The 288,358-nt window shown below is 44.4% G+C and overlaps 1 protein-coding gene and 2 long non-coding RNA genes across 3 annotated transcripts; 1 reads left to right on the top strand and 2 right to left on the bottom strand.

Moving 5' to 3' along the window:
* Nucleotides 1–71,534: 71,534 nt before the first annotated feature.
* Nucleotides 71,535–232,921, bottom strand: LOC138667481 (uncharacterized). Its single transcript, XR_011318781.1, has 3 exons — nt 232,851–232,921; nt 145,324–145,450; nt 71,535–72,717 (listed from the first exon to the last, which is right to left on the bottom strand). It is a non-coding gene; the product is annotated as an uncharacterized lncRNA (long non-coding RNA).
* LOC138667479 (uncharacterized) lies at nt 113,437–114,007 on the bottom strand. Its single transcript, XR_011318780.1, has 3 exons — nt 113,846–114,007; nt 113,695–113,754; nt 113,437–113,586 (listed from the first exon to the last, which is right to left on the bottom strand). It is a non-coding gene; the product is annotated as an uncharacterized lncRNA (long non-coding RNA).
* Nucleotides 232,922–259,941: 27,020 nt separating the features above from the next.
* LKAAEAR1 (LKAAEAR motif containing 1) lies at nt 259,942–280,953 on the top strand. Its single transcript, XM_069751102.1, has 4 exons — nt 259,942–260,049; nt 270,663–271,015; nt 276,439–276,561; nt 278,674–280,953. The coding sequence occupies exons 2-4, from the start codon at nt 270,707–270,709 to the stop codon at nt 278,734–278,736; spliced, it is 495 nt and encodes a 164-aa protein (XP_069607203.1). The 5' UTR covers nt 259,942–260,049; nt 270,663–270,706; the 3' UTR covers nt 278,737–280,953.
* The last annotated feature ends 7,405 nt before the right edge of the window (nt 280,954–288,358 follow it).

The raw sequence follows: 288,358 nt of genomic DNA, 5'->3' as shown, positions 1-288,358 counted from the left end.
CACAGGGAAAGCGAAGGATGTAAACTGTATGGAACCCTATGTTGATGCAAGACATGGATGTGCTGAGAGAAGAAACCAGTAAAGTTATCTGTTTTAAGTTGAATGTTGAATCTGTCTCTATTTGTGCACCAACGCCGGCAGCAGAACTTCGGCCGCTCAGATGGGACCCTGACAGTGCAGATGATGTAGCTGAAGGTACGCTGAAAAAGGGACATTGTTTTCATGTGACGGGAGGCCAGGGCGCATGTAAACAGATATTCTCAGCCACGACTACGGCCCTGGCCTTCCCTTAAAACAAGAGGATGGTGAACTCACCCAAATGAGACAGTGGGTAACTCTGAGACAACTTCCCAGTCAAAGAGTGGGAGACGCCCTGTCCCCAGGAACTCTGCAGATCCTTTGACAGTGGGAAAGGCTCCAACTGAAGAATGGGCTATTGTACCGAAAGGTTCAGTTACAACGGGAACTGGGTGTCACCTGGCATGTTGTGATACCCGAGGCGCTGCTGTCTAAGGTGGCCACGGAAGCACACAAAAGAGCTCACTTCAGTCAAGAGAAGACCTTTCAGTGGCAGCAAAAGCTGATTTACTATCCACGCCTGAAGGCCGTGGTGGAAGAGGCCTGTCCGCAATGTAGAAGCTGCAAATTAGCTAAACCTCGGGAGCACAGGGCTCCCACACAGACCATTGTGACTTCAGCTTCTCTAGAAATATTGATGATAGATTATCTGACGATAGGTCCGGCCCACGAGTGATATGAGCATTGTCTAGTAATGACGGACCACTTCACTAAGTTTGCCGTTGTGACTCCGACACGTGACCAAACTGCCGAATCAGCAGCACATGCCACCTGCAAGAATTTCATTCAAGTGTATGGCTGCATGAAGAGAATCCACTCCGATCAAGATGCCTGTTTTCTAGGGCGAATGATGGAAGAACTGCACCACCTGTACCAGATTGAGAAATCTCGGACGACCTTAGGAGCCTGTGAACGGTTTAAGTTTCAAAGAAAGCAGTAAAGCCGCACCCTATAATTATATAGTCTCTATGAACATCGGGGCGCACGTCCTCACCAGGGGTCCATCCCAGACAGAACATCCAAATCCAAACTGAAGAAAAGGACAGCGCCACACCGGATAGTGAAAAGTAGTTCACATATTTATTCTGCCTCCTGCTGCAACGTTTCGGTCCGAAGACCTTTGTCCAGCCCAGTACACAGCATTTCAACCACCATTATATACCCATAAGCCCTCCCCTTTAATTAACCATCTACCAATAGGGATACAATAGAAAAATAGAAAAAAACATACATATCACAGTTCACATATACACATATAAAAAACAATTGTACATGAGTAGTATTCACTGCACCACCCCCTCTAACATAGATCAACTAACCTTGATCCCTCTTTTGCATACATCTTATCGCCAAAACACAGAGATAAAATCCCAGTACATAGAATGTAAACAAACCGTGTCCCACCTATCGGAGCAATGCTTTGGCAGTTACCATAGTACTCAGATACTCCCACAGGCGTGTTCATGAAGGATATAGTCCAATCATATCGCCGGGTTACAGGTCATGTGACCGCATCATCCCCATGTGATATGTATCACACTGCGCAGGTCCAGCAAACATCTCCCCAGTCCAAATAGTAATCCCAGCTGCGCATGTCGCAGGCAAGATTCTGCTCATAAGAGGCAAAGTCCCACATATTAGTGCGCATGTCCATAGGGCTCATAGATCCGGAGATATCCTTGCGCACACATATCTTTTCAGTCAATGTCCGCAGTGGGGAAGCAGATCAATAGTGCGCATGTCCGGAGCTCCTCCTCAGTACTCCTGCATTCAGCGCCGATATATAGCAAAACAATGATGCGTATGTCTGAAATCACAGATCGTATCCCCAAATAACAGATAGAACGATGTTATGCATGTCCAGAAAGCCTTCTTCAATCCTCCATATATATGGTAATGGCACACATGACTTAAATAATCGCACCTTTAAATATGTCCTTAATGCTGTGCTGAAACCTATAATAGAATATAATATACCTAAAAGGGAAAGCACATCCCTCCCAATTGTTTAATAATATATACACCACAATATGCAAATGAAAAATCGCATATTACATTATAGTACCCTAGGATATTAATCATTTGACTCTAAATATAAACAAAAAAAGGAAAAACACAACATCATAACCAAATAGAGCCATAACATCTCAACTTAGCCATCAACACCGCCATGTCCCCCATGTCGTACCAAGGATTCCCAGACAGTCTCCCATGCTGGTACTTGCCCAGCCTCAAGCTGCTTAGCATTTGCGATCTGACAAGGGCAGGCACATTCAGCCTAAAGTGGCCATTGACACAAAGGAGCACAGTAGCATAGACAGCCAGTCTCCGAAAGGTATATATCCAAACACAGTGTATCGCCTTTAAGGCTAAATGGGGACATGTAACCATAATACAATTATGGAATAACCCTCATCGAATAGGTAAGGGATATAATGTACCAAACATCAAAGCATATTAGCCATAAAGTAAGACCCTATATTCTCCTTCATAAATCAGTGTTCATATAAATGATGGTATCAATAATCCCTGGGACACCAATCGGCCTCAAATAAACGGCCACATGGTTAACCCCTTTATCACTGATACTCAACAATTATCCCTCAAAAGAAGGGACAAAACATTGATCGGAGTGTGCTTCAAACTACCCAAATAATCTGTACAATATAAAAAACAAGGCAAACAAAGAATATATAATACAGTTAAAACATTATACCGATGAGATACCGCAACAAAACCTCAGAGGAAACAATTCTGTTGGTATTCTATATTCCAGGGGTGTCAAACTGCATTCCTCGAGGGCCACAAACCATGCGTGTTTTCAAGATTTCCTTAGCATTGCACAAGGTGCTGTAATCATGATGTGTGTAGGTTATTAAATTATCACCTGTGCAATACAAGGAAATCCTGAAAACATGACCTGTTTGCAGCCCTTGAGGAATGCAGTTTGACACCCCTGCTATATTCAATCCTTTGGGGAAAAGAGTGTCCAATTCAAATATCCATTTTAGTTCTTTTCTCTTCAGGAGAGTAACGCGATCTCCACCTCGTCTTGGCATGGGTACATCGTCTATAAACCCTATACCTCAATTGATTAACCAAATGGCCTATTTCATGAAAATGTCTCGGTACCGGAAGCTCAATTAATTTCGTTCTAATAGTGCTTTTGTGTTTGCTGATCCTTGCTTTAACCTCCCTCGTGGTCTCCCCCACATAGAAGAGACCACATGGGGAGCTAAGGACATAAACAACAAAGCTGCTCTTACATGTATAGCGTTTCCGTATTTCGTATCTCTTTCAAGTGTATGGATGATAGAAGGATGCACCTTTTACTAAGTTGTTACAACATGCACATCCAAGACAAGGGAAATTTCCCAAGCTAGGACGGCTAAGAACGGTTTAGTCAGACTCTTATCAGATGTTAAGAACATTAGAGGAAGACTGAAAAGCTCGGTTGCCTGAAATCATTGCTGGGTTAGTGTGGGTGTATAACAACCTAGTACATCGCACCATTGGTTACACTCCATATACCCTGCTGTTCGTCCAGCCAGGAAGAGAGATTACCGAGCTGGAGCTGGATCCAGAAGAGGACTACCCACGGACGGGTGTGTCCACCTGGGTCCAGGAAAATGAACATCGTCATTGTCTAGAGACACTACATCACCTGGTGCAGACCAAGTTCCAGGAAGTAGAGCATCCGGAGACAGCTCCTCTGCAAGGGACAGCTTTTCAAGCCGGGGACCATGTGTTGGTCTGAGATAAGTGTCCTAGGGACAAACTGGAGTACCGGTGGGAAAAAACCTGTATCGGGTGAAGCAGAGAATCAGCTTAGAAGAGCGCGTTTATGAAATCCAACCTGAAGGGGAAGAAACTGGTCCCACTCGAGTAGTTCACCGGAATATGCTACGTCCCTGTTTGTAAGAGATCCTGACCAAATTGAAGAGGAGCAAAGTGCTCCTGAGATATCCCCGCCGCTCATTGCTGTTTGTGAAGAAGAGTTGCCTGACCTGTCACCTGTAAATTCCGTAGAGGGACAAGTTCCTGAGGTTCCTGAAGTGGTTGCTCCATTGGGCGCGTCCCTGCCCTCGTCTGTTCAGCCCGACTCGACTACCCAACCTGACTCGACTACTCCGTCTGACTTACGGCTGGGATACCCCCCAACAGATATGATCAAGTCCAATTCATTTGGCAACAAATCGTTCAAGGACTAGAAGAATCTTAACGCAAACTGCAAGAACTCTCGCCCGTGGAATGATGAGCAAAAGGAGAGGCAGAGTGTAAGAAGAGGGGCTGAACTGAGGGTACCTTTCTTGCACCAGGTCCGGAACTGTCAGGGCTGTCACCTTTGTTGTCTGGGGGAAAACTTAGAGACCCGGACCAACCTTTGCACTGGACAGCAGGGGGCATGGCGATACCAAAAAAGGAAGAATGTGCGAAAAAGCAGACAGACTTGGCAGGAGCACGCAGCGCGCAGCAGGGGAAGTTTGGTGCTCTGTCCTATGCTATAGTATCCCTCCTGAGACTTACAGAGACTGTGACTGGAGAACTGTCTTTTGCCCGTTGGTTCCCGCTGCTGAAGGTACTCAACGCAACAGGTCAGTAAATACTGCGCGCATGCCGCATACTTCTGGCGAGCTTCGTCTAGCTCTGGCAGTGTTGGAGGCTAAATCCTTTCACCACAATCTCTACCTAAGTGCAGCTAACAGCAGTATTACTATTATTATTAGCCCTAAGAAGGGTTGTTGTAATTAAAAGAAATGTTAATGTGGTTGAATCCTTGGGTAATACTCAGCTACAATTCTGTACCTCTCTCACCAACACCTCTGCCTATGCTGCTTTTTCATAGCACCACGGGTCTTATATAGACCTGATGATGCTATGCGGCCAGCCCATCACAGTAGTGCCACAACCAAGATGGCTATGGCATTACAGTGACTGGCAGGCAAACCCCCCATGTTTTTTGGCTGTCTAAAAAGCGACAAACATGTAGGGTAGAGACTCGAGCTCCCGTTCGATAATTAAAAACAATACCCGCCAAGTAACGAGCATCCTGAGCACACCTTATGCTCCAGTGAGTAACGAATAGTGATGAGCACACTTTCTCATCACTAATGCTTACCTCCCATCCAGCATCCCTTTATCCCCTTTATTGTTGCTTTGTTGTCTTTGTTACATTTTTTGACTCAGCTTAAATTCCTAACCTCCACCAACACCTGTTATCTCCTATGTAACTTCCTCCCACTCAATATCTCTCCACCACATATCTGTTATTATCGTCACCTTTTCTCACCCTCTTCCATCTCCTTTCCCACCGTGCTCTGTGCATTTTCAATCCATTATTGATTTGTTTTCGCTCTCAATCCATGCCTCTTGATTTTTGTGTCATATTTATAATCTCATCTATGACCATTAGTTTATCAAGCTAATCACCAGCATTCTTTTTCAACGCGGTGGGTAGTGAGAGGTTGAGAGAGGGTTTGCTGCATTTTTCTGTTCTTATTTTCTGTGTTTTTGATCATTCTAAAGTGCTGGATACTAGGCTTTACTACTAGATAATATTTTGTAAGTATAAGAATTAGTGATGATGACTGAATGTGCTCAGATATCCTATTATCCGAGCATGCTCAAGTGTTATATCCGAGTATCTCAGGCATGCTTGAGCAATATGTTCGAGTCCCTGCGGCTGTTAGACAGTGGCAACACATGCGATAGATTGCATGTTTGTTAGGCAATCCCCGTATGTGTTGCGTCTGTCTAACAGTCGCCAATATAATATACTAGATGGTGGCCCGATTCTAACGCATCGCGTATTCTAGAATATGCATGTCCACGTAGCATATTGCCCAGCCACGTAGTATATTGCCCAGTCACGTAGTATATTGCCCAGTCACGTAGTATATTGCCCAGCCACGTAGTATATTGCCCAGCCACGTAGTATATTGCCCAGTCACGTAGTATATTGCCCAGCCACGTAGTATATTGCCCAGTCACGTAGTATATTGCCCAGCCACGTAGTATATTGCCCAGCCACTAAGTATATTGCCCAGTGACGTAGTATATTGCCCAGCCATGTAGTATATTGCCCAGCGACGTAGTATATTGCCCAGTGACGTAGTATATTGCCCAGGGACGTAGTATATTGCCCAGCCACGCAGTATATTGCCCAGTCACGTAGTATGTTGCCCAGCCACGTAGTATATTGCCCAGTCACGTAGTATATTGCCCAGGGACGTAGTATATTGCCCGGCCACGTAGTATATTGCCCAGTGACGTAGTATATTGCCCAGGGACATAGTATATTGCCCAGCCACGTAGTATATTGCCCAGTCACGTAGTATATTGCCCAGCCACGTAGTATATTGCCCAGTCACGTAGTATATTGCCCAGCCACGTAGTATATTGTCCAGTGATGTAGTATATTGCCCAGCGACGTAGTATATTGCCCAGCGACGTAGTATATTGCTCAGCGACGTAGTATATTGCCCAGCCACGTAGTATATTGCCCAGTCACATAGTATATTGTCCAGCCACGTAGTATATTGCCCAGTCACGTAGTATATTGCCCAGTGACGTAGTATATTGCCCAGTCACGTAGTATATTGCCCAGTGACATAGTATATTGCCCAGCCACGTAGTATATTGGCCAGTCATGTAGTATATTGCCCAGCTACGTAGTATATTGCCCAGCCACGTATGTCACAGGTTAAAAAATAAAAAATAAACATATACTCACCTTCCGAGGGCCCCTTGTAGTTCGGTCACATGACCGTGACGTCATGGCAGGTCCTTCTCGCGCAGGACCTGTGATGACGTCGCGGTCACATGACTGTGACGTCATGGCAGGTCCTTCTCGCGCAGGTCCTTTTCCCATACCATCCTTGCCACTGGAACCTGCCGCTTGCATGGAGCGGTCACCGGAGCGTCGCGAAAAGTGAGTATATAATGATTTTTTTTTTTTTTTTAACATTAGATGTTTTTACTATTGACGCTGCATAGACAGCATCAATAGTAAAAACTTGGTCACACAGGGTTAATAGCGGCGGTAACGGAGTGAGTTACCCGCGGCATAACGCTGTCCGTTACCGCTAGCATTAACCCTGTGTGAGCGGTGACTGCGGGGAGTATGGAGCGGGTGCTGACTGCAGGGGAGTAGGGAGGGACTAATCGGACTGTGGCCGTCGCTGATTGGTCGCGGCAGCCATGACAGGCAGCTGGCGAGACCAATCAGCTACTTGGATTCCATGACAGACAGAGGCCGCGACAAATGAATATCCGTGACAGACAGAAGGACAGACAGACAGAAACACGGAAGTGACCCTTAGACAATTATATAGTAGATATATGATGCGTTTCGGAGCCGTAGCATGTTGTTTTTCTCTTGAAAAAGGAGTCTGTGTGGCTCTGAAATGCGTTGACCAATAAATACACCATACATTTATATTGAACTATCATCATGTGTGAAGTTTTATCTACATCCAGCAACACAGCTTTCCCCCCCGTGAATACTCCTTCATCCATGTCAAATCTGCTGAGGATGATCCTTTTACGAACGGAGCAACAGCAACTGGGATTTTTACATGCTTTCAAATGAAAGTCAAAGAAGTGAACCAGACCATAAGTTGGTATAAGTGCAATGTGTAGGAGCACATTCTCACTGCTCCTACACAATGCACTGTGCCCATCTATACTGAGATTGGCTGACACATGGTAAGGATTTCATACTAGTGTCGGGACTATGCCGAATGGGTACATCGTGTCGCAGTGGGATAGCTTTTACGCCATCAAAATAGTGTTAATTACCCTATGTTATTTAAATGTATTATTATTATTATTTACTTGCTACAGGGTATATCTTCATTTTGGTTTTTTTCTTAGGTTTTGTACATTTTCAAAGGAGTTGTGCCTCTCGCAACCTATATAGGTGAGCAGACTCCCTTTCTTATCTCCCATGTTTTTACTCTATTACCCTAGGTGCACATTTGTCTCTATTTAAGTACACATCAACTAGCTAAATTGTTGACATCCAAGCAAAGGGCAGGAATATGGTGTAAAAAAATTAAAAAATTGTAAATTTATCTTCTTCCCTATGGCTTGAAGAAGGTCTAAGGGTCCCAAATGCACCTTATAGTACCATTAGTGCTGCAAATGGGCTCCATGGGAAGCAATGGCATCATATACTTTACAAGTGTCTAATCTCAGTGGAGAGTGCTTAATAACATTATTAGGCCCTTATCTCGCCTTTCTGTGCCTCATCATTATAGTTTTCAAAACTCTTTTGTGCTAATTTCACTTTTTTTTCAGCTGCAAAGACGTTGTCCAGGACTACTCTTCTGATTGATCGAACATCAAGCATAATAGTGAATGATGGGCAGTACAGCTATGGAATCCACCCACCAAAACCCAAAACATATTAGTCCTATTTTAATTAAAGAAGTTATCCACTACTATAAAGTTTTTGTTTTTTTTTCATAAATCTTGCTATTATGTGCCACTGAAAACATCTACTGTGTTTATTTTAGCAATATTAGCTGTTATCATGCTGTAGCAGCACATCTTCAGTGCTGGATTCAGCTCTCATGGGGTTAATCGACTACTTCCTTATTGTGACCTAATACTACAAGTTCCATGATGCTTTGCAATGCCACTAAGCCCGAATCTAGCACACCCCCTCCAAAAACACACCCAAACCCCTCCCTCCTCTCCCTCCTCTCTCTTCAAAAAGATTTGTGGTGTCATTTCTGTCCAACTCCTCTTTTACATTTGTCCAACCCACACTCCATTACACACAGAGATAGATAGATAGATAGATAGATAGATAGATAATAGATAGAGAGATAGATAGATAGATATGGGATAGATAGATAGATATTAGATAGAGAGAGAGAGAGAGATATGAGATAGATAGATAGATGTGGGATAGATAGATAGATAGATAGATAGATGTGGGATAGATAGATATGGGATAGATAGATAATAGACAGACAGATGATAGATAGATAGATAGATAGATAGATAGATAGATAGATAGATAGATAGATAGATAGATAGATAGACACAGACATAATAGATAGATAGATATGGGATAGAGAGATAATAGATAGATAGATAGATATGGGATAGAGAGATAATAGATAGATAGATAGACACAGACAGATGGATAGAATTAGATAGATATGGGATAGATGGATACATACAGATATATCTATATATCTATTTCCATAGATATGTCCATATCCATGTTTCTAAACCCCTTCACCCCTGGAGCTTTTTTCGTTTATCGCTCCCCTTCTTTCCAGAGCCATAATGTTTCCGTCAATATGGCCATGTGGGGGCTTATCTTTTGCGGGACAAGTTCTACTTTTGAACGACACCATTGGTTTCACCATGTCGTGTAACAGGAAATGTGAAAAAAATTCAAAGTGCGATGAAATTGCAAAAAAAGTGCAATCCCACACTTGTTTTTTGCTTGCCTTTTTGCTAGGCTCACTAAATGCTAAGGCTGTGTGCACACGTTGCGGATTTGATTGCAGATCCGCAGCGTTTTTTGCCGCACAGAATTGCAGCAAATCCGCATTGTAGTGCACAACCAATGTAAGTCTATGGGAGCCGCAGACTTGTTGTGCACATGCTGCGGAAAAGGCCGCACCGAAACGCAGCTTTTTTTTTTCTCCGCAGCATGTCACTTCTTTTGTGCCGAACTGCAGCGTTTCTGCACCCTTAGGCCGGGATCACACACAGCGAGATACGGCCGAGTCTCACAGGTTAAAACCAAGCTCTGGCACCGGCACTCCGGAGCGGAGCGTGCAGCCGCACAGCAATACATGGAGCCGCACGCTCCGCTCCGGAGTGCCGGTGCCAGAGCTTGTATTTAACCTGCGAGACTCGGCCGTATCTCGCTGTAGTGTGACTCCGGCCTCAAACTTTCATTGAGATGTAGAAAATATCTGCAGTTTTGCTGCGGATGTGGGTCCAAGAAACGCTGCAGTTCAGGAGGAGGGAAGTGTGTGGGTGGTGACCAGGGCCGAACTGGCCATCGGGCACTTCTGGCAAATGCCAGAAGGGCCGGTGCCAGTAGTGGGCCGCTGCACTCTTTCCCCCCTACTCCCGCCAGTGCCGCCGCCGCATTCAACTATACCGGCGTCCATGACGCCGGTATAGTTCAATGCAATGATGGAGGAGAGAGCGTCCGCTGACGCTCCCTCTCCCATCATTCCCCGCTCTGCCTCTGACACTGCGGGTGCACGATGACGTCATATCATCGCATACCTGCTGTGTCCCGGGCAGACTGCAGCCGCCGAGACAGGAGCCAGGAGCAGCGCGGGCAAGAGGAAAGGTGAGGAGAGTGTGGAGCCATTATCGGGGGGATGAGATGTGGGTTGTGCTGTATATACCACTGTGTGGGCTGGGCTGTGTATGTACCACTGTGTGGGCTGTGTATATACCACTGTGTGGGCTGTGCTGTGTATATACCACTGTGTGGGCTGTGCTGTGTATATACCACTGTGTGGGCTGTGCTGTGTATATACCACTGTGTGGGCTGTTCTGTGTATATACCACTGTGTGGGCTGGGCTGTGTATGTACCACTGTGTGGGCTGTGTATATACCACTGTGTGGGCTGTGCTGTGTATATACCACTGTGTGGGCTGTGCTGTGTATATACCACTGTGTGGGCTGTGCTGTGTATATACCACTGTGTGGGCTGTGCTGTGTATATACCACTGTGTGGGCTGTGCTGTGTATATACCACTGTGTGGGCTGTGTGTTGTGTATACTACTACGCGGGCTGTGCTGTATATACTACTACGCGGGCTGTGCTGTATTTACTACTACGCGGGCTGTGCTGTATATACTACGACCCGGACTGTGCTGTATACTACTACACGGGCTGTGCTGTATACTACTACACGGGCTGTGCTGTAAACTACTATTCGGGCTGTGCTGTATATACTACGACCCGCGCTGTGCTGTATACTACTACATGGGCTGTGCTATATACTATGCAAGTTGTGCTATATTATATGCGGGCTTTGATATATACTATGGGAGGTATATTATATTCTATGGGGGAGGCCGTGTTATATACTACTAGCTATTGAACCCGTTCTACGCCCAGGTGGCGAGCATTTATATTGGTATATGGTCTCCATCCTGTCATGTGCTGCTCCATCCTGCGCCCCCATCCTGTCATGTGCTGCTCAAATCCTGCACCCCTGTTCTGTCATGTGCTGCTGCCATCCTGCAGCCCCATTCTGACATGTGCTGCTCCCATCATGCGCCACCGTTCTGTAATTTGCTGCTCCCATGCATATGGCCGGTACACTGCTCCATTATGGTTCATGGCCCCCATAACATGCTCCATAGTATATGCCCCATACACTGCTCCATAAATGTTGATGGCCCCCATAAGATGCTTCATAGTATTAAATGCCCCGTATGCTGCTGCGATATATATATATAAAAAAAAAAAAAATAACATACTCACCTATCGTCGCTGGGCACCGAGTGCTGGGGGGCCTGAGCAGGCGGGGACACCGGCGCGCTGTGGGGGTCAGGTGCCGGTATTGCCGCTAGCTCAGGCCCCCGACACTTGCTATATTCACCTGTCCCCTGTTCCAGCGCTGCACGCCACTTCTTCCGGTCCTCTGGCTGTGACTGTTCAGTCAGAGGGCAGCGCGCATTAAGCGCGTCATCGCGCCCTCTGAACTGTGAAAATCACAGGCAGAGGACCCGGGAGACAGAGTCGCACGCAGCGCTGGAACGGGGGACAGGTGAATATAGCTTATACTTACCCTCCTGGCGCGTCCCTGCCTCTCCGTTGGAGATCGTGGTGTGCGTTCAGTGTTTACGCATACCTCGATCTCCTGGGAGCGTCACTCTGTGGGGTCCAGACTGCGCCGGCGCTTGCGCAGTCTATAAAGGCTTCGGACAGAGTGACGCTCCCAGTGTTATATTATAGATGTGGCTGTGTTATATACTACTGCGGGGGTATATTCTATTCTATGGGGGAGGCTGTCTTATATACTATGTGGGGTATATTATATTCTATGGGGGAGGCTGTCTTATATACTATATGCGAGCACATTTGCAGGATCCTTTTTTTTTTTTGCCGGATCCGTTTTTTCTCAGAGTTGTATTAGCGCCTGATGGCCACACGTTTCATCCGTTTTTTGCTAGATCCGTCGCTGTGCATTTTTTCGACGTACCGAAAAACCGTTTCTCTGTATGTGTTTTCCGTCCGGCGGAAACAGCTTTTTTGACGTATCCTGCCAAAAACGGATGAAACGTGTGGCCATCAGGTGTAATCCGGCGCTAATACAACTCTATGAGAAAAAACGGATCTGGCGTAAAAAAAAGGATTCGGCGAAAATAAACGGATCCGGTGGAAAAAACAGATCTGGTGGAAAAAAAAAAACATCCGGCGGAAAAAAACGGATCCGGCGGAAAAAAAACATCCCGGTGGAAAAAAATGGATCCTGCAAATGTGCTCGCAGGATGCGTTTCACCCATAGACTTGTATTAGCGACAGATGGCCACAAGTCGCGTCCGTCGTGCTACGAATCAGTCGTGTTTTGGAATACCGTCGGCACGAAAAAACGTTCAAGTGAACGTTTTTTTGGCCGTTGCGGCAGAAACTCCGCCCCCTCCTCCCCGCACTTCAGAATGGGCAGCAGATGCGTTGAAAAACTGCATCCGCTGCCCACTTCGTACACAAATTTCACAACGTGCGTCGGTACGTCGGCCCGACGCATAGCGACGGACCTGTACCGACGCAAGAGTGAAAGAGGCCTTAATGAGCGTTGAATTTTCTAAAAATAAAGAAAAAAACGGCGTGGGCTCCCGTGCAATTCTCTGCGCCAGAGGGGGAAAGCCGACGGCCGGGGGCCAATATTTGTAGCCTGCTATGAATATCAGCCCGCAGCTGTCTGCGTAGCCTTTACTGGCTATTAAAATAGGAAGACCCCCCCAAAAAAATGATGTGGGGTCCCCCTATATTTTATAGCCAGAAAGGCTACGCAGACAGCTGCGGGCTTATATTCATAGCCTAGAGAGGGGCCATGGATATTGGCCCCCCCCCGGCTACAAATACCAGTCCGCAGCCATCCCAGAAATGGCGCATCTGTAAGATGCGCCAATTCCGGCACTTAGCCCCTCTCTTCCCACTCCCGAGTAGCGGTGGGATATGGGGTAATAAGGGGTTAATGTCACCTTGCTATTGTAAGGTGACATGAAGCCGGGTTAATAACGGAGAGGCGTCAATAAGACGCCTATCCATTACTAATCCAATAGTAAGAAAGGGTTAATAAAACACACACATTTGGAAAAAAATATTTTAATATTCTTCATTTAACCATACTTACCATACTTCTGCGCCTGCAAAAAAAAGTAAAATAATAAACCGTATACTACCTGTCCGACGCAGTCCAATTAATAACGAGTGTCCCACGACGATCTCCCCTATAGAACAGTGACATCGGGTGATGTCACTGCTCTATAGGACCCTCAGTGACACACTGACAGGAGACAATGGCTCCTGCAGTGCATCACTGAGGTTACTCTAGTTCACTGGTCTCACTTTATGGCAATTGCTGCGTGGGAAAATGTCTCACCCAGCAATGCCAATAGTGAGACTAGGGACTATTTTCTCACAGGGGCGTAGGAATACCTTGTGAGGAATACATGATGGAAGGATACCTTCCATCATTGTGTTCCTGGAGCCCCTGGAGAGTGGTCGCATCAACTGATGCTCCTGCTCTCCACGGGAGATCGTCGTGGGACACTCGTTTTAATTGGATTTCTGCGGACAGGGAGTATATTGTTTGTTTATTATTTTAATATTTTTTACAGGTGACAATGGCTTCGTGGAACAAAGTGACAAGTGATGGTGAGTATGTACTCTATGTTATATGTACTGTATGTCTGTAGTATGTATGTACTGTATGTCGCATGTCGTCGCATGGTGCATGTCGTTGCATGGTGCATGTCGCATGCCGGCGCATGGTGCATGTAGCATGTCGCATGGTGCATGTCGTCGCATGGTGCATGTCATCGCATGGTGCATGTAGCATGTCGTCGCATGGTACATGTCACATGCCGTCGCATGGCGCATGTTGTTGCATGGTGCATGTCGTCGCATGGTGCATGTCGCATGCCGCTGCATGGTGCATGTTGCACGCCTCTGCATGGTGCATGTCACATGCCGCTGCATGTCGTCGCATGGTGCATGCCAGCGCATGGTGCATGTAGCATGTCGCCGCATGGTGCATGTCACCGCATGGTGCATGTCGCATGCCGTCGCATGGTGCATGACGCATGTCGTCGCATGGTACATGTCGCATGCCGTCGCATGGTGCATGTAGCTGCATGGTGCATGTAGCTGCATGGTGCATGTCGCTGCATGGTGCATGTCGTCGCATGGTGCATGTCGTCGCATGCCGCTGCATGGTGCATGTCGTCGCATGCCGCTGCATGGTGCATGTCGCATGCCGTCGCATGGTGCATGGCGCATGTCGTCGCATGGTACATGTCGCATGCCGTCGCATGGTGCATGTCGCTGCATGGTGCATGTCGCTGCATGGTGCATGTCGTCGCATGGTGCATGTCGTCGCATGGTGCATGTCGTCGCATGGTGCATGTCGTCACATGGTGCATGTCGCATGCCGCTGCATGGTGCATGTTGCATGCCGTCGCATGGTGCATGTCGCTGCATGGTGCATGTCGCTGCATGGTGCATGTCGCTGCATGGTGCATGTCGCTGCATGGTGCATGTCGTCGCATGGTGCATGTCGTCGCATGGTGCATGTCGTCGCATGGTGCATGTCGCATGCCGCTGCATGGTGCATGTTGCATGCCGTCGCATGGTGCATGTCGCTGCATGGTGCATGTCGCTGCATGGTGCATGTCGTCGCATGGTGCATGTAGCATGGTGCATGTAGCATGGTGCATGTCATCGCATGGTGCATGTAGCATGTCGTCGCATGGTGCATGTCGTCGCATGTTACATGGTGTGTGTTGTATGTATGTACTGAGTGTTTTTTTTTTTTCATTCAACACATTAGCCGGATGATGGGACTACAACTGTCCCATCATTGGCTAATGTGCCAGTCACTGTCAGTGTAGCAGGCAGAGCCTGCACACACATACATACACACACATATATATACATACACACACACACACACACACCAACAACCCCCCACAGGAGACCCCCGGCGCCGAGCGGCACAGGAGACCCCCGGCGCCGAGCGGCACAGGAGACCCCCGGCGCCGAGCGGCACAGGAGACCCCCGGCGCCGAGCGGCACAGGAGACCCCCGGCGCCGAGCGGCACAGGAGACCCCCGGCGCCGAGCGGCACAGGAGACCGCCGGCGCCGAGCGGCACATGCCGGCACCCAGACCCCAGCGTCAGGCATCCACGCACTCCCCCCAGCAGAGCCAGCACAGCCCTGTCCTCAGATCCCAGCGTGAGCAGTGAGCACACATAGCCCCGCCCGCCCCCAGCACAGCCCTGCAGGCAGCCCCGCCCCCAGCCCAGTGACTTTTGCTGAGTGACTGCAGACTGTGGGGGCTGGTCACGCCTGCTGCTGACGTCACGTCAATTTTCAGAGCCTGGAAATTGACGTGACGTCGGCGGAAATGAGCGGCGGCTGCAGTCTGGGGGTCATGTGACCCGTACCCAGCTGCAGCCATAGCGCCGCTCACAGGCAAAAACGACAACGCAAGGTATTTACACAATGCAATAGGGGCCCTGGGGGGATACATTGGGGGGTTACATGAAAGTAGTGGACAACCCCTTTAATGGAACACATACTTAATACTTGCTGAGTGTTGTTCAGTTACCTCTGCATCTGTGCTGACCGCTTGTACTAGTGTCTATCCCAATCTAATGAAGGATTGTGCAGAAGACTATGCCTGGACAACCCATTTACAAAAAGAAGGTTGACCAAAACAATCCTCTTTCAAAGTGATCAGGTGTCTAAAAGAGCTCATCGGGTCTTTCCTTGATGATGTGCTCTTTCTGGAGCAGACCTCCGGAGTGACCTGCATTGGATCCGCATGGGTGCTGGAAAAAAAGTATGTCACCATTTAAGAAAAAAAGTTTTCCAATATCAGAAAACCCTTTTACACTAAGAAGAAGTGATATATATCAACAGACTTTTGTGAAGGAAACATAAAGGGAATCTGTCAACCCAAATTTCGCCTATAAGCTAAGGCCACCGGCATCAGGGGCTTATCTACAGCATTCTGTAGATAAGCCCCCGATGTAACCTGAAAGATAAGAAAAACCAGTTAGATTATACTCACCCAGGGGTGGTCCCGATGCGGTCCGGTCTGATGGGCGTCGCGGTGCGGGGCCATCGCCTCCCATCTTCATACGATGACGTCCTCTTCTTTGCTTCTTGTTGCGGCTTCTGCACAGGTGTACTGTGTCTGCCCTGTTGAGGACAGAGCAAAGTACTGCAGTGCGCAGGCGCTGGGCCTCTCTGACCTTTCCCGATGCCTGCGCACTGCAGTACTTTGCTCTGCCCTCAACAGGGCAAACAAAGTACGCCTGCGCAGAAGCCGCGACAGGAAGCAAAGAAGAGGACGTCATCGTACGAAGATGGGAGGTGCTGGACCTGGACTGCGATCGCCCATCGGACCGGACCACACCAGGACCACCCCTGGGTGAGTATAATCTAACTGGTTTTTCTTATCTTTCAGGTTTCATCGAGGTCTTATCTGCAGCATTACAGAATGCTGTAGATAAGCCCCTGATGCTGGTGGCCTTAGCTTACTGTATAGGCGAATTTTGGGGTGACAGATTCACTATAAAGAATGTACTATGTAATCCCTAAGGGTCTGAAGTAAGGGAAATGCTTGATAAGGTTTTGTAACCCCTTTTTTGGTCACTATGCAAGCTTTTTTCGGGGCACAGTTGCTGCATTTAGGTACCTAGTGAAATAATATAGAGTACAATACATAAAGCATTTTGCTAGAACTTATAAGTAGCCCATACAATGAGGCCATATAATGCACTGTATAAAAAGCTAATGTAATGATTCTTCTTTCTATCTGTAAACAACAGGGATATGGTCAAAATAATTAAAGGTGGAGTTTCCCTTTAATCTTAGCCTTCCTCTTTGCACAAAGCCCTTTGTCTCACCTCCCTAACATCGGTATGATTATCGACTTGTTTTCCAACCTCTTCTGTTATTTTTCTACATTCTTTTTTTAACACCTTTCTTCTCACACATCAAAAACCTAATGCCTCCTCGCTTCTCTGAGCAAAATCTCATCCTTTACTGAAGCGGAAATATATTGAAATGCCACTGGATCTGTCCCCGTCTCACCTGTGCCAAACTCATCCTATTTCCACCCACGCATCTAGATTTTTTCTGCTCAGAGTAAGCTGCATCTACATAGGTCAAGCAGTGTGTGCGCCAAAGGGCGACATAAAGAAGGCCGCAAACATAGCAAAGTATGAATACGTGGCCACATCAGAAGTGAGAGCGTCTACATTCTCCTGCCAAGCCACTGTGCCTAAAGTCTAAGAAACTTTGCTGCTCATTGATTGCGGTCATATTCATAATTGGTTAAATTACAATCTGTCATGTCGAGAAATGCTATTTACCTACAGATATAGTGGTGATCTGTATCTAAATAGTGTTTAAATGATGTCTGTCTGCTGAACCGCAGTAACAGCTACAGGGAGAAAATTAAGTTTTATTCTCCCTATAGCCACTCGCTTACTCTCATCATGCATACAGCAAACTATTCCAACAAGAGCGCTATAATCACTGTCTGCCACTTTTATTGACAGTCTCTTCTACAGCTTGTGTGTGCAGAGCATGCTGTCAATCAATGTGTATTGAGCAGTGATGGTGACAGTTCTCTGCACCGCTCCGATGACTGGATGCAAAGGTCTGCAGGGAGATAGCAACTTCAGTGATGCAGCCAGGTATGATTTGAATTACAATTACCTGCAGAATACCTTCATATTTGTATACAAGTAGCATTGCTAGAGATGACAGATTCCTTTTGGGAAAAAGAACTAGAAAAATAAAAAATTAGTGCCCACACACCTTTAGTATTTGTAACAATCCTGCCGGCATCACTGCATGGCCTCCCATCCCCCACCTGCCTTACACACCAACTTACTCACTTTCCCGGGCCATGCTGTGAGTTCTGTCTTCTGCCGGCTCCATGCTGGGTGCCTCTTGTCTCCTGCCTGCTCTCTGCATACTTTCTGGCTGTGTGCATAGGGGGTGGCCCCGCACTCCCTGGCTCTTATTGAGTCAGTGTGCATCTTCCTAAGGTGTCCCCAGCCAATTGTAAGAGGCCTCAGGTACATATGGCATCCCTGCTCATAGGAGGATACCTGAGCATCTTACTTCCTCAGTTAGTGTCTTGCTATTTCTCTTGTGTCAGCCACCCAGAGGGGCTTTGTACCCTGGCCTGTACATGTGTCTCTTGTTTCTGCCACCCAGTGGGGTTTCATACCTTGGTCTGAGTCCTTGTTTCTGTGCCTTGTTCCGTTCCTGACCCTGTCTGAACCTAGTCCTATACCTGTGTCCGTTTGTATCCCTGCCTGTAGCCTTTCCTAATCCGCTGTGTGTTTCCTTGTGTTCACTCCTTCTCCTCTTTGCTCCACCTCCTTTGGCTCTGCTCTTTGCTCCGGCTCCTGCGGTTCTGGTATTTGCTCCGCCTCTTGCGGTTCTGGTCTGTTTCCATATACCTGCCCGTATTCCTATCCCTACCAAGTCAGTGCCTCTCCTGCCAAAGTACCAGCCGAGTCTGCCTGGCCTGCAGTGTCTCAGCCGTGCCCGCCTGCCTGTGTCTCAGCCCGGTTACCATTCTCTCAGCCCGCCTGCCAGTGTCTCAGCCATGCCCGCCTGCCAGTGTTTCAGCTGTGCCCACCTGCCAGTGTCTAAACTGTGCCCTCCTGCCAGTAGAGCTGTTGCCTGCTCCCGTCCTAGCGTTTCATCCCCCAGCGGGATCAGCAGCCACAGCCACACACCACCCTGGAGTGGTACCTGGCAGCTACCTGCCGCACAAGCCTGACCTCACCATCAGAGGCTGCAGTGAACACCAAGGTAGCTGCTTAGTCACGCCCCTTCCAGGGTAGTCTGGTTTGTGGCACAGTGGGGCCACACCCTCCACGCTCCCTCCAACCTGCCAGGGTGCGAGCATAACAGTATTAAATGAATGTACAGGTGCCAAAAACTCTATGTGGCCAACATACAAACATGTACATACACAATGCGTCAACCAGAGCCAGGAAAAGATATTTTGGTGCCTTAGGCAGATTAAGCCTCACCCCTCAGCCCCCAAGCAAAGGAATGGGTCAGACCCCTAATGCACCCTCCTCCAATAGGTCAGGTAACAACCTCTGATGATCACATCCACTAGAATTGTTATCTTTTTCACCAAAAAATACCAGCAAAAGTAAAAATTTGGTATGTTTTATGTTGGAGACTCAACAGGCAGTGCAATTTCAAAGTAAGATATAGAACCACTCTTTGTGGGCCACTTACAAAATACCAGGGACAAATAGTGATAATCGTCACGGACAAATGTCGGACCAAAGGACAGTCATGGAAACTAATATTGCTTAACTATAAAGGGGGCCATTTGCTTACAATCAAGGTATCCAGCATTTGGTGGATAGTCTAATGAAAACTAAAAAGACACCATTATAGATAAAGTGATATGTCTCAAGTTTTTCGTGTCTATCATGCAACGAATACAGCTTGCAACAAAACTGAATGGTGGTTCTGGTGCCATATTCCTATACTGATCGTTGTTCTGATGATGTATAACTGTCCGGATATTGGTTCTGGTGATGAATTCATGTAGTGATGGTTATTTTAGCGCTGTGTTCATATACTACTGATGGTTCTAATGATGTATTCATGTAGTGATGATGGTCCTGGTGATGTATTCATGTAATCATGGTTATTCTGGTGATTTATTCATTACCAAACCCATCATCAGTATATAAATAGAAATTCACACTCATCATCAGTACATAAATAGAACACTAGAGCCTGATGAAGCTGTCTTAAAACAGCGGTACGTGTGGGCTTTTCCACCCACCCCTCTGTCCTTATACACTGCTCATTATGGCAGACTCTGTAACGCCGCTGGGTTTATACCTTTTTCTTCGGCGTTACTTTTGCATGTCACTGCTTTAACCCTGCTGTTCTGTTGGTCAAAAATGACCGACTTTGAACTTCAATATTCTTTAAAATATTCAAGATGCGGCTCTGAAACCCGTGGCCGACCGACCCATCCTCATTTAAGTCAATCAACCACAAGTTTCAGAACCGCATCTTGAACACCCCAAAAAATACCAAAGTTCAAAATAGGTCTCCCCAGACCGAACAGAACAGCAGGGTTAAACCTTGCTCCTCTCCCCCTAACTTGCAGGGATACTGTCATCTGTTACCTGTATGGATGCTGCTCAGTTTCCTGCCACCGCTGCGTAGCTGTACATGTGCTGTGATGTCTTTGCTCTGTTGCATGGCCATTCGCATGTGCGGTCCCTGGCAGTCTCTGTGGAAGCTAGCCACAGCTTGCGAGGTCCTCTGCAGCTAGTGCATGACTTTCCACGTGTGTCCAGGCTAGCAGTCACTGCCAGGTGCCCTAAGCCACAGTTCCTGTGCTGACTGTGCTGTAATGGTTTCTGTTTGTGCTTAGGGTGCGCGCGGCCACACCTACCCTGCTTTTATTAGGGTTTGAGTGTGCACCTGTGTTGCTTCCTCAGCCTATTGCTGAGGAGCAGCTCCCATATAAACTCCCTCTGTCCCATTGGGCGTGGCCAGAGCATTGCATTGTGTTTCTGTGTCTTGCCTTGTGAGGTATCCAGCTCCCGTTCTGTCTGCAGTATGTTCTGGGAGAGCTGATACCTGTCTCTCGCCTGTTCTGGGGGCAGAGTACCCAGATCCGCCTATCCTGGAGGCTGTATATCCAGATCCGTTTGTGTCTTGTTTACCCGCCTGTTCTGGGGGCAGAGTACCCAGATCCGCCTATCCTGGAGGCTGCATATCCAATCCGTTTGTGTTTCGTTTTTTCGCCTAATCTGAGGGCAGAGTACCCAGACCCGCCTATCCTGGAGGCTGCATATCCAGTACCTGTTCCTGTCTGAACTGTGTCTGTTGTGTTATGTCCCTGAAGTCCTTTTGTGTCTGACATCCCGCACCCAGTGATTGAACTTTCTGGGCTCTTCTTTTAAAGATGGAGTCCAGTGTTCTTGCTGAGCTCTCACTATGCTGTGCTCAGCCTTCCATGGGGTGCTAACCCCGTCTGGTCCAGTTCCAGTCCAGCGGTGCTTGCACCATCACGCTTGAGTTCCTTCCTAGGTCCGATGCCTGGAGCCTGACGGTCATAGCTAGGAACCTGATTACCTCCGCTACCTGGTCCTGTGCCATCTGTGTCACAGCTGTCTATCCGTATTCTTGATGTCCTGATGCCCTGGGTTGCCACGCCAGTGTCCCAGCCGATGACCTGGGCTGCCACGCCAGTGTCCCAGATGTCTATCCGTTATTCCTGATGTCCTTCCTGTGTCCGATGTCCTGATTCCCTGGGCTGCCACGCCAGTGTCCCAGCTGATGACCTGGGCTGCCACGCCAGTGTCCCAGATGTCCTGCCTGTGTCCTGATGGCCTGAGGCCCACCCTGTGACGACGTCCTTCTGGGATCGGTGTCTGATGTTCTCCTGCTGAGCCTGTGCTATGCCTGAAGCCTGAGAGAGAGGCCGTTCTAGTAAGCCCGTGCCAGATGACCCTGGACTGCATCAACCCGTGATGACTCCTGCCATCATCTGACATCTGTCCAAGGTGTCCTGCCTGTGTCCTGATGTCCTGCCTGTGACCTGATGTCTTGCCTGTGATCCAATGTTCCACTGGCTTCCCGGGGTTCACCCAGTGACGACGTCCTTCTGGGATCGGTGTCTGATGTTTTCCTGCTGGGCCTGTGCTGCGCCTGGGGCCTGGGAGAGAGGCCGTCCTGGTGTGCCCGTGCCAGTTGATCCTGGATCCAACCTGTGATGACTCCTGCCATCATCTGACGTCTGAAACGTGTACCCTTCCTTGATGTGTGGAATCGGGATCCTGACATCATTATGTTTTGTTATGCACTGTGCTTTCATATAAGTAAACTTTGTTTCTTCATACCTTAAAGGGAACCTGTCACCCCATTTTTTCAGATTGAGATAAAAATACTGTTAAATAGGGCCTGCGCTGTGCGTTACAATAGTGTATGTAGTGTCACGGAAAAGAAAACGGCAGCACTCACCAACCTTCTTGACAGGTACCTTTATTAGTTAAAAGTCTTCACGGCTCGGGGGTGAATAAACAGAAGAATGTGAAGGCAGAACGACGGCCGTTTCGCGAGATGCAAACTCGGCTTTGGGAAAATGGCCGCCGCGATCTCCATCTGCGCACGTGCGGCATCCCGTGGCCATTTTCCTGAAGCCCCGTGCAGCAGAGCACTCCATCTGCGCACGCGCGGCCCCAGGAAGATGGCTGCCCCCACCGATGACAAGGGTAATAGCGCAGATCGCGTGCTGTTTCTTCACGTGCGCGCAGTGGATTTGGCACTTGGACATGCGCACACCACTACACCACCAACAGAAAGCTGGGGAAGAAACATCGGTCACCACGCCCACCTGACCTGACCAGCCTGATTGACAGGCGAAAACGGCGACTTTGGTAATGTATTTCGCAGCATAGGTGGGGAATCAGGGTACACTACATACACTATTGTAATGCACAGCGCAGGCCCTATTTAACAGTATTTTTATCTCAATCTGAAAAAACGGGGTGACAGGTTCCCTTTAAGTTGTGCGGTGTAGTCTAGTTCTGCATATTGACATCTTGTTCACATGCTCAGCTGCCACAGACCCTGCTCGCTGCCCTTCCCTAGTTTGGGTAGGTCCAGGTTACTCTTTGTGGTCCAGTGGGTCCACATTGCGTTCCTTTTTGGGATGCTCGCCTACGTCGTTATAGTCAGGTGACGTGGAGGCGTCGGCACGGCCGCGTCTGCGGTCGCAGCCGTAACAGTCTCTTGGTGCCTCCCGTGTGTTTTCAGGTAGACATACTTAATGATCCTTTCTTCCAGTCACTGGCTTATTTCTATTGAGGTCTCCAGCCTTCTCCCCTACTAGTATTAAATAGCATTGCCCTTGATTAGGTCTTTTTGATGTGCACATTTTGTGGTGTTTTTTGTGACCTCCATGCCATGCAATCCTAAATATAGTTGACTCATTGCTATAGGGATTGACTGGGACATACAGGTCCTTCTCAAAAAATTAGCATATAGTGTTAAATTTCATTATTTACCATAATGTAATGATTACAATTAAACTTTCATATATTATAGATTCATTATCCACCAACTGAAATTTGTCAGGTCTTTTATTGTTTTAATACTGATGATTTTGGCATACAACTCCTGATAACCCAAAAAACCTGTCTCAATAAATTAGCATATCAAGAAAAGGTTCTCTAAACGACCTATTACCCTAATCTTCTGAATCAACTAATTAACTCTAAACACATGCAAAAGATACCTGAGGCTTTTATAAACTCCCTGCCTGGTTCATTACTCAAAACCCCCATCATGGGTAAGACTAGCGACCTGACAGATGTCAAGAAGGCCATCATTGACACCCTCAAGCAAGAGGGTAAGACCCAGAAAGAAATTTCTCAACAAATAGGCTGTTCCCAGAGTGCTGTATCAAGGCACCTCAATGGTAAGTCTGTTGGAAGGAAACAATGTGGCAGAAAACGCTGTACAACGAGAAGAGGAGACCGGACCCTGAGGAAGATTGTGGAGAAGGACCGATTCCAGACCTTGGGGAACCTGAGGAAGCAGTGGACTGAGTCTGGTGTGGAAACATCCAGAGCCACCGTGCACAGGCGTGTGCAGGAAATGGGCTACAGGTGCCGCATTCCCCAGGTAAAGCCACTTTTGAACCATAAACAGCGGCAGAGGCGCCTGACCTGGGCTGCAGAGAAGCAGCACTGGACTGTTGCTAAGTGGTCCCAAGTACTTTTTTCTGATGAAAGCAAATTTTGCATGTCATTCGGAAATCAAGGTGCCAGAGTCTGGAGGAAGACTGGGGAGAAGGAAATGCCAAAATGCCTGAAGTCCAGTGTCAAGTACCCACAGTCAGTGATGGTGTGGGGTGCCATGTCAGCTGCTGGTGTTGGTCCACTGTGTTTCATCAAGGGCAGGGTCAATGCTGCTAGCTATCAGGAGATTTTGGAGCACTTCATGCTTCCATCGGCTGAAATGCTATATGGAGATGAAGATTTCATTTTTCAGCACGACCTGGCACCTGCTCACAGTGCCAAAACCACTGGTAAATGGTTTACTGACCATGGTATTACTGTGCTCAATTGGCCTGCCAACTCTCCTGACCTGAACCCCATAGAGAATCTGTGGGATATTGTGAAGAGAAAGTTGAGAGACGCAAGACCCAACACTCTGGATGAGCTTAAGGCCGCTATTGAAGCATCCTGGGCCTCCATAACATCTCAGCAGTGTCACAGGCTGATTGCCTCCATGCCACGCCGCATTGAAGCAGTCATTTCTGCCAAAGGATTCCCGACCAAGTATTGAGTGCATAACTGAACATTATTATTTGATGGTTTTTTTGTTTGTTATTAAAAAACACTTTTATTTGATTGGATGGGTGAACTATGCTAATTTATTGAGACAGGTTTTTTGGGTTATCAGGAGTTGTATGCCAAAATCATCAGTATTAAAACAATAAAAGACCTGACAAATTTCAGTTGGTGGATAATGAATCTATAATATATGAAAGTTTAATTGTAATCATTACATTATGGTAAATAATGAAATTTAACACTATATGCTAATTTTTTGAGAAGGACCTGTATTGTCTACATGAACAGGTCAGTTTGACATTTGATTATAGTTGCTATGCATTATCTGTTATTATCTATCCTCATAAGTGATTGCTATATGATATTTTGTGATCCTGCAATAGCTTACTATTAACTGTTATTTGTCTACTGTTGGTTCAACACACGGTTATAAATCTGATAGTCACCCTTTAACTTTGAGTGGACTGCCATGATAGTTGCATGTTTTTAATTGTTTTTATTGTTTGTGGATTTGTGTGTCCTAGAGTTTAAATAAAGCTACCGTATATACGCGTGTATGAGCCGAGATTTTCAGCACATTTTTTTTTGTGCTGAAAATGCCCCCCTCGGCTTATACACAAGTCATTGTCCCAGAAAGTCAGGAAGGGAGGGGGAGAGGAGCAGCAGCAGGAGCCAGCGGCTGTGACATCACACTCACCCTCCTCGCTCCATCGCTGAACGTCCCTGCATCTCCACTGTCCCGGCGCAGCAGCTGTTCCTGTGTTGAGCGGTCACATCGTACTGCTCATTAAGGTAATGAATATGTACGTGTCTCCACTCCCATAGGCGTGGAGTATTATTCAGTGTCTTAATGAGCGGTACCACGTGACCGCTCAACACAGGAAGAGCTGCTGTGTTGGGACAACGGAGATGCAGGTACGTTCAGCGACGTAGCGAGGAGGGCGAGTATGATGGGGGAAGACTGGGGAAGCCACGCATACGAGGGGACCGGGAGAGCCACGCATATAACGGGGGAGCCACGCATATGATGGGGAGGATGACGGAACCACGCATATGACGGGGGAGGACAGGGAGCCACGCATATGATGGGGAGGTTTGCGGAGCCACGCATATGACGGGGAGGATGGGGGAGCCAGGCATAGGATGGGGGAGCCACGCATACAATGAGGGGACAATGAGGGGATCGGGGGAGCTACGCATGCAATGACGGGACGGGGAGCCGCACAGAGCAGGACAGGGATGAGAGGACAATGCATACCCGGCTTATACTTGAGTCAATAAGCTTACCCAGTTTTCCGTGACAAAATTAGGTGCCTTGGCTTATACTCAGGTCGGCTTATACTCGAGTATATATGCTTTATATTTTATCATTGTTTTCTTGGTCTGAGTATTGAAACAGATGTGCACACCCGTCATGTGTCTGGCCTTTCTTGCTTTTTATTCAGAGCCATCAATAGAACATACTGTATATACAGCACCAGAACATCATTAGAAATAAATAGGTCACTAGAACTAGCATCAGTACATAAATGTCACTAGAACCACCATCAGTACACAAATACATCACCAGAACCACCATCAGTAAATAAATACAATAACAATGCCATCATAAGTACATGAATGCATCATCAGAACAACCATAAGTACTTGAATACAAGAACCAAGCTTAGTACAGTAATCAATTGTAATGTCAGGTCAGCCCCATATACAATTGTATCACATGAACCTACAACCTCCAGTGTGTCCTTAACAATGGTTAAGGAGATGCTGGGAGTTGTTGTTATCAGTCTTTATCGGACTGTGGACTGTACAGGAATCACAGCACTGATGAGACACAGACAGAATCACAAATAGATTTTTACATCCAGGTACCTTACAGGTGCCATCTTCTGTGATTTGAATCATTCTCTTTCTTTTCCACTCCATCTTGTCCAGATGCCATTGAGGACTTCTCACATCCAGAGCTCATCTCTACAGACTTCCATCCTCTCCTAGTTGCTGCAGCACATCCAAACATGGTTCCCTTAAAAATAAGATTGTTATCAACTGTCCTCTGGATAAAGTATCTGTCTATACTGTGCCCTAAATATGCCTCTTATGGTATATGGCCTCCACACTCTTTACCCTTATGTGGTATAACCACACCACTGTCTGCCACTATGAGCTCTAAACACCATACTGTCTGTCCTTATGAACCATGGCCTATAACATTATTGTCCCGTGTTTTCCCTTTTTCACTCCATTACTCCACACTGTCCCCCGCCTGGCTAACATCTCTCCATAATGTGTCCCCATTTCACGCTGCTCCCTCTCCATATCCATTCTGTGCCCTCTATTCACAATATGACCTCATACTAAACAACACATTATCCTCTCCAAACTGTACCCCGTGCTCGCACTGTCCTACTGCATAGTATGATGGGCACAACAGCTGACCAACATACACTATGATGGCCCCACATTTCCCCATAAAGTATTATGACTCCCCAGTCACTGATACAGTATACTGTCCCCCACAGCACCCTACACAATATGATGTCTACCACAGCTCCCTATACAGTATAATGTCCCTCACAGCCCCTCATATATTATTACGTCCCCACAGCTCCAGTGTAATGTCCACCACCGACCCCCAAATAATATGATGTCCCTCCAGTCACCCATTCTGTGGCCAACTAAAATAAGAAAAAAAAGCTTATACTCATCTAATCCAGACTCCCATTCACTGTCTCATCTTATGGTACAGCAGTGGGCATTGGATGTTGCGATGCAGTGATGTCATCACACCACTTGACATCAGCTGCGTCGCATCGTCTCCCCCAACCACCCAAATAAACTATAAATATCGAGTCTTAACTCTATGAGTACAGATAATGTAGTAGATGTCATCTGCAATCCTATGTAACACCATAGATAATACACTGATAACTCTCTTACAACTTAAAAAGTTATCACTTTTATCTGAGGTGTTACATAGGACTGCATGTAACATCTACTTCATTACCTGTACTCAGAGTTATCACTGTGTTATCTGTGGTTTTACATAGGACTGCGGGTGGCATCTATTACATTATCTGTACTCAGAAAATTATTAGCGATCAATGAATATAGAGCGCCCCCAAGGGCTAGGGGAACTCGGTACCGGGTCCTTCGGTTCTCAGGGGGATGTCATGGTGGGTGACCCGGTCTGTGGCCCTAGAGATGTCCGTGTAAAAGGGAAAGGTCTTTAAAGGGGAAATGTTCGTGACGCCACCTGTGGTATTCGATCAGGGTGACCGACGCTGCTTAGGGGTCAGCTGGGGTGATGTTATGGCAGCTAGATGGTATACCTTCCCACAGGTGAAGTATGTCCCCAGGGCTTCCCAGTGTGTAGATGGTGGACGGTGAGAGGCGCAGTGAAGAACGAGGACACAAGGTTGCAGTCTCTTTACCTTTTACTGAAGGCTTCAGCATCCACAGTCTAGAGCACCAGACCACAGGTCAGGCAGAGTCCGGCCGGGTTGGAGGCAAATCCAGAGTCCCCTTATCCAGGTGGAAATGAGTAGCCTTCCTATAGCACCTGGGTGTTGTAGTACCTTATTGCTGAGCCTCTCATAAGGTCCTCACAACTGTTGTAGATGTTCTAGATGTTATGTCTCTCTCTGTCCCCCTGATGGATAGGACAACCCGTATGACTGGTAGCCTGAGGCTTTATACAGGGACTCTAGCATGCCCCCGGCCTCTCGTGGGTGCCACCTTGCCTCCTGGGTATGGGGCGGATCAGTAACTTGCAATTAGCTGTCCTGCCAGTCTCTGGAGCAAGGCATAAAGGACTGTTGCTCTCTCGGTGTTCCGGCTACCGGATCCTGCGCCTCAGAATGAGGCAGCCTGTGCAGGGCAGAACTCCTTTTGGTTTCCACTCCTTTTGCTATGACTTCTTCTCACTCTCTACAATACAGTTCTCTGTTCATGTCCTTCCTTAGGAACTGCCGCACGTGGGGCTGGCGCAGCTCTGTGACCTTCTGTCTAGGCCTCTGACAGGATCCCACACCTGTCAGGGACCAACTACCTGAGCCGAAGCTCAGCTAGCAACTGCCTGAGCGAAGCCCAGTCAGCATCTGCCTAACTTCCTATCCAGGCCAACAGTTTTACCTAAGTGTGAAGAGTGCCCTAATAAATAGAAGCATAGCTCCCCCTGGTGGACTGGAGTATGAAATGTGTTGTATGTTTGTGGTACCTGGTAAAGAGATCTCCTTTATTGCCTCCAAACATAACATCACTTCCCCCTAGAGGAGAATGATATTACTGCAACGACCAGGACCCCGGGGTGCTGCACTCCCCACCCCCCCCGTTAAATCCAGTACTCCGGGACTGGGAAAAGAAAACACCAATACATTAGCAAAAATACATTCAATTTTTGAAACAAGTTTATTTATCTGTTGCTTCCCTTTATGGGAGGTGAGGACTCGAACGTTGCAAACAAGAACATATTTACATCTTGCGCGCGACTTTAAGTCAAGTAGAAAACAGTTATTAACTAGCTATGAAACACAATTACCCGTACAGATATACTATCTCAAAAACTTTAAAGTGCTACTCAACATTTTGTTACTGTTATTCTTCTATAAGTGCAAAACAATTATTCTCTTCTGTTGTGAGTTCTGTTTTTGGGCTCCCTCTGGTGGTTACTGATGGTACTGGGTGACTTGTCTTTCCTGGGTTTCTGGGTTCCACCTGTTCCATCAGCATATGGGAGTTTCCTATTTAACCTGGCCTTGCTGGCATTTCCTCGCCGGTTATCAATGTATCCAGTGTGTCTTGTTACCTCTGCTCCCTGCTCCTAGAACCTTCTGGTCAAGCTAAGTTTGGATTTTCCTGTTTTGGTGTTTTGCTTTATTTGGTTTTTAGTCCAGCCTGCAGATATGTGATTCTTGCTGCTGGTTGCTCTAGTGGGCTGAAATTGCTCCTCATGTACCATGAGTTGGCACATGAGTTCAAGTAATTTCAGGATGGTTTTTGAAGGGTTTTTCGCTGACCGCGCAGTTCACTTTTGTATCCTCTGCTATCTAGCTTTAGCGGGCCTCATTTTGCTGAAACTGTTTTCATACTGCGTATGTGCTTTCCTCTCATTTCACCGTCATTATATGTGGGGGGCTGCTATTTCTGTGGGGGATTTCTCTGGAGGCAAGAGAGGTCTGTGTTTCTACTAATAGGGAAAGTTAGATCTTCGGCTGGAGCGAGACGTCTAGGATCATCGTAGGCACGTTCCCCGGCTACTTTTATTTGTGTGTTAGGTTCAGGGTCGCGGTCAGCTCAGGTTCCATCGCCCTAGAGCTTGTTTGTATCTGTGCTTGTCCTTTGGTGATCCCCTGCCATTGGGATCATGACAGTATAACCGGCCCACAAAGTGTTAATTGTATTGGCTGAAGTAGGAGGATAAGTAGTCTGAGGAAGTTTTTTTTTTTTTTTTCCTTCTCTTTCCCTCAGAGTTTGCTGCCTAGCCTTATTGCAGCCTGGCTACTTCCTCCTCCTCTTAATCTTTGAATGGCTCTGATCCCAGCTGTTTATCATGGACGTCCAGAGTTTGGCTTCCAGCCTGAATAATCTTGCCACTAAGGTTCAAAATATACAGGATTTTGTTGTACATGCTCCTATGTCTGAACCTAGAATTCCTGTCCCAGAGTTTTTTTCTGGAGATAGATCTCGTTTTCTGAATTTTAGGAACAATTGCAAGTTGTTTCTTTCTCTGAAATCTCGCTCCTCTGGAGACCCTGCTCAGCAAGTCAAGATAATTATATCTTTCCTGCGGGGTGACCCTCAGGATTGGGCATTTGCATTGGCACCAGGGGACCCTGCGTTGCTTAATGCGGATGCGTTTTTTCTGGCATTGGGTTTGCTCTATGAGGAACCTAACCAAGAGATTCAGGCTGAAAAAGCTTTGTTGGCCCTCTCTCAGGGGCAAGATGAAGCAGAAATTTATTGTCAAAAATTTCGGAAGTGGTCGGTGCTTACTCAGTGGAATGAGTGCGCTCTGGCTGCAAAGTTCAGAGATGGCCTTTCTGAGGCCATTAAAGATGTTATGGTGGGGTTCCCTGCGCCTGCTGGTCTGAATGAGTCTATGACTATGGCTGTTCAGATTGATCGGCGTTTACGGGAGCGCAAACCTGTGCATCATTTGGCGGTGTCGTCTGAACCGTCACCTGAGATAATGCAATGTGATAGAATTCAGTCCAGAAGTGAACGGCAAAAGTATAGGCGGAAAAAAGGGTTGTGCTTTTATTGTGGTGATTCAGCTCATGTTATATCAGCATGCTCTAAACGCACAAAAAAGGTTGATAAGTCTGTTGCCATTAGTACTTTACAGTCTAAGTTCATTCTGTCTGTGACTCTGATTTGTTCATTATCATCCATTTCCGTCGATGCCTATGTGGATTCAGGCGCTGCCCTGAGTCTTATGGATTGGTCATTTGCCAATCGCTGTGGGTTTAGTCTGGAGCCTCTGGAAGTCCCTATTCCTTTGAAGGGAATTGACTCTACACCTTTGGCTATGAATAAACCTCAGTACTGGACACAAGTGACCATGCGTATGACTCCTGTTCATCAGGAGGTGATTCGCTTCCTGGTACTGTATAATTTGTATGATGTTCTAGTACTTGGTCTGCCATGGTTACAAACTCATAATCCAGTCCTTGACTGGAAAAAAATGTCTGTGTTAAGCTGGGGTTGTCAGGGGGTTCATGATGATGCACCTCCGATTTCTATCGCTTCATCTACTCCTTCTGAGATTCCTGTGTTTTTGTCTGACTATCGGGATGTTTTTGAGGAGCCTAAGCTCAGTTCGCTTCCTCCTCACAGGGATTGCGATTGTGCTATAAATTTAATTCCAGGCAGTAAATTTCCTAAAGGTCGTTTGTTCAATCTGTCAGTGCCAGAGCATACTGCTATGCGGGATTATGTTAAGGAGTCCTTGGAAAAGGGACATATTCGTCCATCTTTGTCCCCTTTGTGAGCAGGTTTTTTTTTCGTGGCCAAAAAAGATGGTTCCTTGAGGCCTTGTATAGATTATCGTCTTTTGAATAAGATTACCGTAAAATATCAGTATCCTTTGCCATTGTTGACTGATTTGTTTGCTCGCATTAAGGGGGCTAAATGGTTCACTAAGATTGATCTTCGGGGTGCGTATAATCTTATACGAATAAAGCAAGGTGATGAGTGGAAAACCGCATTTAATACGCCTGAGGGCCATTTTGAGTATTTGGTAATGCCTTTTGGACTTTCTAATGCTCCTTCAGTCTTCCAGTCCTTTATGCACGATATTTTCCGTGAATATCTGGATAAATTTATGATTGTGTATTTGGATGATATTTTGTTTTTTTCTGATGACTGGGAGTCTCATGTTCAGCAGGTCAGGAAGGTGTTTCAGGTCCTGCGGGCCAATTCCTTGTTTGTAAAAGGCTCAAAGTGTCTCTTTGGAGTCCAGAAGATTTCTTTCTTGGGGTATATTTTTTCCCCTTCTACTATTGAGATGGATCCCGTCAAGGTTCAGGCTATTTGTGACTGGACGCAGCCTACATCTCTTAAGAGTCTACAGAAGTTCTTGGGCTTTGCTAATTTCTATCGTCGTTTTATAACTAATTTTTCTAGTGTTGTTAAGCCTTTGACGGATTTGACTAAAAAGGGTGCTGATGTTGCTAATTGGTCTCCTGCGGCTGTGGAGGCCTTTCAGGAACTTAAGCGCCGGTTTTCTTCTGCTCCTGTGTTGCGTCAGCCAGATGTTTCGCTCCCTTTTCAGGTTGAGGTTGATGCTTCCGAGATTGGAGCGGGGGCGGTTTTGTCACAGAGAAGCTCCGATGGCTCAGTGATGAAGCCATGCGCGTTTTTTTCTAGAAAGTTTTCGCCGGCTGAGCGGAATTATGATGTTGGTAATCGGGAACTTTTGGCCATGAAGTGGGCATTTGAGGAGTGGCGTCATTGGCTAGAGGGTGCTAGACATCGTGTGGTGGTCTTGACTGATCACAAAAATTTGATTTACCTTGAGTCTGCCAGGCGTCTGAATCCTAGACAGGCTCGTTGGTCACTGTTTTTCTCTCGTTTCAATTTTGTGGTTTCATACCTGCCAGGTTCAAAGAATGTGAAGGCGGATGCTCTTTCTAGGAGTTTTGTGCCTGACTCCCTTGGAAATTCTGAGCCCTCTGGTATCCTTAGGGATGGGGTGATTTTGTCTGCTGTCTCCCCAGACTTGCGACGTGCTTTGCAGGAGTTTCAGGCGGGTAAACCTGATCGTTGTCCGCCTGAGAGACTGTTTGTTCCAGATAATTGGACCAGTAGAGTCATCTCCGAGGTCCATTCTTCTGCGTTGGCAGGTCATCCTGGAATATTTGGTACTAGAGACTTGGTGGCCAGGTCTTTTTGGTGGCCTTCCTTGTCGAGGGATGTGCGTTCTTTTGTGCAGTCTTGTGAGGTTTGTGCTCGGGCTAAGCCTTGCTGTTCTCGGGCCAGTGGATTGTTGTCACCTTTGCCTATCCCGAAGAGGCCTTGGACGCACATTTCAATGGACTTTATTTCGGATCTCCCTGTCTCTCAAAAAATGTCCGTCATCTGGGTTGTGTGTGATCGCTTTTCTAAAATGGTTCATCTGGTACCCTTGCCTAAGTTGCCTTCCTCCTCTGAGTTGGTCCCTCTGTTTTTTCAGAATGTGGTTCGTTTGCATGGGATTCCTGAGAACATCGTTTCTGACAGGGGATCCCAGTTTGTGTCTAGATTTTGGCGGACGTTCTGTGCTAAGATGGGCATTGATTTGTCCTTTTCGTCTGCATTCCATCCTCAGACGAATGGCCAGACTGAACGAACTAATCAGACCTTGGAAACTTATTTAAGGTGTTTTGTTTCTGCTGATCAGGATGACTGGGTTACCTTTTTGCCGCTGGCCGAGTTTGCCCTTAATAATCGGGCTAGTTCTGCTACTTTGGTTTCTCCTTTCTTTTGTAATTCGGGGTTTCATCCTCGTTTTTCCTCTGGTCAGGTGGAACCTTCTGATTGTCCTGGAGTGGACATGGTGGTGGATAGGTTGCACCGGATTTGGAGTCATGTGGTGGACAATTTGTAGTTGTCCCAGGAGAAGGCTCAGCAGTTTGCTAATCGCCGTCGCCGCGTGGGTCCTCGACTTCTTGTTGGTGACTTGGTGTGGTTGTCTTCTCGTTTTGTTCCTATGAAGGTCTCTTCTCCTAAGTTCAAGCCTCGGTTCATCGGTCCCTATAGGATTTTGGAAATTCTTAACCCTGTGTCGTTTCGTTTGGATCTCCCGGCATCGTTTGCTATTCATAATGTGTTCCATCGGTCGTTGTTGCGGAAGTATGAGGTACCTGTTGTTCCTTCGCTTGAGCCTCCTGCTCCAGTGCTGGTGGAGGGAGAATTGGAGTATGTTGTGGAGAAGATCTTGGATTCTCGTGTTTCCAGACGGAAACTCCAGTATTTGGTCAAGTGGAAGGGTTATGGTCAGGAGGATAATTCTTGGGTGGTTGCCTCGGATGTTCATGCTGATGATTTGGTTCGCGCTTTTCATAGGGCTCATCCTGGTCGCCCTGGTGGTTCTCGTGAGGGTTCGGTGACCCCTCCTCAAGGGGGGGGTACTGTTGTGAGTTCTGTTTTTGGGCTCCCTCTGGTGGTTACTGATGGTACTGGGTGACTTGTCTTTCCTGGGTTTCTGGGTTCCACCTGTTCCATCAGCATATGGGAGTTTCCTATTTAACCTGGCCTTGCTGGCATTTCCTCGCCGGTTATCAATGTATCCAGTGTGTCTTGTTACCTCTGCTCCCTGCTCCTAGAACCTTCTGGTCAAGCTAAGTTTGGATTTTCCTGTTTTGGTGTTTTGCTTTATTTGGTTTTTAGTCCAGCCTGCAGATATGTGATTCTTGCTGCTGGTTGCTCTAGTGGGCTGAAATTGCTCCTCATGTACCATGAGTTGGCACATGAGTTCAAGTAATTTCAGGATGGTTTTTTGAAGGGTTTTTCGCTGACCGCGCAGTTCACTTTTGTATCCTCTGCTATCTAGCTTTAGCGGGCCTCATTTTGCTGAAACTGTTTTCATACTGCGTATGTGCTTTCCTCTCATTTCACCGTCATTATATGTGGGGGGCTGCTATTTCTGTGGGGGATTTCTCTGGAGGCAAGAGAGGTCTGTGTTTCTACTAATAGGGAAAGTTAGATCTTCGGCTGGAGCGAGACGTCTAGGATCATCGTAGGCACGTTCCCCGGCTACTTTTATTTGTGTGTTAGGTTCAGGGTCGCGGTCAGCTCAGGTTCCATCGCCCTAGAGCTTGTTTGTATCTGTGCTTGTCCTTTGGTGATCCCCTGCCATTGGGATCATGACACTCTTCTAAGTGCAAAATTTTAACCAACCCCCACGGGTTTACTTTTCAAATGCAGAACAGCCTATCAACCCCCACGGGCTCACTGCATCTTCTTAGTACATCATATCAGACTATCTAACTTTATGATACCGGTTACATACTATCAACTATATAAAACACAATTCTAATCTAATTAAGATATGTAGCGGTTGGCGTAAAAAGTGGCGATATTGGGAGAAAAATGCAGCGTGAGCGCGGCCGATCGCAGACGGGTGTCAGCTGACTATCACAGCTGACATCCGGCACATTAACCCCCGACACACCGCGATCAAACAAGATCGCAGTGTACCGGCGGTACAGGGAAGCATTGCGCAGGGAGGGGGCTCCCTGCGGGCTTCCCTGAGACCCCCGGAGCAATGCGATGTGATCGCGTTGCTGCGAGGGTCTCTTACCTCTCCTCCCTGCAGCAGGCCCGGATCCAAAATGGCCGCGGCATCCGGGTCCTGCAGGGATGGAGGTGGCTTACCAAGTGCTTGCTCAGAACAGGCGCTTGGTAAGCCTGCAGTGCTGTAAGTCAGATCGCTGATCTGACAGAGTGCTGTGCAAACTGTCAGATCAGCGATCTGTGATGTCCCCCCCCCCCCCCCCCCGGGACAAAGTAAAAAAAAAAGTTCCACATGTGTAAAAAAAAAAAAAAATCCTAAATAAAGAAAAAAAATATATATTATTCCCATAAATACATTTCTTTATCTAAATGAAAAAAAAAACAATAAAAGTACACATATTTAGTATCGCTGCTTCCGTAACGACCCAACCTATAAAACTATCCCACTAGTTAACCCCTTCAGTAAACACCGTAAGGAAAAAAAAAAAACGAGGCAAAAAACAACCCATTATTATCATACTGCCGAACAAAAAGTGAAATAGCACACAATCAAAAACACAGATATAAATAACCATGGTACCGCTGAAAATGTCATCTTGTCCCACAAAAAACGAGCCACCATACAGCATCATCAGCAAAAAAATGAAAAAGTTATAGTCCTGAGAATAAAGCGATGCCAAAATAATTATTTTTTTATAATAGTTTTTATCTTATAAAAGTGCCAAAACATAAAAAAATGATATAAATGAGATATCGCTGTAATCGTACTGACCCAAAGAATAAAACTGCTTTATCCATTTTACCAAATGCGGAACGATATAAACGCCTCCCCCAAAAGAAATTCATGAATAGCTGGTTTTTGGTCATTCTGCCTCACAAAAATTGGAATAAAAATCGATCAAAAACTGTCACGTGTCAGAAAATGTTACCAATAAAAACGTCAACTCGTCCCGCAAAAAACAAGACCTCACATGACTCTATGGACCAAAATATGGAAAAATTATAGGTCTCAAAATGTGGAGACGCAAAAACTTTTTTGCTATAAAAAGCGTCAATAAGTGTGTGACAGCTGCCAATCATAAAAATCCGCGATAAAAAACGCTATAAAAGTACATCAAACACCCCTTCATCACCCCCTTAGTTAGGCAAAAATAATAAAATTAAAAAAAATGTATTTATTTCCATTTTCCCGTTAGGGCTAGAGTTAGGGTTAGGGCTAGGGTTAGGGTTAGGCCTAGGGTTAGGGTTGGGGCTAGGGTTGGAGCTAAAGTCAGGGTTAGGGTTGGGGCTAAAGTTAGGGTTAGGGTTGGGGATAAAGTTAGGGTTAGGGTTGGGGCTAAAGTTAGGGTTGGGGCTAAAGTTAGGGTTAGGGTTGGGGCTAAAGTTAAGGTTAGGGTTGGGGCTAAAGTTAGGGTTTGGATTACATTTACGGTTGGGATTAGGGTTGGGATTAGAGTTAGGGATGTGTCAGGGTTAGGGGTGTGGTTAGGGCTACTGTTGGGATTAGGGTTAGGGGTATGTTTGGACTAGGGTTTCAGTTAGAATTGGGGGTTTCCACTGTTTAGGCACATCAGGGGCTCTCCAAACGCGACATGGTGTCCGATCTCAATTCCAGCCAATTCTGCGTTGAAAAAGTAAAACAGTGCTCCTTCCCTTCCGAGCTCTCCCGTGCGCCCAAACAGGGGTTAACCCCAACATCAGCGTACTCGGGACAAATTGGACAACAACTTTTGGGGTCCAAGTTCTCTTGTTACCCTTAGGAAAATAAAAATTTGGGGGGCTAAAAATCATTTTTGTGGGAATAAAAAGATTTTTTATTTTCACGGCTCTGCGTTGTAAACTGTAGTGAAACACTTGGGGGTTCAAAGTTCTCACAACACATCTAGATAAGTTCCTTGGGAGGTCTAGTTTCCAATATGGGGTCACTTGTGTTAGGTTTCTACTATTTGGGTACATGAGGGGCTCTGCAAATGCAATGTGACGCCTGCAGACCAATCCATCTAAGTCTGCATTCCAAATGGTGCTCCTTCCCTTCCGAGCTCTGCTATGCGCCTAAACAGTGGTTCTCTCGTACATATGGAGTATCAGCGTACTCAGGACAAATTGGACAACAACTTTAGGGGTCCAATTTATCCTGTTACCCTTGTGAAAATACAAAACTGGGGGCTAAAAATCATTTTTGTGAAAAAAAAAAGAATTTTTATTTTCACGGCTCTGCATTATAAACTGTAGTGAAAGACTTGGGGGTTCAAAGTTCTCACAACACATCTAGATAAGTTCCTTGGGAGGTCTAGTTTCCAATATGGGGTCACTTGTGGAGGTTTCTACTGTTTGGGTACATCAGGGGCTCTGCAAATGCAATGTGATGCCTGCAGACCAATCCATCTAAGTCTGCATTTTAAATGGCGCTCCTTCCCTCCGAGCTCTGCCATGCGCCCAAACAGTGGTTCCCCCCCACATATGGGGTATCAGCATACTCAGGACAAATTGTACAACAACTTTTGGGGTCCAATTTATTTTGTTACCCTTGTTAAAATACAAAACTGGGGGCTAAAAAATCATTTTTGTGAAAAAAAAGAATTTTTATTTTCACGGCTCTGTGTTATAAACTGTAGTGAAACACTTGGGGGGTTCAAAGCTCTCAAAACACATCTAAATAAGTTCCTTAGGGGGTCTACTTTCCAAAATGGTGTCACTTGTGGGGGGTTTTAATGTTTAGGTACATCAGGGGCTCTCCAAACGCGACATGGTGTCCCATCTAAATTCCAGTCAATTTTGCATTGAAAAGTCAAATGGCGCTCCTTCCCTTCCGAGCTCTGCCATGCGCCCAAACAGTCGTTTACCCCCACATATCGGGTATCAGCATACTCAGGACAAATTGTACAACAACTTTTGGGGTCCATTTTCTCCTGTTACCCTTGGTAAAATAAAACAAATTGTAGCTGAAGTAAATTTTTTGTGAAAAAAAGTTAAATGTTAATTTTTATTTAAACATTCCAAAAATTTCTGTAAAACACCTGAAGTAACCCTTCTTGAATGTGGTTTTGAGCACCTTGAGGGGTGCAGTTTTTAGAATGGTGTCACACTTGGTTATTTTCTATCATATAGACCCCTCAAAATGACTTCAAATGTGATGTGGTCCCTAAAAAATATTGGTGTTGTAAAAATGAGAAATTGCTGGTCAACTTTTAACCCTTATAACTCCCTAACAAAAAAAATTTTGGTTCAAAAATTGTGCTCATTTAAAGTAGACATGTGGGAAATGTTACTTATTAAGTATTTTGTGTGACATATCTCTGTGATTTAATTGCATAAAAATTCAAAGTTGGAAAATTGCAAAATTTTCTAAATTTTTGCCAAATTTCCATTTTTTTCACAAATAAACGCAGGTAATATCAAAGAAATGTTATCACTATCATGAAGTACAATATGTCTTGAGAAAACAGTGTCAGAATCGCCAAGATCCGTTGAAGTATTCCAGAGTTATAACCTCATAAAGGGACAGTGGTCAGAATTGTAAAAAAATGGCCTGGTCATTAACGTGCAAACCACCCTTGGGGGTAAAGGGGTTAAAAACACTATGTTTGTTTGCGCTATGCATATAATCTCCACCTTTTGGTAACAAAACTACCTATATTCAATAGAAACTACCCATATTTAATAGAAATAACATAAAATAAATAGCAAAAATCCACCCTCATAAAACCCAATCCGCACATGAGTATAATAACTATACATATACAGTAGTCCACCAGATTCTGAGAATGTGAGCCAAGTAGTCCAAGTACCGCAAAGTTGTCAGCAGTTCAATTAAATAAAGTGCATAGTGCTAGCGGTTACCTTAATAGTAGGCGATAATATCAGGCTCAAAAAATGGAGGTGCAGTTTCGAATGATGTCCAGATGGAGTCCGAGGTAAGAAAGGGAAGGAAATCTCTTCCGGAGTGCAGTCCTGGCTGGTGACATGAACCTCCTAAACGTCCTCACTAGTGGTGCGTGACAAGAGCCGGTACACGCTCGAAGCCTGTGGTGCTGCAGACGCCGAACAGGACCTTGCGTGACGTAGATCAGGGGCGTCAAACTGCAATCCTCGAGGGCCTCAAACCATGCGTGTTTTCAAGATTTCCTTAGGATTGCACAAGGTGCTGGAATCATTCTCTGCAGGTGATTAAATTATCATGTGTGCAATGCAAGGAAATCCTGAAAACATGACCTGTTTGCAGCCCTTGAGGAATGCAGTTTGACACCCTTGACGTAGATAGTCACGTGACCATCCAAAGTAAGCAATGCTGTAAGGACCAGTTCCTACGCGTTTCGAAGATCGTGGTCTTCTTCGTCAGGGATGGTTCATGAAATGTATTTAATTCTTCATACAAAGCCTTTGTTGTGATGTCTTCTGTATGGAGAAACTAGTTGCATGAATTGCTCAGGTGTGATTTTGGCCCATTATTCCACACAAACACTCTTCAAATCCTGAAGGTTCCGTGGGCTCCTTCTATTCAGTTTCCTTTGGATTCAGGTCAGGTGATCCGCTGGGGCATTCTAGCAGCTTTATTTCCTTTTTCAGGTACAGGCAGATCACAGGGCGACCTCCCAGCTGTGCTGCACGGAGAGCGGACACTGACGCGGTCTTTTCTGAGGTAGTGCAAAATAATCAATACACAAGTCAATAATAACATTATAACAGCAGGAACGATGCGAGGGACCCGTTATGAACCCCCAACGTTGGGTTGGGCGGGCTACAAGATGTGTATCCTGACCCGGAATTCTGCCACACCAAGAGGTTTTTCTTCAGGTCTGAAAAACAAAGCAATTCTTACAACATGATTAGTAGCAGTCTCTGTTGAAGGCAGTCTCTGTAAAAGCCTCCATTGTAAAAACAGTAGGAAGCACCTTTAAGAAGGTGCAAACTATTTACAGAACAGTTTGTGAATCATTCACTGTCCATGATTCAAGTGTTCTTTGAATGGAACGTAACTTGTGCAAACTCGTGCAAACTCTTGGGATCCTCCTGGAACTGAAGACCCCTTTAACCCCTTCATGACCCAGCCTATTTTGACCTTAAAGACCTTGCCGTTTTTTGCAATTCTGACCCGTGTCCCTTTATGAGGTAATAACTCAGGAACGCTTCAACGGATCCTAGCGGTTCTGAGATTGTTTTTTCGTGACATATTGGGCTTCATGTTAGTGGTAAATTTAGGTCAATAAATTATGCGTTTATTTGTGATAAAAATGGAAATTTAGCGAAAATTTTGAAAATTTCGCAATTTTCACATTTTGAATTTTTATTCTGTTAAACCAGAGAGTTATGTGACACAAAATAGTTAATAAATAACATTTCCCACATGCATACTTTACATCAGCACAATTTTGGAAACAAAATTTTTTTTTGCTAGGAAGTTATAAGGGTTAAAATTTGACCAGCGATTTCTCATTTTTACAACGAAATTTACAAAACCATTTTTTTTAGGGACCACCTCACATTTGAAGTCAGTTTGAGGGGTCTATATGGCTGAAAATACCCAAAAGTGACACCATTCTAAAAACTGCACCCCTCAAGGTACTCAAAACCACATTCAAGAAGTTTATTAACCCTTCAGGTGCTTCACAGCAGCAGAAGCAACATGGAAGGAAAAAATGAACATTTAACTTTTTAGTCACAAAAATTATCTTTTAGCAACAATTTTTTTATTTTCCCAATGGTAAAAGGAGAAACTGAACCAAGAAAGTTGTTGTCCAATTTGCCCTGAGTACGCTGATACCTCACATGTGGGGGTAAACCACTGTTTGGGCGCACGGCAGGGCTTGGAAGGGAAGGAGCGCCATTTGACTTTTTGAATGAAAAATTGGCTCCACACTTTAGCGGACACCATGTCACGTTTGGAGAGCCCCCGTGTGCCTAAAAATTGGAGCTCCCCCACAAGTGACCCCATTTTGGAAACTAGACGCCCAAAGGAACTTATCTAGATGCATAGTGAGCACTTTGAACCCCCAGGTGCTTCACAAATTGATCCGTAAAAATGAAAAAGTACTTTTTTTTCACAAAAAAATTCTTTTAGTCTCAATTTTTTCATTTTCACATGGGCAACAGGATAAAATGGATCCTAAAATGTGTTGGGCAATTTCTCCTGAGTACACCAATACCTCACATGTGGGGGTAAACCACTGTTTGGGCACATGGTAAGGCTCGGAAGGGAAGGAGCGCCATTTGACTTTTTGAATGAAAAATTATCTCCATCGTTAGCGGACACCATGTCGCGTTTGGAGAGACCCTGTGTGCCTAAACATTGGCGCTCCCCCACAAGTGACCCCATTTTGGAAACTAGACCCTACAAGGATCTTATCTAGATGCCTAGTGAGCACTTTAAACCCTCAGGTGCTTCACAAATTGATCTGTAAAAATGAAAAAGTACTTTTTTTTCACAAAAAAATTCTTTTCGCCTCAATTTTTTCATTTTCACATGGGCAATAGGATAAAATGGATCATAAAATTTGTTGGGCAATTTCTCCCGAGTACGACGATACCTCATATGTGGGGGTAAACCACTGTTTGGGCACTCGGCAGGGCTCGGAAGGGAAGGCGCGCCATTTGACTTTTTGAATGGAAAATTAGCTCCAATTGTTAGCGGACACCATGTCGCGTTTGGAGAGCCCCTGTGTGCCTAAACATTGGAGCTTCCCCACAAGTGACCCCATTTTGGAAACTAGACCCCCCAAGGAACTTATCTAGATGCATACTGAGCACTTTAAACCCCCAGGTGCTTCACAGAAGTTTATAACGCAGAGCCATGAAAATAAAAAAATAATTTTTCTTTCCTCAAAAATGATTTTTTAGCCTGGAATTTCCTATTTTGCCAAGTGTAATAGGAGAAATTGAACCCCAAATGTTGTTGTCCAGTTTGTCCTGAGTACGCTGATACCCCATATGTGGGGGTAAACCACTGTTTGGGCGCACGGCAGGGCTCGGAAGGGAAGGCACGCCATTTGGCTTTTTAAATGGAAAATTAGCTCCAATCATTAGCGAACACCATGTCGCGTTTGGAGAGCCCCTGTGTGCCTAAACATTGGAGATCCCCCAGAAATTACCCCATTTTGGAAACTAGACCCCCAAAGGAACTAATCTAGATGTGTGGTGAGGACTTTGAACCCCCAAATGCTTCACAGAAGTTTATAACGCAGAGCCATGAAAAAAAAATATATATTTTCTCAAAAATGATCTTTTAGCCTGCAATTTTTTATTTTCCCAAGGGTAACAGGAGAAATTTGACCCCAAAAGTTGTTGTCCAGTTTCTCCTGAGTACGCTGATACCCCATATGTGGGGGTACACCACTGTTTGGGCACATGCCAGGGCTCGGAAGTGAAGTAGTGACGTTTTGAAATGCAGACTTTGATGGAATGCTCTGTGGGCGTCACGTTGCGTTTGCAGAGCCCCTGATGTGGCTTAACAGTAGAAACCCCCCATATGTGACCCCATTTTGGAAACTAGACCCCGAAAGGAACTTATCTAGATGTGTGGTGAGCACTTTGAACCCCCAAGTGCTTCACAGAAGTTTATAATGCAGAGCCGTGAAAATAATAAATACGTTTTCTTTCCTCAAAAATAATTATTTAGCCCAGAATTTTTTAATTTTCCCAAGGGTAACAGGAGAAATTTGACCCCAATATTTGTTGTCCAGTTTCTCCTGAGTACGGTGATACCCCATATGTGGGGGTAAACTACTGTTTGGGCACATGCCGGGGCTCAGAAGGGAAGTAGTGACTTTTGAAATGCAGACTTTGATGAAATGGTCTGCGGGCATCAAGTGGCGTTTGCAGAGCCCCTGGTGTGCCTAAACAGTAGAAACCCCCCACAAGTGACCCCATTTTAGAAATTAGACCCCCCAAGGAACTTATCTAGATATGTGATGAGCACTTTGAACCCCCAAGTGCTTCACAGACGTTTACAATGCAGAGCCGTGAAAATAAAAAAATCATTTTTCTTTCCTCAAAAATGATGTTTTAGCAAGCATTTTTTTATTTTCACAAGGGTAACAGGAGAAATTGGACCCCAGTAATTGTTGCGCAGTTTATCCTGAGTATGCTGGTACCCCATATGTGGGGGTAAACCACTGTTTGGGCACACGTCGGGGCTCGGAATTGAGGGAGCACCATTTGACTTTTTGAATACGAGATTGGCTGGAATCAATGGTGGCGCCATGTTGCGTTTGGAGACCCCTGATGTGCCTAAACAGTGGTAACCCCTCAATTCTACCTCCAACACTAACCCCAACACACCCTAACCCTGATCCCAACTGTAGCCATAACCCTAATCACACCCCTAACCACAACCCTAATTCCAACCCTAACCCTAAGGCTATGTGCCCACGTTGCGGATTCGTGTGAGATTTTTCAGCATCATTTTTGAAAAATCCGCGGGTAAAAGGCAATGCGTTTTACCTGCGGATTTTCCGCGGATTTCCAGTGTTTTTTGTGCGGATTTCACCTGCGGATTCCTATTGAGGAACAGGTGTAAAACGCTGCGCAATCCGCACAAAGAATTGACATGCTGCGGAAAATACAACGCAGCATTTCCGCGCGGTATTTTCCGCACCATGGGCACAGCGGATTTGGTTTTCCATGGTACTGTAAACCTGATGGAACACTGCTGCGGATCCGCAGCTGAATCCGCACAGTGTGCACATAGCCTAATTCTAAAGGTATGTGCACACGCTGCGGAAAACGGGGCGGATTCGCAGCAGTTTCCCATGAGTTTACAGTTCAATGTAAACCTATGGGAAACAAAAATTGCTGTACACATGCTGCGGAAAAACTGCACGGAAACGCAGCGGTTTACATTCCGCAGCATGTCACTTCTTTCTGCGGATTCCGCAGCAGTTTTACAACTGCTGAAATAGAAAATCGCAGTTGTAAAACCGCAGTGAAATGCGCAGAAAAAACGCGGTAAATCCGCCAAAAAATCTGCAGCGGTTTAGCACTGCGGATTTATCAAATCCGCAGCGGAAAAATCCGCAGAGGACCAGAATACGTGTGCACATACCAAAACCCTAACCCTAGCCCTAACCCTAGCCCTAACCCTTGCCCTAACCCTACCCCTACCCCTAACCCTACCCCAAACCCTACCCCAAACCCTACCCCTAACCCTAACCCTATTCTAACATTAGTGGGGAAAAAAAAATTCTTTATTTTTTTATTGTCCCTACCTATGGGGGTGACAAAGGGGGGGGTCATTTATTATTTTTTTTATTTTGATCACTGAGATATAATCTATCTCAGTGATCAAAATGCACTTTGGAACGAATCTGCCGGCCGGCAGATTCGGCGTGCGCACTGCGCATGCGCCCGCCATTTTGGAAGATGGCGGCGCCCAGGGAGAAGATGGATGGACCCCGGCAGGATCGGTAAGTATGATGGGGTGGGGGGGAGCATGGGGGGGGGGATCGGAGCATGGGGGGGTGGATCGGAGCGCGGGAGGGGTGGAACGGAGCACAGGGGGTGCATTGGAGCATTGGGGGGTGGATCGGACTGCAGGGGGGTGGATCGGACTGCAGGGGGGGTGGATCGGAGTGCAGGGGGGGTGGTTGGAGCACGGGGGGGTGATTGGAGCATGGGGGGGAGCGGACAAGAGCACGGGGGGAGCGGAGCACAGGACAGAGGGGAGCCGGAGCAGTGTACCGGACAGATCGGGGGGCTGGGAGGGCGATCGGTGGGGTGGGGTGGGGGCACATTAGTGTTTCCAGCCATGGCCGATGATATTGCAGCATCGGCCATGGCTGGATTGTAATATTTCACCAGTTATAATAGGTGAAATATTACAAATCGCTCTGATTGGCAGTTTCACTTTCAACAGCCAATCAGAGCGATCGTAGCCACGGGGGGGGTGAAGCCACCCCCCCTGGGCTAAACTACCACTCAACCTGTCCCTGCAGATCGGGTGAAATGGGAGTTAACCCTTTCACCCGATCTGCAGGGACGCGATCTTTCCATGACGCCACTTAGGCGTCATGGGTCGGATTGGCACCGACTTTCATGACGCCTACGTGGCGTCATGGGTCGGGAAGGGGTTAAAAAAATAACCCTGGACGGGTTTAAAGCAGCAAAAGAGTTAAAGAACTATGTACAATCAGTGTTCCAATTTGCGGTATCATATTATAGCAATTTCCAAGGCACCAGCCGGCATCAAACACTTCCTTGCCTGGAAAGGTGGTTGACCGGATGTTCTTCTGGTTCCAAGTAAACGTCATGGGTTTGCTTCTCATGTATTGTCAAGTCATTAGCTGCTATCAAAGTTTGTGTAGCTTGAGTACGAAAGTTAGCTTTAGCATTGGCCACAGCGGTAGGTCCAGTAGTAGTAATTATGCACACAGTAGTAGTAGTGTTGGCTTGAGGAGCTGTTGATTTAGAGACTAGAGGGGTAGCACTGATAGTCTCAGTTGTAGCAGCAGGTGGCGCTACTGCAGGTGCACATCGTTTAACGTTCTTGGCGTACCAACCTTGCTCACTCCAGTGGCGGGTATAGGTTACATTATCCCCTCTGCACAAGTTTTGGTTAGAGTGACCGTCCCAGAAATGGGCTTCCACGTTATAGCTGGTAACAAAGACTTCTGTTTGCAGTCCCGGCTCCTGAATGAAACCCCAACCCCTTTTCGAGTGAAAGGCTATTACTGTCCCCCGCATTGCTGGACGCGGTTTATGGCGTTTGGTCTTATCTGTCGGTGTTTTACGTTGGGCATTCTGCTCCTTCTCCTTACAGTCTTTCCAGTGTAAGAGCAGGCATTGTTTATACTCCTCCCAGGTGAGGACTGCAATATAGGACCCGCTCAACCCATCTCTCGGAGTGTCCCAGCAAAAGATCACCCCCTCAGGGCTTACTTCCAGCGGTACGCTCTCGGTCGCTAGGAGCGGAAGTGGTGTCCCGTCAGTGGTGTGGGGAGCCACCGGTGCTGGCGTTTGGTCACAGTCTGGGCGAGGAGAGGTCACTGAAGCGGAATCAGCAGCTTGGGGAAGAGTGGTTGCTAGAGCAGGATCGGTCGGTGGGACAGGGTCGCTTTCGGTACCTGCGTCTGATGTGGTTCCATTGATGCCGGTCTGCTCCACTGATGAGGACGCTGGAGTCTGCTGCTGCCCGGACCGCGACTCTTCCAGTGCGATCTTTCTGCACAGGGCCGACTTCCATTTCTTCACAGCGGTCAGCTCCGTGTCCAGGAGCTGGTGGCTCAGCTAGTCCACCTGCGGTTTCAAGAAGTTCGGATCCTCCAGCAGCGGCGAGTTCGGGTTTGCCTCCGGTCGCCTGGGATGACCCTGGGTCACTTCGTCGTCGCTCAGGTTCCCGCTGGTCGCCATTTCTGCTCCGGGGTCTGTGGCCACACATGCATGCTGCTCCTCCATTTTCTGGGGGCGGGGCTCCTTCTCCTTGTTCCCGCCATTGCAAATAAGGGGGCGGACCTCCTTGGCTGCTGGGCACGTCTTCATCTCGTAGCAGTAGTCGGAGGGGGCGGTCGTCACTTCTGGTGCCGCTTTGGTAGTCTCCTCCCATGTTAGTACGCCCTTCTTCTTCTTCTTCTTCTCTTGTGCTCCTCGTGGCGCTGTAATGGCGGCGGTTTTGGCGAGAATTTTTTTGGGCGGTCTTTTGCAATACACAGTCCTTCAATAAATCACAGTTCAAGCACAATTCTGGCACAGTTCTTAGGCGCACATGACCCGATTTTCAGGCTTAAGTAGATCCTGTCTGTGACGCCAAAATTTGGAGCGCCCCCAAGGGCTTGAGGAACTCGGTACCGGGTCCCTCGGTTCTCAGGGGGATGTCAGGGTGGCTGACCCGGTCCGTGGCCCTAGGGACGTTCGTGTAAAAGGGAAAGGTCTTTAAAGGGGAAATGTTTGTGACGCCACCTATGGTATTCGGCCAGGGTGACCGACGCTGCTTAGGGTCCGCTGAGGTGATGTTATGGTTTATCAGCAAGGACAGTACTCCAAATAACCTGTATATTCTTAAATCTTAGCAGCTGGTTAAAGAATTTAATGATAAAACTTAGCTTTTAATCCTAATAATTAAAATCTCAATAGTGACCACAAGTGCATAAGGTGCCAGTGCTTCAAAAAAAAACAAAGAAAACACAACCAAAAAATGCAGATAAAAATCAATAGTACAATATTTGTAAACCACACATATGCCTCAACCTGAAGGTTGTCAATACTATCACCCCCAGGGGAGCAGGTGTACGAGTATGGCAGTTTGCAGAGACCGCTCTGTTTTAGGGCTTGGTCCCTCTTACCACCGCCTATAACCTTAGTGGGGTATCATTAAATGTCTTTTCATGGACATGGCAATATTCCTCATAGTATAAACCCCATACGTACTTGTCAACCACAGCAAAAATCCACCTGGTTGGACCAACAAGAGTCCGTCTAATACATTCAGTTGGTACAAGTGTAACCAGCGGACATATCTGTTATCCTCTTAACTGCATATGGTGTTACAACACAGCAGCAAGCTCAACAAAACATAAGAGAGGGCAATTCCCCGTCTCATTATATCCAACCCACAAGTTACACCAGAATACATATATGCCTCCCAGACAAAGCAGCACACACCAGCATATGTTCAGTAAGTGTTATACATGGGTATATTCCTTTAAAGAATCATAGTTTATACTCATCCATGGGACCGGGTCTATAAGCAGTGCCTTCTCAGAGTGTTCGGGATCTGGTAATGAATCATGGAATTCCGTCCACTGATCCCTTCTAGAGCTTATGTCTCCCGACACATTTCATCTTTAGATTCATCAGGGGAGTATTGACATACGTCCTGCAACATGTCCGAGCATTGCTAGACCACCAATGTCTTTACCTGCCTTAAATATACTCCATGTGTGTCTTGGTATCGCGTGCTTCCAGATGCTGGCAAATCATTTCCGGCTCCTGGTGCACGCGCGCTGTGCGATGTGTTTACCTACGTCACACAGCATCCATGTGTGTCTCAATACCGCATGCTTCCGGATGCCGGCGAGTCATCACCGGCTCCTGGTGCACGTGCGCTCTGTGATGTGTTTACCTACGTCACACCGCATCCGGTTACTGGGCCGCAAGCGGTGAGTGTTTAAGAACGCTCACAACATTTCCGGTTGCTGGTATGCACTCCGGAATGCCCTGGCCCGTAAACGCCACATCCGATTCCGAAATCACATGATCAGAGCCGGAGTATCAATTATACAAATGAGCGCCCGATCCATCCGATCCGCCCCAAAATACCAAAACATCTAAGTGAGTACCAATTAGTACATAACAACAGATGCTGTCCTTTCAAAAGGACTAAATGTACAAATTTTCAAAGTCCATACTTTTTTTTTATACCTCAAGGAACACCGGCCCTTAATATGTCTTCATTTCAGTTTGATGTACTCACGCAAAATTGAGATCAGCACGACTTTTTAGGAAATTATGTGTACTCTACTTACAAAAATAGACAGTAGCGTGAGATATATAACCAATAAAGGGGAGGAGGAATTCTGGCAAAAGAGACCAAAACGGGACACGATGGACCCTCCCCCCGAAACATATACCAACGTGAAGGGATAGAAAAGGGTAACACTACAGACTGACCCTATTACCCCCTAGCTGTTAGAACCCTGCCTATCGCGGAGGTTGGCACCCTAATAACCTGTGCAGAGGCGCCCCCACTCAACGATGGCTATCCCTGGTTCTAGAGTCCCTGTTAGATAACTATACTTATAAGAAGGAAGAAAAGTTAAGATGCTCATTAAGGCCCATTGGGCTCTGAGTTTGTAGCCGAAAGATCCACATGCACTCTCTTTGTAAGATACGTCTGTCCCAGTCACCTCCCCTTTGTGGCTGGGCAATCTTATCGATCCCCATGAACCTTACTCCTCTCAGGTCGCCATTATTTAGTCTGTTTATGTGATTCGCTACAGGGGTGTCCCTCTTGTTGATGGTGTCCCTATGGTGCTCTCCTACCCTTCTTCTTAGTTCTCAGCTGGTCTTCCCTATATACTCAACACCACAGACGCAGGTCATCTTATAAACCACCCCCCTAGTTTTACAGTTAATGAACTGGTGTATAACAAAGCTCTTTCCTGTAACGTTGCTTATGAATTCTTTTACTTGACCAGTAGAGCCACAATATTTACAACTTCCGCATCTGTAGCAGCCCTTAGTTTGACCACCTAGCCAGGTGGAGTTGTGAGCCCATCCAGGCGGGGGAGTAAAATGGCTGTGGACTACCCTGTCTTTAATTGAGCGTCCTTTCTTGAAAGTGATTTGAGGTGATGTTGTGACAATATTTCTAAGATTATTATCCATCTGTAAAATGGACCAATGACGCTGCAGAATCTCCCTGAGGTCCCTTGCTCCTTTAGCGTATTTTATGATGAACCTAATCACATTACCCTTGTCCCGTTTTTCAACTGGGATCAGTAGGTCTTTCCTATCTCTCGATAACGCCGAGGTGTAAGCTTCTCTGAGGATGCTATCGGGATATCCACGCTCATGAAAACGCATTTGAAGATCATCCGCTTGTTTCTTATATGTCAATGGGTCTGAGCAGTTCCTTCGGATCTGCAAATACTGGCCCTTGGGAATACCTCTCCTGAGAGGGAATGGATGGTTTGACTCCCATCTCAGGAGGGAATTAGACGCGGTTGGCTTCCTGTATGTACTCGTGATTAGCTGACCATCCTCCCCTCTTTCAATCAGCACATCCAGGAATGGCAGCCTACAGGCGTTTGATTCAAAGGTGAATCGCAAGCCCAGATCATTCTCGTTCAGACCTGTAACAAACTTGCGGAAGCCTTCCTCATCCCCTCTCCAAATGACAAACATATCATCTATGTAACGCAGCCACAAGACAATGTTGCTCTCTGCTGCGTCCATAATGTCCTCAGAGATGACATTCTCCTCCCACCAGCCCAGGAGCAAATTAGCATACGAGGGAGCACAGGGGCTCCGCATAGCGGTGCCCCTGAGCTGGTGGAAGTAATTGTTGTCAAAAAGAAAGTAATTCCTGGTCAGGCAAAATTCAAGCGCCTAAATGACAAATGTATTATGAGCGCCGTATTTGAGTCCTCGTGTGCCCAGGTAGTAGTCCACAGCCATAATACCTTTATCGTGGGGGATTGAAGAGTATAGCGCTTCAACGTCAATCGAGCATAACCACATGTCATCATCCAATACAATCTGGTCAAGTTTGAGGAGAAGGTCTATCGTGTCCCGTGTATATGAACTCAGGGATGTGACGAATGGTCTCAAGATTCTGTCAACATACAGGCCTAAATTTTGTGTCAAACTATCGATTCCGGAGACAATGGGTCTCCCTTTCAGGGGATTAATGCCCTCATGGACTTTGGGTAGGCAATAAAAAGTGGCCACCACTGGGTGTGAAGGTATCAAAAAATCTCTCTCATTGGCATCTATCACCTTATTCCGAAAGGCCCCCATTACCAGATCCCTCAACTCCCTGTAGTAAATGTCTGTAGGGTTACTCTCAAGTCTCTCATAGCCCATGTCCATGTTCAAGAGAGAGTAACACATCTCTTTGTATTGAGTAACGTCCATGACCACTACATTCCCCCCTTTATCCGAGGGCTTTATGACTCTCTCGTGATCTTTCTCGAGTTCACAGAGACTTACCATGTCTACTTTCGTCAGATTGTGCGCATGTCTCTTATTTCCCTTCTCGAGCTGCATAATCTCACTAGTGAGCAAATTTACAAAAACGTCCACTGTTTTGAATTCTGCTCTTGGGCTCCCTCCGGTGGTTATGAGTGGTAGTGCTGCTGTCTTTGGATCGCAGCATTTATCAGGTGTGTCCACTTAATTGCAATTTGGACTGGGCTATTTAGTCTTGCTTGATCCTTTAGTCAGTGCCAGTTGTCCATTGTTTTTGGAGGATTCACAACCATACCTGGTCTCTCCTGTTTTGCTGTTCATTTCAACAAAGATAAGTTCTGGCTTTGTTTTTGCTGTCTACATGCTGTGGACCTTATAGTTCAGTGCATTTTCATGTTTTGTCTTGTCCAGCTTTGTCTGTGAAGGATTTTTTGCAGCCAAGCTGTGTCTCTGGAGATGCAGATATACCCTCCATGTCTTTAGTCAGATGTGGAGATTTTTATTTTCTGTGGTGGATATTTTCTAGTGTTTTAATACTGACCGCATAGTACTCTGTCCTATTCTTTCTTTTTAGCTAGATTGGCCTCCTTTGCTAAATCCTGATTTCAGTCTGCGTATGTCATTTCCCTCTCCTCTCACAGTCAATATTTGTGGGGGGCTGTCTATCCTTTGGGGATTTTCTCTGAGGCAAGATAGTTTTCCCGTTTCTATCTTTAGGGGAAGTTAGTTCTTAAGGCTGTGTCAAGGTGTCTAGGGAGTGTTAGGTACATCCCACGGCTGCTTCTAGTTGCGTTGCAAAGTTCAGGGTCTGCGGTCAGTACAGGTACCACCTTCTCCAGAGTGCTTCTCATGCTGCTCCTAGACCACCAGATCATAACAGTCCACTGTAACCAAGTCACTGGTTATAGGTGGCATCCGTTTACTTTTGTTTTTTAAGTCCGTAAAGGATCCCTCTCCCACATCATTTGGGTTGGGGTCACCTAAATGAAACAAAAACCTCACATCCCCAAGCAGATTTTCATCAATGCCTAGTTCGGTACAACATTTTTTATTCTCGATGGTGAAGTGTTTCTTCCACTTCAACCGGCAAGCAAAAAGATTAAGGTCCTTTATCGCTTCGAAGCTATCAAAATCGGTGGTGGGGACAAATTACATGCCCTTACTCAAAACTGCCATCTGTTCCTCACTCATGGGTCTCGATGACAGATTAATAACCTGACTTTTTACATGGGGTTCCAGGAATTGAACCTGTTCCTGAGTGGGTAGCCCGAATCTAACAAACGCTCACCCTTTGGTGATCCTCTACCGGCTCCTCTACCTCTGCGTGCTACTCCACTCCCTCTGGTTTTCCCCCTTATGTTTTTAAATCTTGTCTCCGGGTCAGAAAACTCAGCCTCTGACGAAGATATATCTGTCTCCTGAGGTCTAAATGGTTTCGAACTTGATACCAAATATTCCTTATTGTCTCGAAACTCCTGTAAGTCCCTAATAAAGAATCTGTTTCCTTTCTTTTAGATGGTACTGAAATTTATCTATGGTGTTTTGCAGTTCAATTTCTTTGGCTGCAAACTCTGGCTCTGCTGAAAACTTTTTGGTGACCTCAATCTGCTCCTTCAGGCTTTCATTCAGGTTGCAGAGCATCACCTTCTCCTCATCAAGAAGCAGTCTCATTAATCTTAGAGAGCTATCTGTTGCCTCTTTTTCCCATCTACTTAACAGATTAGCACTTTTATATCTGTAGCCTGGGGCTAGAGGGATTCTTAAGTGTCTAGGGACTATCCCCGCCTTAATGTAACTCTCCAGGCTTTGGACTTCCGACCAGGTGATATTATGACAGCTAGATGGTATACCTTCCCACAGGTGAAGTATGTCCCTAGGGCTTCCCAGTGTCTAGATGGTGGATGGTGAGAGGCGCAGTGAAGACCGAGGACACAAGGTTGCAGTCTCTTTACTTTTACTAAAGGCTTCAGCATCCACAGTCCAGAGCACCAGGCCACAGGGCAGGCAGAGTCCAGCCGGTTTGGAGGCAAATCCAGAGTCCCTTATCCAGGTGGAAATCAGTAGCCTTCCTCTGGCACCTGGCTGTTTTAGTACCTTATTGCTGAGCCTCTCATAAGGTCCTCACAACTGTAGTAGATGTTCTAGATGTTATATCTCTCTCTCTCTCTGTCCCCCAGATGGATAGGACAACCCATATGAGTGGTGGCCTGAGGCTTTTTACAGGGACTCTAGCACGCCCCGGCCTCTCGTGGGTGCCACCTTGCCTCCTGGGTAACTTGCAATTAGCTGTCCTGCTGGTCTCTGGAGCAAGGCATAAAGGACTGTTGCTCCCTCGGTGTTCCGGCTACCGGATCCTGCGCCTCAGAGAAAGGCAGCCTCTGCAGAGCACAACTCCTTCTGGTTTCCACTCCTTTTGCTATGACTTCTTCTCACTCTCTACAATACAGTTCTCTGTTCGTGTCCTTTCTTAGGAACTGCCGCACGTGGGGCAGGCGCAGCTCCGTGACCTTCTGTCTAGGCCTCTGACAGGATCCCAGACCTGTCGGGGACCAACTACCTGAGCCGAAGCTCAGCTAGCAACTTCCTGAGCAAAGCCCAGTCAGCATCTGCCTAACTTCCTATCCAGGCCACCAGTTTTACCTAAGTGTGAAGAGTGCCTTAATAAATAGAAGCATAGCTCCCCCTGGTGGACTGGAGTATGAAATGTGTTGTATGTTTGTGGTACCTGGTAAAGAGATCTCCTTTATTGCCTCCAAACATAACATCACTCCCCCTAAAGGAGAACGATATTACCGCAACGACCAGGACCCTGGGGCGCTGCAAATACATTCGGCACTATTCGTTACACGCACGAATAGTACGGTATTCGTTATTCAGTGAGTAATTAGGTATTCGCCTCGGTATATTCACGTAACCTGCCCAGCATGTTTGCTGCTTTATTTGCAGCCAATGAACATGCTGGGCTGGCCTGCAACAGTAATGCCGGCACCATCTTTGGTGTGGCATTACTGTGATTGGCTGGCCTTCCAGCATCATAGGGACTATTTAAAGGCTGCCGGCGCCATCTTGTGCACATTGCAGCTGCAAGCAGCATAGGGAGAGCGCAGTTTCAGTGTAGGGAGAGTGAAAGTAGCATAGGGAGAGTGATAGGAGGTTATAGTGAGCACTATTTATTCCAAAATGCTCTTTCAAGTGGTGAAGATTGTCAAGAGATTACCTGTTTGTTTTGTGGGGTTTTAAGTAGGGAGAGATTTAATAGGAGGGAGGGTGAAAGGCAGGCAGCTAGGTGTTCTCATCATTGCGAGTACATGCTGAAGCTCTATGCCATTTTCCACTTAAAATACCTAATATTTGTCTAGCAGTTGTGCGACTGGCGAAATCTGGGAAGAGATAATCGCACGTGACAATATAGCAGGGACAATAATCTTCATTACTCCGCATTTGGAGTGTGTCAGGTAAGACGTTTGAAAAAAAAAATCTATTGTTTTAAAAAATAGCGTATCTTTATCTAGCAGTTGTGCGACTGGTGCAATCTGGGTACAGATAATCTTACGTGACAATTTAGCAGGGGCAGTAATCTAAGTTACTCAGCATTTGTACATTTGTAGTATCGATAGGGAGTGCAAGTTTCACCTTTGCACAATGTGACAAGTTTTCACAAAGTACAAAACATTAGCCACATGGGGTATACATACATGACCACTTACTACTTGTTGCAGAAGCAGGAGGAGGAGGTGATTTCATGAACAAAATGGGTTTGGACGGTAAGGGATGGATGTTAAGACAACTTTCCAAACAAAACATTTGGTTTGCTTTTACATTACATTGCTGTCATCCGTAGGGCTTAGGCTACTTTCACACTAGCGTCGGATTCGGCCCGTCGCATTGCGTCGGGCCGAGATTCCGACGCTAGCGTTTGTTGTGCCGCACAACAGATGCAGCGGATGCATTTCTCCGGCGCATCCGCTGCCCCATTGTAAGGTGCGGGGCGGAGTTCCGGCCGCGCATGCGCGGTCGTAAAAAGCGGTCCGTCGGCTGCAAAAAAACATTATTTAACGTTTTTTGCTCCCGGCGGTCCGCCACAACATGGCGCAACCATCTTGCAACGTGTGTGAATACGTCGCAATGCCTCGGTAATATAACTCTATGGGGCAAAAACGCATCCTGCAACTTTGCAGGATGCGTTTTTTTCCCCTAAACGACGCATTGCGACGTATTAAAAAAACGCCAGTGTGAAAGTAGCCTTACAAAGTTGCTGGAAATCCAGCCCTTGTTCAATTTTAGAAGCGTCAGCCTGTCTGCATTTTCCATTGACAGGCATGCGCACCTATCCATTATGATTGCACCAGCCAAACTAAAAACCTGCTCAGACAACACACTTGCAGCAGGCCATGGCAGCACCTCCAAGGTGTAGAAGGCGAGGTCGGGCCAAATGTGGAGCTTGGGCAACCAATAGTTAAAGGGCACTGAAGAATAAGGAAGGACACTGGTATGGTCACTTAAGAAGTCAGTCATCATCTTGGTCAACTTCTCCCTCCTCATCATGGTTACACCCACAGATAGCCCTTGCTGATGTGATGGTCTCATGAAAATGTATCAGTTGGTGGACATTTTCCTGCCGAGTTGCATCTGGTGTGCGTGACCCTCCCCTGTAATCCTTATGGGTGAAAAGAGCCGGTACCTCTGCCAGCAGCGTTGTCTGAGGGTAATCATTTTAGCAAGTCTTCCACAATGGCCCTCTGGCATACATGCACTGAAAATGGCACATCTGCCTCTGACATGAGAGAAGCAAATTTCTCCTTGTACTGTGGGTCAAGAAAGGTGCGCAGCCAGTATTTCATGTTGGTCAAAATGTGTTTCAAGCAAGGGTTTTTGGGAAAGGTATCTGGACATGAACTCTGCCATGTGTGGCAGACTACAAAGAGTCAAACGTTCAGTGTCCTCACCAGGAAGAAAACTGACCATCCTCTCCTCCTCGCGACACATAGCCTCCTGCTCCTTCTCCTCTTCAGACCATCCATTCTGGACAGGCATGAAGCTGGGATTTGGAGTCCCCTCTGTATCATAGACCAAAAACTCCTGTTCTGCTTCATCCTTCTCCTCCTGTTCCTCATCATCCCTAGAGATGAGCAAATTTGATCAGGTTAGGGCTTTTTTGGCAAGCTATAGCGCTTACCGAATAAGCTGCAGAGGGAACCCGGCTTCCTGGATCGCTCTGGCTGATCAACTGTTCGGCTCCGCAGCTGCATGTGTCGTGGCTGTGTGACAGTCACAACACATGCATGGAGAGCCTGTTTGTCGCTGTTGAGCCCAATGTATCTTGAGAATATTGTGTGACGATGGGGGTGTGGTATCAGCCACTGTAAAATCTTGCTCTATGGCCACCTGCTCGGCATTAAAAGCTTCCTCTTTGAGATTCTGCAGCAAACGTTTTAACAGATGGAGCATTGGGATGGTTACGCTGACAATAGCATCATCAGCGCTCACCATCTTGGTGCAGTTCTCAAAGTTTTGAAGAACCTTGGAAATGTCTTCGTTCCACACCCACTCGGCAGTTGTTATGTGTGGGGGCTTAGTGTTACTCTGACGGGCATTGAGAAGCTGGAATTCAGACACTGCTCTCTGCTGCTAACAAAGCCTGGCCAACATATGAACCGCCTACCGCCACAATACAGTTATCTAACTATCCCTGTGTTTCCCATTCCAAATTTTCTTCATGCGTTATGCATTTAATAGCCCTCCGTATCTGTAATTTTACACATACTGGTTGGTAAGAAGTCAAAATGGCAACATTTCCAGGGCTAGCTATCTGGCTATGTGGGTGTTTTTGGCCTGGGGGTGGGTCGATATTTATGCTTTCTGGTAAACGTCTGGGGAAGGGACAAGTGATCGCTGCGCTGGGACAATGAACTGGACGTCGTTGCTGACTGTTGTGTCTGCACAACTGCAGGTTGTGGGCAGGAGGCCTCAGCCCTGCTTCATGGACAGCAGATTGGGAAGGCCGTAACACAGGGGAAGGAGCAGTGGTTTCACCAACACACAAAGATTTTGTACCCAGGCGTTCCGCCCATCTACTGGGAAGCTTGGCTGCCATGTGCTTTTGTGATAGTAGTTATACTTTTTTAGATAAAGAGCAGTAGTGTAGTAGTTACATCTTTTTTAATTTGTACATCATAGGCTATGCTTTAATGTTTATATTCTTAAAACTATTACTAATATCTATGAGAAGAAATCATAATGATGACCTTTTATAATGAACAAACTTATCTGCAATATATGTTGCTTTAACATTCTTCAGTCTCTCTGGCCTCCTTGAGCTCAACCACTGCAGTTTGGCAATTCATCTACCTATTGCAATATTTATTACATTACTATTAATCCTCATTGTTGCTACTTTAGCCACTCCTACTGTGAGTGGTTTCTTCAGTCTTTAGTGTGCCATTATTCCTTGTTTTTCTTTGCAACTTTTATACAGTGTGGTTCTTTGAGAGTGGAAATACCTTTCCCTCTTGTTTTATTGTTCACTTTTCTAATGTATCTACACACAGGGCCTGGTCAGTTTGCCAGCAGCGTAAATTCCGACAGTAATTAGTGGGCACTGCTGTTTTCACTTCTTATTGATTAAAAAAAGTTTAAAAACATAAAAGTACTTTGCTGGAATCAATTACATGCTGTAAATGGTCCAATAAGGGATGTTTTTAGCACCAAAGGAAATTAGCTAAAACTTAGCCTTTAAAATATGGGATAAAAAAATGAAAAATATGCACATAATAAAAAAGAAAACCCATAATGGTTACATGTTTCAGGAAGAAAAACATTTACGGTAATGATAGCTATGATTAAGTGCATTTCTAAACAAAACGCATAACCATTCTGGGTTTTCTTTTTTAATATATGCACATTCTCCCTTTTTATCTTCTATGATTAAAGGCTAAGTTTTAACTACTTTCTTTTGGTGCTGGAGAACATCTACTTGGGTACCATTGAGAGCGAGTTGACCTGGAAGCATACTCTGCACACCACACCCAGACCACAGACTGCGGAAGTCTCCTGAGATACTTATCCCTAGCACAAGCGATGAGCTGAATTGCCACTTTTTCTATTTTTTTTGTACCAATTAGATTCACAAAACAACCATGCACTACTTTCTAAATTGGGAATTGCACCTGCACAGAATGTGTAATAGTCTGCTCTGCTGAGCTTTAATGGATGTGCTAGTACCTTCCTAAATTACTTCCCGTGTATGACCGAATCCAGATACAAATGAGCTTTCTAGTAATTGGGTTTGAGAGGAAGGAATAGTAAATTATTATGAAATCGATTCATACGTCAATGCCAAGATTGTAGCAAAAGATCTACAGTGCACCAGGTATAGGCAGTTCTAATGTGTAATTGTCATGCAAACGTGTCAATTTCAGTGGGACTGGACAATTTAATGGGTATGGAGGTGTCACAACATCCCCTCACAACAGATGTCAAAAGTGAGACAGATTGGGGAAGATAAGCAGCTACCAGAGAAGCTTTCTTCCCTTTCAGAACATATCCAGGCTCAGCGGAGCATGCATTTGTATGAGAGGGTCAGGAAAAATAGCTGTTAGGCATACAACCAGGGGTGTAACTACAACAGGTGCATGGGTCCCTTTGGCCTAGAGAAAAAAACTATTGCTATTAAAGATTTAAAATATTTGGGGGCCCGGTTGATGCTTTCATGACATTCAAGGCATGACATGACCTTCTTAGCAATAATAATCTTTGATTTTATATAGCGCTAACATATTCCACAGCACTTTACAGTTTGCACACATTATCATCACTGTCCCCGCTTGGGCTCACAAGCTAAATTTCCTATCAGTATGTCTTTGGAATGTGGGAGGAATCCAGAGGAAACCCACACAAACACGGGGAGAACATACAAACTCTTTGCAGATGTTGTCCTGGGTGGGATTTGAACCCAGGACTCCAGTGCTGTAAGGCTGCAGTGCTAACCACTGAGCCACCGTGAAGGATTTAACTGTGATTTACATTCCTCTGGTCGCAGCAGGAGACTGTGGAGTGCTCCATAAACATATATATGTAATCAGGGTCGGACTGGGGCCCACCAGAGGAATGGACTCTAGGGGCCCACCCTACAGCTATATGCAAATATCTGTCATTATAGTGGAGAATCGGCTGTAAAACACCGGCGGTTGCTGCACATCTACCGTGTGCCGCAATAACTGGGATGTATAATTACGGTAGTTTACATTAATGGGGTTCTTGGTTAAAACATTATCACTGATCCATGGGCTCCACAGGATAGGTGATCGCTTATATCCGATCATTAGAAACTGCACCGATCGGAAGAATGGGGAAGTTTTATCCCTGACAGGACACTTTTATCACTATTTTAAAATGCAGCGGCAGGTGGGATTTATGACCGCAGCTACATTCATTCTCTTTGTGGCTTCCAGAAAAAAACAAGTGCAGCCACTGAGGGAATGAATGGATCAGTGATCTAGTCGGACATGCCACTCCAGTCTAATGGGAATAAAAAGTGCAACATTTTGCTGAATGGGTCCAAGCAGTCAGACCCCCACCAATCAATACGTTATCACTTATCCTGTGGAGAGGTGATTACTTTTTTCCACAGGAAACCCCCTGTAAGTGCATCTCCGCCGCTGTGTACAAAGCACTAAAACTCTAATGGAAAATAAAGAATCTTCTCCTAATTAATATCAGAGAGAACAAATGACCGCCATACACAAGACAATCCACTATACCAAGACCAATAATACCACATACAGGAAGAAATACCACCACACCATGACCAGACCACATAGTGACCGAATAATACTACATACAAGGAACAAATACCACCGCACCATGTCAAGACCACATATTACCACCACTTGGTGACCAAATAGCACATACAAGGGACAAATACCACAACACCATTTCCAGACCACATATTACCACCACATAGTGACTGAATACTACAATACTGATCAGTAATAAAAAAATAAAAAAACACAATACTATAAGGAAGGTGACGGGCACAAGGGGGCATTCTTTGCGTCTGGAGGATAGAAGGTTTTTCCACCAACTTCTTTACTGTTAGGACGGTGAGAATCTGGAATTGCTTGCCTGAGGAGGTGGTGATGGCGAACTCAGTCGAGGGGTTCAAGAGAGGCCTGGATGTCTTCCTGGAGCAGAACAATATTGAATCATACAATTATTAGGTTCTGTAGAAGGACGTAGATCTGGGGATTTATTATGATGGAATATAAGCTGAACTGGATGGACAAATGTCATTTTTCGGCCTTACTAACTATGTTACTATGTTACTATCACCATAAGTGCCAGTATTCACAGGAGATCTGTACTTAGTATGCAGTGTCTGTGTAGAGGTAATACAGAGATCACTGGTGGCATTATACACAGGAGCTCTGTATATAATGTATAGGTAATACAATGATCACTGGTGACATTGTACACAGGACCGCTGTATATAGTATACAGTGTTTAGTGTCAGTGTATAGGTAACACTGACTCACCAGTGACGTCTCTAGGTGAAGTGCTTCATCTTTCATCCAGCACAGAGCGCCATCGTTTCTTCCAGCCAGGACTCGATTCTGCATGAAATAACACAGTTATCTCAAGCTCCGCTTGCAGAACACATTACTTAATTTTTCACAACTTCTACATTACACCACATGAAGAAAAAATAGGCGAGATAGAATCACTCTGCACAATAACAGGATCGCCCCCCCCCCCATTTAAAACAGTATACTCAAAAATAAAATAAATACATCACTGCAGTAATAAAATCCCTTAATTAGCCCCTATGGTAATAATATTCCCCACCCTGGCCCCGTTTATCTCATTCCTGGCTCAAGCCATATGTTCTCGCATCCTGCCCTCATGAGTATCCATTCTACCCCATATGATCGCCCCATCTGCCTCCATCGTATCCATCTTGCCCCATGATCCAATCCTGACCCATGTCTTTCATTCTGCCCCATGTCTCCAATCATGCCCTGTATTTACATTCTGCCCATGCCTCCAGTCCTGCCCCAGTGTGTCCAGCAATCTGCCCCAGTGTGTCCAGCATATTACCCCTAGTGTGTCCAGCATATTACCCCCAGTGTGTCCAGCAATCTGCCCCAGTGTGTCCAGCAATGCCCCCAGACAGTGTCCAGCAATCTGCCCCAGTATGTCAAGCATATTACCCCAGTGTGTCCAGTATTGCCCCCGGACAGTGTGTCCAGCAATCTGCCACAGTGTGTCCAGCAATCTGCCCCAGTGTGTCCAGCAATCTGCCCCAGTGTGTCCAGCATATTACCCCTAGTGTGTCCAGCATATTACCCCCAGTGTGTCCAGCAATCTGCCCCAGTGTGTCCAGCAATGCCCCCAGACAGTGTGTCCAGCAATCTGCCCCAGTATGTCAAGCATATTACCCCAGTGTGTCCAGTATTGCCCCCGGACAGTGTGTCCAGCAATCTGCCACAGTGTGTCCAGCAATCTGCCCCAGTGTGTCCAGTAATCTGCCCCAGTGTGTCCAGCATATTACCCCCAGTGTGTCCAGCAATCTGCCTCAGTATGTCTAGCATTGCCCCCAGACAGTGTGTCCAGCAATCTTCCCCAGTATGTCAAGCATGTTGCCCCAGTGTGTCCAGCATTTCCCCCAGACAGTGTGTCCAGCAATCTGCCCCAGTATGTCCAGCATATTGCCCCAGTGTGTCCAGATTTGCCCCCAGTGTGTTCAACAATCTGCCCCAGTATGTCCAGCATATTGCCCCAGAGTGTCCAGCATTGCCCCCAGTGTGTCCAGCAATCTGCTCGTGTGTCCAGCATATTACCCCCAGTGTGTCCAGCAATCTGCCCCAGTATGTCCAGCATTGCCCCACAGTGTGTCCAGCAATCTTCCCCAGTATGTCAAGCATATTGCCCCAGTGTGTCCAGCATTTCCCCCAGACAGTGTCCAGCAATCTGCCCCAGTATGTCCAGCATATTGCCCCAGTGTGTCCAGATTTGCCCTCAGACAGTGTGTTCAACAATCTGCCCCAGTAGGTCCAGCATATTGCCCCTAAGTGTCCAGCATTGCCCCCAGACAGTGTGTCCAGCAATCTGCCCCAGTGTGTCCAGCAATCTGCCCCAGTGTGTCCAGCATATTACCCCCAGTGTGTCCAGCATATTACCCCCATTGTGTCCAGCAATCTGCCCCAGTGTGTCCAGCATATTACCCCCAGGTTGTCCAGCACTCTGCCCCAGTGTGTCCAGCATATTACCCCCAGTGTGTCCAGCACTGCCCCCAGTGTGTCCAGCACTGCCCCCAGTGTCCAGAAATCTGCCCCAGTATCTCCAATTGTCCAGCATTGCCCACAATGTGTCCAGCAATCTGCCCCAGTGTCCAGCATTGCCCCAGTGTGTCCAGCAATCTGCCCCAGTGTCTCCAGCATTGCCCCAGTGTGTCCAGCATTGAGCCCAGTGTGTCCAGCAATCTGCCCCAGTGTGTCCAGCATATTACCCCCAGTGTGTCCAGCATATTACCCCCAGGTTGTCCAGCAATCTGCCCCAGTGTGTCCAGCATATTACCCCCAGTGTGTCCAGCAATGTGCCCCAGTATGTCCAGCACTGCCCCCAGTGTGTCCAGCAACCTGCCCCAGTGTCCAGCATTGCCCCAGTGTGTCCAGCAATCTGCCCCAGGGTCTCCAGCATTGCCCCAGAGTGTCCAGCATTGCCCCCAGACAGTGTGTCCAGCATATTACCACCAGTCTGTCTGAGTCAGACATAAAGAAAAAAAAAAGTAAAATCCTCACCTCTTCCGTTCCCAGCGCAGGTCCGGTGCACTCAGCGTCTCTCCGGCTCTGCAACGCTCAGGACAGAGAGGCTGAGCGCGCAGTGATGACGTCATTGCACCCTCTGCCCTGAGACGTCGCAGAGTCAGGCCGCCGTCACACTTGCGAGTTTTACGGACGTAAGAGCGCAGAAACTACGTCCGTAAAACTCGCATAACATACGGCACAACAATTCTCAATGGGTCTAGTCCTATCAGCCGTATATTACGGTTCCGTAATATACGGCGTTCTACGGCTGCACAAAATCGCAGCATGCTGCGTTTGTCAACGTATTGCGCAAAAAATACGCCAAAAAATACGCCAATGCAAGTCTATGGGAGAGTGTATAATACGGAATGCATACGGACCATGCGTGTGACTTGCGAGAAATACGCAACTCACTGGCAGATGTCCGGAAATGTCCAAAGGCCTCAATCAGGCAGGTGAGACATGCTAATTAGCTGAAAAAGCCAGACAGTGAACCCGAAAGTCTGCTGCACGCCTCCACGGAGTGAGATTCAGCATGGCCAGCATAATTAATGTAGACATGCTGATCATTTTGGTCCAAGAGAGGCCTATAATCTGGGACCAAAGAGACCCCAACTATGCCAACAGGGCACAAAAAGAGGCAGCATGGAGGAGCGTGTGTGGGTCCCTCTTCCCACATTATAACCAGCAGCCACGTGAGGCACAGCGACAAATAAGTAAGTACACCCATGTTTGAAATGTAATGTTCTTGTTAAACTGCAGGCCCTTACTACTTTGAATTTCTAAACATGAATTTATAAATTAATCCAGAAATTAATAGAAAGCACACCAGTAGATACATGGTGTTGTACATGATAAACGGATTTCAGTAATGTTTTGAACAGATGTCCCTTACTAACAGTGTTTTCCAGTAATTGTGCTTTCTGGGATAGAGGGTAGCGGACTCTGTCCTTGTGGCCTTGCTTCATAATTGTGTGAGTTTTTCAAATGTAATAATAAATGTGCTCCACAAATGCCTATTTCTATGCTACACTTAAATCTGTGTAGTCAATTACACCTTGTGTGAGCACTCTGCATAATGGGCTAATCAATGTGTTTAATTTTTATTGTTTCAGTGGGTGATGTTAGGTGGCGGAGTATCCATGACCAATACAGGAGGGAGAGGCAGCAGCGGGAGAGAAGTGGAGCCGGGGCACCTCCTAAAAAAAGGAAATATGTTTATTTTGACCGGCTAACCTTTTTGAACCCCAGCATGGACCTCAGGCCGTAAGTAAAAACATCACAACCTTTTTTTATTTTTTAACCCCTTCATGACCCAGCCTATTTTGACCTTAAAGACCTTGCCGTTTTTTGCAATTCTGACCAGTGTCCCTTTATGAGGTAATAACTCAGGAACGCTTCAACGGATCCTAGCGGTTCTGAGATTGTTTTTTCGTGACATATTGGGCTTCATGTTAGTGGTAAATTTAGGTCAATAAATTCTGCGTTTATTTGTGATAAAAACGGAAATTTGGCGAAAATTTTGAAAATTTCGCAATTTTCACATTTTGAATTTTTATTCTGTTAAACCAGAGAGATATGTGACACAAAATAGTTAATAAATAACATTTCCCACATGTTTACTTTACATCAGCACAATTTTGGAAACAAAATTTTTTTTTGTTAGGAAGTTATAAGGGTTAAAATTTGACCAGCGATTTGTCATTTTTACAACGAAATTTACAAAACCATTTTTTTTAGGGACCACCTCACATTTGAAGTCAGTTTGAGGGGTCTATATGGCTGAAAATACCCAAAAGTGACACCATTCTAAAAACTGCACCCCTCAAGGTACTCAAAACCACATTCAAGAAGTTTATTAACCCTTCAGGTGCTTCACAGCAGCAGAAGCAACATGGAAGGAAAAAATGAACATTTAACTTTTTAGTCACAAAAATTATCTTTTAGCAACAATTTTTTTATTTTCCCAATGGTAAAAGGAGAAACTGAACCACGAAAGTTGTTGTCCAATTTGTCCTGAGTACGCTGATACCTCATATGTGGGGGTAAACCACTGTTTGGGCGCACGGCAGGGCTTGGAAGGGAAGGAGCGCCATTTGACTTTTTGAATAAAAAATTGGCTCCACTCTTTAGCGGACACCATGTCACGTTTGGAGAGCCCCCGTGTGCCTAAAAATTGGAGCTCCCCCACAAGTGACCCCATTTTGGAAACTAGACGCCCCAAGGAACTTATCTAGATGCATAGTGAGCACTTTGAACCCCCAGGTGCTTCACAAATTAATCCGTAAAAATGAAAAAGTACTTTTTTTTCACAAAAAAATTCTTTTAGCCTCAATTTTTTCATTTTCACATGGGCAACAGGATAAAATGGATCCTAAAATGTGTTGGGCAATTTCTCCTGAGTACACCAATACCTCACATGTGGGGGTAAACCACTGTTTGGGCACATGGTAAGGCTCGGAAGGGAAGGAGCGCCATTTGACTTTTTGAATGAAAAATTATTTCCATCGTTAGCGGACACCATGTCGCGTTTGGAGAGCTCCTGTGTGCCTAAACATTGGCGCTCCCCCACAAGTGACCCCATTTTGGAAACTAGACCCCCCAAGGAACTTATTTAGATGCCTAGTGAGCACTTTAAACCCTCAGGTGCTTCACAAATTGATCTGTAAAAATGAAAAAGTACTTTTTTTTCACAAAAAAATTCTTTTCGCCTCAATTTTTTCATTTTCACATGGGCAGTAGGGTAAAATGGATCATAAAATTTGTTGGGCAATTTCTCCCGAGTACGTCGATACCTCATATGTGGGGGTAAACCACTGTTTAGGCACTCGGCAGGGCTCGGAAGGGAAGGCGCGCCATTTGACTTTTTGAATGGAAAATTAGCTCCAATTGTTAGCGGACACCATGTCGCGTTTGGAGAGCCCCTGTGTGCCTAAACATTGGAGCTCCCCCACAAGTGACCCCATTTTGGAAACTAGACCCCCCAAGGAACTTATCTAGATGCATATTGAGCACTTTAAACCCCCAGGTGCTTCACAGAAGTTTATAACGCAGAGCCATGAAAATAAAAAATAATTTTTCTTTCCTCAAAAATGATTTTTTAGCCTGGAATTTCCTATTTTGCCAAGGATAATAGGAGAAATTGGACCCCAAATATTGTTGTCCTGTTTGTCCTGAGTACGCAGATACCCAATATGTGGGGGTAAACCACTGTTTGGGCGCACGGCAGGGCTCGGAAGGGATGGCACGCCATTTGGCTTTTTAAATGGAAAATTAGCTCCAATCATTAGCGGACACCATGTCACGTTTGGAGAGCCCCTGTGTGCCTAAACATTGGAGATCCCCCAGAAATGACACCATTTTGGAAACTAGACCCCCAAAGGAACTAATCTAGATGTGTGGTGAGGACTTTGAACCCCCAAGTGCTTCACAGAAGTTTATAACGCAGAGCCATGAAAAAAAAAAAAAATTATTTTCTCAAAAATGATCTTTTAGCCTGCAATTTTTTATTTTCCCAAGGGTAACAGGAGAAATTTGACCCCAAAAGTTGTTGTCCAGTTTCTCCTGAGTACGCTGATACCCCATATGTGGGGGTAAATCACTGTTTGGGCACATGCCGGGGCTCGGAAGTGAAGTAGTGACGTTTTGAAATGCAGACTTTGATGGAATGCTCTGTGGGCGTCACGTTGCGTTTGCAGAGCCCCTGATGTGGCTTAACAGTAGAAACCCCCCACAAGTGACCCCATTTTGGAAACTAGACCCCCAAAGGAACTTATCTAGATGTGTGGTGAGCACTTTGAACCCCCAAGTGCTTCATAGAAGTTTATAATGCAGAGCCGTGAAAATAATAAATACGTTTTCTTTCCTCAAAAATAATTATTTAGCCCAGAATTTTTTATTTTCCCAAGGGTTACAGAAGAAACTGGACCCCAAAAGTTGTTGTCCAGTTTCTCCTGAGTACGCTGATACCCCATATGTGGGGGTAAACCACTGTTTGGGCACATGCCGAGGCTCGGAAGTGAAGTAGTGACGTTTTGAAATGCAGACTTTGATGGAATGCTCTGCGGGCGTCACGTTGCGTTTGCAGAGCCCCTGATGTGCCTAAACAGTAGAAACCCCCCACAAGTGACCCCATTTTGGAAACTAGACCCCGAAAGGAACTTATCTAGATGTGTGGTGAGCACTTTGAACCCCCAAGTGCTTCATAGAAGTTTATAATGCAGAGCCGTGAAAATAATAAATACGTTTTCTTTCCTCAAAAATAATTATTTAGCCCAGAATTTTTTATTTTCCCAAGGGTTACAGAAGAAACTGGACCCCAAAAGTTGTTGTCCAGTTTCTCCTGAGTACGCTGATACCCCATATGTGGGGGTAAACCACTGTTTGGGCACATGCCGAGGCTCGGAAGTGAAGTAGTGACGTTTTGAAATGCAGACTTTGATGGAATGCTCTGCGGGCGTCACGTTGCGTTTGCAGAGCCCCTGATGTGCCTAAACAGTAGAAACCCCCCACAAGTGACCCCATTTTGGAAACTAGACCCCGAAAGGAACTTATCTAGATGTGTGGTGAGCACTTTGAACCCCCAAGTGCTTCATAGAAGTTTATAATGCAGAGCTGTGAAAATAATAAATACGTTTTCTTTCCTCAAAAATAATTATTTAGCCCAGAATTTTTTATTTTCCCAAGGGTTACAGGAGAAATTGGACCCCAAAAGTTGTTGTCCAGTTTCTCCTGAGTACGCTGATACCCCATGAGTGGGGGTAAACCACTGTTTGGGCACACGTCGGGGCTCAGAAGGGAAGTAGTGACTTTTGAAATGCAGACTTTGATGGAATGGTCTGCGGGTGTCACGTTGCGTTTGCAGAGCCCCTGGTGTGCCTAAACAGTAGAAACCCCCACAAGTGACCCCATTTTAGAAATTAGACCCCCAAGGAACTTATCTAGATATGTGGTGAGCACTTTGAACCCCCAAGTGCTTCACAGACGTTTACAACGCAGAGCCGTGAAAATAAAAAATCATTTTTCTTTCCTCAAAAATTATGTTTTAGCAAGCATTTTTTTTGATTCACAAGGGTAACAGGAGAAATTGGACCCCAGTAATTGTTGCGCAGTTTGTCCTGAGTATGCTGGTACCCCATATGTGGGGGTAAACCACTGTTTGGGCACACGTCAGGGCTCGGAAGTGAGGGAGCACCATTTGACTTTTTGAATACGAGATTGGCTGGAATCAATGGTGGCGCCATGTTGCGTTTGGAGACCCCTGATGTGCCTAAACAGTGGTAACCCCTCAATTCTACCTCCAACACTAACCCCAACACACCCCTAACCCTAATCCCAACTGTAGCCATAACCCTAAACACAAACCTAACCGCAACACACCCCTAACCACAACCCTAACCCCAACACACCCCTAACCATAACCACAACCCTAATTCCAACCCTAACCCTAAGGCTATGTGCCCACGTTGCGGATTCGTGTGAGATATTTTCGCACCATTTTTGAAAAATCCGCGGGTAAAAGGCACTGCGTTTTACCTGCGGATTTTCCGCGGATTTCCAGTGTTTTTTGTGCGGATTTCACCTGCGGATTCCTATTGAGGAACAGGTGTAAAACGCTGCGGAATCCGCACAAAGAATTGACATGCTGCGGAAAATACAACGCAGCGTTTCCGCGTTGTATTTTCTGCACCATGGGCACAGCGGATTTGGTTTCCATATGTTTACATGGTACTGTAAACCTGATGGAACACTGCTGCGAATCCGCAGCCAAATCCGCACCGTGTGCACATAGCCTAATTCTAAAGGTATGTGCACACGCTGCGGAAAACGCTGCGGATCCGCAGCAGTTTCCCATGAGTTTACAGTTCAATGTAAACCTACGGGAAACAAAAATCGCTGTGCCCATGCTGCGGAAAAACTGCACGGAAACGCAGCGGTTTACATTCCGCAGCATGTCACTTCTTTGTGCGGATTCCGCAGCGGTTTTACAACTGCTCAAATAGAAAATCGCAGTTGTAAAACCGCAGTGAAATGCGCAGAAAAAACGCGGTAAATCCGCCATAAATCCGCAGCGGTTTAGCACTGCGGATTTATCATATCCGCAGCGGAAAAATCCGCAGAGGACCAGAATACGTGTGCACATACCGAAACCCTAACCCTAGCCCTAACCCTAGCCCTAACCCTAACCCTACCCCTACCCCTAGCCCTAACCCTACCCCTAGCCCTAACCCTAGCCCTAACCCTACCCCTAACCCTACCCCTAACCCTACCCCTAACCCTAACCCTATTCTAACATTAGTGGAAAAAAAAAAATTTCTTTATTTTTTTATTGTCCCTACCTATGGGGGTGACAAAGGGGGGGGGGTCATTTATTATTTTTTTTATTTTGATCACTGAGATAGATTATATCTCAGTGATCAAAATGCACTTTGGAACGAATCTGCCGGCCGGCAGATTCGGCGGGCGCACTGCGCATGCGCCCGCCATTTTGGAAGATGGCGGCGCCCAGGGAGAAGACGGACGGGACCCCGGCTGGATCGGTAAGTATGATGGGGTGGGGGGGGACCACGGGGGGGGTATCGGAGCACGGGGGGGGAATCGGAGTGCGGGAGGGGTGGAACGGAGCACGGGGGGCGTGGAACGGAGCACGGGGGGGCTGGAATGGAGCACGGGGGGTGGAACGGAGCACCGGGGGGGGTGGATCGGAGTGCAGGGGGGGTGATTGGAGCACGGGGGGGTGATTGGAGCACGGGGGGAGCGGACAAGAGCACGGGGGGGAGCGGAGCACTGGACGGAGGGGAGCCGGAGCAGTGTACCGGCCAGATCGGAGGGCTGGGGGGGCGATCGGAGGGGTGGGGTGGGGGCACACTAGTATTTCCAGCCATGGCCGATGATATTTCAGCATCGGCCATGGCTGGATTGTAATATTTCACCCGTTATAATGGGTGAAATATTACAAATCGCTCTGATTGGCAGTTTCACTTTCAACAGCCAATCAGAGCGATCGTAGCCACGAGGGGGTGAAGCCACCCCCCCTGGGCTAAACTACCACTCCCCCTGTCCCTGCAGATCGGGTGAAATGGGAGTTAACCCTTTCACCCGATCTGCAGGGACGCGATCTTTCCATGACGCCGCATAGGCGTCATGGGTCGGAATGGCACCGACTTTCATGACGCCTACTTGGCGTCAAAGGTCGGGAAGGGGTTAAGTTTGAGAAATGATTACAAATAAAATTTCAACTAAATAAATTTTTCATTTACAGAACACAGTCTAACCTCACTGACAGGGAGACAGGGTCTGACTCTGAACTGGTCATTGACCCAGTTGGTGAAGGTGAAGAGGTGGCTGGTCCATCTTCTGCTCCTTCAGGCTCCATCCCTCCAGGATCCTCCTCATCTGGCCAGCCAGCTCCAGCTGCACCAGAACAACATCAAGAGGCACCACAGTTCTCATCATCAGCAGCAGCAGCAGCACCACCACCTAGCCAGGATGACCCTGGAAATAGCAGCAGCCCTACTGTTGCCCTGGAGCGATCCCCACAGGCTGCAGTCAGACCACAGCGTTCACGCCGCAGGAGAGAGCTTCTCCAAAGCAGGAGAAACGTGGATGCTGGGGTCATGAACTATTTGGCACGGGTTCGAGAGGATGATGGGGAGGAGGGATTTACAAGGAGCCTTGCCCAGTACTTACGGTCCATAGAGCGGGAGTTGAGGCTTCGTGTGAGAGGGTGTTTTCAGATCCTTATTGATGCATGCACCCCCCCAAATAACCCATACAATCTCTTGCAGATGATTGAACAGTGGCAGATGTCACCAGAAAATATACTGCGGCCTCAGAGATTACAAGGCATGCATGCTCAACAAGGATCTGAAGCACCCCCTCCACGTCAGCCAACACCTCAACCCCAACCCACAACGAACGCACAATGGCAACCTCAGCACCATATGGCGGGATATGAGCAACCATCCCAATATGGCCACTTGTCCACACCCAGTGCTGGAGGCTGGTCCCAACCTGGGTTTGGACAATATGGTCATTTTGGTTTGGGGTATGATTCCCGCCCATATGGTCATCAACATCAGGGGTATCTCCAAAATCCTGTCCCCAATCTTCAAAGTGCCCAGCAACATAGCAGGCATAATGTCCCTCAGGCCACTACCACATCTGCACAGGGTGCTGGACAATTGGGCCTACAAAGGCCACCTGATGCTGACCCTGAGCAATCAACATCTCCAGCACCTACCTACCATGACTTGTAATTTTTTTTTTTTTTTAACCATTTTGTTTATTTTTTATATTTGATTTGTATACACAATATTGTGTTTGTTTGTGCTTACATAGCAATCTGTAATGTGGATGTGTAATGTAATGTGGATGTTGATCCTAATTGTTATGGCCACAAAAAAATGTGGAATTTAGAAAAAAAAAAAAAGGTTATGACAAAACAATAACCAACCCAAAACAAATTTAGATAAGTAAAATTTTCGTTACTAACAATCAAATTCTGGATGCGCTCTATTCATTCTTACATCACACACACATGATATGCCCATAACCATATGTGAAATAATTAAATACAACAGACCTAGTTTCAAAATTGTAAATTTTTTTTTTATATATCTCAATAATTACACATGCAAAATTGCATAGTCTTGCCAGGGAGTAGCACCTTGAGGAGTCAAAAAATAATTTGTCAATACATCACGAACTTTGAGGCCAGAAAGTGGACGACGCGGAGGAGGGACATATGGGGTAGGCCTACTAACATTGCTCATGAGGTGATCTTCAAAATTTGGTGAGGAACAATCATGTATTCTGGTGAAATTATGTAGAATAACACAGACTTTGATCACTTCATTGATTGTAGCCTCACTCAGCTGAATGGCAGACTGAAGAACCCGCCATTTGGCTACAAGAATCCCAAAGGCGCACTCAACCAGTCTCCGTGCCCTGGAAAGTCTCAAATTAAACACCCTTAGTTTTAGGCGCTCGCTCAAAACACATTTGTTCAGAGCGGCCTATCACGTTCACTAATCAAAATTATGTTATGTTTGTGTGTGTGTAGCCCATTCACTATCCCCATCTATTCCCCAACCCCTGAAGATGGCTGGACCATCATTGTAAATACATCATTGTAAATACACACCTGTACTTTGTATCTCCCCCACCTCATTGTAGATTGTAAGCTCTCACAAGCAGGGTCGTCTTATTTTGCTTTAATTATTGTATTGTTAACGTTGTTACTTATGACTTTTGTGTTTGAAACTGTTAAACTGTAAAGCGCTGCGGAATATGTTGGCGCTATATAAATAAAGATTATTATTATTATTATTACCCTCCGCCGGTGGTCAAGGTTGCGCCTGGGGTAAGGCCTCATGACGTGCCTCGTCAGTTGGAATGCCTCATCTCCAACCAAAACAAAAGGCACTGCTTCCGCATTGGAGCCTGGGAGTTGTTGTGGTGGTGGGAGGTTCAACTGGTTGTCACGTAGCCGCCGACCCATTATGGACGAATTGAAGACCCTTGAGTCTCCAGTTTGCCCATAGGCCCCAATGTCTACAATTATAAACCTGTAGTTACTGTCAGCAACTGCTAACAGAACTACAGAGAAAAACTGCTTATAATTGTAGAATTGGGAACCAGAGTTCGGCGGCTTACGCACCCTGATATGTTTCCCATCCACAGCTCCAATGCAGTTAGGGAAGTCACAAGTGTTTTTGAAACCAGTGGCGATTTTGAGCCAATCCTCCTGTTTGGGCTCAGGCATCACAACTTCCTGAAGTTTCTGCCATATTTGGGAACAGGTTGTCCGAATAATGCGTGAAATTGTCGACCGCCCAATCAGAAACTCCAGGTGTAGACCCGCATAGGACAACCCTGTGGACAGGAAGCTGAAATACAAGAAAAATAAATAAAAAACATTAACATGAGGACTAAGAAAACATGAATAAGCACAAGTGTATATTTCATTTACTATGACATTATTGACAATATAAAAATGTTCATTTAACATTCTTACAATACTAGAATATTAAAACCAGTTTTGTTGATGTGCTTGTGGCTTCATGTCCAACTAAAGTTACTGAAACATAGTAGGACACAACACATTTAAAAAAAAGATCATCAACATACAGTATGTGCGAATGTTGAATACATACCGTAAGGTTCGGAGCAGACGCTCCTCAGCAGAGATGGCTTTTCTCATCCAGGTGTCCTGATAGGTGATCCCAGGACGTAAGATCTCCAACAACATGTCAAAAGTCCTGATGGACATGCGACTATACAGGTAAAACTTGTCAGGATGTGCCCTCAAAGCTGAATATAGTCTCTGGAAATGTCCTTTACTCTGGCGTTGGGTCAATAGAGGACCGGATATGGCTGGCCAAAGCGACGAGACAACACCCAGTGAAGCAACACCCGCTCAGTTGTGCTTAAATACACATGGTCAGACATGTTTGTAAGGTCAAAGCAACACAGCCAAAATATGCTAGAGAACATATAGGGCAGATGGGAGGGGTCCACCTGTTGTAGAGGTCTTAAATAGTGTTGTTAATGATGGTTTAAATGATTTGCAGGCCTGAAAACCGTTAAATGTCCATTTTGTGATGGTGCGTGCAAAATACGCCATACGGATCACATACGGATTACACACGCACAAGCACATGCGCGAAATACGCGACCACACCTAAGCAACGCATTAACTACGGAAGTAGATTTCTGGGACATTTTGGCGTATTGAACGCGTAGTACGGACGTATAATACGTTCTGTATTGTCTTACGCCAAGTGTGACGCCGGCCTCAGAGGGCGCTGAAGATGCTGCAGCTGCCGCAGGAACCAGGAGAGGTGAGTATTAGAAGGGGGGCCCAATGCCAGCGCTGGCACCGGGGGGGGGGGGGGGGTGCTGGTCACGGCGGCGGTCGGCGCCGCCCGAAGATTTAAAGGGCATGCGTCTCTTTTTTTTTTCTTCCTCCTCTCTGGGTCGGGGCCCACCGGGCATTTCACCGATATCCCGGTGGGCCAGTCCGACGTTGTATGTAATCATTAATCCTGTTAACCTCTTTAAAGGCAATGTGTCTTCAGGTATTTGCTGTCCCATCTGAAAGCAGTATGGTGTAGGGGCAGAGACTCTGATTCTAGCAATGTATCACTTACTAGGCTTTTTGTTGCATGTTAAATATTAATTATTCTTATTTTTATTCTGTACCGAGCACATGGTTTCTTGCTGACACTATCAAAAGCTATTTCTGTGTATGTAGCTCAGAGTATAAGTTAACACCATATACAGAGGACATGTGATCTGTGTTGAACATATATAAATGTCTCTTAGGAGGGTGTGGGGGCTTTTGTCACGTGGGATGGTCACCTCCCTGCCTTCACCATCATTCTCCATGGACATGAGACAAGACACGAGGAACAACAGCTGTTAGCTACTCCATGCCATGATGATCTTCAAACTTCACACAGACAGACTGTTTTACCATTCAGGACCTTGGGAAAGATGAGTAACAAGACAAGCGCTGATATTTACACATGGACACTCTGTTCGTAACTGTTTAATCTACTTTTATGTTTTTGCTGCAATGGTGGATAATTCAATAAACCACTATACTTTCTTCAGAATATCATGACATTTTTCTTTTAAGAATAACGCACCTGGTTAAGTCTTGATTAGATATTTTTGCTAAATAACCATTTTTAACACTGCACTTTTGATAAATCACTGTTTTCCCTGCTGCAGATCTACCAGTTCTCTGAATAACCCCGCCAACATCACTGATTAGCAGCTTTCAGTGTACACTGTGCATAGGCAGAAAGCTGACAATCAGTGCTTGGGGCAGGGTTATACAGAGCTCATGAATATGGAAGACTACCTGGCAACAGGTTTATTATTCCTCTAGTGATAATTTTCTGCTTATATAACTATGATTTTATTAAAACTACAGCAAGCAGAACAGTAAGTGACACATCAGTGGAAACGGGGTCTCTGTCTTTAAATTATGCTGCTCTCAGATTGCGTGGCAAAAACCTGGTAACAGATTCCCTTTGAGTGACTGCAACAGCTAAACTTTACATTATAACTGTTATAAGACTTGAAAAAAAAACTATGGGGCCGATTAATCCGTTTTATCCTGAAATCTACTGTAAATCTTTGTGAAATGTTGCTGACATGTCAATGTAAGGAGGCTTATTTGTTGTGCAATGCTCCTTTGGGAAATGTAATATGCAAATTACCTCTTCAGAGATGAAGAGGACTTTAACTCTATAGCGCCACCTGTTGGAAGCAGCAATCCTACAAGTCATTATTGCAAGGCAATTTGCATTTGAAATGTTGCAAAATTTTTGTAACTTTTGCTGGATTGATGTCAGCTTAGGCGTCTTTCACACTTACGGTTTTTACAATCAGTCACACTCCGTCAAAATGTTGAAAAGACGGATCCTGTGCAGATTGTAAAAAACGGGAGCACTGGATCTGTTTTTTTGATGGACCAGTCAAGGCAGTTGTTGCCAGAATTGGCTATGTGCACACGTTGTGTATGCCTCTTCGCCGCATTTTTTTGCGCGAAAACGCATACACAACACAACCCATGTTAAAAATAATTAAAAAATAAAAAATCGTGATATTCTTACCTTCCGGCGTCCCCCGCAGACTTCCCGATGCTCGCGATGCTCCGTTCCCAGTGATATCTTACGAGACAATGACCTGTGATGACGTAGCGGTCTCGAGAGACTGCTACGTCATTGGGTCATTTCATTTCGCAAGGCATCACTGGGAAAGGGAGCTGCCGGGAGCATCGCGGGGCTGCGGGGAAAACGCCAGAAGGTGAGACTATCACGATTTTTTAATTATTATTTTTAAAATTATATCTTTTTACTGTTGATGCTGCATAGGCAGAGAGAGAGAGAGCGAGAGAGAATTTCTCTGACGGGAAATTCTTCCGCGCATGCTTAGTTTCAAAAGACGGCATCCGTACCTGGATTCCTGCTTTTGACAGTCAGTAATGGATCCTGCATCCATAGGCTTCCAATTATAGCAAAAGCGCAAGATCCGTCACTGGGCGATTTTCCGACGTACACAAAAAACGTTCCTATGTGTGTTGTCTCTGCCCGACGGACAGTGATTTTTACGACGGATGCAGTGCATGATGAATGAATCGGAAGGCCATCCGTTGCTAATACAAGTCTATGAGAAAAAAACGGATACAGCAGAAATATTTGCTGGATCCGTTTTTTTTCACAAAACGACGCATTGTGATGGAAAAAGAAAGACGGAAGTGTGAAAGAGGCCTAACCCAAATCTTTGGACAATGCAAAGATTTTAGCATGAGAGGATATGGCTAAGCACTGCCCAACTTATTCATCATGATGTACACAACAGAAGTAGCCTAAAGTAAGGTTACTTTCACACTAGCGTCGTACAACGCACGTCGCAATGCGTCGTTTTGGAGAAAAAACGCATCCTGCAACGTTGTCTGCAGGATGCGTTTTTTCCCCATAGACTAACATTAGCGACGCATTGCGACATGTCGCAACCGTCGTTCGACGGTTGCGTCGTGTTGTGGCGGACCGTCGGAACAAAAAAGTTACATGTAACGTTTTTTTGTGCGTCGTGTCCGCCATTTCCGACCGTGCATGCGTGGCCGGAACTCCGCCCCCTCCTCCCCGCAACTCACAATGGGGCAGTGGCTGCCCCCTTTGTGCTGCGTTGTCACAGGATGCGTCGGTACGTTGGCCCGACGCACTGCGACGGGCCGACGCTAGTGTGAAAGTAGCCTAAGACAAATAAGTACATCACAGGAATACATTTCTGATGCTGATGCATGGCAGCAGAGCAGTGCACCAAATTCATTGACAGGCACATGCCTGTTAATGAATTTGCCAAATCTTACTACAGAACATACTAGATTAAAGGGAACCTATCTCCAGGTTTTTCTAATATAAACTATGATTACCATCTTTAATGCCTCTTTGACAGCAGTCTAGCAAGGATATAAATCCCCATCCCCATCTGCAAATTAAAAAAAAAAACCTTTTATAATCCCCCCCTTATTGGGCAGTTTGATCCGATAGGCGTCAATGGTCTTCGCTGCCTCCTCTATCCTCGCAATCGCTATCCTCGTGTCTTGCTTCATGTGGATGACGCATCCTACGTCCTGAAAACAAAACCTCCAATCTCACTCATGTGCAGGCGCACTTTTCTATGCCCTGATGAGAGCAGAGCAAACTACTGTGATGCGCATGTGCCAGCTTTACATGCGGGTTACCAGTGCTCTTCGCTTCTCCTGGAGATGGGAATAAGGACAGAGTTGAACGAATATGTTCGGAATTGGTCACCGAATCTGAATTTGCCATATTCGTGCCGAATTTATGTTTGACGATTGATTCCGAACATATATGTGCATTTCTACTTCCATTGACTCCAATGACGTTCGGCTGTGTTCGACGAATATTGCAAATACAATATTTGCCGCAGATCAAAATCGGAACTGAATTTTGAAAAATTTCTCAACTCTACTGTCGAGAACATTACGTTCAATGAACACAGATCACTCGTATCAACAATCTTTCTGTGTGCATGATACTGCGGTCAGGCTTGTCATAACAGACCATTAGATGACAGCTGATCAGCTTGCGTGTAGCTGATAGGTGGCTGTTTAATGACTGGTCAACCTGTCTAAATGGGCCTTTAATCATATTACTATTTGGCAGAGCTTCAAAAATTTATTCCAATTTAAAAAACAAAAAATTAAGACAACAGATAAGACTGTCAGCATCTGTCTGCGGGTTCATCAGTGATCTAACTTGTATGGGCATCTCCCAACTCTCCTCTCACTACACATATCAGGAAAAGAAGGATTAGTAATAATTATAAGCAAGCACTAAAATGCTCAGATGCTCGTTACCCAAACTGAGCAATTCCTAATGCTTGAATGCTCGTTTGAAGTAGCGAGCATAATGGGAGTCAGTGGGTTAATTCAAGCATTTTTCCGGCAGACCCTACAAGGGGGCAGTAAAAGTGTTCAAATGGATGGAAAAAATGCTGAATGGAAGGAGAACAGCATGGGGAAAACCCCTGAAAGCATCTCTGACTCCCAGATAACTACTGAGAACAATGGTATCACACTTTTACTCCACTTTAACCCCTTTCTGAAATGGGTGTAATAATACGCCATCGGACTCCCTTCTTTTGATGTAGGCTGCGGCGCTGAGCCCACATCTTTCCTAGCACATGTCAACTGTTTTGAACAGCTGACATGTGCCTCTAACAGCCACAGGTGGAATCGTAATCCACCCGGAGCTGTTAACCCATTAAATGCCGCTGTCAATCTCAAGGAAGTGCTCCGGAAATCCTGCCCATAGGTGACCCTGTCACGTGAACACGGGTCACCGAAGGGTTGGCATGACAACCAGTGGTCTCCAGCAGACCTGTATGGTTGTCATAGCTGGATTGCTATGAGCGCCGCCCGGTGGTCGGCGCTCATAGCAAGTGAGCATTTCTGTTACATACAAGCAATCTGATCATAAAAAAATGTTTTTAAATATATAAATATATACATATATACACTGCTATAAAATAAAGAGAACACTTAAACAACAGAATATAACTTCAAATGAATCAAACTTCTGTGAAATCAAACTGTCCACTTAGGAAGCAACACTGACAATCAATTTCACATGCTGTTGTGCAACAGGAATAGACAATAGATGGAAATTATTGGCAATTATCAAGACGCACTCAATAAAGGAGTTGTTCTGCTGGTGGGGAACACAGAGCACACCTCAGTACTAATGCTTTCTGGCTGATGTTTTGGTCACTTTTGAATGTTGGTTGTGCTTTCACACTCGTGGTAGCATGAGGCGGACTCTACAACCCACACAAGTGGCTCAGGTAGTGCTGCTCATCCAGGATGGTACATCAATGCGAGCGAGCTATGACAAGAAGGTTTGCTGTGTCTGTCAGCGTAGTGTCCAAATGCTGGAGGCGCTACCAGGAGACAGGCCAGTACACCAGGAGAGGTGGAGGAAGCCGTAGGAGGGCAACAATCCAGCAGGACCGCTACCTCTGCCTTTGTGCAAGGAGGAACAGGAGGAGCACTGCCAGAGCCCTGCAAAATGACTTCCAGCAGGCCACAAATCTGCATGTGTCTACACAAACGATTACAAACCGACTCCATGAGGATGGTCTGAGTGCCCGACGTCCACAAATGGGGGTTGTGCTCACAGCCCAACACCGTGCAGGACAATTGCCATTTGCCACAGAACACCAGGATTGGCAAATTTGCCACTGGCGCCCTGTGCTCTTCACAGATGAAAGCAGGTTCACACTGAGCACATGTGACAGACGTGACAGAGTCTGGAGAAGCCGTGAAGAGCGATCTGCTGCCTGCAACACCCTTCAGCATGACCGGTTTGGCAGTGGGTCAGTAATGGTGTGGGGTGGCATTTCTTTGGAGGGCCGCACAGCCCTCCATGTGCTCGCCAGAGGTAGCCTGACTGCCATTAGGTACCGAGATGAGATCCTCAGACCCCTTGTGAGACCATATGCTGGTGCAGTTGGCCCTGGGTTCCTCCTAATGCAGGATAATGCCAGACCTCATGTGGCTGGAGTGTGTCAGCAGTTCCTGCAAGATGAAGGCATTGAAGCTATGGACTGGCCCGCCCGTTCCCCAGACCTGAATCCGATTGAACACATCTGGGACATCAAGTCTCGCACCATCCACCAACGTCAAGTTGCACCACAGACTGTCCAGGAGATGGCAGATGCTTTAGTCTAGGTCTGGGAGGAAATCCCTCAGGAGACCATCCTCGGCCTCATCAGGAGCATGCCCAGGCATTGTAGGGAGATCATACAGGCACGTAGAGGTCACACACACTACTGAGCATTCTTTCCTTGTCTTGAGGCATTTATGCTGAAGCTGGATCAGCCTGTAACTTCATTTTCCACTTTGATTTTGAGCATCATTCCAACTCCAGACCTCCGTGGGATATAAGTTGTGATTTACGTTGATCATTTTTAGATTTTTTTGTTCTCAACAAATTCCACTATGTAATGTAGATTTAAAACTGGAATATTTCATTCAGCGATATCTAGGGAGTGGGATTTTAGTGTTCCCTTAATTTTTTGAGAAGTATATATATATATATATATATATATATACATATACATATGTATATATATACATATATATCCAGCTTTGGCAAAAATTAAGGGACTACTGCAATATTTTCAGTTTGTTCGATTGTTCTCTTTATAGGCATATTTTTGAGTAATATGTAAATTGTTCTTTTATTCTATAAACTACTGACAACATGTCTCCGAAGTTCCAAGCAATATATTTTCGTATTTATTTTCTGAAACTGAGAAATGGTCAAAATAACAAAAAAAATGCATTGCTTGCAGACCTCAAATAATGCAAAAAACAAAACAAAAAACAAGTTTATAATCATTTAGAAACAACAATACTAATGTTTTAACTCAGGAAGAGTTCAGAAATCAATATTTTGTGGAATAACCATGATTTTTAATCACAGCTTTCATACGTCTTGGCATGCTTTCCACCAGTCTTTCATACTGCTTTTGGGTGACCTTATGCCACTCCTGGTACAAAAACTTAAGCAGTACTTCTTTGTTTGATGACTTGTGACTATCCATCTTCCTCTTGATTACATTCCAGAGGTTTTCAATGGGGTTCAGGTCTGGAGATTGGGCTGGCCATGACAGGGATTTGATGTGGTGGTCCTTTAGCCACACCTTGATTGACCTAGCTGTGTGGCATGGCACATTGTCCTGCTGGAAAAAACAGTCTTCAGATTTGGGGAACATTGCCTGAGCAGAAGGATTTAACTTTTTCCAGGATAACCTTGTATGCGGCTTGAGTCATATGTCCTTCGCAAAGATTAACCTGCCCAATTCCAGCCTTGCTGAAGCATCCACACATCGTCACCGATCCTCCACCAAATTTCACAGTGGGTGAAAGACACTGTGGCTTGTACGCCTCTCAAGGTCTCCATCTAACCATTAGACGACCAGGTGTTGGGCAAAGCTGAAAATTAGACTCATCAGAGAAGATTACCTTACTCCAGTCCTCTATGGTCCAATCCTTATGGTCTTTGGCAAACTTCAGCCTGGCTCTCCTTTGCTTCTCAATGATGAAAGGCTTTTTTCTAGCTTTACATGACTTGAGTCCTGCCTCTTGGAGCCTGTTACGAACTGTTCTTGCCGTGCACTTCACCCCAGCTGCTATTTGCCATTCCTTCTGTAGGTTATTTGATGTCATCCTACGGTTGCTGAGTGACATTTGAATAAGATGATGCCATCCCGGTCAGTGGAGAGTCGTTTTTGTCCTCTGCTGGTCTGTAGATTTGTTGTCCCCAATGTCTGCCTCTTGACCTTGATGTAATGGACTGCTCTCTCAGAAATCTTAAGGATGGAGGCACATGATGCTCACTGTGTCCTTCTACTTCTAAAGCCAGAATTGAGCCCTTCTTTTCCTCACTCAAGACTTTTCTTTTCAACTCCTTTGGCATGGTTAAAAGTTATTTTTCATTCCTATTACTTCTAGGATATGTGTAGCACTTGTTTTGCCATCCAGCTTGTCCTACTGCAAGAGGATTGTGAACACCGCAGCAGTGATTTTTAGACTTTCCTTCGTTAAATAAGATTTGGTTCAGGTGATCACCTAATCAGAAGCACATTAAGTAGAATGAGGTGTACTCTGGTTGGAATTCAAGTGACACTGGAATGGAATGGCTGTCAGACATGTAGAGAAGCTGATTTTTATAAAACTGTGCGGTGGTCTCTTAATTTTTGCCAGAAGTGTATATAAAAGTTCAAATCATCCCCCTTTCAACCTATTCAAAATGAAACAAAAAAAAAAATATATATATACATATTTGGTATCGCCGCATTCAGAATAGCCTAGTCTATCAATATAAAAAAGAATTAACCTGATCGCTAAATAGCATAACGAAAAAATAGTCAAAGCGCCAGAATTACGTTTTATTTGTCACTGATACATTGCAATAAAATGCAATAATGTGTGATCAAAAGATCAAATCTACACCAAAACGGTATCAATAAAAATGTCAGCTTGGTGCACAAAACGTAAGCTCTCACCTAGCCCCAAATCACGAAAAATGGAGCAGCTACATATCTCAGAAAATGTCGCTTTTTTTAACCAAAGTTTGGATTTTTTTTTCATCACTTAAATAAAAAATAATCTAGACATGTTTGGTGTCTATGAACTCATAATGACCTGGAGAATCATAGTGGCCGGTCAGTTTTATCATTTATTGAACATGGTTAAAAAAATCTGTGGAACTGCACTTTTTTTTTGCAATTTCACCGCACTTTGAAGTTTTCCAGTACATGATGTGTTAAAAGCAATGATGTCGTTCAAAAGTACAACTTGTCCTGAAAAAAACAAGCCCTCACATGGCCATTTTGACCCAAAAATAAAAAAGTCATGGCTCTGTGAAGGGGAGCAAAAAACAAAAATGCAAAAACGGAAAATGGCCTGGGGGTTAACTGGGATATCCGTGACTTTAAACAAAAAAAAAGGCATGTTGCTAACAGGGGCAACTACCTGTCTGTTGTCTCCCCCAATTAGGCAGCAGAAGCCGGATGTCAATCATCATGACACCAGTAGGCCCACCCTGTCAACAGGAAGAGAAACTGCTGCTCTGTAGACAGGGAGTAGCTGAATCTCTGGCAGGAGCGGTCAATGATCGGCGCCAGGTACAACAGAGAGGTAGTTGCCACTGTTAGCAACTACATGCCTTTTTTCTAAAGTCCCAGATATCCTCTTTAAGGACTGACAATGAAACATTCAAAATCAACGAGAAACAAAACATTGTACAGGAAACAAAACATTCTTTCCTGTACAATGACTTGTTTATAAAGCAACATTTAAAACAGATTTTTTTTAAATTATTTAAGTAAACCAAAAAAACTTGGAAATTTCAGTGTAATTTATGAAGGGAGCAAGAACTGTCAAAATTTAGATGGAAGAGGCACTTAGATACACTCTGTATTAGACATAAAGGAGGGCATCATACACATTCTGTTCAAATTGTCATGTAGCGATACTCTTAGACTCAAGGCTATGCTTTAGTGCAATGCCTGCCAAAAACTAGAAGCAGGGTTATCCATACACCCTTGAAGGTAACAACTGGAGGGCATTATTCAAATACTATGAACAAAGTGTAGTTTTGATACTCTTACACTCATAAAGACTCTGCACACAGTGCAAAGTCTGCCAAAAATTACAAGCAGAGTCATCCATACACCCTTGAAGGCACCAATTGGAGTGCCCCATTCAAATACTAACAAAGTGTAGTTGTGGTAATTCTACACTCATAAAGGCTCGGCACACAGTGCAAAGCCAGAAAAAATTAGGAGGGTCATCCATAGACCCTTGAAGGCAACAACTGGAGGGCCTCATTCAAATATTAAGAATATATAGTTGTGGTACTTCCACACTCAAAGACTCTGCATAGTGGAAAGCCATAAAAAATTTTGAGGAGGGTCATCCATACACCGTTGAAAACAACAACTGGAGGACTTCATTCAAAATATTGAAATTTAAAACCACATCAAGCTAGGTATTGCTTGACCAGCTTTAAAAACTTTTCTCTCCTTGTCAAAAATACTCGGTCATCAGGGCCTGGATGCTAGGAGGGTGTCATGAAATTGGCGCAGGCCTTTGTCAGTGTACCCCTGCCTCTGCTGTATCTGGTGTATGTGTCCCTTGCCTCTCCTCTTTGGTTACGGCAATAAGCTTGCCCCGGCTGCTTGCGTTGTCTGATGGGGATTTTTTTAACATATTTTAGAAATATTAGAGATTAGAAAGAAAATTATAAACATACATGTTAAAGGTAAAAGTTATAAGACCATCTCCAAGCAGTTTGATGTTCCTGTGACTACAGTTGCACATATTATTCAGAAATTTAAGATCCATAGGACTGTAGACAACCTGAGCCGACGTGACTGCAGGAGGAAAATTGATGATAAATCAAAGAGACAGATGATACGAATGGTAACAAAGAGCCCAGAAAAACTTCTAAACAGATTAAAGGTGAACTTCAAGCTCAAGGAACATCAGTGTCAGATCGCACCCATCCATCGTTGTATGAGCCAAAGTGGACTTCATGGGAGACAACCAAGGAAGACACCATTGTTGAAAATAAAACATAAAAAAGCCAGACTGGAATTTGCCAAACTACATGTTGACTGACAAGCCACAAAGCTTCTGGGAGAATGTCCTATGGACAGATGAGACAAAAACGGAACTTTTTGGCAAGGCACATCAACTCTATGTTCACAGACGGAAAAATGAAGCATATCAAGAAAAGAACACTGTCCCTATTGTAAAACATGGAGGAGGCTCTATGTTCTTGGGCTGCTTTGCTGCATCTGGTACAGGGTGTCTAGAATTTATGCAGGGTACAATAAAATCTCAAGACTATCAAGGCATTCTAGAGAGAAATGTGCTGCCCAGTGTCAGAAAGCTTGGTCTCAGTCGCAGGTCATGGGTCTTCCAACGGGTTAATGACCCAAAACACACAGCTTAAAGCACCCAAGAATGGCTAAGAGGAAAACATTGGACTATTCTGAAGTGGCCTTCTATGAGCCCTGACCTAAGTCCTATTGAGCATCTTTGGAAAGAGCTGAAACATGCTGTCTGGAAAAGGCAACCTTCAAACACGAGACAACTGGAGCAGTTTGCTCTTGAGGAGAGGGCCAAAATACCTGACGAGAGGTACAGAAGTCTCATTGACAGTTACAGGAATTGTTTGATTGCAGTGATTGCCTTCAAAAGGCTGTACAACAAAATATTAAGTTAAGGATACCATCATTTCATAAGTTTTTTGTTTGTTTTTTAATTCTGTGGAAGCATGGTTGAAAAGCAATGTCTGACTTTCATTTGTACATTGTCATAGAATTTTTATTTATTATTACTTTGGTCAGATTCAAGTTATTTCTGTGACCATTGTTGGTTTTTCTGTCATTAAACGAGAGGTATCAACAATTTTGACTGTGTATATATTTAGCAACAGACTGAAAAGCCCTAAGCCCTGCCTAGTTGCTGTATTCAGCCACTCTCCTATGCTCCAGAAGGTGTCCTTAGGCTAAATGCAGAATGTATCGCATAGAAACAGCAAAGCACAAGATTAGCCCTTAGAAGGACTTCTAGTTTGATGGTTCACCAAAGTATCACAACTAAAGGACTCTGATTTCTAAAACTGTGCATACAGGCCTAGACAACTACTCTCTTCCTCCAATCAGAACTGTCCCTGCGCTGTGCAGTGGCATCTCTGTGCTGAGTGTGGTGGCGCCGGTCTTTTTATAACCTTTGATGGGGTAATGCGGCTAGCCAATCACAGTAATGCCACTATCAAGATAGTTATGATATTACAGTGACTGTGTCACGACTGTTGTCGAGAGTCTCAGGACCAGGGGTTCCTTCCCTGTCCCTAATTCTAGGGGCACCCTAGCTTGCTCTGTTCCCCTGATTACTTCTGATGGTGAAGATGCCAGGGGCACGTACTTTGCCTTGGCGCCTTAATCCGTCCTAAGTCTGTAGTCTTCCCCCACCCAGGGAAGAGGGGAGAAGTAGTGTTATTATTATTATTATTATTTATTATTATAGCGCCATTTATTCCATGGCGCTTTACATGTGAGGAGGGGTATGCATAATAAAACAAGTACAATAATCTTTAACAATACAAGTCACAACTGGTACAGGAGGAGAGAGGACCCTGCCCGCGAGGGCTCACAATCTACAAGGGATGGGTGAGGATACAGTAGGTGAGGGTAGAGCTGGCTGTGCAGCGGTTTGGTCAATCGGTGGTTACTGCAGGTTGTAGGCTTGTCGGAAGAGGTGGGTCTTCAGGTTCTTTTTGAAGGTTTCGATGGTAGGCGAGAGTCTGATATGTTGTGGTAGAGCATTCCAGAGTAGGGGGGATGCACGAGAGAAATCTTGTATGCGATTGTGGGAAGAGGAGATAATAGGGGAGTAGAGAAGGAGATCTTGTGAGGATCGGAGGTTGCGTGCAGGAAAGTACCGGGAGACGAGGTCGCAGATGTATGGAGGAGACAGGTTGTGGATGGCTTTGTATGTCATGGTTAGGTTTTTGTACTGGAGTCTCTGGGTGATGGGGAGCCAGTGCAGGGATTGACAGAGGGGAGAGGCCGGGGAATAGCGGGGGGACAGGTGGATTAGTCGGGCAGCAGAGTTTAGAATAGATTGGAGGGGTGCAAGAGTGTTAGAGGGGAGGCCACAGAGCAGGAGGTTACAGTAGTCAAGGCGGGAGATGATGAGGGCATGGACTAGGGTCTTTGCAGATTCTTGGTTTAGGAATGTGCGGATCCGTGAAATATTTTTGAGTTGGAGGCGGCAGGAAGTGGAAAGGGTTTGGATATGTGGTTTAAAGGAGAGATCAGTGTCAAGGATTACCCCAAGACAGCGGGCTTGTGGGACTGGGGAGAGTGGGCAGCCGTTTACTGTAATGGATAGGTTCGTTGGGGAGGTCGCGTGAGATGGGGGAAAGATGATGAATTCTGTTTTGTCCATGTTAAGTTTTAGAAATCTAGTGGAGAAGAAGGATGAAATAGCAGACAGACATTGAGGGATTCTGGTTAGTAGGGAGGTGATATCTGGTCCAGAGATGTAGATCTGTGTGTCGTCAGCATAGAGATGATACTGAAAGCCGTGAGATTCTATGAGCTGTCCCAGGCCAAAGGTGTAGATGGAGAAGAGCAGGGGTCCTAGAACTGAACCTTGCGGGACTCCGACAGATAGGGGGCGAGGTGAGGAGGTGGTGTGTGAGTGGGAGACGCTGAATGTACGGTCAGTTAGGTATGATGAGATCCAGGATAGGGCCAATTCTGTGATTCCAAGGGATGAGAGGGTCTGCAGCAGCAGGGAATGGTCCACTGTGTCAAAGGCAGAGGACAGGTCCAGGAGGAGGAGGACAGAGTAGTGTCGCTTGCTCTTGGCGGTTAATAGGTCATTGGTGACCTTAGTTAGGGCAGTTTCAGTGGAGTGGTGTGACCGGAAGCCTGATTGAAAGCGGTCGAAGAAGGAGCAGGAAGATAGATGGGAGGACAGTTCAAGATGGACATGTTGTTCCAGTAGTTTTGAGGCAAAGGGGAGAAGTGATATAGGGCGATAGCTAGATGCAGAGGATGGGTCAAGAGAGGGCTTTTTGAGGATAGGTGTGATTGAGGCATGTTTAAAGCTTGAGGGGAAAATGCCAGTTGTTAGTGATAGGTTAAAGAGATGGGTTAGGGTTGGGATGAAGACTGTGGTGAGGTTTGGGATGAAGTGGGATGGGAGTGGGTCACGTGCACAGGTGGTGAGATGCGATCTTGAGAGTAGAGTGGAGAGTCCATCTTCTGTAATGGTGGAGAAGTTGGTTTTGGAGGTGGAGGGCTGGGTAGTTGGGAGGAAGGGTTCTGGGGGTTGTTTACTAAAATTGTCTCTGATGTTCTTAATTTTCTGCTTGAAAAATGAGGCAAAGTCTTCAGCTGAGATGAGTGGGGAGGGAGGAGGTGCTGGGGGACGGAGGAGAGAGTTGAAGGTGTTGAATAACTGTTTGGGGTTGTGAGACAGGGAGGATATGAGATATGAGAAGTAGGTTTGTTTTGCTGTGGCGAGCGTGGTTTTGAAAGCAGTGAGGGACTGTTTGAATGCGATGAAGTGCTCGATGGAGTGGGATCTTTTCCATCTGCGCTCAGCAGCTCTGGAAGCTCGCCTCAGTTCTTTGGTCATGCTGGTGTGCCAGGGTTGTCTGTTGATTTTGCGAGCTTTGGTATGTGTGAGAGGGGCAAGAGATTCCAAAGCTGCAGCTATTGTGGTGTTATATAGAGCGGCAGCATCATCCGCATTGTGTAGGGAGCTTATGTCTGTGAGAGGGAGGAGGGATTCAGAGAGTGAGTGAAGATCAAGGTGTTTAAGATTTCTGCGAGGGTGTGAGAGTTTGTGGGGTGGGGGTTGTAGACAAGGAGTGGAAAGGGAAGAGAATGTAAGTAGGTTGTGGTCAGAAAGAGGAAGAGGTGAGTTTGAGAGGTTAGATAGGGAGCAGAGGCGGGTGAGAATGAGGTCCAGTGTGTGACCATCTTTGTGGGTGGCTGTAGAAGACCATTGAGTAAGGCCAAAGGAGGAAGTGAGGGATAGAAGTTTAGTGGCAGCTGAGAGGGAAGTGTCAATGGGGATGTTGAAGTCGCCCATGATGATAGTGGGGATGTCAGCGTACCACAATACACCAACCAGACTAACAAGGCAATACAAACAGGGATAATGAAAAATACGAAACATACAAATACACAGACAATAGAGAAATGCATCTGGGAGTGGAGGATGGGGTTAAACCAAAGTAGGAGAAGAAAGGGAATCACACACTCAAAATCTAGCAACAGTCACAGATAAATCCACCAACTGCCTACCCTAATAACCACCAACAACAATCTCCAGCCATGCAGCAAAAGCTAGCTCTGCAATAAGAGCTAGCCAGGACCCAGTTTATATAGGAGATCGGAGTGGCTAACAGTGCACAGCTGAGAGCCTAAACTAAACTCTCCAGGAGCTCTCAACTGATCAGATTAACCCCTGCACTACCCAAATAAAATTACACCTTTAATAAGAAGAAGTGATTCTAACCATTGCAGGAGTAGGAAGAATCAGATGCTGTGGTTTTCTGGCTCCACTCTGTTGCAGTAAACCTGTGACAGACTGCATGTTTATTGACTGTGTAACAGGCGCTAAACTTGCAGGGTGGAGATCAAGTATTAAATCCATGCACCTGTCAATGCTCGGTGCCGAGCACATCCGAGCACCCAGATACTTAAGGGATATCCAAATATCACTGAGCACGTTCGCTCATCACTATTCAGTAATGTTCGATGTCAACATGCCTGATCCTTTGTCTTGAAGGGAATAAACCTAAACCAAAGGAGTCTTGGCAGTGGCTAATTCCCCTTTTAATCAGTTAAATATACATTTATACTCAATTGACCCTGCATGCTTGTAGTAAATTAAGGATAAATAGTTTTTCAGCCAACAGCTTTGATACATGGATACAGTACCCTGGTTGCAGTTCTCCAGAAAGTTGAGAATGCCAAGATTGATATAATTCAAAACTTTAAATGGTTGAATAAAAAGTACTTTTGATAGTACTTCTCTGTTATTGTGGTCAAGGACACAATAGTCTTTATGATTTGTAATGTCTTTACAGCTAAAAAGCCTTAATGTCTAGTGAGGGAGATACTGCCCACTGTCTAGCAATTATCGTCTGGATGCCTAAGTACAGAGCAAAGAGGGAGAGGACAAGGTTTCATATCACTTATGGCACCTTAAAAGCCACTTGGTGTGACTTTCCCAATCCCCAGTTGGTAATAAGATGGCTTGCAATTTACGATTAATATCTTGTTTTGCTGGCAGCAGGAAAATAAGTATATTTATCTTTTTTTATTTGTCGTTTGGTTTGAAATGTTAGTAAACATACAGGACCCGTGGAAGCGCGGCAGCACGAAACGGCCGTCGTCCGGTTTTTGTCCACGTTCTCCCTGCTGTACACTGCACATGTTCCATTAAAGGATTGTTGAAATTTGGACCCGTGAGTGCGCTTTAACTTTTTCTGTCTTGAATTTATACATATTTTTGGATCAAGTGCACCCGAGTGTCCTTCAGCTAGGCTACATAGCATGAGCGGCTGCACATAGTTGCATGTAATGGTGGTCAGCCAAATAATAGCGGTGCCGTGATATCTTTCTTTCTATTGAAACATACAGGTGCTTCTCACAAAATTAGAATATCATCAAAAAGTTAACTTATTTCAGTTTTTCAATACAAAGAGTAAATCTCATATTATATAGTCATTACAAACAGGGTGATCTATTTCAATTTTTTATTTCTGTTAATGTTGATGATTATGGCTTACAGCCAATGAAAACCCAAGTCATTATCTCAGTAAATTAGAATAATTAACAAAAAACTCCTGCAAAGGCTTCCTAAGTGTTTACAAAGGTCCCGTAGTCTGTTTCATTGACACACTCCACAAGGAGGGTAAGCCACAGAAGGTCATTGCTAAAGAAGCTGGCTGTTCACAGAGTGCTGTATCCAAGCATATTAATGGAAAGTTGAGTGGAAGGAAAAGATGTGGTAGAAAAAGGTGCAAAAGCAACCGGGATAACCGCAGCCTTGAAAAGATTGTTAAGAAAAATTTAGGGGAGATTCACAAGAAGTGGGCTGCTGCTGGAGTCATTGCTTCAAGAGCCACCACACACAGACGTATCCAGGACATGGGCTACAAGTGTCACATTCCTTGTGTCACGCCACTCATGACCAATAGACAACGTCAGAAGCGTCTTACCTGGGCCAAGGAGAAAAAGAACTGGACTGTTGCTCAGTGGTCCAAGGTGTTGTTTTCAAATGAAAGTAAATTTTGAATTTCATTTGGAAATCAAGGTCCCAGAGTCTGGAGGAAGAGTGGAGAGGCCACAATCCAAGCTGCTTGAGGTCTAGTGTGAAGTTTCCACAATCAGTGATGGTTTGGGGAGCCATGTCATCTGCTGGTGTAGGTCCGCTGTGTTTTATCAAGACCAAAGTCAGCACAGCCGTCTACCTGCAAATTCAGCGCGCCGATCTGGGTCATCCTTGTTGAGATGCTGCAGCAGCTGAATTTTGTAAGGGTGCCATTTGTGAGTAGCTAATTTCAGCCGAAGGGATGTTCGATTGATGCCAGACCGACGAGCTGAATTTGCAGAATAGGCAAAACAAAAATTGGAACAGGACCCTCCGTTTACACAGAACATTATGTTCAGTGATGAGGCAAACTTTTTTGGGTGGGTCATTTATATGGATACACCTAAATAACATGGGAATGGTGACAGTTTTCTTGCATAGGGTGTCTTGTATTGGAATCTGCTGCAATGACCCGGGTACTGCATTCCCCAGACAACACAATTTCCATCAGCTCCTCACTTGTTAACGTCTGCGACATGTCAATGGCTGTAAACAAAGAGAAACTTGTAAATAACTCATGAAAGAATAGTTACATTAAAACCAAGCACACCATTGTTTTCTTGTGAAACGCTCAATAAGTTTGATGTGTCACATGACCCTCTTCCGGTTGGAAAAAATAAAAATGGCCGACTTCAAAATGGCCGCCATGGTCACCACCCATCTTGAAAATTTTTCTCCGTTCCATATTCTAATGTGCCACAAACAGGAAATTGATATCACCAACCATTCCCATTTTATTTAGGTGTATCCATATACATGGCCCAATATAGTATAATACTACCCCATGTATACAAGAACACAATTAATATGTAACACTGCTTCATATGTACAATAATATAATTGCTATACTACAATAGTGCTCCTCTGTACAAAAAAATACTGCTTTATGGTCAGAAATGTGTAATCTTTGTTATGGCCTTTCGGTGCAAAAAATGAATAAAAAAGTATCATTGACCCACAGCTATACTCATGTACTCTGACCTTGCCATGCTGTAAAAACAGAGGGCAGCCTGCCAAGTCCATGCTATATAAAATTGATATTCAAGTGAAATCAATGCAGCAGCTGACATCCATTACGTGTGATAGCAGGGAGCTATGCTCTGCTGTATAGTATACATTCATATCCAATAATGTTGCTGATTTGAGTCCGACCTGCAGTGATGTTCCACTGTGTCGCTCTTTCCCTACCTGCTGGGAGAAATGTTTCATACTTTATTTCTGTATGACTCTGAGCAATGTTTTGCACTTAGTGAAGGAGTTAATAGACTTTGGTGCCATTGTGGATAATTGGTCTGTTTGTCTCAATGAGGACACACCTGTCGTATTGTTTTGTCATGTGTACAGAGTGATTGCTCTCATTATAGAATAGCGCAAGATCATTTTATGGCACTTAGAGTAAAAACCCAGAGCTGCGTTTCCTGCATTCAAAAAGGGTCCTAGCTGAGAGACAGACGAGTAGTGACAGTCAGCCTATGAAAGTGTTTGAGAAGGCATACAAAAATACAAATATCCTTTTTGAAGAGTATAGGAACTCTAGTGCCCCCTATTAAGGATAGCAAGTCTAAAATTCAATATTGATCCTTTAGGCTGTGTGCACACATTGTGTTTTTGCCGCGCGGATTTGTCACAAAACCTGTAAGGATTCCTTATGCTAGCTAAGTGAATGAGACTCCTGAAGTCTCATGCACGTTTATTTGTGAGTTATAGATTTGGTGCAGTTTCAAATATGCAGCATGACAATTCTTTCAACGTTATTTCCTCCATTTGGAAAGAGAGAAAGAAGTGTGCTAAGAAAATTGGGATCACAAAATATAATACAAGTTTATTAAAAAAAAAGCAAACAATGACATATAGGATTTAAAAGCATTTAAAATATTTATCTCTACTATATAATAGCCTAAGGGTCACTGCCGTCTTTCTGTCTGTCTTTCTGTCACAGATATTCATTGGTCGCGGCCTCTGTCTATCATGGAATCCAAGTCGCTGATTGGTCGTGGCAAAGGTCATGGGCGTTTTGACCAATCAGCGACCGGCACAGTCCGGCGGCAACATGGCCGATCCTTCCTCCCCGCAGTCAGTGCCCACTCCGTACTCCCCTCCAGTCAGCGCTCACACAGGGTTAATGGCAGCGCTAATGGACCGCGTTATGCAGCGGTGTAATGCACTCCATTAACGCTGCTATTAACCCTGTGTGACCAACTTTTTTACTATTGAGGCTGCCTATGCAGTAATAGTAAAAAGATCTAATGTTAAAAATAATAAAAAAAAATACAAAATCATCATATACTCACATTCCGGCGCCTTTCCCGCTCCTCGCGACACTCTGATGACCGCTCCATGCAAGCGGCAGGTTCCGGTGGCAAGGATGGTATGCGACAAGGACCTGCCATGACGTCACGGTTATGTGACCGTGACATCATCACAGGTCCTGTGCCCATACCAACCCTGGGACCGGAAGCTGACGCGTGCACCTCACACAGGGCCAGGACTTCAACGGAGGGTGAGTATATGCTTATTTTTTATTTTAAGTCTGTATACTACGTGGCTCTGTGGGTGACCAGAAAAATGCACACAGGAAAATTGCACACAGGAAAATTGCCCACAGGAAAATTGCCCACAGGAAAAATGCCCACAGGAAAATTCCCCACATGGAAAATTCCCCACACGGAAAATTCCCCACACGGAAAATTGCCAATTAAAGCATCACAAAAGTTTCAGATCTATGATATTTCAGGTGCAAGGTGAGGATGTTCACATAATATGTGATCAACTTGTGATTTACAGTTGACCTAGTGCAAAACTGCAAAAATGATGATCTGTGGTTTGCAGCAGCCTGTCATTATCAGCAATAGATAGATCTAGTCTGCTCTCATCTCTCACTGATTCTGCCTTACTCCTCCCACCAGCCCAAAAGAGCAGCACATGCAGAACCAGCAGCAGTGTGATCCAGAGGAGTCATCACTGCTGTCAGTGCTCGCAAAAGTATCACTGCTGCTGGCAGAGATAGTTGGTCCTGGAAGCCCAGAAGGCACAGAAGAAAGGTGAGATTCTGTCACTTGTACCACTTTGCGTTCTTGCTGAGAATGATATGCTTTTGCAGTGGAGTCCGATGGGCCCCAGTGTGAAATTTGGCCCTTCCCCCCACACACACGTTGGTCAGATGTATGGCCCCCTGTAGTGTTCTAAATTCTATAAAGACGTATGAATTGCCCCCCTCCCCCTTCATTATGTAGTAATGTCCCCCATACTGGTATATATGCCCATCATCCTGGTGAATATGTCTGCATCCTGGTATATATGGTCCCCATCCTAGTATGTATGGTCCACATGATCTCCATCCTGGTATTTATGCCCCTTTTCTGGTATATATGTCCCTATCCTGGTTTACATGGTCCCCAATCCTAGTGTATGTGTCCCCGTTCTGACCCTAATGCATAATTAAAAACAATAACATTCTACTCACGTTTCCTCTGCTCCCACATCGCCCAGTGTCTTTTGTAGCCACCGCACAGCCCAGCAGCTGACATCGGAGTGTGCGCCATATCATGCACCGCTCCCTGTGGCTGCACCTCTGATGTCAGCTCACAGCCAACGCGCTCCTGCCCTGCAGAGAATCTCATCTATAATTCTATATTATTCTCCTGCCCTGCAGAGCATCTCACCTATAATTCTATATTGTTCTCCTGATCTGCAGAGCATCTCACCTATATTTCTATATTATTATCCTGCCCTGCAGAGCATCTCACCTATAATTCTATATTATTCTCCTGATCTGCAGAGCATTTCACCTATAATTCTATATTGTTCTCCTGCCCTGCAGAGCATCTCACATATACCTGAATACTATCCCCCTGTCCTGCAGAGCATTTAGCCTATAGCTCTATGCTATTCTCTGTTCTGCAGAGCATCTCACCTATAACTCTCTACTGTTTTCCTGTGAGTATTCATGTCTGTGGGCACTTTTCGCATATCATGTGAACCTTGTACCTGAAATATCATAGATCTGAAACTTTGTGATGATGCAATTGGCAATTTTCCGTGTGGGGAATTTTCCATGTGGGGAATTTTCCATGTGGGGAATTTTCCTGTGGGCATTTTTCCTGTGGGCATTTTTCCTGTTTTCCTGTTTCACAGCTTATTATGTGTTGCTGGACTACTGCATGTTATAATACTGCACAGTGCTTAATTAAATGGGGCCCAAACACCCTCTATAAACAAATGCAATTATCCCGCATACAAAGCCAAGTGTACTAAGCTGTAATGTGTATGTAGACTTACATGATTAGCTATCCCGATAAGTGCTGTTCCACAACGACCCCGACAGCGCCGTTTCGCCTGACTGGCTTCCTCAAATAGGGGGCATATGCTTTGAGGAAGCCAGTCAGGCGAAACGGCGCTGTCGGGGTTGTTGTGGAACAGCACTTATCGGGATAGCTAATCATGTAAGTCTACATACATTTTACTCCACATTACAGCTTAGTACACTTGGCTTTATATGCGGGATAATTGCATTTGTTTATAGAGGGTGTTTGGGCCCCATTTAATTAAGCACTGTGCAGTATTATAACATGCAGTAGTCCAGCAACACATAATAAGCTGTGAAGTGAAGCTTGGGAGGCTACAGGTTACCCATAAGTATAACTTAAGATGCAACTGATGGAATTTTGATGGCTATATGCACTTGGCTTTACCTGGTACTGTGTACTCACTGTTCCCAACCATATGTACTGTGAGCTTTACCCCTGGTTTGTGTATTTTGTGTGTATTTTATGAAAATATATTTATTAAAAATTGGTTTTAATTTTGAAAATTTAGTCCATGCCTTTTTTCTCCCAGATTATATTTTGGGGATTGGTGGTTTATGAATACCAACAAATTTTGCAGCATAATGTAGGGCCCAGTGTGAGAAGGCTGGGTCTCCCTCAGAGGTCATGGGTCTTCTAGCAGGACAATGACCCAAAACACACTTCAAAAAGCACTAGAAAATGGTTGGAGAGAAAGCACTGGAGACTTCTAAGGTGGCCAGCAATGAGTCCAGACCTGAATCCCATAGAACACCTGTGGAGAGATCTAAAAATGGCAGTTTGGAGAAGGCACCCTTCAAATATCAGGGACCTGGAGCAGTTTGCCAAAGAAGAATGGTCTAAAATTCCAGCAGAGCATTGTAAGAAACTTATTGATGGTTACCGGAAGCGGTTGGTCACAGTTTATTTGGCTAAAGGTTGTGCAACCAAGTATTAGGCTGAGGGTGCCAATACTTTTGTCTGGCCCATTTTGGGAGTTTTGTGTGAAATGATCAATGTTTTGCTTTTTGCTTCATTCTCTTTTGTGCTTTTTCATTTAAGACAAGTTAAATGAAGATAATAATACCAAAGAATTTGTGATTGCAATCATTTTCAGGAAGAAACGGAGTATTATCTGACAGAATTGCAGGGGTGTTAATACTTTTGGCCATGACTGTATGTGTTGCCACACACATGTATCTCCATTTGTATCATATATCAATGTATTACCATGTTCATTGCCAGCTCCAGGTTTTCGTGGGCCCCAGGCGAAAGAGTATCAGTGGACCCCTTTAACACATACCACAATTCATGATGCACAGATACAGCAGAGAAATATAGGTATAGTACATTGCCAAAGATTTACATTACATGAGTTATATCAATAGCTCAGAAACCGGACAGTATAGTCCTCCATACAGTATTATTGGCACCACATAGTGCTCCATACAGAATAATGAGCCCCATATAATACTCCATACAGAATAATAGACCCCATATATTGCTCCATACAGAATAATGAGCCCCATATAGTGCTCCATACAGAATAATGGGCCCCATATAGTGCTCCATACAGAATAATTAGCCCATATAGTGCTCCATACAGTATTATGGGCCCCATATAATGCTCTATACAGAATAATGAGCCCCATATATTGCTTTATACAAAATAATGGACCCAATATAATGGTCCGTACAGAATGAGCTCCATATAATGCCCCAAACAGTAGAATGATCCCCATATAGTGCTCCATACAGTATAATGGACCTCATATAATGTTCCATACAGAATAATGGACACCATATAATACTCCATATAGTATAATGGACCCGATATAATGCACCATACAAAATAATGGACCCCATATATTTCTTAATACATAATGAGCACCATATAAGGCTATATAAAGAACTCCATATAATGCTCCGTACAGTATATGATGGGCCCCATATAATGCTCCATACAAAATGGGCCCCATATGATGCTCCAGTATATGATGGGCCTCATATAATGCTCCAGTATACGGTGGTCCCCATATGATGCGCCATATATAATGGGCCCTATATGATGCTACAGTATATGATGGTCCCCATATGATGCTCCAGTATATGATGGCCCCATATAATCCTGCAGTATATAATAGGCCCATATAATGCTTCAAACATTAAAAAAAATTGAAATAGACACCTATCCTTGCTGGCTGCTGCTCTTTTCCGGACTCCTCAGCTACGCCGTTTTCCGCCTCTCTGCTCTGACCCCATCCCGCCCTATGGCCTAAAATGTCAAAGTCAGAAGACGCGGAAGACACCACAGCGGAGGAACGGGAAGAGATAAAAATTGCAAGTGGTGGGGAGGGGCCCACTCGGGGGCGCTGGCAACGGGGTCCCTTGGCGTGTCGGTGTCCCTGACAGCAAGTGGGCCCCCTCCTGCTCAGGGCCCTGGCTCTCGCCCGGGTGCTGACGCCGGCCCTGCTAATGACCCTCGGCTCCTGCTCTGCTGAGAGCGTGAACCGAGTGTCATGCTACTGTGCTTCGATCTTCTCACATAACAGGATCAGAGCATAGCTGTGGAGGAGACTGAGAAAGTAATTTCTCCATCTTCTCTGCGGCTGGCGTCTGCAGGCATCTCACTGATATCCGAGTGCAGTGTGATGTTTCACTTGCACCCATAAACTTGTATGGGTGCGAGTGAGCTGAATCTCGCTGCCAATCGCAGAATGCTGCAATTGTTCTCTCATGCCGAATCGGCATGAGAAAATTAATCGCAGATCTTAGCTGCCCCATAGTATAACACTGGGCCGAGTGCTATAAGATGTTTTATCGCATAGCATTCGGCCGTATTTTACGGTAGTATGACTCTGGCCTAAGAGTAAAATCTCCCTGGGTGTCCCTGGGGCACATTTATATGGCAACTAATCTCCTGCATTACTGCATTATTTACAGGTGTATTAAACATATTATAATGGGTAAGTGTGGTTGTTATTTGATTTTGCACTTATTTCTGCTTATTTCATTGCACTTGCTTAGTTCTCTGTTTGTGAGAATTCCATATTGTCACACCTTGGAGAATTACAGTGGGTACGGAAAGTATTCAGACCCCTTTGAATTTTTCACTCTTTGCTTCATTGCAGCCATTTGGTAAATTCAAAAAAGTTAATTTTTTTTACCATTAATGTACACTCTCCACCCCATCTTGACTGACAAACAGAAATGTAGAATTTTTTGCAAATTTATTAAAAAAAGAAAAACTGAAATATCACATGGTCATAAGTATTCAGACCCTTTGCTCAATATTGAGTAGAAGCACTCTTTTGAGCTAGTACAGCCATGAGTCTTCTTGGGAATGTGCAACAAGTTTTTTCACACCTGGATTTGGGGATCCTCTGCCATTCTTCCTTGCAGACCCTCTCCAGATCAATCAGGTTGGATGGTGAACGCTGGTGGACAGCCATTTTCAAGTCTCTCCAGAGATGCTCAATTGGGTTTAGGTCAGGGCTCTGGCTAGGCCAGTCAAGAATGGTCACAGAGTTGTTCTGAAGCCACTCCTTTGGTATTTTAGCTGTGTGCTTAGGGTCATTGTCTTGTTCCAAAGTGAACCTTCGGCCAAGTCTGAGGTCCAGAGCCCTTTGGTTTTCATCCAGGATATCTCTGTACTTGGCCACATTCATGTTTCCTTCAATGTCAACCAGTCGTCCTGTCCCTGCAGCTGAAAAACACCCCCACAGCATGATGGTGCCACCACGTTTCACTGATGGGATTGTATTGGGCAGGTGATGAGCAGTGTCTAGTTTTCTGCACACAAACCGCTTCGAATTATCACCAAAAAGGTCTATCTTCATCTCATCAGACCAGAGAATCTTATATCTCAAAGTCTGGGAGTCCTTCATGTGTTTTGTAGCAAACTCTATGCTGGCTTTCATATGTCTTGCACTGAGAGGCTTCAGTCGGGCCACTCTGCCATAAAGGCCCGACTGGTGGATGGCTGCAGTGATAGTTGACTTTGTGGAACTTTCTCCCATCTCCCTACTGTATCTCTGGAGCTCAGTCACAGTGATCTTGGGGTTCTTCTTTACCTCTCTCACCAAGGCTGTCCTCCCATGATTGCTCAGTTTGGCTGGACAGCCAGGTCTAGAAAGACTTCTGGTGGTCCCAAGCTTTCTCCATTTAAGGATTATTGAGGCCACTGTGCTCTTAGGAACCTTAAGTACTGCAGAAATTCTGCTGTAACCTTGGCCAGATCTGTGCCTTGCCACAATTCTGTCTCTGAGCTCCTTGGCCAATTCCTTTGACCTCATGATTCTCATTTGGTGTGACATGCACTGTGAGCTCTTATATAGACAGCTGTGCCTTTCCAAATCAAGTCCTATCAGTTTAATTAAACACAGCTGGACTCCAATGAAGGAGTAGAACCATCTCAAGGAGGATCACAAGGAAATAGACAGCATGTGACCTGTCACCCCCAAAATCGAAGGTGAGCTAAGCCCATCAGCATCAGGGGCTTATCTACAGCATTCTGGAAACTGATCTCTCTCTCTCTCTCCCGGATCAGCTACTTGGATATTCTCCCCAGAACAGCTAGTCGATTCCGGTGAAAAAACGGATCCGTCTCATGAGTTTTTCACAATTTGCGACGGATCCGCTTTTTAAAAAATTCGCCGGATTGAGCCTGACAGCAAAAACCTGATGTGTGAAAGCAGCCTTACCTTTGTGAAAATAAAAACTTTCAAGCAAAAGGAACATTTTGTAGGAAAAATTATTTTTTTTTTATTTTCAAGGCTCAACATTATAAAATTCTGTGAAGCACTTGTGAGTTGAAAGTGATCATCACAGATCTAGATAAATTCCTTGAGGGGTGTAGTCTCCAAAATGGGTTCACCTGTGGGAGGTTTCCACTGTTCAGGCATATCAGGGGCTCTACAAACATGACATGACGTTTGCTATCTATTCAAGCCAATTCTGTGTTACAAAAGTCAAATGTGCGCTTAAATAGTATTTTTCCACCACATATGGGGTATTAGTGTACCGTGTAAATTTTCACGCCTCAACATTATAAAATTCTGTGAATCGCCTGTGGGTTCATGGTGCTTACTATACATTTAGATAAATTCCTTGAAGGGTGTAGTTTCCAAGTTGTCTCACTTGTGGGGGTTTTCCACTGTTTAGGAACATCAGGGGCTCTTCAGGCTCTGCAAGCGTGACATGAAGTCCGCTATCTATTCTAGCCAAGTTTGCATTCAAAAGTCAAACGGTGCTTCTTCCCTTCAGAGCCCTGCCATGCACTGAAACAGTAGTTTTCCACCACATGTGGGGTATCTGCGTACTCTGTAGAAATTGCACAACAAATTATATGGTCCATTTTCTCCTGTTACCCTTGTAAACTTCAAAATATGAAGCTAAAGTAACATTTTTGTGGGAAAAAGTTACGTTTTCATTTGTTCCTTCCATATTGCTTTAATTCCTGTGAAGCACACATTTGCCTCAACTCTCCTTTCAGCTGGGACATTCTTCTTGGGGATCATTTCCACATTTGCCAACCCCTGCTTACTTCCCTGTGGATCCTAAGGCTTGCTGTAGATTTGGTAACCAATGTACCTAACATTTTGAACTTTATCAGGAACAATTACTTCTAATCTATCAAAGGCTACACAATTTTTTTTCTTTCCTTCTCAGTGAAGCCTTGGGTTAAGCTGCTACTTTATGACAATGAGACAATACTATAATGCATTCCCTTCTATATTTCATATACATTTCGTATTTCTGCTTTTCAAGTTACCTTACATCGTACATTGATTCTCATTAAATTCTCCTGAACCATCAAGTCTGTCTCTGCTCGTGATCCTGTCATGGAGTATAAAATGAACTTGACAATGCCTATAGTTTACTTAGCAAAATCCTGCTGACAAGTTCTCTTTAAGTCCCACTCAGGTTGCTCCCTCTTGGCTGAGTATTAAGGTAGTACCAAAATCTGATTCTGCATGCATTCTCGGACCTGAGCTACTTATCTGGGCTGTACTGCAGACAGGACCGGATTGGCCATCAGGCATTTCTGGCAAATGCCAGAAGGGCCGGTGGCAGTCGTGGGCTGCTTGCCAGCGCCGACTCCCCCCCCCCCCCACCGCCGACTCATCCCCTTGCCAATGCTGCCGCATTCAACTATAACGGCGTCTATGACGCCGGTACAGTTGAATGCAATGACGGAGGAGAGAGCGTCTGCTATCGCTCCCTCTCTCATCATTCCCCGCTCTGCCTCTGATACTGCAGGTGCGCGATGATGTCATATCATCGCGCACCTGCTGTGTGTCGGGCGGGCAGATGCAGTTGCTGAGACCGGAGCCGAGAGCAGCACGGGCACGAGGAGAGGTCAGAAGAGTGTTTTGTTTTTATTTTTAAATATCAATGAGTGATAACTGGATTGTGGGGCTATTGGGGGGGCTGTATTACATTCTATGGGGAGGATTTATTACATTCTATGGGGGGGATTTATTACATTCTATGGGGGCTGTGCTGCATTACATTCTATGGGAGCTGTGCTGCATTTCATTCCATGGGGGCTGGCTACATTACATTCTATGGGGGCTGGCTGCATTACATTCTATGGGGGCTGGCTGCATTACATTCTATGGGGGCTGGCTGCATTACATTCTATGGGGCTAGCTGCATTACATTTTATGGGGGCTGGCTGCATTACATTCTATGGGGGCTGTGCTGCATTACATTCTATGGGGGCTGTGCTGCATTACATTCTATGGGGGCTGACTGCATTACATTCTATGGGGGGGCTGCACTACATTCTATGGGGGAGGGCTGTATTACATTCTGTGGGGGGAGCTGTATTACATTCTATGGGGGCTACAGTATATTCTATGGGGGCTACATTATATTCTATGGGGAGGTGAGCTGTATTACATTCTATGGGGTGCTGTGTTATATTCTATGGAGGGGCTACATTATATTCTATGGGGGCTACATTATATTCTATGGGGAGGTGGGCTGTATTACATTCTATGGGGGGCTGTGTTATATTCTATGGAGGGGCTACATTATATGCTATGGGGTGCTGCATTATGCTCTGTGAGGGGGCTACCATATATTATATATGCAGGGGCTGCATTATACTATATGAGGGGACTGCATTATATTTTCGGGGGGGTTACATTATACTCGGGGCTACAATATATTCTGTGGGGTGGCATCATTATACTATATGTGGGCTGCATTATACTGTATCGAGGACTATGGGGAATACATTATACTATATGAAGAACTATGGGGTGCATTATACTACAAGAAGTGAATTGTACTACATGGATGACAATGGCGGGCATTATACTATATGGAGCACTATGAGGAATGTATTATACTATTTGGAAGACTGAGGTGCACATTATAATATATGGAGGACTATGGGGTGTATTATCCTAAACAAGCAAAATGCTGCCTATTCATCGAGTGATTGGATTGTTTATGTGGGAACAGAAATCCTTGTTCTCAGCAGCACATCGCCGGTGTAAACTGTAGATATGCTGCTGATAATATGATACTGTATGGGGACAGATTGATCTAATTGTCATTGTTCTGTTCCCTTCATTCTTTCTCAGTTGGTGTAAAGAGGCCGGGAAACAAGCGAACGACTTCAGTATTGTCGATCACACTCGTTTAGCGGCCTGAGACTAAGACATGTAAATACAGCAGAAATGCTTTGCAGGGAGACGAGGCAAGGATGATGACAGTTGTAGTTAGCACCCGGCACCTGGGAATAGCGCTAACTCTACTGATTTTCCCAGCCGCCAAAGCATTTAATTCTGGTATGTGTAATGATTTTTAGGGTTGATGTCAGCTGCGTAATGTCAGCTGCTATCGATCCCTGGTGTAAGTAATGGAGAAGTGTCTATCAGACACCCCCACTACTAGCCCAGACCTGGTGAGACCCAGCGACTCTGAAGAGCGGTGACGGTAGTAACAATACCGCTCTTCAGTCGCCGAGCTCAGCGCAAGACCCGGAATATCTGAAGAGCAGTGACGTTACTGATGTCACCGCTCGTCAGAGTCACCGGGTCTCGTGCTGAGCAGCGGTACCAAAAGTGGCTGTAGGCAACGTTTATGGAGCATCAGAATGAGGTTCCATAGCCTTTGGTCGTCTCACCTCTTCATTATTTACGAGATCCAGTTATGTAGGTAAAGTAGTGGCTTTTCTTGGTACTGCAACTAAAAGCAATAAATAGGACTGAGCTGTAATGCTGGATACAGCTGTAATTATATGTTATATGGTAGTTTTACACTCCCCTAATTTCTTGTAACCTACAAGTGTACAAAGATATTATACAGTCACCATGTGACAAGTGGGCCTGTGTAACTTCAAATGCCAGGGCTGAATTTTAGTCCCAGTCCGGCCCTGACTGCAGATAATACAAAGTGTGTCTCTTAACAAAAATTCCTCTGCTGTTCCAAGGCTCTGCCCACACATTCAGCTCTGCTACTTCAAGGTGTTTTCTGCTATCTCAGCAGTACTGTTACAAGGTACTGTCAGTTCTGCCAAATGAACATGCCTGTATGCAGTCTGCTGTCTTAAAGTGCTGACCTCACACTCGACTTTGTTACAATATATCTGACTGCCTACAGGATTCTACTATTCCAAAGTGCTGTACACATATTCAGCTGAGCTGAATCAAGGTATCTGTCTGACTACATGACTTTGCTGTTCATGGCTGTCAGCTTTTAATAGGTCTCTCATGGACAGACTTTATGATGGCTACTCTATCAGGTCCCAGGAGTGATCTGGCCTTCACCCTTTGGCTATGAGCACACGATGCAGATTTAGTGCGGATCCGCAGCGTTTTTTTCCGCGCAAAACGCTGCAGATCGGCAAAGTGATTTACAGTACAATGTAAATCAATAGGAAAAAATATGCTGTGCTAATGGTGCGGAAAAAATTCCGCATGGAAAACGCTGCGGATCAAAAGACGTAGCATGTCACTTCTTTTGTGCGGATCTGCAGCGTTTCTGCACCCTTCCATTATAGAAATCGAAAGTGGTAAAAAAAACGCATGAAATCCGCACAAATTCAGCAACAGAAACGCACAAAACCCGCATAAAAAACGCATCAAATCTGCACCTGCGTTTTCTGCCAGGAGATGTAGATTTTGTGCAGAAAATTCTGCACCCCAATCCGCAACGTGTGCACATAGCCTTTAACCCCTGCACAGAGATGCTTACACAGGCTCCCAAGTGTTGAGTCCTCGGCGTAGTTTTAATCCGATATAGTGGGCTGGTAGGAATGGTCAGATCAGAACACAGAGGACAGATAAAGAACCAAATTGAAAGACAGAAAAAGTATAGTCAGGAAATGGACCAAGGTCAGAATGGAATAACACAAACTAAACAGAAACTAGACTTGACATGTGAACGAGGGCTTGTAAAACCATAAATGAGGATTACCAGTAGCAAGCTAGGTGCTTTAGAACTGTATGGTATTCTCCCATTGGCCAAAGCAGAGAGCTAAATACTCCAGCTTGACAGCAGGACATTACATGTTCCAGCCACCCTAGTTTCAGTGATTGTTCAAAGCCTGCGCTGGCCCAGAACTTGAAATTTGATGTCTTCTCTATCACCAGCACCGCCCACTGCAGAACTAAACCAGTGTCATCTGGTGAAAGAAGTAGAATCACGGGAGCAGATTCACTAAAGGGAACCTGTCACCCCCCTCAGGCGTTTGTAACTAAGGCTACTTTCACACTAGCGTCGTGCACTGCACGTCGCAATGCGACGTTGCGGCGCACCAACGCATATTGTGGAAGCGCCGCACAACGGGGGCAGCGGATGCTGTTTTTCAACGCATCCGCTGCCCCATTGGGAGGTGCGGGGAGGCGGGGACGGAGTTCTGGCTGCGCATGGACGGTCGGAAAAGACGGTAACGACGCACCAAAAAACGTTACATGCAAAGTTTTTTGGTGGCGACGGTCCGCCACAACACAACGCAACCGTCGCACGACGGTTGCGACGTGTGGCAAAGCGTCACAATGCGTCGCTAATGTTAGTCAATGGAGAAAAAACGCATCCTGCAAGCAATTTTGCAGGATGCGTTTTTTATCCTAAACGACGCATTGCGACGTGCAGTGCACGACGCTAGTGTGAAAGTAGCCTAAAAGAGCCACCTTGTGCAGCACAAATGCTGCATTCTGACAAGGTGGCTCTTTTAGTTATGCTCCCTGCATACGCTGAAATAATCACTTATAAAATGTGCCCCCTCTTACCCTGAAATCGCCAGGGTGGCGGGTCTTTCCTTCCTAATCAGACACAGCACACCCGTCACTCCGGGCCTGTGCGCGCCGGGCGCCACCTCCTCAGAGTTGTTTGAATCTGTCCTGGAGCCTGCGCTGTGTTGTTAACCCTTGGGCATGCGCAGTGTGAATAAATCAGAAGACACTGCGGGGCGGGATGTCCGGCAGGGCGGCCGCACAGGCGCAGTCAGCTAGACAGCAAATGAGGACAGAGGACGGGCAGCGCTCACTGCGCATGCCCAAGGGTTAACAACACAGCACAGGCTCCAGGACAGATTCAAACAACGCTGAGGAGGCGGCGCCCGGCGTGCACAGGCCCGGAGTGACGGCTGTGCTGCGTCTGATTAGGAAGGAAAGACCCGCCTCCCTGGCGTTTTCAGGGTAAGAGGGGGCACATTTTATAAGTGATTATTTCAGCATGTGCAGGCATCATAACTAAAAGAGCCACCTTGTCAGAATGCAGCATTTGTGCTGCACAAGGTGGCTCTTTTAGTTACAAACGCCTCTTGTCTGTGCTGCTAACTCTAAACTATAAAACCTAAGATAAAAGATAAAAACAAAATGAGCAAATACCCTACAGTAAATAGATAGCAATAGTGCATGAAAATAACATAAGGTACTTACGGTAGTAAACATAATTTTGAACAAAAAAATTTGAAAGCCATCCCACCACATCACGGTGATCCTATTCGGGACAGTCCTAATCTTTAGTACTAAAACCTTACCATATGTCAAAAATGTGAATAAGGGTCACGCAGGACACAGACCCCGAGTAATGGACACCCAGCCATGGAAACCTATATAAATGTAATGTCCAGCTGAAAGAAAAAGGGAGGCCACACTCTTACTGTATTTACACAGTGCAAAGGCTTGATACAAAAACCTAAAGCAATGAACTGGAATATGAGTTGGTGGGCATGCAGGGTGTAGGCACGTATTCAAACTGGCCACTAAACAGACAAAAGCTAAGATAAAAAACAAAATGAGCAAATATCAAACAGTAAATAAATAAATAGCAACAGTGCATGAAAGTATCAGAGGTACATACTCTGTTTGTTCTCACACGATTACGCACGTAACAGGGGCCACTGTATACACTGTATAGGATACATGGCTAGACAACTGTGCACCATTGGGACACATTGTTAAAAAAAGTGAAGTCATCTAGGCCTACCTATGCAGTAAAATAAACAGTATGCTAACACATACCTGCCAGCCAAAAGCCAAGAGAAAACACTTTTTGCTTCCGTCTGGTGAATGAGAGCCCATAGTAATGTTGCAGTATATGTTTGGAAAAGCTGACATACAGTATACTTACTGTAGGCCAAGTGCACATACACAATGTGAACTTAGCAAATCCACCTCACCAAGTGAGCCAAACACAGATCATCTCTGTCCCTCACTTTGATTTCAAGTTAGGATACGTTCACATTTGCGTTGTGCGGCGCTGCGTCGGCGACGCAACACACAACGCAGATATGAATGCATGCACAAACGCATGCGTTGCTTTTTGCATGGTTTTGGGCGCAGGAAAAACTGCATCACGCGGCGTTCCCTGCGCCCTGACGCATGCGCTGCAACGACGCATGCGTCACAAAACGCAAATGCAACGCATGTCCATGCGCCCCCATGTTAAATATAGGGGTGCATGGCACGTGCGACGCAGCCGGGAGCGGCGCAAATGTGAACGTAGCCTTATTCCTTCATATGGAAGCAAACTTACTAATAAGTAAAATCAGCTGAATGAGCAGAGAAGAAGTAGAGAGCACACAAAGCATGACAGACAATCTCAATGACTAAGGCACAGCTTCCCATAATGCCTCCACCTGCATCTTTCCCTGCAGGAGTGCTGTCTATCAGAAACAAAGCCTCACATCACAGGCAAAGCAAGGCAGGCTGAGTCCCAGCATTGGACATAGCAAGTGCTTGTTATCCTACCATTACAGTGTAACTGCCGTCACATAAATCCTGAATGATGTTAGATGAATTACACGCAGTTCCGCTAGCGTAAAGCATGGCATTTGATCAGACAGCAGAATAATCACATTTTGCATGCAGCCATGCTCTTTAATTCACAAGCATCGCACAAGGCATACTGCTAGTGGGATACACAGAATAAAATCAAGGGGGAAATTACTAATTTGATGTAGGTAAATAATAATTGTTATGTATTATCTTGAAGAGTTTCCTAGCGTAACATTAAAAACACACATTTATAATTACTTATGGTGAGGACTTAGGCTATGTGCACACATAGCGGATTTAGATGCGGATCCGCAGCATTTTTGGAAGTGCAGAATTGCATCAAATCCGCAGTATAGTGTGCAGCGCCCCAGGGTCCTGGTCGTTGCAGTAATGTCATTCTTCCACCAGGGGGAGTGATATTATGTCTGAAGGCAATAAAGGAGATCTCTTTACCAGGTATCACAAACCACACAACACACTTCACACTCCAGTCTGCCAGGGGGAGCTATGCTCCTATCTATAAGGGCACTCCTCACAATCAGGTAAAACTGGTGGGCTGGACAGGAAGTAGTGAGAAGCGAGCTGGGTTTCACCCAGGCAGCACCAGTCTGGCGGACGCTGGCTGGGCTACACTCAGTAAGCTGCTATCTGAGCTCTACTCAGGTAGTGGGTCCCTGACAGGGGTGGGATCCTGTCAGAGGCCTAGACAGAAGGACACAGAGCTGCGCCTGCTTACCAATGCGACAGCATCCAAAGAAAGAGACATTGAAGGGAATTGCGTTGCTGAGAGTGAGAAATGAAGTCATAGCAAAAGGAGAGGAAACCAGAAGGAGCTCTGCCCTGTAAAAGGCTGCTTCCTTCTGAGGCGTAGAATCCGGTAGCCAGAATACCGAGGGAGTAAGGATCTCTACGTTTTACTTCAGAGACTGGCAGGACAGATAATTGCACATTGCTGATCCGCACGTACACCCAGGAGGCACGGTGGCAACTTGTGGAGGCTGGGGCATGCTAGAGTCCCTGTAAAAAGCCTTAGGCCATCAGTCATACGGGTTTGTCCTATCCTTACCATCAGGGGGACAGAGAGAGAAAGACATAACATCCACAACAGTTGTGAGGACCTAACTGAGAAGCACAGCAGGGAGGTACTATAACACCTAGGCACTAGAGGAAGGCTACTGATTTCCATCTGGATAAAGGGACTCTGGATTTGCCTTCGGACCGGCCGGACTCTGCCTGCCCCGTGATCTGGTGCTCTGGACTGTGGATGCTGAAGCCTTCAGTAAAAAGGTAAAGAGACTGCACCCTTGTGTCCTCGTTCTTCACTGCGCCTCACACCATCCACCATTTACACTTCGGGAAGCCCTGGGGATATACTTCACCTGTGGGAAGGTATACCATCTAGCTGCCATAACATCGCCCCAGCGGACCCCTAAGCAACGTCGGTCACCCTGACCGAATACCACAGGTGGCATCATGAACATTCCCCCTTTAAAGACCTTTCCCCCTTTTATCAACGGACGCCCCTAGGGCCACGGAGCGGGTCAGCCACTGTGACTTCCCCCTTGAGAACCAAAGGGCCCGGCTCCGAGTACTCCACTGCCCTTAGGGGGGCGCTCCAAGTGCACAAGCAGTGTTAGTCTATGTGAAATTGACATTTGGTGTGTCCATGCTGCGGATGAAATCGCAGCTTTTTTTTCTGCAGCATGTCAATTCTTTTTTGGGATCTGCAGCGTTTCTGCACCTATTGACTTCCATTGTGTCAGGGCAATCTGCAGCAAAACCTCAGGTTTAAAAAAGATCTGCTGTTTTGTTGCAGATGTACCTGCGAGAAACACTGCAGATCGGGAGGGGGAAGAGTGTGCGGGCGGAGTGTGTGCGGATACTGTGTGTGTGGGCGGAGACTGTGTGAGCGGAGGTGTGCAGGGCTGTGTGCGGGTGTTTGGGTGTGTTTGTGTGTGTCTGCGGGGGTCTGCGGGGCTGTGTTTGGGGCTGCATGTGTGTGCGGGGCTGCATGTGTGTCTGTGTGAACGCAGGCATCATTCGATGGGACTACCAGTCCCATTCAGCTATGCCTGCTACAGTGACAGGTAGCCGGATGATGGGACAGCAGTAGTTCCATCATCTGGCTACTGTGTTCAAAAGTAAAAAAAAAAAAAAAAGCTACATGTACACACATCAATCACATACTAATGTCCAAAATTATTTTAACCCGTATCAATATTGGGTAGAGCACCCCTTTAAATACTTAATTTCCATGACACTATGCTACCAGAAATATATTAGTCACTTGGAACACAAGGTACTTTTATAAAAACAAGAGTTTTTTTATTGATATTACAATATTAAAACAAATACATGAAAGGTGCTGAATCATTGAAAAGAGGACATGATGCCATGGAGTACCACAAAGCACAAGCTCATTCTAAGAGCATAGCTTCCCTATACAAGTTACTGGCTAATAATGCAAAGGCATAGCAGATTTAAAGCAACTTAAATACAAAATGCATATTTTAATAACTAAAAGACTTGTCAATGCATATGTTTTGGTCCTATATAGTGATTGGCTGTAAGGACAACATGCCATATATAAATAGCTTAAACAAACTGTTACATTGCAATTATGTCTGCAAATACTGCTGTCCTAGTAGATAGACATGAGTAAGATGTAAAGATGTAAGGTCATAAAATATCTGTGAAGGTATCTGCAAGTGTATAACCCAGGCGTCCCTCTGCCCCGACACGCATTTCGCACTGCTTCTTCAGGAGGCGTGTCATACACACATATACAGTACATACATGTAGACATACAGTACATACAACATACAGTACATACTTACCATACAGCTAATCCCCGAAGCCCTCGATCACCTGTAAAGAAATTTTAAATAATAAACCAACAGTATACCCCCTGATCCCATGTAATCCATTTAATAATGAGTGTCCCACAACGATCTCTCGTGGAGAGCTGTCACATCAGCAAATGCGGCCGCTCTCCAGGAGCTCCAGGATACTATGATGGAAGGTATCCTTCCGCACTGTATCCCTCTGCCGATGTGAGTGCAGAATTCATACTGTCACTTGCGGCACTGCTGCGTGGGAAAATTCTCACGCAGCAGTGCCATAAAGTGAGAGGCCATTGAACCCACAGTGATAACACTGCGGGAGCCATTGGTTCCTGTCAGTGTGTCACTGGAGGCCTATAGAGCTGTCACATCTCCTGATGTGACAGCTCTATAGGGAGGATCGTCGTGGGACACTCGTTATTAAATGGACTGCGTCAGACCAGGGAGTATTTGTGTTGGTTTATTATTTTTTCTTTTTTTTCCAGGCAATAGAGGGAAACATGGATTGGCAGAAAAATAAAGATGGCAAAACTGTGTGTTTTTTTTCATTAAAATACTTTATTCCGCATGTGTGTGTGTTTATTTAACCCATTAACAAATATAGGATTAGTAATAGATATGTCTTATTAATGCCTCTCCATTACTAAGCAGGCTTGATGTCACCTTTGAAATGTAAGGTAACATTAACCCCCCTATTATTCCTTATATGCTATTGCTACAGGGCAGTGGGAAGAGTGAGACTAAGTGCCGAAATTGGCGCATCTTACAGATGCGCCATTTCTGGTTCGGCTGAGTGCTGGTGTTTGTAGCCAGGGGAGGGCCAATATCCATGGTCAACCCAAAAACAAAAATTACTTATTTTCCTTTAAACAATTTAGTCTCGCACACAGACCTTCTTGTACTTACGAGCGCTGAGACACTGTTTTCTGAAGAAAGAGCAGTTGGTCATAATGCACATACGGTGTCACCCGTTTGCCACTTGATCCGCTTGGTGCATTCTGACTGTTCCGGTAGTCACGGACAAAGCGATCGCGGATGGACTTCCAACGGGTATGGACAGCATCGGCTTTAAATTTAAAAAAAAATATATATATATAAAAATAGTAGATTGTGTTAAGATATAGGAAAAAGTGTTCATAGTTTGCTACGATAGTTGATATATAAATAGTAGATAGATAGTTGTTAGATAAGAAATAGTGTAGAAATAGTGTATAGATAGATAGATATATAGTGTACAGATAGTTGATAATTGAGAGATAGATAGCAGACAACAAGTGGATAGGTTGATAGGATAGAAAATTTTTTTTTTTTTAAACATTTTCCGATGTTACGTTACCAATATTTACCAATTTTTTTCTTTGAGGTTGTCGACTTCTCCATGTATCGGGGATCAAAGTGACAGATTATTTGATCCCACAACTTCCGGTTCTTCACGATGTCATGGTGGGAGCTGTCGCTCTGGTCCCATATGGAGGGGTTGGCTTCCACAAGGTTAATAAGTGTCTCATTGTGGATAGTCAATGGCTCTTCGTCAACGACAATCCTTTTTTTTTTTGTCGCTGACTTGGACTATGTAAACACAAAACGTTATGTTGATAGTGTCAATTTCACTGGATGGCCATATTCATATATACAGAGATAGATAGATACATAGATATAGCAATATATAGATATATAGATAGATAGATAGATATACATTGATAGATAGATAGATACATAGATATTGATAGATATATAGATAGATACATAGATATTGATAGATAGATATATAGATAGATAGATAGATACATAGATAGATAGATATAGATTGATAGATAGATATTGATAGATAGATATATAGATAGATAGATACATAGATATAGATATAGATAGATACAGTGGGGCAAAAAAGTATTTAGTCAGTCAGCAATAGTGCAAGTTCCACCACTTAAAAAGATGAGAGGCGTCTGTAATTTACATCATAGGTAGACCTCAACTATGGGAGACAAACTGAGAAAAAAAAATCCAGAAAATCATATTGTCTGTTTTTTTATAATTTTATTTGCATATTATGGTGGAAAATAAGTATTTGGTCAGAAACAAAATTTCATCTCAATACTTTGTAATATATCCTTTGTTGGCAATTACAGAGGTCAAACGTTTTCTGTAAGTCTTCACAAGGTTGCCACACACTGTTGTTGGTATGTTGGCCCATTCCTCCATGCAGATCTCCTCTAGAGCAGTGATGTTTTTGGCTTTTCGCTTGGCAACACGGACTTTCAACTCCCTCCAAAGGTTTTCTATAGGGTTGAGATCTGGAGACTGGCTAGGCCACTCCAGGACCTTGAAATGCTTCTTACGAAGCCACTCCTTCATTGCCCTGGCGGTGTGCTTTGGATCATTGTCATGTTGAAAGACCCAGCCACGTTTCATCTTCAATGCCCTTGCTGATGGAAGGAGGTTTGCACTCAAAATCTCACGATACATGGCCCCATTCATTCTTTCATGTACCCGGATCAGTCATCCTGGCCCCTTTGCAGAGAAACAGCCCCAAAGCATGATGTTTCCACCACCATGCTTTACAGTAGGTATGGTGTTTGATGGATGCAACTCAGTATTCTTTTTCCTCCAAACACGACAAGTTGTGTTTCTACCAAACAGTTCCAGTTTGGTTTCATCAGACCATAGGATATTCTCCCAAAACTCCTCTGGATCATCCAAATGCTCTCTAGCAAACTTCAGACGGGCCCGGACATGTACTGGCTTAAGCAGTGGGACACGTCTGGCACTGCAGGATCTGAGTCCATGGTGGCGTAGTGTGTTACTTATGGTAGGCCTTGTTACATTGGTCCCAGCTCTCTGCAGTTCATTCACTAGGTCCCCCCGCGTGGTTCTGGGATTTTTGCTCACCGTTCTTGTGATCATTCTGACCCCACGGGGTGGGATTTTGCGTGGAGCCCCAGATCGAGGGAGATTATCAGTGGTCTTGTATGTCTTCCATTTTTTAATTATTGCTCCCACTGTTGATTTCTTCACTCCAAGCTGGTTGGCTATTGCAGATTCAGTCTTCCCAGCCTGGTGCAGGGCTACAATTTTGTTTCTGGTGTCCTTTGACAGCTCTTTGGTCTTCACCATAGTGGAGTTTGGAGTCAGACTGTTTGAGGGTGTGCACAGGTGTCTTTTTATACTGATAACAAGTTTAAACAGGTGCCATTACTACAGGTAATGAGTGGAGGAAAGAGGAGACTCTTAAAGAAGAAGTTACAGGTCTGTGAGAGCCAGAAATCTTGATTGTTTGTTTCTGACCAAATACTTATTTTCCACCATAATATGCAAAAAAAATGATAAAAAAACAGACAATGTGATTTTCTGGATTTTTTTTTCTCAGTTTGTCTCCCATAGTTGAGGTCTACCTATGATGTAAATTACAGACGCCTCTCATCTTTTTAAGTGGTGGAACTTGCACTATTGCTGACTGACTAAATACTTTTTTGCCCCACTGTACATAGATATTGATAGATAGATATATAGATAGATACATAGATATAGATAGATATAGATAGATATAGATAGATAGATAGATACATAGATATTGATAGATGGATATATAGATAGATACATAGATATAGATAGATAGATATAGATAGATAGATAGATAGATACATAGATATTGATAGATAGATAGATACATAGATATAGATAGACAAATAGATGGAGCGATAGATAGTTGATAGATAGTTTATAGGTATAGTAGATAGAAAGTGAATAGATAGATTGTTGGTAAATATTGGATAGAATATTTCTATTTTATATTTATCACTGGCAGTTGTGGCGACGACAGACGTCTAGGGACCTTTTTTCTTTTTTGTCCTCCTTGTGCCACAACCTATTGTGTATGTAAAATGTAAAAAAAAATATTTTAACATTAAATAATGTTAACATTCATTGGATCAATAAATTTATGCCTGAAAAATTCAACATGTGTGCTATGTACCTTTGTTGTTTTTGCGTGTTTTTTGGGGGGAGGTCTAACAGCCTCGGGCTCAGAAGACTCCTATTCACAATAAAACAATAAACAGGATTGTTATGCCTAGCTCAATACAATGGAGTTTCACATAACATGGTTTTTTAAAGTGCAAGCCTACCGACTCAGAAGAAAAAATCGCAGACACGCTGCTGCTGCTGACATCTGTATCCGACATCTGTGTGCAACAAAACAATACATTTTTAGTACACACACATCCGACGGACATTACAGACTCCCATGATGTATACAGAGATATATAATATATAGAAATGTACTTACAATTTAGCTTCGGCAAAACACTCTGTCACGTGCAGGAGACTTTGTGTGAGTGGGATATTTTAATGGCCGAAGTCACATTTCCTGTCACATGACCACATGTGACCACCCTTAAACGCTATTAAAACGTGTGGTTCTATTTGGAAATTTTTCATGATTTGCGTCTGACTGCGTTTGCCATAGCCTTCTATGGCAGAATGAACGCTTCCGTTAGTAGTGCGTTAGCTTGGCCGGACCCGAAAACGCTGCAAGCCGCGTTGAAGGTCCGTCAGAAAAAAAACGTTATGTGACAAACGCATACCAATTTAGGGATGCGTCACGATGCGTCAGACAATGCAAGTCTATGGGCGCGTTAGTATGTGCGTTACATTGCGTTTTTACTACTTAAAAACGAGTCTGTTAGACGGACACACCTAGCGCAATGTGAACCCAGCCTAAGACCAATATTGCTTGGGGAGAGAGGATAGATCTGCGGGTACCTCTGTAGTAGCAACCTGAACGCACTCCCTCTGACACCTACCCCCACAAGATTCACCCCACCCCAGAATCCTGCCTGAGGACCACTCGATGTGAGGAGAGTGATACCGTAGCCAAGGTATCCCCAACAAAACCTCGTCAATTCCCTCAGGAATGACGAGCAGAGATATAATCTCATGATGGGATGGCGACATGGACAGAGTAAAAGGGATGGTCTGGTGTGTTATCTGTGAGGGCAGTGTCGACCCATTCACCACTCATACCGTTACTGGTTGAGCTAGCATAACCAGGGGTATTGCGTGACGCTGAGCGAAGGCAGAAGACATAAAATTGCCCTCCGCCCCAGAATCCACGCAAAGCTCTACCAAGTGAGAGGATGAGCCTATTATAATTGTCCCCTTAAAGGACAATTTGGAGGCAAACGTCGCCGTGTCTAGTGTATCTCCACCTACTACCACTAGACGCTGACGTTTCCTCGACCGCTGGGGACATCTGGTGGCAAGATGTCCTGACTGCTGGCAAGCATGACAGACCTTGAGTGCACAAGCGGTCCGGGACTTAGATCCCACTCGTAACACTTCCATGGCCTCCTGTGACTCAGGAACCTGGACCGGAGATTCCAGAGGTTTGGCGAAGGTGGGAGCCAGCCGAAACCTCTGCCTACACTGGGCTCGCTCTAACCTCCGCTCGTTAAAACGGAGGTCAATTCGAGTAGAGACAGTTATTAATTCCTCCAGTGTGGCAGGAATCTCCCTAGTGGCCAGAGCGTCCTTAACGTCATCAGCCAGGCCCTTCCAAAATATGGGGATAAGGGCTTTATCCGACCACTCCAGCTCTGAAGTTGAAGTGCTAAAGCGGACGGAAAAATGGCTGACCAAGGACTCACCCTGAGTTAATGCCAGCAGTTGGAGCGCCGTGTCATGGGTGACTTGAGGTCCTAAAAAAACCTGCTTCAGAGTGCTCAGGAAAAGCGGAGCACTCTGCACCACATGATCGCCACGCTCCCACAGCGGCGTAGCCCACTCCAACGCCCTGTCCGACAAGAGAGACACAATAAATCCCACCTTAGCCCGCTCTGTGGGAAAACGTGCAGCCAGGAGCTCGAGGTGAATAGAGCACTGACTCAAGAATCCCCTACAAAATTTGCTATCTCCAGAAAATTTTTCTGGCAGCGGGAGGCGAGATAATGTCGGAACAGGGGTGGCAGTGGACAAGGTTGCTGCAGCCACGGAGATGACCCGAGATTCCCCCTGTGCAGAGGCGGGAACTCGACCCCTAACACATACAGAAGAAATGTTCAGGGAACATTGATGCAATTTTCGTCCGTGAAAAATGGACCGATTTTTTTTATACGTTATGGGTGACTCCAGTCTTAAACTCAATTACCTATGAATCCTTATTACCAAGCCCACTGATGACAGAGCCAATTTTCCTTTTGATACCTTCATAAATGTTTTTGATCACATATGTAAGCATATGACATACAATGCTAGTGTTTGGTATTTTCTATAACACATACCTGAGGAAAAAAGTATTTACCAGGCACAAAAAGATGTTAGTTGCCATGGGAACTGTTCCATTATACAATACTAATTCAAGGTCATTTGACCAAGTGTACAATCTTAGCTGCTTTCCTCTGTTATTTTTGGAATATGATTTGATACAAAGATGAAAGAAAATTCAGTTTATATTACTATATTCTATAGAGATTAGAAGGGAAGATCTACCGTAAATATAAAAAAGACACAAAGGTTTAGTAAATCTTTTGTGTGCTATTTAAATTACAAGATCAGTGAGGGGTCTATTCCCTGAGAGCCCACCAATGGCTCAAAAACCCCCAAAAAGGAATAGAGTACATATACAATAAAAAGCATTGGCTATGAAGTCAATCTTTTATGTTCCAGACTCTCCCACACTTGAGCTCTCATCCTCCTGTAATAAAGGCCACACTGAAAATGCTTGTTTTGACCTTCTCTGTGGGAGTTTTCATTTTTTTTCCCCTCTATGACACTGCCTTCTTGTGATTGAGCTGGATCATAGAGGGGACAAAGTAAATGCCTACAGAGAAGAAACTCTATTCCAATGTCTTGGTTGAATGGAAAATTTGCTTAATAGAAGCTCAAACCTTCAATAGCTTTAATTAGACTTTCAGTCCATTTTTAGTGAGCTTTAAAATAATAAATGTAGGGATATGCCCTATTTGACAAGTAGGGATTGCTCAAAACAGTACCAATTTAAAAAGGTATACACCATAGGGAAGGAAACCCATATGTCTGTTTCATGGAATCTCTGTCCAGTACAGAGATGAGCCAGTATTTCAAGAAGGAGAAAAAGCGCAATAGGGTCTTATCCCACAGATTAAGGACAATATACTTCAAAAAGCTGCTCACCTGATGATGAGAGACACACGTTCAAAATGTCGGCTGCTGTAGATCCACGGGACGGTAAACGGCCATATAATGCAGTGTATAGGAGGTGTGTGTATATTTTCTGCGCTGCCGCAACACAATTTCAAACTTGATGAGGCAGTAATGGTGGTTTATTCAATGAGTTTCAGGTTTTTAGTGACCCCTTCTTCAGGAATGCCACAGAAAAACTGTTTTTGTGTGGCATTTCCGGAAGAAATCAAATCTCATTTTTCCTGTTATATACAGTACAGACCAAAAGTTTGGACACACCTTCTCATTTAAAGATTTGTCTGTATTTTCATGACTATGAAAATTGTAAATTCACACTGAAGGCATCAAAACTATGATTTAACACAAGTGGAATTATATACTTCACAAAAAAGTGTGAAACAACTGAAAATATGTCTTATATTCTAGGTTCTTCAAAGTTGCCACCTTTTGCTTTGATGACTGTGCAGCGCCCCAGGGTCCTGGTCGTTGCAGAAATGTCATTCTCCTCTAGAGGGGAGTGATGTTACGTTAGAAGGCAATAAAGGAGATCTCACTAACAGGTAACACAAACACACAACACATTTCATTCTCCAGTACACCAGGGGGAGCTATGCTCCTATTTATTAGGGCACTCTTCACATATAGGTAAAACTGGTGGTCAGGAGAGGAAGTGAGGCAGAAGCTGGCTGGGCTTCACCCAGTGAGCTGCTATCTGAGCTCCGCTCAGGTAGTGGGTCCCTGACAGTGGTGGGATCCTGTCAGAGGCCTAGACAAAAGGCCACGGAGCTATGCCTGCCCCACATGTGGCAGTTCCTAAGAAAGAGACACTGAAGGAGAATTGTATTGTAGAGAGTGACAAGAAGTCAAAGCAAAAGGAGAGGAAACCAGAAGGAATTCTGCCCTACACAGGCTGCCTCCTTCTGAGGCGCAGGATCTCGGTAGCCGGAACACCGAGGGAGCAACAGTTCTCTATGGCTTGCTCCAGAGACTGGCAGGACAGCTAATTCCACATTACCTGCCCACCCTATACCCAGGAGGCACGGTGGCAACTTGTGGGGGCTGGGGCGTGCTAGAGTCCCTGTAAAAAGCCTCAGGCCACCAGTCATATGGGTTTGTCCAATCCATCAGGGGGACAGAGAGAGACATAACATCTAGAACATCTACAACCGTTGTGAGGATCTTATGAGAAGCTCAGCAGTAAGGTACTACAACACCTAGGCACTAGAGGAAGGCTAATGATTTCCAGCTGGTTAAGGGGACTCTGGATTTGCCTCTAAACCGTCCAGGCTCTGTCTACCCTGTGATCTGGTGCTCTGGACTGTGGACGCTGAAGCCTTCAGTAAAAAGGTAAAGAGACTGCACCCTTGTGTCCTCGTTCTTCACTGCGCCTCACACCATCCACCATCTATACTCTGGGAAGCCCTGGGGATATACTTCACCTGTGGGAAGGTATACCATCTAGCTGCCATAACATCACCCCAGTGGACCCCTAAGCAGCGTCGGTTACCCTGACCGAATAGCACAGGTGGCGTCACGAACATTTCCCCTTTAAAGACCTTTCCCTTTTAATATGGACATCTCTAGGGCCACGGACTGGGTCATCCACTGTGACATCCCCCTTGAGAACCAAAGGACCCAGTACCGAGTACCCCACTGCCCTACAGGGGTGCTCCAACTGCTTTGCACATCCTTGGCATTCTCTTGATGAGCTTCAAGAGATAGTCACCGGAAACGGTTCTCACTTCACAGGTGTGCCCTGTCAGGTTTAATAAGTGGGATTTCTTGCCTTATAAATGGGGTTGGGACCATCAGTTGTGTTGTGCAGAAGTCTGCAGCTGATAGTCCTACTGAATAGACTGTTAGAATTTATATTATGGCATTACTTTAAGAAATGAAGGTCAGTCAGTCTGAAAAATTGGGAAAACTTTGAAAGTGTCCTCAAGTGCAGTTGCAAAAACCATCAAGCGCTACAAAGAAACTGGCTCACATGAGGACCGCCCCAGGAAAGGAAGACCAAGAGTCACCTCTGCTTCTGAGAAGTTTATCCAAGTCACCAGCCTCAGAAATCACAGGTTAACAGCAGCTCAGATTAGAAACCAGGTCAATGCCACACAGAGTTCTAGCAGCAGACATATCTCTACAACAACTGTTAAGAGGAGACTTTGTGCAGCAGGCCTTCATGGTAAAAATGCTGCTAGGAAACCTCTGCTAAGGACAGGCAACAAGCAGAAGAGACGTGTTGGGCTAAAGATCACAAGTAATGGACATTAGACGAGTGGAAATCTGTGCTTTGGTCTGATGAGTCAAAATTTGAGATCTTTGGTTCCAACCACCGTGTCTTTGTGCGACGCAGAAAAGGTGAACGGATGGACTCTACATGGCTGGTTCCCACCGTGAAGCATGGAGGAGGAGGTGTGATGGTGTGGGGGTGCTTTGCTGGTGACACTGTTAGGGATTTATTCAAAATTGAAGGCATAATGAACCAGCATGGCTACCACAGCATCTTGCAGCAGCATGCTATTCCTTCCGGTTTGTGTTTAGTTGGACCATTATCTATTTTTCAACAGGACAATTATCCCAAACACACCTCCAGGCTGTGTAACGGCTATTTGACCAAGAAGGAGAGTGATGGGGTGTTACGCCAGATGACCTGGCCTCCACAGTCAGCAGGTGATACCATCGTATGTGCCTCCAGGATATCGCTCCATTGATCATCAGCAATAGATGGAATTAGGTGCGCCACTTACTCTCCACAGCGAGCCGAGTAGATGCGATTTTAGAGTTTAACAAAAAGGTGTAAAGGGAGGATATTATTCCTGTGGGTCCTTGGGTCGATCGTATTCCTATCAGTGGGTATTTAGATATTCTCATTCTAGGATACGGGAACTGGCACATTATGGCATGTCTTAATTGCAAATATCTATAAAAATCTCTGTGGGGAATTCCAAACCTGACATGGATTTGTTCAAACGATAATAAAGTTTCATTTTCAAAAAATTGAGCAAGTGATGTCATTCCATTTTGTTTCCAGAACACAGGATCCTGTAAATCCAGAAGGTGCGGAAATTCGGGATTGTCCCATATCTGAACATCCCCAATTTGATAAGTGAATTTCAAAATGCGTTTACACTCTCGCTAAACCTGTATTGCTAGGTTATGCGCAAACAACAAGCCTTGGGGTGGTGTATATGAACCCTCCAACATTGCCCACGGAGTACTCCCTCCCAAGAAATGTACGAAATGGGCTTCTGCATTGTTAAGTTCACCCTGAGTTACCCAATATTTTAAGTAGCGCAGCTGACCTGCCAGATAATAAAAATATAAGTCAGGGACCACATATCCACCTTGGTTTTTAGGCCTCTGTAGGGATCCAATACTTAATTTAGGTCTTGCCAGTCCCTATATAAACGCTGCCATCATGGTATGTATTTTCCTGAAGAAACTTTTAGGGATCTTTAATGATGTGTGTTCCAGCATATGTAAGCACTTAGGAAGAATTATCATTTTAATTAATCCAATTCTTCCTGCAACAGATAAGGGTAGTCAGGACCATATCCCAATCTTAATTTTCATCAGATCCTCCAGAGGGTATATATTATCCCTAAGATCTCTAATTGGATGTTGATTAGTCACGATGTCCAAATATTTACATTTTTGTACTACCTTTAAACCACATAGCACGGGTACAGTTATGTTATCTATTAATGGCATAATCACAGACTTACTCCAATTAATTTTAAGGCAAGATAGTTCCCCAAAATAATTAATAAGATAAATTGCCCTTGGAAGAGACTGCTCCACTCTCTCCAAAAAGAGTACCAGATCGTCAGTATACAATCCCACTTTATCCACTCTAGAATTAATCTTAATTCCTTCCACCATAGGGTCCTGTCTAATTGCAAGCGCAACTGGCTCAATTGCAAGAGCAAATAACATTGGGGACAGTGGGCAGCCCTGTCTGGTTCCCTTACCCAAGTCAAAATAATCCGACAGCAAGCCATTAACAAGAATATTAGCTCTGGGCTTATAATAAAGTAATTCAATCCACTTACAAAATCTGTCAGAGAAACCAAAAGGCAAACAGGATCATGGGGTGCATTAAAAGAGGTCTGGATACACATGATGAGAGCATTATACTGCCTCTGTACAAATCCCTAGTTAGACCGCACATGGAGTACTGTGTCCAGTTTTGGGCACCGGTGCTCAGGAAGGATATAATGGAACTAGAGAGAGTACAAAGGAGGGCAACAAAATTAATAAAGGGGATGGGAGAACTACAATACCCAGATAGATTAGCGAAATTAGGATTATTTAGTCTAGAAAAAAGACGACTGAGGGGCGATCTAATAACCATGTATAAGTATATAAGGGGACAATACAAATATCTCGCTGAGGATCTGTTTATACCAAGGAAGGTGACGGGTACAAGGGGGCATTCTTTGCGTCTGGAGGAGAGAAGGTTTTTCCACCAACATAGAAGAGGATTCTTTACTGTTAGGGCAGTGAGAATCTGGAATTGCTTGCCTGAGGAGGTGGTGATGGCGAACTCAGTCGAGGGGTTCAAGAGAGGCCTGGATGTCTTCCTGGAGCAGAACAATATTGTATCATACAATTATTAGGTTCTGTAGAAGGACGTAGATCTGGGTATTTATTATAATGGAATATAGGCTGAACTGGATGGACAAATGTCTTTTTTCGGCCTTACTAACTATGTTACTATGTTACTATGTAAATTTCAGAAGAACACGTTGCAAAAACTTCCACTCCATTGAATCGAAAGCCTTCGCAGTATCAAGAGAGGCTATTGCCCAAGGCATCTCATATTTGTGTCCTATCTGAGTTAGAACCTGCACTCTTCTAATATTTGAGGAGGTGGATCTCCCCGGCATGAAACCAGATTGATCTTCATGTATTATGGACGGTTAATATTACTGTTTTAAGTCAATTGGCTATCAGTTTAGACAGTATTTTATAGTCTGTATTAAGAAGAGATATGGGACGGTAAGAGGTACACTCCTCAGCTGGTTTATCTGGCTTTGGTATTACCACTATGGTGGCATCATAAAAGGATTGGGGGAGTGAATGTCCTGTAAGTGCCTCAGAAAGGGTCTGCATCAGAATTGGCCCTATCTGATCAAGATATCTTTTATATAGTTCTATGAGTATGCCATCAGGGCCCAGGGTTTTCCCTATTACAGAGAGACATGGCTGCCTCCCGAATCTCCTCCAACGTGATATCTCTATCTAAAGAGGTCCGTTCTTCATGGGAAAGTTTAGGGAACTCTATACGATCCAAATATTCATCAATTTCCTCCATAGTATGATTTAGTTTGGAACTATATAATTCTCTAAAATATTCTTCATATCCATTTGCAATTTTGTCATATTTAAGCATTGGAGTTCCGTCCACTGCACTGATGGCAAGAATGGACTGGGACATTTGATTTTGTTGGACCATATATGCCAAAAATTTACTCGACTGATTTCCCAATTCAAAATATGTCTGTTTAGAGAAAAAGTTTTCTCTGCGCCTTCTCCTTTAAATGCGTCAGGTACTCCCTCCCCTTACCCAGCCATCCACTCAGTGAAGTATCAGAGGGGTTATTGATATATTCAACTTCCAACAAATTACATTCCTCAGCCAGTCTCTGCTCACTAATACAGAACTCTCTTTTAATATATGAAATTGTAGATATGACACATCCCCTCAAATATGTTTTAAGAGTGTCCCATACTATCAATTTATCAGGAAAATCAGTATGATCTGCGATGAATATCTCTAATTGGTCAACTATTTTATCTTGCTCTCCTCTAAGGGACAACCAAAATAGGTGTATGCGGAATCTCTTGGGTCTATTGGGGCCGCCTAAGTGAAGGCATATCATCAATGGAGCATGGTCTGACACTGCCCTAGGAAGGTACTCAATTTCGTGCAGGTCAGACAATGCAGCACTGTTTCCAAATGCATGGTCAATTCTGGACAGACAACGAACAGCTGGCGTATAACAGAATTCCTTCTTAAGGGGATGATGCTGTCTCCACAAATCAATCCAGCTCATTTCCTTTATAAAAGCTTCAAGTATAGTAGTGTCTTGATTACTAGGCCTCAAGTTTGCAGCACTCATTCTATCCAAACAGATGTTAAGTACCATATTGAAATCACCCATACATATCATTTTAGCATCAGATACTGCGATACAAAGATCGCAGCTTAATGAAGTATCTCCATCTTAGCTGGTGGTGGATTATAAATATTGAGCAATACATGAGGCATCATATCTATAAATGCATAAATAAAAAATCTACCCTCTGGGTCCCTTTTAACCATTTGAACCGACCATCGCAAAGACTTATGTACCATAATGACCACCCCCCTAGAATAGGATGTGTGTGTAGCGTGTCTCTGCCATTGTATCCAGGGTTTATTCATTCTGGATATAGGGTTTGGTGTTAGGTGAGTTTCCTGAAGACATATTATCTGCGCCTGTGTTTTACATATTTGAGAGAATACCATATTCCTTTCCTAGCTGTCCCTAATCCCCTGATGTTCCAAGAAAGGAGTTTAAGTGACGCCATGTAGGACTTGTAAAGATTTCTTTTCAAAAATAACTTTTACTTTGAGAATGATCAAATCCAAGACATACAAATCATTTCCTGCTGGTAGAATATAAGTGCAGTGCTGGTTATTAACAAAATTTCTCAAAGAAATAAAAAACATTGACCAGTAACGATCATAAAGGTATAACAAGAGATGCCTATAAACTTCTCTAAACTGAAGCACAGGCATAAACGAAAGTTTCATACTTTTCCCAATCAATCCGAACCACCAATAACAAGATTATCGGATATAGTGTATACCTTAAAGCAATTTTACCACCTCACAACTAAGCCCCCACTTCCCCTCCTATCTCCCCATCCCATCCCTGGTAGAATATTCACAGGATCATTGGTCCAATCACCTAGTTTTAACTAAACCCGTAAGGTAACCAGGCTTTCAGACCAGGAAGAATGGCGCCAGCACCCCTGAAGTGAGCCCTCGCCACTCCCCCATTACCAATATTTATTATCTAATGGTATATTTACTTTTATAGTTTTTTATTTGCTAACTAAAACACTATCGTTCATATTTATTTTTTTAGGTGAAGGGCCTATATATCAAAGGAAAAACCTTGTGGTTTTCATGCGGAGGAGGTCCATAACTTGCCCTGGAGCCCATTGGACTCTAGTTATACTCTGTAATTATCTGACTAAGGGGGTTCAATCCTTTGCAGGACACTAATGGGGACAGTGCATCACCTTGGTATATGCCGCATTTGATGGTCACTTATGCTAGTTGTCTTGAGTGCGTCATTTCACGTGCGTCGTTTTGACTTGCCCGTCAAAAGCAACATGTTGCATTTTCTTGGTGGGCACGTCAAAACGACGCACGCGGACGCATCTTCATGCAACGCATGTCCCTGCGTACCCAATGTTAAAGATAGGTACGCAGGATGTAGGCGGAGCTTAAGGAAAGAAGTCCACAGCACCACGCTGCGGACTCGAGCGTTAATGTGAACTTATCCTAGTGCACAGCCGCCTACAACATGGGAGACTGGGGTTCAAATCCTGGTACTGCCCTAGTATACCAGTAGTGGACCTTAGGCAAGACTATTAAAATTATAGTGCCTCAATAAACATGAGAGTGTCACGAACAAAGAGTCATGCCAGTTCAGACATTGCCTGAACTAATAAGGTCCGAGTCAGATGTCAAGGAACAGAACAATCTGATGATAAATGGGCTACTGGAACAAACCAAACATGGACAAGGAAAGAGAACTTGGATCTGATGAAATGCTACTATAACAGCAGACTAAATGAGAGAAGATATATGAAGCGTATGAGGAAACTCTGGAAGGACACCAGACTTACATGTCCACTGTCACCCAACGTTTCAATGTCATAAAGAGAAAGCTATTATCACAACTTGAGATGGATCAACTGCACTGCAGATCCACCCCACATGAAGACCTGGAAGAGCAACATGTGCAACCCCCTGAAGATCCTGATTAAGATCCTGATCCAATCCTGCAACTAGAGAAGATCTTAAATAAACTACCATCAATACCACAGATCGACTACCAAGGATCAGCAAAGAAACACCACCAGACAGTATGCTAGAAGATGCCAATAGAGCATTTACATCAATACCTACCACCACCATAACTCAAACTAATAAACTGATCTATGTTACTTCCTCAGCAATGCTTGGATATATAACCAGCAAGAACAACAGAAGTACGTGCTCCCCTTGGAAAAGAAGACTGGATACAAAAATCAAGGTGATCCGAAGTGAAGTCAGCCAACTAACAGAAATACAGAACGGTGCAAAGATCAAGAATAAGACCAAACTGAACAAGTACCAAGGTCTTACCCCAATTGAAGCCATAGAGCAGTGGTCCACAACCTGTAGCTCGAGAGCCACATCAGGCTCGCGGTCCTATGAACTGTGGCTCGCAGCTGTCTGCCAGCTTGGTGCATTAGCTCCAGATTTAGTAAACTGGTATGAAGAGCACATCTCAAAATGGTGAACTTTGTGAGTAGCCCTGCAGAGAAGAGCAGATTTGGGTATACTTCTACAGGTTTGGGGAGTTTAGAGACACTTTAAGTATGGTACGCTGGAGACAGGATCCTACTACCGGTCAGAGCAGCTGCTTGAAGCTGGATGTGATTGCGTTGGGAGTGCGTGATTGGAGAATGCTGAGTGTGGTGGAGTGTGGTGGGAACCCCTGGATCTTGTTATACTGATTTGGGGTGATTTGCATGGAAAAGTTTTGGTTATCATTATACCCGTAATGAGGGCTTTGGTTGCCACTACTGAGAGGAGGGACAAAAGCTGGATGTGGCTCGCGACACTCTTGTCGAGCTGAATGTGGCTCTCAAGGTCAGAAAGGTTGGGGATCACTGCCCTAGAGACTGCTAAACAAAGACTCACTGCACTTGCTGCAAGAATAGGGAGATACACTAGAGAAGCTGAGGCCAAGAGGATAAAAGAACCATCCTAGGTGTATTCCCAATGGGGCTATGGAGAACATTGGAAGTCAACTCAAGACAACTAGCACAGGTGACCATCAAATGCGGCATATACCAAGGTGATGCACTTATAAAATAAAAAGTGCTGCCCATTGTGTTGGATTGTCAATGCAACCCTGTTCTCCCACTCTTGACACACTGATAGCAGTCATGTTTAGTGCTAGGATAATTGAACAGCTGTAGAGTGGGAGAGTCCAAAAAAGAAAATGTCCAGCTTCACCGAAATCCATAAAAAAAGAGTTTTCTTTATTCACAAACTTTGAACATAGAGGATATAGACTTCAGCACAAACCATATGGGTAAGAATCTCAACGCGTTTCTGGAGACTAAGCTCCCTTAACCCCTTTCTGACCTCGGACGGGATAGTACGTCCAAGGTCAGATCCCCTGCTTTGATGCGGGCTCCGGCGGTGAGCCCGCATCAAAGCCGGGACATGTCAGCTGTTTTGAACAGCTGACATGTGCCCATAATAGGCGCGTGCAGAATCGCGATCTGCCCGCGCCTATTAACTAGTTAAATGCCGCTGTCAAACGCAGACAGCGGCATTTAACTACCGCATCCGGCCGGGCGGCCGGAAATGACATCATCGCCGACCCCCGTCACATGATCGGAGGTTGGCGATGCTTCTCCATTGTAACCATAGAGGTCCTTGAGACCTCTATGGTTACTGATCGCCGGTAGCTGTGAGCGCCACCCTGTGGTCGGTGCTCACAGCACACCTGCAATTCTGCTACATAGCAGCGAACAGCAGATCGCTGCTATGTAGCAGAGGCGATCGTGCTGTGCCTGCTTCTAGCCTCCCATGGAGGCTATTGAAGCATGGCAAAAAAGTGAAAAAAAAGTGAAAAAAATATAAAAGTTTAAATCACCCCCCTTTCGCCCCAATCAAATTACATCATTAAAAAAAATCAAATCTACACATATTTGGTATCGCCGCTCTCAGAATCGCCCGATCTATCAATTAAAAAAAAGCATTAACCTGATCGCTAAAAAAAAATTTGAAACGCCAGAATTACGTTTTTTTAGTCGCCGCGACATTGCATTAAAATGCAATAACGGGCGATCAAAAGAATATATCTGCACCAAAATGCTATCATTAAAAACGTCATCTCGGCACGCAAAAAATAAGCCCTCAACCGACCCCAGATCATGAAAAATGGAGACGCTACGAGTATCGGAAAATGGCACCATTTTTTATTTATTTTTTTAGCAAAGTTTGGAATTTTTTTTCACTACTTAGGTAAAAAATAACCTAGTCATGTTAGGTGTCTATGAACTCGTACTGACCTGGAGAATCATAATGTCAGGTCAGTTTTAGCATTTAGTGAACCTAGCAAAAAAGCCAAACAAAAAACAAGTGTGGGATTGCACTTTTTTTGGTTAGAGAAAAAAAAAAAAATTTCCTTTCTAGGCGCTTCCGGAAGACAAGGATAATTTGAAGGTTGAGATAATTTGCTCAGTACCAAATTTATTAGGACACTTTAATAAGAACAAAACAACGCGTTTCAGCCCACAACGGCCTTCATCAGGTATTATATGTGCTTTTAAAAATGTTTTACAAGAAAGTTATCTTTATAGACTGCTACTTTCAAAAAGTATTTAAAAAGCAATTAAATTACATATCGTCTTAGCAAAATTTAAAAGTTAGGAAAGGATTTACTGTGTAACTCTACAATTTATAATATGTCTTGTATATTTATTTACATATATATAATTTTTTTATTTTATTATACCAGGATTGGTTTAAGATCACACTGACTCACTTGGGGTGGAGTGTTAATCCTAATCAATTCAGGCACACCCCTGCTATGTGTTAGGAGTCAGCAGTCTATAAAGATAACTTTCTTGTAAAACATTTTTAAAAGCACATATAATACCTGATGAAGGCCGTTGTGGGCTGAAACGCGTTGTTTTGCTCTTATTAAAGTGTCTTAATAAATTTGGTACTGAGCAAATTATCTCAACCTTCAAATTATCCTTGTCTTCCGGAAGCGCCTAGAAAGGAGATTTTTTTTTTTTTTCCTCTAACCATTGTATTCACATGCAATCCTTGGATCAAGGCTGGCATAGTTCCTGCAATAGTGCTGCATACCGGAATATTATAAGGCGTGGATCCATCATACGGATCAATTGAATGTACATACAAGACATCCAAAGGGTGAGTGCAACAATATATATTTCTTGCTGTGAATATACATCTACACTTAGACTCTGCGCCCCTTGTCTCCCTTTTTAGATCTCCTTCCGAGATCCTTGTGAAATTGCACTTTTTTTGCAATTTCACCGCACTTGGAATTTTTTTCCCGTTTTCTAGTACACGACATGCTAAAACCAATGATATCGTTCAAAAGTACAACTCGTCCCGCAAAAAATAAGCCCTCACATGGCCAAATTGATGGAAAAATAAAAAAGTTATGGCTCTGGGAAGGAGGGGAGTGAAAAACGAACACGGAAAAACGAAAAATCCCAAGGTCATGAAGGGGTTAATCGTGTCCGTGATTAAGGGCGCTTAGTCTCCAGAAACGCGTTGATATTCTTACCCATATGGTTCGTGCTGAAGTCTGTATCCTCTATGTTCAAAGTTTGTGAATAAAGAAACTCTTTTTTACGGATTCGGTGAAGCTGGACATTCTTTTCTTTTTTGGAATTTATACGCCAGGACACAGCGGGTCCGTGCTCCCGAAAATTGGTTTATGCATCACGGGTGAGCTGGCTTATTTTTCTTCTTTCAGAGTGGGAGAGTCCAGAGGATAAATACCTATTTGAGTGTGGGTAGGTGCAAGTTCCGGAGATGTCCTTTTGTGTTAAGGAAAGCTGGATGTATGGAGATTGGAGGGCTACTGGATTGAATGTCTTTTGCTTAAGGACATAGAAGCTGGAATCTAAGGCAGGTGGGCTAACCAGCCCTATTATATTGACTTGTTACTTTTATGTTTTACCTTCTAGTGGAGAAAGGCTGTATTCACGTTTTCTAGTGACGAGGTTTATGAGGATTCCAATAAACCAGGCGGACTTTAAATAGAAACAGTTCATGTGTCTACCTCTTTAAGAGTGAATCGACCTACCACAATATGTAAACTGTTTCCAGCACAGTTGCATCACAATGAGTATATTGTGTGGTGATAAATGGGTTAAATTCCTTCTTCTGCATCCCCCTCTTGTCATCCACAGTCATCTCTGTGATTTCTCCATACACAGCATTCCTGTAGAGATGTGACCTCCTCTGCTCAGTCTCCACAGCACGTTCACAGTTGTGGATAAATCTATTCTGCACGCTCAGTGCGAATATCATTCATCAGACGCTGTCACAGTGAAGCTCCTATCTTCTGAGATGTTGATCATTAGTTAAGAAGCTGCAGACACTAATCAGCAAGAAAAAAACTCTAGATGGCGCCCTGCTTGTCTTAAAGCCATGATGCAGAACAATACAGATGAATTCTTCAATTTATCTACGTTTTTTATTGTTTTTGTTTAGTTTTTGTTTTATTTTACTCAAAAAGTATTTATACAGCAATGCAATTAACGTGAAAGGTGAATTAAAAATAAATAAATAAATGGCTAGCTTTAGTGGAATCTAATAATTAGACTTTTGCCACTTTTAAGAGTGTAGTTTCAGTATATACCGTACTTTACTAAGATGTGGTGGCGGTTGTGTGGCCACATCAAGGTATCATATTCAATGGATGAATGGATAATCCTTGTTATATCATTTGTGATATATCCTAATAGTACATAGAGACATTACCTGAGATGTGAGAAAACATCCCATGGGATAGAAAGCAATTAAGAGTCATGATACAAGATAAATGGCAATAAAGAGGTATCCCCAGAGATAGAAAGCAATCATGAGAGATTAATCATTATATATTGCAGTCAAACGAAGACTTGAACTAAAAAGCAATTAAGAGTTATCCCTGGAGATGTATACCCATCAAAATACATTAATCAGATATACAGCATGTAAGAATCATATACCGCAACGTTAAGACAACGTCCAAAATAGAGCACACCAAAATAAATGGCAATTTAGGCAGACCGTCCAGACACAGCACATATTTGTACCGGTCTGTACCTCTCAAATTAACTGGCATCACATCTACCTCATTCTTTAAATCATCTGATCTAAAGCATCACCATGTCACAAGCTGTAACAAAAAACTATTATGGAAACATTTGCACCTTTTTCTAGTTTTGGATAAACTTTTGGTTTAGGCCTACATATACTGATGCAAAACACTGACTGAAAGAGAATGAGTTGCTAACCCAAATTGGACCTGATAAACCGTTGCTAAAAAGCTGCCATTGTCTGGAAATTAACTGTCTTGCAGTCACTCATCTCCCCAACTTTTTTTTCTAATATATATACACATTTGGCCAATTGATGTGCATGTTATTAGGGGCATTAGTGCTAATAGCTACCCAATTTGTCTCTCTTTAGCCTTTAAGTTAAGGGACTGTGGAGCTGGAAGACTGTGGTGGAGGTCATTAGCGGTTATCATCTATATAGGAGAACAAGATCACTCAGAAATGGTTCATTGTCACTAGAATGGAACTCAGGGATGTTTAGAGCTGCACGGGAATCAGAGAGTGAGTTGTACCAGACTATTTTAGTAGCAGTAAGAGTGATATAGTTTGATGAGGTGGTTTGACAGCATTACTAAAGAGGTCTCTAGAAGAATGTACACAGATAGGGGGAAATGCAATAGACAAACATTATGGCATACGAGAGAACAGTCAAGTAGTTGTAGTGGTAAATGGGACACTTATAAGTAAGCTCTTGTGGTCTGATCACAGCAAATGAGCGGAGACAACTCTTTACAACTACTCAGTGATTGTCTATGAAGCACAACATAGTGTAGCAGATGCATGAAAACACTGTATGAAACATGAAAGGCTTGTTATACATTTCACTATTATCCACCATGATAGGAGAAACCATTGTCATGGAAAATATGACATAAATGATTGTGTACATTGCTATTCTGTCACCCATGATCAAAGTGTGCAATTAATATAGTATAAAATATTGAACCATTTACAGTAATGTTATTGAAGGTGATCAAACTGTTAATTCATCATTGACCGGTAGAAATTAATGTGCCGAGGCCAACATAGATCACTAAAAACAAACAGCAGAATAACTAAGAAGAGCACTTTTCTTTTCCAAGACTGAAGATAGGCTCACTAAAATGCTGTCGGCCCAATTCATTATTGCATTTGCACTGTTTGTTTTTTTTTGGGGGGGGGGGGGAGAGGTTGTCTAGTCTTTTTTATTCAGCCATTTTTCAGTTGCATTTTTTTTGGCTAAAAAGTCACAAACAAGGTAAAGACTAAAAAAAAGAATTGCAGCATTGCACAAGTTTGTGAAACACGTGCCATTTTGAAGAACGGAGGAAAAAAAAAAAGGGAGACGAGCGCACATAGGGTAATATTGTATGAAAATTGAAATCGAAGGGTGAGGGGGTTGCTCACCTGATAGGATTGTGTATGTCACAACTTCAATAAATGCCCATAGAATATTGAGCTGCTGCAGTTACATCTGCAAAAAAAAAGATGATCATGTTCTGCTTGTAGATTGAAGAGAAGTAGGAGATAGACGTTCTGGTAGACCACACTGCTGTGAAAAAGTTGTTCCAAGTGTGGTAATGATTCGCGTAGCTTTTCTTATCGATTTACAAGTTCATATCGAACACTTTCTCAAACCTAGGTGCATATCGAACCCTTTCTCAAAACGGAGTATGTAAGAGTAGTTATAGTGCTTTGGCACAAAGCACTATCTTGTAATCCGATCGTAGTTAACTTCTTATTATTATAGTGCTTTGGCACAAAGCACTATATTGTTATTCCACCGTAGTTAACTTCTTCTTATTCTTCTTATTATTATTAGGCTTTTTTCCGCAATTAATGCGGCCCGAACCGCTGCACGCACAGACTCCAGTGAGGTGTCATTTCGAAGCCAGCGTCCATGAGAGGTGTGCTAAGTATTTTTCATGTCGATCGGATTTGTAGTTTTGGCGCAATTTGCGTTTGAAATTTTTTTTCCCCTCATTGGAATGCATTGCCTCAATGTTTTTCAAAGGGGAAATTTTGCCATAGGGTATAATGGCTGATTTCTGAAGCAATTTCAAAATAACTGCCAACTGCCACCTGGCTGATTAGCTCATTGATATGCGCAGTCAGATCCAGTTACTATGCCAACGCGTACGAACTCTACATGACCCCACTAGGACACAGGTTTTGCCAGATAATATCTTAAAGTGACCCGCCCACCAAATTGGCACCTGAGGTGCCCAGCCCTCCAAATCGGACGACGAGTGGCCCTGCCCACCAAATCGGACCATGAGTGGCCCCGCCCACCAAATTGGACCACGAGTGGCCCCGCCCACCAAATCAGACCCAGAGTGGCCCCGCCCACCAAATCGGACCCAGAGTGAACTAACCCACCAAATCGGACCCAGAGTGACCCCGCCCACCAAATCAGACCCAGAGTGACCCCGCCCACCAAATCGGTCCCTGAGGTGCCCCGCCCACCAAATCGGCTTCTGAGGGGCCCTGCCCACCAAATCGGCCCCTGAGGGTTCCCGCCCACCAAATCAACCCCTGAGGGGCCCCGCCCACCAAATCAGACCCAGAGTGACCCCGCCCACCAAATTGGACCCAGAATGACCCCCCCACACCACATCGGCCCCTGAGGGGCCCCGCCCACTAAATCATACCCCGAGTGGCCCCACCCACCAAATCGGACCCCGAGGGGCCCCGCCCACCAAATCGGCACCTGAGGTGCCCCGCCCACCAAATCGGACCCAGAGTGGCCCCACCCACCAAATTAGACCCAGAGTGGTCCCGCCCACCAAATCGGCCCCTGAGGGGCCCCGCCCACCAAACCAGCACCTGAGGGGCACCCAAGTGTGAAAGTCTTGCAGGGGCAGCCCGGGCACCATTCCAAAGCACTATCTGTAGTTCCTTCAGGAAATACCCATCTAGTTGTTTTGAAAACTGGTTCGGTGCAAACCTGAAATGTGTTAAGAAAAGTTACTTGAAGTATTACCAGTATTTTCTACAATTGTTGATTCTAAATTGCAATCAATCTTAACGCCCATTATTGGTCATATTAAATACAGCTTTGCCTAAAAATTCTTATTCTAATTTCTTTGTATGGCGCTTTTTAATGATTGCCCACTTTTTATAATAAATAGCTCTTTTCCGTTTGCTTGGTTTGTCATTTTTGAACCACTTAAGTGACATTAGGATTTTTGAGTGCTAGATTGTTGGTTATCCCAAAGGAAAACAAAAGTTTCATTGTGCGGAGATTACTTGTGATCCTGGCTCTGATTGGCAGCGCAAGTATCCCGCTGCCTCCCCTTTCTCAGGATCACGATGTGTCTGCTCTATTGAAATCCTTATCTCGGCTCAACGAAGATCCAATTATACTCTGAGCTAGTTATATATTAAATACATCCTTGTCCGCGGCTCCAGGAGATTTAGCTCCCATGGCATTAGCAAATCAAAATAATTTTATACATACTTTTTCTTTTAGACAGGGATGTCAAAAATCAGGAAAAATAGCATTGTATGACAGCCACATACAAAACGATAACTTTACAAAAGTAAGGATAGTCTCTCCTGTAATATCACGATTAAGATATTTAGATTCCTCAACACTGAAACTGCTACAACGAGAAGGAAGTCTTAGTGGTAACAGTTCTCCTCATGGAGAGAGTGACATGCCTTATATGTGAAGGTAAGAAGGCTTATAGGTCATGCAATGCTCCTCTGGGAAATTAAGTATGTAAATTGCCTCTTCAGAGAGGAAGAGGACTAGAACTCTTTACCCTGGAATGTCACTCTCCATGAGGAGAAAAGTTACCTTTAAGACCCCAGTCAGAGGTCTCTTATAAAGCCAAATAAGATCTCTATATTTTGCACTGAAGAGAGGCACAACCCTGAAACACGCATCTACAAATTGAAGTTCTGTTTTATATATCTTTTATTCTGTCATGTTGCAACGCTCCTTAAAGGATTGATTTTGTCGTTTATGATTGCTTCTTCCTATAGGTGGTACTAGAGTTCTACTTCTTTTACTCTCAGAAGAGGCAATTTGCATAAACAGGAAGGAAAATTCATGGAATTTTGAAAATCACAGGATGGATAGATATGTAAATGATATGTAAATGATGAAAACATGGAAAAGACTTTCCAAATATTTTGATTTATTCATGATGGAATTTGAAAGGTCTGAACAAGTTTTTCAGCATGACAATTCTAGGCTGCATGTTGATCCTGTTACTGCGAGCAGCCTTCATAGCCTAAGTGTGCTGACATGATCAGATTCTCGGCACTTCGCTTTCATCTAGCTCATCTTGGACATCATTGGTCGCCAATTGTACAGAGAACTGCCAGCAGTGGATCTTGATGATTTACTCAAGTGTATTCAGTGCAGAACATTCCTCGGACAATAGTCTAATTGATAGCAGCCAAGGCTGTAAGTGCTGTGATTTCTGCATGTGGCTCATACTCCATACTGAACAAATAGAGGTATTTTGAAAACGTTATTTCCGTTTTTTCCACCATTTGCAGATCAGTAACATATCTCCAGCCTGAGATTTCCATAATTCCATAATTTCCTTCTCCGTGTTGCAATTTCAACGTTGGGGAGTGTAGATAAAAGAGTTGGTAAATTCACCAGTGAACAATTATTATGAAAAATCGTTCTCTTTATAAGTCTAGATTCCCACAATGCGCATTTTATTGAGTTTCTAATGTTGCAGATATTCTGTATCTATGAGGTAAATTAGGTTATTTGCGTTTTTGTGTTTTTTTTTTTAAAGCTGGAGCCCTTTCTGATCTGTCAGGTTACTTCAGCCTGTTGATAGTCAGATTATTCATACAAAATTATCATATGTGTGTGGCTGACTTACAGCTTCAGATTTTGCAGAAGAGGATCTAAAAATCACTAATCTCCACTGAAGAGCTCTAGCTTTGGGGCTTTATCCATTCTGTTATCTTTAAATGAAGCTTAACCCCTTAATCCCATATGACGTACTATCCCGTCAAAGTGACCTGGGACTTAATTCCCAGTGACGGGATAGTACCTCATATGCGATCGGCCGTGCTCACGGGGGGAGCGCGGCTGATCGCGGCCGGGTGTCAGCTGACTATCGACTATCGCAGCTGACATCCTGCACTATGTGCCAGGAGTGGTTACGGACCGCTCCCGACACATTAACCCCCGGCACACCGCGATCAAACATGATCGCAGTGTTCCGGGGGCAAAGGGAAGCATCGCGCAGGGAGGGGGCTTCCCTGAGACGATCGGTACAAGGCGATGTGCTCACCTTGTACCGAGCGTCTCCTCCCTGCAGGCCCCGGATCCAAAATGGCCACGGGGCCACTTCCGGGTCCTGCAGGGACTACTTCCGGGTCCAGAGCAGGCGCTGGTAACCAAGGAGCAGGGCACGCCAGATCGCTGATCTGACACAGCGCTCTGGAAAGTGCAAGATCAGTGATCTGTCACTATACAGTGATGTCCCCCCTGGGAAAAAGTAAAAAAAAAAAAATTTAGATGTGTAAAAAAAAATTTAAAAAATCCTAAATAAAAGAAAAAAAAATATTGTTCCCATAAATACATTTATTTATCTAAATAAAAAAAAACAAAAGTACACATATTTAGTATCGCCGCGTCCATAACGACCCGACCTATAAAACTGTCCCACTAGTTAACCCCTTCAGTGAACACCATCAAAAAATTAAAAAAAAGAGGCAAAAAAAAAGCTTTATTATCATACCGCCGAACAAAAAGTGGAATAACACGCGATCAAAAAGACGGATATAAATAACCATGGTACCGCTGAAAACGCCATCTTGTCCCACAAAAAACGAGCCACAATACAGCATCATCAGCGAAACAATAAAATAGTTACAGTCCTCAGAATAAAGCAATGCAAAAATAATTATTTTTTCTATAAAATAGTTTTTATCGTATAAAAAGCGCCAAAACATAAAAAAATGATGTAAATGAGGTATTGTTGTAATCGTACTGACCCAAAGAATAAAACCGCTTTATCCATTTTACCAAACGCGGAACGGTATAAACGCCCTTCCCCCCAAAAAAGAACTTCATGAATAGCTGGTTTTTGGTCATTCTGCTTCACAAAAATCGGAATAAAAAGTGATCAAAAAATGTCACGTGCCCGAAATTGTTACCAATAAAAACATCAACTCGGCCCGTAACAAGACGCAAAAAGACCTCACTTGACTCTGTGGACCAAAATATGGAAAAATTATAGGTCTCAAAACGTGGTAATGCAAAAAATATTTTTTGCAATAAAAAGAGTCTTTTAGTGTGTGACGGCAGCCAATCATAAAAATCCGCTAGAAAACGCGCTATAAAAATAAATCAAACCCCCCTTCATCATCCCCTTAGTTGGGGAAACATAAAATTTTTTTAAAAAATGCATTTATTTCCATTAGGGCTACGGTTAGGGCTAGGGTTAGGGTTTGGGTTGGGGCTAGGGTTAGGGTTGGGGCTAAAGTTAGGGTTTGGATTACATTTACGGTTGGGATTAGGGTTAGGGGTGTGTCAGGGTTAGGGGTGTGGTTAGGGTTATGGTTGGGATTAGGGTTAGGGGTGTGTTTGGGATAGGGTTTCAGTTAGAATTGGGGGTTTCCACTGTTTAGGCACATCAGGGCTCTCCAAACGAGACATGGCGTCCGATCTCAATTTCAGCCAATTCTGCGTTGAAAAAGTAAAATAGTGGTCCTTCCCTTCCGAGCTCTCCTGTGCGCCCAAACAGGGGTTTACCCCAACATATGGGGTATCAGCATACTCAGGACAAATTGGACCACAACTATTGGGGTCCAATTTCTCCAGTTACCCAAGGGAAAATACAAATTTGGGGGGCTAAAAAAACATTTGAGGGAAAAAAAATTAATTTTTATTTTCACGACTGAGTTATAAACTGTAGTGAAACACTTGGGGGTTTAAAGCTGTGAAAACAAATCTAGATAAGTTCCTTGGGGGGTGTAGTTTCCAAAATGGAGTCACTTGTGGGGGGTTTCGACTGTTTAGGTGCATCAGGGGCTTTGCAAATGCAACGTCACGCCTGCAGACCAATCCATCTAAGTCTGCATTCCAAATGGCGCTCCTTCCCTTCTGAGCTCTGCCATGCGCCCAAACGGTGGTTTCCCCCACACATATGGGGTATCAGCATACTCAGGACAAATGGGACAACAACTTTTGGGGTCCAATTTCTCTTGTTACCCTTGGGAAAATAAAAATTTGGGGGGCTAATAAAAACATTTTTTGTGGGAAAAAAAATTATTTTTATTTTCACGACTCTGCGTTATAAACTGTAGTGAAACACTTGGGGGTTCAAAGCTGTCAAAACACATCTAGATAAGTTCCTTGGGGGGTATAGTTTTAAAAATGGTGTCACTTGTGGGGGGTTTCTACTGTCTGCATTCCAAATGGCGCTTATTCCCTTCTGAGCTCTGCCATGCGCCCAAACGGTAGTTCCCCCCACATATCGGGTATAGCGTACTCAGGACAAATTGGACAACAACTTTTGGGGTCCAATGTCTCCTGTTACCCTTGGAAAAATACAAAACTGGGGGCTAAAAAATAATTCACGCCTGCAGACCAATCAATCCAAGTCTGCATTCCAAATGGCACTCCTTCCCCTCTGAGCTCTGCCATGCGCCCAAACGGTGGTTCCCCCCACACATATGGGATATCAGCATACTCAGGACAAATTGGACAACAACTTTTGGGGTCCAATTTCTCGTTACCCTCGGAAAAATACAAAACTGGGGGCTAAAAAATAATTTGTGAAAAAAAATAATTTTTATTTTCACGGCTCTGCATTATAAACTGTAGTGAAAGACTTGGGGGTTCAAAGCTGTAAAAACACAGCTAGAAAAGTTCCTTAGGGGGTCTACTTTCCAAAATGGTGTCACTTGTGGAGGGTTGCAATGTTTAGGCCCATCAGGGGCTCTCCAAATGTCACATGGTGGCCCATCTCAATTCCAGTCAATTTTGCATTGAAAAGTCAAACAGCGCTCCTTCCCTTCCAAGCTCTGCCATGCGCCCAAACAGTGGTTTACCCCCACATGTGGGGTATCGGCGTACTCAAAACAAATGGCACAACAACTTTTGGGGTCCAATTTCTTCTCTTACCTGTTGTGAATTCTGCTTTTGGGCTCCCTCCGGTGGTTGTAGGTGGTAATGCAGTTGTCCCTGGGCTGCAGTCTTGGACAGGTGTATCTGCTGATTGCAATTCTGACTGGGGTATTTAGGTTTGCAGGACTCATTTGTCCTTGCCAGTTGTCAATGTTTCTTGGGAAGTGTTAGATCTCTGTCTGGCTTCTCCTGCTTAGCTGCCAATTCAGCAAAGATAAGTGTCTGTTTCTTTTTCTGTGGCACACATGCTGTGTGCTTATATTCTGTGCTATTCATTTGTTTTCTCTTGTCCAGCTTAGACTGTGTCAGTGTTTTCTCAGTCTTGTTGGATTCTCTGGAGTTGCAGATATACGCTCCACATCTTTAGTTAGATGGTGGAGTTTTTGTATTTTCTGCTGTGGATATTTTTGGAAGGATTTTAATACTGACCGCTTAGTATCCTGTCCTATCCTTTCCTATTTTAGCTAGTGTGGCCTCTTTTGCTAAATCCTGTTTCCTGCCTGCTTGTGTCTTTTCCTCTACTACTCAGTGTCATTATTTGTGGGGGGCTGCCTATCCTTTGGGGTTCTGCTCTGAGGCAAGGTAGAATTCCTATTTCCATCTATAGGGGTATTTAGTCCTCCAGCTATGTCGAAGTGTCTAGGATTTGTTAGGCACACCCCACGGCTACTTCTAGTTGCGGTGTTAAGATCAGGGTTTGCAGTCAGTATAGTTACCACCTGCTCCAGTGAAAGTTTTCATGTTGCTCCAAGGTCACCTGATCATAACAGTACAACTGGCCAATAATGAGTTAAATGCATCTCAGAAGAAGGGAAGAAAGGTCTTGAGCCATTTTTTTTCTTCAGTCTGCTTTGTCTTCTCCTCCCTCTTTATCTCTGGGTGGCTGAGGAGCCTTGTGCTAGCATGAATGTTCAGGAATTAGCTTCTCGTGTAGACCAGCTTGCTGCTAGGGTACAGGGTATTTCTGATTATATTGTTCAGACTCCTGTTTTAGAACCGAAGATTCCTACTCCTGATTTGTTTTTTGGTGACAGGTCCAAATTTTTGAGTTTTAAAAACAACTGTAAACTGTTTTTTTGCTTTGAGACCTTGATGCTCCGGTGATTCCATTCAGCGGGTTAAAATCGTCATCTCCCTGCTGCGTGGCGACCCGCAGGATTGGGCATTTTCCCTGGAATCTGTGATTCCGGATTTGCTTAATGTAGACTCCTTTTTTCAGGCTTTAGGATTATTATATGACGAACCTAATTATGTGGATCAAGCTGAGAAGACCTTGTTGGCCCTGTCTCAGTGTCAAGAGGCGGCAGAATTGTATTGTCAGAAATTCAGAAAATGGTCTGTGTTGACTAAATGGAATAATGATGCTTTGGCGGCAATTATCAGAAAGGGTCTTTCTGAATCCGTTAAAGATGTTATGGTGGGGTTTCCCATGCCTTCCGGTCTGAGTGATTCTATGTCTCTGGCCATTCAGATTGACCGGCGCTTGCGGGAGCGCAGAACTGTGCGCGCTGTGGCGTTATCCTCAGAGCAAATTCCTGAGCCAATGCAGTGTGATAGGATTCTGTCTAGAATGGAACGACAAGGTTTCAGACGTCAGAATAGGTTGTGTTATTATTGTGGCGACGCTTCTCATGTCATTTCTGTCTGCCCTAAGCGGACAAAGAGGATCGCCAGTTCATTTACCATCAGTACTGTACAACCTAAATTTCTGTTATCCGTGTCCTTGATCTGCTCATTGTCATCATTTTCTGTCATGGCGTTTGTGGATTCAGGTGCCGCCTTGAACTTAATGGACTTTGAGTTTGCCAGGTGTTGTGGTTTTCCCTTGCAGCCTTTGCAGAACCCTATTCCTTTAAGCGGCATTGATGCTACACCCTTGGCTAAAAACAAGCCCCAGTTTTGGACACAGGTGACCATGCGCATGGCGCCAGCCCATCAGGAAGATTGTCGATTTCTGGTGTTGCATAATTTGCATGATGCTATCTTGCTGGGTTTTCCGTGGTTGCAGGTACATAATCCTGTGTTGGATTGGAAGTCCATGTCTGTGACTAGTTGGGGTTGTCAGGGGGTTCATAATGATGTTCCTTTGATGTCAATCTCCTCTTCTTCCTCTTCTGAAATTCCAGAGTTTTTGTCTGATTTTCAGGATGTATTCGATGAGCCCAAATCCAGTTTCCTTCCACCGCACAGGGACTGCGATTGTGCTATTGACTTGATTCCAGGCTGTAAGTTTCCTAAGGTTCGACTTTTCAACCTGTCTGTGCCTGAATATACCGCCATGCGGAGCTATATTAAGGAGTCTTTGGAGAAAGGGCATATTCGACCATCTTCTTCACCGTTGGGAGCGGAGTTCTTTTTTGTTGCTAAAAAAGATGGTTCCTCGAGACCCTGTATTGATTATCGCCTCTTGAATAAGATCACGGTCAAGTTTCAATACCCTTTACCTTTGCTTTCTGATTTGTTTGCTAGGATTAAGGGAGCTAGTTGGTTTACGAAGATTGACCTTCGGGGGGCATATAATCTTGTTCGTATTAAGCAGGGTGATGAATGAAAAACTGCGTTTAACACGCCCGAAGGCCATTTTGAATACCTTGTGATGCCATTCGGACTCTCTAATGCTCCATCTGTTTTTCAGTCCTTCATGCATGATATCTTCCGGACTTATCTTGATAAATTCTTGATTGTATATTTGGACGATATTTTGATTTTTTCCGATGATTGGGAGTCTCATGTGCAACAGGTCAGGATGGTATTTCAGATCCTTCGTGACAATGCTTTGTTTGTGAAAGGGTCTAAGTGTCTCTTTGGGGTGCAGAAAGTTTCTTTTTTGGGCTTTATTTTTTCTCCCTCGTCTATAGAGATGGATCCGGTTAAGGTTCAGGCCATTCATGATTGGATTCAGCCCACTTCCGTGAAGAGCCTTCAGAAATTTTTGGGTTTTGCAAATTTTTATCGCCGTTTCATTGCTAATTTTTCCAGCGTGGTTAAACCCTTGACCGATTTGACGAAGAAAGGCGCTGATGTGGCGAATTGGTCCTCTGCGGCTGTCTCTGCCTTTCAGGAGCTTAAACGTCGATTTACTTCTGCTCCGGTGTTGCGCCAACCGGATGTTTCTCTTCCGTTTCAGGTTGAGGTTGACGCTTCTGAGATTGGGGCAGGGGCTGTTTTGTCTCAGAGGGATCCTGTTGGTTCCTTAATGAAACCGTGTGCCTTCTTTTCCCGTAAGTTTTCGCCTGCTGAACGCAATTATGATGTCGGCAATCGGGAGTTGTTGGCTATGAAGTGGGCATTTGTGGAGTGGTGACATTGGCTTGAGGGAGCTAAGCACCTTATTGTGGTCTTGACCGATCATAAGAATTTGATTTACCTCGAGTCTGCCAAACGGCTGAATCCTAGACAGGCTTGATGGTCCTTGTTTTTTTCCCGTTTTGATTTCATGGTCTCATACCTTCCGGGTTCTAAGAATATTAAGGCTGATGCTCTCTCTAGGAGGTTTTTGCCTGATTCTCCTGAGGTCTTAGAACCGGTCGGTATTCTGAAAGAAGGGGTGGTCCTTTCTGCCATTTTCCCTGATTTACGACGGGTTCTTCAGGAATTTCAGGCTGACAAACCTGACCGCTGTCCTGTGGGGAAACTGTTTGTTCCTGACAGATGGACTAGTAGAGTGATTTCTGAGGTTCACTGTTCCGTGTTGGCTGGTCATCCTGGCATTTTTGGTACCAGAGACTTGGTTGGTAGGTCCTTTTGGTGGCCTTCTTTGTCACGTGATGTGCGTTCTTTTGTGCAGTCCTGTGGGACTTGTGCGCGGGCCAAGCCTTGTTGCTCCCGTGCTAGTGGGTTGCTTTTGCCATTGCCGGTCCCTGAGAGGCCCTGGACGCATATTTCTATGGATTTTATTTCCGATCTTCCTGTTTCCCAGAGGATGTCAGTTAACTGGGTTGTTTGTGACCGATTCTCTAAGATGGTTCATTTGGTGCCTTTGCCTAAATTGCCTTCCTCTTCGGATTTGGTTCCGTTGTTTTTTCAGCATGTGGTCCGTTTGCATGGTATTCCGGAGAATATTGTGTCCGACAGAGGTTCCCAGTTTGTTTCTAGGTTTTGGCGGGCCTTTTGTGCTAGGCTGGGCATTGATTTGTCTTTTTCTTCTGCATTTCATCCTCAGACAAATGGCCAGACCGAGCGAACTAATCAGACTTTGGAGACTTATTTGAGATGCTTTGTGTCTGCTGATCAGGATGATTGGGTGGCTTTCTTGCCATTGGCCGAGTTTGCCCTTAATAATTGGGCTAGTTCGGCTACTTTGGTTTCGCCTTTCTTTTGTAATTTTGGTTTTCATCCTCGTTTTTCTTCTGGGCACGTTGAGCCTTCTGACTGTCCTGGTGTGGATTCTGTGGTAGACAGGTTGCAGCAGATTTGGGCTCATGTGGTGGACAATTTGGTGTTGTCTCAGGAGGAGGCTCAACGTTTTACTAACCGTCGTCGGTGTGTTGGTTCCCGGCTTCGGGTTGGGGATCTGGTCTGGTTGTCTTCCCGTCATGTTCCTATGAAGGTTTCTTCTCCTAAGTTTAAGCCTCGGTTTATTGGTCCTTATAGGATTTCTGAGATTAATAATCCGGTGTCTTTTCGACTGGCACTTCCGGCCTCTTTTGCTATCCATAATGTCTTCCATAGATCTTTATTGCGGAAATATGTGGAGCCCGTTGTTCCCTCTGTTGATCCTCCGGCCCCTGTGTTGGTTGATGGGGAGTTGGAATATGTTGTTGAGAAGATTTTGGATTCCCGTTTTTCGAGGCGGAAGCTTCAGTACCTTGTCAAATGGAAAGGTTATGGCCAGGAGGATAATTCTTGGGTTTTTGCCTCTGATGTCCATGCCGCTGATTTGGTTCGTACCTTTCATCTGGCTCATCCTGATCGGCCTGGGGGCTCTAGTGAGGGTTCGGTGACCCCTCCTCAAGGGGGGGTACTGTTGTGAATTCTGCTTTTGGGCTCCCTCCGGTGGTTGTAGGTGGTAATGCAGTTGTCCCTGGGCTGCAGTTTTGGACAGGTGTATCTGCTGATTGCAATTCTGACTGGGGTATTTAGGTTTCCAGGACTCATTAGTCCTTGCCAGTTGTCAATGTTTCTTGGGAGTGTTAGATCTCTGTCAGGCATCTCCTGCTTAGCTGCCAATTCAGCAAAGATAAGTGTCTGTTTCTTTTTCTGTCGCACACATGCTGTGTGCTTATATTCTGTGCTATTCATTTGTTTTCTCTTATCCAGCTTAGACTGTGTCAGTGTTTTCTCAGTCTTGTTGGATTCTCTGGAGTTGCAGATATACGCTCCACATCTTTAGTTAGATGGTGGAGTTTTTGTATTTTCTGCTGTGGATATTTTTGGAAGGATTTTAATACTGACCGCTTAGTATCCTGTCCTATCCTTTCCTATTTTAGCTAGTGTGGCCTCTTTTGCTAAATCCTGTTTCCTGCCTGCTTGTGTCTTTTCCTCTACTACTCACAGTCATTATTTGTGGGGGGCTGCCTATCCTTTGGGGTTCTGCTCTGAGGCAAGGTGGAATTCCTATTTCCATCTATAGGGGTATTTAGTCCTCCGGCTGTGTCGAGGTGTCTAGGATTTGTTAGGCACACCCCACGGCTACTTCTAGTTGCGGTGTTAAGATCAGGGTTTGCGGTCAGTATAGTTACCACCTACTCCAGTGAAAGTTTTCATGTTGCTCCAAGGTCACCTGATCATAACACTTACCCTTGGGAAAATAAAAAATGGGGCGAAAAGATCATATTTGAGAAAAAATATGATTTTTTATTTTTATGGCTCTGCATTATAAACTTCTGTGAAGCACTTGGTGGGTTAAAGTGCTCACCACACATTTAGATAAGTTCCTTAGGGGGTCTACTTTCCAAAATGGTGTCACTTGTGGGGGGTTTCAATGTTTAGGCACATCAGGGGCTCTCCAAACGCAACATGGCGTCCCATCTCAATTGCAGTTAATTATGCATTGAAAAGTCAAACGGCGCTCCTTCCCTTCCGAGCTCTGCCATGCGCCCAAACAGTGGTTTACCCCCATATGTGGGGTATTGGCGTACTCAGAACAAATGGCACAACAACTTTTGGGGTCCAATTTCTTCTCTTACCCTTGGGAAAATAAAACAAATTTGAGCTGAAGTAATTTTTTTGTGAAAAAAAGTAAAATGTTCATTTTTTTTAAACATTCCAAAAATTCATGTAAAACACCTGAAGGGTTAATAAACTTCTTGAATGTGGTTTTGAGCACCTTGAGGGGTGCAGTTTTTAGAATGGTGTCACACTTGGTTATTTTCTATCATATAGACCCCTCAAAATGACTTCAAATGTGATATTGTCCCTAAAAAATATTGGTGTTGTAAAAATGAGAAATTGCTGGTCAACTTTTAACTCTTATAACTCCCTAACAAAAAAAAATGTTGGTTCCAAAATTGTGCTGATGTAAAGTAGACATGTGGAAAATGTTACTTATTAATTAGTTTACATGAGATATCTCTGTGATTTAAGGGCATAAAATTTCAAAGTTGGAAAATTGCAAAATTTTCCAAATTTTCGCCAAATTTCCATTTTATTCACAAATAAACACAAGTTATATTGAAGAAATGTTACCACTATCATGAAGTACAATATGTCACAAGAAAACAATGTCAGAATCGCCAAGATCCGTTGAAGCGTTCGAGAGTTATAACCTCATAAAGGGACAGTGGTCAGAATTGTAAAAATTGGCCCGGTCATTAACGTGCAAACCACCCTTGGGGCTTAAGGGGTTAATAATGTGAAGTGGAAGGTGAATGGAAGAAAGCAACAAGCTTTAATTTAGCTTGCTACCATCACAAGGACTCAACGCTAAGCATAATAAACATATATAAAATATTTATAAAATGAGGTGAACTTTCAAGCAGCAGAAGTGAAGGGTTGCAGGAAATGTACACTATAATAATAATGGCTAAAAATGAATAGAGGCTAAAGTGTGTTCAGTATGACAATTATGGATGAAATGCAATCGTTTTAAGCACAGGTACACTTCACAGAAACACAGAATTGTACAGTGGTACAAGACTATAACAGAATGAGAAGAAACACTCGTATAAGAGAGCGACATGCTGTGCAGCACTGCCATCCATTTTTTCACATCCATAGACCCACGACACTATCAGCATTTACATCTGACTCACCCACCTCAGAACAATGCACCTAATGGTTCTTTTCATCCATGCAAGTTCTTTATTCTTTGTGTAATAGCTGGGATCCGGTCTCTACAGCAACTGGTCCTAGGCTGCAGTGAGTGGGTTGAAGGACATAAGTACTACAAGGAAAAAAAGGTTTTCAATATCATATTATATTGATAGGAGGTGGCAAAGTGGTGAAGAAAATGAGAAGCAAAATATAAGGGGGCAATAATGTAGCCATGACAGGTTGTAAAACAAGGTGGTCCAAATATCCTGCATAAAGAGGAGAAAAAGAGAACAAAATAACAAATATTAGCATCAGAAAGTCAGCCCTTGGAAACCAGAGCCCTGTTCAGCCTCCGCACAAAATCTAAGACTAAACATACACAGTTGAGCACAATTATAATTTTTACAGACTTAAAAAACTGTACTTGCTCTCTGACTTTTTTCAGAACTTTACTCCTAAAATTGCCCAACACCTCTTAAATTATGTTTCCTTTTCTACGTATACACAGTAATTTTAGCCAAGACTTCATTCTTATTAATAACAATATATGAGTATAGTTTTCATGCTATAAAGTACCACAACGTCACTTTATATATTTTTTAACCCCTTAATCGCCAAAAGCCATATTTTAAATTTTTCAAATCTGACGTGTTACTTTAGGTGCTAACTCTGAAATGCTTTTACATATCTCCATGATTCAGAGAATGTATTTTGTGACACGTTGTACTTTTATGTGAATGCAAAATTTGTCGAAGCGATTTGTATTTATTTATGAAAATATCTCAAATTTACAAAAAAAAGTAGAAACATATGCAGTTTATGAACTTTAAGCCCTTAAAACAGATGGTCATACCACACAGAATAGTTAATAAATAACTTACCAAATGTATACCTAATGTCAGCATCAGGGTTTTTTTGGGGGGTTTTTTTTAAAAAAGCTTTTTTTTCCAGGACGTTGGAAAGGCTAAATGTTTAGCATCTATTTCTAAATTTTTCAATGGGGTCTAAGGAGTAACGTTTCTCCTTCTGGAGATAGGAAAGATATATATCTTGGTACCGTGTTAGCCAGTAGATAGAAAAATATTTAGAATTGAGAGTCCTCAGTGGTTGATACCTTTTAATGGCTAACTGAAAAGATGGTAACAAATTGCAAGCTTTCAAGACTACTCAGCTCTCTTCATCAGGCAGACTAATGCAAATTCTGAAGAATCACATATTTATACACAACACAGCACAGAACTGTCATTACGGGAGAGCGATAAGGCTAGGTTCACATTACGTTATGTGAACCCGTTTAATGGACTACGTTACACCTCGGCATAACGCGGTGTAACGTACTTCCGTTAACGCCGCCATTGCTAGTAATGGGCGTGCGATAGCGATGTGCTATCATGTGAGTGATGGACCGCGAACGCTGCTTGCAATGTTCGCGGTCCGTTCCTCGCTAGCGCAGATCGGGGATCTGCGCTAGCGGGATCGGCAAACGCAATCCCTTTTGGGACATTGCATTAGCGCAGTCCGTAGCGCTATGCGCTAAACGGACTGCCCTAACGCAATGTGAACCTAGCCTTAGTGATAAACAGTTGTGTCCATAAATATTTGAAAGTTCCTAGATTAGGAGTGAATGTTTTGTTGTGCTCTGATTGGGTTTTGTTCTGTTATGATGACCCCACATGGTCTGAAGTGCAAATTCCTTAATTGATGTAAAAAGACATAAATCCATGCGACACATTCATTCCTGCACTAAGTGTGTCAAAGGTTGCCATAAATTTATACTAAAAAAGAAAGGAATGTCCAGCTTCACCGAGTCCGTAAAAAAGCGATTTCTTTATTAACAAACTTTAAACATGGAGGATACAGACTTCAGCACAACCATATGGGTAAGAATCTCAACGCGTTTCTGGAGACTAGGCTCCCTTAATCATGTCCATGGTTGTGCTGAAGTCTGTATCCTCCATGTTTAAAGATGTTAATAAAGAAATCGCTTTTTTACGGACTCGGTGAAGCTGGAAATTCCTTTCTTTTTTTGGATCTTGCACGCCTGGACACAGCGGGTCCGTGCTCCCGAGGTTTGGTTGCTGAATCACGGGTGAGCTGGTTTATGTTCCTTCTTAATAAATTTATACTCCCAAATTCTCCTGTCTCTCTTAGATTTGAAGTTACCTTTCAATACAAAAATATGTAGAACTGAGAGTCCTCAGTGGTTGATACCTTTTAAACGCTAACTGAAAAGATTGTTATTTATATTGTGCATAAATATGTGATTCTCCAGAATTTCTTTTAGTCTGTGCCTGATGAAGAGACCTGTGTAGTCTCGAAAGCTCGCAATTTGTTACCATCTTTTCAGTTAGCCATTAAAAGGTATCAACCACTGAGTACTCTCAATTCTAAATATTTTTCTAGCTACTGGCTAACACGGTACCAAGATATAGATCGTTCCTCTTTCAATACAAGTAATTTCAGGTCCATGGTGGCATGATCAGGCATACAATAATGTTTGGCCACAGGTAGATCCATTATTTTTTCTCTTATTGTATGGCGGTGAGAATTTATCCTTGTTCTCAATTTTTGCACTGTCTCCCCAACATACAGACCCCCAGTTGGAGATTTAGTACAAATAATTAAAGGGAAGGTGCCATCAAAAAAATTTTTTTTTCAGAAATTGTAAAAATATAAGAATTAATGATTACATTTTCTTAAAAAATATTATCATTTGTTTATAATTTAGTAAAATATGAAAAATAATTTGAAAGTTTTGGAATTTCCACTTTTAAACACTAGGGGGAGCAGCTGCTGAAATTTCAGAAAAACCTAGTGTACAACTAGCTTACATTACTGCACTGCAGTAATTATGGGCGAGGTCTGCTGACATGTGTGATGTCTCCTCTCCTCTCCTTCTGGGTGTTTGCTAAGGGATTAGAGAGGATGATTTTCAGGAACCCAGTGAGCAGCCATTTTGTTGGTGACTGCAGAGTATGGCTGCCGTCACACTATCAGTATTTGGTCAGTATTTTACCTCAGTATTTGTAAGACAAGAGTGGAACAATTAGAGGAAAAGTATAATAGAAACATATGCACCACTTCTGCATTTATCACCCACTCCTTGTTTTAGCTACAAATACTGAGGTAAAATACTGACCAAATCCTGAGCGTGGACGGCAGCCTTAGGCTACTTTCACACTAGCGTTGTTGGCTGTACGTTGCAATGCGTCGTTCAGGAGAAAAAACACATCCTGCAAGGTTGTCTGCAGGATGCGGTTTTCCCCATAGACTAACATTACCGACGCATTGCCACACGTCGCAACTGTCGTGCGACGGTTGCGTCATGTTTTGGTGGACCGCCGCCACAAAAAGTTACATGTAACGTTTGTTTGTGCGTCGAGTCCGCCATTTTCGACCGCGCATGCATGGCCGAAACTCCGCCCCATCCTCCCTAGACCTTACAATGGGGCAGCGGAAGCGTCGTAAGACTGCTTCCGCTGCCCACGTCGGACATTTCTTTCACAGCATGCGTCGGTACGTCGGCCCGACGCACTGCGACGGGCCCGTACCGACGCTAGTGTGAAAGCAGCCTTATACTGACAAGTAGATGGTCACCGAGGATGGCAGGCAGCAAGGGTTCTGGGAGATATGTGGTGGAGGGAGCAGGGTGACAGCAGCACAGAGTATTTCAGGAGAGCAGTGTGCTGGTCTATGGAGGCACAATGTTCAGTGCGCGGAGCAGCCAGAGATTGTACATAGGGCGCTGTCTTTTATACACATGGATGGACCGTCTGCTTCACAGAAATCCAGGAAACATTTCTGCGGATTGATGGCCTGTTCTGATCCAGACTTTGCATACAGACCCCATTCCCCTCCTCAGATCCTGTCTTCTCCATCCTGTCCTGGCAATATGTGAAAGCGAGGTGACAGGCGCAGTCGGGGTGACGCTGGGAAGGAAATGTAGCCATATAGTAACGATAAAAATGAGACCCCTCTCTTCAGCTGCCTCACCAGCCTTCCCCTGACTACACCTAAATGGAGGTCATGCTGCCCCCTCTATTACCCCAGACCCGCGTGCAGGTGCTCAGCCAGAACCACCATAGAATGGGTCCGCTTTCTGAAGATAATACTGCCATAGTGTTCTCACATAATACCGCCATATAGATCACACATAATACCACCAGTGTTTTCACATACCGCCATATAGATCACACAATACTGCCAGTGTTCTCACATAATACCGACATATAGATCACACATAATACTGCCATAGTGTTCTCACATAATACCGCCATATAGATCACACATAATACCACCAGTGTTCTCACATACCGCCATATAGATCACACATAATACTGCCAGTGTTCTCACATAATACCGCCATATAGATCACACATAATACCACCAGTGTTCTCACATACCGCCATATAGATCACACAATACTGCCAGTGTTCTCACATAATACCGCCATATAGATCACACATAATACTGCCATAGTGTTCTCACATAATACCACCATATAGATCACACATAATACCACCAGTGTTCTCACATACCGCTATATAGATCACACATAATACCACCAGTGTTCTCACATACCGCCATATAGATCACACATAATACTGCCAGTGTTTTCACATAATACCGCCATATAGATCACACACAATACCACCATATAATTCTCACAATACTGATCAAGCATAATACCACCATACAGATCACATAATACCGTCATATAGATCTCACATAATGCCATAATACAGCATGACGCCCGCAGCTCCTGTTATCGCACGCATTGAGTTGTGTGTGCAATGGGGAAAGATATGCAGGGGGGAGAGGAGTGCATAGGAGAGGATTAGATACACGGTTCACCAGACAGTATCACACAAGAGAGGATTAGATACACGGCTCAGCATAATGTCACACAGTATAGGATTAGATACACGGCTCAGCATAATATCACACAGTATAGGATTAGATACACGGCTCAGCAGACAGTATCACACAGGAGAGGATTAGATACACGGCTCAGCAGACAGTATCACACAGGAGAGGATTAGATTCACGGCTCAGCAGACAGTATCACATAGGATAGGATTAGATACACGGCTCAGCAGACAGTATCACACAGGAGAGGATTAGATACACGGCTCAGCAGACAGTATCACACAGGAGAGGATTAGATACACGGCTCAGCAGACAGTATCACACAGTATAGGATTAGATGCATGGCTCAGCATAGTATCACACATGAGAGGATTAGATACACGGGCCAGTAGACACTATCACACAGGAGAGGATTAGATACATGGCTCAGCACAGTATAGTGATAGATGCACGGTGTGATGTCCTGTGAGGAGCTGCAGTGAGAGCAGGGTCGGAGCAGCACAGAGCCTCCCCCATCCCCCTGTTACCTCTCTGCAGCTCCTGATAGAGGACATCAGACGGCAGCACTCCTTCACCCTCTCTAGAGATTACAGGCAGCAGAGAAGAGGACAGGGAACGGCCGCTGACAGTGTGAGGGGAGACAGATGGAGCTGCCCCTCCAACAGCGCAGCTCTCAGTCATAGTAACATAGTAACATAGTAACATAGTAAGGCCGAAAAAAGACATTTGTCCATCCAGTTCAGCCTATATTCCATCATAATAAATACCCAGATCTACGTCCTTCTACAGAACCTAATAATTGTATGATACAATATTGTTCACTCCACTCCACTGTGGCTGAAGCAAGATGGCGCCGATCTCCTGCCTCTGCTGTGATGTGGAGACAGCCCAGGGGGCGTGGCCACATCACAGCACAATGATAGCTATGGGGTCGCCTCCCGACCACAGCCTCCTATGCCCAGGGCTGCCATATTTGCACAGTGTAAGTGTCGTGCTGGGACTCTTACACTGCTGCAAAGCAAAATGGCGCCCAGTGGCTGCAAAAATAATTAATAATAAAAAATATATTAAAGTTAAAAAAAATAATTTTGTATTAAAAATAATTGTTTATATAAACAATTATTTTTAATACAAAAACAAAATTGCGGCACCTTCCCTTTAAGTACACCAATATTTTTCCTTCTGGAGAGTGACAAGCCAAGCCTGGCATGTCAGAGTGAGGAGACAGGAGTTATAAGCCATGCATGCTCCTCTGGGAAATTAAATATGTAAATTGTCTCTTCAGAGAGGAATAGGACTAAGAACTCTAGCACCACTTGTTGGAAGTAGCAATCCTAAAAGTTAATGTCGGCTCATTAACAAGCCTTGCAATCTGACTTAGGATAGAAGCCAATACAGAATCTCAATTTGCAGACATTGTTTTGGGGTGTTGCCCCTCATCAGTGCAATGTATGAGATCTGATTTCTCTAGGTAAGAGGCTCTGGACTTGGGTCTAAGGGGTAACATTTCTCTTTATGGAGAGTGACAAGCCAAGCCTGGCATGTCAGAGTGAGTAGATTTATATTGCTGCTTCTGATAGGCGGCGTTAGAGTTCTAATTTTCTTGCTCTCTGAAGAGACAATTTGCATATTTAATTTCCAAGAGGAGCATGCATGGCTTATAAGTCTCTTGTTTCCTCATTCTGACATGCCAGGCTTGGCTTGTCACTCTCCACAAGGAGAAAGGTTCCCACTTAGACCCCAGTCCAGAGCCTCTCACCTAGCCAAATCAGATCTCAAACCTTTTACTGATGAGTGGAGATTCTGGTTTGGCTTTTATCTTGACTTTGGCTTTATACTGACTTTTATGATTGCGGCTTTCAATAGGTGGTGCTACAGTTTTAGTCCTGTCACTCTCTGAAAATAAAATTTACATATTAATTTTTTCAATGAAATTCACAAGCTGTATTTCTTTTTTTTAGGGACAACTTTGCCTTTGAAATGACTTAGAGGGGCCTATATATCAGAGGTGTCAAACTGCATTCCTCGAGGGCCGCAAACAGGTCATGTTTTCAGGATTTCCTTGTATAGCACAGGGTGCTGGAATCATTCTGTGCAGCTGATTAAATTATCACCTGTGCAATACAAGGAAATCCTGAAAACATGACCTGTTTGCGGCCCTCGAGGAATGCAGTTTGACACCTCTGCTATATATTACAAAAACCACCAAACAAGACCCTATTTTAAAAACTGCACCTCTTAAAAAACACTTTCAGAAAGTTTGTTAATTCTTCCGATTTTTTCACAGGAATTTATGCAACATAGAAAGAAAAACAAAAAGTTAAAAAACTAGAATATTTTTTCCCCAACACTAAAATACTGCTTTAGCAGCAAAAACAAAACAAAACATGGAATCCACAATTTGTTGTGCAATTTCTCCTAAGTACACCAATATACCACATGTTTTGCGAAACTACACCATGTTCCAAATTATTGTGCAAATGACATTTTTCTCTGATTTTCCTAAATGGTGGGTGCAAATGACAGTCAGTCTAATAAAAGTCATCACCCGTTAGCGTATACATCGAATTTTATTGGAGAAACCTTCCAATGATAACAGTATAAGGCTACGTTCACATTTGCGTTGTGCGGTGCTGCGTCGGCGACACAACGCACAACGCAAACAAAAACGCATGCAAAACGCATTGTATTGTGACGCATGCGTCCTTTAATGGCATGATTTTGGACGCAAAAAAATGCAACTTGCTGCGTCCTCTGCGCCCCGACGCTTGCGCCAAAAAAGACACATGCGTCACAAAACGCAAGACAACGCATGTCCATGCGCCCCCATGTTAAATATAGGGGCGCATGACGCATGCGTCGCCGCAGCTGCGCTCGACGCAGCCCCGCAAAACGCTAATGTGAACGTAGCCTAATCTCCAAAATTAATAAAAACTCAAAATGCAGTGTTCCAAATTAATAGGCACAGTAGAATTTCTAAACATTTGATATGTTTTAAAGAACTGAAATGCTCATTTGTGGAATTTGCGGCATTAGGAGGTCATAATCACTGAACAAAAAAGCTATTTAACTCCAAAACATCCGAACAGGCCAAGTTACATGTTAATATAGGACCCCTTCTTTGATATCACCTTCACAGTTCTTGCATCCATTGAACTTGTGAGTTTTTGGAGAGTTTCTGCTTGTATTTGTTTGCATGAAGTCAGAATTGCCTCCCAGAGCTGCTGTTTTGGTGTGAACTGCCTCCCACCCTCATAGATCGTTTGCTTGATGATACTCCAAAGCTTTTCTATAGGGTTGAGGTCAGGGGAAGATGGTGGCCACACCATGATTTTATCTCCTTTTTTGCCCATAGCCGCCAATGACTCAGAGGTATTCTTTGCAGCATGAGATGGTGCATTGTCATGCATGAAGATGATTTTGCTGCTGAAGGCATGTTTTTGCTTTTTATACCATGGAAGAAAATTGTCACTCAGAAACTTTATATACTTTGCAGAGGTCATTTTCACATCTTCAGGAACCTTACCAGCTGTTTCCCCATGATTCCGGCCCAAAACATGACTCCTCCATTCCTTGCTGACGTCGCAGCCTTGTTGGGACATGGTGGCCATCCACCAACCATCCACTACTCCATCCATCTGGACCATCCACAGTTGCTTGACACTCATCAGTAAACAAGACTGTTTGAAAATTAGTCTTCATGTATGTCTGGGCCCACTGCAACCGTTTCTGCTTGTGAACACTGTTTAGGGGTGGCCGAATAGTAGGTTTATGCACCACAGCAAGCCTTTGAAGGATCCTACACCTTGAAGTTCGAGGGACTCCAGAGGCACCCGCAGCTTCAAATATCTGTTTGCTGGTTTGTAATGGCTTTTTAGCAGCTGCTCTCTTAACCCCTTCAAGACCCAGCCTATTTTGACCTTAAAGACCTTGCCGTTTTTTGCAATTCTGACCAGTGTCCCTTTATGAGGTAATAACTCAGGAACGCTTCAACGGATCCTAGCGGTTCTGAGATTGTTTTTTCGTGACATATTGGGCTTCATGTTAGTGGTAAATTTAGGTCAATAAATTCTGCATTTATTTGTGATAAACACGGAAATTTGGCGAAAATTTTGAAAATTTCGCAATTTTCACATTTTGAATTTTTATTCTGTTAAACCAGAGAGATATGTGACACAAAATAGTTAATAAATAACATTTCCCACATGTTTACTTTACATCAGCACAATTTTGGAAACAAAATTTTTTTTTGTTAGGAAGTTATAAGGGTTAAAATTTGACCAGCGATTTGTCATTTTTACAACGAAATTTACAAAACCATTTTTTTTAGGGACCACCTCACATTTGAAGTCAGTTTGAGGGGTCTATATGGCTGAAAATACCCAAAAGTGACACCATTCTAAAAACTGCACCCCTCAAGGTACTCAAAACCACATTCAAGAAGTTTATTAACCCTTCAGGTGCTTCACAGCAGCAGAAGCAACATGGAAGGAAAAAATGAACATTTAACTTTTTAGTCACAAAAATTATCTTTTAGCAACAATTTTTTTATTTTCCCAATGGTAAAAGGAGAAACTGAACCACGAAAGTTGTTGTCCAATTTGTCCTGAGTACGCTGATACCTCATATGTGGGGGTAAACCACTGTTTGGGCACACAGCAGGGCTTGGAAGGGAAGGAGCGCCATTTGACTTTTTGAATCAAAAATTGGCTCCACTCTTTAGCGGACACCATGTCACGTTTGGAGAGCCCCCGTGTGCCTAAAAATTGGAGCTCCCCCACAAATGACCCCATTTTGGAAACTAGACGCCCCAAGGAACTTATCTAGATGCATAGTGAGCACTTTGAACCCCCAGGTGCTTCACAAATTGATCCGTAAAAATGAAAAAGTACTTTTTTTTCACAAAAAAATTCTTTTAGCCTCAATTTTTTCATTTTCACATGGGCAACAGGATAAAATGGATCCTAAAATGTGTTGGGCAATTTCTCCTGAGTACACCAATACCTCACATGTGGGGGTAAACCACTGTTTGGGCACATGGTAAGGCTCGGAAGGGAAGGAGCGCCATTTGACTTTTTGAATGAAAAATTATTTCCATCGTTAGCGGACACCATGTCGCGTTTGGATAGCTCCTGTGTGCCTAAACATTGGCGCTCCCCCACAAGTGACCCCATTTTGGAAACTAGACCCCCCAAGGAACTTATTTAGATGCCTAGTGAGCACTTTAAACCCTCAGGTGCTTCACAAATTGATCTGTAAAAATGAAAAAGTACTTTTTTTTCACAAAAAAATTATTTTCGCCTCAATTTTTTTATTTTCACATGGGCAGTAGGATAAAATGGATCATAAAATTTGTTGGGCAATTTCTCCCGAGTACGCCGATACCTCATATGTGGGGGTAAACCACTGTTTGGGCACACGGCAGGGCTCGGAAGGGAAGGCGCGCCATTTGACTTTTTGAATGGAAAATTAGCTCCAATTGTTAGCGGACACCATGTCGCGTTTGGAGAGCCCCCTGTGTGCCTAAACATTGGAGCTCCCCCACAAGTGACCCCATTTTGGAAACTAGACCCCCCAAGGAACTTATCTAGATGCATATTGAGCACTTTAAACCCCCAGGTGCTTCACAGAAGTTTATAACGCAGAGCCATGAAAATAAAAAATAATTTTTCTTTCCTCAAAAATGATTTTTTAGCCTGGAATTTCCTATTTTGCCAAGGATAATGGGAGAAATTGGACCCCAAATATTGTTGTCCAGTTTGTCCTGAGTACGCTGATACCCCATATGTGGGGGTAAACCACTGTTTGGGCGCACGGCAGGGCTCGGAAGGGATGGCACGCCATTTGGCTTTTTAAATGGAAAATTAGCTCCAATCATTAGCGGACACCATGTCACGTTTGGAGAGCCCCTGTGTGCTTAAACATTGGAGATCCCCCAGAAATGACACCATTTTGGAAACTAGACCCCCAAAGGAACTAATCTAGATGTGTGGTGAGGACTTTGAACCCCCAAGTGCTTCACAGAAGTTTATAACGCAGAGCCATGAAAATAAAAAAAAAAATTATTTTCTCAAAAATGATCTTTTAGCCTGCAATTTTTTATTTTCCCAAGGGTAACAGGAGAAATTTGACCCCAAAAGTTGTTGTCCAGTTTCTCCTGAGTACGCTGATACCCCATATGTGGGGGTAAATCACTGTTTGGGCACATGCCGGGGCTCGGAAGTGAAGTAGTGACGTTTTGAAATGCAGACTTTGATGGAATGCTCTGTGGGCGTCACGTTGCGTTTGCAGAGCCCCTGATGTGGCTTAACAGTAGAAACCCCCCACAAGTGACCCCATTTTGGAAACTAGACCCCCAAAGGAACTTATCTAGATGTGTGGTGAGCACTTTGAACCCCCAAGTGCTTCATAGAAGTTTATAATGCAGAGCCGTGAAAATAATAAATACGTTTTCTTTCCTCAAAAATAATTATTTAGCCCAGAATTTTTTAATTTTCCCAAGGGTAACAGGAGAAATTTGACCCCAAAAGTTGTTGTCCAGTTTCTCCTGAGTACGGTGATACCCCATATGTGGGGGTAAACTACTGTTTGGGCACATGCCGGGGCTTGGAATTGAAGTAGTGACGTTTTGAAATGCAGACTTTGATGGAATGCTCTGCGGGCGTCACGTTGCGTTTGCAGAGCCCCTGATGTGCCTAAACAGTAGAAACCCCCCACAAGTGACCCCATTTTGGAAACTAGACCCTGAAAGGAACTTATCTAGATGTGTGGTGAGCACTTTGAACCCCCAAGTGCTTCATAGAAGTTTATAATGCAGAGCCGTGAAAATAATAAATACGTTTTCTTTCCTCAAAAATAATTATTTAGCCCAGAATTTTTTATTTTCCCAAGGGTTACAGGAGAAATTGGACCCCAAAAGTTGTTGTCCAGTTTCTCCTGAGTACGCTGATACCCCATATGTGGGGGTAAACCACTGTTTGGGCACACGTCGGGGCTCAGAAGGGAAGTAGTGACTTTTGAAATGCAGACTTTGATGGAATGGTCTGCGGGTGTCACGTTGCGTTTGCAGAGCCCCTGGTGTGCCTAAACAGTAGAGACCCCCCACAAGTGACCCCATTTTAGAAACTAGACCCCCCAAGGAACTTATCTAGATATGTGGTGAGCACTTTGAACCCCCAAGTGCTTCACAGACGTTTACAACGCAGAGCCGTGAAAATAAAAAATCATTTTTCTTTCCTCAAAAATTATGTTTTAGCAAGCATTTTTTTAGATTCACAAGGGTAACAGGAGAAATTGGACCCCAGTAATTGTTGCGCAGTTTGTCCTGAGTATGCTGGTACCCCATATGTGGGGGTAAACCACTGTTTGGGCACACGTCAGGGCTCGGAAGTGAGGGAGCACCATTTGACTTTTTGAATACGAGATTGGCTGGAATCAATGGTGGCGCCATGTTGCGTTTGGAGACCCCTGATGTGCCTAAACAGTGGTAACCCCTCAATTCTACCTCCAACACTAACCCCAACACACCCCTAACCCTAATCCCAACTGTAGCCATAACCCTAATCACAACCCTAACCGCAACACACCCCTAACCACAACACTAACCCCAACACACCCCTAACCCTAACCACAACCCTAAGGCTATGTGCCCACGTTGCGGATTCGTGTGAGATATTTCCGCACCATTTTTGAAAAATCTGCGGGTAAAAGGCACTGTGTTTTACCTGCGGATTTTCCGCGGATTTCCAGTGTTTTTTGTGCGGATTTCACCTGCGGATTCCTATTGAGGAACAGGTGTAAAACGCTGCGGAATCCGCACAAAGAATTGACATGCTGCGGAAAATACAACGCAGCGTTCCCGCGCGGTATTTTCCGCACCATGGGCACAGCGGATTTGGTTTTTCATATGTTTACATGGTACTGTAAACCTGATGGAACACTGCTGCGGATCCGCAGCCAAATCCGCACCGTGTGCACATAGCCTAATTCTAAAGGTATGTGCACACGCTGCGGAAAACGCTGCGGATCCGCAGCAGTTTCCCATGAGTGTACAGTTCAATGTAAACCTATGGGAAACAAAAATCGCTGTACACATGCTGCGGAAAAACTGCACAGAAACGCAGCGGTTTACATTCCGCAGCATGTCACTTCTTTGTGCGGATTCCGCAGCGGTTTTACATCTGCTCCAATAGAAAATCGCAATTGTAAAACCGCAGTGAAATGCGCAGAAAAAAACGCGGTAAATCCGCCATAAATCCGCAGCGGTTTAGCACTGCGGATTTATCAAATCCGCAGCGGAAAAATCCGCAGAGGACCAGAATACGTGTGCACATTCCTAACCCTAGCCCTAACCCTACCCCTAACCCTACCCCTAACCCTACCCCTAACCCTACCCCTAACCCTAACCCTAACCCTAACCCTACCCCTACCCCTAACCCTACCCCTAACCCTAACCCTACCCCTAACCCTATTCTAACATTAGTGGAAAAAAAAAAATTTCTTTATTTTTTTATTGTCCCTACCTATGGGGGTGACAAAGGGGGGGGGTCATTTATTATTTTTTTTATTTTGATCACTGAGATAGATTATATCTCAGTGATCAAAATGCACTTTGGAACGAATCTGCCGGCCGGCAGATTCGGCGGGCGCACTGCGCATGCGCCCGCCATTTTGGAAGATGGCGGCGCCCGGGAGAAGACGGACGGGACCACGGCTGGATCGGTAAGTATGATAGGGTGGGGGGGGACCACGGGGGGGGGGGATCGGAGCACGGGGGGGGGAATCGGAGCGCGGGAGGGGTGGAACGGAGCGCGGGGGGCGTGGAACGGAGCACGGGGGGGCTGGAACGGAGCACGGGGGGGTGGAACGGAGCACGGGGGGGTGGATCGGAGTGCAGGGGGGGTGATTGGAGCACGGGGGGGTGATTGGAGCACGGGGGGAGCGGACACGAGCACGGGGGGGAGCGGAGCACTGGACGGAGGGGAGCCGGAGCAGTGTACCGGCCAGATCGGGGGGGTGGGGGGGCGATCGGAGTGGTGGGGTGGGGGCACACTAGTATTTCCAGCCATGGCCGATGATATTTCAGCATCGGCCATGGCTGGATTGTAATATTTCACCCGTTATAATGGGTGAAATATTACAAATCGCTCTAATTGGCAGTTTCACTTTCAACAGCCAATCAGAGCGATCGTAGCCACGAGGGGGTGAAGCCACCCCCCCTGGGCTAAACTACCACTCCCCCTGTCCCTGCAGATCGGGTGAAATGGGAGTTAACCCTTTCACCCGATCTGCAGGGACGCGATCTTTCCATGACGCCGCATAGGCGTCATGGGTCGGAATGGCACCGACTTTCATGACGCCTACGTGGCGTCAAAGGTCGGGAAGGGGTTAATCCGATGAACTTGCCTGGCAGAAACCTTCCTCTTTTTGCCTTTACCAGCACGCACACTTCTGTGCACAGATTCAGCCGCAACTCTCTTCACGGTATGATGATCACGCTTAAGTTTTCGGTAAATATCTAATGTTTTCATCCCTTGACCAAGGCATTGCACTATTTGATGTTTTTCAGCAACAGAGAGATCCTTTTTATTTCCCATATTGCTTGAAATCTGTGGCCTGCTTAATAATGTGGAACATCATTTTTAAGTAGTTTTCCTTTCATTAGAATCACTAAACTAATTATCACGTGTTTCAGATTGATTTCAGTGAACCATTGAGCCCTGAGACACAATACCATCCACGAGTTTATTTGAAAAACAAAACAATTAAATCTTTACGACACTTTAATCCAATTTGCATAATAATTTGGAACACAGTGTACTGATTGGGCACCCGGAAGAGTTCAGAAGAGAAGGAGCGCCAATTGACTTTTGGAGCACAATTTTTGCTGGAGTAGATTGCAGTTGCCATGTTACATTTGTAGAGCCTCTAAGGTGACGAAAAGGTAGAAACCTCCAAAAAATGAAGCCATTTTGGAAATTGCACCCCTTGTCGAATTAATCTACGGGTATAGTGTGCACTTTGTACCCACAAGTGATTTCCGGAATTTTATAATATTGGGCCGTGAACTTATGCATATTAACATCCGTGCTGCCGGAGAAAAATGGACATGTCTACGTGTAAGTCACACGAACAAACGTACATGTGCGCAGCCCCATAGATTATAATTGGTGTGTGTGTAAAGATACCACCACATTTAGCGACGCTGCAGCGATCTAGACAACGATCCCAATCGCTGCAGCGTCGCTGTGTGGTCGCTGGAGAGCTGTCACACAGACAGCTCTCCAGCGACCAACTATGCGAAGTTCCCTGGTAACCAGGGTAAACATCGGGTTACTAAGCGCAGGGCCGCGCTTAGTAACCCGATGTTTACCCTGGTTACCAGCGTAAACGTAGAAAAAAAAACCACTACATACTTACATTCCGGTGTCTGTCCCCCAACGCTGTGCTTCTCTGCACTGACTGTGAGCGCCAGCCGGAAAGCACAGCGGTGACGTCACCGCTGTGCTCTGCTTTCCGGCCGGCGCTTACACAGTGCAGAGAAGCACAGCGCCGGGGGACAGACACCGGAATGTAAGTATGTTGTGTTTGTTTTTTTTACGCTTACGCTGGTAACCAGGGTAAACATCGGGTTACTAAGCGCGGCCCTGCGCTTAGTTACCAGATGTTTACCCTGGTTACCAGTGAAGACACATCGCTGAATCGGCGTCACACACGCCGATTCAGCTATGTCTGCGGGAGTCCAGCGACAAAATAAAGTTCTGGACTTTCTGCTCCAACCAACGATGGCACAGCAGGATCCTGATCGCTTCTGCCTGTCAAACTCAACGATATCGCTAGCCAGGACGCTGCAACGTCACGGATCGCTAGCGATATCGTTCAGTGTGACAGTACCTTAAGTGTCTCTAGTACGTGAGAAAACTGTCACCACATATTCTGGAGACACTGACATATGAAGGGGCCTTAGACAGAAACCCAGATGTAAATGTTCATTGTAGATCACAGGATTGATTATTGATTATTTATTATTATAGCGCCATTTATTCCATGGCGCTTTACATGTGAGGAGGGGTATACATAATAAAACAAGTACAATAATCTTGAACAATACAAGTCACAACTGGTACAGGAGGAGAGAGGACCCTGCCCGCGAGGGCTCACAATCTACAAGGGATCGGTGAGGATACAGTAGGTGAGGGTAGAGCTGGCTGTGCAGCGGTTTGGTCAATCGGTGGTTACTGCAGGTTGTAGGCTTGTTGGAAGAAGTGGGTCTTCAGGTTCTTTTTGAAGGTTTCGATGGTAGGCGAGAGTCTGATACGTTGTGGTAGAGAATTCCAGAGTAGGGAGGATAAATGTGAACCACACATTATTCCGATTTTTGGAAGGTAGAATAAAATAAATTCAAAGCTGCTTAAGTGCTGTTTATTTAGTTTTACACTATTCACTGTGAGATATAAGTGATAAGACATCTTTTTTGTTCGGGTCATTACAATTACGGCGATACCAGATTTATATTCTTTTATGTTTTGCTACATTTACACACTAAACTTGCTTTAAAAAACATAAAATAAATCCACAAATAATTATTGTATCAACATATTTTGAAAGCCATAACTTTTAATTTTCTTTTATCAGGGCTGTATGATGGCTTGTTTTTTTACAGGATGAAATGAAGATTTTATTCACATCACGTGTAACTTTATTCTATTTTTGTTTTCACTGGCAACATTTTTTGGGTGATTTTTATATTCTTTAATTTTGTTGATTTTTTTTACTTAAATTTGTTCCTCAATGCGACATTATATTATTTTGTTATTGTTTTATTGCAGAGCATTAGATCTGTCAGTGCAACACTGGCAGGAGGCCTGTTGGACCATGCTTGTTACAGAGCCTATGAGGCCAATGTACTTGGCATTCTTTGACCACCAGTTGCCATAACAACAATCGGTACCACGTCATGCTTCTCCAGCAGCTTCTCCCTGCCCTGTTCATTTAGTCTTGACATCTCTCCCTATTCAGGCTAGTGGGGTGGGGAGGAGAGAAGGCACCTGGGACTAGCCTCTTGGACTAGACATCCAAGACGCATGGTAGCTTTTCAAAGTAAGCTACTCTGAAACAACACAGCATTTCTGAATAAACTATACATAGCTGCAACAACATAGCCAATCTACAATTCATGATGCCTGTAGTACAAGCAGCATGAATCTCCTGTCAGGTTCCCTTTAACACCTTCACAACATTGGATATTCCGATAAATCCAATTTGTTGAGTTGCGCTCAATGCCAATGCACAATGCAGATGCTCTCTGATTCCAGCTGCATGTCATCTGGGCACCACAAACCTCCTGTCAGGTTATCTGTCAAGTTACTTGGAAGAATATTACATGCAAAAAGTAACACAGGACAGATTTATCTGAAAAGACAGGCTTTAAAAAAAGAAACTTTTTCTTTACAAAGTACCGTACATTTTTATTTTGAAAGGTTATGTGTAAATATTCATAATACAGACACCAATGTCCATGAAATGTCACACACAATCCTGACATTGTGCTTGCCAATAAACTAGATAAAAGATATCCAGATTCACATGGTCAAAAAGGTCAACTATTTACTATATTTTAGATTCACTTTTGACAAATGAAAAAAAAATGTTCACAATTCAAAAGGGTCTAATTATCTAAAAATAGCTCAAACCAATAGCGTGAACTCTCTATCTTCTGTGTAATCTCCGGAAATCCATTAATAGCACCATAAACTCCGTTTTCCTTGCTACCGATCATTCAGGCCTCTGTGAGGCAGTGACTGGTGTTACATGTGAGGGTCACTGTATGTTCCCCCCAGGATGAGCACCGAGGTGTACTGAAGCCATAGGAGTGCATTGCAGTCACGGCGTAGCTGTGGTTGCAATGCAGGCTAAAGTGAGTATAGGTCTTGGACATGCTGGCTGTCCAAAGCAGATTTAGGTAAAACCTGCTCTGGGCTTTTTGTGTTTTGAAACAGATTACAGGACGGTAGTGGTGCAGTCCATTTAATTCTGGGGTGGGTTTTCCATGTGGCTGAAGGCCACAGATTCAAGTTTAAAACCCTGCAGTATAGAGTTTGGGTGTGTCAGGTTCAGAGTCAGTGTTAGTCTGGTGTTTGAAGGAGTACAGAGCAGAAGGCCCTGCAGCACTTCACCTGTGCGAAGCAACACAGGCCAGCGGAGCCAAACAGCCAAGGCAATTGAAAATCCTGGCACTCCACAGCATACATAGCAGTGCAGTCACCCACAGCAAATGGTCTCAGGAATTGGACTGGCATGTTTAGTGACTGTAAACGGGAGGATATAGTTCCGGCTGCGATCCGGAGGATATAGTGAACTGTGTAATGTTGTGAGTAGAACATTAACACGGCGGTGCAGTCGCCCATGACAACAGGTCAGAGGTGGACTGGCATGTTTAATGACTGTAATCCAGAAGATATGAGACCAGCTGTGAACCAGAGGTGGACTGTCTTGTTGCTGGCTGTGAACCGGAGGTGTACTGTCTTGTTCCTGGCTGTGAACCGGAGGTGGACTTTCCTGTTTCCAGACTGCGAACCAGAGGATATCGTGTGCACGACACCTCTTAATTGCAACATATGGCAAGTTGTGACTGAGAAAGACATAATGAGCAGTCACTGCGGATTGTCCAGAAGTATCTAATGAGAGCAAAAACTGCAATACACAGACATCATTAATTAGTGGAAGTCAAATATAAATATTGCACAAGTCTCTTGCATCAAGTCCCGGTACTGCCGCCAGCACTCGGACCGGAGTGTGTGGCTGCATATATTTCTATGTAGCTGAACGCTCCGGTCTGAGTGCCGGTGGCAGTACTGGGAATTGATGAGAGAGACTCGTTAGAGTTTCTCGTATTGAACTCGCAAGTGTGACCTCAGCCTTGGTGAGAGTGATAAGTCCACAGTCTGACAATATCCAGTGTGTAAGACCCCACACTGAAAGGGATAAAATGTGAAGAGTGATGCTCAAATTGGGCTTTTTTTTGATCCAGCAAAATATAAACTCAGATATCATTCAACATTTCGACTTACACAAAGGTCTTTTTCAAGGAGATCAAACAAGAATAGTAATAGGTACAAAAACAGTAAATGGAGGAAAGAAGGTGTAGGGATTTGTATCATCACGTGCAAATAAACAACTCATTGTCTGAACATTATACAAAGTAAGTAGAACCCAACTGCTCCAATCTAAGGACTAGGATACATTTTTATGTCAGTTGGAGAAGAAGGTATGACATAGATTATCTTGGGGTGGAAAAAGTGATGTGCCTCAACTGGTTAGAAGGATTATCAAAGCCTTGGATGAACAGCTTATGTGCAGCATGGACACAGGACGCTGGTGCAGCACGATGGTCCAGAGGGTGTAGTAACTAAATGGTAACTGGATGAGAAGAATTGGAACCATGAGATATGATAAAGAAGATACAGCATAGATCAATACAAGGGTAGAAAAAAAGTCCTTACCAGAGTTCAGCAGGGTAATCACAAGGTTCAAATACTGCCAATGATATAGCAAAATTGAGTAGTTATGAAGTTCAGGGTAGTACCCATCTGTGGTTTAACAGAGACCAGTAATGTAGTAGAGCTGAGTGTGTAAAGAGGCTCAATGCAGAGATAGTCAGCCATACAGCAAGTTGAAAAAAGACTCAGGTCCATCAAGTTCAACCTCTCGCTACCTGTAATACATTCTCTATCGCTATATTATTTACAACCTACAATGCCACTTGTTGTGAGAAAAGCATCCATCCCTTTTGTAAATGCTCCTAGAGTATCTGCCATTACTACCTCTTGCAGTAGGGCATTCTACAGTCTGACTGCTCTAACAATAAAGAATCCTTTCCTATTTAAATGTTAAACTTATCTTTCCTCCACATGTAATGAATGCCTCAAGGTCTTTTGTAAGGTTCTTGGATGGAATAAATCATGTGCCAGTCCTTCGTATTGGCCACACATGTATCGCCTCGCCCCTACCTTCTGTCTCTTCCCCACTATCCCATAGAATGTAAGTCCGCAAGGACAGGGTCCTCTCCCCTCTGTACCAGTCTGTCAATGTAAACCTCCTTACTGTAATCGATATCTATAACCCTGTATGTAACTCCTTTCTCATGTACAGCACCATGGAATTAATGGTGCTATATAAATGAAGAATAATAATAATAATAAAATAGTGAGTACAGAAAGTATTCATACCCCTTTAAATGTTTCACTCTATTTCATTGCAGCCATTTGGTAAATTCAAAAAAGTTCAGTTTCTTCTCATTAATGTACACTCTGCACCCCATCCTGACTGAAAAAAACAGAAATGTAGTAATTTTTGCAAATTTATTAAAAAAGAAAAACTGAAATATCACATGGTCATAAGTCTTCAGATCCTTTGCTCAGTATTGAGTAGAAACACCCCTTTGAGCTAGTACAGCCACGAATCTTCTTGGGAATGATGCAACAAGTTTTTCACACCTGGATTTGGGGACCCTCTGCCATTTTTCCTTGCAGATCCTCTCCGTTTCCATCAGGTTGGATGGTGAACGTTGGTGGACAGCCATTTTCAGGTCTCTCCAGAGATGCTCAATTGGGTTTAGGTTAGGGCTCTGGCTGGGCCAGTCAAGAATGGTCACAGAGTTGTTCTGAAACCACTCCTTTGTTATTTTAGCTGTGTGCTTAGGGTCATTGTCTTGTTGGAAGATGAACCTTCGGCCAAATCCGAGGTCCAGAGCACTCTGAAAGAGGTTTTCATCCAGGTTATCTCTATACTTGGCCGCATTCATGTTTCCTTCAATGGGAAGCAGTTGTCCTGTCCCTGCAGCTGAAAAATACCCCCTTAGCATTATGCCGCCACCACGCTTCCCTGTTGGAATTGTATTGGGCAGGTGATGAGCAGTGCATGGTTTTCTCCACACATACCGCTTAGAATTATCACCAAAAAGGTCTATCTTCATCTCATCAGACCAGAGAATCTTATTTCTCATAGTCTGGGAGTCCTTCATGTGTTTTTTTTAGCAAACTCGAAGTGGGTTTTCATATGTCTTGCACTGAGGAGAAGCTTCTGTTGGGCCACTCTGCCATAAAAGCCTGACTGGTGGAGGGCTGCAGTGATAGGAGAAAGTTGACTTTCTGGAACTATCTGCCCACTGCATCTATGGAGCTCAGCCACAGTGATCTTGGGGTTCTTATTTACCTCTCTCACCAAGGCTGTTCTCCCACGATTGCTCAGTTTGGCTGGACAGCCAGGTCTAGGAAGACTTCTGGTAGTCCCAAGCTTTTTCCATTTAAGGATTATGGAGGCCACTGTGCTCTTAGGAACCTTAAGTACTGCAGAAATTATTTTGTAACCTTGGCCAAATCTGTGCCTTGCCACAATTCTGTCTCTGAGCTCCTTGGCCAGTTCCTTTGACCTCATGATTCTCCTTTGGTCTGACATGCGCTGTGAGGCCTTATATAGACAGGTGTGTGCCTTTCCAAATCAAGTCCTATCAGCTTAATTAGATACAGTTGGACTCCAATGAAGGAGTAGAACTATCTCAAGGAGGATCACAAAAAAATGGACAGAATGTGACTTAAATATGATTGTCGGAGCAAAGGGTCTGAATAATTATGACCATGTGATAGTTCAGTTTTTCTTTTTTAAAAAATTAAGGCTAGGTTCACATTGCGTTAGGGCAATCCGTTAAGCGCATATCGCTAGCGGATTGCGCTAACGCAATGTTACTTTTTGGTCCGCGTTCGCCGTCCCCGCTAGTGAGGACCGGACCTCGGACGCGCCTCAGACGCTGCAAGCAGCGTCCGAGGTCCGTCACAAAAGAATGGCACGCGCTAGCAATGCGCTACAGGCAGAAATAACATTGCTGTCAATGGGTGCGCTAACGGACCCGTTGCACGGCGTTAATTGCGACATTTTCGCCGTGCAACGCTGTCCGTTAGCGTTAACCCATTAACGCAATGTGAACCTTGCCTTACAAAAAATTCTACATTCGTTTTTTTCAGTCAAGATAGGGTGCAGAGTGTACATTAATTAGAAAAAAAAATGAACTTTTTTGAATTTACCAAATGCTGCAATGAAACAAAGAGTGAAAAATTTAAAGGGGTCTGAACGCTTTCCATACCCACTGTATAAATTAGATATCTTCTGGAAGTGTATTTTTCTAAGCTAAACAAGTCCATTATTACACTAAACGATTTACCAACGATCACAACCGGTGATACGACCTGGCCGTGATCGTTGGTTAAGTCGTTGTGTGGTCGCTGGGGAGCTGTCACACAGACAGCTCTCTCCAGCGACCAACGATCCGGGGAAAGACTTCGGCATCGTTGAAACTGTCTTCAACGATGCCGAAGTCCCCCTGCAGCACCCAGGTAACCAGGGTAAACATCGGGTTACTAAGTGCAGGGCCACACTTAGTAACCCTATATTTACCCTGGTTACCATTGTAAAAGTAAAAAAAAAAAAAAAAAACAGTACATACTCACATTCTGATGTCTGTCACGTCCCCCGCCGGCGTCCACAGGGTTAAAACTGCTTTCGGCAGGAGCGCTGCTAATGCACGCACTCCGGCTAAGAGCTTGCCTGCACTGACTGTCAGCGCTGGGAGTAACAGCGGTGACGTCACCGATGTGCTTTGCATTACAGCCGGCACTGACAGTCAGTGCAGGGAAGCTCTCGGCCGGAGAGCGTGCATTAGCAGCGCTCTTGCCGAAAGCAGTTTTAACCCTGTGGACGCCGGGGGGACGTGACAGACATCAGAATGTGAGTATGTACTGTTTTGTTTTTTGGTTTTTTTTACTATTACAATGGTAATCAGGGTAAATATCGGGTTACTAAGCGCGGCCCTGCGCTTAGTAACCCGATATTTACCCTGGTTACAAGTGAACACATCGCTGGATCGGCGTCACACACGCCGATCCAGCGATGACAGCGGGTGATCAGCGACCAAAAAAAAGGTCCTGATCATTCCCCAGCGACCAACGATCTCCCAGCAGGGGCCTTATCGTTGGTCGCTGTCACACATAACGAGATCGTTAGCGGGATCGTTGCTACGTCACAAAAAGCGTGACGTTGCAATGATATCCTTAACGATATCGTTATGTGTGAAGGTACCTTAACTTCTCATCATAGACGAGGCCTTCGATCCCATGCAATAATCTAATTTACTACCTCTGTACTGACTAACTTCTCAATATCCTTTTTAAAATGTGGAGCTCAAAATTGGACCCCACATTCTATATGTGGTCTTACAAGTGATTTAGAGAGGGGTAATAATACATTGGTATCACAGGGTTTCACCTGTTTTATGCTGTACACTATAAAATCTTGTTTGCTTTTGCAGCTGCTGCCTGACATTGAGTACTGCTTCTCGGCTTACTTGCAATACTCAAGTTCTTCTTCTGTTCTGTAATCCATTGTATACAGGTCCCTCTCAAAAAATTAGCATATAGTGTTAAATTTCATTATTTACCATAATGTAATGATTACAATTAAACTTTCATATATTATAGATTCATTATCCACCAACTGAAATTTGTCAGGTCTTTTATTGTTTTAATACTGATGATTTTGGCATACAACTCCTGATAACCCAAAAAACCTGTCTCAATAAATTAGCATATTTCACCCATCCAATCAAATAAAAGTGTTTTTTAATAACAAACAAAAAAACCAACAAATAATAATGTTCAGTTATGCACTCAATACTTGGTCGGGAATCCTTTGGCAGAAATGACTGCTTCAATGCGGCGTGGCATGGAGGCAATCAGCCTGTGACACTGCTGAGATGTTATGGAGGCCCAGGATGCTTCAATAGCGGCCTTAAGCTCATCCAGAGTGTTGGGTCTTGCGTCTCTCAACTTTCTCTTCACAATATCCCACAGATTCTCTATGGGGTTTAGGTCAGGAGAGTTGGCAGGCCAATTGAGCACAGTAATACCATGGTCAGTAAACCATTTACCAGTGTTTTGGCACTGTGAGCAGGTGCCAGGTCGTGCTGAAAAATGAAATCTTCATCTCCATAAAGCATTTCAGCCGATGGAAGCATGAAGTGCTCCAAAATCTCCTGATAGCTAGCTGCATTGACCCTGCCCTTGATGAAACACAGTGGACCAACACCAGCAGCTGACATGGCACCCCACACCATCACTGACTGTGGGTACTTGACACTGGACTTCAGGCATTTTGGCATTTCCTTCTCCCCAGTCTTCCTCCAGACTCTGGCACCTTGATTTCCGAATGACATGCAAAATTTGCTTTCATCAGAAAAAAGTACTTGGGACCACTTAGCAACAGTCCAGTGCTGCTTCTCTGTAGCCCAGGTCAGGCGCCTCTGCCGCTGTTTATGGTTCAAAAGTGGCTTTACCTGGGGAATGCGGCACCTGTAGCCCATTTCCTGCACACGCCTGTGCACGGTGGCTCTGGATGTTTCCACACCAGACTCAGTCCACTGCTTCCTCAGGTTCACCAAGGTCTGGAATCGGTCCTTCTTCACAATCTTCCTCAGGGTCCGGTCTCCTCTTCTCGTTGTACAGCGTTTTCTGCCACATTGTTTCCTTCCAACAGACTTACCATTGAGGTGCCTTGATACAGCACTCTGGGAACAGCCTATTTGTTGAGAAATTTCTTTCTGGGTCTTACCCTCTTGCTTGAGGGTGTCAATGATGGCCTTCTTGACATCTGTCAGGTCGCTAGTCTAAGGGTATCGTCACACAGTGGCATTTTGATCGCTACAACGGCACGATCCGTGACGCTCCAGCATCGTAACAATATCGCTCCAGCGTCGTAGACTGCTGTCACACGTTGCAATGTACGACGCTGGAGCGATAATTTCATGACGTATGTGCGATGTAGAAGCCATTGGTTACTATGCGCACATCGTATACAATATCGTGCACACCTTTGTTACACCATGCGATCATGCCGCCACAGCGGGACACTAGACGACGAAAGAAAGTTTCAAACGATCTGCTACGACGTACGATTCTCAGCGGGGTCCCTGATCGCAGGAGCGTGTCAGACACTGCGAGATCGTAACTATATCGCTCGAACGTCACGAATCGTGCCGTTGTAGCGATCAAAATTGCACTGTGTGACGGTACCCTTACCCATGATGGGGGTTTTGAGTAATGAACCAGGCAGGGAGTTTATAAAAGCCTCAGGTATCTTTTGCATGTGTTTAGAGTTAATTAGTTGATTCAGAAGATTAGGGTAATAGGTCGTTTAGAGAACCTTTTCTTGATATGCTAATTTATTGAGACAGGTTTTTTGGGTTATCAGGAGTTGTATGCCAAAATCATCAGTATTAAAACAATAAAAGACCTGACAAATTTCAGTTGGTGGATAATGAATCTATAATATATGAAAGTTTAATTGTAATCATTACATTATGGTAAATAATGAAATTTAACACTATATGCTAATTTTTTGAGAAGGACCTGTATTTATAATTTACTTTCAATCCCATTCACAAGGTCATTAATAAAAGATAATAAAAATAATTGATCTCAACACGGATTGTTGTGGTCCAAACTGCTGACTTTGGCCCATTTAGAGAATGTACCATTTATAATGACTCTGTTTGCTGTGCATTAACCAGTTTTTGATCGATGTGTATATAGTGTCCCCTAGTCCTTGATCTGAAACTTTAATACAAGAATCCTGTTTGGTACAGTGTCAAATACTAAGTATGTTGGTTAGACACGACTCGTCTTTTATGAATTCATATTGGTTGCGTCCATCTGTATAGCAGGTTTGAACATACCAGGAAGCTGAAATGCAGAGGAGACCTGCGGTAGAAAAGCAAAGAGCTTTTATGGCCTGAGACGGTGACTTACAGAAGCAGACCAGGTTACCATGATAACTAGATGGGCAAAAAAACAGAGGTTGCCAGCAGGGGCAGTACTAAAACATAGAGCCCAACACTGGGGTCATGTCAGATGAGTAACAGTAAGTTTGGTATCACAATATGAAATAATATGAAAGATGGTGATCATGAAGGTAATAGCTGTGGTAGCATCATCTGCCAGGTGGAGCTGGCAGAAAAGCAGGGTTAGAATAGATAACTGAAATATATAGCAGAGTATATAGCTCCCTTTCACCTGCTCCTTCTTTCTAAGATTACATTGCTGTTCCTGTATCGACTTCCTGGCTATCAATAACTACGCTACATGCTGCTCCTTTAAACTACATTGCTCCTCCTGTGTACCAACTTCTTGGCTATCCTGACTATGCTACCTGCCGATCCTGCCCCTAGTGGTTGCAATACCACTACTCCAACCCAGGTCAGTCCATAGCATGCTGGGAACGACAGCTATGTCTGGGCTGTTAATTTACAGGGCGATTATCTTTTTAGGAATGACCATATACAGTTGTGGCCAAAAGTATTGACACCCCTTCAATTCTGTCAGATAATACTCAGTTTCTTCCTGAAAATGATTGCAAACATAAATGCTTTGTTATTATCATCTTCATTCAATTTGTCTTAAATGAAAAAAAAACACAAAAAGAATTGTCATAAAGCCAAATTGGATATAATTCCACACCAAACATAAAAAAGGGGGTGGACAAAAGTATTGGCACTGTTCGAAAAATCATGTGATGCTTCTCTAATTTGTGTAATTAACAGCACCTGTAACTTACCTGTGGCACCTAACAGATGTTGGCAATAACTAAATCACACTTGCAGCCAGTTGACATGGATTAAAGTTGACTCAACCTCTGTCGTGTGTCCTTGTGTGTACCACATTGAGCATGGAGAAAAGAAAGAAGACCAAAGAACTGTGAGGACTTGAGAAACCAAATTGTGAGGAAGCATGAGCAATCTCAAGGCTACAAGTCCATCTCCAAAGACCTGAATGTTCCTGTGTCTACTGTGCGCAGTGTCATCAAGAAGTTTAAAGCCCATGGCACTGTGGCTAACCTCCCTAGATGTGGACGGAAAAGAAAAATGACAAGAGATTTCAACGCAAGATTGTGCGGATGTTGGATAAAGAACCTCGACTAACATGCAAACAAGTTCAAGCTGCCCTGCAGTCCGAGGGTACAACAGTGTCAACCCGTACTATCCGTCGGCGTCTGAATGAAAAGGGACTCTATGGTAGGAGACCCAGGAAGACCCCACTTCTTACCCTGAGACATAAAAAAAGCCAGGCTGGAGTTTGCCAAAACTTAACTGAAAAAGCCTAAAACGTTTTGGAAGAATGTTCTCTGGTCAGATGAGACAAAAGGAGAGCTTTTTGGGCAAAGGCATCAACATAGAGTTTACAGGAGAAAAAAAAAGAGGCATTCAAAGAAAAAAAACACGGTCCCTACAGTCAAACATGGGGCCCCTCTTTCCACGCACAAGCAGCAGGTTGGTTCATTGTTTTCAGTTATATTTCTTACTATCCACCTCTATCCTTTGCTACCATTAAGGATTTATTTTTGGCCTCATCTACTATATATTTACGGGACGTCCCCAAAAATATCGGCACATACTATTCCCAATAGGCTGTATGGGTTTCCTTACAGTACTAGGATTGTATTAAAGTAATTGTTTGCATGTTTATACCCTGAACCTCCTTATTGATGTGGTACGCCATAGAGCCTTCTATTGTTGGTGTGGCTGCTCCTATGCTTTATTAGCTATTAGCACAATCATTCAATTGGATATTTATGCATGTGGAGTAATCAAGCTCACCTACTTTGGTCATTTATAGGCATATACTTATATGTACTTTTTGTATGGTTTAACTGACCATTTTTGCTTGTGCGTGGCACTAGTGTTGCCTTTCTTTTTTCATTGCATCTGTTTTACTGTTGTCTGTACTGTTGTTGTATTTATATACTCTTTTAGATTTTTGTCTTCAATAAAATTGTTCATTTTAGCTCGTGTGTCCATCCTTTATTGGGTTTCTTACAGTCAAACATGGCGGAGGTTCCCTGATGTTTTGGGGTTGCTTTGCTGCCTCTGCCGCTGGACTGCTTGATCGTGTGCATGTAATAAAACCATCCCACAATGGACACCAATGTACTTGGTCTTTTACACATCCTAATAGTACTGTGTTTAGAAAAATAACCAAGATCAAAACTCATTAAAGGACACTCCAACAGTATATAGAAAACACCAGAGAAAAATACGGAGTATGAGTCCCATTTAGAAAAAGTATAAATACATATCTTTGTTAACAAAACCGTCAAATACAAATTCATATAGACAATAAATCATTACAAACATAATATACACAGAGAGGAACCGAAGGACAGCACTGAAAAAGTCACTGCAAGGCGGCAGACCCTGTGAATCCCTGTCAGTTGAGCAATCATAAAGTGCCAATAGTGCATGTAAAGGTAAGAAACGCTATATAAACCGGATGACTAGAAGTCCATCAATATACCTCCCATAGTGGGATACTGATCGCCATATTCGGCTGCTATCATACTCGATCTGGTTCAATCTCTTACCCATAGGACAGGAGCACAGGGGTGACCGCCAAGGCCCCAACGCGCGTTTCGTGTCGGCTTTGTCAGGGGGCAGTCATCTTCTAGTCACGGTGCGGAGGCACCCCTCTGCGTCCCAGAGCTTCCAGCAAGCAAGACAATATTCACAATAGCAAGCTGGACAGAAAAAATAGCAAACAGGAAAATAGCAAAGAGGAACTTAGCTTCTGCTGGAGTAAACAGGTAATAGAACGATCCAGGAGCGAACTAGACCAATAGTACAACATTGACAGCTGGCATGGGGCAAAGATCTAAGTGGAGTTAAATAGAGCAGCCCACTAACGACTTAGCCTCGTCACCTGTGGAAGGAAACTCAGAAACACCCACAGCCACCAGAGGAAGTCCATGGACAGAACCAGCCGAAGTACCATTCATGACCACAGGAGGGAGCCCGACAACAGAATTCACAACAGAGCAATGAGTCCAGACCTGAATCCCATAGAACACCTGTGGAGAAGGCACCCTTCAAATATCAGGGACCTGGAGCAGTTTGCCAAAGAAGAATGATATCAAATTCCAGCAGAGCATTGTAAGAAACTCATTGATGGTTTCCAGCGGTTGGTTGCAGTTATTTTGGCTAAAGGTTGTGCAACCAAGTATTAGGCTGAGGCTGCCAATACTTTTGTCTGGCCCATTTTTGGAGTTTTGTGTGAAATGATCAATGTTTTGCTTTTTGATTCATTCTCGTTTGTGTTTTTTCATTTAAGGCAAATTAAATGAAGATAATAATACCAAAGAATTTGTGATTGCAATAATTTTAACCCCTTTACCCCCAAGGGTGGTTTGCACGTTAATGACCGGGCCAATTTTTACAATTCTAACCACTGTCCCTTTATGAGGTTATAACTCTGGAACGTTTCTATGGATCATGGTGATTCTGACATTGTTTTCTCGTGACATATTGTACTTCATGACAATGGTAAAAATTCTTTGATAGTACCTGCGTTTATTTGTGAAAAAAATGGAAATTTGGCGAAAATTATGAAAATTTCGCAATTTTCCAACTTTGAATTTTTATGCAATTAAATCACATAGATATGTCACACAAAATACTTAATAAGTAACATTTCCCACATGTCTACTTTACATCAGCACAATTTTGGAACCAAAATTTTTTTTTGTTAGGGAGTTATAAGGGTTAAAAGTTGACCAGCAATTTCTCATTTCTACAAAACAATTTTATTTTAGGGACCACATCTCATTTGAAGTCATTTTGAGGGGTCTATATGATAGAAAATACCCAAGTGTGACACCATTCTAAAAACTACACCCCTCAAGGTGCTCAAAACCATATTCAAGAAGTTTATTAACCCTTCTGGTGCTTCACAGGAATTTTTTGAATGTTTAAATAAAAATGAACATTTAACTTTTTTTCACAAAAAATTTAATTCAGCTCCAATTTGTTTTATTTTACCAAGGGTAACAGGAGAAAATGGACCCCAAACATTGTTGTACAATTTGTCCTGAGTACGCCAATACCCCACATGTGGGGGTAAACCACTGTTTGGGCGCATGGCAGAGCTCGGAAGCGAAGGAGTGCCATTTGACTTTTCAATGCAAAATTGACTGGAATTGAAATGGGATGCCATGTTTCGTTTGGAGAGCCCCTGATGTGGCTAAACATTGAAACCCCCCACAAGTGACATCATTTTGGAAAGTAGACCCCCTAAGGAACTTATCTAGAGGTGTGGTGAGCACTTTGACCCACCAAGTGCTTCACAGAAGTTTATAATGTAGAACCGTAAAAATAAAAAATCATATTTTTTCACAAAAATTATCTTTTCGCCCCCAATTTTTTATTTTCCCAAGGGTAAGAGAAGAAATTGGACCCCAAAAGTTGTTGTAAAATTTGTCCTGAGTACGCTGATACCCCATATGTGGGGGTAAACCACTGTTTGGGCGGATGGGAGAGCTCGGAAGGGAAGGAGCGCCGTTTGACTTTTCAAAGCAAAATTGACAGGAATTGAGATAGAACGCCATGTTGCGTTTGAAGAGCCACTGATATGCCTAAACATTGAAACCCCCCACAAATGACACCATTTTGGAAAGTAGACCCCCTAAGGAACTTATCTAGAGGTGTGGTGAGCACTTTGACCCACCAAGTGCTTCACAGAAGTTTATAATGCAGAGCCGTAAAAATAAAACAAAATTTTTTTCCCACAAAAATTATTTTTTTAGCCCCCAGTTTTGTATTTTCCTGAGGGTAAAAGGAGAAATTGGACCCCAAAATTTGTTGCCCAATTTGTCCTGAGTGCGATGATACACCATATGTGGGGGGAACCACTGTTTGGGCACATGGGAGGGCTCAGAAGGGAAGGAGTGCCATTTGAATGCAGACTTAGAAGAAATGGTCTGCAGGTGTCACATTGCGTTTGCAGAGCCCCTAATGTACCTAAACAGTAGAAACCCCCCACAAGTGACACCATTTTGGAAAGTAGACCCCCTAAGGAACTTATCTAGAGGTGTGGTGAGCACTTTGACCCACCAAGTGCTTCACAGAAGTTTATAATGCAGAGCCGTAAAAATAAAACAAAAATTTTTTCCCACAAAAATTATTTTTTAGCCCCCAGTTTTGTATTTTCCCGAGGGTAACAGGAGAAATTCGACCCCACAATTTGTTGTCCAATTTGTCCTGAGTGCGCTGATACCCCATATGTGGGGGGGAACCACTGTTTGGGCGTATGGGAGGGCTCGGAAGGGAAGGAGCTCCATTTGGAATGAGGACTTAGATGGAATGGTCTGCAGGTGTCACATTGCATTTGCAGAGCCCCTAATGTACCTAAACAGTAGAAACCTCCCACAAGTGACACCATTTTGGAAACTAGACCCCCTAAGGAACTCATCTAGATGTGTTGTGATAGCTTTGAACCCCCAAGTGTTTCACTACAGTTTGTAACGCAGAGCCGTGAAAATTTAAAAAAAAAATCTTTCCCCCCAAAATTATTTTTTAGCCCCCAGTTTTGTATTTTTCCGAGGGTAAGAGGAGAAATTCGACCCCAAAAGTTGTTGTCCAATTTGTCCTGAGTACGCTGATACTCCGTATGTTGGGGGAAACCACCGTTTGAGCGCATGGCAGAGCTCGGAAGGGAAGGAGCGCCATTTGGAATGCAGACTTAGATGGAATGATCTGCAGACGTCACATTGCGTTTGCAGAACCCCTAATATACCTAAACAGTAGAAACCCCCCACAAGTGACCCCATATTGGAAACTAGACCCCCCTGGGAACTAATCTAGATGTGTTGTGAGAACTTTGAACCCCCAAGTGTTTCACTACAGTTTATAACGCAGAGCCGTGAAAATAAAAAATCTTTTTTTTTCCCCACAAAAAATATGTTTTAGCCCCGAGTTTTGTATTTTCCCAAGGGTAACAGGAGAAATTGGACCCCAAAAGTTGTTGTCCTATTTGTCCTGAGTACGCTGATACCCCATATGTTGGGGTAAACCCCTGTTTGGGCACACGGGAGAGCTCGGAAGGGAAGAAGCACTGTTTTACTTTTTCAACGCAGAATTGGCTGGAATTGAGATCGGACGCCATGTCGCGTTTGGAGAGCCCCTGATGTGCCTAAACAGTGGAAACCCCACAATTATAACTGAAACCCTAATCCAAACACATCCCTAACCCTAATCCCAACAGTAACCCTAACCACACCTCTAACCCTGACACACCCCTAACCCTAATCCCAACCCTATTCCCAACCGTAAATGTAATCTAAACCCTAACCGTAACTTTAGCCCCAACCCAAACTGTAGCCCTAGCCCTAACCCTAGCCCTAACCCTAGCCCTAACCCTAACCCTAGCCCTAACCCTAGCCCTAACCCTAGCCCCAACCCTAACCCTAGCTCTAACCCTAGCCCTAACCCTAGCCCTAACCCTAGCCCTAACTCTAACCCTAGCCCTAATGGGAAAATGGAAATAAATACATTTTTTTAATTTTTCCCTAACTAAGGGGGTGATGAAGGGGGGTTTGATTTACTTTTATAGCGGGTTTTTTAGCGGATTTTTATGATTGGCAGCCGTCACACACTGAAAGACGCTTTTTATTGCAAAAAATATTTTTTGCGTTACCACATTTTGAGAGCTATAATTTTTCTATATTTTGGTCCACAGAGTCATGTGAGGTCTTGTTTTTTGCGGGACGAGTTGACGTTTTTATTGGTAACATTTTCGGGCACGTGACATTTTTTGATCGCTTTTTATTCCGATTTTTGTGAGGCAGAATGACCAAAAACCAGCTATTCATGAATTTCTTTTGGGGGAGGCGTTTATACCGTTCCGCGTTTGGTAAAATTGATAAAGCAGTTTTATTCTTCGGGTCAGTACGATTACAGCGACACCTCATTTATATCATTTTTTTATGTTTTGGCGCTTTTATACGATAAAAACTATTTTATAGAAAAAATAATTATTTTGGCATCGCTTTATTCTCAGGACTATAACTTTTTTATTTTTTTGCTGATGATGCTGTATGGCGGCTCGTTTTTTGTGGGACAAGATGACGTTTTCAGCGGTAACATGGTTATTTATATCTGTCTTTTTGATCGTGTGTTATTCCACTTTTTGTTCGGCGGTATGATAATAAAACGTTGTTTTTTGCCTCTTTTTTTTTTTTCTTACGGTGTTTACTGAAGGGGTTAACTAGTGGGCCAGTTTTATAGGTCGGGCCGTTACGGACACGGCGATACTAAATATGTGTACTTTTATTGTTTTGTTTTTTTTTATTTAGATAAAGAAATGTATTTATGGGAATAATATTTTTTTTTTTTTTCATTATTTTGGAATATTTTTTTTAATTTTTTTTACACATTTGAAAATTTTTTTTTTTACTTTTTTACTTTGTCCCTCGGGGGGACATCACAGATCAGTGATCTGACAGTTTGCACAGCACTCTGTCAGATCACTGATCTGACATGCAGCGCTGCAGCCTTCACAGCGCCTGCTCTAAGCAGGCTCTGTGAAGCCACCTCCCTCCCTGCAGGACCCGGATCCGCGGCCATCTTGGATCCGGGGCTGGAGGGAGCAGGGAGGGAGGTGAGACCCTCGCAGCAACGCGATCACATCGCGTTGCTGTGGGGGGCTCAGGGAAGCCCGCAGGGAGCCCCCTCCCTGCGCGGTGCTTCCCTGCACCGCCGGCACATCGCGATCATCTTTGATCGCGGTGTGCCAGGGGTTAATGTGCCGGGGGCGGTCCGTGACCGCTCCTGGCACATAGTGCCGGATGGCAGCTGACACCCGGCCGCGATCGGCGGCGCTCCCCCCGTGAGCGCCACCGATAGCGCTGGACGTACTATCCCGTCCATGGTCATAGGGGCCCACCCCACATGGATGGGATAGTACGTCCGATGTCAGAAAGGGGTTAAGGAAGAAACTGAGTATTAACTGACAGAATTGCAGGGGTGTCAATACTTTTGGCCACAACTGTAAATAAGTGAAGGGTTTGCTTACATATAAAATCTTCCTTAAAACCCATTCTCCATGATAACATATGTGAGGTAAATTAAAAATGTAAAGTCGCTATACAGTATGTGAAAGGTATGTTAGGGGGTTCTTTAAAAGTCAGCAAAAATAATGAAAGCAACCGAAAATATATTCAAAGCAAATAGATGAGGTACCACATCAAAACAGATTATTATGGGGTCTTCAGCTACCTCGTTAAAAATTGGGGGGCAAAAACATGCAGGTTTAGCGAAGGGAAATTGTTTTTGAGAATAGTAAAGGTCGGTTACCTGTCACAAATAATGCTCAAGACAACTAGAGGGGTTTAATTTTTAACATTTAGGCCAGAAAGAATAACAAATGTATCGCTGTGCGCAACTAATGTAATAGACATTAGAATATAATTAGCTCAGTCAGCCTTAAATAAGATGATGCTGGTTTATGAGGTTATTATTATTAACTACAGTATAGCATCTCTTAGAAAACCTTCAAACATTTTGCCAACAGCGAAGGTTAAACTTACAGGCCCATAGTTTCCTGGCTATTTGCTATGAGCCAGTCCTGTGTTACAGATCGGTTATGATAGAATCTGGATATAAAAAATAATACTCAGGAGAACGAGGAAAAACTGGCCACTTTTGTCCCAGTGATACGTCCTATTGAAGTAAGCTGTGATCAGGGCCGGCGTCAGCACCCGGCACAGCGGGCAAATGCCGGGGCCCTGGGGAGAGGGGGGGGCCCACTCATGCTGTCATAGATACAGCTGGGAGAGCAGAGCAGGAGATAACATGCTCTCTCCCCCCACAAAGTCACGCTGGCTGCGTTCTCTTAACCCCTATGTGCCAGCTCTGACACAAGCATCTTCTCACTCAGTCAGTGCAGCCAGGCAGGCACACATAGGGGTTAACAGAAGGCAGCCAGTGTGACATTGTGGGCGGAGAGCGCACATTCTCTGCTCTCCCCCCTGGGTGGCTGCAGACAGTGCTGAAGTTTATCAGGCAGATTCCGGAGGAGCTCCGTCCTACTAGTGCCTGAGTGACTGCAAAGGTATCCAGCAGAGCAGTGGTTGCAGACGGACTTGTGGCTCAGTCTGCTGCTGTCTTTCTCCACTGCCTAAAAATGTGGGTGATGTCTGGAGGAGCAGCTGGTGGGGTGCAACCTGCAGCCGCCCAGCTCACCCAGAATACATGCATGCTGCACCAAACCTGCACCAGTGAGGTAGGAAGAAGCTTAACCCCTTCCCATCTGTATTAAGGTTATTGCTGAACCTTAAAGATAACAATCCGACCCGCATAAGTGGGGTTAACCAGATGCCAGGAGGAAGGGGAGCTGCTGCCATGGATAAATCTGAGCTGTGGGCTGTACATTGGGGCTCCGTGGCCCCAGGCTGGTGACTGGAGGGACTCTGCCCAGTGCTGGCATGTGGGTGATTTCTGCTCCGGAGTCTCAGCTTCTCTCCTCCACATCACACTGTGCAGTCACAGCAACATTGGTTGTCTCTGTCCAGGTCCCAGCAGCTGCCACTGCTCCCACCAAGGACATGGCATCACTTAACCCTTCCCCTGCAGCCACTGGCAACAAATCCACATTATTCCTTGATTAAATCAGGTTCCAACCCAATAGAGGAGCAGACATTTCCTGCTGCCATTAGGGTCCGGGAGGGGGGACATTGGCTGCCCTGCTACTCTGTAGTGGGGGGTGACAAGTGTAACATGGGGTAACGATGATGGAGAAATGCACAGGATAATAGTGAGAGCGACAGAAGGCAGTGTATGGTATGGAGCAGTCAGGGGGTGGGCTGCAGGATCCCCCCATACTGTACATGACTGCTCGGGACAGGGAGGCGTTTAATGAGCTTCTAATTACAGGGCACTAGTTGGGTCATTAGGGTTTGTGGAAAGGATTCAGCATCAGGTCCCTCATTAATGCCCGAGCCGCCTGTTACTTTGTAGCACAGATCTGTTGGGGCCGCAAAACCAAACAACGTTGTTTATGTAGAAAAGTCTTTGTTTCATAGAAAAACTCAAAACAGAAAAGCACCTCTCCTGTATATATACACTGCACAGCACCTTTCCTCCTGTATATATACACTGCAGAATCTACAATAGCTGTCACTCATGTAAGAAGTGAAATCTGGCATTGTACTATACATTTCTCTGCCGTATCTGTGCATCATAAATCGGGGTATGTGTTAAAGGGGGGGGCCCACTGAGACTCTTTCGCCCGGGGCCCTCGAAAACCTGGAGCCGGCCCTGGCTGTGATGACACGGACTGAAAAATGGAACTTGAATTTTAACATACATAAATATTGAGCACTTGAGACGAGGAAAAAAAACAATTAATACCATATTAAGTAATAAAACACTGGGTAAAGCTATCACTAAATACTTGGATGCATAGGTTTTCAGCAAGCTGAAGTTTAGTGCCAGTGTCAGGCAGCTGTTGCCAAGGCAAATAAAATCATGGGATGCCTTAAAAGAAGCATAGAAGATTAAGTCAAGAACATAGTTTAGCCTCTATTAAAGTGTCACGCTGTGACGGTCTTTGGTAAGGAAGTGGGGCTTCAAACCGTCCCTGGAACTGGGACCCAACTATCCCTGTCCCGGGGGCACTCTTACAGGAAGAGAGGCCTGAGTCTCCGATCATACTCGGTACCCTCCCCCCACTCCATGAGGCATGGGACAGAAATGTAAGGTAAACAAGATACATAAACAAAACAGGGATAACAGAAAACCTCTATCATACAAAAGCACTAATCAACAATAGGGATGAGGATAGGGACAAGGAGGAATAAACTAAATGGGAACAGTGACCAGGAGATAAATGCACACGTACTTCAGCAAACCATAGAACACTACTACATACTGTATCTACCCCACCCACTTAGCTTTAACACACACAGCACAGGAAGACTAATCTTTCACTGACAGGGACAAGAAGGTCTGACCAGTTTTTATAGGAAGCGGTAATGACCCGATCAGAAGCAGATGAAATGAAGCTGCATGTTTCTGACCTGCATAGAAAGGGTCGTTAACCTCTTCATCACCAGGGGAAACAATCTGTTTAATATGGGACACAAATCACACCATCTCTAAAAAAGACCTGTGATTCATTACGCATCATGACTGCTAACTCCAGGTCTCCTATGGGGATGTGAAGAGCAGAACAAAAATGATTACCTCAATGAACAAAAATAAAAAAAAGAATTTGTGATAAATATTGACCTGTCCATTCAAGGACATTTTAGCTATAGTATGAAATCCTGTTTTTCTTGTCTGTGGAATTGCCTTTGTACTGTTTGTTGTGAAACTGCCGCCCACGAAACTGTTTTCTTTTCTTTTCTTTCTTTCCTGTTTTGTCTCTTTGTTTAAACATGCAAAACTTGTATAACCACTAAACCTACTATATAAAGAAGGGATAGCACCGTTGAAGGCAGGCGTGCTTCAGAGACTTCCCAGTGATACACTATACAAGACGTGTCTTGTGTATTATTTCTGGTGATTTCCCACTTCCAAAGGCTGCTCCGACTGAGTGTGATCCCGACATTTCCTGGCGCCTGAACAGGGACCTGAGGTCTGTGTATTCCTTCAAGAACACCGGCAGAATACGAACGAAAAGAGAATCTGGGATAATGGACGGCAGATGAACAAAAACCTGGCCAGGTAAGAGACACTGTTAGATCTCTTATATCTGCCCTGCACTGTCCGTAAGATTTTCTGTGTCGTGTTCTTTAGCGGGTAGTTCTAGTAGAGGAGGATACCTATAGCTCGGGTTCTTGAACTATTTAGGAATTGATCACCTCACGGAGTACGGCATTGAATGAGAGTGAATGTGAATAGAAGGTGTGTGGAAGTTGGGAATAGCCCTATAAGCCGCCCAGGGGGTTGAAACAGAAGAAGTGACTGTCCCACTGGGCAACGTGGTTGCGTCCTTTCAGGGAGACCTCCGCGCCTATGTTCAATCTCTGATCCTGTCTTTGACAAAAACCTGGTGACGGATAAGTGTATGATAGTATGAGCCCAGGACAGATAAATTAGCCTGGGACAAGAATACGTTGTATGTGATCGTATAAGCCCAGGACAGATAAATTAGCCTGGGACAAGATACGTTGTATGTTCTTTTTCTTTTTCTGTCTGGTTGCATTTGTGTTGTTTGCTATAGGTGTAGGAATCAGGATTTTCTTACATCAACACAGTTTAAACATCCTAGCTCCTTAGGAAGAAGGTAACGAGGTATTCTCATACCCAAACGCCACCTAGGGCAAGAAAAAAGACATCCTAGCTCCTTAGGAAGAAGGTAACGAGGTATTCTCATACCCAAACGCCACCTAGGGCAAGAAAGCTCAGGATAAGAAAATAGGGAATAAGCAAACAAAGTCGGAACCAGAAGAATTAGATATCTATACTATCATAAAGGAGAGAAGTGGTGAAGATGCCACTAAGGGGCTGAAAAAGATTTTTAGTAAGTTTGGAGTTACTAGGGCAGAAGCTTTTAGTAGAAAACTATGGGAAGGAATTCAGGAAAGGAAAAAAGGCATAATCAGAGACAAGAAATGGATAGATCAGATCCAAGCATTGATTGATGTCTCTAGGGTAGCAGAAAATGAGGGATGGACATATAATCAACAGAGTAAAAAGTGGTGTATTAGACCCACAGGCTGTGGAGAAAAACAAAATGTGGAATCTAAAAATACCCCACCCCCATACCTTAACCCACATGCCCCATCTTTTCTCCAAACACCACCTCAAAGTTTAGCCGGACCAGGAGGATGGGTATGTCCGCACTGTGGACAACAAAATCCAGACTGGAGAAATGATTGCCTAGCCTGTGGTACACCTAGACATGGCGCTGTACTTCTTGCCCCTGTTAGGGTAGTACCAAGACCCTTTAGGGAACCTGATGCTGACGGAGTAATGGGAACTAGATATCACCAAACTCGACAATATTTCCCTTGGTCCCCCGCTGAAGGCATGTCTCTCTTGCATAACGCACCAGATCCCACCCAGTGTCCAGTTAGATTTGCACAATATATACAGCAAATTATGCAGACTCACGCTGGAGTTTGGGCAGATGGAGAAGAATTATGTAGAATGAAAATGACTCCTGGACTCTTCCAGGAGCTATTAGCAAATCTACAGGTACATTGGCCCCAAGCAGGAGACGGTGCCTTACAAACGATAGAATCAGGTACACAATTTGTAGATCACTTAATGGTTTTCACGAGGGAGAGACAGAGGCAGAGAGGAACAACGGGAGTGGTGGCTCAGAAATCTGGACAATCAGTAGACGAATATTATCTAAGTGTAGAAAATAATTTCAGAGATGAAGGCATGGATCTAACCGCTCCAGGAATGATGAGGTTAGTTACAAAAACCTTTATAGATGGATTGTCTCCAAAAGTGAAGGAAAAGCTTAAGGCCGCAACCCCTGATTGGAGAACCTTGGAAGACCCACACCTGGCTAGACAGAAAGCTGTAGGGATAGAAATGGACTTAAGAGAAAATTCTAAGCCAGTAAGAATTGCACAGGCTAATACTGGCTCTGCTAATCAAAAGTTTACTTGTCATTACTGTAAGAAGCCAGGACATTTCCAAAGGGAATGTAGGAAGAGAAAAACAGATATAGATTCAGGAACCTTTGTACCCAAAAATAGGATAAATAACCCAGTGCCTGTCAAACAGACAGCTCAGAATGACTGAAAGTTATGCAGGTCTCTCTTCCTTCTAGAAGACCAATAATACAAGTTGAAGTTGAGGGTAAAAATGTACCTTTTCTGATAGATACGGGAGCAACATCCTCCATTTTAAATCAGGACTTTTTACCATATCCTGACAATATATCCTCAAAGGTTACATATGCAGAAGGGTATGATGGTAAAATTCAGGCGTTGCCCTTTACAAAACCTTTAAATGTGAGCTTTGGCCCTAAAACTTTTGTATCCAAATTTTTATTTGCTAAAGGTGCACCTACCTGCTTGTTGGGTACTGATGTCTTAAGTAAAATGCATGCAAACATCCATTTTAGAGAAGATGGCACAGTTATGCTGACCATCCCTGAAGATGCAGAAACTCTGGAACCATATGTTAGAATACAGGCAATGGAGGATTTTCCCGAAATTTACACTCAACAAGCAAAAATTGACTTGTCTCGGGTTCCTGACAGCCTATGGGCAAAAGGAGACACTGATGTAGGATTTTTATCAGTAGCTCCTATACTGTTAGAAACTGCCCCGGGAACCATATTACCTCAGCTTAGGCAATACCCCATCAGCGCCCAGCAAGAACAGGCGATTTCTCAACAAATTCAGGATTATGTGTTACAAGGTGTTTTGGTAGAAATCAGGTCACCCGCCAATACACCCTTATATCCTGTTAAAAAGAAAGTGTCCTCCAAAGAAACTATGGTGAAATATCGCATGGTGCACGACTTACGGGAAATCAATAAGGTTTTGGCACCGGTCACCCCTGTGGTACCGAATCCTCATACCTTACTGTCTCAAATTCCCAGCACTGCTGCATATTTTACGGTAATTGACTTATCAAACGCATTTTTTTCTGTGCCACTACATAAGAACTGTTGGCATTTGTTTGCCTTTACATTCAAGGGTAAACAATTAGCATGGACAAGATTGCCACAAGGTATGGTACACTCACCAACTTTGTACTCTGAAGCAATGCAGACCGTGCTAAAAAATTTCATCCCAGAACCAGGAGTAGTCATTCTACAGTATGTAGATGACTTACTTATTTGTTGCCCTGATGAACAGACGGCAGTTACCTCAACTGTTAATTTCTTAATTTTCCTAGCGCAAGAAGGCTGTAAAGTAAATAGACAGAAACTCCAGGCTTGTCAACAAACAGTCGTGTTTTTAGGTCACTGCATATCACAGGGCATCAGACACCTCACACCTCAACGTACGGAAGCCATACGTAACATGCTTGAACCCAGGAATCACAAACAGCTGCGTGCTTTCCTAGGTATTGTTTCACACTGTAGACAGTGGATCATACATGCAAGTCAACTCATGCAGCCTTTATATGACTGTATTGCCAACACACCATATTCACTCAGTGAAGAGGCTAAACAGTCATTTTCCTCTTTGAAAACAGCACTGGTATCAGCTCCGGCTTTGGGACTCCCAGACTACACTAAACCTTTTCAATTGATGGCAGCTGAGATATCCTCACATGCTACAGGGGTGCTCACACAAAAACATGGAAACAAACAGAGACCTGTGGCATACATATCAGCTCATCTGGACCCTGTAGCTAGAGCCGCACCTTCTTGTGTAAGAGTAGTAGCCGCAATTTCACTGTTATTAGATAAAGCTTCTGAGATTGTTCTTGATCACCCACTTCTAGTTCAGACCACTCATGATGTACATGGCATTATTAACCAGGTCCAACCTAAACATATTTCAATGGCCAGACACCTCCGTCTCCAATGTTCCCTACTACTGCCGCCCAACATTTCCTTTGCCAGGATTCAGACTCTTAATCTCGCGTCTTTGCTCCCTTTAGAGTCTGAGGGGGGTACCATACCTGAGGAAACTGCACTCTCCAACTCCTTTGAAACTGCACTCTCCAACTCCTTTGACCCATCAAAGTCAATGCATGATTGTGTACAATTAATGGAACAAGAGACTCAGGGCTTATGTAATGTACGTGACAAGCCACTCTGTAATGCTACATTTGAACTTTTCATAGATGGCAGTAGATATGCAGATATGAATGGACAATTTCATACAGGTTATGCGGTAGTAACTCAGCATGAAGTGCTGAAAGCAGAACCTCTCCCTGCTAATCAGTCTGCACAAGAAGCAGAACTTACGGCATTAGTTGAAGCTCTAAAAATAGCCAAAGATCAGACAGCAAACATATACACTGATTCTAGATATGCACATGGCATTATTTTCGATTTTGGCGTAATATGGAGAGCCAGAGGTTATATGACTGCTTCAGGCCAACCTGTTAAACATGCCTCCCTCATTAGACAGATTCTGGAGGCAGCACAAGAAACTAAAGAAATAGCGGTGATAAAGGTAGCTGCACATGTGAGACTCGACACCGAGGAAGCCAGGGGTAACGATAAAGCCGATAAGGCAGCAAAACAGGCAGCACGTAAACCCTTACATCATGCCCACACACTAGATAGCTCTGAAGATGATGAGGAAAGATTGAAGGAAGCTCAGAAACAGGTAGACGACGAAGAACGAGGGCAGTGGCAGAAAAAAGGGGCAGAAGATCAGCAAGGATTATGGAAAAAAGGAACTTTGTTGTGTTTACCCAGAGCCTGGTACCCCGCAGTGGCAAGTGACCTCCACCTACCCACGCATGTGTCGGCAAATGGTATGACGCTCAAGGTAAAAGAAAGGTGGTTGGCTCCAGGTTTTGGTAATTTTGCTCGGAACATGTGTGCTGCATGCGCTATATGCCTGGCACACAATCCAGGTCAGGCCATTAAAACCCCAACCAAGCATCATGTAAGACCACGGTATCCCTTTCAAAGACTCCAGATCGACTACATCCAACTTCCTAGGTACAATGGATACGAATATGTGCTTGTGTGTGTGGACATGTTCTCAGGGTGGCCAGAGGCTTATCCAGTTCGTAAAGCCTCAGCAAAAACTACTGCCATTAAAATAGCACATGAACTGATACCCCGTTACGGCATGCCTGAGGTGATCGAGTCAGATAGGGGTACCCATTTTACTGGGGAAATATTCCAGAATGTTATGAAAATGTTGGGAGTAGAAAACCAGTTTCACACTCCATATCATCCACAGAGTTCAGGTAAAGTGGACAATAAAATTAAAAATCCAGAAGGCCATGGCAGAAACAGGAAAGCCTTGGACCGAGTGTCTACCACTTGCCCTGTATTCCATCCGAAACACCCCAAGGGGGAAGGCTAAGCTGTCACCACATGAGATTCTTTTTGGTAGAGCAGCAAATTTGGGTTGTTATTTTCCACAACAACTGATGTTGAATACTGAGACTTTAACTGCTTATGTACAAGAATTACAAAAACGTTTAACTAAAGTGCATTCGCAAGTTTTTGCTTCCCTTCCAGATCCAGAAAATCTCGAAGGAGGCCACAAGTTGGAACCTGGTGATCAAGTCTACGTGAAAAGACACACCAGAAAGACTCTGGAACCGAGATTTGACGGACCTTTCCAAGTCCTGTTAACAACTCCAACAGCAGTCAAGCTTGAAGGAAAGGCATCATGGATACATGCAAGCCATTGCAAAAAAGACGTACAACGACTCAGGGATCAGTATGACAAAGACAATGACCAAAATAAGTTTAGCTGGTGGTCAGATACCTTTTCTTTTCTTAACCCCGCCAATTGGTTCAGAGGGATCGGTGGGTGGGTTACCGGAATTATGCAAAGCCTAATACATACAGTTATGGTTATTGTAATTATATATGTATTATTCAAGGTTGTACTCAAGGGTATCTCGGTATGCACAAATAAATTTTGTGTAATGGATGCGAGAATATAAAGTTTTTTTTTTGTAATATCACAAAAAGAATGACTAAAATGATCGACAAGGTTTTGAATGGAATATGTCAAAGGGGGGATTGTGAAGAGCAGAACAAAAATGATTACCTCAATGAACAAAAATAAAAAAAAAGAATTTGTGATAAATATTGACCTGTCCATTCAAGGACATTTTAGCTATAGTATGAAATCCTGTTTTTCTTGTCTGTGGAATTGCCTTTGTACTGTTTGTTGTGAAACTGCCGCCCACGAAACTGTTTTCTTTTCTTTTCTTTCTTTCCTGTTTTGTCTCTTTGTTTAAACATACAAAACTTGTATAACCACTAAACCTACTATATAAAGAAGGGATAGCACCGTTGAAGGCAGGCGTGCTTCAGAGACTTCCCAGTGATACACTATACAAGACGTGTCTTGTGTATTATTTCTGGTGATTTCCCACTTCCAAAGGCTGCTCCGACTGAGTGTGATCCCGACAGGGACGTGACTCCATTGTGACATCAAGTCATTAGTGTAGCTACACTTAAAGGGACACTGTCACCTGAATTTGGAGGGAACAATCTTCAGCCATGGAGGCGGGGTTTTTGTGTTTTTGATTCACCCTTTCCTTACCCGCTGGCTGCATGCTGGCTGCAATATTGGATTGAAGTTCATTCTCTGTCCTCCATAGTACACGCCTGCGCAAGGCAAGATTGCTTTGTGCAGGCATGTACTACGGAGGACAGAGAATGAACTTCAATCCAATATTGCAGCCAGCATGCAGCCAGCGGGTAAGGAAAGGGTGAATCAAAAACACAAAAACCCCGCCTCCGTGGCTGAAGATTGTTCCCTCCAAATTCAGGTGACAGTGTCCCTTTAAGGTACCGTCACATTTAGCGACGCTGCAGCGATCTAGACAACGATCCCGATCGCTGCAGCGTCGCTGTGTGGTTGCTAGAGAGCTGTCACACAGACAGCTCTCCAGCGACCAACTATGCGAAGTCCCCGGGTAACCAGGGTAAACATCGGGTTACTAAGCGCAGGGCAGCGCTTAGTAACCAGATGTTTACCCTAGTTACCAGCGTAAACGTTAAAAAAAAAAAAAACACTACATACTTACATTCCGGTGTCTGTCCCCCGGCGCTGTGCTTCTCTGCACTGACTGTGAGCGCCGGTCGGAAAACACAGCGGTGACGTCACCGCTGTAATCTGCTTTCCGGCCGGCGCTTACACAGTGCAGAGAAGCACAGCGCCGGGGGACAGTATGTAGTGTTTGGTTTTTTTTATGTTTACAATAGAAGTTTATAATGCAGAGCCGTAAAAATAAAACAAACATTTTTTCCCACATAAATTATTTTTTAGCCCCCAGTTTTGTATTTTCCCGAGGGTAACAGGAGAAATTGGACCCCAAAAGATGTGGTCCAATTTGTGCTGAGTGCGCTGATACCCCATATGTGGGGGGGAACCACCATTTGGACGCATGGGAGGGCTCGGAAGGGAAGGAGCGCCATTTGGAATGCAGACTTAGATGGAATGGTCTGCAGGCGTCACATTGCGTTTGCAGAGCCCCTAATGTACCTAAACAGTAGAAACCCCCCACAAGTGATCCCATATTGGAAACTAGACCCCCCAAGGAACTTATCTAGATGTGTTGTGAGAACTTTGAACCCCCAAGTGTTTCACTACAGTTTATAACGCAGAGCCGTGAAAATAAAAAAAAATTTTCCCACGAAAATTATTTTTTAGACCCCAGTTTTGTATTTTCCCAAGGGTAACAGGAGAAATTGGACCCCAAAAGTTGTTGTCCTATTTGTCCTGAGTACGCTGATACCCCATATGTTGGGGTAAACCCCTGTTTGGGCACACTGGAGAGCTAGGAAGGGAAGGAGCACTGTTTTACTTTTTCAACGCAGAATTGGCTGGAATTGAGATCGGACGCCATGTCGCGTTTGGAGAGCCCCTGATGTGCCTAAACAGTGGAAACTCCCCAATTATAACTGAAACCCTAATCCAAACACACCCCTAACCCTATTCCCAACCATAACCCTAACCACACCCCTAACCCTGACACACCCCTACCCCTAATCCCAACAGTAACCCTAACCACACCTCTAACCCTGACACACCCCTAACCCTAATACCAACCCTATTCCCAATCGTAAATGTAATCTAAACCCTAACCGTAACTTTAGCCCCAACCCTAACCCTAACTTTAGCCCCAACCCTAACTGTAGCCTTAACCCTAGCCCCAACCCCAACCCTAGCCCTAACCCTAGCCCTAACTCTAACCCTAATGGGAAAATGGAAATAAATACATTTTTTTAATTTTTCCCTAACTAAGGGGGTGATGAAAGGGGGTTTGATTTACTTTTATAGCGGGTTTTTTAGCGGATTTTTATGATTGGCAGCCGTCACACACTGAAAGACACTTTTTATTGCAAAAAATATTTTTTGCGTTACCACATTTTGTGAGCTATAATTTTTCCTTATTTGAGTCCACAGAGTCATGTGAGGTCTTGTTTTTTGCGGGATGAGTTGACGTTTTTATTGGTAACATTTTCGGGCACGTGACATTTTTTGATCGCTTTTTATTCTGATTTTTGTGAGGCAGAATGACCAAAAACCAGCTATTCATGAATTTCTTTTGGGGGAGGTGTTTATACCGTTCCGCGTTTGGTAAAATTGATAAAGCAGTTTTATTCTTCAGGTCAGTACGATTACAGCGATACCTCATTTATATTTTTTTTATGTGTTGGCGCTTTTATACGATAAAAACTATTTTATAGAAAAAATAATTATTTTTGCATCGCTTTATTCTGAGGACTATAACTTTTTTGCTGATGATGCTGTATGACGGCTCATTTTTTGCGGGACAAGATGACGTTTTCAGCGGTACCATGGTTATTTATATCCGTCTTTTTGATCGCGTGTTATTCCACTTTTTGTTCGGCGGTATGATAATAAAGCGTTGTTTTTTTGCCTCGTTTTTTTTTTTCTTACGGTGTTTATTGAAGGGGTTGACTAGTGGGCCAGTTTTATAGGTCGGGCCGTTACGAACGCGGCGGTACTAAATATGTGTACATTTATTGTTTTTTTTTATTTAGATAAAGAAATGTATTTATGGGAATAATATTTTTTTTTTTCATTATTTAGGAATTTATTTATTTTATTTTTTTTTTGCACATTTGGAAACTTTTTTTTAACTTTTTTACTTTGTCCCAGGGGGGGACATCACAGATGGGTGATCTGACAGTTTGCACAGCACTCTGTCAGATCACCGATCTGCCTTAAAGTGCTGCAGCCTTACCAAGCGCCTGCTCTGAGCAGGCACTTGGTAAGCCACCTCCCTCCCTGCAGGACCCGGATGCCGCGGCCATATTGGATCCGGGCTTGCGGCAGGGAGGGAGGTAGGGAGACCCTCGCAACGCGATCACATCGCGTTGCTACGGGGGTCTCAGGGAAGCCCGCAGGGAGCCCCCTCCCTGCGCGACGCTTCCCTGTACCGCCGGCACACCGCAATAATGTTTAATCGCGGTGTGCCGGGGGTTAATGTGCCGGGGGCGGTCCGTGACTGCTCCTGGCACATAGTGCCGGATGTCAGCTGCGATAGGCAGCTGACACCCGGCCGCGCTCCCCCCATGAGCGCGGCCGATTGCGCTGGACGTACTATTCCATCCTTGGGCATTAGGGCCCACCCCACATGGACGGAATAGTACATCCAATGTCAGAAATAGGTTAAAAACATTTGTCCCACGATCTGTCTTTAGGAGTGCACTACTCCTCAGCCTTCCAACTTCCTAGAAATCTGCAAGTACAAGGGGCAACATTTTTTGGCCCCAATATGTGTACCATTTTATTTGTTCAAGACACCTTTATCACTGCCACCAGATAAGACACAAATAATACTATTTTACAGATTTAGGGAAAAAATAAAAAAAAAATTGAATGCATGAAAAGGCATCTCCTGGTTCTGATATGGTGGAATAAAGCTCAAAGGGCTCAAGGGGTTGTAATTAAAACCCTACTCATTTCTCTGATGACTGTCACTCCTGAGGGCTGACAACTGTGCCCCTCGTCAAACTGCTGGCATTTAACATCCATTGAGGCATTCATGTGACGACTGCAGTCAATAAGCAGTCTTTGATCGGCTCCATTCAGCTTATTCAATTTGAATAGAAAACCTGTGCTGGTTTACAATCCTTCACTGTAAGGCCATGTGCATTTTTTCGCGCTAAAAACGCTATAAAAACTCATTAAAAACGCATGTATTATGCATTCTATCATTTAGAATGCATTCTGCATGTTTTGTGCACATGGATGCGTTTTTTCCGCGAAAAAAACGTATCGCGGTAAAAAAATGAGCATGTTCATTATTTTTGCGGATTTTCTGCGTTTTTCCCGCAATTCTATGCATTTTGGAAAAAACGCACAAAAAACGCACCAAAAACGCATCAAAATCGCGGTAAAAACGCATGCGGATTTCTGGCAGAAATATCCGGTTTTTGTCAGGAAAATTTCTGCAAGAAATCCTGACGTGTGCACATACCCTTAATGTAATGGAAAGTCCTCTTAATATAATCAAAGTACCGTATATACTCGAGTATAAGCCGAGATTTTGTCCCTATCGGCTTATACTCGAGTCACGGTAGCGGTGGGGTCGGCGGGTGAGGGGGAGAGGGCGCTGAGGTATACTTACCTAGTCCCGGCGATCCTGGCGCTCCCCCTGCCGTCCCACGGTCTTCTGTGCTGCAGCTTCTTCCCCTCTTCAGTGGTCACGTGGGACCGCTCATTAGAAAAATGAATAGGCGGCTCCACCTCCCATAGGGGTGGAGCCGCGTATTCATTTCTCTAATCAGCGGTGCCGGTGACCGCTGATAGAGAAAGAATCTGCGGCACCGAAGACAGATGTGACAGGCAGAGGGAGCGTCAGGAGCGCTGAGAGCAGGTAAGTATGTAATATTCACCTGTCCGCGTTCCAGCCGCCGGGCGCCGCTCCATCTTCCCGGCGTCGCTCCGCTCTGACTGTTCAGGTCAGAGGGCGCGATGACGCTTATAGTGTGCGCGCCGCCCTCTGCCTGATCAGTCAGTGCGGAGAGAGACGCCGGGGCCGGACGCTGGGGAGCTGCAAGAAAGAAAGGTATGTGTTTTTTTTTTTTTATTGCAGCAGCGGCAGCGGCACAGATTTATGTGGAGCATCTATGGGACAAAATGAACGGTGCAGAGCACTGTATGGGGCACAGCTATGAGGATATATGAACAGTGCAGAGCACTGTATGGGGCACATCTATGAGGATATATGAACGGTGCAGAGCACTGTATGGGGCACAGCTATGAGGATATATGAACGGTGCAGAGCACTGTATGGGGCACAGCTATGAGGATATATGAACGGTGCAGAGCACTGTATGGGGCACAGCTATGAGGATATATGAACGGTGCAGAGCACTGTATGGGGCACAGCTATGGGACAAAATGAACGGTGCAGAGCACTGTATGGGGCAGAGCACTATATGGGGCACAGCTATGGGGAAATATGAACGGTGCAGAGCACTATATGGCACAGCTATGGGGAAATAATGATCTATTTTTATTTTTGAAATTCACCGGTAAATGCTGCATTTCCACCCTAGGCTTATACACGAGTCAATAAGTTTTCCCAGTTTTTTGTGGCAAATTAGGGGGGTCGGCTTATACTTGGGTCGGCTTATACTCGAGTATATACGGTATCTTACCTCCAAATCTTACACCAGAGGGTGAGCTTGGCATTGATTTTGGAGAAAGATTCACAGTCACACATAATCATAGCAGGCTGCCCACAATTATAAATGACCATCCGGGGTAAGCTGAAAGACACTGAAGGGACTCGCCTAAGTATCAAGTCATTTCAAAACCCACTTTTCTTTGGAGACATTTCTCCCCTGGTTGGCAACACACAGAGGAATAAGGAGTGAGCCACACCACAGTCATTGCAACACCAAGCTTATGTGCTCAAAGTCCAAAACAGCAACTGCCACTTTATGGTATCCTATAAAATGGTCTAAAAACGTATACTGCATGGTATCGACTTTGTTAACATACAGTAGGTACTGCATGTCACTGTATTGAATACAATCTGTACATTTCTTTTCACTTGAGTACTTGAGATTATTCCTATAGAATGTAAGTCCGCAAGGACAAGGTCCTCTCCCCTCTGTACCAGTCTGTCACTGTAAACATGTTTACTGTAAACGATATCTATAACCCTGTATGTAACCCCTTTCTCATGTACAGCACCATAGAATTAATGGTGCTATATAAATAATAATAATAATTCCCACCTCCCCCTTATTCGGATTTGACAGTGACTGATTATGAAGGATTAGATCCTATCTTGCAGAATGATTTAACAGAAAAGCCTATGCCATCAAAGCAACATGGAGCTTTCTCTCATTCATTAATAGATAATATCTCACCTCGGAAAAGCACATTATTAGTTTCCAAGAGAGGGCTACAACAGTGTGTCCTTTGCTTTGCCGAACAGCTCTATTAAAATGCCCGGCGCCTGTCACATGAACAATATCCTCATATCAGGAATATGGTCCCGTATCTCCTGCTATTCAGCTGGATGTAATATAAGAGCCAGGGCTTTAATTGGATGGCTGCGAATGGCATCCACTAATACTGCATATGAATAGATGGTAATTCACATTTATTAAATTATGTATCAGCAGGAATGTAATTAAATTAATGGAACAATGGCTAAACAAAATCTGGACAGAATATCAGAAATCTTTTTAATTAAACTTATAGACCAATATTCTGCTTTTCTTTTAGGATTTGTACATTTTATTTTTAACCCGCTCTCTTATGGGCAGAATATCATTTGATTACCAAAAACAACATATATTAAAACTCCTCCGAGGCAGATTATCCATTACTCGTCATTCAAGCATCAGTCATGAACAAATCATAGGTCCATAATGTAGCTTATATAGCCAAGTGGAAGGCCCTATGCACACACGGTGCAATATTAGTGTGTTTTTGGTGTTTTTTCCATGCAGATTTTCTAGATAAACCTGAAAGTAATCCTGATGCCATCTAAGTGAATAAGAAACCTCAAGTGTCATGGTGCATAAAATAATCTGCAGCATGCCAATTTTATGTGCGCATTGGCCCTATGATTTTCACCATTGATTTCCCTCAAATCAGTCAAAAACGCAGGGGAAAAAAAGCACAAAAAAAACAGAGGCAAAAATGCACTTTTTTTTAGCTACATTTTTCCTGCCAAGAGCTACAGAAATTGTACGCAACGTGTGCACATAGCCTGTCTGTGTCTCTGTGGGAGCAATCTAGTCATCCTCTAGATCTGCTATTCTTAGCAGTCAAAAGAGAAGTGAAAAAAAATGTCACAGCATGACTCACATTGCAGTTTTTATTTTTTTAGTACAGATATTGATGCTCATTTGCCACAGATTTCACCCTAGTTACTGCAAACTCTAAGCACAAAAAAGGTTAAATAGATAACCAAAGAGTAAACACATATTAAAAATTAATTTTTATTTAATACTAGCTGTACTACCCGGCTTCGCCCGGGTTAATAACTGCTGTTAGCAAAATAGAATGGAACAAAAATGTATTCTGCACACAAAAACCACAAAACAAATTGAAATTAAAAGACAAAAACTAAGCTAATAGAAACATTTCACAGCATAACTCGTATATTTCATCTTGTTTTCATGTCTGCAAGCCTCGCTTCCCTCCCCTCAGAAAGTTCATTGGCCCTTGAGGAAGCAGCTCTTGTTCTCGTCTGCAAGCCTCGCTTCCCTCCCCTCAGAAAGTTCATTTGCTCTTGAGGAAACAGCTCTTGTTCTCTTGTCTGCAAGCCTCGCTTTCCTCTCCTCAGAAAGTTAATTGGCCCTTGAGGAAGCAGCTCTTGTTCTCGTCTGCAAGCCTCGCTTCCCTCCCCTCAGAAAGTTCATTTGCTCTTGAGGAAACAGCTCTTGTTCTCTTGTCTGCAAGCCTCGCTTTCCTCTCCTCAGAAAGTTCATTGGCTCTTGAGGAAGCAGCTGCTGTTCTCATGTGTGTCAGCCTTGTTTCTCGGTCTTCACATTTTTCATTGGCCCATAATGCAGCTTTTCTTTTCGCATCAGCTGACATTCGTGCGATGGAATTCCTTTTCTTATGAGGCATTATTGTGGTAAAAATAGTCTGTAACTGGCAGTTTCTATATCCTCTCACATAGAGGTAATGTGACTGACATCAGCCTTTCCACCAACACACCTTAAATGACATGCTATTACCTCACACAAGCTTTGTTATACTGAGAATGTCCTTTGTTGCCTAAATTAACCAATCAGAGCTCAGATTAATTAACTGTAGCAAAATTGAAGCTGAGCTGTGATTGGTTGCTATTGGCAACCTGATAAATCCCCAGCCAACAGGAAGCCCTCCCCCCTGGCAGTATATATTAGCTCACACATACACATGACACGTGACTGGCAGATGCCGTATTTCATATATGGTACATTTGTTGCTTTTGCAGTTTTTCTGCTTATTAATCAGATTTTTATTTTTGAAGAATATCAGACTTGTGTGTGTTTTAGGGCGAGTTTCAGGTGTTAAGTTGTGTGTGTTAAGTTGCGTGTGGTGACATGCATGTAGCGACTTGTGAGATGAGTTGTGTGGCGACATGCGTGTAGCAACTTTTTGTGTGTCGAGTTGCATGTGACAGATTAGTATAGCAAGTTATGTGTTGCAAGTTTTGCGCATGGCGAGTTTTGCGCGTGGCGAGTTTTATGAGTGGTGCGTTTTGAGTATGTGCAAGTTTTGTGTGAGGCAACTTTTGCATGTGTTGCAACTTTTGTGCATGTGGCAATTTTTCCGCGTGTGCAAGTTTTGCGTGTGGCGAGTTTTCCATGAGGTGAGTTTTGCACTTGTGGCGAGTTTTGCGTGAGCCTAGATTTTGCATGTGGCGAGTTTTGCGCATGGCGAGTTTTGAGTGGCGACTTTTGTGTTTCAACTTTTATGTGGCGAGGTTGGTGTATGTGTGGTGAAATGTGTGCTGAGGGTTGTATATGTGTTCAAGCACGTGGTAGTGTGTGGCCCATTTTGTGTGTGTGTTCATATCCCCGTGTGTGGTGAGTATCCCATGTCGGGGCCCCACCTTAGCAACTGTACGGTATATACTCTTTGGCGCCATCGCTCTCACTCTTTAAGTCCCCCTTGTTCACATCTGGCAGCTGTCAATTTGCCTCCAACACTTTTCCTTTCACTTTTCCCCATTATGTAGATAGGGGCAAAATTGTTTGGTGAATTGGAAAGTGCGGGGTTAAAATCTCACCTCACAACATAGCCTATGTCGCTCTCGGGGTCCAGACGTGTGACTGTGCAAAATTTTGTGGCTGTAGCTGCGACGGTGCAGATGCCAATCCCGGACATACATACACACACACACACATTCAGCTTATACATATATATATATTATATATTATATATATTTAATATATATATATATATATATATATATATATATATATACACACATATACATATATATACACACACATATTTACAGTACACACCAAAAGTATGGACACACCTTCTCATTTAAAGATTTTTCTGTATTTTCATGACTATGAAAATTGTACATTCATACTGAAGGCACCAAAACTATGAATTATCACATGGAATTATGTACGTAACAAAAAAGTGTGAAACAACTGAAATGATGTCTTATATTCCAGGTTCTTCAAAGTAGCCACCTTTTGCTTTGATGACTGCTTTGCACACTCTGGGCATTCTCTTGATGAGCTTCAAGTCATCGGGAATGGTTTTCAATTCACAGGGGTGCCCTATCAAGTTAAATAAGTGGGATTTCTTGCCTTATAAATGGGGTTGGGACCATCAGTTGTGTTGTGCACAAGTCTGGTGGATACACAGATGATAGTTCTACTGAATAGACTGTTAGAATTTGTATTATGGCAAGAAAAAAGTAGCTAAGAAAAACGAGTGACCATCATCATTACTTTAAAGGGAAGGTACCGCGTTTGTAGATTATTAATTAATCAATGTAATGTAGCATAACATGTTGTTATAACCCAGATTTGAATGCATGTAAAACAGATTTTGTGTGATATATGAGTAGAAAGAAGGAACTGAGGGCTGACATCTTGGTTTTGCAGCAGTAGTACGTCACTATCAGTGTCAGATTACAGCACCCCATGGACATAGGAGATAATAGACCGGCTCAGACCCTATCTGTAACATTGCAGCAGCATTAGCAGTGAGCTGGGCACGCCTCTGTGGGCTGCACAACTCACTGCTGTAGGTGTGACTAGCTGCCATTTTATTATAGTCCAGTGCTATCTGTTGAGCTCCACTTACTCTCTATCGCAGGACAGAAGCACTGACTGCTCCTCTATACTTCCAGGCACTGCAGGTTCTGGGCAGACATCCTCTGCTCTCACACGCTGCCCTGTGTGCTTCCCTCTGCTCTGTCTCCGCCTCCCCACAGTCCCAGTGATCTCCGGTAAACTGCACTCTCCCCCTGTCGCTCTCCCTCTCTGTGCGGCGTGGGGGGTCTCTGTGCGGCGTGGGGGGGGTCTCTGTGCGGCATGGGGGGATCTCTGTGCGGCATGGGGGGTCTCTGTGCGGCGTGGGGGGGTCTCTGTGTGGCGTGGGGGGGTCTCTGTGCAGCGTGGGGGGGTCTCTGTGCGGCGTGGGGGGGTCTCTGTGCGGCGTGGGGGATCTCTGTGCGGCATGGGGGGTCTCTGTGCGGCGTGGGGGGGTCTCTGTGCGGCGTGGGGGGGTCTCTATGCGTGTATGCAAGCATCGTCCGATGGGACTACAAGTCCCATCGGACGATGCCTGCTACAATGACAGTGATTGACACATTAGCCAATTCTGGGACAGTAATAGTCCCATCACCCGGCTAATGTGTTGAATGAAAAAAAAAAAAATACTCCATACATACTCCATATATACTCCATACATACATGCCACATACATGCTACATACAATACATTACATACTTATAGACATACAGTACATTAAACATAGAGTTCATACTCACCATTACTTGTCATTTTGTTCCCCGAAGCCAGTGTCATCTGTAAAAAAAAATATGAAAAAAACAAACAACCAATATACTCCCTGTCTGCAGAAATCCACGAGTGTCCCACGACGATCTCCCGTGGAGAACGGCAGCATCAGATAATGCGACTGCTCTCTAGGGGCTCCAGGAATACAATGACAGCAGGAAGGTATCCTTCCACCACTGTATTCCTCCGCCGCTGTAAAAAAAAAAAGTCCCTAGTCTCACTTTATGCCATTGCTGTATGAGAATTTTTCCCAGGCAGCAATTGCCATAAAGTGAGACCTTGTCCTAAGGTAACCTCTCAGTGATGCACTGTGGGAGCCATTGTCTCCTGTCAGTGTGTCACTGAGGGTCCTATAGAGCAGTGACATCACCCGATATCACTGTTCTATAGGGGAGATCGTCGTGGGACACTCGATATTAATTGGACTACGGCGGACAGGTAGTATACGGTTTATTATTTTACGTTTTTTGCAGGCGCTGAAGTATGGTAAGTATGGTGAAATGAAGAATATTAAAATACTTTTTTCCTAACGTGTGCGTGTTTTTTTTAACCCTTTCTTACTATTGGATTAATAACGGATAGGCGTCTTATTGACGCCTCTCCGTTATTAACCCGGCTTAATGTCACCTTACAATAGCAAGGTGACATTAACCCTTCATTACCCCATATCCCACCGCTACACGGGAGTGGGAAGAGAGGGGCTAAGTGCCGGAATTGGCGCATCTTACAGATGCGCCATTTCTGGGGTGGCTGCGGACTGATATTTGTAGCCCGGGGGGGGGGGGGGGACAATATCCACGGCCCCTCTCTAGGCTATGAATATCAGCCCGCAGCTGTCTGCGTAGCCTTTCTGGCTATAAAATATAGGGGGACCCCACGCAATTTTTTTTTTTGGGGTCCCCCTATTTTAATAGCCAGTAAAGGCTATGCAGACAGCTGCGGGCTGATATTCATAGCAGGCTACAGATATTGGCCCCTGGCCGTCGGCTTTCCCCCTCTGGCGCAGAAAATTGCACGGGAGCCCACGCGTTTTTTTTTTTTGTTTTAGTTCAACCCTCATAAAGGCCTCTTTCACACTTGCGTCTGTACGAGTCCGTCGCTATGCGTCGGGCCGACGTCTTGACGCACGTTGTGAAATTTGTGCCCGACGTGGGCAGCGGATGCAGTTTTTCAACACATCCACTGCCCATTCTGAAGTCTGGAAGGAGGGGGCGGAATTTTGGCAGCGCATGCGCGGTAGAAAATGGCGGACGCGCTGGACAAAAAAGTTCACTTGAACGTTTTTTCGTGCCGACGGTGCGCCAAAACACGACGGATCCGTTGCACGACAGACGCGACCACGCGACTTGTGGCCATCCGTCACGATCCGTCGCTAATACAAGTTTATGGGGAAAAAACGCATCCTGCGAGCACATTTGCAGAATCCGTTTTTTTCCGCCGGATCCACTTTTTTCCTGCCGGATCCGTTTTTTCCCGCCAGATCCGTTTTTTTTTTCCACAATTTCCTTTTTTTTCTGCCAGATCAGGTTTTTTTTCCATCAGATCCATTTTTTCCCGCCTGATCCGTTTTTTTCCACAATTTCCTTTTTTTTCTGTCAGATCATTTTTTTTTCCATCGGGTCCTTTTTTTTCCCGCCTGATCCGTTTTTTTTCCACAAGTTCCTTTTTTTTCTGCCAGATCAGGTTTATTTCCCATCGGATCCTTTTTTTCCCGCCTGATCCGTTTTTTTCATCAATTTCCTTTTTTTTCTGTCAGATCAGTTTTTTTTCTATCGAATCCTTTTTTTTCCACAAGTTCCTTTTTTTTCTGCCAGATCAGTTTTTTCCGCCTGATCCGTTTTTTTTCGCCGGATCCGTTTTTTTTCCACAATTTCCTTTTTTTTCTGCCAGATCAGTTTTTTTTCCATCGGATCCTTTTTTTCCCGCCTGATCCGTTTTTTTCCACCGGATCTGTTTTTTTCCACAAGTTCCTTTTTTTCTGCCAGATCAGTTTTTTCCGCCAGATCCGTTTTTTCCCGCCAGATACGTTTTTTTCCACAAGTTCCTTTTTTTTTCTGCCAGATCAGGTTTTTTTCGCCGGATCCGTTATTTTCTCATTGAGTTGTATTAGCGCCGGATGGCCACACGTTTCATCCGTTTTTTGCAGGATCCGACAAAACAGCTGTTTCCGCCGGACGGAAAACACATACAGAGGAACGGTTGAATCGCGATTTCACCCGCCGCTATTGCGGGCACATGTCAGTCATGTTTTTTTTTATTGACAGATCGGGCGATTCTGAACGCGGCGATACTAAATATGTGTAGGTTTGATTTTTTTTATTGTTTTATTTTTGATGGGGCAAAAGGGGGGTGATTTAAACTTTAATTTTTTTTTTTTTTTTTTCATATTTTTAAACATTTTTTTTTTACATTTGCCATGCTTCAATAGCCTCCATGGGAAACTAGAAGCTGGCACAACTCGATCGGCTCAGCTACATAGCAGCGATCATCAGATTGCTGCTCCGTAGCTGAATTACAGGCTTGCTATGAGTGCCGACCACAGGGTGGCGCTCACAGCAGGCCGGCATCAGTAACCATTGAGGTCTCAAGGACCTCTATGGTGACCATCCTGACGCTATTGCGCGCACATGTCAGCTGTACAAAACAGCCGACATGTTGTGACTTTGATGTGGGCTCAGCGCCGGAGCCCACATCAAAGGAGGAGACACGACATGCGCAGAACATGTTGCGTTTTTTACTGCGATGCGTTTTTTCCCCAGAAAAAACGCAACATATGCACAAGAATTGCGGAATGCATTATAAATGATGGGATGCATATGTATGCATTTTTAAATAGTTTTTATCGCATTTTTATAGCGAACAAACGCAAAAAAAATGCGAAAAATCCTGAACGTGTGCACACAGCCTCAATGTGTATCTCCCCATCACACTCCATATGGGTCTCACTCATCATACTTCACGTCTCTTTCTCTCCCATCAGTCACTCTTAGGCCGGGGACACACACAACGTATAAAAAAAGGTCCGTTTTTGACGGACGAGAATCGCACAAATGTTACCAAAACAGTGATCCGTGTGCAGTGCGAGGATGCGATTTTCTCGCATCCAATGATCCGTGTGACATCCGTATGGCATCCGTATGGTGAGATTTTCTCAAACACTTGCAAAATGAGCAAATAATGGCTGAGCCTTTCCTGTCACCTGCCCAATGCCTGAGAATTTCTCGCAAGTCACACTGATGGTCCATGTGCTGTGCTATTTTTTCTCACCCCCATAGACTTTCATTGGCGATTCTCGGCCGAGATACGCTGACAATCGCAGCATGCTGCGATTTCACTTGGGTCCTGAATACGGCCGAGAAAAAAAATCGGATGATGGGAGCTGCCCCATAGATTAACATTGGGACGAGTGCTATGCGATTTTTTATCGCATTGCACTCGTCCGTATTACGGTCTAGTGTGACCCCGGCCTTAGCCATACAATTCATCTCTCCCCTCTCTCCATAATGCCTGGCTATTCACTGCAGAGCTGGAGCTCCTTCTTATCTTCTTGAGGGATGAGTCCCAGACAGCTCCCAATGCTGCTCCATGCACACCACATGTCTTCACTCTTCTTGGGTCCAGATGCTGCTGAGCCCACTGTGTTTTGCTCCTCTGTAAACAAGCTGTGCCTCTGATGCAGTAACTGCAGGTGACAGCAGGTCACAGGGCAGTCACACACAAAATGGCTCTGCCCTGTGATGCTGCTCTTCATTCTTACTGTTGGGGCAGTAACTGCTGACATCACCATTTCCCTCCCCTTTTGGGTGGTCTAATATCCCTGGGGCAGAGCTGCTAAATCTTACTATAGCTGCTTGAGGTCTAAAACGGAAAATGCTCCCCCTAGTGGTAAATATGTATATTTGTAGAAAAATATATAATATTTTTCATATAGAAATGTTTGCAAACAGTGCAAACATTGCATTAATACATTTTAATTACTATTTTAAGCTTAATTTCACAAAAAAACAAAATACAAGAAAACTGGTGGCACCTTCCCTTTAAGAAATGAACGTCAGTCAGTCTGAAAAAATTGGGCAAACTTTGAAAGTGTTCCCAAGTGCAGTGGCAAAAACCATCAAGCGCTACAAAGAAACTGGCTCACATGAGGACCGCCCCAGGAAAGGAAGACCAAGAGTCACCTCTGCTTATGAAGATAAGTTTATCCGAGTCACCAGCCTCAGAAATCGCAGGTTAACAGCAGCTCAGATTAGAGACCAGGTCAATGCCACACAGAGTTCTACCAGCAGACACATCTCTACAACAACTGTTAAGAGGAGACTTTGTGCAGCAGGCATTCATGGTAAAATAGCTACTAGTAAACCACTGCTAAGGACAGGCAACAAGTAGAAGAGACTTGTTTGGACTAAAGAACACAAGGAATGGACATTAGACCAGTGGAAATCTGTGCTTTGGTCTGATGAGTCCAAATTTGAGATCTTTGGTTCCAACCACCGTGTCTTTGTGCGACGCAGAAAAGGTGAACGGATGGACTCTACATGACTGGTTCCCACCGTGAAGCATGGAGGAGGTGTGATTGTGCTTTGCTGGTCACACTTTTGGGGATTTATTCAAAATTGAAGGCATACTGAACCAGCATGGCTACCACAGCATCTTGCAGCGGCATGCTATTCCATCCGGTTTGCGTTTAGTTGGACCATCATTTATTTTTCAACAGGACAATGACCCCAAACACACCTCCAGGCTGTGTAAGGGCTATTTGACCAAGAAGGAGAGTGATGGGGTGCTACGTCAGATGACCTGGCCACCACAGTCACCAGACCTGAACCCAATCGAGATGGTTCGGGGTGGGCTGGACCACAGAGTGAAGACAAAAAGGCCAACAAGTGCTAAGCATCTCTGGAAACTCCTTCAAAGATTGTTGGAAGACCATTCCCAGTGACTACCTCTTGAAGCTCATCAAGAGAATACCAAGAGTGTGCAAAGCAGTCATCAAAGCAAAAGGTGGCTACTTTGAAGAACCTAGAATATAGTTTTTCTTAAGTATATAATTCCACATGTGTTAATTCATAGTTTTGATGCCTTCAGTGTGAATGTACAATTTTCATAGTCATGAAAATACAGAAAAATCTTCAAATGAGGTGTGTCCAAACTTTTGGTCTGTACTGTATGTGTGTATATAATATATATAAATATATATATATATATATACACATATGCTAGACGGTGGCCCGATTCTAACGCATCGGGTATTCTAGAATATGTAATTATGTATGTATATAGCAGCCACATAGTATATAGCACAGGCCACGTAGTATATAGGAGCCATGTAGTATATAGCAGACAAATACTATGTGGCTGCTATATACATACATATTGTAGAATACCCGATGCATTAATACAGGCCACGCAATATATAACAGTGGTCACGTAATATATAACACAGCCACGAACTACATAACACAGCCCACACAGTATATAGCAGCCACGCAGTATATAAGAGGTCACGCAGTATATAACACTGGCCACGTAATATATAGCACAGCCCATGCAGTATATAGCAACCACGTAGTATATAACACTGCCCACGTAATATATAGCACAGCCCACGCAGTACATAACACAGCCCACATAGTATATAACACTGCCTATGTAGTATATAGCAGCCACGCGGTATCTAACACAGCAAATGTAGTATACAGCAGTGTGGGCACCGTATCCCTGTTCAAAAAAGAATTAAAATAAAAAACAGTTATATACTCACCCCCTGGGACCCACCGAAGCTCCGGCGATACGCGTGCGGCTGCCGCCATCTTCCGTTCCCAGGATGCATTGCGAAATTTCCCAGACCGCTAAGTCTTCTGGGTAATTTCGCAATGCATCGCCGGGAACGGAAGATGGCGGCAGGTGAGTGCGGCTCGGCGGACTACGGAGGGTGAGAATAGCAGGTTTTTGTTTTTTTTATTATTTTTAACATTACATTTTTTTACTATTGATGCCGCATAGGCAGCATTAATAGTAAAAAGTTGGGGACACACAGGGTTAAAAGCAGCGGTTACGGAGTGCATTACCCGCGGCATAACGCGGTCCGTTACCACCGGCATTAACCCTGTGTGAGCGGTGACTGGAGGGGGCCACTGACTGCGAGGAGTAAGGATCGGCCATTTTCTTCCCGACTGTGCCCATCGCTGATTGGTCATGGCTGTTTTGCCGCGACCAATCAGCGACTTGGATTTCCATGACAGACAGAGGCCGCGACCAATGAATATCCATGACAGAAAGACAGGCGGAAGTGACCCTTAGACAATTATATATATATATATATATATATATATATATATACAGTTAGGGCCAGAAATATTTGGACAGTGACACAATTTTCGCGAGTTGGGCTCTGCATGCCACCACATTGGATTTGAAATGAAACCTCTACAACAGAATTCAAGTGCAGATTGTAACGTTTAATTTGAAGGGTTGAACAAAAATATCTGATAGAAAATGTAGGAATTGTACACATTTCTTTACAAACACTCCACATTTTAGGAGGTCAAAAGTAATTGGACAAATAAACATAACCCAAACAAAATATTTTTATTTTCAATATTTTGTTGCAAATCCTTTGGAGGCAATCACTAACTTAAGTCTGGAACCCATGGACATCACCAAACGCTGGGTTTCCTCCTTCTTAATGCTTTGCCAGGCCTTTAAAGCCGCAGCCTTCAGGTCTTGCTTGTTTGTGGGTCTTTCCGTCTTAAGTCTGGATTTGAGCAAGTGAAATGCATGCTCAATTGGGTTTAGATCTGGAGATTGACTTGGCCATTGCAGAATGTTCCACTTTTTGGCACTCATGAACTCCTGGGTAGCTTTGGATGTATGCTTGGGGTCATTGTCCATCTGTACTATGAAGCGCCATCCAATCAACTTTGCAGCATTTGGCTGAATCTGGGCTGAAAGTATATCCCGGTACACTTCAGAATTCATCCGGCTACTCTTGTCTGCTCTTATGTCATCAATAAACACAAGTGACCCAGTGCCATTGAAAGCCATGCATGCCCATGCCATCACGTTGCCTCCACCATGTTTTACAGAGGATGTGGTGTGCCTTGGATCATGTGCCGTTCCCTTTCTTCTCCAAACTTTTTTCTTCCCATCATTCTGGTACAGGTTGATCTTTGTCTCATCTGTCCATAGAATACTTTTCCAGAACTGAGCTGGCTTCTTGAGGTGTTTTTCTGCAAATTTAACTCTGGCCTGTCTATTTTTGGTATTGATGAATGGTTTGCATCTAGATGTGAACCCTTTGTATTTACTGTCATGGAGTCTTCTCTTTACTGTTGACTTAGAGACAGATACACCTACTTCACTGAGAGTGTTCTGGACTTCAGTTGATGTTGTGAACGGGTTCTTCTTCACCAAATTAAGTATGCGGCGATCATCCACCACTGTTGTCATCCGTGGACGCCCAGGCCTTTTTGAGTTCCCAAGCTCACCAGTCAATTCCTTTTTTCTCAGAATGTACCCAACTGTTGATTTTGCTACTCCAAGCATGTCTGCTATCTCTCTGATGGATTTTTTCTTTTTTTTCAGCCTCAGGATGTTCTGCTTCACCTCAATTGAGAGTTCCTTTGACCGCATGTTGTCTGCTCACAGCAACAGCTTCCAAATGCAAAACCACACACCTGGAATCCACCCCTGACCTTTTAACTACTTCATTGATTACAGGTTAACGAGGGAGACGCCTTCAGAGTTAATTGCAGCCCTTAGAGTCCATTGTCCAATTACTTTTGGTCCCTTGAAAAAGAGGACGCTATGCATTACAGAGCTATGATTCCTAAACCCTTTCTCCGATTTGAATGTGGAAACTATCATATTGCAGCTGGGAGTGTGCACTTTCAGCCAATATTATATATATAATTGTATTTCTGAACATGTTTTTGTAAACAGCTAAAATAACAAAACTTGTGTCACTGTCCAAATATTTCTGGCCCTAACTGTATATAGTGGGGCAAAAGAGTATTTAGTCAGTCAGCAATAGTGCAAGTTCCACCACTTAAAAAGATGAGAGGCGTCTAATTTACATCATAGGTAGACCTCAACTATGGGAGACAAACTGAGAAAAAAAAATCCAGAAAATCACATTGTCTGTTTTTTTAACATTTTATTTGCATATTATGGTGGAAAATAAGTATTTGGTCAGAAACAAAATTTCATCTCAATACTTTGTAATATATCCTTTGTTGGCAATGACAGAGGTCAAACGTTTTCTGTAAGTCTTCACAAGGTTGCCACACACTGTTGTTGGTATGTTGGCCCATTCCTCCATGCAGATCTCCTCTAGAGCAGTGATGTTTTTGGCTTTTCGCTTGGCAACACGGACTTTCAACTCCCTCCAAAGGTTTTCTATAGGGTTGAGATCTGGAGATTGGCTAGGCCACTCCAGGACCTTGAAATGCTTCTTACGAAGCCACTCCTTCGTTGCCCTGGCGGTGTGCTTTGGATCATTGTCATGTTGAAAGACCCAGTCACGTTTCATCTTCAATGCCCTTGCTGATGGAAGGAGGTTTGCACTCAAAATCTCACGATACATAGCCCCCTTCATTCTTTCATGTACCCGGATCAGTCGTCCTGGCCCCTTTGCAGAGAAACAGCCCCAAAGCATGATGTTTCCACCACCATGCTTTACAGTAGGTATGGTGTTTGATGGATGCAACTCAGTATTCTTTTTCCTCCAAACACGACAAGTTGTGTTTCTACCAAACAGTTCCAGTTTGGTTTCATCAGACCATAGGACATTCTCCCAAAACTCCTCTGGATCATCCAAATGCTCTCTAGCAAACTTCAGATGGGCCCGGACATGTACTGGCTTAAGCAGTGGGACGTCTGGCACTGCAGGATCTGAGTCCATGGTGGCGTAGTGTGTTACTTATGGTAGGCCTTGTTACATTGGTCCCAGCTCTCTGCAGTTCATTCACTAGGTCCCCCCGCGTGGTTCTGGGATTTTTGCTCACTGTTCTTGTGATCATTCTGACCCCACGGGGTGGGATTTTGCGTGGAGCCCCAGATCGAGGGAGATTATCAGTGGTCTTGTATGTCTTCCATTTTCTAATTATTGCTCCCACTGTTGATTTCTTCACTCCAAGCTGGTTGGCTATTGCAGATTCAGTCTTCCCAGCCTGGTGCAGGGCTACAATTTTGTTTCTGGTGTCCTTTGACAGCTCATTGGTCTTCACCATAGTGGAGTTTGGAGTCAGACTGTTTGAGGGTGTGCACAGGTGTCTTTTTATACTGATAACAAGTTTAAACAGGTGCCATTACTACAGGTAATGAGTGGAGGAAAGAGGAGACTCTTAACCCCTTCATGATCCAGCCTATTTTGACCTTAAAGACCTTGCCGTTTTTTGCAATTCTGACCAGTGTCCCTTTATGAGGTAATAACTCAGGAACGCTTCAATTGATCCTAGCGGTTCTGAGATTGTTTTTTCGTGACATATTAGTGGTAAATTTAGGTCAATAAATTCTGTGTTTATTTGTGATAAAAACAGAAATTTGGCGAAAATTTTGAAAATTTCGCAATTTTCAAATTTTGAATTTTTATTCTGTTAAACCAGAGAGTTATGTGACACAAAATAGTTAATAAATAACATTTACCACATGTATACTTTACATCAGCACAATTTTGGAAACAAAATTTTTTTTTGCTAGGAAGTTATAAGGGTTAAAATTTGACCAGCAATTTCTCATTTTTACAACGAAATTTACAAAACCATTTTTGTTAGGAACCACCTCACATTTGAAGTCAGATTGAGGGGTCTATATGGCTGAAAATACCCAAAAGTGACACCATTCTAAAAACTGCACCCCTCAAGGTGCACAAAACCACATTCAAGAAGTTTATTAACCCTTCAGGTGCTTCACAGCAGCAGAAGCAACATGGAAGGAAAAAATGAACATTTAACTTTTTAGTCACAAAAATCCGGATTACGTACCGGTAATGCTCTTTTAATGAGTCACGACAGCACCCCACATGAGAGAGAGGGATCCGCCCATAGGAACAGGAAACCTACCGAATAAAAGGAGGCGGTCCCCTCTCCTCCTCAGTTTAGTTTACAGAGTATAAAAAGGGAACCGCAAAAGTGTTAGTATTCATTCTTATTCAATAACATAAAAATTTCTTAACCCTATACAACCATTACTTCTCTGAACTTAAAGAAAAGTGCTGTGCATAATTTAGGGAGGGTAATACATGGGTGCTGTCGTGACTCATTAAAAGAGCATTACCGGTACGTAATCCGGATTTTTACTCTTCGTCACGACAGCACCCCACATGAGAGATTTTCAGAGATTCATTATTTGGGTGGGATTACTGTACTGAGCACAGCTCTACCAAAGGTCAAATCAGAGGAAGCAGAAAGGTCAAGTCTGTAATGGTTGTAAAAGGTAGAAGGTGAGGACCAGGTTGCGGCCTTACATATCATATGGATCGGTACATCTGCATGTTCCGCCCAAGAAGAAGCCATGGCCCGCGTGGAATGCGCTTTAATCCCCACTGGTGGGATTTCGCCCCTTGATGTGTAGGCTAGACAGATGGCTTCTCTAATCCATCGAGAAATGGTAGCCTTTGTGATCCCATATCCTTTCCTCAGGCCCTGAAAGGAGATAAGCAGAGCCCTACTCTGCCTCCATGTTTGAGATCTCTCTATATACGTCAGGATCCATTTTAAAAGTTCGATTATATAGAAAGGAATTTAATTTCTTGAGATTAATGATGGTTCTGAATGAACCATCTGGTTTTTTGATCAAAAACAAAGGGGAGTAAAATCCCCTTCCTCTTTGATCTTGGGGAACCTCTACCAACACTTTTTTAGATAGGAGAGAAATAATCTCGGACTCTAGAGCCTCTTGTTGTTCTTGTCCCTTTGGAGATGTTATTATAAAAGAATCCCAAGGGATTCTAAAAAATTCTAATTTAAGACCATCTTTTATAATGTCCAGGATTCAACGGTTGGATGTTATATGTTCCCACTTGGATAGAAAAAATTTTAATCTGCCGCCTACTTCAGGGTTAGCGGTACTTGCCACGTTTTGCGTTGTAAGACCCGGTAAACAGGGCTCCTTTTTGCTTAGGGTCTTTCGCCTCCCAGCGATCCCTTTGCTCAAATGGTTTCCTGGAAAAGGGTCGTCTCCTGAATGCTCTCCTGTAAGACGGAAGATACTGATTAGGAAAACCTTTCTTCCGTTCTCCTGCTTTCTTTAAGATCTCATCCAGAGTCTTCCCGAAAAGGAACTCACCCTGGCAGGGGAGCGCACAAAGCTTTGCCTTTGCCTGTGCGTCCCCTTTCCAGTTCTTCAACCAGAGTGCTCGCCGGGCTGTGTTTGTTAAGCCGGCTGACCTGGCTGCTAGGCGTAGCGAATCTACTGAGGCGTCTGCCAGGAATGCTACAGCCTCCTTCATCAGAGGGATCTTTGGTAGAATGGAGTCTCTTGCAGTTCTACCTCTGATCTGCTCCTCCAGTTGTTCCATCCAAACCAGCAGAGATCTCGCCGTACAGGTAGCAGAGATGGCTGGTCGGAATGCCCCTGTATTGGCCTCCCAAGATTTTTTAAGCAGGGCCTCTGCTTTACGGTCCAACGGATCCGTTAGCATCCCTGAATCCTCTACAGGCAAGACTGACTGTTTTGAGGTTGAGGCTACAGCTGCGTCCACTTTTGGCACTTTCGACCAAGTATTCAGCTCTTCGTCGCTAAAGGGATATCGCCTTTTAGAGGAAGATGGTAGAAAACCTCTGGCGCTCTGTTTGTCCCACTCTTTTTTAATTAATTCTTTAACGGTTGCGACAACGGGAAAGGATCTGCGCTTCCTTTGTCCTAACCCCGCGAACATAATGTCCTGAGCTGATTTTTTCCCTTTCTCATCAGGGCACCCCATCGTGTTTCTGACTGCTTTTACCAGGCTGTCCACGCTGCTGTTAGGCAGACATAACCCCCCTTCATCTTCGGATGAACTCGGCCGAGTTTCCGACTCATCTGAGGACTTATGCACCTCCTCCGATTCTGGATTTTCCGGAGATAGGGATCTGCTAGGTTGGCGGGAGCTAGAGATACTAGCCTGTGACAGTCCCTGCATCTCTTCTCGAATCATGGCTCTAACGTCAGATGGAGTCATAATGTTTTCCTGACGCAAGGTCAGTATGATGCAATCTGAGCATAACTTCTTCATATAGGAGTCTGGAAGGGGCTGTGAACATAAAGCACATTCTTTGTGCTTGGACTTGTGTGCCTTTTTCCTGGACTAAAGGAAGGGGACATAGGAGGAACATACATCAGCATATAGGTAGAGAAGTCTTTAAACTCACCCAGAGAAGCTGACAGGTACCGGATCTGGAGGCGGATTCTTTGAGGGATCTTTTTGCTTGGTGGAAGATCGCTCCTGACGACCACCATCTTTAATGCTGCTCCTGGCGCTTTTCTCCTTACTAGGAGAGCGCTCTGATACTACAAGGTGCGTTTCGTCGGCCGGTGAAGCCATACTCACATCCACACACCGGCCGACAGTAGCGCTGCAGCTTTTAAAAGTGGCGCCGAATCTCCTGCCTCCCCGGCCCGAACCCGGAAGTGCTCCAGCGACTTCCGGGTCAGACGCGCCGCTCATTCCTCCATGCGGCAGCGGCTGCTTATTTAGCCGGCCGCTTTGAGCGCGCGCGCCCTCATGGAGCCGGGCGGACCAGCGGTGACCGGACCCGGACCATGGCCATCCATCAGACAAGGGGGGAGGCTGTACACAGTGGCTCCCCCGCCGCTGCTACTGGAACCGCAGCCCCTGCCGTTCCTTACAGAGACCGACGCAGGCGGGTGCATGGCCCAGGATCTTCTGTAGGTACGTCCTGGGATTCCCATAGGAACAGGAAACCTAAACTGAGGAGGAGAGGGGACCGCCTCCTTTTATTCGGTAGGTTTCCTGTTCCTATGGGCGGATCCCTCTCTCTCATGTGGGGTGCTGTCGTGACGAAGAGTAAAAATGATCTTTCAGCAACAATTTTTTTATTTTCCCAATGGTAAAAGGAGAAACTGAACGACGAAAGTTGTTGTCCAATTTGTCCTGAGTACGCCAATACTTCATATGTGGGGGTAAACCACTGTTTGGGCGCACGGCAGGGCTTGGAAGGGAAGGAGCGCCATTTGACTTTTTGAATGAAAAATTGGCTGCACTCTTTAGCGGACACCATGTCACATTTGGAGAGCCCCCGTGTGCCTAAAAATTGGAGCTCCCCCACAAGTGACCCCATTTTGGAAACTAGACGCCCCAAGGAACTTATCTAGATGCATAGTGAGCACTTTAAAGACCCAGGTGCTTCACAAATTGATCCGTAAAAATGAAAAAGTACTTTTTTTCACAAAAAAATTCTTTTAGCCTCAATTTTTTCATTTTCACATGGGCAACAGGATAAAATGGATCCTAAAATTTCTTGGGCAATTTCTCCCGAGTACGCCGATACCTCATATGTGGGGGTAAACCACTGTTTGGGCACACGGCAGGGCTCGGAAGGGAAGGCGCGCCTTTTGACTTTTTGAATGGAAAATTAGCTCCAATTGTTAGCGGACACCATGTCGCGTTTGGAGGGCCCCTGTGTGCCTATGCATTGAAGCTCCCCCACAAGTGACCCCATTTTGGAAACTAGACCCCCCAAGGAACTTATCTAGATGCATACTGAGCACTTTAAACCCCCAGGTGCTTCACAGAAGTTTATAACGCAGAGCCATGAAAATAAAAAATAATTTTTCTTTCCTCAAAAATGATTTTTTAGCCTGGAATTTCCTATTTTGCCAATGGTAATAGGAGAAATTGGACCATAAATGTTGTTGTCCAGTTTGTCTTGAGTACGCAGATACCCCTTATGTGGGGGTAAACCACTGTTTGGGCACACGGCAGGGCTCGGAAGGGAAGGCACGCCATTTGGCTTTTTAAATAGAAAATTGGCTCCAATCATTAGCGGACACCATGTCGCATTTGGAGAGCCCCTGTGTGCCTAAACATTGGAGATCCCCCAGAAATGACCCCATTTTGGAAACTAGACCCCCAAAGGAACTAATCTAGATGTGTGGTGAGCACTTTGAACCCTCAAGTGCTTCACAGAAGTTTATAACGCAGAGCCATGAAAAAAAAAAAAAAATTTTCTTTTCTCAAAAATGATTTTTTTAGCCTGCAATTTTTTATTTTCCCAAGGGTAACAGGAGAAATTTGACCCCAATATTTGTTGTCCAGTTTCTCCTGAGTATGGTGATACCCCATATGTGGTGGTAAACTACTGTTTGGGCACATGCCGGGGCTCGGAAGTGAAGTAGTGAAGTTTTGAAATGCAGACTTTGATGGAATGCTCTACGGGCGTCACGTTGCGTTTGCAGAGCCCCTGATGTGGCTAAACAGTAGAAACCCCCTACAAGTGACCCCATTTTGGAAACTAGACCCCGAAAGGAACTTATCTAGATGTGAGGTGAGCACTTTGAACCCCCAAGTGCTTCACAGAAGTTTATAACACAGAGCAGTGAAAATAATAAATAAGTTTTCTTTCCTCAAAAATAATTTTTTAGCCCAGAATTTTTTAATTTTCCCAAAGGTAACAGGAGAAATTTGACCCCAATATTTGTTGTCCAGTTTCTCCTGAGTACGGTGATACCCCATGTGTGGGGGTAAACCACTGTTTGGGCACACGTCGGGGCTCAGAAGGGAAGTAGTGACTTTTGAAATGCAGACTTTGATGGAATGGAAAGCTCCCAGGCTTTCTAGGCAAGTTCCCACGATCTATAAACAGCCAGCAGAGGGCGCCTCACCGCAAATGAAGCTAAATATAGCTCATTGATCTATATTTAGACTCATTCCCCGGGGTTTTGCAGCGATGAGCAGCCTGCATTAGCAAAGCTCCTTGCTGCAAAATGTTTTAACCCCTTCAGAAGGATTTACATCGTTGGACGTTACAGATCTGCGGAGGGTAAGTATATTGTTGGTTTATTATGTTTTTTCTTTCACAGAACGAGGGTCTTCAGTGATTGGATTGGGCGTAGAATAAAATACTCCAACAACCATTGTTTTTATTTCATTAAAATAATTTTAAATAATGTGTTTGTGTTTTATTTAACCCTTTCATTCAATTGGATTAATAATGGATAGGTGTCATAATTGACGCCTCTCCATTATTAATCTGGCTTAATGTCACCTTACAATAGCAAGGTGGCATTAACCCTTCATTACCCCATATCCCACCGCTACACGGGAATGGGAAGAGAGTGGCCAAGTGCCAGAATAGGTGCATCTTCCAGATGTGCCTTTTCTGGGGTGGCTGGGGCAGATATTTTTAGCCAGGGGGGGGCCAATAACCATGGACCCTCTCCAGGCTATTAATATCTGCCCTCAGTCACTGGCTTTACTACTCTGGCGGAGAAAATTGCGCGGGAGCCCACGCCAATTTTTTCCGCCATTTAACCCTTCATTTTAAGAGCTAGAACGGCCAAATTTTGCAGATACACACTACTGACATTAGTAGTGTGGAATCTGCAAAAAAAATGGAGAGAAGACATGGTTTATTGTATGTAAACCATGTCTCAAATCATGTCGGGTTTTAGGAAGGAGAAAGAAAAAGCCGGTAATTGAATTACCGGCTTTCAAGCTGTATAGCGCTGGAATAAATAGTAATATATATACATATATGTGTCTCACTGACATATATATATATATATATATATATATATATATACCTATTCTATGTGTACACATTTATTCTACCTATTGGACTGTAAGCTGTCAGTGTGATTTTACTGTACACCGCACTGAATTACCGGCTTTTCTCTCTAACAGCGCTGCGTATTTCTCGCAAGTCACACTGCTTGTCCGTGTGAAATCCGTATTTTTCACGCTTCCATAGACTTTCATTGGCGTATTTCTTGCGCAGTACGGTGACAAACGCAGCATGCTGCGATTTTGTACGGCCGTAGAAAGCCGTATAATACTGATCAGTAAAATACGGCAGATAGGAGCAGGGGCATAGAGAATAATTGTGCCGTATTTTTTGCGTGTTTTACGGACGTAGTTTCTGCGCTCTTACGTCCGTAAAACTCGCAAGTGTGAAGCCGGCCTAAGGGGGGAGATCAGGGCACGGGGGGGGGGGGGCGTCAGAGCACGGGGGGGGGGTGGATCGGTGTGCGGTGGGGTGGATCGGTGTGCGGGCGGGTGGATCGGTGTGCAGGGGGGGTGGATTGGAGCACGGGGGTGGGATTGGAGCACGGGGGGAGCGGACAGGAGGACGGGGGAGCGGAGCACAGGACGGAGGGGAGCGGACCACAGATCGGTGGCTTTGGGGGCGGGCGATCGGTGGGGTGGGGTGGGGGCACATAAGTGTTTCCAGCCATGGCCGATGATATTGCAGCATCGGCCATGGCTGGATTGTAATATTTCACCAGTTTTTTAGATGAAATATTACAAATCCCTCTGATTGGCTGTTGAAAGTGAAACTGCCAATCAGAGCGATCGTAGCCACGGAGGGGGGGGGGGTGTAGCCACCCCCCCTGGGCTAAACTACCACTCCCCCTGTCCCTGAAGGCCGGGTGAAATTGGAGTTAACCCTTTCACCCAGCCTGCAGGAGCCCAATCCGGCCATGAGGCATATGCTGCGTCACAGGTCGGATTGGCACGGGTTTTCATGACGCATACGCTGCGTCAAAGGTCGGGAAGGGGTTAATTTGATTAAGATGAGTGTTTGTTTCTGACCAAATACTTATTTTCCACCATAATATGCAAATAAAATGTTAAAAAAACAGACAATGTGATTTTCTGGATTTTTTTTTCTCAGTTTGTCTCCCATAGTTGAGGTCTACCTATGATGTAAATTACAGACGCTTTTCAAGTGGTGGAACTTGCACTATTGCTGACTGACTAAATACTTTTTTGCCCCACTGTGTGTGTGTGTGTATATATATATATATATATATATATATATATATACACACACACATACAGTATATACACACACACACACACTAGCTGTACTACCCCGCAGGTCGTGCGGCTGTATGCGGATGCTTCCGCATGCATCGTTTTGACGATGCGGCGACCAGCGTAGGACGCAGCTGGTTACAATTTCTTTTTTTCTCCACATCGTCAAAACGAAGCATGCGGAAGCATCCGCATACAGCTGCACGACCTGCGTACCTAATGCTAAAGATAGGTATGTAGGCCGCATGCAGAAGTAGGCGGAGCTAGCGGCGGAGGTGAGGCCGAGGGCGGGGCTTCACAAAGGAAGTCTGAAGCCCTCCGCAGCTCCTCAAAACGCTAGTGTGAAACTAGCCTAAGGCTAGAGAAAAGCCGGATTACTCACCGGTAATACTCTTTTAGTGAGTCCACGACAGCACCCTACAGGAGAGAGGGATCCGCCCCACAGGAACAGGAAACCTACAGAAAGATAAAGGGGGGCGGTCCACCTTTCCTCCTCAGTTTCGATTTCAGAGTACCCGGAGGACCGCCAGTATTAGGCAAAATATCATTATTTAAGTTTAAACTTATTTGCACTATATTTAGTAAGAGGAACTTTTTACTTTATTAGTATATACTATATTAACCTAGGGAGGGATGTAATAGGGTGCTGTCGTGGACTCACTAAAAGAGTATTACCGGTGAGTAATCCGGCTTTTTACCCCTCGCCACGACAGCACCCTACAGGAGATCTTTCAGAGACCATCACCTGGGGGGGGGGGGGAGGCACCATGCTGAGGACAGTCCTGCCAAAGTCTAGGTCAGAAGTAGACGATAGGTCAAGCCTATAGTGGTTATAGAAAGTAGAAGGATCTGACCAAGTTGATGCCTTACATATGGTTTCTATTGGGACGTCTCCTCTTTCAGCCCAGGAGGATGCCATAGCTCTGGTAGAGTGTGCAGTTATGCCTTCCGGAGGGTTTTCTTTCCTCGCGGAGTAAGCCAGTGTGATAGACTCCCTGATCCTCCGGGATAAGGTGCTTTTTGTGACTGCATGACCCTTCTTGTGACCCTGAAAGGATATAAACAGAGCCCTACACTTTCGCCAGCTCCTAGTCCTTTCAATGTATTTTAAAACTACTCTTTTAACGTCTAGAGTGTGATATTTACATTCCTCAGGAGTGGAAGGGTTACTGAAAAAGGTGGGCAGGACTATTTCTTGTGACCTATGGAATTTCTTTGCTACCTTGGGGAGGTAGGAAGGGTCTGATTTAAGAATCAACTTATCCTGAAAAGTTAGCAGGAAAGGTGGATCTATAGAAAGAGCTTGGATGTCACTGATTCTCCTAGCTGAAGTCAGTGCTACCAAGAGGACCGTTTTTAGTGATAGGTATTTAATGGATATTGAATCTATTGGATCAAATGGAGAGTCTGTTAGGGCTTGTAAAACTAAATTTAGATCCCAGGGTGGAATTCTAGGTATATTAACAGGATTTATCCTTTCACAAGCCGTGATAAATCGGAATACCCATCTATTTCCTGCAATATTATGGCCATAAAGGGCTCCTAGTGCTGATACGTGAACTTTTAACGTATTTACAGCTAAACCTAGTTCCCTCCCTTTTTGAAGGAATTCCAATATAGATTGTATTGGAATTTCTGATGTGTTGGGAGATTTATGGAACTGTAGGAATTTTTTCCAAATTTTTGTATAAATTTTTGTGGTAGAACGTTTTCTACTTTGGAGGAGTGTGTCAATTAGTCCCTCGGAAAATCCCCTTAGTTTTAGCATCTGCCTCTCAAATTCCAGGCCGTCAGATGGAGAATGTCCACCTGGGGGTGGAGAAACAGACCCTGGAAGAGAAGGTTGGGTGTCGAGGGGAGGACCCAAGGGTCCGAAACCGACATGGCTTGTAGGCATGAGAACCATGGCCTTTTGGGCCAGAATGGTGCTATTAGTATAACTCTCGCGCCATCCTCCCTGATCTTCCAAATAACCTGTGGTAACAATATTATCGGAGGGAAGGCGTATGCTAGACTGTATTGCCAAGGGGTTTGGAGAGCGTCTAGAATGTCCGGATGATCTGCTAACGATAGGGAGGCAAATTTCCGGACTTGCCTGTTTTTTCTCGTGGCAAAGAGGTCTATTTGCGGACAACCCCATAGGGATACTATCCGTTGGAAGATATGATGGTTTAAGCACCACTCTCCCTGCCTTAGGGTATGTCGACTTAAGAAGTCTGCCTGCTGGTTGTTTTTCCCCTTTATGTGAACTGCAGTGAGGGATAATAGATGTTTTTCTGCCAAATCCAGAATTTTCCCAGCGGAAGACATCAGAGTCTCTGATTGAGTACCTCCTTGTCTGTTTATATAAGCCACTGTGGTGGTGTTGTTGGAAAGGATTCGGACGTCTTTTCCCCGGAGCTGTGGGAGAAAATGACATAAGGCGTATCTTACTGCATTTAGTTCTTTCAGATTAGATGAGTTGTGGCATTCTTCCGTGTCCCATAACCCTTGGCAAAAATCATTTCCCATATGAGCGCCCCATCCATGAGGACTGGCGTCAGTGGTTATAATATGAGATGGTGTTATTACCCATGGAACACCACTCATCAAATGGTTAGAATCCAGCCACCACGTTAAAGAAGATAAAACTTCCTGGGACAACGTTATCTTTGCATTTAAGCTAAGTAGCCGTCTTTCCTCTTGGAGGATTTGGTGCTTGGGTATGGTATTGTGCCCATTGGACTGCAGGGATACAGGAAATAAGAGATCCCAATAATGACATGGTTTTTCTTAGGGTCATGTGAGGATTATTTATTGCTGTTATGACTTTATGTCTGATGAGTGAGATTTTTACCTGAGGGAGCAGACATTTTTGAGTTATGGAGTCTAGATGGAAGCCCAGAAACGCTTGGAGTGACAGTGGAGCCAGTCTGGATTTGTCGTTATTGATTATCCAACCTAGATCCTGTAGAGATGAAATTGCATGAGCTAAACAGTCAGCACACTGAGAAACTGAATTTCCGATGACTAAAAAGTCATCTAAGTAGGGCACAATTAATGTCTTTTTTTGGCGAAGATAAGCCATCACCTCTAGAATCACTTTGGTGAAAATCCTTGGCGCTGTAGAAAGGCCGAAGGGCATGGCTGCATACTGGAAATGACAAATCTTGCCTTTGATTGCCACCGCTACCCTGAAGAACTTCTGGTATGTCATGAATAGGGAGATGGTAATAAGCATCTTTTAGATCAATGCCCCCCATCATACAGTTTGGAAAGAGTAGCTTTATGGTGGATTTTATAGACTCCATTTTAAATGTATTATTTTTAATAAATGAATTAAGCTTTTTGAGGTTAATGATTGTTCTGAATGAACCATCGGGTTTGGAAATTAAGAATAGAGGAGAATAGAATCCTCTAGTTTCCTGTCCTTTCGGAACTTGGACTAAAACCCGTTTTGATAATAGAGTTTGAATTTCACTCTCAAGGGCCTCTTGTATAGGCGAGCTGAGTGATGTTATAATGTATGATTCGTGGGCAAAGCGAGAGAATTGTAATTTTATTCCATCTCTGATTATATTTAAAATCCACGAACTAGTTGTAATTTTTTCCCACTGGGTGGTGAAAAATTTTAATCTGCCCCCTACTGGAATGGTTAGATCCTCAGTATTTGCTTTCTTTTGGGGGGTTGGGTCTTCTGAACATGGTACCTCTTTGTTTATCTTCTTTAGGGAACAATGTTGCCAACCTGTCCGTCTGCCTTCTTGCCGAATGGCCTTCTCTTAAAGGGACACTGTCACCTGAATTTGGAGGGAACAATCTTCAGCCATGGAGGCGGGGTTTTTGATTCACCCTTTCCTTACCCGCTGGCTGCATGCTGGCTGCAATATTGGATTGAAGTTCATTCTCTGTCCTCCGTAGTACATGCCTGCACAAGGCAATCTTGCCTTGCGCAGGCGTGTACTATGGAGGACAGAGAATGAACTTCAATCCAATATTGCAACCAGCATGCAGCCAGCGGGTAAGGAAAGGGTGAATCAAACACCCAAAAACCCCGCCTCCATGGCTGAAGATTGTTCCCTCCAAATTCAGGTGACAGTGTCCCTTTAAAGGCTCTCCTATAAAAGTGAATAGAAGTATCAGGAAAAGCTTTTTTCCTGTCTTTTGCCTTCTGGAGTATGTTGTCTAAGGTTTTGCCAAAGAGGAACTCACCCTCACATGGGATTGCGCATATCTTAGATTTTGATTGTGCGTCCCCTCTCCAGCTCTTCATCCATAACGCCCGTCTTGCATTGTTTACAAGACCTGCGGATCTTGCCGCTAGGCAGAGAGAATCTGCGGACAAGTCCTCCATAAAGGCTGCTGCACCTCGTATTAAGGGAATAGCAGCTCGTAATTTTTCCCGTGAAATTTTATTCTCAATACTTTGGTCTAGCTGGTCAATCCAGATGAGAATTGACCTGGCGGTACAAGTGCTCGCTATTGCTGGCTTGAATATGCCTGTAGTTGCCTCCCAGGATCTTTTAAGGGACGACTCGGCTTTGCGATCTAGAGGGTCTGAGAGCAATCCCGCGTCTTCAACAGGCAATGTGGACGGCTTAGAGGTAGAGGCAACAGCTGCGTCAACCTTAGGGATTTTGGTCCACGTAAGTAACTCATCGTCACTAAACGGGTATTTCCGTTTTGACGCAGAGGGCAAAAAACTTCTCTGATCTTGTTTCTCCCACTCTCTTTTTATTAATGCTTTCACTGCTGGAATGGCACAGATGATTGGCCTCGGGGAGACCAAAACATCCAACACCGCGGAGACACCATCACATGTTTCTCAACGCAGTGATTCCAGAACACTGCCCCCATCCCTTATGGGAAATATGCAGATGCATGTAAAGAAGCTGCGGAGACACCATCACGTGTTTCTCGACGCAAGCAGTGAATAGCCAGGCCTTTCCCCGGGAAGGAACAACCATGGGAAGGGCAGCATCCTATGAAGGAAAGCCACCTATGCCAAGCATGGTATCCATCCACAGACAGCTGTTTCGGGGTTTTTGCCCCTCATCAGTGTGGAGTAGGAATCTGGCTATTAGGAGCAGTGCCTAGTAAAAAGGCTATAAAGGCACAGATGATTGGCCTCGGGGAGACCAAAACATCCAACACCGCGGAGACACCATCACGTGTTTCTCAACGCATATTTCACATAAGGGATGGGGGCAGTGTTCTGGAATCAAAGCTGTCTGTGGATGGATACCATGCTTGGCATAGGTGGCTTTCCTTCATAGGATGCTGCCCTTCCCGTGGTTGTTCCTTCCCGGGGAAAGGCCTGGCTATTCACTGCTTGCGTCGAGAAACACGTGATGGTGTCTCCGCAGCTTCTTTACATTCACTGCTGGAATGACTGGAAAGCATTTCCTTTTTCTCTCCACCAATCCCGCAAACATTATATCCTGCGTGGTTTGTGCGCCCTTTGTCTCTTCACACCCCATAGTGTCTCTTATTGATTTCACTAGATTATCCACACTATCTAAGGGGAAACATGAACGTCCCTCAATTTCTGAAGATGATGATGATGATGAAGAGGCTATAGAGATATCTGAGAGTACGGCTTGTTCACTATCAGAATCTGATGAAGGCGTTGGCCTTTTGGATTTACTTTTTTGTGGTTTATCCTGTGACATAGGTTTTAACTCCTCTCTTATAATGGCGCGTAAGTCCGTAATAGACACCGCTGCTCCTTGTGTGGTTTCTGCTATACAATCTTTGCAGAGTTTTTTGGGGTATGAGTGGTAGGGGCTGGCTGCATAAGGCGCATTCCTTATGTTTAGTTTTTTGTCGTTTTTTGGCCTGATCAAAATAAGACATAGCGAGAGAAGGAGAAAGAAAGAGAAAGGAGGGGAGACGGCGTCAGCTTAATAGGCAGAGTTATAAACTCACCCAGTGAAGCTTTTTATTACCGGATCAGACGGCCGAGATCCTTTGGATTTATCCACCGTGTCGCTCTTTCGACCGGCATCTGATGATCCTCTGCTGGAGCGGTCCTTGGTGGGAACTGGGTCTCCTGCTGCAGGATCCATGGCACCTGGAGATGACATCTTGCATCGCAGGTAACAGTGGTTAGCCAGTTTAAATAGAGCGCCATTTTTTTTTAGCAGTACTGCGCATGCGCGAACTCGCGCTTCCCCCACCGCTGATCTCGGCCTGCTTACCCTGGAAGTTTAACATCTACTTCCGGGGTGAACTCACTTATGGTGGTCAGCGCACGCGCTGTGTGGCCTTCCAGCCCCGGACCACCATGCCGGAAGCTCCTCTCACTCACCCCTTCTGCTGGGCGAGGATTTCCAACGCTGAAGCCGCCGCATAATGCAGATGCCAGGCAGCTTTCTCCGGACCCGGCCATCTGTATGCCTCCCAGACGAGGAGGGAGCCGTCTAGCGGAACTCCCCCGACGCTGCTTCCAGGCTGCAGCCCCTGCCGTTCCGACGAGACTGCACAGGCGGCGTGCATGCCCAGGTACATCAGTAGCTTCCAGTGTCCTGTCGTTCCCGCAGGAACAGGAAACCAAAACTGAGGAGGAAAGGCGGACCGCCCCCCTTTATCTTTCTGTAGGTTTCATGTTCCTGTGGGGCGGATCCCTCTCTCCTGTAGGGTGCTGTCGTGGCGAGGGGTAAAACATGACTATTATAGAAGCAGAAAGTTGTGTACCTGAACTTATACAGTTTTGTGATACCTGCATAAGTGGGGACGCCTATGCAATGTTGTGAATTTTCCAGGAGTTCTTTCTATTGGTACTTGTTTCTTTGGTATTCCAGATGGATGATGTTTAACCCCTTCAAGTCGCGGCCCTTTTTCATTTTTGCGTGTTCGTTTTTCGCTTCCCTCCTTCCCAGAGCCATAACTTTTTTATTTTTCCGTCAATATGGTCATGTGAGGGCTTATTTTTTGCGGGACAAGTTGTACTTTTGAACGACACCATTGGTTTTACCATGTCTTTTACTAGAAAACGGGAAAAAAAATTCCAAGTGGGGTGAAATTGCAAAAAAAGTGCAATCCCACACTTGTTTTTTGTTTGGCTTTTTTGCTAGGTTCACTAAATGCTAAAACTGACCTGCCATTATGATTCTCTAGGTCATTACGAGTTCATAGACACCTAACATGACTAGGTTATTTTTTATCTAAGTGGTGAAAAAAAATTCCAAACTTTGCTTAAAAAAAAAATAGGGCCATTTTCCGATACCCGTAGCGTCTCCATTTTTTGTGATCTGGGGTCGGGTGAGGGCTTATTTTTTGCGTGCCGAGCTGATGTTTTTAATGATACCATTTTTGCGCAGATACGTTCTTTTGATCGCCCGTTATTGCATTTTAATGCAATGTCGCGGCGACCAAAAAAACGTAATTCTGGCGTTTCGGATTTTTTTCTCGCTACGCCGTTTAGCGATCAGGTTAATGCTTTTTTTTTAATTGATAGATCGGGCGATTCTGAACACGGCGATACCAAATACGTGTAGGTTTGGGGTTTTTTTTATTGTTTTATTTAGGATGGGGCGAAATGTTTTTTTCATATTTTTAAAAACATTTTTTTTTACTTGTGCCATGCTTCAATAGCCTCCATGGGAGGCTAGAAGCTGGCATAGCCTGATCGGCTCTGCTACATAGCAGCGATCATCAGATCGCTGCTATGTAGCAGAAATGCAGGTGTGCTGTGAGCACCGACCACAGGAGGGCGCTCACAGCAGACCTGCATCAGTAACCATAGAGGTCTCAAGGACCTCTATGGTTACCTTCCTGATGCATCGCCGACCCCCGATCATGTGACGGGGGTCGGCGATGACGTCATATCCGGCCGCCCGGCCGGATGCGGTAGTTAAATGCCGCTGTCTGTGTTTGACAGCGGCATTTAACAGGTTAATAGCGGCGGGTGAATAGCGATTTCACCCGCCGCTATTGCGCGCACATGTCAGCTGTACAAAACAGCTGACATGTCGCGACTTTGATGTGGGCTCACCGCCGGAGCCCACATCAAAGGGGGATTCACGGCACGCGCAGTAGATGTACGGCGCATGTCGTGAAGGGGTTAAAAGCTCCTTGGTGATGATTTGAGTATATGTATTTAATCTTTATATGTACTTAACCTTTGCATGTTAAAATATACAAAAGTGTACACAATCATACTATTCCTTTAATTTAGTACTGTGAAATAAAATTGTTAGTAGTAGTAGCCTTCTTTAAAGCTGTATCTGAGCCTTAGTGTTAAAAACTTTGCAATACACTTCCAAAATTGGATGTGTTTAAATAAATTCTTCCTGAGCTGAGATGATCTTATAAGTGTGCCCCTGCTACTGTGTAATGGATGAGTCTCACTGTGCAAGAACATGGTCTGATCATACCACAGCTCCTGGGCAGGGAGGAGGAGGGGCGAGTATGCAGACATTACAGCATGGGATCACAAATTCTTCTTTTTTTTTTTTTTTTTTTTTTTAAGTAAAACAGTGAAATGTTTTGCCTCACAAAAGGAATTGGCTGCGATCCCATGCTGTAATGTCAGTATTTTTGCTTGCCCCACTGCCCAGGAGATTTGGTATGATCAGACCATGTTCCTGCATGGTCAGACACAGACATTACACAGTACACAGCAGAGGAACATTTATAAGATTATCTCAACGCAGGAACAATTTATTTAACCCTCCGTCACATACAACTGATCTGACAGGCGCTTCTCTTTTACTTTCATTTCTCCTTCCTCACCAGATTGTGAGGAAACCCCCTCCCTCCAGGTAGTCTCCTGTCTCTTGAAGGTCTGTGAAACCTGATATCACAGTTGGATTTCAGAGCTTCAGGGGAGAGGATATAGCTGCACAGATCTCTCAGTCTCATTGTATGTGAATACGTCACATTCAGTAAGGTTGGTATTTTATGTTTTTATTCATCATAATAGTTTATTTAGCTTGTTTTATGAATGTATAGCACAAAATGTGAGGATATTTCATAGAAATAAGGGAGATTTTATAAAAGAAAGTGTGCTGCTCAGGCATATACAGTAGTTCCCTAACATATTCCTTCTCTTGCTTCAGATTATCTGCTGAAATGGAGAGGAAAATGTACAATTTATCCAAACAACTTGATGTTGAGGAAGTAGCAAACATGCTGTTAGATGATAGAGACCTCACACTGAATGAGGATTTAGGAGAGGAAAGTGAGATTGATTCTCATGATGAGGTGGAAGAATGTGTCCTGGATTCTGAAACAGAGCAAGATGGTGACAGTGGTGAGGATGAAGAAGTTGGATCATATTATATTGGAAAAGATAAAAATACTAAATGGAACAAGAAGCCATTCCAGAAAAAACGTAGGGAACCTTTAAACATTATTACTCACCTTCCTGCAGTAATAGGAACTGCACGTAATGCAAAAACTGCAGTTGAATGCTGGAACAGTATATTTACAGATGACATTCTGGACTCTATTGTCACATATACCAACCAATATATAGACATTATAAAGGACAAGTACATCTGCAACAGAACCATCAAGCCCACAGATGAAATAGAACTGCGTGCTTTTTTGGGATTACTGTACCTTGCAAGAGCTTATAGGGCAAATAGACAAAGTTTGGAGGAACTTTGGGGTAAAGATGGGGATGGAGTTGAAAAATTTAGCCTTGTTATGTCCATAAACAGATTCAAGATTCTAATTCGTTGCCTTCGGTTTGACGACAGAACTACCCGAACCGAACGCAAAACACATGACCGACTTGCTCCAATTCGTGATATATTTCAAAGATTTGTTGTAAACTGTAAACAAAGTTATTACCCTGGAGAGAATCTCACTATTGACGAAATGCTCCCTGGTTTTCGTGGTAGATGTGCCTTTCGTCAATATATTCCATCAAAGCCAAACAAATATGGAATAAAAATTTATGCCCTTGTTGATGCCAGTAAGACCTACACTTACAACCTGGAAGTTTATGCAGGAAAACAACCAGAAGGTCCTTACTGTGTGAGCAACAAACCCATTGATGTTGTAAAAAGACTGGCTGAACCCTTATTTGGATCGGGTCGCAATATTACAGCTGACAATTGGTTTACAAGTTGTGATCTGATTGATTATCTGAAAATTCAGAAGCTGTCATATGTGGGAACTGTAAGAAAAAACAAAAGGGAATTGCCGCCACAGTTTGTAAGTGTGAAAGAGAGACAACAGTACAGCAGTATGTTTGCATTCCATAATGGAAAGGCTTTAGTTTCCTATGTACCACATGCCAAAAAAATCGTACTTCTTCTATCAACACTTCATGATGATGCTGCCATCGATCCTGGGACTGGGGCAGAAAAAAAACCGGAGATAATTACATTTTACAATGCCACCAAAGGGGGTGTGGATACAGCAGATCAGATGTGCTCCACTTTCAACGTCAGCAGAAACATCAAACGCTGGCCAATGGTCATATTTTTTGCTATGTTGAATTTGGGTGGTATAAATTCACAAGTAATTTATCTTGAAAACAAGCTTGAACCACTCCGTAGACGATTGTATCTGAAAAAATTGGCCCATGAACTAGTACTTGGAGAGCTACGCAGGAGAAGCGTGAAAACAATCGGTATCCCCTCTCGCCTTCAAGTTCAGCTCAAAAGGTTCCGCCCAGAAGATGATGGTGAAAAGTCACCATCTGCACCACCTCACAAAAGAAGGAGATGCACCACCTGCCAAACGGAAAGCGGAACCAGAAGGCTTTCAAATTATGAATGTCTCAAATGTCATAAAGCAATTTGCCTGACACATGCAAAAATGGTGTGTAATTCTTGGTATTTGCTCTGCAAGTGTGACTTTTCTGGGGAAACCTCAGCATCTACTTCTGATTGAATATGTTTTTAATAGTACTTAAGGTACCTTAAAATTAAGCTTGTGTACAAAGAAAATTTTTGAACATTTTTTTGAGAGAGTCGAACTGGGGACTATTTGGCGGGAGTTTTGAAAAGTTTGTATTTCATAGTTATTAGTTTTATGTTAAGTAAATGTTTTTTTTTGCAACTGATTATGTGTAGTCTCTTTTATTACATCCCTATGAAGGTCACTGATCACTTTTAGAGCACTGAAATTGCAAACATTAGATATTATAGGTATTTTTCCAGCAGGCGCCTGACAGGCACATTGTATGTGAACTCGTTAGTCCGAATATTGTATGTGACGGAGGGTTAAAGGGAACCTGAAAATCGCGGGTGAGGTAAGCCTACCGGCATCAGGGGCTTATCTACAGAATTCTGTGATGCTGTAGATAAACCCCCGATGTTACCTGAAAGAGGAGAAAAAGACGTTAGATTATACTCACCCAGGGGCGGTCCCGCTGCTGGTCCGGTCGGATGGGTGTCTCTGGTCCTCAACAGGGCAGATAAAGTACGCCTGCGCCGGAGCCGTGGCTGAAGATCAGAAGAGGACGTCTTGGAATGAAGATGGGAGGTGCCACATCCAGTTGTGGAACTTATTATTATTCCAAAATCTATTGATTAAAATGAACTTTTGTTGCAAAACCCTTCTAAGGGTGACATTACACACTGAGTTTTTGTAGCTTTTTTTGTGGCCTGTTTAATAGCAGATGTTCCTTTCAAGTCTATAGTAAAATATGAAAGCACTACAAGCAAAGTTTTTGGTCAGTAGCCTTTTTATCAAAACGCAATAAGCTCTGGATGTGTTCTTGCATATTTCCAAATTAATTTTCTAGTAGTATTTGAAAACCAAATAAATTCTTGTTGCACCTCTGTCCACACCTGCTTTCTAGGCCTTGATATAAAAATCTGCTAAAGGAATAGCAAAATTGCTAAATTTCATCATGAAGTATTTTTTCTTTGTGTAACAATTTTACATAACGTTTTTACTTAATGTATTTGTATTTATTCTGCATTTTGTTCTAATTACATGTTTATCAAATATGTTGTTGTATGTTAAATTTTGAGACCAGTATATAATCTAAAATATATTGACCATAGCACCAATGTATAAGAAGCCTTTCCGAAGTACATTATTTGCATTACTCCATACACAGATGTACATACATATGGGTATCGTTTGCCCTCTTTTTTATATTGGAACTTAACATAAAATGACAAGCATTTATCAGTGTCACCATTTTAGGGCACATATAATTTATTAACAAACTTTTATTAACACTTTGTGTGAAGCCAAAGGAAAAAAAGCAATTCTAGCAGGTTTTTTACATTTAAAAATTTAACACTAAAGCAATACCAAATTTCTATAATTTTAGGCATTACTACTTTTGCACATTACACTGTTTGAAAAAAATAATAATAATTTGCTTTTGTTTGGCCATTTTCTGAAAACCATACATGGTACAGGTTTTCTATCAATGGAGCTGCGTGAGACCTTATTATTTTTTCAAGGCAAGATTTAGTATTCATTTGGACAATTGTGTGTTATGTACGACATTTTTTATTACACTTTTTGGAAATCAGAATTGAAAAAAACATCAATTTTGGAACCTGTATTATATACCGTATTTTTTGGATTATAAGACGCACTTTTTTCCCAAAATTTGGGGGGAAATTGGGGGTGCATCTTATAATGCGTATATACCTTACCTGCCGCGGTGGAGCGGGGTCCCAGGGTCGCTGCTGGAGGAGGCAATAGTGGAGTGTTGCTGCAGGCTGGGATGAGGGGGTGTTTTGATGTGAGGCACGCCGCTGCGGGTGTTTGGTGCTGCGGGGGTTCTACCAACATTTTCTGAAAGCCCAGAGCCCCCCGCAGTTACATGATTTCCTATGCAGATGGAGATCTCGGCACCAAGATCTTGTGAGATGAGATCTCAGCACTGAGATCTCCCGAGATCTCCATTTGCACAAGCGCCGCCCCCAGGAGCCATTTTCCCAGAGTCCACCGCATAGGAAACCATGTAACTGCGGGAGCTCTAAGCTTTCACAAAAAGTCGGTAGAGCCCACGCAGCACCGAACACCCGCAGCGGCACACCGCACATCCGAACTCCCCCTCATACCAACCTGCAGAAACACTCCACTCTTGCCTCCTCCAGGAGCGGCCCTGGGACCTCGCTTCACCACAGACACCACCCCCCGTAAGCAATAAGACGCATGGATTATAAGAAGCACCACCATTATAGTAAAAAAAAAAAAAAAAAGTTTTTTTCTATTTTTCTTAAAATTTGGGGTGCATCTTATAATCTGCAAAATACAGTATTAGCAAGGCTGAGGAAAATAGTGGATGAAATACAGAATAAATGATTGACCAAATAGGTCAGGTTACCTGGTTAATGACAAAGAGAAGGGGTGCTGACACCCATTTCCCATGAATCAAGATAAAAATGAAAGAAAAAGTAACAAAACCGTGGATGAGAGCATGCTATAGAAACATTTTTAATGTAAACACCAAGAGTTGTGCTTGCCCACATAATTTATTAACAAAACACCTCATAGATAAACTTCTGATCTAGATACGCTAATTATGATGTCACATATGTAAATATTACAAGAGTAAAGAGAAAATGATCCCTAGTGATATGTAATGCCAAAAAATATATAAAGAGAGATAGAAAACAGTCCAAGATCACAGCATATCCGCTGGAAGATATAAATGGATACAAGTAATGACCTGGATGTCTAAAGTCAAAGTCCAGATGTAGCATCGGAATGGTTGATCCAAGGTAAGACATACAGTCATACGGATATGGTCAATTTAAACAATAAGCTTGAAGTTAGAGTCCAATAGAAAGAAGAGATACAGTTAAAGAATCATCCTTCAAAGTGGGGTATACCTACTGGTTTAAGATGTAATCAGCCCAGAAATCCAGTGAAGAGAAATTCTTCATTCAAGCCAGAGGGATTGACTGTAGACGGAAAATCCATCTTGCATCCATCTAATTTCCTGTATTTTTTTGTAGGCCAAAAAAAACAAGTATCTTGAGGAAGCCCGCAAACAGCTAGGGAACTCCTGTTTTTACACTAAGTTACCATAGGACCCAACAGAGCAGTTAGCTAATAAATTTTTGGGACTTCTCAATCGAGCACAGGACTTGGGCATTATCTTCCCAGATGAGAAAAAATATTTGTGGGTTGAGCATCCGGTGACATCCACATTGTACATGCTTCCCAAGACACATAAGAATACCAATACACCACCTGGCCGCCCCAGTTGTGAATTCTGTTGTCGGGCTCCCTCCTGTGGTCATGAATGGTACTTCGGCTGGTTCTGTCCATGGACTTCCTCTGGTGGGTGTTTCTGAGTTTCCTTCCACAGGTGACGAGGTTAATTCGTTAGCTGGCTGCTCTATTTAACTCCACTTCTTTGCTCCATGCCACCTGTCAATGTTCCAGTATTGGTCTAGTTCACTCCTGGATCGTTCTTGTGACCTGTCTTCCCAGCAGAAGCTAAGTTCCAGCTTGTATTTCTTTGGTTTGCTATTTTTCTGTCCAGCTTGCTATTTTTATTGTTGTCTTGCTTGCTGGAAGCTCTGGGACGCAGAGGGAGCGTCTCCGCACCGTGAGTCGGTGCGGAGGGTCTTTTTTGCGCCCTCTGCGTGGTCTTTTTGTAGGTTTTTGTGCTGACCGCAAAGTAACCTTTCCTATCCTCGGTCTGTTCAGTAAGTCAGGCCTCACTTTGCTAAATCTATTTCATCTCTGTGTTTGTATTTTCATCTTTACTCACAGTCATTATATGTGGGGGCTGCCTTTTCCTTTGGGGAATTTCTCTGAGGCAAGGTAGGCTTTATTTTTCTATCTTCAGGGCTAGTTTCTTAGGCTGTGCCGAGTTGCATAGAGAGCGTTAGGCGCAATCCACGGCTATTTCTAGTGTGTTTGATAGGATTAGGGATTGCGGTCAGCAGAGTTCCCACGTCCCAGAGATCGTCCTTTATTATCAGTAACTATCAGGTCATTCCGTGTGCTCTTAACCACCAGGTCCATTATTGTCCTGACCACCAGGTCATAACACGCCCCATAGTGTCCAGCATTGGCAGGCTATGTGAACGGGCCTGTACCTACAAGGATTTCTTTTTGCAGCCAATTGCCTCCTCACTACCTTCATACATCAGGGATTCCTCTCACTTTATTCAAGTGTGTCGGAATGACACCCTGCCGGACTCAGTATTACTAGTGACTTGTGATGTCAAATCACTGTATACTAACATCAGCCATAAGGGTGGTCTCCATGCTCTCACATTTTTTTTCTTGACAAACGTATTACTTCCCATGCAATATGCAGCACCTTAGTATTGATGTATTGCCTGATCTAGTAGTGCACCCAATATTGTACTAATCATATCCGAATTTTATGGTGAGGACGCAGGAGAGGTTTTCTTCTGATCTGATGACTCTACCAATAAAGACCATATTTGTGCAGAACAATGTACCACAACTCTAGAGTCTGCTAAAGCTTTCTGAAGGTCTGTTGCAGTCAATAGGGGGTTGTGATTTGCCATTGTGGCAATCCTTTGAGCAGCTCTCACTGAAATTTTGCTTTGCCTTCTAGACCTTATCTTGACATCCACTGTTCCTGTTAACTGTCATTTCATAATTACAATTCAAACTGAGAAAAGGGCAACTTGAAAATGCTTCGCTATCTCCTTATAGCCTTCTGCTGCTTTGAGGGCCCCGCCATTTTCATTTCCAGAGTGCTAGGCTGCTGCTTAAAAGAATCTATGGCTGATGATTTGGGCACAAGGTTAGAGGAGTATGGATTTTATAAAGCTGGGAAATTTGCATTACCTGCCCTTTTCTAACGAAGATAATAAACCAGCACACAAATCTAGGGTGGCCACAATAAAAGACCACTAAAAATGTGAAGTTGTACAGTATTGGATGGGTCCAAGGGAGTCAAAAAACTAGTCAGTATCTGGCGTGACCACCATTTGCCTCATGCAGTGTGTTCTGTCTTCATACACATTGATGGTATGCAATTTAACATGCAGCATAAACCACTTCTGTCTTCCAAACAAGCAGACCGTTCTCCATAGTCTAACTTGTTTATTGGTGAACAAGTATAGAACATGCAGTAAAGGTATAAGAATACATACAACATAGGTAAGTATTGGGCAAATAATCACACAGCTGACACTTTACAATTAACAGGAAAGTATACAGCATGATGCAAACTTGAACATGGAAATACAGAGATCTCTAATAATCACATCTGCTATGTACTGGCTGCTATACAGTTAATCACATTTCTGTACAATACTGCAATGCAAGCACAGAGATATTAATCTTACCAGATATGCTTCACCAGATAGCAAACTCAAGTTGGAGCAGTTACAGGAGGGAAAATAAACACGTGTGTTCCAGGAAGTACAGAAAATGGAGTTTCTTCAACCCAGCTTACCTTGCTTTAATCCCACAATGCAACCCTCTATCTGCTGTTGAAGACACAGGCTATAAATTTAGCCACCACTAGATAGTGCTATAAAGCAACAAACAGCACATAAACACGAACATATTGCCTCTATTCAGAGGGGCAGAACACAGTGCAACACATTTTTGCATAGGGTTGATCAGGTTGTTGATTGTGGCCTGTGGAATGTTGGTCTGCTCCTCTTCAATAGCTGTGTGAAGTTGCTGGATATTGGCTGGAACTTGAACACGCCATCATATACATTGACTCAGAGCATCCCAAACATCTTGTCACCCTAAGCAAACAATTCTGTATGGTGAATTAATATGCACCAGACGAAATACTACCCTAAACACTACGTACCACAAAGAGGTTACCTTGGTTAATAATAGATTAAGGGAAAGGGGCTACTCCCAATGGAAGATGGATAGGGCTATGGATTCAGTTGTCCATAGCAACAGACAGGTGATGCTACAAGAAAAAAAAAAAACAGAACCCTTCTAAAAGAACAATCACATTGCTTTTGTAACTCAGGTTAGGCCACAATTCTCAAGGATTAAAAATATTATTATTATTATTATTATTATTTATTATTATAGCGCCATTTATTCCATGGCGCTTTACATGTGAGGAGGGGTATACATAATAAAACAAGTACAATAATCTTGAAAAATACAAGTCACAACTGGTACAGGAGGAGAGAGGACCCTGCCCGCGAGGGCTCACAATCTACAAGGGATGGGTGAGGATACAATAGGTGAGGGTAGAGCTGGCCGTGCAGCGGTTTGGTCAATCGGTGGTTACTGCAGGTTGTAGGCTTGTCGGAAGAGGTGGGTCTTCAGGTTCTTTTTGAAGGTTTCGATGGTAGGCGAGAGTCTGATATGTTGTGGTAGAGCATTCCAGAGTAGGGGGGATGCACGAGAGAAATCTTGTATGCGATTGTGGGAAGAGGAGATAATAGGGGAGTAGAGAAGGAGATCTTGTGAGGATCGGAGGTTGCGTGCAGGAAAGTACCGGGAGACGAGGTCACAGATGTATGGAGGAGACAGGTTGTGGATGGCTTTATATGTCATGGTTAGGCTTTTGTACTGGAGTCTCTGGGTGATGGGGAGCCAGTGCAGGGATTGACAGAGGGGAGAGGCCGGGGAATAGCGGGGGGACAGGTGGATTAGTCGGGCAGCAGAGTTTAGAATAGATTGGAGGGGTGCAAGAGTGTTAGAGGGGAGGCCACAGAGCAGGAGGTTACAGTAGTCAAGGCGGGAGATGATGAGGGCATGGACTAGGGTTTTTGTAGATTCTTGGTTTAGGAATGTGCGGATCCGTGAAATATTTTTGAGTTGGAGGCGGCAGGAAGTGGAAAGGGTTTGGATATGTGGTTTAAAGGAGAGATCAGTGTCAAGGATTACCCCAAGACAGCGGGCTTGTGGGACTGGGGAGAGTGGGCAGCCGTTTACTGTAATGGATAGGTTCGTTGGGGAGATCGCGTGAGATGGGGGAAAGATGATGAATTCTGTTTTGTCCATGTTAAGTTTTAGAAATCTAGTGGAGAAGAAGGATGAAATAGCAGACAGACATTGAGGGATTCTGGTTAGTAGGGAGGTGATATCTGGTCCAGAGATGTAGATCTGTGTGTCGTCAGCATAGAGATGATACTGAAAGCCGTGAGATTCTATGAGCTGTCCCAGGCCAAAGGTGTAGATGGAGAAGAGCAGGGGTCCTAGAACTGAACCTTGCGGGACTCCGACAGATAGGGGGCGAGGTGAGGAGGTGGTGTGTGAGTGGGAGACGCTGAATGTACGGTCAGTTAGGTATGATGAGATCCAGGATAGGGCCAATTCTGTGATGCCAAGGGATGAGAGGGTCTGCAGCAGCAGGGAATGGTCCACTGTGTCAAAGGCAGAGGACAGGTCCAGGAGGAGGAGGACAGAGTAGTGTCGCTTGCTCTTGGCGGTTAATAGGTCATTGGTGACCTTAGTTAGGGCAGTTTCAGTGGAGTGGTGTGACCGGAAGCCTGATTGAAAGCGGTCGAAGAAGGAGCAGGAAGATAGATGGGAGGACAGGTCAATATGGACATGTTGTTCCAGTAGTTTTGAGGCAAAGGGGAGAAGTGATATAGGGCGATAGCTAGATACAGAGGATGGGTCAAGAGAGGGCTTTTTGAGGATAGGTGTGATTGTGGCATGTTTAAAGCTTGAGGGGAAAATGCCAGTTGTTAGAGATAGGTTAAAGAGATGGGTTAGGGTTGGGATGAAGACTGTGGTGAGGTTTGGGATGAAGTGGGATGGGAGTGGGTCAAGTGCACAGGTGGTGAGATGCGATCTTGAGAGTAGAGTGGAGAGTCCGTCTTCTGTAATGGTGGAGAAGTTGGTTTTGGAGGTGGAGGGCTGGGTAGTTGGGAGGAAGGGTTCTGGGGGTTGTTTACTAAAATTGTCTCTGATGTTCTCAATTTTCTGCTTGAAAAATGAGGCGAAGTCTTCAGCTGAGATGAGTGGGGAGGGAGGAGGTGCTGGGGGACGGAGGAGAGAGTTGAAGGTGTTGAATAACTGTTTGGGGTTGTGAGACAGGGAGGATATGAGAGATGAGAAGTAGGTTTGTTTTGCCGTGGCGAGCATGGTTTTGAAAGCAGTGAGGGACTGTTTGAATGCGATGAAGTGCTCGATGGAGTGGGATCTTTTCCATCTGCGCTCAGCAGCTCTGGAAGCTCGCCTCAGTTCTTTTGTCATGCTGGTGTGCCAGGGTTGTCTGTTGATTTTGCGAGCTTTGGTATGTGTGAGAGGGGCAAGAGATTCCAAAGCTGCAGCTATTGTGGTGTTATATAGAGTGGCAGCATCATCCGCATTGTGTAGGGAGCTTATGTCTGTGAGAGGGAGGAGGGATTCAGAGAGTGAGTGAAGATCAAGGTGTTTAAGATTTCTGCGAGGGTGTGAGAGTTTGTGGGGTGGGGGTTGTAGACAAGGAGTGGAAAGGGAAGAGAATGTAAGTAGGTTGTGGTCAGAAAGAGGAAGAGGTGAGTTTGAGAGGTTAGATAGGGAGCAGAGGCGGGTGAGAATGAGGTCCAGTGTGTGACCATCTTTGTGGGTGGCTGTAGAAGACCATTGAGTGAGGCCAAAGGAGGAAGTGAGAGATAGAAGTTTAGTGGCAGCTGAGAGGGAAGTGTCAATGGGGATGTTGAAGTCGCCCATGATGATAGTGGGGATGTCAGCGGCGAGGAAGTGGAGTAGCCAGGTGGTGAAGTGGTCGAAGAAGGTGGTGGCTGGCCCTGGGGGACGGTAGATGACAGCCAGTTGGAGGTTGGAGGGGGAGTAGATGCGCACAGAGTGCACCTCAAAGGAAGGGAGGATAACAGAGGGTGGCAGTGGGATTGGGGTGAAGGAGCAGTTATCTGACAGGAGAAAACCAACTCCTCCGCCATGCTTGCTGCTGGGGCGGGGTGTGTGAGAAAGGTGGAAGCCACCGTAAGAGAGTGCCGCAGGGGAGGCTGTGTCAGAAGGGGTGAGCCAGGTTTCAGTGATGCCGAGGAAGGAGAGTTTGTTATTGATAAAGAGGTCATGGATAAATGGAAGTTTATTGCAGACAGAGCGTGCGTTCCATAGTGCTCCAGATAGGGAAATTGGGGGAGTGGGGGCAGGATGAATGGGTATGAGGTTACTGTGGTTGCGAGGACGTGTAGAGGATCGTGGCAGGGGATTAGAAATGAGTGTGGGGATGTGATGAGGAGGGCCAGGATTTGGGGATATGTCGCCAGCAATGAGGAGCAGCAGACAGAGCGTTAGAAGGTGTGAGCTGGATAGGTCATGATGTGGCCGTGTGTGCCTGGCGAGAAAGGATTGTATGTGGAGGAACAGTTCTGTGGAGGAGGTGAGATGACTGGGGAGGATGGAGGGAGAAATGACTAGTTCTTTACTGGGTGGAGGGACTACAGGAGATAGGAAGAAATAGAGTAGTATGGGGGTGAATGTGAAAAGAAACCGAAACATTATAGTGGTTTTCTATTCCTTTACCTTCCAGTCAATTCCAGTCCAATTCTAGTCTAATTCATAGCAATTAAAAAACTGCAATATATATTATATATATTATATATTATAATATATATTATAAAAAATATATGGTATATTATAAAAAATATATGGTATATTATAAAAAAATATATTCCTATTCTACATCAGAACGATAAACTCAGAAACGTTTTGAATAATCCAATTAGATACACCCACTCTTGGCAATGTTTTGTCCTCAGACCATTACTTAAATCAAAATCTTTAAAAAGAGAAAACTTGGCTCGATACAGTGGGTTTCTTCAAATGTGGACATAGAGTTTGTATATGTTGTAGACATACTGAGAATACCACGGAATTCATTTCTGCTGTCACTAAAATATCGTATAAAATTAACAGGTTCATTAATTGTAATAGTGTGTATGTCATATATTTACTTACTTACTTACCTATGTTGGCTGTATCTCCAATCAGCTAAAAATCAGAATTAGATGGCACCTATCTTTATTTAACCCCTTCAAAACCTTGCCCTTTTCCGTTTTTGCGTTCTCGTTTTTCGCTCCCCTCCTTCCCAGAGCCATAACTTTTTTATTTTTCTGTTAATATGGCCATGTGAGGGCTTGTTTTTAGCGGGACAAGTTGCACTTTTGAAAGACATCATTGGTTTTAGCATGTCATGTACTAGAAAGCGGGTGAAATTGCAAAAAAAAGTGCAATCCCACACTTGTTTTTTTTGTTGCCATTTTGATTCTCCAGGTCATTACGAGTTCATAGACACCAAACATGTCTAGATTTCGTTTTATCTAAGTGGTAAAAAAAAATTTCCAAACCTTGCTAAAAAAAAAAAAAAATGCGCAATTTTCCAATGCCCGTAGGGTCTCCATTTTTCATGATCTGGAGTTGGGTCAGAGCTTATTTTTTGCGCACCAAGCTGACGTTTTTAATGATACCATTTTGGTGCAGATATGTTGTTTTGATCGCCCGTTATTTCATTTTAATGCAATGTCACGGCGACCAATAAAACGTAATTCTGGCGTTTCAATTTTTTTTCTCGCTATGCTGTTTAGCGATCAGGTTATTGCTTACTTTATTGATAGATCGGGCGATTCTGAAAGCGGCGATACCAAATATGTGTAGGTTTGATTTTTTTATTGTTTTATTTTGAATAGGGCGAAAGGGGGGTGGATTTAAACTTTGATTTGTTTTTTATTTTTTCATATTTTTTTTAAACTTTTTTTTTTTTACCTTTGCCATGCTTCAATAGCCTCCATGGGAGGCTAGAAGCTGATCGGCTCTGCTACATAGCAGCAATCATCAAATTGCTCCTATGTAGCTGAATTACAGGCTTGCTATGAGCGCCGACCACAGGGTTGTGCTCACAGCACATAGAGGTGTTTGCTATGCCGAAGCATCGCTGACCCCCGATCATGTGACAGAGGTCGGCGATGTGCTCATTTCCGGCCCGATAGCCGGAAGCATCGTTTAAATGCCGCTGTCAGCGTTTGACAGCGGCATTTAACTAGTTTAATAGCGGCGGGTGGATCGCGATTCCACCCGTCGCTATTGCGGGCACATGTCAGCTGTTCAAAACCGGTGTTCAAAAATCACTTATACCGCATGAGGAATGGCGTAAAAAATAAAACTAATTCTTCACATGCTGTGGATTTTTTCATTCTGCCTCCCAAAGATTGAACTAAGTCTTGGAGCACATTTATCCTGCGCTCTGCGCTGAGCGCGTGTCCTGGGGTTTCCCTGTAAATCTCTGAAATACGTGATTCAGACAGAACCCCCGGCGGAAAATTCCCTATAATGAGGCAGATAGTGTCACTGTGGACTCCATATGACCTGTGATCGGTGGTGTCTGTCTTTTTAGGATTGCACAGTTTTGTGCATCGGTGAACAGACGGAGTCCTGAGTAAATCTGCTGCGTCACTGTAGTGAATGGATCCCTCAGGGTTTCATCTGTCACGTCACTCAGAGATTTAGGTGGAAACCCCAAAGTAAGTGGTCAGCGCGCTAAATAAATGTGATCCCAAACTTTATGTAAAATGTTCCCAATAAAAACTTCAATTCCATCCACAAAGAAAGCAAGTCCCCACTCAGGTCTGTCATCTGTTAACGGAAAGATAGGGGGCTTCCACGTTACTGGTAGCACAAAGGCTCTGGAAAAACAACATGGTTCCTCACCCGCCAAAAGAAATTCAGCAAATTCTCCGCTCCCAAATCCAAATGCCCCCTCAATTCTGAGCCCCAGTGTGCCTAAACAACATTTAGTGCCCACGTTTGGCATTTCTGTAGTGAAGAGAGCCCGCCTAATTTAGGATGTGCGCACACGAACAGGATTTCTTGCAGAAATTTCCTGACAAAAACCGGACATTTCTGCCAGAAATCCGCATGCATTTTTTTTGTGTTTTTTGCGCGTTTTTTTCCGGAGCTTTCCCAATGCATTAGATAGCGGGAACAAAGCAAAAAATTCGCAAAATTAATGAACATGCTGCTTTTTTTTTACCGCGATGCGTTTTTTAGTGGAAAAAACGCATCATGTGCACAAAAATTGCGGAATGCATTCCAAATGATACGATGCATATGTTATGCGTTTTTTATCGCGAAAAAACCTGAACGTGTGCACATACCCTTACAGGTGCGTGGCCCAAGAAGCATGAGCTGGGCATAATGTACTGGTCACTACAACGTACTGGTCACTACAATGGCAGTTTGCAATTTTCACTCAGCAACTGAGCCTGTTTCTGGATAACACGCATGGAGTCAAAATCGTCACTACATCTGTAGATAAATCTGTAGATAGACGATGATGTCCTAAAGGTTGCCTCGACCAATCAGCGATGGGCACAGTCTGCCGCGAATTCTGGAATCATCATTTTCCATATACTACGGGGACATGCATATTCTAGAATACCCGATGCGTTAGAATGGGGCCACAAACTAGTATATATATATATATATATATATATATATATATATATATATTCCTGTTACGTATAAAACCAACCCTTCTTAGGTCTAATGATAATAAATAGTAATACTGCTGTTAGCACTTAGGGAGAGATTGTGCTGAAGAGATCGTGTAGGACAAGATAGGTTAAATTGTACGTCCTTTATACTGCAGGCTGCAACTGATACCAAAACCCCTTCTCAGGGCTAATAATATTCTTTTTGCGTTTAATCCTGCAAAGTATTCTGAGCAGCAGGGCCGGCGTCAGCACCCGGCATACCCGGGCAAGTGTTGTGAGTTCTGTTTTTGGGCTCCCTCTGGTGGTTACTGATGGTACTGGGTGACTTGTCTTTCCTGGGTTTCTGGGTTCCACCTGTTCCATCAGCATATGGGAGTTTCCTATTTAACCTGGCTTTGCTGGCATTTCCTCGCCGGTTATCAATGTATCCAGTGTGTCTTGTTACCTCTGCTCCCTGCTCCTAGAACCTTCTGGACAAGCTAAGTTGGGATTTTCCTGTTTGGTGTTTTGCTTAATTTGGTTTTTAGTCCAGCCTGCAGATATGTGATTCTCTGCTGCTGGTTGCTCTAGTGGGCTGAAATTGCTTTTCATGTGCCATGAGTTGGCACATGAGTTCAAGTAATTTCAGGATGGTTTTTTGAAGGGTTTTTCGCTGACCGCGATACTTTTGTATCCTCTATCTAGCTTTAGCGGGCCTCATTTTGCTGAAACTGTTTTCATACTACGTATGTGCTTTCCTCTCATTTCACCGTCATTATATGTGGGGGGCTGCTATTTGCTGTGGGGTATTTCTCTGGAGGCAAGAGAGGTCTGTGTTTCTTCTGATAGGGGAAGTTAGATCTTCGGCTGGAGCGAGACGTCTAGGATCATCGTAGGCACGTTCCCCGGCTACTTTTATTTGCGTGTTAGGTTCAGGGTCGCGGTCAGCTCAGGTTCCATCGCCCTAGAGCTTGTTTGTATCTGTGCTTGTCCTTTTTGTGATCCCCTGCCATTGGGATCATGACAGTATAACCGGCCCACAAAGTGTTAATTGTATTGGCTGAAGTAGGAGGATAAGTAGTCTGAGGAAGTTTTTTTTTTTTTTTTTTTTTCCTCTCAGAGTTTGCTGCCTAGCCTTATTGCAGCCTGGCTACTTCCTCCTCCTCTTAATCTTTGAATGGCTCTGATCTCAGCTGTTTATCATGGACGTCCAGAGTTTGGCTTCCAGCCTGAATAATCTTGCCACTAAGGTTCAAAATATACAGGATTTTGTTGTACATGCTCCTATGTCTGAACCTAGAATTCCTGTCCCAGAGTTTTTTTCTGGAGATAGATCTCGTTTTCTGAATTTTAGGAACAATTGCAAGTTGTTTCTTTCTTTGAAATCTCGCTCCTCTGGAGACCCTGCTCAGCAAGTCAAGATAATTATATCTTTCCTGCGGGGTGACCCTCAGGATTGGGCATTTGCATTGGCACCAGGGGACCCTGCGTTGCTTAATGCAGATGCGTTTTTTCTGGCATTGGGTTTGCTCTATGAGGAACCTAACCAAGAGATTCAGGCTGAAAAAGCTTTGTTGGCCCTCTCTCAGGGGCAAGATGAAGCAGAAATTTATTGTCAAAAATTTCGGAAGTGGTCGGTACTTACTCAGTGGAATGAGTGCGCTCTGGCTGCAAAGTTTAGAGATGGCCTTTCTGAGGCCATTAAAGATGTTATGGTGGGGTTCCCTGCGCCTGCTGGTCTGAATGAGTCTATGACTATGGCTGTTCAGATTGATCGGCGTTTACGGGAGCGCAAACCTGTGCATCATTTGGCGGTGTCGTCTGAACCGTCACCTGAGATAATGCAATGTGATAGAATTCAGTCCAGAAGTGAACGGCAAAAGTATAGGCGGAAAAAAGGGTTGTGCTTTTATTGTGGTGATTCAGCTCATGTTATATCAGCATGCTCTAAACGCACAAAAAAGGGTTGATAAGTCTGTTGCCATTAGTACTTTACAGTCTAAGTTCATTCTGTCTGTGACTCTGATTTGTTCATTATCATCCATTTCCGTCGATGCCTATGTGGATTCAGGCGCTGCCCTGAGTCTTATGGATTGGTCATTTGCCAATCGCTGTGGGTTTAGTCTGGAGCCTCTGGAAGTCCCTATTCCTTTGAAAGGAGTTGACTCTACACCTTTGGCTATGAATAAACCTCAGTACTGGACACAAGTGACCATGCGTATGACTCCCGTTCATCAGGAGGTGATTCGCTTCCTGGTACTGTATAATTTGCATGATGTTCTAGTACTTGGTCTGCCATGGTTACAAACTCATAATCCAGTCCTTGACTGGAAATCAGTGTCTGTGTTAAGCTGGGGTTGTCAGGGGGTTCATGATGATGCACCTCCGATTTCTATCGCTTCATCTACTCCTTCTGAGATTCCTGTGTTTTTGTCTGACTATCGGGATGTTTTTGAGGAGCCTAAGCTCAGTTCGCTTCCTCCTCACAGGGATTGCGATTGTGCTATAAATTTAATTCCGGGCAGTAAATTTCCTAAAGGTCGTTTGTTCAATCTGTCAGTGCCAGAGCATACTGCTATGCGGGATTGTTAAGGAGTCCTTGGAAAAGGGACATATCCGTCCATCTTTGTCCCCTTTGGGAGCAGGTTTTTTTTTCGTGGCCAAGAAAGATGGTTCCTTGAGGCCTTGTATAGATTATCGTCTTTTGAATAAGATTACCGTAAAATATCAGTATCCTTTGCCATTGTTGACTGATTTGTTTGCTCGCATTAAGGGGGCTAAATGGTTCACTAAGATTGATCTTCAGGGTGCGTATAATCTTATACGAATAAAGCAAGGTGATGAGTGGAAAACCGCATTTAATACGCCTGAGGGCCATTTTGAGTATTTGGTAATGCCTTTTGGACTTTCTAATGCTCCTTCAGTCTTTCAGTCCTTTATGCACGATATTTTCCGTGAATATCTGGATAAATTTATGACTGTGTATTTGGATGATATTTTGGTTTTTTCTGATGACTGGGAGTCTCATGTTCAGCAGGTCAGGAAGGTGTTTCAGGTCCTGCGGGCCAATTCCTTGTTTGTAAAAGGCTCAAAGTGTCTCTTTGGAGTCCAGAAGATTTCTTTCTTGGGGTATATTTTTTCCCCTTCTACTATTGAGATGGATCCCGTCAAGGTTCAGGCTATTTGTGACTGGACGCAGCCTACATCTCTTAAGAGTCTACAGAAGTTCTTGGGCTTTGCCAATTTCTATCGTCGTTTTATAACTAATTTTTCTAGTGTTGTTAAGCCTTTGACGGATTTGACTAAGAAGGGTGCTGATGTTGCTAATTGGTCTCCTGCGGCTGTGGAGGCCTTTCAGGAACTTAAGCGCCGGTTTTCTTCTGCTCCTGTGTTGCGTCAGCCAGATGTTTCGCTCCCTTTTCAGGTTGAGGTTGATGCTTCCGAGATTGGAGCGGGGGCGGTTTTGTCACAGAGAAGCTCCGATGGCTCAGTGACGAAGCCATGCGCGTTTTTTTCTAGAAAGTTTTCGCCGGCTGAGCGGAATTATGATGTTGGTAATCGGGAACTTTTGGCCATGAAGTGGGCATTTGAGGAGTGGCGTCATTGGCTAGAGGGTGCTAGACATCGTGTGGTGGTCTTGACTGATCACAAAAATTTGATTTACCTTGAGTCTGACAGGCGTCTGAATCCTAGACAGGCTCGTTGGTCACTGTTTTTCTCTCGTTTCAATTTTGTGGTTTCATACCTGCCAGGTTCAAAGAATGTGAAGGCGGATGCTCTTTCTAGGAGTTTTGTGCCTGACTCCCTTGGAAATTCTGAGCCCTCTGGTATCCTTAGGGATGGGGTGATTTTGTCTGCTGTCTCCCCAGACTTGCGACGTGCTTTGCAGGAGTTTCAGGTGGCTAAACCTGATCGTTGTCCGCCTGAGAGACTGTTTGTTCCGGATAATTGGACCAGTAGAGTCATCTCCGAGGTCCATTCTTCTGCGTTGGCAGGTCATCCTGGAATATTTGGTACTAGAGACTTGGTGGCCAGGTCTTTTTGGTGGCCTTCCTTGTCGAGGGATGTGCGTTCTTTTGTGCAGTCTTGTGAGGTTTGTGCTCGGGCTAAGCCTTGCTGTTCTCGGGCCAGTGGATTGTTGTCACCTTTGCCTATCCCGAAGAGGCCTTGGACGCACATTTCCATGGACTTTATTTCGGATCTCCCTGTCTCTCAAAAAATGTCCGTCATCTGGGTTGTGTGTGATCGCTTTTCTAAAATGGTTCATCTGGTACCCTTGCCTAAGTTGCCTTCCTCCTCTGAGTTGGTCCCTCTGTTTTTTCAGAATGTGGTTCGTTTGCATGGGATTCCTGAGAACATCGTTTCTGACAGGGGATCCCAGTTTGTGTCTAGATTTTGGCGGACTTTCTGTGCCAAGATGGGCATTGATTTGTCCTTTTCGTCTGCATTCCATCCTCAGACGAATGGCCAGACTGAACGAACTAATCAGACCTTGGAAACTTATTTAAGGTGTTTTGTTTCTGCTGATCAGGATGACTGGGTTACCTTTTTGCCGCTGGCCGAGTTTGCGCTTAATAATCGGGCTAGTTCTGCTACCTTGGTTTCTCCTTTCTTTTGTAATTCGGGGTTTCATCCTCGTTTTTCCTCTGGTCAGGTGGAACCTTCTGATTGTCCTGGAGTGGACATGGTGGTGGATAGGTTGCATCGGATTTGGAGTCATGTGGTGGACAATTTGAAGTTGTCCCAGGAGAAGGCTCAGCAGTTTGCTAATCGCCGTCGCCGCGTTGGTCCTCGACTTCTTGTTGGTGACTTGGTGTGGTTGTCTTCTCGTTTTGTTCCTATGAAGGTCTCTTCTCCTAAGTTCAAGCCTCGGTTCATCGGTCCCTATAGGATCTTGGAAATTCTTAACCCTGTGTCGTTTCGTTTGGATCTCCCGGCATCGTTTGCTATTCATAATGTGTTTCATCGGTCGTTGTTGCGGAAGTATGAGGTACCTGTTGTTCCTTCTCTTGAGCCTCCTGCTCCAGTGCTGGTGGAGGGAGAATTGGAGTATGTTGTGGAGAAGATCTTGGATTCTCGTGTTTCCAGACGGAAACTCCAGTATTTGGTCAAGTGGAAGGGTTATGGTCAGGAGGATAATTCTTGGGTGGTTGCCTCGGATGTTCATGCTGAGGATTTGGTTCGCGCTTTTCATAGGGCTCATCCTGGTCGCCCTGGTGGTTCTCGTGAGGGTTCGGTGACCCCTCCTCAAGGGGGGGGTACTGTTGTGAGTTCTGTTTTTGGGCTCCCTCTGGTGGTTACTGATGGTACTGGGTGACTTGTCTTTCCTGGGTTTCTGGGTTCCACCTGTTCCATCAGCATATGGGAGTTTCCTATTTAACCTGGCTTTGCTGGCATTTCCTCGCCGGTTATCAATGTATCCAGTGTGTCTTGTTACCTCTGCTCCCTGCTCCTAGAACCTTCTGGACAAGCTAAGTTGGGATTTTCCTGTTTGGTGTTTTGCTTAATTTGGTTTTTAGTCCAGCCTGCAGATATGTGATTCTCTGCTGCTGGTTGCTCTAGTGGGCTGAAATTGCTTTTCATGTGCCATGAGTTGGCACATGAGTTCAAGTAATTTCAGGATGGTTTTTTGAAGGGTTTTTCGCTGACCGCGATACTTTTGTATCCTCTGCTATCTAGCTTTAGCGGGCCTCATTTTGCTGAAACTGTTTTCATACTACGTATGTGCTTTCCTCTCATTTCACCGTCATTATATGTGGGGGGCTGCTATTTGCTGTGGGGTATTTCTCTGGAGGCAAGAGAGGTCTGTGTTTCTTCTGATAGGGGAAGTTAGATCTTCGGCTGGAGCGAGACGTCTAGGATCATCGTAGGCACGTTCCCCGGCTACTTTTATTTGTGTGTTAGGTTCAGGGTCGCGGTCAGCTCAGGTTCCATCGCCCTAGAGCTTGTTTGTATCTGTGCTTGTCCTTTTTGTGATCCCCTGCCATTAGGATCATGACAGGCAAGTGCCGGGGCCCTGGCGAGACAGGGGGGACCCATTCAAGGCCAGCGTTAAGGGCAGGCAGCTGCCAGTGCCTAGGACCACTGCTCCCCCAGGGGCCCTCAGCTAGCGGCACATCACAAAGCTGACTCGGCAGGGGAGGGGGAGCGGCCGAGGACTGTCTAATTATACTCACCTACTCCTGGCAGCTGGCGCTGTCCCTGCAGGTCCCCGGCTCCCCAGCTTCTTACTGTACTGAGCGGTCACATGGTACCGCTCATTACAGTAATGAATATGCGGCTCCACCTTCCATAAGGGTGGAGCCGCATATTCATTACTGTAATGAGCGGTAACAGTGACCGCTCAATACAGGAAGTGCAGCGCCGGGAAGCAGAGACTGCACAACTCCAGGAGCAAGTGAGTATAACGGAGAGGGGAGCGCAGCGCTGCGCGATATTCACCTGCTTCTCGTTCCAGCCGCCGCTCTGTCTTCAGTGTCTTCTGCAGTGATGCCGAGGTCAGAGGGCGTGGTGACGTGGTTAGTGCGCGCCCTCTGCCTGAGCGTCAGTGCACAAGACGCTGAAGTAGATGGAGCGGCGGCTGGAACGAGGACAGGTGAATATTGAAAGTGCCGGGGGCCTGAGCGACGGAGAGGTAAGTATGTGATTTTTTTTAGCGCAGCAACAGCAAATGGGGCAAGTGTCTGTATGGAGCATCTTATGGGGCAATAACATTTGTGCAGCACTATGTGGGGCAAGTGTCTGTATGGGGCCATAATGTTTGTGCAGCACTATATGGGGCAAGTGTCTGCATGGAGCATCTATGGGGCCATAACGTTTGTGCAGCACTATATGGGGCAAGTGTCTCTATATACTACATGGCTGTTCTATATACTACGTGGGCCGTGTTATATACTACGTGGGCTGTTATATGCTACATGGGCTGTGCTATATACTAGATGGGTGTTCTATAAACTACGTGGACCGTGTTATATACTATGTCGCTGTGCTATATACTATATGGGCTGTGCTACATACTACATGGCTGTGTTACATGCTATGTGGCTGTGCTATATACTACGTGGGCTGTGCTATATACTACATGGCTGTTTATAAGCTATCATGAATCGTGGTATGTGTTAAAGGGGAGGCCCACTGAGACTCTTTCACCCGGGGCCCTCAAAAACCGGGAGCCGGCCCTGCTGAGCAGGGTAATATTATACTTCGTTTTTTACTGTGGTAGTTGTGCGTCAAGAGCATACAGCCAGACGTGGTTAGATCCCAATAGTATTGATACTGCAGTCTCAAATGTCCATCTGAATAGGGCAAATTTGCCTGGCATTGTAATACTGCTTTTTTTTTGAGCTGTGAAATTTTAAACAGCATTTATTGTGCTACAGTTGGGCCCCAAACCCCCCCTTCCCCAAAAAATAATTTGTTAAAAATAAAAAATAAATAGCTTTTATGCTGCCTGTCAAGGTTACCACAACAAAAAGGAGCACAAAGACCGCAACGTCCGTTTGCTCCTGCTCTGAATAGAAGCACTTTACCTTGTGTAAATTTATTTTGGCAGTACAGGGGTTAATCGGCCATGTTGACAGCTCTAGGAGTCTTGGCTCTCAACTGAGCACGGTTAGCCACTCTTATCCCCTGTATAATCTGGGTCCTGACTGAAACACATCGTCAGAGCTAGCTTATGCTGCATGGCTGGGAGGATAGTTGTTTGTTGGTTATATTGGAAGGAGTTTGGTGGATTTATCTGTGACTGTTGCTTGTGTGATAATTCCCTTTCCTCCTCTTTGTTTTTTCCCCCATCCTCCACTCCCCAGTGCTTTCCTCTATTATATGTGAGTGAATATTTGTATGCCTGGTATTCTCAGTTACCCTTGTTCATGTTGCCTTATTCATCTGGTTGGTGTACTGCGGTGCAGGGCTGCTCCCCTCTTCCCTGGGTGGGTGAAGGGAACACGCGGAGGGCGGATACAGGAGAGAAGGCAAGGTTCCTGGCCTGGCATTTTCACCTTCAGACGTTACCTGGGAAACGGTGAGCTAGGGTGCCCCCTAGCGTTAGAGACAGGGAAGGAGCTCCGGGTCACCCAACATCCGAGTACTGACACTGCAGATTCATACGTCCATCTGATAAGTGCAAATTTTCCTGGCATTGTTATACAGCATTTTGTTTGAACTGTGAGATTTTGTACTGTATTTAGCATGTTACCGTTGGGCTTCAAGAACCCCCCTTGCCCCCCAAAAATTAAAAAAATGTTAAATTGCATTGCTACATTGATACTGCAGTCTTATACGTCCATCTGAAGTTGGCATGTTTTACTGGCATTGTAATACTGCAGTTTTTTTCTGCAGTGACATTTTGTACAACATTTATCGTGCTATAGTTGGGCCTCAAACCCCCCACCCCCAAATAATAATTTTATTACATATAGCATTGCCATATTGCTACAGCGGTCTCATATGTCCATCTGAAGTGGGCATTGTAATACTGCATTTTTTATAATGAAGAGGAGGACAAGCAGGAACTAGTTGCCTGCACTACAGATGACAGTACCCACACCACCTTAATCCTGTCTGTTCAGCGTGGATGTCCTGAAAACAAGGAGGAGAGGGGGAGGGTGAAGAGGATAACATGGACAGTTGCCCTCTTGTTGAGGACAGGTAAGTCTTGGCTGTTGGCAGTCTCTCACACATGACTGAGTTTACAGTATGTTCTGCTGCCTTTCCGATGACCCTCGCGTTGTACACATTTTGGCCAACACTAATAACTTGTTGATCACCCTTCTAGACCCACTCTACAAGGAGAACTTTACATTTCTCCTTCCCATGACTGTGAGGTATAATATAATGTTGCAGTACGAGATGGCCCTAAAAATGCAGACAAGTCTAACCCTTATTAAAATAAATAAGGGCTGCATTGGTCCAGATTTCTGTACACCACCGGATTACAGCAGCAGAACATAAAATCAAATGCAGTGGTTTTTTTTGTTGTTTTGTGTATTCCCATGCACCCCTTCCCACTCAAACCTTTGTATACACTTCAGGATTTTGTCTTTTTTGTGTAGTTTTTTTTCAGGGCTAATTCAAATAGATTCTATTATGTTATAATACCCCTCTTATCGGCAATTCGTGTAGGGTGAGGTGTGGCAGTAGGTATAGTATATGACAGGCTTCTAGTCAGAATTTATTAAGCAATAATCCCTAAGCCTTCCTGATGCTGCTTCCCTCCATGGACTCATTCACTGACTTTTTTTTTTTACAGTAATCTGTACTCTGAAATTCATCCAAGTTGCCAGTGTTACTTGCGTTCATAAAGACTTTGTGGCTGCCACGTACAAGAAAAATATTTTCAGGGCCGGTTCAAATCTGGGTGAGTATAATATATCCTCTTTTTCTCATATTTCAGGATACATTGGGGGCTTATCTACAGCATTACAGAATGTTGGAGGTGGTCAAGAAGCACCGGATTCCGGTCAGGATTCTGAAGGAGCCGCGTCTCATTTCCTTTGTGGATGGAAGGCCTTTACAAGAGACCGTCACAAAGGTTACGGAAGAGGTGGAGTTTCAGGTGGAGGCTCTGCATGATGAGAGTATCGTGTTCTACGCCTTGCCCAATTTGTCCCATGCAATTCTTCTCAGGCTACAGTGGCTGAAGGCGCCTGAACCTATCCTGGACTGGCGCTCGGGGAAGGTTCTTTGTTGGGTTCAGCACTGCCATGATCAATGCCTTTTATCAGTTCGCCCAGCCAAAATTTCTCGTCCCATCTTCCCTCCAGCCAGATTACAAGTCCCTTTGCGAATGTCTTTTGCAAGAGGGAGGTGGAGAGTCTTCTCCCGCATCAGCCATATGACTGTCCAATTGAACTTATTCCTGGCTCTACACCTCCCAGAGGTAGAATCTATCCGCTCTCCAATTGAGTCGCAAGCAATGTCTGAGTATACTGAGGAGAATCTGGCCAAAGGCTTTATCCGAAAGTCTTCGTCTCCCGCTAGCGCTGGATTCTTCTTCGTCAAAAGGAAAGATGGCTCACTTCGTCATTGCACTGACCACAGAGGGCTCAATGAAATTACCATCAAGAACAAGTACCCACAGCCACTCATCCCTGAGCTCTTTGATTGCCTACGAGGAGCGAGAATCTTTACTAAGCTTGACCTCTGTGGGGCCTACAATTTGGTCCGTATCCGTGCTGGAGATGAGTCGAAGACCGCATTCAACCCACGGGATGGGCACTACGAATATCTTGTCATGCCCTTCAGTCTCTGCAATGCTCCTTCAGTGTTTCAGGAGTTTATAAATGACGTATTCTTGTATTCCTGCGTTGTGGTGTACCTCAACAACATGCTTGTTTTTTCTCCAGATCTACCTACCCATAGACAGCACGTTCGTCAAGTTAATTTGTTTGAGAGAACCGTCTCTGTGCCAAGTACGAAAAGTATATCTTCGAAGACATCCCTGCCTTTCTTGGGGTACATCATCTCTGACTCCTGTTTAAAGATGGATCCCGAGAAGGTGTCCACCATCCTCAACTTGCCGTGACTCCTCGGGGTGAAGGCCATCCAAAGATTCCTCGGTTTTGCAAACTATTACAGGCAGATCGTGCCCCACTTCTCCTTGCTGACCATGCACCTCTCGTCACTTACCGTATTTTTCAGACTATAAGACGCACCAGACCATAAGGCGCACCCCAAATTTGGGGTGAAAATTGCAGAAAGAAAGATTTTTTATAAGATGGGGGTCCGTCTTATTGTCCGAATTTACAGTATCTTACCTGAGGGCTGGCGGTGGCAGAGCAGGGTCACAGGAGGCATGGTGTCGGCAGAGGTGAGGAGGTGCTGGGATGAGGAGGTGCAGGGATGAGGAGGCGCAGTGAGAGGTATGGCGTGAGAGGGGTCCCTTTCCCCGGTATGGTGATGCAGCAGCCCGGTAAGCAGCAGAGCCGGTTGAATCCTGCGGTGGCAAAGGTGTGGCGGCAGAGGAGGCGCAGTAAGCGGGGTCCCTTTCTCCGGTGAGGTGATGCAGCAGCCCGGTAAGCAGCAGAGCCGGGTGAATCCTGTTGTTATCGGTGGGGGCGGCCATCTTCCTGAGGCCGCGCGTGTGCAGATGAAGCGCTCTGCTTCCCGGGGCTTCAGGAAAATGGCCACGGGAGGCCACGCGTGCGCAGATGGAGATCACGGCGGCCATTTTCCTGAAGCCCCGGGAAGCAGAGCGCTCCATCTGCGCACGCGCGGCCTCAGGAAACTGGCCGCCACCACCGATAACAACAGGATTCACCCGGCTCTGCTGCTTACCGGGCTGCTGCATCACCTCACCGGAGAAAGGGACCCCGCTTACTGCGCCTCCTCTGCCGCCGCACCTCTGCCGCCACGGTAAGCCTACATTGCGACTATTAGACGCACCCCCCATTTTCACCCCTTTTTTTTTGGGGGGGGGAAAGTGCGTCTTGTAGTCCGAAAAATACGGTATCTGCAAGGGAGCTGATCCCAGTGTCCCGATCCCGAGAAGAATTCTCTATGATTTGGGAGGAGACCAAGGATGCGCTTGAGAGCTCTTGCATTAGGATGAAAAAGCATGCTGACTAAAGGCGTTTGGATGCTCCTCCTTATCAACCCGGCGATAAGGTCTGGCTTTCGTCCAAGTATATCCGTCTTAAGATTCCCTCCTATAAATTGTGTCCTTGCTACATTGGTCCCTTTCAGATCCTGGCTCGACGTAGCCTACAAGTTGAGGTTGCCTGCCTCGCTCCGTATATCCAACTCCTTCCATGTGTCTCTCCTTAAACCTGTGGTCCTTAACGCTATCATTCTTCTGTTGGTTCTTCTCTGCCACCTGTTAGCACTAATAATGTTTTGGAAGTAAGAGATATACTACCCAGGAGAAGGGTTAGGGGGAGAACCTTCTTCTTGATTGATTGGAAGGTGGTATGGGCCTGAGGAGAGGTCATGGGAACCACGGGAGAACATCAACGCTCCTCATATCTTGAGATTTCCTACCAGACTTACGAAAGGGGATGTAAGGGAGGGGGTACCATTATGGCACACGGAGATACTCACCTTGCTTCCCGGGTCCCTCACCGTGTCCTGCCTCCTCTTCCGGGTACTCTGCCGCGCTGGGGATGCCATTCCCCACGCATGTGTGCTAGGCCGCGGTCACGCGCTCTCCCGGCTTCTTTATGATGCAAGGTTGTACTGACATGGAAGCACTGTCCTGCCTGGGCAGCAGCCTCTGGGTATATCAGGTCGCTTACTGCTAGAGGAAGCACCTGATTGTTATTGTGCCTTTCCGTGCTCCCTCCAGGTCCACTTTGGTTTCTGTACGTCAGGTACCCGTACATTTCCAGTGTGTGTGCTCTGCTCAGTCCCTGTACGCTTCCAGAGCATACTCTGCTCCATCCCTGTACGCTTCCAGTGCGTGCGTGTTCTGCCCAGTCCCTGTAAGCTTCCAGTGCGTGCTTAGTCCCCGCAACACTTCCAGTGCGTGCTCTGCTCCATCTCTGTATGCTTCCAGTGCATGTGTGTTCTGCTCAGTCCATGTACACTTCCAGTGCATCCTCTGCTCTGTCCCTGTACGCCTCCAGTGTGTGCATACTCTGCTCCATCCCTCTATGCTTCCAGTGCGTAGTCAGCTCTGCTCAGTCCCAGTATTCCTCCAGTGCGTGATCTGTTCCGTCCAGGATCTGGTATCCTCTGTGTGAACCTGACGTGTCCTGAGTTCCGGGTTTTCTCTGTGGCTGATCTGCCCATCTGGTCCTTGGTGAGTACCCTGATTCTTCTCGTTATCCTCGAGCCGCCCATCTGGCACAGCTATCACGGTGTACCTCCCTCCTAGGCTCCTCCACTCTGCTTCTCCCTCCACTGGCTTCCAATTCCCCAACGAATCCAGTTCAAACTACTAACACTGATCTACAAAGCCATCCACAACCTGTCCCCTCCCTACATCTCTGAACTAATCTCCCAATATCTTCCCTCACCTAATCTTCGATCCTCCCAAGACTTCCTACTCTCCTCCACACTTATTCGTTCCTCACACAACCGCCTCCAAGATTTCTCCCGAATATCCCCCATCCTCTAGAATTCCACGCTTCAACATGTCCGAATATTCACCACCCTCGGATCTTTCAGACGGAACCTGAAAACCCATGTCTTCAAGAAAGCCTACAGCCTGCAATAACCATTCGCCGCCTCACCACCACCCGACCTGTAGCTTCACCACCACCAGAGCTGCCGCACCCCTGACCTTCTGTCTCTTCCCCATTATCCCATACAATGTAAATCCGCAAGGACAGGGTCCTCTCCCTTCTGTACCAGTTTGTCATTGTAAATTTGTTTACTGTAAACGATATCTATAACTATACGTAACCCCTTTCTCATGTACAGCATAAATAGTAACAATAATATTGGGGCTTGGTGGTTCCAGGAAAACTGCCATTTCCATATCACAGGCTCCTGCTACCTCCGCTATTGAGCCACATTGGTCTGGCTCCAATATTCCTCGGTCACTCCTTCGAGTGTCTTGCGTGATTCTGCCACCTTTGTCGCCCTATAAGCATGTTACACTGTATGGATGACAATTTCTTAGAGTGTTATATACCACTGAAATGTACCACAGAGCACGTTATACTGTATGGATGAGTAATTGAATTCAGCGCTTTTTTTGTACCGTTGTATAGCCCAAAATGTACCACAAAGCAAGTAATAATCTATGGATAACAATCCAGAAAAAAATTTCAATTTTTTTGTTGTGTTATATACCACATAAATCTACTGTACCACAAAGCATGTAATAAAAATAAAACTTAGTCAAGTGCCCAAGATATATATTTGGCAATTGACTGCAAACCCTGACTAGAGACTATATTCTGCCACTCTCCTGACTCCGCCAACTGTCCTTCCATAAGCTTAATGCAGAAGATATCTGATACAATCCACAAAGCACAGATTTAGCTCTTGCAAGGGCTGTTACTATGATGGTTCAGAATCACCACAAGTATCAACGCTAGAGGACTCCGATTCGTTCAACTGTGCACACAACCCTGGGCCCGCACTCTCTCCTTACAATTACAACTGTCCCTGAGCTGTGCAATGGTGCTAGTGTGCCAAGCGCGGTGGCGCCAGTCCTTTTATAACCTCCGATGTCAACCTCCAGTCACAGTATAATAATAATTTTATTTATATAGCGCCAACATATTCTGCAGCGCTTTACAAATTATAGAGGGGACGTGTACAGACAATAGACGTTACAGCATAACAGAAATCACAGTTCAAAACAGATACCAAGAGGAGTGAGGGCCCTGCTCGCAAGCTTACAAACTATGAGGAAAAGGGGAGACACGAGAGGTGGATGGTAACAATTGCTTTAGTTATTCGGACCAGCCATAGTGTAAGGCTTGGGTGTTCATGTAAAGCTGCATGAACCAGTTAACTGCCTAAGTATGTAGCAGTACAGACACAGAGGCTATTATCTGCATAAAGTGTATGAGAACATGATGCGAGGAACCTGATTATGGTTTAAGTTTATTTTTTTTGAATGGGCCATACAGGGATAGTTAGGTTAATGCGTTGAGGCGGTAGGCCAATTTGAACACATGAGCTTTTAGGGCACGCTTAAAATTGTGGGGATCGAGGATTATTCGTATTAACCTGGGTAGTGCATTCCAAAGAATCGGCGCAGCGTGTGTAAAGTCTTGGAGACGGGAGTGGGAGGTTCTGATTATTGAGGATGCTAACCTGAGGTCATTAGCGGAGCGGAGGGCACGGGTAGGGTGGTAGACTGAGACCAGAGAGGAGATGTAGGGTGGTTCTGAGCCATGGAGAGCTTTGTGGATGAGGGTAGTAGTTTTGTACTGGAGTGGATGGGTAAAAAGTGTAATGACTGGCACAAGGTAGAGGCATCGGTGTAACGGTTGGTGAGGAATATGATCCTGGCAGCAGCATTCAGCACAGATTGGAGCGGGGAGAGTTTGGTAAGAGGGAGGCCGACTAGTAGAGAGTTACAGTAGACCAGACTACGATACACTTTATTGATCCCGTGGGAAATTATGGTATCACAGCAGCACAACTTACAACATAAAAATCATAAAATGAATTACTTAGTTGACATGACAGTTGGTTGACAGAACATTATACATTAGAATAGGACATACACAACGAGTGAACTGAAAAGTAGAAGAAATAAGTAGACAATCACCTTTATGATTTAACCCTAATGTTATTGTTGTACATCCCCATAGCAGTTGGCACAAACGCTTTCCTAAATTTTTCCTTCTTACACCTCAGAAGTATTAGCCGGTTACTGAAGGTGCTCTTCTGTCTCATGAATAGCTCATATAGTGGATGAATAAGTAGAATGAATAAGTAAAACAGTAAGGGTACCGTCACACAGTGGCACTTTGATCGCTAGGACGGCACGATCCGTGACGTTCCAGCGATATCGTTACGATCTCACTGTGTCTGACACACTACTGCGATCAGGGACCCCGCTGAGAATCGTACGTCGTAGCAGATCGTCTGAAACTTTATTTCGTCGCTGGATCTCCCGCTGATATCGCTGGATCGGCGTGTGACGCCGATTCAGCGATGTCTTCACTGGTAACCAGGGTAAACATCGGGTTACTAAGCGCAGGGCCGCGCTTAGTAACCCGATGTTTACCCTGGTTACCAGCGTAAACGTAAAAAAACAAACATTACATACTTACCTTCAGCTGTCTGTCCCCGACGCTCTGCTTCTCTGCACTCCTCCTGCATCCTGTGTCAGCGCCGGCCAGCCAGAAAGCACAGCGGTGACGTCACCGCTCTGCTTTACGGCTGACCGGCGCTGACAGTGCAGAGGAAAGCACAGCGCCGGAGGACAGACACGGAATGTAAGTATGTAATGTTTGTTTTTTTACGTTTACGCTGGTAACCAGGGTAAACATCGGGTTACTAAGAGCGGCCCTGCGCTTAGTAACCCGATGTTTACCCTGGTTACCAGGGGACTTCGGGATCGTTGGTCACTGGAGAGCTGTCTGTGACAGCTCTCCAGCGACCACACAGCGACGCTGCAGCGATCGACATCGTCGTATCGCTGCAGCGTCGTTTCAGTGTGACGGTACCCTAAGAGTTTTTGCAGAATCGAAAGTAAGAAAAGGGCAAATTCTAGAAATGTTTTTGAGATGCAGATAAGAGCGAGCCAGTGATCCAAGATTGCTACAGCATTAAGGTGACTAAGAGGCAATCCCCACATACTTATTGGCTATGTAACAGGTGCCAAACATGCTAGGCAGGCATTCATCAGCTCATCCCTTTTCAGGATCAGTCCCACAGTCAGGTCGGCAGTTGCTCTCATCTGGACTTGCTTGAGACGCTGATCATCTACCGTCTTCACATATAGAAACTCCCAACCACTCCCCAAAAAATGTTATACGTAGCATTTTTTTCTGCAGTGTAAAATACTTTTTTGTGCTTTTTTTCTTTTAATGCAAAGTCATTTTGACCACAATAAAGAAAAAAACACAAGTAAAAAAAAAACTACACACAAAAGGAAAATGACATAGTGTGTGAACGAGATTTTACAAACCTCGTGAATTTTGTAGCTAAGGAAAAAAGGGTGCATCTTTCCTCACACTTAGGCCGGCTTCACACTTGCGAGTTTTACGGACGTAAGAGCGCAGAAACTACGTCCGTAAAACTCGCAAAAAATACGGCACAATTATTCTCTATGCCTCTGCTCCTATCTGCCGTATTTTACTGATCAGTATTATACGGCTTTCTACGGCCGTACAAAATCGCAGCATGCTGCGTTTGTCACCGTACTGCGCAAGAAATACGCCAATGAAAGTCTATGGAAGCGTGAAAAATACGGATTACACACGGACAAGCAGTGTGACTTGCGAGAAATACGCAGCGCTGTTAGAGAGAAAAGCCGGCAATTCAGTGCGGTGTACAGAAATATCACACTGACAGCTTACAGTAGAATAGGTAGAATAAATGTGTACACATAGAATAGGTATATATATATATATATATATATATATATATATATATATATATATATATATATATATATATAATGTCAGTGAGACACATATATGTATATATATTAATATTTTTTCCAGCGCTATACAGCTTGAAAGCCGGTAATTCAATTACCGGCTTTTTCTTTCTCCTTCCAAAAACCGACATGATTTGAGACATGGTTTACATACAGTAAACCATGTCTTCTCTCCATTTTTTTTGCAGATTCCACACTACTAATGTCAGTAGTGTGTATCTGCAAAATTTGGCCGTTCTAGCTCTTAAAATAAAGGGTTAAATGGCGGAAAAAATTGGCGTGGGCTCCCGCGCAATTTTCTCCGCCAGAGTAGTAAAGCCAGTGACTGAGGGCAGATATTAATAGCCTGGAGAGGGTCCATGGTTATTGCCCCCCCCCTGGCTAAAAATATCTGCCCCCAGCCACCCCAGAAAAGGCACATCTGTAAGATGCGCCTATTCTGGCACTTGGCCACTCTCTTCCCATTCCCCTGTAGCGGTGGGATATGGGGTAATGAAGGGTTAATGCCACCTTGCTATTGTAAGGTGACATTAAGCCTAATTAATAATGGAGAGGCGTCAATTTTGACACCTATCCATTATTAATCCAATTGTAGTAAAGGGTTAAATAAAAGACAAACAATATTTAAAATTATTTTAATGAAATAAAAACAATGGTTGTTGGAGTATTTTATTCTACGCCCAATCCAGTCACTGAAGACCCTCGTTCTGTGAAAGAAAAAACATAATAAACCAACAGTATACTTACCTTCCGCAGATCTGTAACGTCCAACGATGTAAATCCTTCTGAAGGGGTTAAAACAGTTTGCAGCAAGGAGCTTTGCTAATGCAATGCTACTCCTCGCTGCAAAACCCCGGAGAATGAGTCTAAATATAGATCAATGAGCTATATTTAGCTTCATTTGCGGTGAGGCGCCTCTGCTGGCTGTTCATAGATCGTGGGAACTTACCTAGAAAGCTCCCAGGCTTTCTAGGTAATTTCCCACGATCTATGAACATCCAGCAGAGGGCGCCTCACCGCAATTGAAGCTAAATATAGCTCATTGATCTATATTTAGACTCATTCTCCGGGGTTTTGCAGCAAGGAGTAGCATTGCATTAGCAAAGCTCCTTGCTGCAAACTGTTTTAACCCCTTCAGAAGGATTTACATCGTTGGACGTTACAGATCTGCGGAAGGTAAGTATACTGTTGGTTTATTATGTTTTTTCTTTCACAGAACGAGGGTCTTCAGTGACTGGATTGGGCGTAGAATAAAATACTCCAACAACCATTGTTTTTATTTCATTAAAATAATTTTAAATATTGTTTGTCTTTTATTTAACCCTTTACTACAATTGGATTAATAATGGATAGGTGTCAAAATTGACGCCTCTCCATTATTAATTAGGCTTAATGTCACCTTACAATAGCAAGGTGGCATTAACCCTTCATTACCCCATATCCCACCGCTACAGGGGAATGGGAAGAGAGTGGCCAAGTGCCAGAATAGGCGCATCTTACAGATGTGCCTTTTCTGGGGTGGCTGGGGGCAGATATTTTTAGCCAGGGGGGGGGCAATAACCATGGACCCTCTCCAGGCTATTAATATCTGCCCTCAGTCACTGGCTTTACTACTCTGGCGGAGAAAATTGCGCGGGAGCCCACGCCAATTTTTTCCGCCATTTAACCCTTTATTTTAAGAGCTAGAACGGCCAAATTTTGCAGATACACACTACTGACATTAGTAGTGTGGAATCTGCAAAAAAAATGGAGAGAAGACATGGTTTACTGTATGTAAACCATGTCTCAAATCATGTCGGTTTTTGGAAGGAGAAAGAAAAAGCCGGTAATTGAATTAGTCTAAGTTCACATTTGCGTTGTGCGCCGCAGCGTCGTCGCCGCAACGCACAACGCAAACAAAAACGCAGCAAAAAGCATGCACATGCGGCGCCAATGTTAAAAGATAGGGCCGCACGACGCATGCGTTTTTGAAAAGGTCGGCGCCGCCCTAAAAATGCAACATGTTGCGTTTGACGCGCCCAGGCAGGTGCGCCCTAACGCCGCATGCGGCGTAAAACGCAACAAAACGCAACACAACGCATGCACATGCGGCCCCAATGTTAAAGATAGGGCCGCACGATGCATGCGTTTTGTTGCTGCGGCGCAAACCGCAAATGTGAACGTACCCTTACCGGCTTTCAAGCTGTATAGCGCTGGAAAAAATAGTAATATATATACATATATGTGTCTACTGACATATATATATATATATATATATATATATATATATATATATATATAACAGTATATATATATTTTTCTTTTTGGGACACATGGATCATTTCTATAGCGGTATGTTGGTTTTGCAAGCCTGCGAGAAAACCACGCAGTACGGATGCCATACGGATTACATACGGAGGATGCCATGCGCAAAATACGCTGACACACCCTGCCTACGGAGGAGCTACGGACCACTATTTTCGGGACATTTCAGCGTATTACGGCCGTAATATACGGACCGTATTTTCATACGCTGAGTGTGAAGCCGGCCTTAAGGTGTAAACTGTGCCTCAAAACTGCACGGCGTGTGAACATGCTCTTACAAACCGTGTGTGCCCTCACATACAGGCAGCTCCATCAATCAATCTCCATAGGCCTAGCTGTTTCCAGCAGTGTGCGCCTCACAACACGGGCTGGGGAGCAGGATAATAACAGTGTCATCCACGTGTTGTAACACAGCAGTGCCGCTAGTTGGTCCATTTCTGCAGGCGCCATGCACCGTCAGACACGGTGAACTCACTTTTCTGTCAGAAACGCCGTCACCCGCGGCACTCTACTGGCTGCAGCGAACCACGTGGATAATCCAGCGGGCAAGGATGAGCTCTCCGTTCCGCATTGCCTACTGACCGCAGTGGCTCAAGTGCCAAAAAGGCGGGAAAGCATATGCACGTTTCTATTGGATACCTGCCGCAGATCACGTGATCGAACAGTGACGTTAAAAAAATAAAAAATAAAAAAAATCTCTCCTTGGTAACGTTTTGACAACAGAATCACGTCACTGTGGACTCACTGGAGAGATCGCGCTGCCTGAGTGTGAGACGCTGGAGATGCCGTCCTAAAAGATAGAGAAAGCCAGGAGAGGTAAAGCGGTGGGGAGATGTGTTCCGCTGCTCAGGAACCGCAGATATGCTGTGCTGTGCTGGGATAAAGCACTGGGAGAGGTCCTATACTGGGATAAAGAGCTGGGAGAGGTCCTATACTGGGATAAAGAGCTGGGAGAGGTCCTATACTGGGATAAAGAGCTGGGAGAGGTCCTATACTGGGATAAAGAGCTGGGAGAGGTCCTATACTCGGATAAAGCACTGGGAGAGGTCCTATACTGGGATAAAGAGCTGGGAGAGGTCCTATACTGGGATAAAGAGCTGGGAGAGGTCCTATACTGGGATAAAGAGCTGGGAGAGGTCCTATACTGGGATAAAGAGCTGGGAGAGGTCCTATACTCGGATAAAGCACTGGGAGAGGTCCTATACTGGGATAAAGAGCTGGGAGAGGTCCTATACTGGGATAAAGAGCTGGGAGAGGTCCTATACTGGGATAAAGAGCTGGGAGAGGTCCTATACTGGGATAAAGAGCTGGGAGAGGTCCTATACTGGGATAAAGCACTGGGAGAGGTCCTGTGCTGGGATAAAGAACTGGGAGAGGTCCTATACTGGGATAAAGCACTGGGAGAGGTCCTGTGCTGGGATAAAGTACTGGGAGAGGTCCTGTGCTGGGATAAAGTACTGGGAGAGGTCCTGTGCTGGGATAAAGAACTGGGAGAGGTCCTATACTGGGATAAAGCACTGGGAGAGGTCCTGTGCTGGGATAAAGTACTGGGAGAGGGCCTGTACTAAGATAAAGCACTGGGAGAGGTCCTATACTGGGATAAAGCACTGGGAGAGGTCCTGTGCTGGGATAAAGCACTGGGAGAGGTCCTATACTGGGATAAAGCACTGGGAGAGGTCCTGTGCTGGGATAAAGAACTGGGAGAGGTCCTATACTGGGATAAAGCACTGGGAGAGGTCCTGTGCTGGGATAAAGTACTGGGAGAGGTCCTATACTGAGATAAAGAACTGGGAGAGGTCCTATACTGGGATAAAGAGCTGGGAGAGGTCCTGTGCTGGGATAAAGTACTGGGAGAGGTCCTATACTGAGATAAAGAACTGGGAGAGGTCCTATACTGGGATAAAGAGCTGGGAGAGGTCCTATACTGGGATAAAGAGCTGGGAGAGGTCCTGTGCTGGGATAAAGAACTGGGAGAGGTCCTGTGCTGGGATAAAGCACTGGGAGAGGTCCTATACTGGGATAAAGAACTGGGAGAGGTCCTATACTGGGATAAAGCACTGGGAGAGGTCCTGTGCTGGGATAAAGAACTGGGAGAGGTCCTGTGCTGGGATAAAGAACTGAGAGAGGTCCTGTGCTGGGATAAAGAACTGGGAGAGGTCCTATACTGGGATAAAGATTTGGGAGAGGTCCTGTGCTGGGATAAAGAACTGGGAGAGGTCCTGTGCTGGGATAAAGAACTGAGAGAGGTCCTGTGCTGGGATAAAGAACTGGGAGAGGTCCTATACTGGGATAAAGATTTGGGAGAGGTCCTGTGCTGGGATAAAGAACTGGGAGAGGTCCTGTGCTGGGATAAAGAACTGGGAGAGGTCCTGTGCTGGGATAAAGAACTGGGAGAGGTCCTGTGCTGGGATAAAGAACTGGGAGAGGTCCTGTGCTGGGATAAAGAACTGGGAGAGGTCCTATACTGCGATAAAGAACAGAGAGGTCCTGTGCTGGGATAAAGAACTGGGAGAGGTCCTATACTGGGATAAAGAACTGGGAGAGGTCCTATATTGGGATAAAGAACTGGGAGAGGTCCTGTGCTGGGATAAAGAACTGGGAGAGGTCCTGTACTGGGATAAAGAACTGGGAGAGGGCCTGTGCTGGTATAAAGCACTGGGAGAGGGCCTGTGCTGGGATAAAGAACTGGGAGAGGTCCTATATTGGGATAAGGAACTGGGAGAGGTGCTGTGCTGGGATAAAGAACTGGGAGAGGTCCTGTGCTGGGTTAAAGAACTGGGAGAGGTCCTGTGCTGGGATAGAGAACTGAGAGAGATCCTGTGCTGGGATAAAGAACTGGGAGAGGTCATGTGATGGGATAAAGTACTGGGAGAAGTTCTGTGATGGGATAAAGAACTGAGAGAGGTCCTGTGATGTGATAAAGAACTGGGAGAGGTCCTGTACTGGGATAAAGAACTGGGAGAGGTCCTGTGATGGGATAAAGTACTGGGAGAGGTCCTGTACTGGCATAAAGAACTGGGAGAGGTCCTGTGATGGGATAAAGTACTGGGAGAGGTCCTGTGATGTGATAAAGTACTGGGAAAGGTCCTGTGCTGGGATAAAGAACTGGGAGAGGTCCTATATTGGGATAAAGAACTGGGAGAGGTCCTATATTGGGATAAAGAACTGGGAGAGGTCCTATACTGGCATAAAGAACTGGGAGAGATCCTATACTGGGATAAAGAACTGGGAGATGTCCTGTGCTGGGATAAAGAACTGGGAGAGGTCCTGTGCTGGGATAAAAAACTGGGAGAGGTTCTATATTGGGATAAAGAACTGGGAGAGGGCCTGTACTGGGATAAAGAACTGGGAGAGGGCCTGTGCTGGGATAAAGAACTGGGAGAGGTCCTGTGCTGGGATAAAGAACTGGGAGAGGTCCTATACTGGGATAAAGAACTGGGAGAGGTCCTGTGCTGGGTTAAAGAACTGGGAGAGGTCCTGTGCTGGGATAGAGAACTGAGAGGTCCTGTGCTGGGATAAAGAACTGGGAGAGGTCCTGTACTGCGATAAAGAACTGGGAGAGGTCCTATATTGGGATAAAGAACTGGGAGAGGTCCTATACTGGCATAAAGAACTGGGAGAGATCCTATACTGGGATAAAGAACTGGGAGAGGTCCTGTGGTGGGATAAAGAACTGGGAGAGGTCCTGTGCTGGGATAAAGAACTGGGAGAGGTCCTATATTGGGATAAAGAACTGGGAGAGGGCCTGTACTGGGATAAAGAACTGGGAGAGGGCCTGTGCTGGGATAAAGAACTGGGAGAGGTCCTAAACTGGGATAAAGAACTGGGAGAGGTCCTGTGCTGGGTTAAAGAACTGGGAGAGGTCCTGTGCTGGGATAGAGAACTGAGAGGTCCTGTGCTGGGATAAAGTACTGGGAGAGGTCCTGTATTGAGATAAAGAACTGGGAGAGGTCCTATACTGCGATAAAGAACTGGGAGAGGTCCTGTGCTGGGATAAAGAACTGGGAGAGGTCCTGTGCTGGGATAAAGAACTGGGAGAGGTCATATACTGCGATAAAGAACTGGGAGAGGTCCTATACTGGCATAAAGAACTGGGAGAGATCCTATACTGGGATAAAGAACTGGGAGAGGTCCTGTGCTGGGATAAAGAACTGGGAGAGGTCCTGTGCTGGGATAAAGAACTGGGAGAGGTCCTATATTGGGATAAAGAACTGGGAGAGGGCCTGTACTGGGATAAAGAACTGGGAGAGGGCCTGTGCTGGTATAAAGCACTGGGAGAGGGCCTGTGCTGGGATAAAGAACTGGGAGAGGTCCTATACTGGGATAAAGAACTGGGAGAGGTCCTGTCCTGGGATAGAGAACTGAGAGGTCCTGTGCTGGGATAAAGAACTGAGAGAGGTCCTGTGATGTGATAAAGAACTGGGAGAGGTCCTATACTGGGATAAAGAACTGGGAGAGGTCCTGTGATGGGATAAGAGAGGTCCTGTGCTGGGATAAAGAACTGGGAGAGGTCCTGTACTGGGATAAAGAACTGGGAGAGGTCCTGTGCTGGGATAAAGAACTGGGAGAGGTCCTGTACTGGGATAAATAACAGAGACGTTCTGTGATGGGATAAGAGAGGTCCTGTGCTGGGATAAAGAACTGGGAGAGGTCCTGTACTGGGATAAAGAACTGGGAGAGGTCCTGTGATGGGATAAAGTACTGGGAGAGGTCCTGTGATGTGATAAAGTACTGGGAAAGGTCCTGTGCTGGGATAAAGATCTGGGAGAGGTCCTGTGCTGGGATAAAGAACTGGGAGAGGTCCTATATTGGGATAAAGAACTGAGAGAGGTCCTATACTGGGATAAAGAACTGGGAGAGGTCCTGTGATGGGATAAGAGAGGTCCTGTGCTGGGATAAAGAACTGGGAGAGGTCCTGTACTGGGATAAAGAACTTGGAGAGGTCCTGTGATGGGATAAAGTACTGGGAGAGGGCCTGTGATGTGATAAAGTACTGGGAGAGGTCCTGTGCTGGGATAAAGACCTGGGAGAGGTCCTGTGCTGGGATAGAGAACCGAGAGATGTCCTGTGCTGGGATTAAGTACTGGGAGAGGTCTTGGCATGAGACTTGAAGCTGGGAGAGGTCCTGTGCTGGGATATTATTATTAGGCTAGGTTCACATTGCGTTAAAGCAGAATGTTCAACACATGCGTTAAATGGGCTGCGTTAAAGCAAGTGCCGACATGTCATCATATCGTTAGCGCAGAGAGAGCTAGCAGATGCTCTATCTGCGCTAGCGGTGATGGACCCAGAAACGCTGCAGCCCGCGTCCCAGGGTCCGTCACTCAATGATGGCACATCGCTAAAGATGCGCCTGAAATAGAGCTTAAAGGGAACCTGTCACCCCCAGAATCGAAGGTGAGCTAAGCACACCTGCATCAGGGCTTATCTACAGCATTCTGTAATGCTGTAGATAAGCCCCCAATGTATCCTGAAAGATGAGAAAAAGAGGTTATATTATACTCATCCAGGGGTGGTCCTGGTCCGATGGGTGTCGCGGTCCGGCGCCTCCTATCTTCATCAGATGACGTCCTCTTCTTGTCTTCACACTCCGGCGCAGGCGTACTTTGCCCTGTTGAGGGCAGAGCAAAGTATTGCAGTGTGCAGGCGCCGGGATTCTCTGACCTTTCCCAGCACCTGCGTACTGCAGTACTTTGTTCTGCCCTCCACAGGGCAGACAAAGTATGCCTGCGCCGGAGCCGCAGTGTGAACACAAGAAGAGGACGTCATCGTAAGAAGATGGGAGGCCCCGGACCGCGACGCCCATTGTACCGGGACCGCCCCTGGGTAAGTATAATCCAACCTCTTTTTCTCATCTTTTAGGAAACATCAGGGGCTTATCTACAGCATTACAGAATGCTGTAGATAAGCCCCTGATGCTGGTGGGCTTAGCTCACCTTCGATTTTGGGGGTGACTGGTTCCCTTTAATGGCAGCGTTAACGAACTGCGTTACACCATGTTATGCCGCGGTGTAACGCATTTGGTCTAACAGACTTTTAAAACAATGTGAACCCAGCCTTATACATTTTTATAGCGCCATTTATGCCATGGCGCTTTACATGTGAATACGGTGCAAATATAGACAAATACAATAAACATGAGTAAAAAGCAAGGCACTAACATGTACAGAAGGAGGGAAGCCCCTTCCCGCGAGGGCTCACAGTCTGCAGGAGATGGGTGAGGATACACTAGGAGAGGGAAGAGCTGGTTCAGTAGGTTCAGGATCACTACAGGCTGAAGGCTTGTTGGAAGAGGTGAGTCTTCAGGTTCTTTTTGAAGGTTTCTATTTTAGGCGAGAGTCTGATGTGTTGGGGTAGAGAGTTTCAGAGTATGGGGGAAGCACAGGAGAAGTCTTGTATGCCGTTGTGGGAAGAAGAGATAAGAGGGGAGTAGAGGAGGAGATCTTGTGAGGATCGAAGGTTGCGTGTAGGTAAGTACCAGGAGACCATGTCACAGATGTATGGAGGAGACAGGTTGTGGATGGCTTTGTATGTCATAGTAAGGGTTTTGAACTGTAGCCTCTGGACGATAGGAAGCCAGGGAAGGGCTTGGCATAGGGGAGAGGCTGGGGAATAGCGGGGAGACAGGTAGATTAGTCGAGCAGCAGATTGTAGGATGGATTCGAGTGGTGCTAGAGAGGAGGCCAGAGAGTAGGAGGTTACAATAGTCAAGGCGGGAGATGATAAGGGCGTGCGCTGGTGTTTTTGTGGTTTCGTTGTCGAGGAATGCGCGGATCCGGGAAATATTTTTGAGTTTGAGACGGCAGGAGGAGGTAAGGGCTTGGATATGTGGCTTGAAAGAGATGGCATAGTCGAGGATCACCCCGAGGATAAAGAACTGGGAGAGATTCTGTGCTGGGATAAAGAACGGGGAGAGGTCCTGTACTGAGATAAAGAACTGGGAGAGGTCCTGTGCTGGGATAAAGAACTGGGAGAGATCCTGTGCTGGGATAAAGAACTGAGAGAGGTCATGTGCTGGGATAAAGTACTGGTAGAGGTCCTGTACTGAGATAAAGAACTGGGAGAGATCCTGTGCTGGGATAAAGAACTGAGAGAGGTCCTGTACTGAGATAAAGAACTGGGAGAGGTCCTGTACTGAGATAAAGAACTGGGAGAGATCCTGTGCTGGAATAAAGAACTGAGAGAGGTCCTGTGCTGGGATAAAGAACTGGGAGAGGTCCTGTACTGAGTTAAAGACCTGGGAGAGGTCCTGTGCTGGGATAAAGAACTGGGAGAGATCCTGTGCTGGGATAAAGAACTGAGAGAGGTCCTGTGCTGGGATAAAGTACTGGGAGAAGTCTTGGCGTGGGACTTGGAGTTAGAAGAGGTCCCATCCCCTCACAGAGAAGTACAGAAAATTTTACTTTCAGGGTATGTACACACTTTGCGGATCCGCAGCGTTTTTTGAGGTGCAGAAACGCTGCAGATCCACAATTGATTTACAGTACAATGTAAATCAATGAGAAAAATAAAATGCTGTGCACACTTTGCGGAAAATCCGCTGCGAAAACGCTGCAGTTTAAAAGAAGTAGCATGTCCCTTCTTTTTTGTGAATCTGCAGCGTTTTTGTACCCATTCCGTTATAGAAAACCGCAGGGGTAAAAAACGCAGCAAATCCGCAAGAAAACCGCAGCAAAAACGCATAAAAAAACGCTGCGGAACCGCACAAAAAACGTGACAAATCCGCAGGTGCGTTTTCTGACAGGAGAGGCAGAATCCGCACCAGAAATTCCTAAGCCTAATCCGCAACGTGTGCACATGGCCTGAAATTTAGAAAGCAATGAGATCCAGACACAGGAGGAGGACGTGGGTGAGAATTAACAAATGGATGACATTCACCCCTGGTGATTATGAATGGGATAGCTCTTGTCCTTGGATTGAGAAATAAGAAATGTTCCGTTCATGTACCTAGAAATGGGAGAAATCCCGGTCTTGGACATAGAAGTAGAAGAGATCCTTTTCTTGGTCATAGAAGTAGGAGAGATAATAATCTTTATTTATATAGTGCCAACACATTCCGCACCGCTTTATGATTCAATAGTTCATATACAAGTCATATATCAAATCATAAGTCAAATCATATTTCCTTGGACCCATATGTAGGAGAGAACATAGAAATGGAAGGAATCCCATTCCTAGACTTAGAAATGGGAGATCTCATGTCCTTGTGTGTTGAAATGGGAAAAATCTCGTTCCTTGACTTAGATATAGGAGAGAACTCATAACTGGATGAAGAAATTAATTGGCTTTTCAGCTCATATTAGGGATTAGAAATAATAAACTGCTGTTCCTGACATTTAAAACATTGGGGTTCTCTCCCACGGTGTAGAAATTGCAGACATCTGATACTGGAGATTAGAAACGGGAGAGTAGAAATTGGGGCAGCACGGTGGGTCAGTGGTAAGCAAAGATGATTTGCAGCACTGAGGTCCTGGGCTCAAATCCCGCAAAGACAACATCTGCAAGCAGTTTGTATGTTCTCCCTGTGTTTGCGTCGGTTTCTTCTGGGTTCTCCGGTTTGCTGCCGCTTTCCAAGGACATACTGACAGGAAATGTAGATTGTGATTTATCTGTAAAGTGCTGTGGAATATAATGGCGCTATATATTTAAGCATAATAAATTAGGTAACCTTGTTTTGCCATTTTGAAATGGGAAATATTAATGAGATTTTGACCCAAGATGAGAAACTACCGTAGATAAAGAGATGGGTTCCTGTCTTACAATTAGAAAGATGGACAAAGAGAGACAAAGAAGATCGAGAATAGATAACAATGCCGAGTGGGATAGTATACAGAATTTCACCCTAAAGTGAAAAAACAATTACTAGTAATAAACTGTGCAGATGATTTCAATGTCCAACCTGAGTCAGTCCTGTTTAGAAGCTTTTTGAGTGATGCAGTCCCTTTTGTTATGGAAATCAGTGTGATTCTCAGCAAATCTTTTACTTCCCCATTAAAGGGAGCCTGTCAGCAGGATTGTGCACAGTAACCTACAGACAGTGTCAGGTTGGCGCCGTTATACTGATTAAAATGATAACTTGGTTGATGAAATCCATCTTATGGTTGTTTTAATCGTTTTTTTCTGTTAATGATATGTTTGTGCTCCGGGGCGGCCTGTGGGGGGTCTTCATGTGGTGCTCTGCTTAGGTATTCATAATGCAGACTGCTGACAGGTCACTGATCCTCACTGACCTTCCCCTTAAGGTACCGTCACATTTAGCGACGCTGCAGCGATCTAGACAACGATGCCGATCGCTGCAGCGTCGCTGTGTGGTCGCTGGAGAGCTGTCACACAGACAGCTCTCCAGCAACCAACTATGCGAAGTCCCCTGGTAACCAGGGTAAACATCGGGTTACTAAGCGCAGGGCCGGCCGTAAAGCACAGCGGTGACGTCACATGTAAAGCGCCATGGAATAAATGGCGCTATAATAATAAATAATAATAATAATATAGTATGTGACTGCTATATACTATGTAGCTGCTATTTACCATGTGGCTGCTATATACTATGTGGCTGCTATTTACCATGTGGCTGCTATATTCTATGTGGCTGCTATATATATATATAAATTGATTGAATATACTAGCGATAGATCACTCTGAGATGGAAATGCACTATCTAAGTGTATTGCCTCATAACAGTAAAAACAGTGAGCTGTATTGCTATCACCTTTTGCTGTTATGTACTGAGGACAGCATTTATCCCTGATCTATAGCACTAGTTTTGCTTTTCCAGTTTGATCCTAGCTTGTTGCCTCCCGGGCTACACTCAGACCTAGGCACTTTGTTCTCTTAATGATCCGATGTGTGTTCACTGTAAGATCCCTTCCGCGCTTGCCTCGCACATGTGATGGTTTGAATGCAGCATACAGAGTGGGTTTCAGCTCAGTGGTAGTTCTCTAGGGGCACAGGGAGAGAGATACTTAGTAGGCTACACTTTATACTTGCAAGAAGCAAAACCGTATAAGAAAGTCCTGGTAAATCTGTTGTTCCAGTAACAAATATTCCTTCCAGTATTTTGCAAATCAAAACTATGAGGCAATCTGAACATGTCCCAATGGAATTCCCTATATTGTTCTTTAGGCAATTCATTTTTTATTATTGAGATCACTTTGGTCTTTGAAAAGAATTCCAATGCAATCCAAATCCATAAACGTTTCCTGTATCCACAAGAAGAAAGTTTCTCCTTTATCTTTAAGAAAGATTGACCCCATAAAATGAGAAATGTTACTCTACTCCTATCTTCAGCATCAGTGTCAATTAAGAAAAATAAATGACCAGTGGATTTTTTGGGTGCCTGATGTGGAAAAGTCCAGTTTCCTAAAGGTGCCCATACACCTTCAATGGCTAAATTCTCATTTGGCCGATAGCTATTCCTCTTGAGTTTCCCAAATGCTTAAAAGCATGAATATGTGGTCATTGAGGAGAGTGGACCATGCTGATGCCACTAAGTAGCTTACGGTATATTCTGGGTAACTAAAAGATAGAGAAATACGTAATTCTTGAAACTCCCATACATATTAGATGGTTGTCCAGTTCCGCCAATATTGTTTGGTTTAGCCAACAGTAATGTATATTGGGCATCAAGTCAGTCCCGCAAGGTGTCAAGTGTAGGCTGATATGTACTAGCTGGAATTTAAAAAAAAATCCAGTTACGGTTACCATACACTTTAGATAGTTGTCAGACAATCGACTGTTCTTCCCCACTCCCTCATAATTCCACATATTTATGCATTCTCAGCTTAGGCATGTGTTTTTCAAAGGGTAGTGAGTAATAAGCTAATGTCAGACACCTCTAGCAGTGGGTTATCTTTTTGTTGGCCAGTCTGACCAAAATCAAAACATGTATGCAAATTCCATCTGTAACATATGGGTACCTTGATAAAGGCAGTGTGGCTAGAAAATTGCTTATTTTTTATGTAAATTAATGTTCTTGCGGATCGCCGTTTTTCAGGTTCCCAGTACTATAGCAAAAAAACGGCGGTCCGGAAAACCGGAAGTCACGGCGCACCGCAAAAAACAACCTTCCGTTTTTCAATGGGGCCCGTGTCCATAAGCCGTGAAATATATCCAGCAAGCTCGATGTTTTTTCACGGCCGTAAATACGACCCTTACATCGTACGGTGCTCCAATGAATTCTTGCAGCCCGTTTTTACGGCCCCATAGAAATGCATTGGGGCTGCAAAAACAGGCCGAAAAAAACACAGCAAGTGTAAAATCAGCCTAAAAGCATATTTTTAGCTACTGGAAAAGGTGTCTAATTTGCTTTCATAGTCTGCAATAGTTTGAGTTTATCCTTTTCCTTCTTTCCATCTTATGGTTCCTTACTACATAGAGGCACCCAAAGTGTATTATAGCTCCAGTTCTGACCTTATTGTGTTCTTTTTCAGATTTTTTTTTGAGTTCTGAAATAAAGAAGTCAGAATTCATCTTGATGGCTTCAGGAAATGGCAAACCAGGGCTTCAGGTCAAGAAGGTTAGTGGACATGGAGATATCAAGAAAATGGATCCAATGCAGAAAGCAAGATACATGGCTTATGAACAACCGAGCAAAGCGATAGCTGCTTCTTTGGTCATGACTCAAAACCGACTGAAGGAACATGCTCTGAAGACTGTGTCAGGGCCAAAACAGCAAGTCCTAGACCCAGAACAAGAAAGACAAAAGAAGGTGGTAGGGCAGCTAAAAGCCGCAGAAGCTCGCAACCGTATACGCCTCTTGAGAATTCGCTTTCAGTGCAATCGAGTAAGATCCACTTACACAAATGTCCCATGAGATGTCCAGAGGTTTCCTATGTTGTCTGCTTCTCTACCATTCTGTGAACACAGGGTCCTGTAAAAATAGTTGCCCTCCATTGGAGGGGTTCATATTATCACACTGTCCATCCTGAGATATCCAGAGTTTTCATATGTTATTTGCTTTTCTACTGTTTTATAATGAACTTGGACTTGCATGCAGAACCATAAAAATCGTCGTCTCACCACCAATCCATGGCAGGCCTTAAAGGGACACTGTCACCTGAATTTGGAGGGAACAATCTTCAGCCATGGAGGCGGGGTTTTTGGGTTTTTGATTCACCCTTTCCTTACCCGCTGGCTGACGCTGGCTGCAATATTGGATTGGAGTTAATTCTCTGTCCTCCATAGTACACGCCTGCGCAAGGCAAGATTGCACCTTACGCAGGCGTGTACTACGGAGGACAGAGAATGAACTTCAATCCAATATTGCAGCCAGCGGGTAAGGAAAGGGTGAATCAAAAACCCCAAAACCCCGCCTCCATGGCTGAAGATTGTTCCCTCCAAATTCAGGTGACAGTGTCCCTTTAATGTGTCGTTACATTTTTTTAAAAAGTTCTTCTAAATGTATATAAAGTGCAAAAAGTTGAAACTTACTATTATACGTGAATTAAGAAAGTTGCCCCAACCCAGAGATATCGGCACCTTTTTTGGCAGCTCCACTACCAGCTTTCATTCAACACATGAGCAAGCCTGTTATGTTAGACTGTGACCAGAAATGTGTATTAAGGGGACTGGCTGGAGGACTTATTTTATTAGCCAAGTCAGATCATCTCTCTGTCACAGCTGATTTATAGCCAGAGAACAGGGTTGGCCTAGCTATTGAAATGAGCAGTGTGCAAAGCAAAGCCAGAAATGGAGCTACCGAGATTGACACTAATATGTCAAGATCTGGACAGTTTTCTTTATTCGTACACAAATATGTCCAGAAATATTTGAACAGTGACCCAAGTTTTGGCATTTTACCTGTTTACCAAAACATATTCAAGATGCAGTTATATAATCAATATAGGTTTAAAGTGCAGACTCTGAGCTTTAGTTTGAGGTTTTTAACATCCTAATTGTTGTTAGGGTTTAGGAATTACAGCTATTTAGCTGCCTTTTTTGAAAGGGACCAAAAGTAGTTGGAAAATTATCTCAAAATCTCTTTAATAAACTATTATCTCGTTAATCCATCATCAGTTAAGCAGGTACAAGGTCTGGAGCTGATTCCAGGTGTGGCATTTGAATTTGGAAGCTGTTGCTGTGAATCCACAACATGCGGACAAAGGAGCTCTCAATGTACAATAAGAGAGACAGATCATCATTAGGCTAAAAAAAAAAAAATTCATCAGAGACAGAAGAAATGTTCGGAATGACCAAATCAACAGATTGGTACATTCTGCAAAAAAAGAGCGCAATGGTGAGCTCAGGAACTCAAAAGGGACTGGACATTCATGAAAGGCAACAGCTGTAGATGATCAAATAATCTTTTCCATGGTTAAGAAAAACCCCATCATAACATCCACCCAAGTGAGGAACACTCTCTGTTCACCAAAAGGGGCAAATAATTAATCAGCCTTAACAATAGAAAGGCTAGATTAGACTTTGCCAAAAAAAAAATTTAAAAAAGCCAGCCCAGTCCTGAAAAAGCATTCTCTGGACAGCTGAAACTAGGATCAATCTGTACCTGAATGATGGGAAAAATAAAGTACAGAGAAGGCTTAGAACGGCTCATGATCCAAAGCACACCACATCCTCTGTAAAACTTGGTGAAGGCAGTGTGATCGCATGGGCATGCGTGACTTCCAATGGTGCTGGGTCAGTAGTGTTTATTGATGATGTGACTGAAGACAGATAGAAGTTGGATGATTTGTGAAGTGTACAGAGCGAGACTTTCTGCTCAAACTCAACCAAATGCAGAAAAGTCAGTTGGATGGTGCTTAACAGCATAGATGGGCAATAACCCAAAACATATTGCGAAAGCAACCCAGGGTTTTTTTTAAGACAAATAAGTGGGATATTCCGCACTTCACCAGAAGTCTGTCACCAGATCTCAACCCCATGGAGCATGCAGTTCACATATTTAAGACAAAACTTAAGGCAGAAAGACCCACAATCAAGCCAACAACTGAAGTCAGATGCAGTAAAGGCAAAGCATCACAAAGGAGGAAACCCAGTGTTTGGTGACATCCATGGCTTCCAGACTTCAGGCTGTTGTTGCCTGCAAAGGATTCTGTACGAAGTATTACAAATGAACATTTTATTTATGATAAAGTTAAGTTGTCCAATTACTTTTGAGCCCCTGAAGTGAGGAGGCTTTTAAGGCCGGGGTCGGACTAGCGTATTGCATCCGATGCGAGAGCATCCGATGTGATATGCTAATAACCCTCGGCTCCAGCTCTGCTGCAAGCGGGAGCCGAGTATCATGCGTCTGTGATCCGAGCCTCTCGCACAGAGCGGATCAGAGCACAGCTGCGGAGGAGGCGGAGAAATGAATTTCTCCATCTCCTCCATTGTCGGGGTCAGCGTGTATCGCACATCACTTGGATGATATCGATGTGCATTGTCTCACTCGCACCCATAAGCTTATACGGGTGCGAGTGAGCTGAGACTCGGCCGAGTGTCGGTGACAATCGCAGCATGCTGCGATTTCACTCGCATGTTGTAAACGGCCGAGATAAAAAAAAACGATGATGTGAGCTGCCCCACAGATGAATACTGGTCCGAGTGCTACGTGATGTTTTATCGCATAGCACTCGTCCGTATTCATCGCTAGATTGACCCCAGCCTTAGAAAGATTCTTGCAATTCCTAAATGTTTCACAGGATATTTTTGTTCAACCCCTTTAATTAAACCTTAAGGTCTACACTTCAATTGCATCTCAGTTGTTTCATTTTAAGTAAAAAGAATAGTGGCCTGCAGAGCCCAAATCACGACCATTTGGTCATTGTCTGAATATTTCTGGACCTAACTTTTTATTAATAAGTTTCACCTTTTTATAATTTTTCGTGCTTTATAACTTTTTTTTTTCAAGCTGGACATCCCCTTTTAATGTGACCCTTTTCTCAACTTGGTAGGATGTCACTGCTTCCCAAATTTTGCATTTAAAGGGGGCCTTCAGATTCATGCAAACCATGAGGAAGGGAAGATGGAGGTATCTGGGCTGGGGTCCTCATCTTTTTGGGGCCCATATTAGTTATTCTAGACATTTAATGCTCCTGGTTGAATGGCTGTCCATAGTGTAGAGACACTGTCAGTAGAGATGAGCGAATATGTTGGGGTCCATCCTTATTCAGCAAGCTATAGCGCTTACCGAATAAGCTACAGAGGGAACCCGGATCGCTCTGATAATCAGCTGTTCGGCTCCGCAGCTGCATGTGTCGCAGCTGTGTGACAGTCACAACACACAGGCTCTCCATGTATGTGTTGTGACAGTGAAAAAGCCGCGACACATGCAGCTGCGGAGCTGAACAGCTGATTATCAGAGCGATCCGGGTTCCCTCTATAGCTTATTCGGTAAGCGCTATAGCTTGCTGAATAAGGAGGGACATGAACATATTTGCTCATCTCTAATTGTCAGCAACAGTGGAGACAGAACAGGTCATGTAAGGGCTGTTCCTCCTCCATTTACACAACACAGAGCAAAAACCCCGCTGCAGAGAATGTCGGAGCTTTTCATCTTTTTCCCACAGTTTATATTGTGCTTTCCACAGAGGTCTTGGTGCTTTTAGTTAAATGCACAGCAATTATATTTCGACTGCACAGATCTATAAATGTAGTTTTCAAGAGTAGATGGTGGAAGTGATTTTCTCATCCCTGAGCAAAAGTCTACACAATCCTACGTAGGGCAAATGTTTTTCTGCTCAGCAACCTTAGTCTGCACGCTCCTGTGAATCTGGGAAACTAGGTGCACTGTGCGGGTGGTGGCAGATCGGGCACCAATGGGCTACACTTTCAATTGAAACCTCCCCCAAGACTTATTGTTGTACCCCACAGTTATTTATGGGGTCCAAGGAAAGGTTGCTTTGCCCATGTATTTATTTTTTCTCAGAGTTGCGGAAAAATACCATGAGTTTGCAAAAGTAGGTTAACTCACCTTTTATCCAAAATTTCTATTAGTATTTTTTTGGGTTACTGATCATTACAAAGTTGATTGAGGATTTCCGTAATCCCTCAGATTCCTGCTTGGTGCCCCTATAATGCAGTTAGGATGGGCTGTAGCTGTGTTGTCAGTGCCCCTCCCACATAAACGTCATTCATACTCACATGATTTAGTTTTCTATCTACTTCATGTCCAAACAATTTAAGGGTTGAACGTTTTTTCCAGGGACTTGCCTAAAATTGAGCTCATTATATCAGATCCATTTTTTACAAGAAGATAGAGACCTTGTACGAGCTTGTCGAGCAGAATAGGGCTAGTTACTGACCTGATAATCTGATGAGATTTTATAATTAGTGGTATTTGAGAGTCATGAGTAATTTGTAGATTATTATTATTGTTTCTTTTTTTAAATAGTGATCGACAAACATAAGTTTTCATTCAAAGAGGTTCTGCAACAATCGATTACGTTCTTCCCTTCGTGTCTGTCCTTATAACAGTAGAACAGTAGTTTATTTGAAGAAGTAGGGAAAAGCATGTCTTCATTAACAACTTTCTTCCTTAAGTTTGCTTCCAGCTAACGGTTAACGCCTGCGGCATGGTTCAGCACAGGGTGACATTGTTTGAGCCCTATCTCCTAAAACATCTGGAATGTCTTCTACATTTCCTCCCGAGATCCCCTCTGAGCTATTTTTAGATATCCAAAATAAGAAGGCCTCCCTCCCTGCTTTTATCCTCATCCATCTCATGTCACAAGAGCCAGAAATACCTCTCAGTGAGACGGGGTCAGGGGCCGTGTGTAGCCCAGTCCTAGATCTGGAAGAATGCCTGCAGGGCCAGAGGCGTGGAGGAGGGGGGATTCCTAATTCTAGAAATATGATTTGATCCACCAAAGTGGATCAATAAAGGGGACGAGGACTTTATATATATATATATATATATATATATATATATATATATATATACATATATTTTATAATATCTACTTTACCCTCTTAACAAATTATTATTATTATGTCATGCCTCTGTTGTTTTATTTTGTGCATGTATTTGTGTTTCTGCAGAAATTTTGTTATACCAAGCCTGAGGAAGAGACCTATAAGAAGTCTCGAAACCTTGCTTTGTAACATCATTTATTTTATGTTTGTTAGCCATTAAAAGGTATCATAACTACAAGATTAATTTGTTTTTCCCACTGAGAGCAATCTTTTTTTCATCTGGCTAACCCGATACCAAACCCCCTTTTTTTTATTTATTTTTTTCTTCGTAACAAATTTAACACTGTTTTATAGGCTCAGGAGATAAATAATCTGATCTCCTGCCAGTCGACTGCTCGTGACGCCATCAGACTGGAAGTGTTCCTGCCACCCCGGCCACATGCAGTCAAAAGCTGTGATCCCTTACGCCGACTTGAGGTGAGCCTGTTCATATAAGGGTCCATTTGCACATTTAGACCAGCAACACTAAAGGATCACTGATCGATCGGCTGTCGTTTAAGTAGCCTGTTGACACAGGCCAGCAGCTCTAAATGTTGGGTAGTAAGCGATCTGTAGATCGATCAGAGTTCATAGGCTGCCACGTTCTTGGCAGCACAGGTCAGGTACACTGAGGTTTATGGGCAGATTTTTCCCACAGACTTGTATTTAAAGAACGCACATGAGTTTGAGTGCGTTTCATGTAATTCGCACATAGCTATATCAATAAAGTTTTTTAAAAGGCAAATACAAGGAAGTATCAAAAGCAAAGCAGCTTTATTTAAAGGGACTCTGTCACCTGAATTTGGAGGGAACAATCTTCAGCCATAGGGGCGGGGTTTTCGGGTGTTTGATTTACCCTTTCCTTACCCGCTGGCTGCATGCTGGCTGCAATATTGGATTGAAGTTCATTCTCTGTCCTCCATAGTACACGCCTGCGCAAGGCAAGATTAAAACTCGACTGCGACAAACACGTAGCGTCAAAAACGCATTGAAAAAAATAAAAGTAACCTAAATTACTTAAAAGGCGCAGAAATAATGCAGAAAACCTACAACATCAAAAACTCACCAAAATCTTGTCCTGGGAACGTAGCCTTAGGCTAGGTGTTTTTGCCTAGAAAAATGCAGCATTTTACGAGTGTCCCAGCAAAATGAATGAGATTTCTGAAATCGCATGCACATGCCGCTTATTTTTTCCTTCCAGATTTGAACCAGTTTTAACCATCAATTCTTTTAGCGGTTTTCACCCATTCTAATAAATAGAAAAAAGATGCATAAGAAGAAAAAAGTGTGTGTTTGAGGCATTTTTTTTATTGCCAAGCGACATGTTTTTGATGCAGAAATGTCTGCATGAAATACTAAGCATGTGCCTATTTCCTTAGGCTTTTCATGTTTAATACGGAGGGTGTGAGGGGGTCATACAATGCCTACCTATATTACCTGCTGAGATATGCTGGCTGTACAGATAAATGTACATGGACCTGTCGCGCAGCAGTGACAGCTGGAGATCTAATGCTGGCTCACACTATATTTTTAGTGGATCATGACTATGTTACCAAGCAGTCTGATGTGTGGGGACTCTGCTCCATTAGATAATCAGCAGTCGCTAATCACCGACCCCTTCGCCTTTTGAAAACAAATGAGATAGACATCTGTGGGAATCAGGGGCCATAGGTGCAGGTTTGGGCCCCTGGGCTTCTGCCCATCTCCCTTCTTTCCTTATCCGCCACTGTAAATATGCCACATGATCTGTGTTATCCGCTATGAGCTGATGCTATCAGTGACATTCTCTCGCTTGTGCGGCTGATAACATCGGGAAATGATGTAATTATGCAGCAACTTCAGAGCTTCACATTAAATGGGCTTTGTGAGGTCTGCTTAGAGCAGCTGCTATCCTCTGCAAAACAGGAGACTGCTAGACCTCTGTGTATTAGGATTAGCGTTTTATTTTAGGACGAGGCGGGTAACTTTTTTTTTCTTTTTTTTTTTAGAATAAACTAAACACAAGAACAAGGGGGCACAGTCTGAAATTTGTTGCGGAAAGTTTACAAGCAATGTCAGAAGATAATATGAAATCCTAAATCTAGGCTTAGATAGCATTAACCCTTACATATGTTGTGTGCGTGTGTGGAGCGGGCTCCTGAGCTGAGCCCGCACTGGACATGGTATTTTACAGCCTGCATCTGCTTCTGACAGCAGCGATCGCTGGTGTTTAACCACTTAAAGGGAACCTGTCATGTCTTTTTTACCATGTCAATTGTCCCCAGTGCGTTGTTAGTGATACAATGTAGATCACTAGCACGTGTTTTTCATTAAAAGACGGTGGTCTAATCATGTTCTATCTATCTTTTGTTAAATAGTATATATTTTTCATGAGTTTGGATTTTTTTTTTGCCGCATTATCCCAGCCCTCCCAGAGAAGCCATGACATCCATGCAGCTCAATACCTAGGTCCATTTGTGTTGTCTCCAGATATTTCAATCATAGTAGGTTAATGTAAGATGAGGAGAGAGGGCCACATACAAGTGAGTATTGTCCTGTGCTCTTTTCCAGAGAGAGCGAGTAGAAAGTCTCCTGGAAGATGATGAAGGACTGATGACGAGCCGCATTCCCTGAGTGACCCGGGCCGGAGCTGGCGCGCATTGTTCTCCATACATGTCCCACTATAATGTGTAACCCCTCGTATACATCCTGTAGGTGCTGCCTGGAGCCGCTCCATATAAAAGCCTGCATGTACCGCCCATCTCGGTGATCAATCTGTGATTTGTTCTTACCATGGCAGATAAGGCATTGTGCACATTGCATTCTGTCTTCCCAGTGGACGTGTAAAATAGATTTCCAGACACATACCTGTGACACACAGTGGCATATATGATCCGTTGTGTACAGTAGGGTATACTTTTTTTTTGTGGTGACCCTCTATGTAGAAACGCAGAATTTCTTACACAGTTGAAGAAAACGGTCTGATGTTGGTCACAAGGACTCTCTCATGCTCTCTGTCAGATATAAACTGGAAACTTTTACTTACATATGGATAAAATATATTTTTCATATGCATAGTCACAGCCTAAGGATCTCCATTTATAGGAACAAGGGCTACATAGTTAAACTGTTACCTATAGGCATCTTGTAACTCTGGGCTTGAGCGCCACCTACTGCTTCACTTTCTAATGACAGCCCATTATAAGCTCCCTCCTTCAGCGTTTGGACTTCTTCCCCCAAAGGGTTATATTCTCCGCAAAGTGGTCTGTAATACATCAGTGAAATACATCAGTGAAGCCGCATAATCAGAGACCGCAATAAGATGGCAACATCTAATCATTTATATAGGTTTAGTATAGATGGACATAGACATAAAATGTGAACCAGCTCTATCTAAGAGCTGGAGGATAGAACTGTTATCAGACATTTGACTATAGATAACCAACAATTGAGAAAACTAGTGGAAATCTAACATTTCGGCTGCCTTTGCCAGCCATTTCAATGTGTGCCCTATACCAAATATCCACCACCTATGTGATATAGATGAGTTCAGCCTGACAACTCATTGCTGTAAGGGTATGTGCACACGTATCTGTGAGGGCTGCGGATTTTTCCGCAGCGGATTTGATAAATCCGCAGTGCAAAACCCCGGATTTATCGCGGTTTCTATTGCGGATTCCATTGCGGGTTTACGCCTGCAGTTTTCTATTGGAGCAGTTGTAAAACCGCAGCGGAAGCCGCAGAAAGAAGTGACATGCTGCGGAATGTAAACCGCTGCGTTTCCGCGCGTTTTTTTCCGCAGCATGTGCACTGCGGATTTCGTTTCCCATAGGTTTACATTATACTGTAAACGCATGGGAAACTGCTGCGGATCCGCAGCAAAATCCGCAACGTGTGCACATACCCTGAAACCATGGTGTGGCTGGGTGGAGTTTAACCTGGCGGATCATATACCTTAATCCTAGAGATAAGTGGCGCCTACGTCATTTTAACACTTCCCTTCTCTATTGAAATAATAACCGCATCGCAAAAAAATTTGCATGGATAGAATTTTTTTTGTCCTTTGCCAGTCCTAGCAAAATATCTCTGGATGTAAATACAGAACTCGGGCTCTTGTCCAGATTATTAATCATCTGGATATTTGCCTAAATGGAGGGATTCGACAATGAATGGTAAGTCCAGCTTGTCACATTAGAAACATATCTGTTGTTTCCCTGATGTTTCAGCCACTTTTTATCAGAGAGTAAGAATTAAGTCATGTAGGGGAGATATGGATTATTTCAGATGATCTAGAAGTCAGGGGGTTCTTTGATATGCTGCAAGTTTCTTTTAATATGGTTGAGATCTGGGGAGTCTCCTGCCAATGGACTATAAATATCAATGTTTTATTCACTGAGCCACTTAATTATCACATTTGTCTTGTGACATGGTCTCCATCCTGCTGGAAAAAGCATTGTCCATCCCCAAATTGCTCCTGGATGGTTGGGAGAAGTTACTCTTGGAGGATGTTAGATCCCATTCTATATTCATGGCCGTGTTCAATTGTGAGTGAGCCCCCTCCATGGAAGAGAAGCCCCCACACATGAATGGTCTCAGGATGCCTTACTGTGGGCAGATACAGGACTCATGGTAGCGCTCACCTTTCCTTGTCCGGACAATCATGAATACAGATGTCCCAAACAGTCTGAAGGGGGCTTCAGCAGAGAAAATAACTTATCACCGTCCTCTGCCGTGCAATCCATGTACTTCCCGCAAAATGTTTTTTTTTTTGTTGATTAAGCCTCCCCTCCAGTATGTCATACAACATAGTGAGCCTTTCCATAAACTTGATGTATTTGTCAATAAAAATGTAAAAACATATGAAATGTTGATTGCACTTCAGTAATCATAGAAACATCTAACTAAAGGGTAAAAAAAAAACACCGAAGCAGCAAACTTTCTGAAAAACAAAATTTGTGTTAGTCTCAAATTTGAACTGATGGTCTACTTTCCACTTAGGGTATGTTTCCACGTTCAGGAAACGCTGCATTTTTGACGCAGCATCAAAAAGGCTGCGTCCAGATGTTACAACATAGTGGAGGGGATTTAATGAAATCCCGTCTCCACTATGCAGTAAAAGACCCATGCGGCAGACCCGCGGAAATGGACATGCGGTGCGTCTTTTAAGAACGCAGCATGTCCTTACATTGCAGAAAAAAACGCAAGGACAGTGCAGGTGACCTCAGGTGCAGATTTGTTCAGGATTTTACCTGCATAAAATCCTGACCAAATCCTGATGCAATCCTGAACGTGGACACATACCCTTAGGGATTGTGCAAGCTTTGTACTGGCAAAGCAGTAGGAATCCAAGGAAGACACATTCCGCTAATGGCTTGAGAGGCTATGTTCATAGGAAAAGTGATTGTATGAAGGCAACACCGCAGATGCCTTACACCCTCCCATTCGGAGCCGACCACATTCCTGCAGTATGACGGTAGGTAATGAGGACCATACCTATTCCTACAAAGGGTGATTTTAACCAAAGCAATAACTCTTCAAGTATGAGTATGACAATAATCATCTGAAATGAAAAAAAAACGTCCATTCTGGCAGATCTGACTGTTTCGCTTCATACCAGCAAACTTGGACATTTATCCTGACAATTCTATTGTTTACAATGCTACTCAGTGATGGGATTTCCTACAGTACAGATGAGGTACACTTTATGACAAAGGGATTGTCCAAAGTAGATGACCCCCTTAAGTGGTTTGTATAAGATTATAAAAACATGGCCACTGCCCTGCAGGTGCAGCTCCGCACTTGTCTACAGATTGTATGTGGTTTACAGTGGAGCCTGAAATAGTTCTCAGCTGTAAAACCACATGCAACCTGTATACAAGCGTGGTACCATGTCTGGGGAAAAGAAGCTATGTTTCCTCTTAAAGTTCATGTTCTAAACAATCGACTTCATTAAAATTCTGTTTATTCTGGAACATTTCTGGCAGTTTAACAAAACTGTTGTTTATTTTTTTTCCTGAGGACATATTATTTTTACCAGAACTGTAGTGGAATGTGGAGAAGAGAGGATGCAAAATTAGCCCCACAACTACATGTGCATCAGCTTCTCTGTTATCCAATTATCACCCTGTCCCCATAACTAGAGATAATGCAACCCCCTCCTGCCCAGCTCTGTCATCAAGAGGAAACGTTCAGCCATAGATCATCTCAACGTCTTTCGTCTGACCCTTTATAATCAGCCTGATAATGATCTGCTGCTGTTGTCTTCAGCTAATAATGAGATAAAGACTTTACAATGACAGGCCAGGATTATTTCACCAAGATAAACGGGATCAGGCAATGTAGGGATTTATGTTCAGGCCCATCAGAAAGCAACGGGAGGCCCATGCCCATAGTGACCAACCTGGAAAAGAGTCTTCTATAGATGTATTTCTGTACGGTTTAGAAAAGGTTTACTTCACAAATACTGCCTTGCTGAAGAAGAAGATGCCAAATTCATTAAGAGATGCATGCCACTTAATAAATTTGGCTTCCCTTCTCGGTGAAGTACGCCATGGCAGAAATGCTACTCCAGTCAGGCAATGGAGTAACATTATTGACATACAAAACACCGCCACATTTGATGAATTTGAGGGAGGCGTGTGGCCACATTCCTTACTATCCAAACTGGCATAAAATCGCCAAGTCGCAAAATTCTTGCGCATTTCCACGTCACACAAACATTCTGCAACTTGTCGAAGCTTTTTCGACACTTTTGTGACGTTTAAAGCTTTGGTGAATCGATAACAATGTCTTTTTCATGCAGGTCTGAAAACGAACCCATAAATCGCTCAAAAGACTGAACATTTGAAGGCCTACATGAAAACAACTCTCTGTTCTTATGTTCAGGCTTTTCAGCGTCTTTTAAACTAGCTCAAGGTTTCAAAGCCGCTAAGCGGTAAAAAGAAGTGACCTGACCATTCTTCTGGCGTTTTCCACTCTGAAGACGCGCCATACTTTATAAAAGAAGTCAATGGGAAGGCTCAGAAAATGCACGGGAGCCATTTTGATCGTTTTACCTGTGTTTTTGCTTGAAACATCACTAACAGCATTTTCATTGTTAAATGGAGTTAAAAAAAAAACATCTGGAAAATAAGTACTTAAATCGCCAAAAAAAGCTGCGAAGAACTTCCGTTAGTACTGACTGATTATGTACTTTTTCTTATAATATTCTCCAATCACATTTAAAGCTGCACCCAGAATTGTGGCTTGCAACAACGGGTGTGTTTACGGTGTCCACAGCAGGAACATCTCCCAGTGGAGCGAGCGCGTGGTATGGTGCATGTTAGCTGGTGTATCTGAGCTTATTATGTTTGATACTGTCTATTAAACTAGTGTATCCACAATCATGTATCTACCCGTAGCTTGTGTGGTACTATCTAACAAGCCGTGTTTTTAAGACCACATGTAGGTTTTATTTTGCGCGTGAGAAATGTGGACTCATTTTAATCATTGTTTCTATCTGATTTTCATTTGTGTTGCTGCATATGTCCATTTTCACTATTTGGGTGGAATGTATTTTTTAATCTGCAACGGAAATAAAAAGGACAGCACTCGGATACAACACAGATGGTCTCGGTGTGCTGTCCAAGCTTTTTATAGAACCATCGACTCCAATGTGCAACAGAACGGAACAAAATCAGACATGTCTTTGTTGTTTTTTGTGGAAAAATAAACGCCGGCATGTGAACAGCATCACGGACTATAATGGCTATGTGTTCTAGCTGTAAAAACCATAAATAGAACATGTATGTGAATCACAGATGTCTGAGTGAGGCCTAAAGAATACATATTGAAGCATCACTCCAGCATTTTTTTTTATTTATTATTGTATTACTAATGCATGATCCCTTCTAGTAGTATACTTACTATCTGCTGTCTTCTCCTCTTCCCGGCGCCACTCCTATACCACTCCGCCATCCTATGACTGCAGCTCCTGAGTGACCAGACGTCCCAAGCTCCCAATGTTAGTCTATGAGAGCTTCATTCTGGCCTCCTTCTGGATCTCATAGACATACATTGAGAAGTGACCTCCGGTTCGCCTAGGAATTACTGGAGCGAGCTGGCTGGTTGCAAACATCAGAAGATGACTGGAGCAGCGCCGAGAACAGAAGAAGTTGGCAGCTGGTAAGTAATCTAGTATGGGCAGGTAATATGCATTAGTATACCACTCCGGGATGTAAAATTAACAAAAATGAAGCAGAGTAGTGCTTTCAATGTATGTTGGCAGTAGCAGATGACCATCTGATGTGTATGGGTGCATCCTGACTTTCCTACAGCAGATGTCTGGGAAGATAGGCAGCTTGATTGCAAGAATCTGATTTTTCTTTGGGATTAGCAGCCGCCGGATGAGCCTTGCAGCAGCGTACTACCTTCTTCCTACTCCTAATGTATGCATACTCAAACACCTGCACACTCTGGAGATCTCGCTGTCAGCTGAATGCGTTTTCAGCCAACAGGTATCTAAAGTGCATGGTCAGCATAAGCCTTTCATGTGTGATCCTGTTTTCTGATCTCTCCGCCTGATGTGTGAAGCTATGTTCGGAGCTGTAGGATCTAGACCTATTATGTGTAGTCTACTTCCTTCGGAGACTACACCGTATGTTTTCCCGGACTCGGCCGGCAGGAAGTTGTCTATAATTGGATGACTCTTATCTGGACACTTAAAGTTCTTATTGTTAAAATAGCAACTGATTTAAAGAGTGAGCGGCGAAATATCCACTGCCGGGAATATTCCTACAGCGGGGGCCTAGGGATGAGGGAACATGCTACTGCCATGTACATTTGCATAATGTTATGACAGATGAAATACTGATCCTTCTAAAATAAATAAATAAGCAATTGCAGAGTCCAAGTGTCTTTATGAAACACAGGGGCCCAAACTGTTTTTTTATCTCCAATACCCTTTTGCTTTTTTTATTATTGTCCTGGCCCCACGGGTCGATTTACCGTTTGTACCTACAACAAAGGGAAGGAAACAAGTGTTCCTGAGATTCTGGTGGCTTAACCCAGCACAAGAATAGTGCATTTTCATTTTGATAGGGCCTACCTCTTTTCTACTTACCATGGGCAACCAAATAATTAATTTGGACCACACCAGGCTGCCAAATTTTAAACAGTCAGCCAAACTAATAATGAAAGGGGCTCATTAAGGTGGTGTAAACTTCTCCTTCCAATGATAGGCCGACATTAGAAGGAATATTCCAAGGTGTCAATGTCTCTCTATGGCAATTTCATTTTTCCACTTTCACCATTGAAAATGAAAGAAGGTCCTATAGCTGTTACATGTGTAGACCCAGCATTACCCCGATAGTAGTGCTCCTTGAAGGTGAGATGATGGCACACAAGTGCCCAGCTCTCCTTTCTTGGACGGAGGTTACCAAGCATAAAAAGGAGAGCTCTATCTATTTTTTCTTGTAAACTTTCTATCCTGAAGGACTTTGAACAAGGCATAGTCATGGTGCTAGGCAAGCTGGGGCTAGTATCTCAAAAACTGCAAACTTTGTTAGGGTTTCCCTTCTGCAGTGGTCAAAGAGTATAGCAAGATAGGTGTGATTTGAGGAAAACCATCCAGCGAAAGTGGATTCGGTGGACATAATAAATTTGTCAGTAGAATGGGTCAGAGGAGGATGTCAAGAATTGTTCTGATGAACCGACGTCACTCAGTCAAGTAAATTGCAACCATAGTACCCAAGCGAACTTTTCCGAATGTACAGATCACCGTGAGAATAGTTGGGATATAACAGCCAAGCAGTTAACCTAAGGCCTCGATCAGATGAATGTATTTTCGATCAGTGTGCTGTCCTTGCGTGTAGCAGAAGGCAGAATGACCAGTATTGAGTTGTCCATTACATGGAAGACCCTTTTTAAATAATATATTCCACCAGTTTTAAATTAAAAAAAGCCTTATATGCATGTTCTGCACCATTGCCATTCCAGCAATATCCCAACGATTGTGTGACATTGTTAGGCCGTAGTTCTCCTGTAAGATATCAGCAGCCGCTGATGGGCTGCAGTTGTCACACTTCCCTCCAGACGTCCCAGACTAATCTGAGGGAAATGTGAGTTCTGCAATCTATTAGCCACAACTGGAATGGTGCCTGTGCGGGAGGTGAGTATAAGATTTTTTTTCATTTTGTATGAGACACTATTGCATTTACGAAGGGGTTGTCTGGGTACTGCACAACCTTGATGCAACCTAGATAGCCTGTATGAAAAAGAAAAATCACAATATTCACTTTTCTGGTCTGGTTTATGGACTAGAAAGGTGCATAAAAAAGCCTCCGTACCCATCCGCAATGTCCGTACATTGATCTAATCATGTCTTCATCTTCAAGATGTGACTGACCAAATTTTTATAACTCTTGTCTGAACCCTAAAGCCAGATACTGACGAGTGTTGGAAAAATTGTCTATTTTTTGTCTAGACTGACAATTTTCTTCTGTATTTTCTTCCGTTATTCCCATCCACAGGGCTTTTGGTTTTACATCTCAATTATTTAAAAAATGTACATGACCAAAATATAGTGTCCTATGTTAAAAAAACAAATGCAATATATACGTATTTTTGCCCACCCAATATGTCCGCTTTTTGCCCACCCACAAATTTGAAGAAGCGAGTCTCATCTGAAAAACAGTCACAATGACTAAGGCGGCACGACCGTTGAAACGCGTATGATTTTGATGCACTTTAAGCCTGTGACTGTCACTGGTAGGAATCACCCGTTTTTGTGTCTCTGGATATAAAGATGGATTTTGGACTTATGTGCTTTTAATGAAAATGGAATAAAAGGTATTTTTTATGGATATCACCCACGCTGGACTTCTGCTTCACCTTTATACTACTTGCAGCACTGCATGATCTGCACGGTGGGACTGAGAGGAGGTGAGCTGATCTTATAACTATTTTAATACTGCCCCCTATGCACAAGAATATAACTACTATAATACTGCCCCTATGTACAAGAATATAACTACTATAATACTGCTCCTATATACAAGAATATAACTACTATAATACTGCCCCTATGTACAAGAATATAACTACTATAATACTGCCCCCTAAGTACAAGAATATAACTACTATAATACTGCCCCTATGTACAAGAATATAACTACTATAATACTGCTCCTATGTACAAGAATATAACTACTATAATACTGCCCTGCCCCCTATGTACAAGAATATAACTACTATAATACTGCCCCTATGTACAAGAATATAACTACTATAATACTGCCCCCTATGTACAAGAATATAACTATAATACTGCTCCCTATGTACAAGAATATAACTATAATACTGCTCCCTATGTACAATAATACTACTACTATATTACTGCTTCCTATGTACAATAATGTAACTACTATAATACTGCCCCTTATGTATAAGAATATAACTACTATAATACGGTCTATTATGGATAAAAACATAACTATAATTACAGATAGGACAGTTTTCATGTGTAACTAGAATTGCTCTTTAATATATCACTTATAATGCAGCCTGTCCAGTCTGTACAAATCTGTGGCATCAATGTGAAATTATATAAAATGTGGGGTTCTGCCTGCGCTGGGTTTGGTGCTGAATAACCTTTAGGCATTTTTGCTGTTGCTGGAGAAATAAACATGTATGAATTTTGCAATAAGTGCAGAAACCAAAAAAGCTGATTGGGCACATGGCTGGATGACTGGCTGAGGTGGCTGATCTATGAAACTATATAGAGAAACATAAAGCCAGAAGGAGGAAGTGGAAAAAGAATTGGGTACCCTGCCCCCTGTGCTGCAATCATTAACCCTTGCCGCTCATACAGCAAGCTGTGGGTTTTCGGACGATAATGCCTAAACTTGTGCCTGCTCGGAAGCCATCATGCTCCAACATTGCCCGTGCCCTGCAAGCCGCTCAGGTAGCATCTTTGTCTAAACTCACATTGTAGAAATGCGCTGAATTAAGTTTGTTGGTGACTTAGGGGTGTGGTTCGGGCAATTTAGGCCTTCTATGTGGACATTTGGGGACATACATGTACTTTAAAGGAATTCAAGACATAGTTCATTTCAATTCCAGTCTGTAGACACATATCTAGAATTAGCTGGTGTGTTCTACAGTCTTGAGGATTAAGAGGCAAAAATCAAACCTACAAAACTGGTGGGTAGCGTCAGTGAAGGTATGAATAACTAAGTTATGTTTTTGTTACTTTGCTGTCTGATTAAAAAGTAACTCC

This window comes from Ranitomeya imitator, chromosome 2 (assembly GCF_032444005.1).
Source record: "Ranitomeya imitator isolate aRanImi1 chromosome 2, aRanImi1.pri, whole genome shotgun sequence".
In the NCBI taxonomy this organism is placed as follows: Eukaryota; Metazoa; Chordata; class Amphibia; order Anura; family Dendrobatidae; genus Ranitomeya; species Ranitomeya imitator.
Note: the sequence above shows the minus strand (reverse complement) of the source record. Positions and strands in the feature narration are given on the sequence as shown.

Excerpts from the sequence above, each read along its gene's own strand:
- LKAAEAR1 (XM_069751102.1), top strand. The coding sequence starts at position 270,707 with ATGGCTTCAGGAAATGGCAAACCAGGGCTTCAGGTCAAGAAGGTTAGT. Across the intron at positions 271,016-276,438 it reads TTCGCTTTCAGTGCAATCGA|GCTCAGGAGATAAATAATCT; the intron begins GTAAGATCCACT and ends ACTGTTTTATAG. Across the intron at positions 276,562-278,673 it reads ATCCCTTACGCCGACTTGAG|AGAGAGCGAGTAGAAAGTCT; the intron begins GTGAGCCTGTTC and ends GCTCTTTTCCAG.